This window comes from Microcaecilia unicolor, chromosome 11 (assembly GCF_901765095.1).
Source record: "Microcaecilia unicolor chromosome 11, aMicUni1.1, whole genome shotgun sequence".
Lineage (NCBI taxonomy): Eukaryota > Metazoa > Chordata > Amphibia > Gymnophiona > Siphonopidae > Microcaecilia > Microcaecilia unicolor.
The window spans coordinates 102,011,515-102,299,872 of record NC_044041.1 but is presented as its reverse complement, the minus strand read 5'-3'; the positions used below and the strand labels follow the sequence as shown (position 1 = coordinate 102,299,872).

Genomic DNA, 288,358 nt, shown 5'->3' with positions numbered 1-288,358 from the left:
ACCGAAGTGAAATGGTGGCCCCACTGGGCAGAAAAAGATAAGTGCTGGTTTTATGGTGTTGTTAGATCACTACAATAAGTCGACTGTTTAGCATGATTGATTGATTTTAAAATTTATAGGCCACCTAAAACGAGGTGGTTTACAAAAACATCCATAATCCATTACACATTATAGCACAAAACAATACAGAACAGAACACATTACGACAAAGTCCCCATAATGTCAGAAAAATAGTAAAAGAAAACGCAGCCACAAAAAGCTTAGTCTTCAACAATTTTTTAAACTGCAGAAGACTATCACAAAGGCAAAACTGTACAGGGAGAGCATTCCATAATGAAATTCCCACCAACACAAATGCAGAAGCCCTTGTGTCAACGTAATGTAAACGCACTACCTCATCTGATGACAGTCGTTTGGCAGGCTCTGATCTTAATACCCGTCTTGGCTGGTAGAAGGACAAAGCTCATTCAAATAATATGGTGCAGCAGCATACAACGTTTGGTGTACAATCATCAGTACCTTAAAGTGTATTCTTTGTTGCACTGGTAACCAGTGCAACTGCTCAAGCACTGGAGAAATATGAGAGAACTTTGATAGTCCCACTAAAACTCCAGCAGCCGCATTCTGGATTACTTGCAATGCTCTTATACTTGATGCAGACATGCCAATGTACAATTTAAGTATAAGAGGTAGTGCATGATAATTGATAGCATCTGACTATATAAAAGAGGGAGTTTTTGAGATCGATGAAAGAGAAACATTCCAGTGCAAAAAGCACATAGTAACATATAGTAGATGATGGCAGAAAAAGACCTGCATGGTCCATCCAGTCTGCCCAACAAGATAAACTCATATGACTTTTTGACAGTTCTCTGAGGTCTTTTTCTCACCCCCCAAAAAAACATTGAGTAGTAACTGTATTTGAGCCTTTACAAGTGGATCAATTGGCTAGCGCTTGTGAAGCTTTGTCACATTTGTACTTGTTACTTCATTCTAAACCATCGTGTAGCTGCATTTTGGACTAGTAAGGTACTGGAACCCCCCCCGATGTCATTACCTAGAAAATAGCTGGGCACCCGCCAATATTTAGATGTCCGGCTAGCTCATGGCTAAAGTTAGGATAGTCTTTTTGCTTATTTAACTAGTGTTTTTATCTAACCCTCTCTAGACCCCCGCAGGACCCTTCCCCACGGAGGTGTACAGAGGGTTTGTTCTTCTAAGATCTTGTTAATCACCGCCTCCCTGAATTCCAGTGACACCCCATTCCATGGGTATCGGCGCTGGGGAGGGAACAGAAGGCGCAGTTCAAATCTAATTCCCATGACCACAGCTTTCTGTCTATTTGGATCTAAGTGAATCTTTGGCCATTTATGTTCCCACATGAAATCTATGAAATATATGAAATATATGTAAGTGAGAAATCTTACGTGTGTGTGTTATTCTGTAAAACAGGTGGAAGAGAGAGAATAGATTGAAACAAAGACAGAAACAGTTTAGTTACAGAAATAGTGTATTTATTCTCACCCAAATCAGGACTTCAGTTTGGTACATTCATAGGATAGATTCTGGATTCAACCGGCCAGAGCTTCGCTCCTTCAAGACTCGTTGGGGAAAATGTTCCAACGATAGCTCTGATGCCCACTTCTTATATAGTATTTGGTCCCCATACAAGTCTATGGAGAGGGACTTTTTTTCTCTAATCTTGCTTCATCTCTGAATCATACTTAACCGCAGGTCAGGTGCCCACCTGCCCCTCCTCTCAAAGATTGCTTCATAGTGCCAATTTCAACACTTTTAAAACCTCTTTCCTAATCCTGAGAGAGAGATCTGTGTCTTTATATCTTGTGATACAGGGAGCCATTTTATAAAGACAATCTCCATTTTAAGAACCAAACTTTTACCATTTTGTCATTAATTTCTACATCGTAAGTGTTACACTCAATTTGAAAGTTGTACCAGGTTTCATTAAGACTCACCAAGCAGTCCTGCTCTTGCAGGCTCTCTGCTATAAGGCCATCAGCTGGTTATCAGGCCTAGTTAGTGCTTTTCAGCTGTTTTGAGCTGCGTAGCTTGGCCCACCACCATTCCAGTGGATAGGTCTCAAGCTAGAACACATATTAACACTAGATAGTGGGTGGATATTGGTACCAACGGGTTAACTACTGGCTGCTCTGCCCAGGCACCACCCTTGGACCATCCCAGCACTAACCGGACAGGGCAGGGGCGGTTAGTGCTGATATTCAGCACCACTGTCTGGTTAAGTGCCACTGAATATCAGCAGTTAGGCAGGCACAGGCAATTTAGCTGGACAGGAGGCTCCTGCCTAGTTAAATCACTTTGAATATTGACCAGACTATTTATTAGTGATGAGTTAGAGGAACTGAAACAAATCTCTGTAAACCTGGAAGATGTAGTAGGACAAACTGACAAACTAAAAAGAAACAAATTACCTGGACTGGATGGTATACATCCCAGAATACTGACACAACTAAAAAAATGAAATTGCAGATCTATTATTAGTCATTTGTAACTTATCCTTAAAGTTAAATGTGGTACCTGAAGCTTGGGGGAAGGGGAGCAATATAATCTCAGTTTTTCAAGATGATTCCAGAGGTGATCCAGGAAATTATAGACCAGTCAGCCTGATGATGTCAGGGAAAATGATGGAGACTATTATAAAGAGCAAAGTTACTGAACTTATACATAGGCATGTATTAATGGGACAAAGCCAACATGGATTTAGCCAAGCAAAATCTTGCCTCAGAAATCTACTACATTTTTTTGAAGGGGTGAATCATATTTAACTACCTATATATGGTTGGCATGATGACAAATTGCCAACCAGTGTTTAAACATGAATGATTATAACCTGCACAAAGTGACAGGTGCTGCTTTGCCTTTTTTGGGCAGACTGGATGGACCGTATGGTAAAGGGTGGCAGAAACCGAATCAGCACCGACATTTGCCACTCAGTTTTGGCTGAAACCAAAACTGGATCCTCCCCTCCCCTACCCCCAGCAGAGAGAGAGGGTCCTCCTGGGTCACCACCCTTGACACCCTGGCAGAGAGAGTGAGTCCTGCCAGGTTGGTCACCCTCTTTACCCTTCCTCTGCCCAAAGGCCCTCCCCAGGCCTAGCTTTAAATGCCCTGGTGGTCTAGTGGCCTCTTCCGGGCAGGAGGATCCTGTGTCAAAATGCAAGACTACCAAGGGAGGTCCCAGAAGACATTTTGAGATTGAAACCATCATGCTGTGACCTCCCTCAGTCTCATGAAACTGCCTTGGGAAGTCTCGGCAGCCATTTTAGCTAAGAAACCAGCAGGGACAGGAGCGAGTGGGGATCCTCCTGCCCAGAAGAGGCCACTAAACCACAAGGGCATTTAAAGGAAGGTCCAGGGTGGGCCCTCGGATGGTGGGAGGGTGGAGTTGTTTTGGTTGGGGTAGCTGCTCTGGCGGTGTATGTGGTAGGGGAGGCAGGCAAAGAGTGGTCATGGGGGGATGAGGTATGGTTTCAGCCGATAATATACTGACATTTTCGTCCAAAACCGAAGAGTGATCAAACCTGGAATTCAGGCTGGTTTCAGTGCCAAAGCCAAAACTGGAATTCAGTCGACCTATTCTATCTGGTTCTTATATGCCGACCATTGTTCCAGAGTTGGATTTGCAGCAGTTTACAAAAAAGAAGATCTAGTCATTTGAGGGAAGAGTTACAGAAAGCCTAGAATCTCGGTGCAAGCACAGGGTTAACTATTGTATAGATGGGTCTTGAGCATCTTCCTAAATCATGTATATGAAGGTTGTGTCTCTAGAAGCAGAGATAGTGCATTCCATTGACATGATACCTGAAACGGGAATGATCTTTCGAGGATAGATTTTAGTTTCAGCAGTTTTTATTGATGACACAATGGAAAATACAACCAACAAGTAAGGAAAAAAAAACCCAACACCATCTTAATAAGTGCCAATTAAGGAGCTCATCACCAACAGTTTTAATACTTTTTACCCCACCCGACCCAACCCCACATCCCACCCCCTCTTACAAAATTCCAAAATTAAGGAAAAATTGTTTATACACTTTGACCCAGCCACAAGAACAATCTTAACCAAGCAAGAACAGAAATCTCCCCATAATCTCTCTACAACCCCCCTCCCCCTCTATCCCCTCCAGTCAACCCTGGATACTAATTTATAATCCACTCCTAACGTGCGTTACAACACCTACGGAACTAAAAAAAAAAAAGGAAAAGAAGTTGTGTGCGCTGCCCAACCCTATTTAGGCGCCCAAGACCCTCATTCACAATAAGTCTGTACTGGAAGGAGTCTCCTCGCACCACATACTGGAGTAGATAGAGTCATATTGAGCTAAGAATTAAGAATTAAGCTCCTGGCCCTATGCGGAAGAGACCGAATGTACACATCCCACACTTCAAGAAACACTTTCCAACGCTTGGGTGAGCACTTAGCATCCTGACGTTCCAGGAGCATCAATGCATGCATTTGATTCCTCCAAGCCCAAAAGGAAGGGGCCTCCTCACCAACCCACACCCCCAGAATAATTCTCATACCCATCACTCCTGCCTTACCAAGAAACAATACCTGCACCCGATTTTGGATACAGAAGGCTTCATACTTGTCTAGCAAGAACCCTGCAGGGGAAAAGGGAACCGCACGTCCCAACAACTTAGTAAGGTAGCAAGATACATCATTCCAAAAGCTACTAATTTTCAGGCAACCTCTAAACGCATGAAAGAAGGAATTCTGACCTTGTTTGCTCTTCTGACATGTTGGCGACTCAATCGCGCCCATCTTAAAAAGTTGCTCCTGCATAAGATATGCTCTTTGTAATGTGCGAAACTGACACTCCCTCAGCTCCGCACTCACCGAGATCTCTGGAATACGTTTAATGAGCTTATACAGATCAAAGGAAGTACCTGGCAGCCCCAAATCCCAACACCATTTAGCAATAAGATCCCCATATTGTTGAGATGGCAAAATAGTCTGCAGTTCTTTGTATAGGCCAGACATTGATAGTCCCTCATCCTGAAACTTATCAAAAAATGTCTGTAAACATGTCCCTAGAGAGGACAACAATGCGAGCGTGTCCAGGGAGTGCATAGAATGCCTCAATTGGTTGTAGGCCAAAAAATCTTTAATCTCTACTACCCCCCAATCGCACAAAATACTCCAAGAGAGCATCTTGCCTTGCCCATCTAAAACATGTTATAACAGAAAATAGCCCTTCTCCGCCCATCGTCTAAAACTCACATTATCTTGCCGTGGTGAGAACTGCAAATTACCCCAAATTGGTAGCTGATCCGAAATCTCGGGCTGACCTCCAAGAAGTGGAACTAAATAACACCACGCCTGTCTTAACGACTGAAAAATTACGCTACGATGGACACATAAGGGCAGATGGTCCGTTGAGGAATGCAAAAGGGAAAGAACATGCCAAGGAGAATAAAAAGCCGCCTCATACATACGCGGAGTATAGCTTTGCTCCTCTAGTATCCAATCCCCCAGGTGCTGAAGCAGGCAAGCATAATTATATAAACGTAGATTTGGAAGGCCAAAACCCCCATATCTCCAGGAACCAATTAGATACTTAAAAGGCACATTTTGTTTCTGCTCAGTCTCGCAAAAACGAGACAGTAATTTTTGTAAAACAGCCAAGTCTTGTTTTAATAGTTTGGGGGGCAATAATTGAAGGACATACAACCACTTAGGAAATAATACCATGTTAAAAAGTTGGATTCTTGAAATAAACTACAAAACTGGATGGGGAAGAGGAGTTCCTCAATTTGCCAATTCGCACAAACAATATAGGAGCTCAAAATCATGGACACACTTCAGATGAGAAGGAGGAAAAAAGCCTTGAGAAGCTCCTAGGTTTTTTAATAAATAACCTTAAAGGAGCGGGACTTCTTCATCATAGGCAAAAACCTCCATTATGTAGTGTGTTAACTATAAACTTAATAAACAGCTTGCTTAATGAACTGCTCAAAACACTGAAAACTTAACTTTGTCAGATGGTCTCTGCAAGATGTTAAAGGATCTTGACCGTGATCAACGCTGGCCACTCAATACGGAGCGGACCCACTGCCGACTACAGCCACAGAGTAGAAACCAGCCACAACTCCAAGAATTGTCTCAATTCCACTTCTGCAATACTCTCCGGGAGTCCAACCAAGCGCAGGTTCCCTCTCCTCGAACGATTTTCAATGTCATCCACCTTATCTTCCAGTGATCGCATTCTATCTTGTAATGTGGTGTTCAGGGAGGAGAGTTGCTGCACTCGGTCCTCTAGATCTGAAACGCACTGACAGTATGCAGAAAATTTGCCCTTTAGGGACTCCAGTTTTCCATCCACATGATCTAACTTGTCTGCCACCTCTTGCAGTCGTTTGTCCAAAGAGTCTGCAATAGCCTTTTTCACCTCAGAGACAACTTCGGCCACCCATGCGGAACTTACAGAGGAGCCTCTGGGATCTTCTCCAGCCACCATCTTGGGCTCGCTGTGCAATGCTTTCTCTTTCTCCCACCATTGTAGCTTTGTAGACATGCTGGAGGCTCAAACTGATCTTCTTTACCACCACCTCGCAGGTTTTCAGAGCCTATGCCTCTATTTTGCTGGTTCAAACACTGAGAAAAAACTCATGGAGGGTGCGTTTTCGCGATCCGGGCCCGGGTCATCTCCCACCTATGCCCGCTCTCCTAGCACGATATCACGTGACTCCCTCGAGGATAGATTTTAATCTAACATTTTTTGTGGAAGGGTAACTCAATGTTAAAGTCCAATGGTAACAGAGGTTTTTCATAGAGTGAGGGAACTTCAGCAAGTCTATCAACCCTTCTGCATGATTAGACCCCAAAACAGCCTTGAAAACCATACACATCATTTTGAATCTAATATGCTGTGTGATAGGTAGCCAATGTAGCTTCTTCAGCTTTGGGGAAATACTGTCAAACCAACCTAAGTCATAGATTAGTCTAGCCACTGTGTTCTGGAGTAGTTGTAGTTGGGCTTTCAACTTACAGCTGATCTGAGAATATAAGGAGTTGCAGTAATCTAGTTGAGAGAGTAGTGTAGCCTGTGCCAGAGTTCTAAAGTCTTCTTTCCATAAAGAAGACCTGATCACACACAGGGCCGGTCTTAGGCAGAGGCGACCGAGGCGGCCGCATAGGGCCCCGCGCCTAAGGGGGCCCCGCGCGGCGTGCCTCGCCTCTGCCTCGCCGACCACGCTCGTCTGCCCTCCACCCACGTCGCGAGTCTCGTCGTTCCCCTGCTGCTCTCCCTCCCTCCAGCCACCTGAGACATCTCCCGTCTGACCCCCCCGACCCGCCAAACGACCCTCTTCTTTCGCCCGCACCTCAACTGACCCGACCCAGCATTTAAAAAAACCTTCAAGCGGCGGTGCCGGTGCCTCGCGTCTGAGGGCAGAAAACTCGCTTCGTCGTTGGCCGGCCTTCCCTCAAGTCCCGCCCTAGCGGAAGTTACATCAGAGGGCGGGACTTGAGGGAAGGCCGGCCAACGACGAAGCGAGTTTTCTGCCCTCAGACGCGAGGCACCGGCACCGCCGCTTGAAGGTTTTTTTAAATGCTGGGTCGGGTCAGTTGAGGTGCGGGCGAAAGAAGAGGGTCGTTTGGCGGGTCGGGGGGGTCAGACGGGAGATGTCTCAGGTGGCTGGATGGAGGGAGAGCAGCAGGGGAACGACGAGACTCGTGTCGCGGGACGTGGGTGGAGGGCAGGGGGGACGGGGGGGGTTACTGGACATAGGTGGATGGCAGTTGGCAAGGGGGGCAGGAGGGTCGCTGGACATGGGGTGGATGTAGGGGAGGGCATAGGGGACAGGGGGGTTGCTGGACATGGATGGCAGGGGGGACAGGAGGGTCGCTGGACATGGGTGGATGGCAGGGGAGGGGGTTTCTGGACATAGGTGGATGGCAGGGGAGGGCAGGGGGCACAGGAGGGTCGCTGGACATGGGTGGATGGCAGGGGAGAGCATAGGGGACGGGGGGTTGCTGGACATGGATGGCAGGAGGGACAGGAGGGTCGCTGGACATGGGTGGATGGCAGGGGAGGGGGTTTCTGGACATAGGTGGATGGCAGGGGCGGGCAGGGCGGACAGGAGGGGCGCTGGACAAGGGTGGATGGCAGGGGAGGGCATAGAGGACAGGGGGGGTTGCTGGATGGCAGGGGGGACAGGAGGGTCACTGGACATGGGTGGATGGCAGAGGAGGGGGTTTCTGGACATAGGTGGATGGCAGGGGCGGGCAGGGAGGACAGGAGGGTCGCTGGACATGGGTGGGTGGCAGGGGAGGGGGTTTCTGGACATAGGTGGATGGCAGGGGAGTGCAGGGGGCACAGGAGGGTCGCTGGACATGGGTGGATGGCAGGGGAGGGCATAGGGGACAGGGGGGGTTGCTGGATGGCAGGGGGGACAGGAGGGTCGCTGGACATGGGTGGATGGCAGGGGAGGGGGTTTCTGGACATAGGTGGATGGCAGGGGCGGGCAGGGAGGACAGGAGGGTCGCTGGACATGGGTGGATGGAGGGGAGGGGGTCTCTGGACATAGGTGGATGGCAGGGGAGGACAGAGGGGGCAGGGGGGGTTGCTGGACATAGATGGATGGCAGGGGGGACAGGAGGGTCGCTGGACATGGGTGGATGGAGGAGAGAGAAGAAATGCTGGACATGGATGGAGGCGAGGGAAGAGTGAGGAAGGAGATGAGGTGAGGGAAAAGGAAGAGAGGAGATAAAGTGCAACTAGATATAGAAAATAGGCAGAAGCTGGATCCACTGGACAGTCAAGTCTGCGGAGGACCCAGCTTTTACTTACGGATGTAGGGCAAGAAATGAAGAAGAAAGGCAGAAAGTAAAGAAATAAATGGAAAGGAAGCCCTGGAAACGGAGTTAAGAGGACAGATAGCAGCACAATCGGATACTGAGCCAGCATGATCAGAAAAACAAAGTCACCAGACAACAAAGGTAGAAAAAACTATTTTATTCAGGATTTATTAATTGGAATATGTTAGTTTTTGGAAATGTGCATCTGTGATATTTTTCATGTAAGTTTTAATTTTTGTAGTATTGCTACATACTGAGTCTGACTTCTTGAGGTAACTTTCCAGTTCAGTATTTTGCATTCATGTGTTTTTCAGGTGTGATCAAGGAAGGTACAGTATTCTGCTAGCGTATAGTTTGCAGCCCTTTTTGTTTGTTTTTTTTCACTAGGTTGTGCACTGGTGTTTTAGAGCCCGGTGTAATTACAGTTGCCTTTCCACACCACGCATAAGGTTGTAGCTCGTCCTGTCCTTGGAATTAGTGCTGTTTATGGTTTGTGAAGGTTATGAGTGTGTTTTTGCACACGTTTGTGTATAGTGTTTTGCAGTGGAGAGAATGTGTGTTGGCCTTACTAAGGTGGCACCAAACATCGGAAAGGGTGTATAGCCTAAATCATGACACACTATCTCTAAAAGGGTGTTTTGTGGCTCTACATGAGAATTGTGATATTATGATCCCTTGCTAGCTTCATATTGTTGATAATCTGCATTTTCCGTATGGCTGGTATATTGGTGTATAAGGTATTAATTGTGACTTTTTTTTTTTTTACTTATTTTTTTTCTGTGTGTTGTCAGACAATTATGGATGACAGAGTCGGAGTCTTCTTGAGTCAGAGAGTTGTGGTATATATTTTAAAACAATTTTAATACCTTGGTGGTCTATATGTTTTTATATTGTACATTATATTTTACATATCACTTAATTTTATTGTATATCTTTTCATTTCATTTTTATTTTATTGCATATATGGGTTACAGAGTAATAGGGGAATTTGAAAGTACTGAATCTTTTCTTAATATTTTTCCTTTATTCTCCTTTGTTATGAGAATTGGAACTACTAATTGTAGTGGACTTGAACTGAATAATTTCTGGGGAGGGGAGGTTTCATGATAGCATTGTGCTTATTATTTCAATCAGTTTTTTGTACAAGTTTAGCTTCATTTGTCTTTGAAATTTCATAAATAAAAAAATGTTCTAAAAATGGAATAATTTTATCAATGGGGTGGAGCTAGGGTGGGGGCGGGGCTATGGTGGGGTGGGGCTAGGATGGGGCCCCACCAAATTGGTCTGCATAGGGCCCCGCACTTGCTAAGACCGGCCCTGATCACACACAACTGCCTGAGCCTTAGAAAGATCTTCTTTCTCAGAGCAGCAACCTGTTTTTCGAATGTGAGGTTGGAATCCAAAATTACTCCCAGTACTCTATGATAATAAGGTGATTCCTCCCTCAAGAAGAAGATTGCTCAAGGAACTAAGGTAGATGTTAAACAATTCTGGAGAGAGGGGGGATCAATGAGGTACCCCGCAGCCGGAGTTCCAACTGGATGATCTGTCCATGTGCCCCTTGTATTAGGCTGCGTTTGGTTTGCTATTCTGTAAAAAACATATGAAATATCACAAAATATTATAGAAAAAATTTTACAGGAATTAGAGAGAATTAAAAGTCTTTAATTACTCACCCACCATCACAGCATCTGACATCAGTTGTAAAGTTATAACAAAACTTACAAAATCTAACATCAGTACCTCTGGTAATTATAAGTAATTAGACTAATTATATAAAGAAGAGAAAAAGAAGGAAGAAGAGATTGTTCCCCATACAAAGGTCACAGAACAGAGAGAAAGCAGAGAAAGAAATAAAGAAAGAAATAAAGAGAAATATTCTTAGATATTTCCCTTCGGGAAAAACCATAGACCATTGGACGGATCTGAAACTCTCTCCAAGTATATGTAGTTTTTCAGAGTTCCTTTGTCTGAAGCGTGGCTTTATATGCTATGGTGAGCATCCACCTCTCCTCTACCCTGGACGAATCATAGGTGCTGGACGAATCATAGGTGCTGCATATGGGCTGGAGACTTGTATTTGGGACTTTCATATGTGCTGGAGGCTTGCAATCAGTCCTTGCCATACTTTTTCTCAGTAAATCACTTTTGCAACAGGATATACCAGGTATCTGAGTTGTCTTAGCAACAGTTTCACCATCAGAGCATGTGACCAACCAGAAATTCCTTCATGTGGCTGATAGGAAAAGAGAGATTGGGGATGGGAAGTAATACAGTATACCTGAAGTAAAACATTATAGCTTATAGCTAAAATGATAGACATATTTCCCTCTTTTTGGCTCCCAGTTAAAAGGAATAGGGAGGCAAAACCAGAGTTGAGGTAGTGGCAGGTTCTTCAGCAAGGAAGTGTGGTAGGGTGTGGGAGTGGTAAGTTGAGAGGTAGAATAAATCAGGGTAGAAATTTCATTAAGCATAATTTCTGGTAGTAAAAGGTACAGAGAACAATTTCTAAAACATAGAGTGAAAACAGGGGAGAGAGCAAAAGAGAATAAGGAAAAAAGCCAGAAAACCAAGGAGTTCAAGAAAGAAACCTTGAAGAAAGGGAAGAAAATTAGAAAAATAGGAAGTGATAAGAGAACACTAGGAAGAGGCAGCAATAGAAACAGATACAAAATCATCAACATGCGGTGTAGCAGGAGTAACAAGATTTTTTCCATAGCATGGTGAACAATGTATAAGCAATTAACATGAATAGTGTTATGATTCTGCTGGATAGGTAGGGGAATGATTGGGACTCTCTCCTGATTGACTTGTCAGGGGCTGAGCCAGCAGATGTCAGAAGCCTGATCCATTTAAGTCTGCCTTTCCCCTGCAATCATTGCTTTAGTGTTGATTGCTCTGATTGCTTTGCTGAAGCCAGTCTGTGCGTGGTCACTCCTTGGAGTTTAGCCTTTCTTTCTCCTCTTGCTTGCTTATTCTGTGTGTGTGTGTGTGTTGTGTGTGTGTGTGTTCTGGGTATTCCCAGCTTGAGCCTGATTGCCTCACTCCCCACACCTGGTTTGCTTTCTCCTGCTCTAACGTAGTGCAGTCTGGGGTAAGCTTGTGCCTTGAGTCATTTCAGTTTGTTTGTTTAACTTTCTCTCCCTCGATGTTCCCTTTGTTGTGCTGATCTTCTTCTCTGCTCCCTGTGGTTCTGCCTCCCCCGTCCTTGTATTTTGCTCTTGTTTGTTTGTATTAGTTCTCTTTATTTATTTAGATTTTGCTCACACCTTTTTCAGTAGCAGCTCAAGGCGAGTTACATTCAGGTACACTGGATATTTCTCTGTCCCAGGAGGGCTCACAATCTAAGTTTGTACCTGAGGCAATGGAGGGTTAAGTGACTTGCCCAAGATCACAAGGAGCAGCAGCGGGATTTGAACTGGCCACCTCTGGATTGCAAGACCAGTGCTCTAACCACTAGGCCACTCCTCCACTCCACTTTGTTTGCTGTAGCTGTCTTCTGTGTATGGGGAGCAGCGTTCCTTTTCTGGTCTGTGCGTATCAAGGCAGCTTCCTCTGTTTGCTTCCTCTCCTCTTTATCTTTGTCTGCTGAGTAGCTCTGCCCTGTTTTTTCCCTTTAGCAGTTCCCTTTTTCACTTGGGGGTTGTGGGGCCAGCTTCGTATATTCCTTAGATAGTTCTCCCTTTCCCTTTGTATGCTGTATAATCAGCCTAGTGTGTTCCCTGAATTGTTGTATGTTGTAGGTACAGCCTAGTTCCTTTGTGGGCTGAATGGTTCAGCCTAGAGTGTATTCCTGTAGGTGGTTTTCCTTCCCCTTTTCCCTGAGTGCTGTAAGGTACAGCCTAGAGTGTTCCTATGAGTGGCTTCCCTTTTCCCTGTATCATTGTATGCATAGGCGCCCGGTATAAGAGGCTTGGGGAGGCTAAGACTCCCCAGCCTTAGCAGGAAAGCATTAGGCGTCCGGGGGGGGGGGGGGTTTGGCCGGCCACCCGCTTGTCAGAATTTCTGGGTGGGTGGGCGGGCGAGTGGCGCCGTGAGTCTCCCCTTCCCTCCCCTTCCTTACTATCTGCCCAGCACCGTCCTTGGGGTTTTTAATCTTTAATGTACCTCCGTCCTAGCGCCGGCCACGTCATTTCGAAGCCCACCCTGCCCGTCTCTATTCTTCTCTCCCTTCATGAGGTCAGTTCGTTCCCTCAGAGTCCCGCCCTCGAGGAAATGATGTCAGAAGGCGGGACTCTGCGGAAAGAACTCATGTCACGAAGGGAGAGAAGAATAGAGACGGGCAGGGTGGGCTTTGAAATGACGCGGCCAGCGCTGGGATGGAGGTACATTAAAGATTAAAAACCCCAAGGGCGGTGCGGGGCAGATAGTAAGGAAGGGGAGACTCAGGGCGCCGCTTGCCCAGATGGATGGAGGCGGGGCAGCGGAGAGGAGAATCGCGCTGGGTATGGATGGAGGAGGGCAAGGGAGAGGAGGGTTGCTGAACATGGGTGGATAGAGGGCAGGGCAGGGGAGAGAGGAGGGCTGCTGGATATGGATGGAGGGGAGGTCAGGGGAGAGGAGATTTGCTAGACATAGGTGGATGGTGGATGGAGGGGAGAGTAGAGTTGTTGGACATGGGTGGGTGGCTAGAGGGGCGAGGAGGGTTGCTGGACATGGGTGGATGGAGGGGAGGGCAGGGGAGAGAGGAGGGTTGCTGAACATGGGTGGATAGAGGGCAGGGCAGGGGAGAGAGGAGGGCTGCTGGACATGGATAGAGGGGAGGTCAGGGGAGAGGAGATTTGCTGGACATAGGTGGATGGAGGTGAGAGTAGAGTTGCTGGACATGGGTGGGTGGCTAGAGGAGAGAGGAGGGTTGCTGGACATGGGTGGGTGACTAGAGGTGAGAGGAGGATTCCTGGACATGGGTGGATGGAGGGGAGGGCAGGGGAGAGAGGAGGGTTGCTGAACATGGGTGGATAGAGGGCAGGGCAGGGGAGAGAGGAGGGCTGCTGGACATGGATAGAGGGGAGGTCAGGGGAGAGGAGATTTGCTGGACATAGGTGGATGGAGGGGAGAGTAGAGTTGCTGGACATGGGTGGGTGGCTAGAGGAGAGAGGAGGGTTGCTGGACATGGGTGGGTGACTAGAGGTGAGAGGAGGGTTCCTGGACATGGGTGGATGGAGGGGAGGGCAGGGGAGAGAGGAGGGCTGCTGGACATGGATGGAGAGGAGGTCAGGGGAGAGGAGATTTGCTGGACATAGGTGGATGGAGGGGAGAGTAGAGTTGCTGGACATGGGTGGGTGACTAGAGGGGAGAGGAGGGTTGCTGAACATGGGTGGATGGAGGGGAGGGCAGGGGAGAGAGGAGGGTTGCTGGACATGGATGGATGGAGGGCAGAGGAGAGAGGAGAGTTGGTGGACATGGATGGAGGGGAGAGCAGGGAGAGATGAGAATTGTTGGACATGGATGGAGGGGAGGGAAGGGGAGAGAGGAGGGTTGCTGAACATGGGTGGATAGAGGGCAGGGCAGGGGAGAGAGGAGGGCTGCTGGACATGGATGGAGGGGAGGTCAGGGAAGAGGAGATAGTAACATAGTAACATAGTAGATGACGGCAGAAAAAGACCTGCATGGTCCATCCAGTCTGCCCAAGACAAACTCATATGTGTATACCTTACTTTGAATTTGTACCTGTCCTTTTCAGGGCACAGACCATATAAGTCTGCCCAGCAGTATTTCCCGCCTCCCAACCACCAGTCCCGCCTCCCATCACCGGCTCTGGTACAGACCGTATAAGTCTGCCCTCCCCTATCCTCGTCTCCCAACCACCACTCCCTCTTCCCCCCACCTGCTCCGCCACCCAATTTCAGCTAAGCTTCTGAGGATCCATTCCTTCTGCACAGGATTCCTCTATGCATATCCCACGCATGTTTGAACTCCGTTACCGTTTTCATCTCCACCACCTCCCGAGGGTTGCTGAACATGGGTGGATGGAGGGGAGGGCAGGGGAGAGAGGAGGGTTGCTGGACATGGATGGATGGAGGGCAGAGGAGAGAGGAGGGTTGGTGAACATGGATGGAGGGGAGGGCAGGGAGAGATGAGAATTGTTGGACATGGATGGAGGGGAGGGAAAGGGAGAGAGGAGGGTTGCTGAACATGGGTGGATAGAGGGCAGGGCAGGGGAGAGAGGAGGGCTGCTGGACATGGATGGAGGGGAGGTCAGGGGAGAGGAGATTTGCTGGACATAGGTGGATGGAGGGGAGAGTAGAGTTGCTGGACATGGGTGGGTGGCTAGAGGGGAGAGAAGGGTTGCTGGACATGGGTGGGTGGCTAGAGGGGAGAGGAGGGTTGCTGGACATGGGTGGGTGGCTAGAGGAATTGTTGGACATGGATGGAGGGGAGAGCAGGGAGAGATGAGAATTGTTGGACATGGATGGAGGGGAGGGAAGGGGAGAGAGGAGGGTTGCTGAACATGGGTGGATAGAGGGCAGGGCAGGGGAGAGAGGAGGGCTGCTGGACATGGATGGAGAGGAGGTCAGGGGAGAGGAGATTTGCTGGACATAGGTGGATGGAGGGGAGAGTAGAGTTGCTGGACATGGGTGGGTGACTAGAGGGGAGAGGAGGGTTGCTGGACATGGGTGGGTGGCTAGAGGGGAGAGGAGGGTTGCTGAACATGGGTGGATGGAGGGGAGGGCAGGGGAGAGAGGAGGGTTGCTGGACATGGATGGATGGAGGGCAGAGGAGAGAGGAGAGTTGGTGGACATGGATGGAGGGGAGAGCAGGGAGAGATGAGAATTGTTGGACATGGATGGAGGGGAGGGAAGGGGAGAGGAGATTTGCTGGACATAGGTGGATGGAGGGGAGAGTAGAGTTGCTGGACATGGATGGGTGGCTAGAGGAGAGAGGAGAGTTGCTGGACATGGGTGGGTGGAAGGGAGGGCAGGGGAGAGAGGAGGGTTGCTGGACATGGATGGAGGGGAGGACAGGGAGAGAGGAGAATTGTTGGACATGGATGGAGGGGAGGGAAGGGAAGACAGGAAGGAGGTGCACATGGATGAAGGGGAGAAATTCTGGACATGCATGGAGGGGAGGGAAGACAGAGAAACGAGATGCACATGGATGGAGGGGAAGGGAGAGAGAAGAAATGCTGGACATGGATGGAGGGTAGGGAAGAGAGAGGAAGAAGATGAGATGAGGGAAAAGGGAGAAAACCTGCACATCGATGGAGAAAATAGGCAGAAGCTGGATCCATTGGACAGTCAAGTCTGCAGAGGACCCAGCTTTTACTTACGGATGTAAGGCAAGAAATGAAGAAGAAAGGCGGAAAGTAAAGAAATAAATGGAAAGGAAGCCCTGGAAATGGAGTTAAGAGGACAGATAGCAGCAGAATTGGATACTGGGCCAGCATGATCAGAAAAACAAAGTCACCAGACAACAAAGGTAGAAAAGATCATTTTATTTTCATTATAGTGTCTGGAATATGTCCACTTTGAGAATCAGGTGCTCAACATTAAAAGTTTATATTTATTTACTTAGTTATGGCATTTTATCCCATATTAAACATGAATTAGGGTGTTTTGTGGCTCTACATGAGAATTGTGATATTATGATCCCTTGTTTCATATTGTTGACGGTCTGCATTTTCCATATGGGTGGTATATTGGTGTATTAGGTTCTGCCCAGTGTAATATTTATGTTACAGTAAGGTTCTGAGTGTGTTTTTGCACAAAGTTGTGCATAGTGTTTTGCAGTTGAGCGATTGTGGTTAGTATATGCTTTGAGCAACCACTTTATTCTTTGCATATGATATATATCTAATATTTAAATTTTAAAAAAGGTATTAATTGTGACTTTTATTTTAATTTTTTTTCTGTGTTATCAGACAATTATGGATTTAAGCTCCACCCCTGGCCCCACCCCTAACCCCGCCCCCTTTAGCCTTCCCAAACAGTTGGGCCACCGACCGCCTATGGTTGTATGCTGTAGGTACAACCTAGTTCCCTTGTTCAGCCTAGAGTGTATTCCTATAGTTGGTTTCCTTTTTTCCTTGAGTGCTGTGTTGTATAAGCCTAGAGTGTTTCTTTCTGGGGATTCCTGTATTCTTGTTTGCCTGTGGCACAGCCTTTTATACCTTTAGAGGCTTCTGCCTCTCACCCTTTCCTTTGTGGCTCTACCCTGCACTGTGTGCGCTGCTTGTGGCCCAGTTGCGTGTGGAACTCTTGTTGTTCTTTCTCCCTTCCCAGAGTGTGACTCGGTTCCCGGTCGGCCATGAGGCCTGCTTGCTTCATCTCTGCATGAGTGGGTTCCTGATCGGCTGTATCTCCCACTTTCTGGTGGTGACTGTTGGCTGTTGTGAATGTGCGGGGCTTGGTGGCTGGGGTGGTGTGTGGGGCCTGTTCGGTCTACCCTAGGCCTTGGCCAAAATCCTATACTAGGCGTTGGCCTGGGCTCAAGGGCTCACATCCGGAATAACAAACAGTACATAAAACAGCTTGTGATGTAAGGAGTTAATTAAGTAATAAAAATAAAATCTTTGGAAAAGTCCATAATGTGTGGTTTTACAATGTAAGCAGCTAGAAAGCAGGGTATTCAAAGACACTTAAAACTTTGTTGATTTGATAAGTAGACAATCCTGGCATCAGAGAAATCGACGGTCAGTGTAGGTTCTGGTATTATGAAGCAGCAGTCTGTACACAGTTGGAAGGTTCACACAGGCAGGCATCATGTTGCATGTAGAAAACTTCCATTTAGAGGGCTAATGGTTTCTAGCAAGTTAAATAGTCCACTTAATGGTTGTTGAATTCCTTAACAGCATGGCATTAACTCAAGGGTGTTCTCAGATTTCATGGTTTGCACAGTTCAAGGTATATGTAGGATATAATAAAAATCAATGGCCATACTTGTCTGACTAAAAAGAGGATGTCAGAAGTCATATACATGTCCCTGTACAAACATTTCTACATAGATTTAGTTTACACATGCATATTTTCAGCTCTCATTACAAATAGACTTTCTCATTAGTTTAAACATTTCTGTAACTTTCAACATAACATTTTCCAAAATTGAATGGGAGAATTCTTGTAAGTTCTGCACAATTATATTCCATACAATTCAAGACATTATTTTTTTAAATCTTTATCATAGGGCTATTACAAACAAGCTTATTGAAAGCATTAGATAGGCACATTACATTTATTATTATTTATTATTATTATTTTGTGCATTTGTATCCCACATTTTCCCACCTTTTTGCAGGCTCAATGTGGCTTACATTGTTCCGTTATGGCATTCGCCGTTCCAGAGTAAAAAAGGTTACAGTTGGAATTGCATATAGAATAGGATGATAGACATAGAAAGAAACCAGTTAGAATGTAAGGTAAAGTGGTGATGTGTAGGAGTTACAATTATTGATCGTTGTGGTATGCCTTATTGAAGAGATATGTCTTCAGAGATTTATGAAAGTTAGTTCGTGAATTGTTTTTAGGTTACGTGGTAAGGCATTCCATGGAAAATAAATTAGGAAAAAATAAAAATTACATCAGCATCCAATTGTTAACAATGGAAATTAGGGAAAATAAAGTTCTATATTTCTCCTAAGAAAACTAATTCATAGCTTGCATAACAAAGAAGATTAGGACATCAAGTAATCAGTTAGGAGCACAGTTTCTCCATTTATAGTAAATAAAGGTAATAAAGAATACATAAAAAAGGGGGGAAATAGACAGCTGTTTAGCATTATCATGATGTAGAAATATCCCTCTTTTTTCTGAGATAATATGGTGAAAGAGAAGGCAATTTAAGTAAATTGGGGCAAACTAGGCAGTCGCCTAGAAAGGCACTGTCTTTGTTCTGGGGCAGTACAAAATATTTTCATTCAAGGTACACAAAATATATTAACTTCTTCTTTATGTAAACATTCATCAAGATTAACGTTTCCTGTGGGGCAATTTCTATTGAATCTCAGTTACCTGAGGTACAGTGACACAGATATATATATATATTATTATTATTTTTTTTTAATTTTAATCATAAGAGTAATGAACTAAACACATTAAGTAAATCAGGAGACAAATTTTACTTATCACTAATCACATTAGCAAAACAAAAGTTTCAGCAGGACTGTGGTACATCCTGTGTTGATGAATCTCACTTGCAAACTACAGCTGATTGCTCAGGGATATTAGGGAGGAATAGAATGTAACCATATGGGAACAATAAAACTGTATCACAAAGTTTAAAGTATAAAAGTATGTAGCATGTAGGCATAACAGAAAAATACAAGCAGGAGCCTTACAGCAAATCTCACAGTTAATGTAAAATGTATCCTTGTATTAAAAACATACTAATCAGAATCTAAAATGTGGATGTCAAATTTTGAATCCAATGTAAGAAAAATCAGCTTTAATAAAAAAAAAGAAAAATCCTAATGAGACAGACAAAAGCTGCATCCTTGACTGACCTTTACAAAGATTCACATAGATCAGGCAAGAAATATAGCACATATTTCTGTACAATCAAGATGGGGCAAAGATATCATCCAAGTAAAAGTAGTCTTTAAAGAAAAGTTTAGCTTAAAGAAAAAGAGACCCTAATTCTGTACCGAATGTGAAAAAATTACACTTTAGCTGTATCTAATGTATTACAAATGTTGATAAAAGATAGAATATAAGTAGTTAACATGTCTACTAGGGAATGCAGAAAATAAATCTTTTGTTATATTACATACACAACTAATATGTATTCAGGAGAGAAGCTTTTTATATGTACTGATTGTACTACTCACAAAATTGGAAAAAAGTCAGAAGTGATCACTTATACTGATTGTATGTAAGGGGTAACATAAAGACAGACAAACAAATAAAAGACAAAGAATTAAGAGGTTGTAAATTAGATCATGCTTCTGGAATCTAGTACTGGTCATAACTTTTAAATTAAACATGGTGTTATACACAAGTATGTATGATAAATTACCAAAACAGTGTCCTAGGGCTAGAAGTACTTCTTATGTGCAAAAATTAATAATATGGCATAGCTACTCCAGAAGTAGGAAAAAATGTACAATAGTTCTGTTTAAATGCTCCATTGAGATTCTTCATTTCTGCAGGTAATAAAGAGGCTCTTTGGAGTATATTACAAATAATATTTCTTTATATTCCACTGGTCTGGCTATGTCATTCTTAGGACACACATGTACATGTTTCATTCATAGTTTTTAAACCAAGCAGGGAAACCACCATAAATTTTCATACTGGAATGTAGACCAAATATTCCTAATATTTTAAAAATGCTGAAAATAAAACTGTAGAATTCTTAGCAAGTTTATCAGGAAAACAAAATTGTTATCTAGAAATCATATACACAAAAGAAATAGTTGCATAGTATTGTATCAAATAAATAGTAGATTTAAGCCAGTAAGATTAAAATTGTAGGGCAAACTTGGCAAACTGTTTTTTTTTTCTTTTATGATGCAAAAGCAGTGCCAGGTCAGCAGTCAATTGCTTTGGTCTAAAGACAAAAGGTAATTTAATCCTTATCAGTACTGCTGGAATGCAGGATTCCAAGGGCTCACACAGCGAAGGAGATAACAAGAAATAGTAATCATTTCAAAGAAAAGCGCTTAGTGCTCTCAAACATAGTTAAGTTTCTAGCATTGAATTGAAAACAAAGGAATATTGCTAAGTAAACATGACAAACAGACACCTATAATTTATTTAGGCCAAGCCATGCAGTCCAGAACAAAGGAAACAACTTATCTATGCTCTCAGAAATATTCCCTCCAAGAAATAAAAGAAAAATGTGTTTAAAAGAGAGGGGCTTTTTTCATTTTCAACTGGTGGAAAAGATAAATGCTAAAACAGTCACAGAGTTTTACTAATTTAGATAGTTGTATCTGACTATAACTAAGTAAAATATATCTCTAGTTACAGTGTTTTAAAGCCATGAAATCAAACATTTAAAAAAACAAGGATGTAAAGAAGCTTCTTGTGGCCACAAAGAAGGAATTCTCTACCAATCCTGTGCCTTTTTTTCTTTTTATGAAGGACTGTAGCTTTAGTAATCAGAAAACTCAGAGCTGAAAAAGGAAGCATGGTTTCAAAGAATGAGAACTAAGATTTGAACAGAGCTCAAATTACATAAAAATATATTACCTAACAGAATAGCAATTATATACTTACGAATTTTGGTGAAAATGGGGGGGAAATTGGGCTTGGGTAGAGTTAATCAGACAGCTTCCACTTCACTTACACTCATAAAAAGCAATTCCTGATCTCTATTGCAGTAGCTACAAACAGCAAATGCAAAACTTGGGACAAGAAAAAGGATTTCATTAAAAATAAATTTCTATAAATTAAACTACAATCTTCTCTCTGACCAGCAGATAGAAGTTTTAGTAGATGTTGTGGGTCACCATTTATATTAGGCTGCGTTTGGGGGATGGGAAGTAATGCAGTATACCTGAAGTAAAACTTTATAGCTTATAGCTAAAATTATAGACACCCTTGACACTGTTCCTTAGAAATTTCTCAAACCACATCAATGCTACTCCTGTGAGTCCTATTTCAGATAGCATAGACAAGAGTATGGTATGGTTTATGGCATCAAAGGCAGCTGATATATCAAATTATGGTAGTACTGCCCGTATAGCCCCTGACTCAATAAATGTCTGATCTTGGTTGTAAGAACAAGGAGTAATGTTTCTGTGCTATGATTCAATCTAAATCCATTCTGTGTCGTATGAAGAACATTAAAAGTTTCTATGTAATTTTGCAGTTGTTCATTTACTGAAAATTATAGCAACATTGCCATCCACGGGATACTGGCAATGGGGTGATAGTTCTCTACTTTAGTCAGACCAGCACTTGTAGATTTTGGCAGAGGGGTTAGACCCAGCTGGAGGTTGATATTAATACATTTGGTGAGCCAATTTAACATTTTTCTGGTTGCATTTCGGACAGCAAGTTTGAGGGATAGATGTCCAAGCTGCATGATTTTTTTGAGAGTCTGGTCAGGTTCCTTTTAACAATTGTTGGGGTGACCTTCTCAAAGAAGTCCCAAGTTTTATCTGCTGTAACATCTATTTGTGTGTTATTGGATGAAGTAATTGCTGGTTTGGAATTGTTCGTAATGAAGGTCTGATTAATTTTCTTCAGTTTATCCTGAAAAAAAGTGTGCTAGTATTTCTTCCTCAGGTTGCAGGGATCTTGGAATCTTCAGTATATTATCAGTATTGGTCAAGTTCTCGTAAACTCTTTAGATGGATTGAGTGAGTTAATGATTTCTCAGCCATAAAATTCCTTTTTGGCTTGTTCTATTTGATACTTATATTCCTTTATTTCTTTTCTCCAACTTGCATAGACTGAACTATCCCTTGTCCTTCTCTAGGTACACTCTAAGCACCTGCAAGATCTTTTTTTGATTGCTAGTGAGTTGCAGAACCAAGGATTAGCTACCTGTCTCACTTGTTTTGCTCTGACAGGAGCTTCTACCTCAAGAATATCATTAATAGTAGTATCCCAAACACAGAAGTCATAATTTTGGGAATCTGCCCTTAGTTTGGGTAAAACCAAGTCCAAATGATTCAATCTTACTTTTTTGGAACTCAATTGTATTCTCTTTTTGGTTTGATTTCGAATTGATAAGTTTTAGATAAAACGAGAGGGAGTAATGGTCTGACTATATTAGGGGGGACCAGCTTAAGCTGGTCCAGGAGTAAATGTTCAGAGCTTCTGGAGGAAGCCATAAAGTCTAATTTGTGGCCTTCCACTTATGTGACCTTCCAGGAATCTAAAAGCAAATTCAAGGACTCTAAGAATGTTGTAAATTGTTGCACATAAGGGTTCCAAGTGGTCTTCTAGATGTAGATTAAGGTCACCTAGGATCAATAGGTCCGTACAGTTCAGTACAAAGTAAGAAATCTTTTCAAATTATTTTTCTTGAGCTTGTTGCCATGGCTTAGGTGGTCTATACATAAGCAGTAAGCCCAGGGAACATGTCTTAGACCAGGATAACAAGTTACAAGTCATAATTTCTAAAAAGTCATCTCCATAATAATGTATGAATTGGATATCTAGGAAACCTCTATACAACAAGGCCAGCCCACCCCCTTTCTTGTTTTGTCTTGGGCAGTTCATGGCCTTAAAACTAGGTGGGCAAATAGCCAGAATATGTGGTGAACTGTAGTCTGGGATCCATGTTTCAGTTATAAAGAAAAGGCCTGGTGTGAAGTCTCCAATAAAGTCTGCACTAACAGAGGACTTTCTGCAGACAGACCTTGCATTAAAATATAAGCATTCCATCACGTTATAGTCTGTATCTACTAAAGAAATCTTAGCGCAGTTGATCTTAATTAGGTTTTGGTGAGATCTGCCTTTACAACAAGTTCTAAAAGATCTATGTGTTGAACTTGTGTGGACTGGGATCTGATTGGGGTATTTTGACATGCAGTCTATGGGGTTATCTGGCTGTCTGAGATTGTAAATACCATTTTTCAGTCACCGGGATTTAGTAATGTGTGTTGGTATCAGAGACTTGTTACAGATACAGATAGTTAACTTATAACCCGCCAATACCAATCATGTAGTTCACAGCGGGTTACAATAAGAAAACTAGAACACAAAAATGTCTAGGATGCAAAAGAGACAGAATACATCAAAGTTAAAGCCTAATCAAAGCACTTGGTCATTTCTTTGCTACATACGTCTCAAAGAGTAACGTCTTTAAACCCTTCTTAAACATATTATAACTGGTCAGAAATATCAGATCAGCTGGTAAAAAAACTCTAAAGGAATTTGTGACAGTATGCTTTTCCAAAATAAGATCTGATCAGTTCTAATCTAGACAATTTTATCATAGAGTGAGGGCAAGAGTTGTTCCTTCTATGTTATACAAATTTTAGCCAGTAGAGGGTAAGAGAGGCTTGGAAATGATCTGACCAGATAACCTGAGCCCATTTACTATCAGAGCAAGAAATTTCTTAAGTCGATATAAAGGAATAAGCTAATAAATCCAGATGGTGATGGTGACCCCTTTCATGAGTAGAGGAGGGGATAGGCAATACTTAACCAAATTCTCTAAAAATATTTTTAGTTCAACCACATGGGAATCATCCTTGGCTTCTAAATGCAAGTTTATATCCCCCAACAATAATTTATGTGCTGAATTCACAGTGCATTTCCCTACAAAATCATAAAAGTTGTCTTTCGCATTAGGCCATTTACCTGGCAGACAATAAAATAACATACAGTGTAAAAATCCGACCAAAGAAGAATCACAAATTTTACAACATAAAATCTCTAAAAAAAGGAGAGCTAAATTTTTCCTCTAAATTAATATTAAAACAATCTCTGTAAATAATACCAATCCCTCCCCCTTTCTTCCTTGCCTAGATACAGATATAAATGTGTAACCAACAGGGCATAAAATCATTTAATGCTGGGTCATCATCTGATGTGAACCACGCAAGCCCTGGATGTATCTCAACTATCCAATCACGTATGGTATCTGCCTTATTACACAGAGAGCAAAAATTAGCATAGAAAAAAGTACAGGGATAAATTCAGTCTGAAACTCGTGTTGTACTGACGGTTTTTAATAATACTGTCTATAACTAACTCTGGTCTGATACTCAGCTTTGTTTCTATTAGATCGATATTTTCGCTCTCTAATCAAGACCTCAATAGGCCTAACTAAAAATCAAGAGCAGTCCAATAAAGAATTGTCAGTCGAGTTCATAACAGTATAAGGGAATTAGGGACTGACAATATCGGTAAGCCCCAAACTAACTGTGATCTGTCACCAATTACACCCAAGAGAAAGAGAATAACGGTATAAAATCATAATCAATCCATTTTAAAATGCAAAAATAACTCAAACTAAACAAGAATACCAAATAGGTTACAGAGTGAGTAAATGGTGATCTTTAACCTCGCTACAGGCACCATTCAAAGGCACGCACTAAGGTGTGCGCCTTTGGCATACACCTTAGGCACTGCGCCGCTGGCACCACAGTGTAAATCCCTTAAAGTAGGTCACGTCAGATGAGAGTGGGCAGAGCTTACTCCCACACCAGTAGCAGAGTGATAGGAAAAGCAAGTGGCGGAGTATGCTGCCACGCCCTGGACGCAGATGAATGATTAGAAATAATGATGGCAGGATCTAATCGCCACAGATTAGTTAACACAAGCACAGCAGTCTAGATGAAAACATTTGCTGGCGCCAGTTTAAATCCCTTAGAGCAAAAACAGTGATGTTGTTAACTGTGACCTCTACTGTGCAGTTATTTTATCTGCCATCATTTACTGTGTTACTGTGAATAAACGTGTGGATAAACATGAGCCAGCTGATATTGTGTGTCTAGATAGTCAGAAGGCATTTTTTTTTTTTGTTACATTTGTACCCCGCGCTTTCCCACTCATGGCAGGCTCAATGCGGCTTACATGGGGCAATGGAGGGTTAACTGACTTGCCCAGAGTCACAAGGAACTGCCTGTGCCTGAAGTGGGAATTGAACCCAGTTCCTCAGGACCAGAGTCCACCACCCTAACCACTAGGCCACTCCTCCACACAAAGTACCTCATGAATGACTCGAGGTGGCCATGAATATCTTGGTCGCTCAGTGCCAATTTTGGGGCACAGACTGTAGAAGTCTGCCCAGCACCGGTCCTACTACCCAACTATTGGGGTTGTTGCCAAAGTACATTCCAGTCTGCCCAGCATTCGATGCCATCCTTTTTCTATATAGTGTTCCTTTCTATTTATCTCACGCATTCTTGAATTCCATCACTGTTTTTGTCATCACAGCCTCCTGAGGGAAGGCATTCCAGATATCCTTCATCTTCTCTGTAAAAAAGTATTTCCTGACATTGCTCCTAAGCCATCCACTCTGCAACCTCAACTCATGACCTCTGGTTCTACTGCTTTCCCTGTCTCTGAAAGAGATTAGTTTGCATATTAATACCTTTTAAGTATTTAAACATGTAACCCTGGTCTCTCCACACACAGTCTGGGCCCCAACTAGCTCATCGCGGGTCAGGGGGTACCCAAGACCCAGGGCCTCAAACAGATCTTCTCCAAAGCTCTGCAGCTTTTTCTGGTCACATACACTGAGCTGAGCATAGGCCGGGGCTGGATAAATATCTGGAAGGCCATAAGGTTTTGAGCTGGGGCTTTATTTCTCTTTACTCTGTTCTCTTTCCTTTACCATTCTGGGAGTAAATAAGTTTCACTCTCACTCAAAGAAAAGACTCCAATCCAGAGTTTATGCAAACAAACCAAACTTTACTTAAGGCTCTGCAACAGGCAGTTCAAATCCTCTTTGAAACACACAGTCAGTTTGTAATCCAACTTGATATTATTATTACATTTGTACCCTGCGCTTTCCCACTCATGGCAGGCTCAATGCGGCTTACATATTATATCCAGGTACTTATTCGTACCTGGGGCAATGGAGGGTTAAGTGACTTGCCCAGAGTCACAAGGAGCTGCCTGTGCCTGAAGTGGGAATCGAACTCAGTTCCTCAGTTCCCCAGGACCAGAGTCCACCACCCTAACCACGAGGCCACTCCTCCTGATATCAGATGCAAACTATAAATCCAGAACCAAACTTAGGGATATGGTGTATCTTCTCAAATGCAGTTTACAGTCCTACAGTATGCACATATTTGTAGCTCCTCCTGCCTATATCTGTCCTTTCTGGGTGTAACAACCTAAGGCTGTGCCTGCAGCACTTGTGCAGCAAGGAAATCTTCCTTTGGATCAGACCTCCCTGTCTGTCCACCCTCCTCTCCGGGCTACCACCTTTGGCTCCAAACAGATCTTCCCACTTGGAGCACCCCTCCACTTCATGGCTAATGCTTTACTGGCAGAAACGTCCCTCAATGCTCAGCCTTAGTTTCTTGAAGCCATCCAGTACATCCCCCCTCTCCACAAGGGTCCCGGTGGGGTAGAGGCAAACAAAGACCTTGTGCTTTCCCCAACACTAACATTTATTAACTCCTCCCCTATTCAACAACCAGGAACATTTCCCACTACAACTTACCCAGGAACCCACCCCCTTGGGCTGGATCCTTTACCACCCACAATCTCAGAACCCTCCCCTCAGTAACTCTGGAGAGTGCTCTCATGGTCTTTAGTAATCCCCATTATAAGAGGGGATTACAAACGTCTGTATCCCTCCTTTCCTCTAGGGCAGTGATGGCGAACCTTTCAGAGCCCGAGTGCCCAAACAGCAACCCAAAATCTAATTATTTATCGCAAAGTGCCGGTACTCATTATGGGCGGAGTCACCACATATGACTCCACCCCCATGATAGCCACACCCCTTACACCAGCCATGGCGCATATAAACAGACATCATTGAAAATATTATACTAGTATAGGAGAAAAAAATAACATGATTTTCTTCCATTATAAATCATTTCTGTAAGCTGTTACAGCTCCAGTATACCCAGTGCAAAATAAGACAGCAGATGTAAATTCTCAAATTGGACATATTCCAAACACTAAAATGAAAATAAAATGATTTTTTTCTACCTTTGTTGTCTCTGATTCTGCTGCTCTCTTAACTCCGTTTCCAGGGCTTCCTTTCCATTTCTTTCTTTACTTTCCTTCTTTCTTCTTCATTTCTTGCCCTCCATCCATGTCCAGCCACTGATGTCCAGCCACCCTCCTCTCCCCTCCAGCCACCCATGTCCAGCCACCCTCCTCTCCCCCCTGCCTGCCCGCCCTCCCTCCCAGCACCAGACAGGCCTCCCTCCCACCCAGCACCCAGTAGCACCCAGCTCCAGGCCTATCTCCCTCCCACCCACCCAGCACCAGGCCACCAACCCACCTAGCACCAGGCCACCCTCCAAGCATCAGGCCTCCCTTCCACCCACCCAGCACCAGGCCTGCCTCCCTCCCTCCCAGCACCAGGCCTCCTTCCCATCCAGCAACCAGTAGCACCCAGCACCAGGCCTGCCTCCCTCCCTCCCAGCACCCAGTAGCACCCAGCACCAGGCCTGCCTGCCTCCCTCCCTCCCAGCACCAGGCCTGCTTCCCTCCCAAACCGACGAAGCACCAGGCCGCCCTCCCTCCCAGCACCCAGTAGCACCCAGCACCAGGCCTGCCTCCCTCCCTCCCAGCACCCAGCACCAGGCCTGCCTGCTTCCCTCCCTCCCAGCACCTCCCAGCACCAGCGCTCACCCTCCCTCCCTCCTCCCAGCACCAGGCCTCCCTCCCATCCAGCACCCAGTAGCACCCAGCCTGCCTGCCTCCCTCCCTCCCAGCACCAGGCCTGCTTCCCTCCCAAACCGCCGAAGCACCAGCCAGCACCTCCCAGCACCAGCGTTCGCCCTCCCTCCCAGCACCTCCCAGTACCAGCGCTCGCCCTCCTCCTCTGAAATTGAAAAGGCGTCAGCAGCTACAGCAAAATGCGGCATGGTCTTCGCTTGGCGCGCCTTTGCTTCGATTCTGTCTCTCAAGCTCTGGTCCCGCCCATGGGCAGAGGAGGAGGGTGAGCGCTGGTACTGGGAGGTGCTGGGAGGGAGGGCGAACGCTGGTGCTGGGAGGTGCTGGGAGGGAGGGCGGGCGGGCGGCCGGGTGCTTCCGCGGTTTGGAAGAGGGAGTGAGGGTGGGCGGCCTGGTACTCAGAGGGAGGGAGAGTGGGCGGAGTGGACCGACGGCGCGCGTGCCCTCTCTGGCATGCGTGCCATAGGTTCGCCATCGCTGCTCTAGGGTATACATATTAAGGTCTTCAAGTCTCTTCTCATACGTCTTTTGGCACAAGGTCCATATCATTTTTGTCACCTTCCTCTGAACTGCCTCAAGTCTTTTGATGTCCCTAGCAAGATACAGCCTCCAAAACTGAACACAATACTCCAAATAAGGCCTCATCAATGACTTGTACGAAGGCATCAACACCTCCTTTCTTCTACTGGATATGTCTCTCTCTATGCAGCCTAGCATCCTGTACTCCTTGTTCAAGAACTGCCTTTCAGTTGAAAGAAGCCTGCCTCCTGTGCATATCTCCCCTCTCTCACCTTTCTTATCTTTGTCTGTCCCCATATGCTTTATGAGCAGGAGTTCTCAACCCAGTCCTAGGCACACACCCAGCCAGTCAGGTTTTCAGGATATCCATAATGAATATACATGAAATAGAATTGCATACAGTGGAGGTAGTGCATGCAAATTTATCTCATACATATTATTGTGGGTATCCTGAAAACCTGACTGGTTGGGTGTGTCCTGAGGACCGGTTGACAACCACTGTTTATGATAAAAACCACTGCCTATTTTAGTAGCCGCCCTCTCGACTGATTCCATCCTGTCCATATGTCCATATAACATTTTGAAGGTACAGTCTCCAGAATTCTGTGCAGTATTCCAAATAAGGCATTATCAACTCCTTTTTGCTGCTGACCCTTCCTCTGCCAATACATTCAAACATTCATATGGCTTTTGCCTTCACTTTTATCTAGCTCTTTAACCATTTTGAGATAATCAGATACTATCATACTGTCTAAAAGAAAAGGGGGGCTAATTCAGTCTCGAAGGTTTATGTACAGAACCACCTATGGAATACTTCTATGTCAGTCTATCAAAAGGCATCACAACCCAAAAAAATATATAAACAATAATTAATTTGGAATTAGTCTGCCTACCTACTGTTACTATCTTTTAATGTGATTGCTTTCTCTCTATTTTAGCATGATGAAGGTAAAGAATGTTCCAGTTTCAACACAAGCTCCAAAGAAGGAAATTATCTGATGTTTCCCTATGCTATGGATGGGAATCAGTACAACAATGATAAGTTCTCCTCGTGCAGCATAGCATTCATTGGAAATCTTCTAAAAGCAAAGAAAGACCAGTGCTTTGTGGGTATGAAGAAATGTTTCATGCTGGGTTTGCTTCAGAGCTCATCAATCTTAACATCAGCCATCTAAATATTTGAACTCTAGAGAGAGCAGTTGTCCATAGCCTGCTTAGGTGCAAATTCTGGGGGTAGGCTTATACTTAAGGACCTGGTAAGCAGTTGTCAGATGAAATAATTTGTGCAACTTTTCTTTTGAAAATTCATTTGCACAAGTTTGCAGGCAAAAAAAAGTCCCTGTGGACAGGGCTGTCCTGAGGGCTCTATGAGCTATGCGGCTGCACAGGGTATAAAGGATACAGGAATTCAAAAATTGCTTCCCATCCATTACCTCCCCTATGGCAGGTGCAGCACTAAGGTGAGGTGGGAGCGCTAAGGAGCATGTCACATAGGGACAATTCTAGCTTGGGACACTCCTGCTTGTGGATTTTGCACCTCCTTTTCATGAAGGTGGAAAAATGACAGGAAAAAGTATGCACACAATTCTGATAAAATGTTATTCTGTGCACATATTTAGTCCCTGTGACTTAATTATAGCTCCAAGATGGAAAAATTATGTTTCTTACTTGATAATTTTGGAAGAAAGAAAATTATCAGGTAAGAAACATCATTTTTCCTTCCTCGTCATCAATTCTAGACCAGCCTAGACCAATGGGATGTAGCAAAGCAGTCACAGCAGTCACAGCAGTAGGGCAGGACAAGAAAAATCAGTAGCCCCCTGGAACAAAGAAAAATGTCCATACAGACACCAAGAAATCTCTCAGAGAGGAACCCCGAAAAGAGGAACTGTCCACAGAACCCTAAGAGCGGCAAAAAGACAGCGGTCTCAAGAGAGCAAGGCAAAAACACCATGGAGAGAGCAAAAACCCTGAGGATCTGAGGAGCCTGAGAAAGAAACCTAGAAAGAGACCAAAATATGGAAGCCAGAAAGACCCAGCTCCATCTGTAAAGAACATAGCAGAAAGGAGATGACAACCCATGGTGATCAGCAATTAAAGACAGAGAGGAAAGAAAACGTTGTACACTCTCCAAACTGCCTCTGAGTTGGAAATCCCCAAGAACAGCAAACAAGGAGCAGCTAGAAGAACCTAACCGGCTCGGACCTCAACCAACAGATCCTAGAATCATGTCCCACCAACGAGGACTTAGGGAGGCGTAAAACAAGCCTCCCGAGGAATTAGAAGCAGACTGCAACTCATTGGCAAACATCTCCCACACCCACCAGGGAACACAGAGCGGAAGCCTCCCGCTGAGGTAGCGGACCAAAGCCGGAGATCTAGGACCGCCGGCTAAAAACAAACATGCCCAACCCAAGGCAAAGCGTGCCAAAGACCAAAGAGAGCGGAATGCCCCCACTTCTGTTTCACATGTTCATTATTTGTCCCCTGGCCTGGGATGTTAGCATGAGCCAGCAGTTCCAGAAATTCTTAGTGCATAGTGGCCGTCGGGTTCTCAAGCTCGTTCTCTCCGTGCGCAACAGGTGGATCATCTGCCCTCTCCACTGAGACACCGTAGGGCCCTCCACAGACAGCCATGCCAACAATATTGTTTTCTTCGCCACCATTACTGTGCGCAGGGCAAATGCTCGGCATCCCCCTGGCAGGGGTCTGGTTAGCCGCAGGTAGCCAAAGAGGAGCCGGGCATCCGCTTGCCAGTTTATATTTCAAGCGGTGGCCGTCTGCTTGGTCAAGTCTCTCCAAAACTTCCTGACCTGCGGACAGCCCCAAAACATATGACCCAACGTTGCTCCTTCTGCTGCGCATTTGGGGCATGCTCCATCCGGCGATAATCCCATATGAAATGCTCGTCTGGGAGGTATGTATGCTCTCAATATAAACTTAAATTGTAATTCCCAGAAGTTTGCTTGATCCATGTTCCTGCAGTATCCAATGAGATGTTCCCGCTGCATTGCAGCTGTTATTTCTGTCCCCAATTCCTCGCTCCACAGTTTTGATAGTCTCTCAAAGTCTGGTTCTTTTGCCATGTCTTTTAAGTGCCTATGGTAGAACGTTAGTGGGACTTTGTGTTGTGCCCCCAATGAGAGCGCCGAGCCCAACTCTTCTTGCACATCCTCTGCTAACGCTTCTTGCGGGAGGCTCACTATGTAGTGCTGTAGTTGGTAATAATGAAACCAGTCTGACGAGCTCAGGGAAAATTGTCCACGGCTTGGACTGTCCTTCTTCATCTATGGCCTGCAGCACGTACTCCAGCCCTTTCTCTTCTTTGACAAATTTTATAGGTTAGTTGTGCAAGGTAGGGAAGAAGTGGCTTTTGGAGCCAGAGTTTTGGTGGCAGCCTGGCAGGAGTACTTTCTACCCACCTAAAATAAGGATTGCTTTGTTAAATGCTATATATTCTGGACTGGTCTGGTTAGGATGAAAGTGAAGGAAAAATTTGGTCTTACCTACTAATTTTCTTTCTTTGAGTCCAAACAGACCAGTCTAGATGCCTGCCCTATAGTCTAAAGAATGGGATCCTTATTGATTGCTCTGTCTTAATTTCTGATCTAATGTAGACTATAAGGTGTAGCCAGTACCTCCTTAAGTTGTTCTAAGGTAGCACATCTAAGTTCGGGAGCCCTGAGTTCTCCCCTGCACATCTTAGCAATTCGGGTATTTCATTTGGTTGATCAACATATGCTTTGTTACAGGAACACAGCTCATTAGTCTTTGTCTCTATCTGCTGGCTGACTTATATAACCTATGTCTTCTAGACTGGTCTGGTTGGACTCAAAGAAAGAAACTGAGAAGAAACCCAGAAATTTTCCTTTCTTTCTTTAGAAAGTGACCGTCCAATCTGTGGAAATCAAATTGTGGAGCCAGGAGAGGAATGTGATGTGGGTGCCAGTGACTCTGACCCTTGCTGTTATGGCTCCAGAACTGCAGAAGAATTGCAGTGTAGATTGAAACCAGAAAAAATCTGCAGGTATGACTTGAAATTCTTATAATTGCCGGGCATAACTACTCCCTGCCCCTGCTCTAGAAAAAAAAAATTTCTAGCACTGGAAATGGCACTCAGCAAAGGCAGAACTACCACAGGGTGCTACTAGCAGTAGTGCTGTTTTGCTGCATACTACCCACACGGTAGCCCTACTGCACCTTCATAGAAAGGCCCCTTTATTTATTTATTTATTTATTTATTTATTTATTTATTTATTTATTTATATTTTATTTATGACATTTACATCCCATATTAGCCCAAGTAGAACTCAGGTTCAATGTGGCTTATATAGCAATTAGAAAAGCATGAACATGTTCAAACTGTATTAACAGAAAGTAAAATATATCATATAATGTTAGACCAGAAAACTTGAGTTAGGAACAGATGTAATTAAATACTTAGAACAGTGATGGCGAACCTTTCAGAGACCAAGTGCCCAAACAGCAACCCAAAATCTAATTATTTATCGCGAAGTGCCGGTACTCATTATGGGCGGGGTCACCACATATGACTCCACCCCTATGATACCCACACCCCCTTACACCAGCCACCCTCCTCTCTCCCCTGGCCTCCCCTCCAGCCACCCTCCTCTCCCCCTGCCCTCCCCTCCAGCCACTCATGTCCAGCCACCCTCCTGTCCTCCTCTCCCCCCTGCCCTCCCAGCGGCAGGCCTCCCTCCCACCCAGCACGGCAGGCAGGCAGGCCTCCCTCCCTCCCAGCATCAGGCCACCCAGCACCAGGCCACCCAGCACTCCCACCCACCCAGCACCAGGCCTCCCATCCAGCACCAAGCCTCCCTACCTCCCACCCAGCACCAGGCCACCCAGCACCAGGCCTGCCACCCAGCACCAGGCCTCCCTGCCACCCACCCAGCACCAGGCCACCCACCCAGGCCTCCCACCCAGGCCACCCACCAGACCTCCCATCCAGCACCAGGCCAGCACCAGGCCATCCACCCAACTTGCACTCCCACCCAAGCACCAGGCCTGCTGCACTCCCACCCAAGCACCAGGCCACCCGGCACCAGGCCTCCCAGCCACCCTCCCACCCAGCACCAGGCTGACCTCCCTCCCACCCACCAGGCACCAGGCCGACCTCCCACCCACCCACCCGGCAGCAGGCACCAGACCACCCTCCCTCCCACCCACCCGGCGTCAGGCACCAGGCCGACCTCCCACCCACCCACCCGGCAGCAGGCACCAGACCACCCGGCGCCAAGCATTCCTTCATCCCTCCCTCCCACCCGGCACCAGCCCGCCCGGCCTCCCTCCCTCCCTCCAAGCAGAAAATTTAAGTCTTCCCTTGTCGCTGTTAAAGCCGCGTCAGCAGTAGCAGTGACAGCGTGCTGCTGGTTCGGCGCGCCTTCAGCCTTCTGTCTCTCAAACTCTGGTCCCGCCCTAACAGGAAATGAGGGCGGGACCAGAGTTTGAGAGATGGAAGGCTGAAGGCGCGTCAAACCAGCAGCAAGCTTTCACTGCTACTGCTGACACGGCTTTAACAGCGACAAGGGAAGACTTTTAAATTTTCTGCTTGGAGGGAGGGAGGGATGAAGGAATGCTTGACGCCGGGTGGGTGGGAGGGAGGGCTGGAACGGGCTGAGGCGACCAGTGGCGCGCGTGTCCACAGAGAGGGCTCTGCGTGCCCTCTCTGGCACGCGTGCCATAGGTTCGCCATCACTGACTTAGAACTTCTTTTACAAAGCCATGCTAGCGATTCCCTCACAGCAAATGAGAGGAAACCCATAGGAATTGAATGGTTTTCCTCTCATTTGCCACACCAGGAATCGGTAGTGTTGCTTTGTAAAAGAGACCCTTAGTGATTTAAGCTAGATAACTGAAATATGGAGGAAAAAGGTAAAGGGCTAGGATTAACTGGGATAGACAGGAGTAGTGGGAAGTGGGATGAGGTAAAAATTAATGCCGAGTTTATTTGAGAAGAGTGCATATTTCCTTAAAGGCTAGACTGAAGTAGCGAGTTTTCAATAGACTTCAGAATAACAAATAATCTTTGGTGTATTTGATGGTATTTACACTTTACTTTTCTCATATACCCCTACCCACAGGCTATGCTCATCACAACAAGTCTTTTACAGCTTCCCCCTCCATCCCACATCAGACTAGATGTAACTTGAGAAACTGCATTTTCATATGCAGCTCCAAAACTTTGGAACTCTCTTCCCCTGGAACTAAAAACTGAACCTTCTTATCCTACCTTTAAGAAACTTCTTAAAGTCTGGTTCTTTCAACAGGTTTTTAACTTTTGACTTTCTAACTCTCTCTTTTTGCAACTGATCATATATCAAGCCTTGTAAATAAATCCTTATTCAATACGGTGGTATCCATTTTTATTTCTATGCAGACGATTTCCTGACAGTTCATTATACAGATTTGCTGTCCCCTTATCTTTCTCCACTTCAGCATTGTTTAAAATTAATTGCTGATTGGCTCTATTCCCATTATATTAAGCTTGATTAACTGTTCTAAGACAACTGTTTTTTTTTTGGCTTACTGGTGGTCCAGAACTTCCTTTAGTGTCGGGGCCTTTGCATTCTGTCAGGTCCTCGAGGCAGAACCAGGAATCGTGAGCCCTTGGATCCCTGCCGAGGAGCGGCAGAGGCACGGGAACTGGAACGGGACACAAGGAAGGACAGGTGGGGTCATGTGATGCCTGCTTCCTAGGAGGACGTGAATCTGGGCAGCTCCCCTGAAACCAGCCAAAATCTGCTAATAAAACATAGATCCCGACGTGTTAAACGCTGGAAAACAGGTACTGGTGAAAGAAAAACATCCCTGGTCACTGCGGGGCCATGACTGAGAAGGTTGGGCGCCTGAGTTATGCCCACAAGGGTGCAACGGAAAGCAAAAGTACCACGGAAAATGGACCTGCCCAAGATGGCGACACCGCAGCAGGCCCAGAATTCAGGCCCGATTCTACCCCCGGCCCCGACGCTCATGCAAACTACGGAATGGGTGCAGGAGATCACGCGATCCGTATCGGCGGCACTAGCTGATAGACTGAACAAGCTGCAATCAGCAGTGGAGGAAATCCATGAAAAATTTGATGCGCACCCAGAACGGCTCCAAGAGATGGAACTGCGCATATCGATGGGCGAGGAGGAGGCAAGGGCCATGGTGAACCTGGTCACAGCACTGCAGAAGGAGGCGGGAGAACTGTGAGAGAGAATCGAGGAACAAGAGAATCGCAGCCACCGGAACAACTTACGAGTGATCGGGTTACCGGAGACGGTGGCAGGCAATGAACTGTATCGTTTTTTTTGATTCCTGGCTGCCACGCGAGCTGGGACTGAAAGAGTCCCCAAGTACCTTCTGCTGTGACAGAGCCCACCGGATGGGAGTAAAAGGAGACATCAACACCAAGCCGCGCACGGCTATAGCTCATTACACTAACTGGCTTTCCAAAGAAAAGATAATGAAAGCATTTCGAGCAAAGGGGAGTGTGGATTATGAGAACCATCGTGTGCTTTTGTTTAATGATTATTCTGCACGTGTTGCGGCAGAGAGAAGGGCAATGGCGCCCACGTGCTCTGAGCTTCATAAGAAGGGAGTGAGATTCGCGCTTCTGTACCCCGCCAAACTGCGAATATGGCATGGTGGACAGACAGTTATCATGCAGGAAGTGGGGGAAGCTCAAGCGTTTCTGCGCACGATAAATGCTGCTGCACAAGAGGGCTGATGAGGCTGGAGCTGCGGGAGCTGGAAAGAACTTTGCATGCAGTTGCTGTACGATATCGATGCCCATGAAGTATCACATTGAAAGAAGACTTGAGTCTCAGCTGTTGATAGGTTTGCCTGTTAATGTTGTTTGGGCTGGGCTCATAGATACAGTTCTAATGGGGGAGAAGGAGTTAGGGGACTGAAACGGTTGTTACCTGGTTGGGGGGTTCTTTTATGTTACCAGTTTATAGGATTTGGGCCTGTACTCCCAGTTTGAGGGGAAGGGATCTGAGCAATAAAGGCCTGAGAGGGGTTGGGGAGCGGCTAAGAGCGGACTCGGGGAAGGTGAAGGTTGAAGAAGGAGAGGAAGGGTTGGGGAGGGCAGGGGGGGCAGGGGAAGAAGAACGGGATGGGGAAGGGAGGGGAGTGGGCTGTGTATGAATGTGATTGGCGTTTGGGTGTGCATGAGAGGGAAACGGTGGGGGGGAGTAAAAGGAACACGCACAAGAAGTGAATCACAGGCTGGGACTCAGGAAAGAGAGGGCGAGCACAGTGTGCTGAAGAGTTGTGTAAAGAGCCTAGAGCGTCAGAGAGCGGGAATTCGCCGGTCCAGCTGGGAGGCCGGCGGGTTTGGTGTTAGCATAGCCATAAAAGGTATCTTCCATTATGGTGATGATGGCTAACTTGAAAGTGGTCACTCTTAACGTGGACGGGCTACATTCCCCGGTTAAGAGAACTAAGGTACTCTCCTGGCTGAAAAAAGAGAGAACTGACATAGCATTTATTCAGGAGACACACTTAACTGCGACAGAACATCAAAAACTCAGGAGGGGATGGGTGGGGGAAGTAGTATATGCCTCTTATAACTCCAGGCAGAGGGGGGTGGCTATTTTAATACACAAGCAACTGCCTTTCGTCACCCACAAAGTGATCCCGGATAAGGAGGGGAGATACGTGTTTGTTCTGGGCGAACTCTGGGGCCAGAGTTTCTTATTGTGCAATGTTTATGGGCCCAATGTCTATTCTCAAAAATTCTTTGCAGACCTAGTAGCCAAATTGGTGCCGTTTCCAGATTGCCACATAGTGCTGGGGGGAGACTTTAACTTTGTGGCTTACCAGACGGTTGACAGTAAACCCCGGAAGCAGTGGCGTACCAAGGGGGGGGGGGCGGTGGGAGCGGTCCACCCCGGGTGCACGCCACTCGGGGGGTGCGGCGCGCCTGTCGGCTCTTCGTTTTCATGCTCCCTTTGCCCCGGAACAGGTTACTTCCTGTTCCGGGGCAGAGGGAGCATGAAAACGAAGAGCTGGCAGGCGCGCCGCACCCCCCCCCCAGTGGCGTGCACCCGGGGGGGTTCTTTCGCCGGGGGGGGCATCGCGCTGTTCCGGGGGGCGCTGCACCCGGGGGGCGGGGCGCATCGGCGATCCGCTCCGGTTGTCAGCCCCCCTAGGAACGTCACTGCCCGGAAGTTAAGAGGAGGGAACTGGGGAAGTAGAGGGGTTAACTTTTTATCATCACAATTGAGGCTTGTGGATATTTGGCGAATCCTACACCCACACGACAGTGAATTTACATTTTATTCCCATCCCCATAATACCTACTCCCGGATCGATTGTTTACTCGTTACACCTTCGCTGCTTTCTAGGTCATCCCACGTCCACATAGTGGACTGCGCACTAAGCGATCATTCAGCAGTTACTATGACAGTGTCCTTTGCTGAGGGGCAGGGAGGTGTGGAAGTTTCCCCCCTCACTGTATCATGACAGGGACTTTCGGGAATATCTACGAAATAAGTGGCTAGACTACCAAACGCATAATCAAACGGCGGATGTGGACACGGGCACATACTGGGAGGCATCGAAGGCAGTGATGAGGAGTCACATAATAGCATACACTGCAGGGCGAAGGAAGAGAAGAGAGGCGGACCTCTTACTGTCTAGTGAATACCATCAGCTGCGACAGGCACACACAAGTGTTATGCATGCATCGGATCGCTCTCGCATGGTAGAGGTCAGATACCAGATAGATAACATTCTGACCCAGAGGGCGCAGAGGGACATATATTTCCAATGATTTAAATTATTCAAATGGGGAAACAAAGCTGGGAAACTACTAGCTACCCTGGTTCGGCCATACCGCAAGCGACAAATCATTACTACCATTAGGGATGCTGCAGGAAGGGAGTACACCACAGAGCAGCATATTACACAACAATTTGTTAACTATTACAGATCCTTATATGGGGCATGAGACTTTGACTCTGCAGCATGCGAGGATTTCTTTCGGGATGTTGATATCCCTACACTCACGCCCGAGCAACTACAAACTCTTAATGGCCCCATTGTAGAGCAGGAGATCAGACAAGCTATTAAATCCTTAAAACTGACCAAGGCACCAGGGCCAGATGGCTATGGCCCAGAGTATTATCGCATGCTAGCGGACCTTGGAGTGGCCCCACTGGGAACCTGGTTCAATGGGATAGTGGACAAGGGACTACCCATACAGAACAATATGGCCCATATAGTATTAATACCGAAGCCGGGTAAGGATTCGACCCAAGTGGGCTCCTATCGCCCCATATCATTATTAAACCAAGATATCAAGCTACTGGCCGCTATAATGGCCAGGCGCATGAACGGGGTGGTTTCTTGGTTAGTTCACGAAGACCAAGTGGGCTTTGTCCCGGGGAGTTCCGTCTCCATGAATATTATGAGAGCTCTTTTGGCCATACAGGAGTGTAAAGGCAAAGGGGGCTTGCAGTAATTGCGGGGCTAGACATGAAAAAAGCATTTGACAGCATCTCGTGGCAATACCTGTTCTGGACCCTGAATCGATTCAGAATCACAGGGACGTACATTTCATGGATTAAAGCTCTTTACACCCTTCCTGTGGCCAGGCTGTTGATTAATGGTAAACTTACAGAGAGCTTCTCCTTACAACGGGGCACACAACAGGGTTGCCCACTGTCACCGCTCCTCTTCTTGCTAGCTATAGAGCCGCTAGCTATAAAAATTAGGAACAGCAGGAATATACAGGGGATAAGGGTGGGTAAACAGGAACTCAGGGTAAACTTATTTGCGGATGACATCTTAGTATATATGGCAAATGGACCCAGAGATCTCCCCAGGGTACTTACACTAGTAGGGGACTTTGGGAATCTATCGGGTCTGTGGGTAAATTGCTCCAAATCAGAGCTGCTCCCGTTGTCAGGCTGCTCTGTGGATCCTGGAATGTCAGGGTTATCAATACCGCTCGCAAAGGGAGCCATGCGGTACCTGGGAATTTATCTCAGTGTTAATGCATTGATATTTTACAAAAAAAACGTGGTTGATCCATTGGAAAACATTAGGAAGCTATGTGACAGATGGAAGCATTTGCCACTCTGCCTAATGGGCAGAATAGCCTTAGTTAAAATGATTTTATTGCCAAAAATATTATACCCTTTACAAGCTGCCCCCATTTGGTTACTGAGGAGGGATGAACATCTGTATCGCTCTATTATTCGCTCCTTTATATGGCGGGGGAAGGGGGCAAGGATTGGACATCAGAAGCTCTCTCTCAGTAGGAGTGCGGGGGGTTTGGCACTGCCCGAATTATGCTTATATAACATAGCTGCGCTTATGCGACTTATCTTTGAGGGCATGACGGGTCAATACCGGTTTTTGCCTGGCGGGGGATTGGAAGATTGGTGTGCCCCATGGTCTTTTACAAACTTAATACATATGAAACCCAGTAATATATATGATACTGCAGGGAAATTGGCCTTTTTACAGCCCTTGCGGAGGGCGTGGGTGTGGTGGAGAGGGCACCAGAACCGGGCACCGGAGGTTTCCCCCTTCTTAAACTTGGTGGGTAATGCGGACTTCCCAGCAGGTATAAGATGTTCTGTGTTTGACAAATGGAAGGAGAGGGGCTGTGTGATGCTGGGCCACCTTGTGGTGCAGGGACAGGAGCACTTAGAATCCTTTGATCAGTTGAAAGAAAGGTGGGACATCCCTAATAATCATCTATTGCAGTACCTTCAAGTGCGGCATTATTTCTCCTCTTTAGTGAAGGCCTACGGGGACTGATGGCTGTGGGGGCCCCTAGACAAGATACTTCTAAGTACACCATTTAAGGCGAACAGCCTCTCCACGTGGTATAAAATTGTCACGCTTCACACGAAACACTGGATAGTGAGCCCTTGGTCTACTGCCGAGGAGCGGCAGCGGCAGGAGGAACACCCACCGGGAATAAGGCGGAACCCAGACAGACCGGTACCCTCCGGATTGGAGCTGCAGATCCAGAACAGAAGCCACAGCAGAGAGCAGGAAGATAGTACACAAACCCAGCAGCGCCGTGAGCAGGCAAATAAAGGCAAGGTCCAGATCCAGGCCAAGTTTCAAAGACAAGCGACAAGCAAAGTCAAAGTCCAGGTCCAGGCCAAGTTTCAAAGACAAGCGACAAGCAAAGTCAAAGTCCAGGTCCAGGCAAAGGTTCAAAGGCAGAGATAGGCAGAAACTGAAAGTAGCAAGGAAGCACAGCAACAATCAATCGCAGAAGACACACCTCTGAAGAGCTCTGTTGCAAGGCAAACTAGGAAAGCTTCCAGGTGGTTAATAAAGGCAAACAGCCAGGGAGGTCACCAGGTACGGAAACTGCTTAGTTCCAAAAAGTCTGAAGACCAACTGGCAGGCTAGAAAATCCGGACCGGACCGGCATGACTTCTGGAACAGGGAAAACCACAGACAGACAATTGCGACCCCCAGGTCTGACCACCAGGGGGCAAGATGAATGAGAGCATGACACAGGGGCACAGTCATAACAAAAATCCTATACATGACTCTGCCCTTGAGGGGGATAGAACGATTGATGGATCAGTGAAATGGAGAGCTGAGCACGAGTTATACCATAAAACAATTTAGTAAGCTCTTCTCCACTATTTATAACATGGTTAAGGCAGCGGACCTACAGGAAATGCAATATAAGATACTGCAACGGGCACATATCACAAAGGCCAGGGGGGGTAGTCATGGGTCTGTGGGGGGAAGGTCAATGTATTAAATGTAAGTAAGGATGGGGGAATCTTGTCCATTCCTTCCTAGAGTGCCCGTCTCTCTCTCTGTGGAACCGGGCATTTCAGGTGATTAGTGAAGTTACAAATAGGCAGATAGAGTGGGATTATGCAACTTTACTGTTGGGGGATCAAACTCTTCTAATAGCCCCAGGGCCTTTCTAAACCCTGCAGGAGATTCATATATACTTCCCTCTTATTGATAAAGAAGTCCATACTACAATTCTGGACATCCCCGGAGAGTGTCCCGGTGGAGGTTTGGTATACTAAGACGAGAGCAGTTGGTGAAAATGAGTGTCGTATCTATTCTACTTCAGCAAAGCTTGCTAGCAAGCAATATCATAGCCTGTGGACATGTTGTTTAAAAGTGCTACCTTTACAAGGGGATGAAGAGGGAGGGGAGGAATAAGGAAGGGTAGGAGGGTGGTGTATGGGGTGTGGATGATGTGTTATAGTATGGGTCAAATGGTGAGAATGGAGGATGGGTGTGGGGAATGGGATGGGGAGTGGGGATAAAAATGGAAAATGCAGTATGTAGTGTGAGCCAGGCAGGTGGTTTATGTCTAGACAGTCAGGAAGGCTCAATTTGTGGTTTCTTTGATCCAATGTACAATTACAACTGAAAGTTTTGACTGCTTGTGTGCGAACACTGTTGTACTGTGTTTATAAAAATAAATAAATAAACAAGGAAGGACAGGGCTGGACCTCTGGACTGGAGTCGTGACTGAGGCAGGCAACTGGAACAGGAACAGCTTCACCTGCACTTGACCACCGTTCCCCTGGAGTTGAGCTCCAGCGCAGGGCCGTGCCAACACAGTAAGCGGGGTAAGCAACGCAGGGGGGCGCCGACCTCTGGAGGGCACCTACCGGGGGGGGGCGCCAACTGATAGTCTGCAGGGGGGCACCAGAGGCCCTAGGCATGGCCCTGCTCCAGCATGCGGGTGGCCAGCAGGACTTGCAGGACGAGGCCGGAACTGGAGATCCAGAGGACCCACCCTGGGTCAGGAAAACACGAGGAAGCTAGACTAACTACTAGACTCAGACTGAAAGCTGCTGCGCTGCCACTAGCAAGAAACACAAGACAGACCAAGGAGACAAGACGTACAAAAGCGTAACAGGAGCAAGGACTAGGGCACACAGCGAGCTAGGCAGAACGGGGTTCAGGGAATACCCACAGGGTAAACCCACCAGCTAGGTAGAGGCAGGATTCCAGATAAACACCCAGGAAATACACGCTAGCTAGACAGAGACAGGATTCAGGATATACACTCAGGATATACAAACAGGGTTCCGGATATACCCTCAGGATATACAAGCAGGGTTCAGGATTTACACTCAGGGTAAACACCCTAGCTAGGCAGAGGCAGGGTTCAGGATAATCCTCAGGGTAAACGCCCTAGCTAGGCAGAAGCAGGGTTCAGGATATACCCTCAGGATATACAAGCAGGGTTCAGGATATACACTCAGAGTAAACACCCTAGCTAGGCAGAAGCAGGGTTCAGGAACCTCCTCTGTTACCTGGTTGAATGAGTCCCAGATGGCTCTGCATGGAGGGAAGGAGGGAGTGTTCTCATTAGCTGGTGGGAGGCCCGATGGTACTCTCTGTAGGTCCTGATAGTGACCTTTAATTTTGCCAGCAAAATATGTAGCAGAATCATTGCTGGTCAGTTGTAACTGGGAAAGCAGGTTCTGTTGTGGGGATTGCAGCATACTTTATTATTTGGAATAGCTGTGTGGTTGAATTTGTAGCCTGTTCAATGCATTGAAAGAAATATTGCTTTTTGGCTACTGTTAAGGCCTGGTGGTACATTGTTATTTGCTTCCTACAGTTTCTATGACTCCTATTATAATCCTATAACGACTCCGTATGCCTTGTAGCTAATTAGTTTCTGTTTAGAAATTGCATAAAGATACCAACAAATGTACCTGCTGTTTGTACAGTCCTACGTGTTTGAAGTCTTGCTGCATCAGTAGTAAGACTAGCACGGAAAAATCTTAAGCAAACCACTGCACTAAAGCATAGCACATTTTATTGCACCAATCCCTTTGTCTGTTTTGCATGTATGGTATATTGATATGCTTTTACATTAATTGTCCACTCTTTTAGTCCCAGCCAAGGACTGTGTTGCAACCACCTATGTGATTATAAACCACAAGGAACTCTATGTCAGGAGGAGTCTGAGTGCAGATTTGAGAGTTATTGTACGGGAGAATCAGCCAAATGTTCTGTGCCTGATCCAAAAGACAATTACACACTCTGTAACATTGGAACAAGGATATGCTTGAACGGGGTAAGTGAAAAACATTGCTGTTTGTGGATAGGATGGTAAAATGAAAAGAGCATCATTATTTCAAGAAAATTATATTCACGATAGAGGGTGACTGAAACTGAATCTGTGGCCAAAATTTACTGCTTGGTTTCAGCCAAATATGAAACTAGCCTAGCCCCCGAGCTGGAACAGCTCCTACTCCCTCCATCCTTCCTCCACTACTACCACCACCTCCACCACCACCACCTCCTTCCCCTCCCCCAAACTGAAGGAGCTCAATTTCCTCCCTACCAGTCACTCCTGCCCAGGCCCGCTGCAGTCCCAAAATGTCTGCCAAGATCTCCAGCAGCAATCTTGCAAGACTGCCACTGGAAGTTGCAGCAGCCATTTTAACTGCGGAGACAGCATAGGCAGGAGTGACTAGGGATTGTTGCTGCCCCTACAAGCTACTAGAACACCAGGTTGGTATGGTAAGCCTGTGGGGTCCTACAGATGGGTCTGGGAAGGGGGACATCTTCTATTTTGGGGGGAAAGAGGGGGAGGAAGTTGAGATCATTCAGTCCTGTAGGGAGAGAAAGGGAGAAAGATGAGGTCCTTTGACTCCAGCAGGGTGCGAGGGGGCGAGGAAGAGAGCCATAAAGCATAGGGCCAAAAGTTTCTGAAACTAAAACAAGGCTGAAAGCAGATTTCAGGCTGGTTTTGGCATAGAAACCGAAACTGAAATTGAAGTAAAACCCGGCTGGCTCAATTACTTCCATTGAAAGCAATGGAAGTAAAACCCGGCTGGCTAAATCCGTCCTCCTTTTTCTGGAGCCATATGGTAACCCTAGGTCAGCCTCTAATTCATGATCACTCCTGTTATCTTTCTGTGACTTTTCCTGGACTAAGGAACTGTTCTTGTTTGGGAGGTTGTAGCTCCCTTCTGTTGATCTCACAAACTTGTTGAAACAATGTAGTGTAGTGTGACACAACATGACACCTATTTCTAGACCAGAAAGAGTCATTAGTGGGTTTGGTGAGTAAACCTTTCTTGTTGGTGGTGGTTTTAATGCAAATTTTTACTGACTCTTCTCCGGTGCCAACCAGAGTTTTGCCTCTAAAAAATAACTTAGAAACAATTTCTCTCTATAGCGCCTGACCTAATACAATCATTGTCAAGGTTAGGGCTCCTCCTTAACCTTAGGGTGACTTTTGTACACCCCCTGGTTCTTCACTCCCAACACCTCCAGGAAGGTCTTTCATACAACAGTTCTAGTACTTCTCCTCAGTCATCTGGCTCATTTCATACACTTCAACACACTGGTTATCAGGCTGAAGATAATATGAAAATTAGGTGGCTTTCAGACTCCACCATTATTTAAATTGGTTTCCTCTAGCCTTTTCTAATCACTCTGTGGGAAGACTAGTTTTAATCTCCACAATTTTTAATGTAATTTTATGTTATGGTGCTCCAGGAGTATTACATATGGATTTTACTTCTTTTATTGAAATTTTAATGGAAATGAATCTACCTTCAAAAAATATATTAATTTTAGGTGATTTTAATGAACATGTCAACAGAAGTGCTGAAGATGAAATCGTTCAGCCTTTTCTGTACTTTTTGGATATGTTGGGATGGATGATTGATGGGCCAACACATTTTGGGGGGATCATATTTTAGATTTGTTTCTTATAGGTAAGAGGTTACCTTTTAATTTTTTAAAAATCAAAGACCGCAAAGTGCCAACATTTTCTGGGTCAGCCTAATCTGGGAAGAGGAGATTGGATTTTGTGGGAACTGACTTGCCCTATTTATAGTTCACCTGCTTATAAACACATCTCTCACTAATTAGCTTATTCTTTATAGACAACAGCTGCATATATGATCAAACATCTCACATAGTTACAAACTACTCAGGTAGGTTTAACACGTGTGCTTTCCATGAATTTCCAAAGGGAAATCACTCAGGCACTTTCCCTTTGAAAATTTGGGTGAAATATGTGACGTAATATATTGCCTCTGTAGTTTGCACTGTTCTTTTGCGCAGACAGGTGAGAGGGAGAAAACTTTCATATATACATGCTAAAAAGCATGCACATTGTGAAGCTTGTGTCCGCCTTTTAGGTGGGAAATTTTCCACACAGGCCACTTTACTCCAGTAAATTGTTTTTTAACTACATAGATGGCCTTGAAGACCACTCCACATATTTTACAGCTTTGTACATTATGCAGATTTCTAATTTCATTAGATTTAATTTTCTTTCACAGTTCTGTCATCAGTCGCTTTGCGTCAAATATGGTTTGGAGCAGTGTGATTGTGACAGCAGCTCAATGCAAGAGAAATGTAATCTGTGCTGTCAACTGCCAGGTAAGATGGAGTCAGAGTTGTGGAGTGGAGTGGAGTCGGAAGCAATTTTGGGTTGGGTTGGAGTCGGAATCCATAAACATGTTCCAACTCTGACTGCAGCTTCAAAATAAAAACTTACGACAGTTTATTGCATACTTTCATTTTGACAGCATTTTTTTTTGTTCAGGTTCTTTGTTCAAACTTCAAATAATTATATGTTGTGGTCTATTAATCCTAATTTTGTACATAAAGAAATATCCTGTTTTTGTAATTAATCAAACTTCTCTTAGATTTACTATACATAGTAGGAGTCAGAGCAGGGGATGGACGATAGAAAAATAGAGAAGACGGAGTTGAAGATTTGGTGTTCTGACTCCACAGCCCTGGTTCTGGGTTAACTTAGGTGTCTATGGCAGAATTTTCAAAAGCAGGCACGTTAACAAGAACCTGTTCCCAACCCCATGGCTGCAAATGCCTCCACTCTATACAGGCAAAGTTTATTTATTTATTGGGATTTATTAACCACCTTTATGAAGAGATTCACCCAAGGCAGTGTACAGCAGGTACAGTTTAACATAAATCTTACAATTTTGTTAACAGAATAACAATAGTAAAATACCAAGAATAAACATAAATACAATAAATGTGGAAAACTTGAAAACAATAAATTGAAACCTAATAATAGAACTACTGTAAAACAGCATCAATAATATACACATTTAACTGCACTGGAATTCAAGTACCAGAGATATAATACCATGTTAGCATAATACTAATGATACACTTAATAAGCATGCATTAGAACATTCAGCTAACATAGATATGATGCTAATGATTTTCTGCAATACAGTTTACCATATAGCTGAGGGGCCAAGAGCAGATATATGATGGGAACAAGATGCGTGGTACAGAGTCAGTTGGGGTAATTTGATGGTTAGCTAAAATCAAAGCTAGTTGCACATATACAGGCTATACATACATAACTTTTATGCACATATCAGGCATGCATTTTTATAAAGGCTTATTTTCCCAGAAAAAGCACTGCTGTACACCGAGAAATGCTATTTAAATTGCCTACCCTGGGATAATAATATCTGACCTCTCTGATGTGTATTGATAGGAGATGATCAAATGTGTGTCAGCACTGCCTCCATGGCACTGCAACAGTACTTTAATGGCACCAGAATCTCACTTCCTCCGGGCTCTCCATGTGGACAGAGACAAGGCTACTGTGATAAATTTCACATCTGTCAGCTTGTGGATGCAGACGGACCAATTGCTAGACTGAAAAATGCAATCTTGAACTTCATTGAACTGGAGGATATATCAACCTGGATGAAAGTGAGAAATGTTTAGCATATATTTCTTCCTTTCTGTATTTTTTAGCCTGTCTGTGAATGAAATGTATTTTCCTTTTTTCCTGCATCTCTTGTTTTCAGTACATTTTGAAGCTTTCATGCATTAAAGAGACTGCCCAGCAAGCAGAAGGTCACAGATGCCTTTGCACATTAAAGCAGGTTCTGATATGTTTCTTATGCACTTTTCCACAAATGTGAGCCACACAATAGTGCAATGATTAATTTTTAAAATGCAAAGTTTATTATTAGCCCATTTTCTAAAGAACAAATCAGCTTGCAGTAACACATTCAAATTCATACAAATAACATGCAAAGAGTAGACAAGCCAGTAAAACTATAGAAAAACCTGTCCTAAAAACTCCTTCATGAGGGGAAGAGGTCAAGCGTCATCCAATTACATCTGAAAAAACAAATTATACCCTGTTATAGATGCTGTATCAGCTGTAATCCTTCTTGTCTATAAATCTATTGTCAGCATAGCCTTGCTCCTGGTCTTTCCTACCATAATTTGTGACTCAGATTCTAATTGAACAGAGTTATCCTGCATTCAAGAAGGCTAATATTATATGTGATGTTGTGACTGAAAGAAAGATTATTATTTCTATAGCACTGTATCAACATAGCAATCAATGGCTGGCCCAGTGCCTCACTGGCAGTGCTGGTCCCTGATTTGCAGGGCCGTGCCAACACGGTAAGCACCGCAGGGGGGCGCCTGCCTTCAAGGGCGCCGCGCCGTCGTGTTGTATTTTAAAAAAAGCAAACCTTACTCCTCCGCTCCATCCCCGATTCCCCGGCGCTTTAAATTTACCTCGCTCCGCCTCCGTTTGCGTAGCATCAGTGAAAGCGCTGCCTGTCTGACGTCTCTCCACCAGCCTTCCCTTCGCTCGTTCGTTCCCTCTGTGTCCCGTCCTCAAGGAAATTACATCAGAAGAAGGCGGGACACAGAGGGAACGAACGAGCGAAGGGAAGGCTGGTGGAGAGACGTCAGACAGGCAGTGCTTTCACTGATGCTGCACAGACGTCAGAGGTGGAGCAAGGTCAATTTAAAGGTCCGGGGGGGGGGCGCACGCGTGCCAACTGATAGTCTGCAGGGGGGCGCCAGAGACCCTAGGCACGGCCCTGCTGATTTGATTCCTGAATTGGGTCTTCTGTATCCAGGGTTAGCTGAGAATGCTGCAGATCCAGTATTGACATCCTCTGGGGGAGGGAGGAATGGTCACTGTTAAAGTGGTCAGATTAAGGCTGTACCCTACCACTGAGCAACTGTGTGATTCGCACATGGCCCTGCTTTTCTGCCCCTACTAACCTATGTAAATGAAATTCCTTAATGGGTCTCTACACATGGTCCCACATCTTCTGCAACCCCCACGGACTACCACTGACCAGATTTAGAACCTGGTGCATGGCTCCTGCCATCACTGTAATGATCAAATAAGGAACAGTGAGTGGGGGAAGACTATTAAAATAGGGGGAAATCCCCTATTTTAATAGACTCCACCCCATTCCTTATCTGTTAGTTTCCCAGGTGGGTTTCCCAGGTAGTTTCTGTTGGATTATTTGTAGTAAATAATTAGCAGATTTTAGTACACACAGCTTCAGCTTTAGAAATGTTAATTTCTTTCTTCATCTCTCTCTCATTCACCCCTGAATAATTCACTGCTGAGTCACTTTAAAGTTGAAGTAACAAAACATCTTTTTACTCACAGTTTGCAGTTAGATTATAATCAGACAGGCTTATATATACATATTACTATACATTTGTATTATCAGCTCCTTCCATGTGCTTAGATGGTAATGGATGCTCACACCACCATAGATCCTCTCAGGTTAGGAGAGATCATGAGCTCCATGTGCTCCATGTGCTGTGTCTGCTGCATCTAACCCCCACAGGAAGTTGCATAGCTATGTGACCTCTCTAAGTAATTCACATCAGAGGTCACAGAGTAATCACAGAGAAATAATAGGTGACAGGCAATGCATGTAAAAATACAATACATTCCAACAAACCCCTTCTCATGCATAACTGTCATGCAATTATTTATTCATACAAAGTCCAAGCTTTATACGCAGATTCACAAAATGTTCTCTGGGTAACGGTTTGGTCATGATGTCAGCTGTCATCTCACTGGTGTGACAATAGTGTAGACTAATGACCCCTTCTTTCGCCAACTCTCGCACGTTGTGGTATTTCGTTGCGATGTGCTTGGTGCGTGACTGAACCTTGTCATTCTGTGACAGTCGGATGCAGCTCTGATTATCTTCCATTATCTGGATTGGTCTCTTTTCAGCTATTCCGAAATCCAGCAAAAGTTTTTCAATCCACATCAGTTCTCTGCACGCTTCCGATACGGCCACATATTCAGCTTCTATGGCTGATCTATATTGGATGTTATCTGGTAAAGGTTCTCTTACTGTTTCATCCTTCAGAAAATCAGTGATCATGGGAGTGCTTACAACTTGGGCATCTTGCATACCTAAACTTTCAATAAGCTCATTTATTTTCTGCTTCTGGCTTAGAAGATAAGAACCATCATTTTGTTTCTCAATTTCTATACCAAGATAGTATGACACATTACCAAGTTCTTTTATCTCAACATTGTGGTTTAAACACTTTACAATGTCCTTGTACTCTTGCTCACTTTTGCTTGCAATGAGCAGATCATCAACAAAAGCTAAAATGTATGCATATTGTCCATTTGTGCACCTAGTGTACAAGCATTTATCTGCTTCACCTTGCTTAAATCCTAAATTTGTCAATATTTCATGCAATTTTTCATTCCAACATTTTGCACTTTGCTTTAATCCATAAAGACCTTTGTTTAATTTACACACTAGCTGTCTTTGTTTTGTATTTATGAAACCTGTTGGCTGTTCCATGTACAAGTCTTCAGTTATATCTCCGTGAAGAAACGCTGTTTTCACATCAACGTGGTTGACTTGCATGCCTTTTGAGACTGCAATGCTCAGAAGTGTTCTAATTGTCGTGTGTTTCACTACAGGTGCAAACACTTCATCAAAATCTTCTCCATATTTTTGAAGATATCCCTTTGCCACTAATCTGGCTTTATACCTTTCCACTTTTCCTTGTGCATTCCTTTTTAACTTGAATACCCATTTGCATCCTATAGCTTTCTTGCCAGGAGGTAATTTTGTAAGAATCCAAGTATTATTTTTATCCAATGCATCAATTTCTTCTTGTGCAGCTTTATGCCATTTAGCAGCTTCTTCTGCTGGCATTTTCTCAATCTCATCCCATGTTAAGGGCTCTTGAGCTTCTGCTGACTTTGTTAGGTAAGACAGTCTTGGGGGTGGAACACCTTTGTTTTCCCTGGATGAGCGTCTGACAACAGGTTGGTCTGACCTTTCCGCATCCTCTAAATCTGAGAGTCCTTCTCCAATTGATTCCCCTTCTCCAACTGTACTGTCTTCTTCAATGATCCTTTCTGTGTCTGCTTCCTCTGCCTGTTCCTCGTTAGATACAGGTGAGTTGCTTTCAGACATCTGCCTTGGTATGGCATTTATATACACTGGCATGTCTATTATGGTTCTAGTTTCATATTCTGGATGATAAGGCTCATCTGGGATAATCCAGCCTTTATCAACCCTTTTGTTTTCATCAAAATATGTAACATGTCTTATGCCAACAATGCCAGTTTTCAGATTCAAAATTCTATATCCTTTGTGTCCTGGAGCATAGCCAACTAAAATGCCCCTTTCTGTTGTGGAATCCAGCTTATGCCTTCTTTGCTTTGGTATATGAGCATATGCTGTACTTCCAAATGTTCTTATGTGTGACAGGTTTGGCTTCCTACCATGCCATGTCTCAGCGCCTTTAGTTGGCATTCTGTTTTGTAGGTACACTGCTGTGAGAATGGCTTCCCCCCATAGTCTTTTAGGGAGATTGCTATCTGACAGCATACATCTGGTCATTTCCACAATTGACCTAAATTTTCTCTCTGCAACAGAATTTTGCTCTGGTGTATAAGCTACTGTTGTGATATGCTGAATGCCTTCTTGTTCTAGAAATGTGCGCATGCTTTGTGAAGTGAACTCACCACCATTGTCGGTCTGAAGAACCTTTGGTTTTCTTTCAAATTTATTGCTCACCATGGCTACGTATTTCTTCAGCATGTCTGTGACTTGACTTTTTTCTTTCAGCAAATAGGCCACACAGTATCTAGAGAAATCATCCAAGAATATTAGCACAAATCTGTTATTTCCCAATGATGGGATATTAAACGGTCCACATAAGTCACTGTGTATTAAGTCCAGCACTTTATTACTCCTATTTCCTGTGTATGCAGGAAATGAGGGTCTCACACCTTTTTGAGTAACACAGTCTATGCATTTCTCCATTTTACCAGCATCTGCACTTATCTGAATGCCGGTGGCCAGTTGCTTACTGTAAAGATCCTGGATCACCTTAAAATCACGATGTCCCAGGCGGCGATGCCAGATTTCCAGACTACATTTACCATCATTCTTCCTTACTTGCGCCATATGTGAGGCTTCACCTGAAATGTTCAGCTTATAAACATCATTATGCATAAGAGCTTCAGCATACACTTCATCATTTTTAGAGATTGTGCACTTACTGTTTTCAAAATGAATCACAAATCCCTTCTTATCTAATGTAGATACACTAAGCATATTGCAAACTGCTTGGGGAATATACAAGACATCACTTACAGGAATTTCTTTAACTTCATTAGACACTTTGCATTTTAAGAATCCAATTCCTTTTGCTTGGATCTTAGCAGTCCCTGCGTTTGCAGTTTTAAGAATACCTTCCTCTGGACACATTTCCTGAAAGAAATCCTTACAATTGGTTAAATGGCATGTGCTCCCTGAATCCAAAATCCAAGTACTTTCATTTGAATTATTATTTACCATAGTCAAAGATTTTTCTGCCATTAGAAAGCCCTTGTGTTTATCTTTGTCCTTCATACATTTCCTGGTTTGAAAATTCTTTAGTTCCATTGGCTTAGGTGAGCTAGAGGGAGTGTTTTGTGTTTCCTTACACCATTTAGATACATGTCCCTCCTTTCCACATGAGTAGCAAATCAGCTTGCCCTTGGGTGGAGTTTTCCCATAGCTCCGCCTTCCTCTGTTCTTTGCCAAGAAATTTGTTTCATTTCTCTCTGACTTGCTTTGAGAACACATCTCCTCAGAATCATTTATTATGCATTCCTGCCTTAGTTTTGATGTTGCCTGTTCAAAAGATTGCCCTTCAATGGCCTCATTTACAGACCTAAAAACATCAAACTTCTTTGATAGTGAGGTAAAAAGAAATGCTCTTTTCAATGCATCACACATGGGAATTCCAGAAAGTTCTAGCTTTTGAAATGAAGACATAAGATACATAATGTGATCATTACATTTACTTTTATCCCTTAATTTGGTTTCATTCAACTCTGCCAACCAAATTGGTTGCTGCTTTGCATATGTAGTTGCATACATAGTTCTCAGTTTATATAAAATGTCCTTTGGTGTATCTTTTCCCTCCACTAATATGGCTTGTTTCTCTGAGAGAGCTTCCAAAAGCATGCACTTCACATAATAGTTTGCATTGTCCCATTCAGCCATATTTTCAGCTGTTCTGTCTTGGTCTAAGCATATATTTAATCTTTTTGCTCGAAGGAGACATATGAATCTTAGTTCCCACTGCCGATAATTAAACTCAGTTAATCTAGGCACCTTGAGAGAATAGAACAATGGTGAATTTCTTCCCTCAGCCATTTTCTTAGCCTTCTGTCTGCTGTGTGGGGGGGAGAGAGAGACAGACTGAATCTTTCCTTTAAAACTTAAGAGAAAAATGTGGCCTTTTTTTCTGCCTGGTAATATTTCTCTTCTTTTTCAATTCCTGGACCCTGGGCCCATAACCCTTTTGTTGGATTATTTGTAGTAAATAATTAGCAGATTTTAGTACACACAGCTTCAGCTTTAGAAATGTTAATTTCTTTCTTCATCTCTCTCTCATTCACCCCTGAATAATTCACTGCTGAGTCACTTTAAAGTTGAAGTAACAAAACATCTTTTTACTCACAGTTTGCAGTTAGATTATAATCAGACAGGCTTATATATACATATTACTATACATTTGTATTATCAGCTCCTTCCATGTGCTTAGATGGTAATGGATGCTCACACCACCATAGATCTTCTCAGGTTAGGAGAGATCATGAGCTCCATGTGCTCCATGTGCTGTGTCTGCTGCATCTAACCCCCACAGGAAGTTGCATAGCTATGTGACCTCTCTAAGTAATTCACATCAGAGGTCACAGAGTAATCACAGAGAAATAATAGGTGACAGGCAATGCATGTAAAAATACAATACATTCCAACAGTTTCCTTATCTGGTGGATTCCCTAGGTTGTTGAAAATAAAGGCTCAGGTGCCATGTTCCGACCATGGTTCCAAATGAGAGGGGAAAATACTGGGCAAAATATAAAAATGGATAGATATCAGAGGTAATTCAATAACTGTGTACCTATATTTAAATGCCTAGTCTATAAATGAAAATAGACTCCATTCTTCTAATCATTTATGTGCATAATAAGCATGTATTAGTGCCTATTTTATAGAATTACACCATCATGTCTATGTCAATTTCTATATCAATGCATATCGGGGGCAGCTCAAGGCAATCTGCTGCCTGAGGTGAGGGATCAGGAGTTGCTGTTACCCCCCCCCCCCCACCCCATCCCCCCGCCCTGCCGCTTGCTGTCTGCCGCCTTCTCTTCCCAGCCCTGCAGCAGCAATAAGCAGAATGATAAATATGGGGCTTCTGAGACCCATACATGCCTCCAAGGCCCTACCGGTCATGCCCCGTAATGTGAAAGTATGCATCAGAGGGGATGTGACCAGCAGGGCCTTGGAGGTGTGCATGGGTATCAAAGGCCCCATGTATATCATTCAACTTTTTACCAAGGAGCGGGAAAGACAGTGGCGGCTGAGGCTATTCGGGAATTTCTGCTAGCAAGGAAGTCACAGCTGGAGTGGTTGAGGGCACTTCATGCTGCTCCAAAAATTCTGCCACCTGAAGCACCCACCTGATTTCGCCTGATGATAGGGCCACCCCTGATGTCCATGGTTACAGAGAGACAGTCCTGCTGTGAAGAAATGCTGTGAGAATCTGTGTATGTTCATAGTGGTATTCCTACTCACTTGCCCTGTCCTTTTATCCTGACCTCTTTATTCCCTTACCCTTATTGTTCTGTATGTCTACCTGTCTTATCTAGATTGTAAGCTCTTTGAGCAGGGACTGTCTTTTTGTGTATGGTGTACAGCGCTGCGTATGCCTTGTAGCGCTATAGAAATGATAAGTAGTAGTAGTAGTGGTATGGTTATATAGACACTAATACCAAGTATGTGCATGTTCCTGGGGATACAGTATTACTGTGAAGATTGTTAGCAGTAATAGTAGTGACCCACTAGCTATTGCAGTATTACATGGCTAAATGAGAAACTTGAACCTAGTCAAGTCAAGGTAAGCAATATTCTGGCTGCCCAAAATTAGTAGGTGTGGAGGAATACCCTAATGATTAGAGCAGTGAGCTAGGAGCCAGAAAAACTAGAGTTCAAATACTTGTGCTCCTGGGCAAGTCATTTAACCTATTGCCTCAAATACAAACTTAGGGGTCCTTTAACTAAGCTGTGGTAAAAGGGGGCCTACACTAGCGTCAGTGCGGGTTTTTGACATGTGCAGAGGCCCCCTTTTACTGCGGCAGTAAAAGACTGTCCATTTATGGGAAAAAGAAATGGCCAAGCGGTAAGTGAACCACTTACCGCACGGCCATTTCAGTGGGAAGCCCTTACCGCCACTCAATGAAACGGTGGTAAGGGCCCCCATGGTAACCTGACAGTAACCGAGCAGTGTGCGGCACTGTCTGATTACTGCTGGTTAAGTTCTGGTGCTACAAAAATAGGACATTTTTTGTGGTTCTGGACATGGCGCGCGTTAGGGGTGGGAAGTACCGCCAGACTCCTGCAGTAGCCTGGTGGTAGTTCCAGATTGTTGCTTAGTAAAAGGGCCCCTCAGATTATAAGCCCTCTTGGGACTGGAAGATGCCTACAGTACCTGATTGTAACTCACCTTGAGCTACTACTGAAAAGGTATGAGCTAAATTCAAATCTCCCCTAGGTCAGAGCTGCCACTGGGCTATCTAGTGTCCAGGGAGGAAATGGTCTTTTGGTTTCCCTCTCCTTTGTGTTTTTTATTGTGTTTAAATGGCGGTATACCAAAAGTTCAAATAAATACTTTTCACTTTAAGAATTGGTTCAAAGCCCTCAAATAAACTTACCTGTTGACTTTACAGCTACCTGCATGCTACTTGCCCCAATCATTCCTGTATTTGTAAACCGCTTAGAAGACAGTTTTTGGCGTATGTGGTATATCAAGCCCATGTAAATAAATAATAAATAAATAAATGTCACTTCTGATGTAATGGGTAAGAATGTTAATGTCTTGAACCACCAGGATCTCATTCAGTACAAACCATTGTTTTGAATTTTTTCTCCTAGGCACATTGGTGGGCCATCCTTCTGGTCATATTAACATTAGCAGCTCTGATGGCTGGCACAGTGTTCCTGCTTGGGAGAACTCTGAATACTGAGCCTCCTAGAAAAGGTAACCTCAGCTTCATGCCTAACAGCATAATTCAGACTGAGGACATAAAACCGATGCACTGATCCATGTAATAAGCAGAGGTTTCCTAAAACTACTGAAATTGCTTTGGCTTAATTCTTGCTTATCAGATTGATATAGGGGCCAATGTGGTAAATTGTCTTGACACTACTGCAAACATTAGTGAGCGTTAAATGCATTCCTAACACACACAAGCTAGTTTACATTTTATTTATTAGGATTTATTTACCGCCTTTTTGAAGGAACTCAAGGTGGTGTACAGTAAGAATAAATCAAACATAAGCTATAGACAATTACAGCAGTAAAATATTTAAATAACAAGACAAAGTATGACGTGGAGGAGGATAATCGAACGGCGCCGGCCATCTCCATGGCCGGCCATCTCCGAGGATGGCGCCGTGAAGGGGCGGAGCCAACTGTATTTTTGAAAAAGATGGCCATCTTTTTTTTCGATAATACGGTTGGGGCCGCCCAAATGTCAGAGATGGCCGGGTTTGAGATGGCCGGCATCGGTTTTTGCCCATAATGGAAACCGAAGCTGGCGATCTCAAATCTGGCCAAATCCAAGGCATTTGGTCATGGGAGGGGCCAGGATTCGTAGTGCACTGGTCCCCCTCACATGCCAGGACACAAACCTGTCACCCTAGGGGGCACTTCTAAAAAGTAAAAAAAATAAATAAAAATAGCTCCCAGGTGCATAGCTCCCTTACTTTGGGTGCTGAGCCCCCCCAACCCCTTCCCAAAACCCACTCCCCACAACTATACACCACTACCATAGCCCTAAGGGGTGAAGGGGGGCACCTACATTTATTTATTTATTTATTGCATTTGTATCCTACGTTTTCCCACCTCTTTGCAGGCTCAATGTGGCTTACAATACATCATGGATACTGGAAATGAGAGGAGGATATACATTTGATTTTACAGAAGGATTTTGGGTTACATGGTCATGAAATATTAGATAGTGGTATTGCAAAACACATTAACATACATTAGGAATACAGATAGTGGTATAGCAGAAGACATTATAAGACATTAGACGTGTTACGAAGTTTCTGGGTATATTTAGAGATTTTTACATGTATTGATCTTTGTGGTATATCTTTTCAAAGAGATGAGTCTTTAGTAATTTACGGAAGTTGGCCAGCTCGTTGGTTGCTTTCAAATTGCATGGTAACGCGTTCCAGAGTTGCGTGCTCAAATAGGAGAAGGTAGAGGCGTGCATTAATGTGTATTTCAGACCCTTGCAGTTGGGAAAATAAAGATTAAGGAATGTTCGAGAAGATTTTTTTGCATTCCTGGGTGGCAGGTCTATTAGGTCTGACATATAGGCTGGGGCATCTCCATGGATAATTTTATGAACTAGGGTGCATACTTTGAACGTGATTCGTTCTTTGAGTGGGAGCCAGTGTAGTTTCTCTCGTAGGGGTGTCGCACTTTCATATTTTGGTTTTCCGAATATTAGTCTGGCTGCCGTGTTCTGGGCTGTTTGGAGTTTTTTGAGTATTTGTTCTTTACAGCCGGCGTAGAGTGAGTTGCACTAGTCCAAATGACTGAGTACCAGTGATTGTACCAAGTTGCGGAAGACGGTCCTTGGAAAAAATGGTCTTACTCTTTTTAATTTCCACATTGAGTGGAACATCTTTTTGGTTATGTTATTCGTATGATTCTCAAGTGTTAGGTGCTGATCAATGGTGACTCCTAGAATTTTTAGGGAGTCCGAGATTGGTAGATTTAGTTTTGGTGTGTTGATGGTGGTAAATTTGTCCATGTTGTGTTGCGAGGTAAGTACTAGGCATTGTGTTTTTTCTGCATTGAGTTTCAACTGAAATGCATCTGCCCAAGAATGCATGATATGTAGACTTTGGTTGATTTCATTGGAAATTTCACTTAGGTTTTGTTTGAATGGGATGAAGATCGTTACATCATCAGCGTATATGTATGGGTTGAGGTTTTGGTTCGATAGTAATTTGGCCAAGGGTGTCATCATTAGGTTGAATATGGTCGGTGAGAGGGGGGATCCCTGTGGAACTGCATTCAGGTATCCATGTGGCTGATGTTATCGAAATTGCTGTCACTTGATATGAGCGTGTAGTTAGGAACCCCTTGAACCAATTGAGAATTTTGCCTCCGATGCCGAAGTATTTGAGGATGTGTAATAATATTCCATGATCAACCATATCAAAGGCGCTTGGCATGTCGAATTGTAGAAGTAGTATGTTCTTTTTTTTTTTTTTTTAGTTATATTGTTTATTGTTTTTCAATTTCGCTATTACACAAAATTGATAAGAAAAATCAGTAAGTGAGGTTACAATATCAAACAAAATCTATTACCAAATTATTTCCTCAGAAACCAATATAAGTCCACATTTGGGAGTTCAAAATATAGGTAACAGTTGAAGTACTTAAGGAAACAAATGTAAAACAAAATAGTAGATAGGCGTGATTTGGACTTTCTTTATATCATCAAACATTGTTTATAGTTGGTAGAATTGTTCCAATTGTCCTTCTAGATGTTATAAATGCTTCCAGTTGGGAGGGATCAAAAAAGACAAATTTTTCAGACCGATAGGTAACCAAACATTTGCAAGGAAATTTTAAAAAGAAAGTTGCTCCTATTTGTAACGTTTCCTGCTTCTTCTGAAGAAATTTCTTCCTCCGTGCTTGTGTTTCTCTCGACACATCAGGGTAGACATTAATCTTATATCCCTTAAAGATCTTTTCACGATTTTTATAAAATAGTTTAAAGATCCAAAATTTATCTGAGGAAAAAGTAACAGTCGCTACCAAAGTAGCGGCTGCTGCTTGGTCTGTTATAGAAGATTCCAACAAATCAGTCACATTAAGGGGTTGATTATCCGAAACCTGTTGATTCCTGAAAGGAAGATAGTATGCTTGTGCAAACAAAGGAATATTTTCTTCTTTTATTTGAAAAATTTCCTGAAAATATAATTTCAGCATCTCTCTAGGAGATATCTCTTTCAGATAGGGAAAATTCACAAAACGTAAATTGTTACTTCTGGTGGAGTTCTCCAAAATCTCTATCTTCCTTCTGGAATTTATTAAATCCTTTAAGATAGTCTGCTGTACATCTTGTAATTGTTTTATATCCTTCTCTTGTTTTTCCACTTGAATATTTACTTGTTTTACTTATTCTTCTACCCTTTCAACTTCTTGTTTTACCTTTTGTACTTGGGGAATTAATGCCTTACCTAAATCTACTATTAAAGTCCAAAGGCAGTCTAACGTGACTTCAGGAGGTTTAATCTGTAGTTGAGCAAATGAAAAAGCTCCTACCTCCGTCTTTTGTTGCAGCGGAAAGATTCCTGCCATACTGGAATCACTTTGATCCTCCATAGTTGACTCAGCCGTCGTGGTAAGCTCTGCTCTTTGATCTTTGCTTGCCTCACTTCTGCCTAACTCCACATCCACTTCCGGGATTGGGGTTGAAGACATTACCGATTGAGCACCTAGCTCCCGAGGCACAGGAGGAGGAGGTGGTGTTCGAGCATCGGGGCTAAGAGAAATTTCCAGCTCTAAAGACTCACTCGCAGCTTCAACCTGCACTGGAGTCGACAGCAAGCCGCTCGCCGATGTATTCGCGTCCAAAACCCGCTGGAAAAACACATCGATCGGTCCTCTTTGAGTCGGGGTTCCAAGCCGCTGGGAGGCTGCGGCAGCGGCTTTCCCCCTTCTCTTGGGCATTCTAGGAGTAATGAGGTAGGTTCGCCAGGAGCTCTAAAAATCACGTCCTATCTACTCGGCGGCCATTTTGAACTCCAGAAGTAGTATGTTCTTGCCAGTTGCTATCATTTGTTTGAATTTGGTCATAAGCATAACTAGTACGGTTTCAGTACTGTGATTAGAGCGAAATCCTGACTGGGAGTCGTGTAGTATTGAGAACTTGTATAGATACTCTGTGAGTTGTTTGGTCACCATCCCTTCTGTTATTTTGGTAATTAAGGGAATGGATGCTACTGGTCTATAGTTAGTTAATTCAGTGGCGTTTTTCTTTGCATCTTTAGGTATGGGGGTGAGTAGTATGTTTCCTTTCTCACTTGGGAAGAGTCCATTTTGTAGCATAAAGTTCACATGTACATGTGGGTACAGTGGGTTTCGGGTGGGTTTTGGAGGGCTCCCATTTTCCACCACAAGTGTAACAGATGGGGGGGATGGGCCTGGGTCCGCCTGCTTGAAGTCCACTGCACCCACCACAACTGCTCCAGGGACCTGTATACTGCTGCGATGGACCTGAGTATGACATTTGAGGCTGGCAAAAAAAGTTTTTAAAGTTGTATTTTTGAGGGTGGGAGGGGGTTAGTGACCACTGGGGGAGTCAGGGGAGGTGATCCCCGATTCCCTCCAGTGGTTATCTGGTCAGTTGGGGCACTTTTTTGGGACTTGGACCTGAAAAAAAAGGGACCAAATAAAGTGGACGAAATTCTCGTCAAGGCTAGCTTTCCTTTTTCGATTATTGGACAAAGCCGGCCATCTCAACGCACGCCCCCATCCTGCCTTCACTACCATGCTGACACGCCCCCTTGAACTTTCGCTGACCCCATGACGGAAAGCAGTTGAAGCCGGCCAAAATTGGCTTTCAATTATACCGATTTGACCGGATTCAGGAGATCGCCGGCCATCTCCCGATTTGTGTCTGAAGATGGCCGGCAATCTCTTTTGAAAATAAGCTGGATAGTATACTTCTTACAATGTCAACACAATACGTAATAAAACATTTTCATAGATAGCGTAGGGTATATGAAAAGATGAAACATATAGATAGGTAAGAGAGTAAGAGGAGTTAGAAAATAAGGGGACTAATTTAAAGAAAGTTGAACATGAGGTCAGAGGGGTAATTAAATATCATCTCAGCTAGGCTAGAGGTGGATAAACATGTCCTGCTGCAGTTTGTGCAGCCCAAGTCACTCCTTGTGTGTGTGTGTGAGACTAACATTTTAGTTAGTTCTTTCATTAAAGGTTTGGTCGAAGAGCCAAGCTTTCACCTGCTTCCTGAAGTAGAGATAGTCTTGTGTTAAGCAGAACTTTTCATGGAGTGCATTCCAGAGTGTGGGGGCTACTCCAGAGAAGGCTCGCTTGTGGGTATAACATCCTGTAATGTGTTTTGGAGAGGGTGTGGTTAGGGAAACTTCTTGGGAAGACCTTAATGACCTTGAAGATATGTAGAGGGAGATCCTGTTCTTCAAGTACTCTGGACCATTTTCTTTAAGGGCCTTGAAGGTCAGAGAGTTTTAAATTTGGCTCTGTATTGTACTGGTAACCAGTGAAGTTTATGCAAAAATGGTGTGATGTGGTCATGTCACTTGGAACCTTCTGCAGCATTCTGAATCAATTGGAGCTAATGCAAACCCTTTGTAGTCAGACCAGTGTAGAGTGCATTACAGTAATCCAGTCTTGATGTTATCATGGCATGCACAACTGGGATAAGACTTGCCTTTTCAGTGTAAGGAGAGAGGCAGCATAGTTGTCGCAAATAGTAGAAGCAGGTCTTGAAGGTTGCTTGAATTTGGGGAATCAGAGAAAGTGTTGCATCTAACTGTATTCCAAGGTTCCTGACTTGTGATTAGAGGAGGATTTGCGTTATATTACATGCTTTAATAGCTCTATTAATTTGTGTAAACTAGCTTTTATTAGTTTTGCTATATTTATAAGATAACAAGCACAACTTATATTACTGTTCTGTCAGGTAGATGTTGGAGGAAAAGACCTCAGATGTTCGGCTCTTTGTTGTGGATTTTTCCACAATGTTGCCGTAAGAACTTCTTCACTGGTCTTAAAAACTCCGGTGATTAGTTTTTTTCAGATTTTTATATTTTTTTCTATTTATTATATTACTCTGTTTAGAGTTTTTCTTTGTAAGCTTCTTTATTATATAAACACTGTAAACTAGAAGGACATTTGATGTTTATCAAAAGAAAGTATGAGGACACTTATCTGAACTTAAAGGGACTTCTCAGTGGTTATCTCAACAGAGTGCCTCCGTTTCACTAAAACCTGGAGACTCCCCAGCAGAAATAATCAGCAAGTTTGCAAGCAGGACATGCAGAGTGGAGAGTATGCATTGAAAAGGTACATATACAGTTGGTTGTCTCCCGAAGAAACTTTTAGTGAAACGGAGGCGCTATGTCGAGATAACTGCCGAGAAGGCCCTTTAATACCAGTGAAGAAGTTCTTCTGGCAACATTGTGGAAAAATCCACAACAAAGAGCCGAACACCTGATGTGTTTTCCTCCAACATCTGCGTGACTTAGAACAGTAATATAAGTTGTGCTTGTTATCTTTTAAATTTAGAATATTCTACTTAGCAAGCAATCTGCCACAGAATATATCAATTAGTTTTGCTATGAAATCTATAATAATGAAATAAGAAGATGGAAAATTCTGCAAAACAGCTCATTACCTATTATACAGTGAGAAACATCTGAAAAACGTCTTCAGAGATGCATTAATGCAAAACAAATAGTAGGGCTGGCCCAATCATTCAGCAAGACTAGGCAGTTGCCTAGAATAGCAGTTTCTTGGGTGCAGCAGAAGGTCATTACGGCAGTGCAAAACAATAGCCACACAAATTCAGAGAACCATCAGCATATACTTTAACCTGCATTTTTATAGAATGTGTTTGTGATGATCACGATGGGTTTAATTATCAAAATGTTAGGCTAGAAGGCCTGTAGACTAGGGGCCTGAAAGTTAATTAAGGGGAGGGAGTGAGGGGAGGGGTAAGGCTGAAGATTTTGCATATGGCGCTCATCACTTTTGCACCAGCTCTGACACCTCAAGTAGATGCAGTTAAGTTTTTGCAGTACTATCCATATGCACACACTCATATGTGATAACACATGCCTCATTTTCATATTATTAATATAATAATATTTAGCATGGGGCTGATATTCAGACCGCGGGAGTTAGCCAGGTTGCCTCACATGATCGATGGTGAACCCGGAAATTCAATTCCGGGCCGTACCCGGCAACTGGCATTGAGTTTCCAGGAACATTTTTGGCCACTATGCACATAACCAGTGAAGCTGATATTCATCAGTTGACTGGCTAAGTTATAGCGACCAAAGGTAGACCTGCTATTTATATAGGTCTATCTGGCCACTAAACGTAGTGAAACATTTCAGCTTAAGCATCTTCTATAAGCAGCGCCTAGATTTAGGCCCACTATATAGAACATGCTTAGTTGACACCCTAGCGCCTAAATCTATGCACCTCCATTTACATCAGTGAAAAAATGGCGTAAATCCCAGAACGTAGATTTAGGCGCAGAGGGCCATATTCTATAACAATGTGAGTAAACATTGGAACGCCCATTTCCCCACTCATAACCACGCCTCTTTTTGCCTACATTCATTCAGATTTAGACGCTGTGCATTACAGAATACGCTTAGCGATTTGCGCACTTAAATTCTAATTATTGTCAATTAGTGCTCATTATTGCTTGTTAAGTGCTACTAACGCTGATTAGCTTGTTAAGCCAATTAAGTTACATGCATTGTTTATAGAATACGCTTTAAGTTCGGTGGGGAACACTAAGCATGCTATATAGAACCTGGAGGTAGGTGCTAATATTCAGCCGAGATAGCTGGCTATCTCATGCTGAATACTAGCGCTTAGCCAGGCGGCATTTCTACATGAGTTAACAGGTGAACTTAGTGCTGTTTAGTAGATGGCATCTCTACCGTCCTACAGAAAAGGCAGAATTACGTAGGTAACAAATTCTGTATTTCAAGCAAGTTAGAATAATAAACTCCTGTTTATACTTTGTTTTTATCTTCTCAGAAAAACGCTTGGAAGGGAAGACCCAAAAACCAGCCTCTCGTGGAGAAAGACAAAAGATAATTTACTGGGAAAGGGAAGATTACCATTTTGAGACTTCACATGTGGAATATGAGACCAGAATATAATGAACTTCAGTGGAACATATGTAATCCAGTCCCTGTGTGTGAGGAACTACTTTTACTGGATAAAGTAGAGTGGTTGCAGTGTTAGTGTACTTGAATAAGCAGAAATGCAGATCAAGCAAAAATAAAATTAGAAGGTACCTTTTTCATTAAAACAAATATCAAAAATATCTAGGAGTATAGTACCTATAGAGATAGATAAAATCTGTGCCCTAAACATTAAACCTCCCTTGATAAATTGGATAGGATATTGAAGGAATGGCATGAATTACCCTTGTCATTGGGAGGGAGAATACAGTTGATTAAAATTATCAATCTGCCCAAATGGCTTTACCTCCAAGCCTGCCAGCAATGGTTCAAAGAAAAGAAATTGAGAATGAAGCTTTCTGACCTGCAGGTGTTAAAAGAGGAGAGAGGAATGCTACTGTGGGAGCATTTGCAGAAACAGTTAAATCAAAATTTTCCAAAGTCACTTGAACTTTGTCTCTTAAATATAACTGGTGACCTAGACTTGGCACAAGATGAGCAAATATTTGTTTACAAGCCATACGTAATGGTGAAGCATATTCTGCTTCAGTGGATCTATCCAGAACCTCCCACCATAGGAGCCAACATTTCAAAATGATTGGGGGTGCTAAGCCCAATGGAAATAACCCCTTTCTGGACACGTACAAGGAATTTTCTCAATATTGGGGGTGCTCAAGCACCCACAGCACCCACAAAGTCGGCTCCTATGCCTCCCAATGTAGCATTATGGAGGGCACAAATGCATGGTTTGATTCACATGGATGTTTATCAGTGCTCTGGGGGAGGGGGGAGGGGATGGAGATATAGATAAATTCCTAAAAATGAAGGATTCCTTCCTAAATTTCCTCACATCCTGATTCTGGCATGTGCTCTTGAGGCATAAGGGTAGAGTGAGAGAGGGAGTAAGATTAAGAATCTATTGGTCAACCTGTAGAGTTGTTAAGAAAAATGTTGTTGTGGTAATATGAATTTTAAGAAGTCCTGCTGAAAACTACAGAAAACCATCAGAGAATAACAACAACCAGATAGCCAACTGCACAGTGCCTCAAAGCTAAACATCCTCAACACAGAATACAAAGTTTGAAACGAGGGGCTACAGCAAACATAATCATAGATCACTGACAGAAAGTGCTACAGTGGATAAAAAACCCAGAAGGTACAAAAAAACTCTGCATTGCAGGACATGTGTCTGAACTCCAAGGTTACTGTAAAAAGTCCATTTGCATAAAGGTCAACATTACATAGCAAGTCCAGGAGCAAAATCACAAACCCACAAACAGAGAACAACGTTTCTCAAAGTTCTCATGAAAGCTAAATGTTCAGACTGTCTGATGCTTTGGCCATACCCCTCAAGCAGCAATTGTGAAACGAAAGGACTCAAGTTAGGTGTCTGCAGCAAGCTTGGAGCGACTGAACATTTGACTCTCATGAGAACTTTGAGGTAAGTTATGCTCTGTTTGTTGATTTGTGATTTTGTTCCTGGATTTGCTATGTAGTGTTGACCTTTTAGGAGACCTCCCTCTTCCAAGGCAGCACAGGGACTGCCAGACTGGAGGTGGGACTTCTCTATGACATTTCTGTAGGTCTCCTCTATTTACCTCTTAGTCTCCCTTAGCAACTCTGTCTGCTACTGTAGCCTCAAGGAGCTCTTTACATCGAGCACACACATATAATCTCTCGCCAACTGGGACATAATCATACATTTGACACTGAATGCAAAAGACTGAATAGCACCCCTCTCGCTGCTGGATTCTGAGAAGCAAATACTAAATAAATCACACAATATACTATATAATCTTAAGGCTCTTTGTATTAGTCTAATATCCCTACTACCTTAACAAGTTTTAATTAATTAAACAACTCAATAATACTAAGGCATAGACTAATATAAAGAGCCTTAAGATTATATAGTACTAGTAAAAAAGGCCCGTTTCTGACTCAAATGAAACGGGCGCTAGCAAGGTTTTCCTCGGAGTGTGTATGTTTGGGAGAGTGTATGTGAGAGTGACTGTTTGAGAGTCAGAGTGAAAGTGTGAGTGTGTGAGAGAGAGAGTGAGTCTGGGTGTGAGTGTGTTTGTGAGAGAGTGTGTGTGTGAGAATGAGAGTGTGTGCAAGTGTGTATGTGAGACACAGTGTGAGAGAGAGTGTGTGTGTGTGGGCGAGAGAGAGAGTGTGTGTGAGACACAGATTCTCTGCGAGAGTGAGTGTATGAGACCAAGCAACTGTGTGAGTGACTGTGTGGCACATAGAGAGTGAATGTGATACAGTGTGAGACAAAGTGTGTGAGAGTGAGAGTCAGAAAGACATTGTATATGAGAGAGAGAGTGTGAGCCGTGCCCTCCCAATCCATGGCCATCTGTCCCCTGCCCCCTCCATTCATCCTTTTCCAGCAATTCCCCTCTCTCCCTGAGCCCTGCCCTCCCAATCCATGGCCATCCATGTTTCTCTGTCTCCTGCCCCCTCCATTCATCCCTATCCAGCATTTCCCCTCTCTGCCTGAGGCCTGCCCTGCAATCCATATCCATCCATGCCCATCTGTCCCCTCCATTCATCCCTATCCAGCAATTCTCCTCTCCCTGAGTCCTGCCCTTCCAATCCATGCCCATCCATGCTCCTCTGTCACCTGGCCCCTCCATTTTTCCCTATCCAGCATTTCCCCTCTCTGCCTGAGGCCTTCCCTGCAATCCATATCCATCCATGCCCTTCTGTCCCCTCCATTCATCCCTATCCAGCAATTCCCCTCTCCCTGAGTCCTGCCCTTCCAATCCATGCCCATCCATGCTCCTCTGTCACCTGGCCCCTCCATTTTTCCCTTTCCAGCATTTCCCCTCTCTGCCTGAGGCCTGCCCTGCAATCCATATCCATCCATGCCCATCTGTCCCCTCCATTCATCCCTATCCAGCAATTTCCCTCTCCCTGAGTCCTGCCCTTCCAATCCATGCCCATCCATGCTCCTCTGTCACCTGGCCCCTCCATTTTTCCCTATCCAGCATTTCCCCTCTCTGCCTGAGGCCTGCCCTGCAATCCATATCCATCCATGCCCTTCTGTCCCCTCCATTCATCCCTATCCAGCAATTCCCCTCTCCCTGAGTCCTGCCCTTCCAATCCATGCTCCTCTGTCACCTGGCCCCTCCATTTTTCCCTTTCCAGCATTTCCCCTCTCTGCCTGAGGCCTGCCCTGCAATCCATATCCATCCATGCCCATCTGTCCTAGGGTTACCATATGGCTCCAGAAAAAGGAGGACGGATTGAGCCAGCCGGGTTTTACTTCCATTGCTTTCAATGGAAGTAATTGAGCCAGCCGGGTTTTACTTCCATTGCTTTCAATGGAAAGCAATGGAAGTAAAACCCGGCTAGCTCAATCCGTCCTCTTTTTTCTGGAGCCATATGGTAACCCTAATCTGTCCCCTCCATTCATCCCTATCCAGCAATTCCCCTCTCCCTGAGTCCTGCCCTCCCAATCCATGCCCATCCATGCTCCTCTGTCCCCTGCCCCCTCCATTCATCCATTTCCAGTAATTCCCCTCTCTCCCTGAGCCCTGCCCTCCCAATCCATGCTCCTCTGTCCCCTGCCACCTCCATTCATCCTTTTCCAGCAAGTCCCCTCTCTCCCTTCCATGACCCCCCCCCCCTCGCATCCATGCTCCTCTCTCTCCCATGTCCCAGCCTGGCCCGCCATCTTCTCCCCCCCCCCCCCCCCTTCGCATCCATGCATCCCTTTTTTTTTTCTTCTTCTTTTTAACTTTACCTCCGTGGCAGTTCGTGCTGCGAAGCGTCAGGGAAGGAGGCGGCGCTCCCGACGTCTAGCTTTCCCTTCGCTGTGTTCGGAACACAGCGAAGGGAAGGCTAGACGTCGGGAGCGCCGCCTCCTTCCCTGATGCTTCGCTTCCGGATTTGTTTGGTTTGACGTGAGGGCGAGGCAGAGACGGCTGGCTGGCTTGAAGGCTTCAAACCACGAACCCACGAACCCTTCAGCCTGGGAGTGACGTCAGGTGGCTTCATGGCTTCACAGAACGTTGTCCTCAGAACGTTGAGGGTGCGTTTTATTATATTAGATATTGTGTGATTTATTTAGTATTTGCTTCTCAGAAAATAATGAACTATAATTAAAACTCTGTAATGAAAACTCCCCTTTTGTTATCCTAATTAGAATAATTGACTATAAATTAAGGGGCCAATATTTAGACCACGGGAGGTAGCCAGGCTGCCTCCTGTAGTCAGCACTTAGCCCGGATATTCAATGCCAGACCACCCCAAGGGACCGGCATTGAATATCCGGTCTATTTTTGGCCAGTTTAAACATAACCGGCCAAGCAAATATTCAGCACTGGGCAGTTATGTTTAAACTGGCCAAAGTTATTCCAGGGTTTCATGCAGCCAAATATAGCCGCCAAACTCATACTGAAAATCGGTGGCTAGCCACTAACCAGCAGTATTCAGCGGGAGACAGTTGGCTATCTTCCGCTGAATATCACCAGATAGCCAGCTAAGTTCCATTTAGCAGGCCAGGTGCCATTCTTTGCTGGTTAAATGGTTTTGAATATCGGGGGTAGTAAGACTACAAATGAAGAGATGTGCTAGAGGTGTAAATATCATACAACGCACAAAAATCAACTGTAAAACTGGAAGCCAATGCTTATACCAAGTCTTCCAATGACATCAACCAAAGTCTCCATATCATGCATTCATGGGCGGATGCATTTCGTCTGAAACTCAATGCAGAAAAAAACCAATGCCTAATACTCACCTCTCAACATAACAAGAACAAATTCACCGCCATCAATACACCAAATCTGAACCTTCCAATTTTGGAAACCGTAAAGATTCTTGGAGTTACCATCAATCGACACCTAACACTTGAGAGCCACGCGAGAAACACAACCAAGAAGATATTCCATTCAATGTGGAAATTAAAAAGAGTAAGACCTTTTTTCCCAAGGACTGTTTTCCGTAACCTGGTACAATCAATGATACTCAGCCATCTAGACTATTGTAACGCACTGTACGCCGGGTGTAAAAATCAAAAAGTCAAGAAACTTCAGACAGCCCAGAACACTGCAGCTAGACTCATATTCGGTAAAACAAAATATGAAAGTGCTAAACCCCTACGAGAGAAATTACACTGGCTCCCACTTAAAGAGCGCATCACGTTCAAAATATGCTCACTAGTTCATAAAATCATTCACAGAGATGCACCAGCCTACATGTCAGACCTGATTGACTTACCACCCAGGAATGCCAAAAGATCATCCCGCACATTCCTTAATCTTCACTTCCCTAACTGCAAAGGCCTAAAATACAAACTATTGCACACGTCAAACTTCACCTACTTGAGTACACAGCTATGGAACGCATTGCCCCGCAACTTAAAAATGATTTACGAACTAATGAACTTCCGCAAACTACTGAAGACCCATCTCTTTAATAAGGCATACCACAAAGACCAACCAATGTGAATATACACAACTACTCCACATATATTCTGAATTGTCTTATAATACTTGCTTGTTATACTATTAACATGTTTTTTCTTCATCATGCTGCCCAAGATCCTTCTGTACCTCTAAATGTCTATTTTCTAATATATGTCCACCATTCATGATGTATTGTAAGCCACATTGAGCCTGCAAAAAGGTGGGAAAATGTGGGATACAAATGCAATAAATAAATTATAGTTAACTCTATGCCATTCTATCAATTAATACATGTGAAAAAAAAAGTAGAGAAAAAAAGACCTCAAAATTAGAATGGTCACAGTGTAATTTTGAGGTCTTTTTCTCCACTTTTTTTCACATGTATTAATTGAGGGAACTTCATAGAGTTAAGTATAATGAAGACTTGATATAAGCATTGCCTTCCAGGATTACAGAAGTTTTTTGTGAATATAGGCCCATTTCACTTTTAAATGTAGATACAAAAATCTATGCGAAAACCATAGCTACTAGATTATAGAAAGTTCTACCTAAGTTGGTAGGCAGACAAGAAATGGGCTTTGTATGGGGAGGAGAGATAAATGGAATGGGCTCCTTACATATTTCATATAGTGGGGTAAAAAGCCCCACATGAGACTTTCATTACTACAGGTCCCTAATGATGAGGCGGCCTTGGTCTCCTGGACATAAAGAATTATAATGTGGCATGTCTCCATAGACAGGAAAGGGATTCGGTGAGGGACTTGAGTGTCTATTATAACTTTGAATTAGAGCAACAAATAGCTAAACCTACCACTTAGCTTAAATATTGCATGCCAAGGGACAGAGCTCCCACCAAAGATAATAAATAATTCATTAATATCTTCTTTCAAATGGGGCAAATTCAGCACGGGTTGCCAGCGCATCGCTTTCCCTATCATTTGATAGTGGGAAAGGGGCTTTTTGCCCAGGAATGGAGGGCATGGAATTTCACCATTGGCTTAAATAAGGAATTCAAAGAATATAATGCATGCACACTGTTTTCCTTGCTACACTAACAGCAAGATATGGGTTGGGGAAAGGGGATGGCTACTGTTATATGCAGCTGTCCCACTATATAAGAGAGTTAATATATGGAGCAGACAGGGTTTGATAAGATGTGGCCCCAGGAATATTGACAGGGTGTTATAATTAGGAATAAATATATCAATACCAGCCCTCTTTATTTGAACATACAATCTAGAAATAAGCCCAAGTGGCTAGAGAGGAATATAGAGACAATCTGAGAATTTCAAGAAGGGATTGTGGTTGGGAAACTGGTGAAAAGTACACCACCTAGAGAAGTTCACTACAAAGCTGAGCAAAGAATAGCTAGAGATATTGGGTGTTTGTCTAAAATATGCCAGCCCAGAGGGAACATTTGTACAATGCACGTAGGAGTGCCTGAAGATCCAACAAGGTTAGAGTGAAATATGAGAACAGTTGGAGTGTATGATAGGGCAGTCACTAGCCAGGACACTGGAACTGTATGTGATAAATGGAATTAGAGACCCCTGAGTGAGAGCTGTTTGTTCACAAAGTTTATCTTATTGCAAAACCATGAGTATTGATAACCTGGATACAATTATAGCCCCCCACCATCACTTTATGGAGAAATTATATGCATGACTTGGTACAAATGGAGCAGGTAACTGCTCTAAGGGTGGCAGTGAAGGTGATTAAAAAGTTGGTGGTGGTATGAGAACCCTTTTTAGCGTCACTAACTCTTTAACGCATTAAAAATTTGAGGTTAAGTTCAAAGGAAAGGGTAGGGGGAGGTTTGGGAGGGAATGACATAAGGAACTTACAGCCAAAAAGTTAGTTATATATTAATGCGATCTATATATATGGATGATCCTTTGTAATGACAAAAATCTTGTTGACTGTTACGATGCATTTAAGTATGTTTTAATAAAGATGGTTTTCAAATAAAACTTTCTTCCTATGCCCCCTTGTTCCCGAGCTCCCTTTCAATTGAACAAGATTCACCTCCTGTGCATTTATGTCAGAGGTATTTAAATATCACTATCATATCTCTTGTCTTTCTCCAGAGTGACATAGTAGATGGCAGTATACATATTCCCCTGGATTCTATAAAGGTTACCAAAATTTGGGCGCATATCCCAGATCCACATGCAAACTAGTTAATGAGCCATTAACAAGCAATACTTGGTACTTATTTGGGTTTACATGCGAATCTGCCCGTTGCCCTATTCTATAAAATGCATACCTAAATTTTATAGTGCGCAACTCAAAATGGGTGTGGCCATGGGAGGGTCATGGGCAGGTCAGGGGTGTTACAGAAATTAGGCATGATGTTATAGAAGAGGGTCATTTATGCATCCAACTGCCAATAGTTGCACACCAGCATTGACACCAGGTTTCAGCAGGCATAAGTGCGGAGAACATAAGAAAAGCCATACTGAGTCAGACCAATGCTCCATCTAGCCCAGTATCCTGCTTCCAACAGTGGTCAATCCAGGTCACAAGTACATGATAAAAACCCAAATAGTGGCAGCATTCCATGCTACCTATCCCAGGGCAACCATGTCTGTCTCAAGAGCAGACTACGGACTTTTCCTCCATGAACTTGTCCACATCTTTTTTAAACCCAGATTTGCTAACCACTGTTACCACATCCTCCCACAACGAGTTCCACAGCTCTAACTATTTTTGAGTGAAAAAATATTTCCTCTTATTTGTTTTAAAAGTATTTCCATGTAACTTCTTTGTACTTTTTGAATGAGCCCAAACATAGCCCCGAGATCCACTCTAAAGAAGCATTCTATAAAGGCTGCTCCGCTTGCAAACTGTAGGAGGAGAGACTTGCTGACCTGAATATATATACCTTGGAAGAAAGGAGAAACAGGGGTGACATGATACAGACGTCCAGATATTTGAAAGGTATTATTCCTCAAACAAACCTTTTCTGGAGATGGGAAGGCAGTAGAACTAGAGGACATGAATTGAGGTTGAAGGGGGGCAGACTCTGGAGTAATGTCAGGAAGTATTTTTTCATGGAGATGGTGGTGGATATGTGGAATGCCCTCCCACAGGAGGTGGTGGATATGAAAATGGTAATGGAATTCAAACATGCATGTGATAAACACAAAGGAATCCTGTTTTGAAGGATAGGATCCACGGAATCTTAGCGGAGATTAGGTGGAAACGCCGGTAATTGGGGAAACAAAATTGACGCTGGTCAGACTTCTACAGTCTACGTCCTGATCATGACTGAATAGATAGGGATGGGCTGGAGTCTAAATTTTAAGGGGCTTCAACGTTAGCTTCAGAACTTAGTACAAGAAGAGTGCTGGGCAGACTTCTATGGTCTGTGCCCTGAGAATGGCAAGGACAATTCAAACTCGGGTATACATATAAAGTATCACATACCATATAAAATGAATTTATCTTGTTGGGCAGACTGGATGGACCGTACAGGTCTTTATCTGTCGTCATTTACTATGTTACTATGAGATGTTTATGCTCTTTGTTCCATTTGTATATGCACTGCAATTGGATATTAAAGTGGTATCTCCCTCCTACCCTTCCTCTCCAAAATACTTGAACGCGCCGTTTACAGCCGTTGCATTGATTTTCTCACCTCTCATACCATCCTCGATCCGCTTCAATCTGGCTTTCGCCCACTTCACTCGACAGAAACGGCACTATCCAAAGTCTGTAATGACCTGTTCCTCGCCAAATCCAAAGGTCATTACTCCATCCTCATTCTCCTCGACCTATCCGCCGCCTTTGACACTGTCAATCACAACTTACTTCTTGACACACTGTCCTCTTTTGGGTTCCAGGGCTCTGTCCTCTCCTGGTTCTCCTCTTATCTCTCCCATCGTACCTTCAGAGTACACTCTCATGGTTCTTCCTCCACCCCTATCCCGCTCTCTGTTGGAGTCCCTCAGGGTTCTGTCCTTGGACCCCTTCTTTTCTCTATCTACACCTCTTCCCTGGGCTCCCTGATCTCGTCTCATGGCTTCCAGTATCATCTTTATGCTGACGACACCCAGCTTTATCTCTCCACACCTGACATCACTGCGGAAACCCAGGCCAAAGTATCGGCCTGTTTATCCGACATTGCTGCCTGGATGTCCAACCGCCACCTGAAACTGAACATGGCCAAGACCAAACTTCTTGTCTTCCCACCCAAACCCACTTCTCCTCTACCTCCACTCTCTATTTCGGTTGATAACACCCTCATCGTCCCCGTCTCATCTGCCCGCAACCTTGGTGTCATCTTCGACTCCTCCCTCTCCTTCTCTGCGCATATCCAGCAGATAGCCAAGACCTGTCGCTTCTTCCTCTACAACATTAGCAAAATCCGCCCTTTCCTCTCTGAGCACACCACCCAAACTCTCATCCACTCTCTCGTTACCTCTCGCCTTGACTACTGCAACCTACTCCTCACTGGTCTCCCACTTAGCCACCTATCCCCCCTCCAGTCCATTCAGAACTCTGCTGCACGTCTTATCTTCCGCCTGAACCGATACACTCATATCACCCCTCTCCTCAAGTCACTTCATTGGCTTCCGATCAGGTACCGCATTCAATTCAAGCTTCTGCTACTAACCTACAAATGTACTCGATCTGCAGCCCCTCCTTACCTCTCAACCCTCCTCCCCTTATGTTCCTACCCGTATCCTCCGCTCTCAAGACAAATCCCTCCTCTCAGTACCCTTCTCCACCACCGCCAACTCCAGGCTCCGCCCTTTCTGCCTCGCCTCACCCCACGCGTGGAACAAACTCCCCAAGCCCATATGCCAGGCCCCCTCTCTGCCCATCTTCAAATCTCTGCTTAAAGCCCACCACTTCAATGTCGCCTTCGGCACCTAACCTCTACACCTCTACCCAGGAAATCTACACCGCCCCAACTTGACATTTCGTTCTTTAGATTGTAAGCTCCTTTGAGCAGGGACCGTCCTTCTTTGTTTATTTTGTACAGCGCTGCGTAACCCTAGTAGCGCTCTAGAAATGTTAAGTAGTAGTAGTAGTAGTAGTATTGTTTTTGACTGTGGAGACTGAAAGCTGGCAGGAGAGCATACCCCAAGTGTCTGGACTGGTCTGAAGGACTCAAGGAAAGAAAATAAGCATGTGAGGACTAATTTACCCTTTTATTACTGAATTGTTTTGACTTTCCCGTTAATTATTCAGATCTATAAGGACATTAATGTAGTGGTCTGGTCATAAAAAGGGCTTCCCCCCCCCCCCCCCCCCACACATACACACCTTGTTTGTGTTGTTTGATCGTGTGTTTGTGTGAGTTGAGTCTTGTCTTTAGCTTCTGGCCTGTTTCACCAGTGTAGCATCCGTCTTCACATTTTCTTAGAAAAGGAGAATGACTGATCTCCTTATGTCAAATGTCTTTTCCATGTGGGTAGCGATGGAGTCCTCTGGTATAAACTGGCATTGTTTGCAGCATGATATATTTCAGGGATTTGTGCCATTCTCATCTTGTTGAATTTCTGTCAGTAGCTTGCTTTTTACTAATGTTTAATTCAGATTAGTGTACCACTCAAACTGTGAATTGCCATGTCTCAGAGTTGCCATTACATGGTTCTGTGACAGCCCAGATCACCACTGAAATATAATGGTGTCTAGGAGGATTCTCTCAACAATGTGTTGCTGCTTCTGATTTTTACCGTACAAGGCAGTGGATCAGGATACTGCCTTTTCCTGTGGGATAGATTCCATTTCCAGCTAATCTCTAATCTGAGAAATGCAGCGGCCTCTCTGGGTCTCTGCTTTAATCACATCGCTCCTCCTGTTTCATATCATCCAATTCGTCATCTCTCTCTTGGAGCTGTCAGGCAGGCGGTAGCAGTGATGGGAGACAGAGCAGAACAAAGCTTGCAGCTATTCTTCCCTGTAGCAATATTAGCATACCAGGGCTCATTATCTGCATGGTATTCACTAAACAGATCAATTCTGCTTCAGAAATATGAGCAGGGGGAAATGCATCCTGTTTCAAAGCATGTTGAAGTTCAGTGGTGTCCTTCCATACTGCCAATATTGGCAAATATTTTAATAAACATAATGAATAGTGAAAAGTATTTATCATTCAATAATAGTGAGCATTCTCTGTTTTCTCTAGGCGGTAATCTGTAGTTTTCTATGCAACTGTAGTAAAATGGGTGCTGACACAGATTAACCAATGGTAAATTCCTCCCTAGTGAAAATGGGGTGGTCTAGGCTACAATTTCAGATTATATAGGAATTGTGTTTGTTAATATGATAGGTCAACATTCAGACTTTGAGGTCAGCATTTCATATAAACTCCAGGCATGACATTTAAAGTTATAGCCTAAAACAGTCAAGCATTCTTTTGAAAGTTGGACTGTTTTCGACCTCCTAAGTGACCCTGCTTTTGTAATGAGGGTCCCAGCTTAAAGAACTTCACTTTTATGTATGATTAGTTTTGTCTTATGTATTGTATGAAATGTATTACGTATGTTTTCCTTAGAAACTGCCTAAGCTTTAGGTGGTATATAACTGTTTTAAATAAAATAAATAAATAATATTAGCACCAGTCACTATCCAGATATTGGCACTGAATATCAGGGTACACGGGCAGAGCCACTATAATCCAGATAATGGCATTTATTTATTTATTGGTGCTTATATCCCACATAATCCGAATATTAATTATTCAGTTATATGTGGCTTACAACAATTAAGACTAGAAATGCATTAATGCAATCATCCTGGTCCTGACTTCCAGCACAGACAGGAGCAGGAGAGGACAGACCCTGGGAGCAGGCATACAGGAAGCGGTAGCGGTGATGTGAGTGGGGGGGGGGGGGGCAGCACAAGTAGGGGGACAGCTTGCAGCGGTCCGGTTCTGCCCCGGGCCCGGCTATGTCTCTCGGCAGCCCTGAGTGTATGGCCTTCCAGCATAGGCCCACACTCCAGGGTTGGCACTTTGTTATTTATTTGATGAAAGGTGGTACAGCAAAATTATGTATGTAACGCACCTTGTGGGTAATCTGGGTCCGGGGCTGACTGCTGTGTAAACAAGGCTGGCTGAAATGTTAAACAGTTTATTTAACTATTTACATCTTATACTGTATGAAGTGTTAAGACATTTGTTCCAAGTGCAGATTGCACACCAAGAAGTCTCCCACTCCTCTGGGCTCTTTAGTACCAGTTATACTACCAGAGCTCACTGCCATGGCTCTGAGTACTGGTTCTACTCCCAGGAGCCTCTCTGCCTCTGGGCCTTAGACACTGACTATGCTCCAGAAGCCTTTCATCTCACCCTGAATCTTAAGTATCAGAGACACATAATCTTGAGTCTGAAATCCCATAAGGTCAAGATTATACTGTCCCACTTGTATTCTGGTGAGTAGTTCCCCTGACACATCCCCCCCCCCCCCCCCATAATCAGCTTCAGTTATCTTTATTTAGTGTGTGTGCATTACTAACCCCAGCTTTATTTATCACTTTTAATGGATAATTCTCCCCAAAGTGTGTAAATATTGATAATTTGTCTGCCTTTTCTTACAGTGAGAAATCTACATATCCATTCACTGTGTTGCTTACTTTCTTCCTTAGCTCACTGATGTAGCAATTTTCAAATGGATACATTTCACTCACAAGTAGGGCCACCAAGAGACTAGGCCGGGCCCGGGGCAAGGCCGCCCCGCCTCCACCCCCACCCCCCCAGCCGCCCCCCCCCCCCCCCCCCCCCCCCCCCCCCCGCTGCAGTCCACGGTCTCACCTGCCTGCCTCCATGGCTCCAGGCACCCTGCATTCAAGGCGGCAGTCGCAGATCGCTTCTCTTCTAGCCTTCCCTCCCTGTGTCCCGCCCTCGTCTGATGTAACTTCCGGTTTCCGCGAGGGCGAGACACAGGGAAGGAAGGCCCAAAGGGAGGCGCTCTGTGACTGCTGCTTCGAATGCAGGGGGCCCGGAGCCGAGGAGGCAGGCAGGTGAGACCGTGACCCCAGCGCCGGGCTCCCCTTGGAGGCCCGGGCCTGGGGAATTTTGTCCCCCCTGCCCCCCTCTCGGCGGCCCTGCTCACAAAGGCTGCTCCCAGAACAGAATATGCCAGTTTAAATGCTTTCCTTCTGCCTCAGAGAATTCATCTGAGCCAGACAGGGCCGGCCCTAGGGTTTCTGGCGCCCTCCTGCAGCCTATTAGTCGGCGCCTCTACCCATCCAGGGGCGGGATCACTATGGCTACAGTAGACACACCCCTTTTACCAGTCATGGCATCATTGAAAATATTACACCAGTATAGATGAAAAATAACTTAGCACACAGACGAGGAATTAGGAGAACAGACAGTTTTGCCAACTCTGAAAAACAATGTGTTATCAAAATCTCAGATTCTAAGAAATAGATCCCTATTCAGACACTTGCAAAGGCCTTGCAGTCACACATGCAGAACTGAGGTAGCCCCTCTTCAAATTCTTCAAAAATTAACCTGAAATCCTAAGAAGTTAAACTCTGCATGCAGCACAATACCAGAAAAACATAAAGAAACACTTTGCTAAACATTGCAAAATAAGATAGCAGATGTAAATTTTCAAAGTGGACATATTCCAAACACTAAAATGAAAATAAAATGATTTTTCTACCTTTGTTGTCTGATTCTGCTGCTATCTGTCCTCTTAACTCCGTTTCCAGGGCTTCCTTTCCATTTATTTCTTTACTTTCCTCCTTTCTTCTTCATTTCTTACCCTATATCAACAGGTAAAAGCTGGGTCCTCTGCAGACTTGACTGTCCAGTGGATCCAGTGTCTGCCTATTTTCTCCATACATATGCAGTTTTTCTCCTCTCTTCCTTTTCCCTCATCTCCTTTCTCTCTCTTCCCTCCCCTCTATGTCCAGCAATTTCTCCTCTCTCCCTGGGCCCTGTTCTCCCATCCATGTCCATCCATGCTCCTGTCTCCCCTGCCCCCGTCCATTCATCCATACCCAGCAATTCCCCTCTCCCCTTGAGCCTTCAGCCCTCCCATCCTTGCTCCTCTCTTCCCTGCCCCCTCCATTCATCCATACCCAGCAATTCCCCTCTCTCCCTGAGCCTTCAGCCCTCCCATCCATTCTCCTCTCTTCCCTGCCCCCTCCATTCATCCATACCCAGCAATTCCCCTCTCTCTCTGAGCCTTCAGTCCTCCCATTCATGCTCCTCTCTTCCCTAGAGAACATGATATGAAGCTTCAAGAGCAACATCAGAAAAGGTGAAGGACCCTGAAAAGCCCTTTCCTTGAAGGTAAAAGGATGGAAAATCAAGCCGTTAAGCACCTTAGTTCAACACAGCACTTATTAAGAAAGCTAGGTGGGGGTTTGGGTAACCTGCACAGAGCAGTAGCCAGAACCCTAAGCACCTTACTAGCCAGGCTAGATGGGCTACTTCAGTCTTAATTTGTCTCCTATATTACCATGAGTGGATAAGGTAAAGCTAGTCATTATTTGAGTGTGTCCAAATTCAGTCTTTCAATCTGAGGCTTTCACAACTGCTCAGCACATACAGACTTTGGAAATGGGATTTTAGCACCAAGGCTCCAACTTCATACCCTAGCCATTTGAAAGGGAGAAGGAACAGAGAGTAATAGATCTGCCACACAGTGAACAGACAAAGAAAGGCAATACGTTCTTACAAAACACAGTCACTCCTTTCAAGCAACATATTCTCATACCTGAATTAGGGAGTTCAGATAACCCCGTCTTATGGAGCAGTCTTCAAGTTCCCCTGCCCAGTGCCTCAATCTTGCTCTATGCACAAGAAAAGCAGGTGCCTGCAAGTAACTAGATCCAGTCACGCTGCTGGTAGTCAGGCAAGGTAATGAGGCTTTCAGTGGGAGCACTGCTAAAAGTTTCATAGCCCCTGACTTGAGGCTGCAAATGTTAGTGTTCAAAATCTCATCCTGAACCTGAGCAAAATGACATGGGGTTCAGCCTTTGGGGTGGGAACAGAGGTCCATCATGGTCTTACAATTCACATTAATTTAAATTTACCTCCGACGACGTCGCTGATGCTGCACTCAGTGAAAGCGCTCCCGACGTCTCTGCCCTGCTGGTTTGTTCATTCTGTGTCCCGCCCTCACAAGGAAATGATGTCAGGAGTTCGTCGTCGGAGGTGAAATTAAATTAAAGGGAGAGGGATCTTGTGGGGAGAAAAGGGCGGACTAGCAATTAGGCAGGGGAGGTCGAGGTAAGCATGGCACGGCGGCGCCCTCCAGAGGTCGGCGCCCTCCTGTCATGCTTACCTCGCTTACCGTGTCGGACCGGCCCTGGAGCCAGAGAGAATAAACCTGCCTTTTTTCCTCTCCTCCTGTGTTTCAAACCCCCCTCCCATTGGGGTGGGAGGGGGGGTTCATTCTCCCCCTCCTAATCTTCTTGTTGCCCTTAACAAGACTACCTCTACTTCAGGAAGCAGGTGAAAGCCTGACTCTTCTCCCAAGCTTTTAATACATAGGGTGACTGACTATACACCCATTCTGCACCTGGACTAGCTTGCTACACACACTATAACTTAGATCAGTTCTTTATATCTTGATTAACTGTACAAAGAACTTGCCATTAGTTTGGCATTTATCCCAACTGATTCTGTACCATGCATCTTGTCCCCATCTATATATCTGCATTTGGCCCCTCAGCTATGTGGTAAGCTGTGTTGTAGAAAAGCATTAGTATCATAGCAATGTTATATGAATGTTCTAATTGTGTGCTTATTAGATATTCCATCACTATTATGCTTACATCATATTATGAGTAGCCATACTGGGTCAGACCAATGGTCCATCTAGCCCAGTATCCTATTTTCCAAATGGTGGCCAAGCCAAATCACAAGTACCTGGCAGAAACCCAAATCGTGGCAACAATATGTACTACAAATCCCAGGGCAAGCAGTTGCTTCCCATGTCTGTATCAATAGCAGACTATGGACATTTCCTCCAGGAATTTGTCCAAACCTTTTTTTAAACCCAGATACACTAACCACTGTTACCACATCCTCTGACAAAGAGTTCCAGAGCTTAACTATTTGTTGAGTGAAAAAATATTTCCTCCTATTTGTTTTAAAAGTATTTCCACGTAACTTCCTTGAGTGTCTCCTACTTTTGGAACGAGTGAAAAATCGGTTTACTTCTACTTGTTCTACACCACTCAGGAGTTTGTAGACCTCAATCATATCTCCCTTCATCTGTCTCTAGCACTGCTGGCAGAATAGTGAGGTTTAATAGACGGCGGTGAAGAGGATGAACCTGAGGGAGGATATGAGGTGGGAAACTGAGAAATGTGTGCAGGACTTGTGGGCGGGGGGGGGGGGTGAAAGAGATGGGAGAGATGATGATGAGAAAAAAAACACGATTGTGTGCTGGCCCTGTTCAACAATCGGCTCACAAAATTCTTTAAAATTTAACAACTACCTCTGGTGAACCAGTGCAAGCCGGCTTCAGCACACCACTGCTCATGTGTCTCATGCATTCTTCTTCAAAGTCCTCACTGTCAGTGTCCCCCCTATGATGATACTCTAGGGTCTCCACTGGTTCCCAGCTTTCCTACGATGTTGGTGTCTTGGGTCACCCTCCTTCGTGTCTGAGGTTGGTGTACCCTAGAGACTGCATGATTGTCTTCTGGAAGAAATACCAGGAGTTGGTTCCTATGTACGGTCTTTAATGCACCTTCTCCCCTCTCTGGTCTTATTCGATATACAGGTAGATTATTCTACTTCTCTTCAACCACATAGGAAGCAGATCTCCACCTATTAACAATGTTGTGTTTCCCAGATAATCTCCAGTTCTCTAATAAAACTCTGTCTCCTTTTGACAAGTCACTCTGTCTTACCCTCTGGTCATAACAGTGTTTGTTTCTCTGACTCATCTTATAGGCAGATTCTGCAGCCAATCTATAAACCTTCCCCAATTGTTCTTTCAACCTTTTAAGCATTTGAGGTAATGTCCCATCTGCTGCAAAACCAAATCACAAATCAACAGGTAACCCAGTATCTAGCCCAAACATCAAGAAATAAGGTGAATACTCTGTGGAGTCATTTTAGGTGCAATTGTATGCATGTATCAGGTAGCATATTGGCTCCAGCTTCTCTTATGAACTGGTTTTAAAGTACTCAACATATTCAAAAGTATTCTATTGAACGTCTCAGGGTAGGGATCTCCCTGAGGGTGATAGGGAGATTTGTGTAATTTTCTAATTCCACCTACCTGCAGTATCTCCTTAATGAATCTGCTTTCAAAGTCTCTCCCTTGGTCAGAGCATATGCATGCTGGGAGTCCACAAATAATGGGCAAGTCACTTAACCCTCCATTGCCCCATGTAAGCCGCATTGAGCCTGCCATGAGTGGGAAAGCGAGGGGTACAAATGTAACAAAAATAAAAAAATAAAAAATTTCTCCCATAGTACTTTTGCAACAGTCTGTGCTCTCTGATCCTTTATGAGATATGCCTGTGCTTACCTAGCGAAGTGGCCTGTTACAGCCAGAATGCTCTCTTTGTGCTGAAGTCCTTTTCTATAGTCAGAAAGTCTATGCCTACCAGGTCCATAGGGCCTTGACATGATATTCAATAACCCTGTGGCTCTATGTGGTAGAGTCTTTCTTTTTAGGTAGGTGGTGCACTGTTTGCAATACTTTTCAATATCTTATGCTTGCTTAGGCCAATAAAATTTGTCCCATACCAGTTGAAAAACCTTTGCTCTGAGCAAGGGCATAGCCACGGGTGGGCCTGGGACCACCCACTTTGGACTTAGGCCTGCCCAGCAATGGTGTGCCCCATAGACGCCCTGTATAAAAGACTTGGGAAGACTGTCTCCCCAGCCCAAACAGTGACTTTTCCCCTGCTGCTGTGACTGCTTCCTCTGCGCCTGGCCCACCTCCTCAGATATAACCTCCAGAGGAGACGGGGCCGGTGCAGAGGAAGCAGTCGCAGCAGCATGCAGACAGCCCCAATACCACCCAGCTTTGCTGTAGAATTAATACCACTGCCTGACAAAGATGGTATGGGAGGAAAGGCTAAAGAGATTAGGGCTCCAGCTTGGAAACAGACGGATGTGGGGAGATATGACTGAGGTCTACAAAATCCTTAGTGGTGTAGAACGAGTAGAAGTAAATCGATTTTTCACTCGTTCCAAAAGTAGGGGACACTCAAGGAAGTTACATGGAAATACTTTTAAAACAATCAGGAGGAAATATTTTTTCACTCAACGAATAGTTAAGCTCTGGAATTCTTTGCTAGAGGATGTGGTAACAGCGGTTAGTGTATCTGGGTTTAAAAAAAGGTTTGGACAAATTCCTGGAGGAAAAGTACAGACATGGGACGCAACTGCTTGCCCTGGGATTTGTAATATGGATTGTTGCCACGATTTGGGTTTCTGCCAGGTACTTGTGACTTGGCTTGGCCACCATTTGGAAAATAGGATACTGGGCTAGATGGACCATTGGTCTGACCCAGTATGGCTACTCTTATGTTAGTATTAGTGTCTGGTGTCCCCCTCCTCTCTGGCTTATATTGTGATCCCTTTTTGTCAGAGTGATCCAGAGAGTGCCTTATGGCCTCTTGGTCTTCCTGCTCCCTAATCTTTCTCATTAAACCAGCAAATGAAAGGGGATCTCCTCTTTGACCTGATAATCCAACCCTGATCACAGTACTGTCTGAGTACAGAGCTCCTCTAAGGATCTGCTCAAGCCAAGCTCTGTCAAAGCTAGAACAGAACATTTTCTTACAGCTTTGAGCAAAGCCTGTTCTAATCAGATCACAAATTGAGATAGTTTCTCTCCAGGTCTCTGCATGGTAGTTTTGAAGTGGATGAAACAATCCTCTTTATCCTCCATACTGCCATACACACCTTCTAACGGATCTAAGCAATCTTTGGCAGTAGCCTCACATTTGGAGAGGGTAAAAAACATTACTACATCAAGAGTGAGGGCCTGCAAACTTTCCATCACCCTCTTCTTTTTCTCTCCCTCTACACATTACCATTCTTCACCATATAGAGTGCTAGAGGAGTCTGAGGTAGCATATCTCCTCTTCCCCCTACAATTAGTGGGACAGAAGGTTTCTTCCCTAAAGACACTGTAAGGGGTAGCTTTGCAGGATCTATCTCTCTACAACAGGTACAAAAATTCCTCAAATTTTCATGTACATCATCAAACAGTTTACCTCCAACTTTTACAGGATTCAGCATTTGAAAATCACCTAGACCCTGTTCAATAATGGATGAATCAACATCTTCAGACATACCAGTGAGTAACAGTCTCTGAGATGGATCCACCCCTTCACCTCTGCACCAGTTTCTCAACATTACAAATTCTTTAGCATCCCTTTTCCCCACAATATGCCAGTCTTGTTCACAGTTCAAAAAAATGTGTTAAATCCCAAGAGTGCCTCCAAAATTATGTATGTAACGCCCCTTTGTGGGTGACCTGGGTCTGGGGTCAACATGGCTGGAATCATCCTCAGGCAGGCTCTGTCAGGTCCTGTAATGATTGGCGCCTGGTGCCTCCACCTCAGGAAGAAAAGTATTAGTGGGTGGGATTTCTCTCCTTTCCCACCAGGAAATTTAAAAAAAACTGCTGTGTACAAGTCTGGCTGAAATGTTAGACAGTTTATTTATTTACAACTTATACTATATAAGAACATAACCTGTGGTCTGCAGTTCTAAGGTTTTCCTAACAGAGAGAAGCCTCCCTCTCAGCCAAAAAACTACACAGCCCATTCAAAGTGAATGGGCTTTATCAGCACTACTGCACTACCAGCTGCTAGTGTGGTTTTGTAAACAGGAGCCTTAGACAGACTCTCTGAATCAGAGAGACCTGACCCTGAGTTTGAAATCCCTTGAGGTCATGATTACACTGTCCCAATTGCATTCTGGTGAGTAGTTTTCCTGACTCCATAATCAGCTTCTGTTACCTTTACTTTAGTGCCTGTGTGCATTATTAACCCCAGCTTTATTATTTTTCTTGGATAATTCAAGGCAAACCAACAGGATAAATAAGAGATGATGGAGTTATTTATTGTGGGAATGAGTAAAACAAACATGGGTACTCAACAGATGAATAGAGGTTAAGAGTTAAAAACAGCCTCAAGAAGGTGAGCTTTTAGCCTAAGTTTTAGAAGGGGCAGATTAGCTAATAGCCTATTTATAATTTTAATATGCTCTGTAGTGATCCTGCTAACCTCCATGGTGAAACTGTTTCTGCATTGTGCACGCAATAATGTGAATTCATACCACTCACTAACCACGCACTTTTTCCTGCAGTAGCTGTCTGCATTGGTCCCTCTGTGTCTATGGAGAGAAAACATCATGATTTAGGCCCTGTATGTGTTTTTGTTAAAGTAATTATAAAACTTTTTTTTATTTCTTCAGGAAGTGTGAACATTCGTCTCCTAACTGGTTTTTACAGAATTTTGTGAGCGGGTCTCGACATTCTAAAGAGAAAGTTTGCAATCGTTGTGCAATCGTTGTTTCACTTTCGTTTCGGTTACAGTGGTGGTGAAAAAAAAAACCCTGAGCACAGAAGCTGGCGTAATGTTTAGGGGATACAATTTCGCCTGAGGAGAAGAAAACAAGCGTGGGAAGGCTGCGACTCTCCCCTCTCATGCGTACTCGCTGCTGGCTGGCAGCTCTCAGCCCAGATCACCTGCCTCACTGTCACCACCGTCATGCGGCTACAAGCCCAGGCCTTCCTGTTCCAGCTCTTGCTGGCAGCCCTGTCCACTATGGGACAAGAGGATTATATAAATGGTGAAAAGGGTGGTGAGATCGTTCTACAACCTCGTCAGCCTTTGGAAGAAGAAATTGTGTGGAAGAAGGGGTACAACAAATTTGCTGAATTGGAGTCTGGAAGCTTACATGTTTATCCTGCTGCCTATGAAGCAAGATTTAAAGTTGATAAAACTTCTGGCAAACTGACCATCACAAACCTAATGGAAGAAGATGTGGGAGTTTATTATGCAGACATTCTCATCAGCGAGGACAACCGATATCAAACTGAGAAGTTTCAGCTGAGAGTGTTTCTACCTCTGAATAAACCTTCAGTGACCTGCAGAGAAGAGAATGGCTTTGTCATCCTGAACTGTAACGCAGCTGAAGAATACACCTGGAAAAACAGCAATGGAGAGGTGGTATCGACAACTGATATCTACCAGCAACTAGATGATAACTAGACTCTCAGGGGCAGATGCAGCAACCAAACGTAAAAAAATCTAAATCGTTAAAGTCCCTAACGATTTTAAAATAACGAAAAATGCACCAAAAAAAAAAGTCACACATGCTGAGATCGGTATTGAAACGTACAATGTATCAAAGAATCACAATACACATCGTTAATCGGCCCCCAAATCATGCGCAGAGCAGCCAAGCGTTATGTTAGCTGCTCTGCGCATGCCACAAACAGTCAAAACACAGTCAAATCACAAGCACATGGCTCCCAAATCAAAACAAAAATAAAAAAAAAGAGTCGGGAGGGGGCAAGGGCGCTCATCAGGAGCGTCCTGTACGGACGGCCTTGCCCCCCCCCCCCCGCTGCTCCCCACTTTCCGCCGCTCCCCCCACCCCGAAAAAGCAAAATTCGATCAGCCCCTGCCCCCCTCCCTTCCTCACTACTCTCACCTCAGCTCCGCCTCCCGACATCCTCCGTCCTGTGCCCCGCCCCCTTTTGGGGTCGTCGCCGCCATTCCCCTCCTCTGCACGGGCAAGAAGAAAGCCTGATGCCTGCCTTCGCCCAGCTTCGATGGCGCGTCTTTCTCCTGCTGGGCCCGCCCCTGTCTGACGTCAGTAACCTTCGGACAGAGGAGAGAGGCGCTGCACGGGCCCGGTAAGAGGGAGGGGGGCCCGATAGAGGAGGGGAATGGCGGCGACGACCCCAAAAGGGGGCGGGGCACAGGACGGAGGATGTCGGGAGGCGGAGCTGAGGTGAGAGTAGTGAGGAAGGGAGGGGGGCAGGGGCTGATCGAATTTTGCTTTTTCGGGGTGGGGGGAGCGGCGGAAAGTGGGGAGCAGCGGGGGGGTGGGGGCAAGGCCGTCCGTACAGGACGCTCCTGATGAGCATCCTTGCCCCCTCCCGATCCTTTTTTTATTTTTATTTATTTATGTTTTTCTGACGTCCTTTGGACCAATCACAGCGCTTTTAGCTCTGCTAATGCGCTGGGATTGGCTCAAAGTTTGTTTATTTTTTCTCTTAATGATTTTTCCTGGCACAGAGCTGTCCTAACGAGTGGTCCAGACCTCTCGTTAGTTTTCCTGCCTTTTTCCTGCGTAAAGGCAATCGGAAAAGGTTAGTGCATGTCGTTTCAATGGGGTTTTCACACTAATTGCTCATCTCCATTCCGTTTTCGTTAGCTGCTGGCTTCCTCGGTAAAAGCCCTTTGATGCATGCAACGGATCAAATTTTCCTCGTTGGAGAGTCATTAAAGGCTCATTTAGCTTTAGTGCATCTGCCTCTCAGTGTTAGTCTGGCAAAGGAACACCCAGAGAAGAGTATGGTGTGTGTTGTAAAGAGCCCTGCATGAGAGACGAGCCAAAGCTTCTTTATCAGCAAATGTCTGAGGTACTTTAATCGTTGCAGAAAGGTTTCTATAGATGCTGATACAGTGGCTGAGGGAGGTGATAATGTAGATCTCAATCCTGAAAGAAGGAAAGCAAGCAAAGAGGAAGAAATTGTAATGAAGACTTCCACCGATGAACAGAAAGCATTTTTAAGCAAAGATGAGCAAAAAAAATGATGATACAGCCCACTCTGCCATGCTTAACAATGGCCAGAGCCAGATCTCTCCTAGAAAAGCATGAAGAGATGGACCACAATAAGGAAACGATTCGGATCCAGCAGTGGCTCCTGCTTTGTCATCAGCAGTTCATGCGACTCTGTACCGTTGTATGTGTAGAGATCGCATTCCAGAGGCTGTTGGATTTGGCATTTTGGTTTTGTTTGTTTTTAAATAAAAACTAACAAAACTGATTAAGATATGCAGACATACAAAAAGGGGAAACAGCAATAAGAAGACCTCTGACATTCTCAGTGGAATAAAGAGAGGAGAGACAGTGATTTTGCTTTATCTGCCACCAGAGAAGATCCGCAGTATACCATCAGGCTTATTTTCGAAAGAGAAGGGCGCCCATCTTTCAACACAAATCAGGAGATGGGCATCCTTCTCCCAGGGTCACCCAAATCGGCATAATCGAAAGCCGATTTTGGGCATCCTCAACTGCTTTCCATCGCGGGGACAACCAAAGTTCACCGGGGCGTGTCGGAAGCATAGCGAAGGCAGGATTGGAATGTGCCTAACGTATGGGCGTCCTCGACCGATAATGGAAAAAAGAAGGGCGTCCCTGACGAGCACTTGGCTGACTTGGTCCATTTTTTCTTGCGACCAAGCCTCAAAAATGTGCCTGAACTGACCAGATGACCACCGGAGGGAATCAGAGATGACCTCCCCCCTTACTCCCCCAGTGGTCACTAACCCCCTCCCGCCCTAAAAATAAAATCTTAAAAAATATTTTTGCCAGCCTCTGTGCCAGCCTCAAATGTCATACCCAGCTCCATCACAGCAGTATGCAGGTCCCTGGAGCAGTTTTAGTGTTAACATGGGCAGCCGAGACACCTCGGATTACAAATTCACAAACAGTACAGGAATTATAATAATTACACGTACACAGTATTTCATATGGCATAACACGGCCGCAGCTTTATTTGGATACAAAACATCTGGACCATGGGTATACCCAAGCCTATCCAGCCTCCGGCTCATTGTCCAACCCAGTCCGCCGTCATAGCAAGACTGACCAATCGTCACCTGAGCTCCCCGCCGTCGAGCAAGGGAGCTCAACCGTAAGCGCAGCTGCCCCAGCTGCCTAGCTTACACCATCAGGCTTGGGTACCCCGCCAAGCTGCGACAGAATGTATAAAACAAAGTAAACATAAGAATAGCTCGTGGAGGGAGGGGTGGGTGCACCTGGAGCCCGGACGCAAAAGAGGCTGTCCGAGCTCCAACTCGGGGTTTTTAAACCCTGCTCTCTCTCCTCCCATGCCAGCGGGGTGCCTCCATTTGCGGCGGGAACGCGCCCACTCCGCTTCCTGGCACCCTGCTGGCATTAACGCGCATGCCCCTCGGTGCACGGCGCCAGGTTAGCTACGGCTCCGTGCACCTCTGGGGCACTGCGCCTAACTTTAACATGGGCAGCCGAGACACCTCGGATTACAAATTCACAAACAGTACAGGAATTATAATAATTACACGTACACAGTATTTCATATGGCATAACACGGCCGCAGCTTTATTTGGATACAAAACATCTGGACCATGGGTATACCCAAGCCTATCCAGCCTCCGGCTCATTGTCCAACCCAGTCCGCCGTCATAGCAAGACTGACCAATCGTCACCTGAGCTCCCCGCCGTCGAGCAAGGGAGCTCAACCGTAAGCGCAGCTGCCCCAGCTGCCTAGCTTACACCATCAGGCTTGGGTACCCCGCCACTCGGCCGGGGTAGCACAGCTTGCCCCGGGCCCCCCACACCAAAAGCTGCGGCCTGTTGTGCCAATATTACCTCCTCTATCACGTTCTGGAGATCATTGTTAAACAAGTCATTTCCAATGTCAGATAGGTGTGTACCATCTTTCCAAAATAATCCTTCACACATTTCATCAGCCCAAGTGTGTGTGATCTGCCATCCGCCTCCGGCCATCACCCCCGCTGCTATTTGCCTGTTCACTTTCTTTCTGGGCCTCCCCCAAAGCTTCCTGTTTCTGTGCCGCCATCTAGGGATTATGTCGGACCATACTATGTGTGTAGTGGGAAAAAGTTGAGAAATTAGTAACAAATTCCGCTCTGCTGCGCGTACTATGTCAATGCAGGGGAGTGTACCGATGTCGTTTCCTCCCAGGTGAATTATAATAGCTATGGGGATGGCTAAGATGTCTGCTTGGCGGCGAAGTAATGGGACCAGCTGGGGCCATTTCATGCCTGGCACACCTGTCCAAAGTATCCTCAGACCTCTTGTAGCCATGCCTAAATGGGAACCACCTGGTCTTGTCTCCGCTCTGCGTGCCGCCCACTTGATGAACGAGTGGCCAACGATCCACACGGTTGGAGACCCTGCAATATAGAATGAAGTGTATATTACATAGTACGCCAAGGGTCCTGATTGCCGAGCGATTTGTCCCTGATGTATCCCCTGTAAGCCTCAGATCGCCATCTGCCTAATTTTTTGATGGATGGTGGTGGGAAACCTAGAGCTGCCGCGCATGTGGCGGCTCCTATCCTGAAGGAATGTGTTCCAAATCCCTTTGGGTCGCGTCCTGCCTTTTCAAGGCATCTGCGCAATACCGCGGAGAATTGGAATAGGGTAAGAGGGGATCTATCCAGGTGCACTAGGAGAGCTTCGCAACCTGAGGGCCTCAGTGATAGGTACTTCCTGACATTCTCTACGGGACACGTTTGTAAGGAATCTACCTGGGTTAATGTGACTGTCTGTCCCTTGCCCAGTTGGTCCGTCTTGGATCTGTGGATTACAATCCGTAGTGTATTGTCTGACAACTTGACCCCGCTTAGCTGGAGGCCCGCTCTTACAGTGTTTTTCTTGGATGGAGCCACCAACTCACATACCCTCATTGCCCCGAAGAAGGCCAATGTAAATGCTGCTCGGAAAAGCCGAGTCTCGAATTCTGATGTGCACAAGGATTCCAGTGCATGCCAGATTTCCAGCAACAAATCGTGTGTGATTGGTAGTCTCCAATCCGGTCTAGCGCCGCGTTCGCGCCGCCAGCCTTCCAATAGTTTTTTGACTATGAACCTGTTTTTTGGGTCACCCCATCCCGCAACTTTTGTGAAGAATGAGAATGCGGTCAGCTGCCTAGATACAGAGCTGTGGGACCCTCCATTCTGTTTCGCATGTATTATGTAGTCCGCAATCACGCTGTCTGATACTGGGCCTTCCCGCCATCCCTGCGTATACAGGAAGGAACAGACTCTCCGGTAGGCCGCTGTGTAAGTTGCCCATGTTCGCGGGGCCAGAGATTGTTTCAGCAATTGCCAGGCCTCGGGGTTCCGAACCTCCATAGGTAGCTGGGCACCGGCTCCCCCTCCACCGCTGCTTGTGGTGCCAGTTTCCGGAATTCTTCCCACTTTGAACGAGAAAGAGCATCAGCAATTGGGTTGCGAGTGCCAGGAACATGCTTCGCGCGCAACGAGATATTGTTAACTATGCACAGCATGACTAGCTCGCGCGCCAAGTCCACTACCTGCGAACATCGCGCCGTTTGCCTATTTATTATGTCTACCACTGCCCTGTTATCCGACCAAAAAACTACTCTTTTGTTGCTTAATCTCGCTCTCCAAATGGCCACTGCTACTACTATGGGGAATAGTTCCAGGAATGCGATGTTTCTAATGACGGGCTGTTCTTTCCAATTTGACGGCCATACGTCCGCGCACCATTCCCCATGGAAGTAGATGCCAAAACCGATGCTACCAGCCGCGTCTGTATACAGCTGCAAGTCGGTATTTGATATTGGGGCGTCTAGCCATACAACTCTACCATTGAAATCGTTCAGGAACGTGTCCCAAACTCTGAGGTCATCTTTCATGGCTTTTGTCATCCTGATGTGGTGTGAAGGCTTACGAACCCCTGCCATTGAGCTGGATAGCCTGCGCAGGAATGTCCGACCCATGATGATAACTCTGCACGCAAAGTTGAGGCTGCCCACCAGCGACTGCATTTCACGCAGAGTAACCTTTTCTGTGCTCAAGGCATCTGCCACTAGTGTTTTCAGCCTCTCCGTCTTATCTACGGGGAGTCGCGACACCATGTCGCAGGAATCCAGCTCAATGCCCAAGAACTGCAAGCATGTAGTTGGATCACATGTTTTCTCTCTCGCTAAAGGGATACCGAAGGCTTTTGCTATTGCACGAAATTGAGTAAGCGTGGACTGGCAAGCTGTACTGGCTGCTGAACCCACAAACAGGAAGTCATCTAAGTAATGTACGATATTCTTTCTCCCCGAGGCTGCCTCCACTACCCAGTGCAAAAATGTGCTGAAACATTCGAATATAGAGCAGGACACGGAACAACCCATGGGCATGCACTTGTCGTAATAGTATTGCCCCTCGAACTTAAAACCCAGTATGGGGAAATTGTCAGGGTGTACCGGTAATAGTCGGAATGCTGATTCGATGTCTGCTTTGGCCATGAGTGCTCCGTGACCTGCTCGCCTCAGTAACTGTACGGCCGTGTCGAACGTAGCATATTGCACTGAGCTAGCCTCAGGGGGGAGGAAATCGTTCACTGATCCACCCGCCGGGTATGATAGATTGTGTATGAGTCTGTATTTTCCTGGTTCTTTCTTAGGAATGATTGCTAACGGGGAGACTATGAACCCTTCAAAAGGCTGATAAAGGAAAGGGCCCGCCACTCTCCCCAAGGTTAATTCCTTAGAGATGCGCGTCCTGGCTTCCTGCCGCAAGCGCATCACTGAGGGGGAGTTTCTAGATGTTCTGCCTCGTTGTGTGCCGTAATAAGGAATTCTAAATCCGTGTGCAAAACCCTCCGCTATAGCAATTGCATCCTTCCTGCGAGGGTAATGAGCTAACCAAGGCCGCATAGCAGCTAGGTTAACCGGGGAAGGAGCTTTTACTATGTTATGTGTGTCAGAGCTGGGCAGCGGCTCTGTCGGGGGCTTTCTTAACACATTTGCTGGCGGGGTGTGGGGCCCCGCACGTGGCACAAGCATGCTTGAATTTACAGCTCGGTAAGGTACATGTGGCCCTGTTGAATCGCCAACACACTCCTTCCTGTGGCCCATATGCTCTTCCCGCACCATGCAACCCTCCGGGCCGAAAGGACCTACCCTGGGTGCCCGCTGCCGCCCCTCTGTGTGTCATCGTGTATAGCCATAGGTCTACATCTTTCCATCCCCACCCCAGTGCGGGGTCGTCGTCCATCCTGTCCCTATATTCCTCGTCATATATTAACCATCTGTATCCCTCGTAATCTCTGTATGCTTGCATTATGCTGTGGGCATAAGCCAGCATCGGGCTGTATTGGGTTGGGTCGGCATGGCCCGCGGCATCTATCACCCTGAGGAATGCCCATAACCAGTTAAATAACGATCTAGGAATGCTTTTGGGCCGTGCCATCGAATTCTCTTTTGCGTGTTTACTTCTCTTCTTGCTCCTCTTCCTACCTTCTAGCACCTGAAACATATCAAAATATTTCTTGTTCTTTATCTTTTTCCGTGTGGATTTGGGGACTAGCCTCCATATGCGCGGCAGGGCTGCCTGGGGCGGGGGACGTTCGTCCCTGGGTCCGGCTGCCGCTAATTCCGTGTTCTGTTCTTCGTCGTCCTCATCCGAAGAAGAGGAGGATGAGGACGACGAATCCGTACTGCTCTCTGTGTCAGAGTCTCTTCGCCTACTCTTTTTCTTTCCTTTCCCTTTCTTCTTCTTCTTACCCTTCTTGTTTTTTGTGGGCTTAGCCTCGCTGGTAAGCGTGCTTTGACACGTGTAGGTGCCTCCTCTCTCTGTGTGTGCGCCCTGTTCTGTTCGACTATTACTTTGTTCAGAAAAACCCTCTCTCTCCCCCACATTCATGTCGACATGTACATTATCAGGTCTTTGTGTGCCACCGGACGTACCTGCCGTGTCCATCATCTGCGTGGTGTCTCTCAGAGCAGGCTCCCATACCGGGCTAGCAGGTTTAGGACCCCCGGAGCTGGGGTCTAGGTTGCCCTGGGCTACTGGGTGTGCAGGGGGTCGGGCCGCGCCTGTCGCTTGCCATGGCTGATAAAGGGGGGGGCCAAATCCTGGCCACGCCCCGTAGTACGGAGGTTGTGGGGGGTATCCCCAACCCATGCCGTATGTCCATGGAGGCGCGATGGCGTGCGTCCCTTGCCCCATCACTGGCCCCTGAGGCTCCGTTGCCTGCGTTACTGCACTCTGAGGCGTAGTCCATCCTGAGATTGCCGGCTGGTGCAGCCCTCCTCCTGATGTGCCCGGCCCAGTTTGTATGGGGATGCTCTCCGCTGCGTTGGCCGCGTCTTGTCGTCCCGTGGTTTTCTTTTTGCTGTCTTTTTTGGCCGATACGGTGTCTACGGGGATAGCTTGGCCCGATGCCTTCTTGCTCGGTTGCTTTCTTTGTCCTTTCTTTTTGTCTGTAGTGCTGGGTGGCTGCGTCTCCGCCGTTGCGTTGGTAACGTCCGCTTCGCATCCTGCTGCCTCGTCAGCCTGCGTGGGTGATGCACTGTGCCCGTCCTCGATTCTGATTTCTTGGGTGAGACAGTTCTCGACCGCACTTGTACTTGCATCCGCTTCCATTCTGATGGGGAGGGTAAGGCAAGGTTGTCGACAGACAAAGGATCTAAATAGACTCAAAAGATAACAAGTTAGTATCCGCTTCGCCCGCCGAGAAGCCCACTGGCAAGGAACCCCCCTTTTTTTTTTTTTTTTTTTTATATATATATATTTTGCATGGGGCCCTGTGGCCTATCGAGGAGCGAATACTCTATCACGGTAATATGGGCGGCTTGCCCTTTCGCCATTATCTCTAGTGATTTATAATAAATGTTACTATTATATTTTATTCATTACTATTTATGTAATTATGTATTCTCTACTTATTATTATTATTTATTTATTTATGTTTTGCATAGCCGCGGCTGTCCCGGTCCACACTGCTAACTTTTGCCATCTCCAATATGGCCGCCTCATATTCTCATCTTCAGATATGTCTCGTTAGGATATGTGCCCTCTCTAAGATGGCCGCCCTCAATAATACTACCCTCTTCAGTTATTTCTTATTAGGACTATTTGCCCTCCCCAAGATGGCCGCCCTCAATCATACAAGACACTCTGGACTGCCCTATCCAAGATGGCCGCCCCCAGAGAAAAGCATGCTGCCCTATCCAAGATGGCCGCCCCCATAGAAAAGCCTGCTCTATCTAATATGCCTGCCCCCTGCCTGCAGCATGCATACTATAGATGGAAGCCTACCTACTGCTAATTGGCTCCTGACCTACTAAAACAACACGAGGTGCTGAAAACGCGCCTCCCTTTTTTTTTTTTTTTTTTTGCTTACGATTTCCCTGCTCGCCCGTCTCTCTCTCCTCTGCGCTGATCTGCTGCACTCTTGGGGCGGAGCGGGGGCCTGGATCGCCGGTGTCTGGGATGGCCGATCGCCGTGCCTTACTCGTCCTCGGGTGTTTTCTTGTGGCGGGCTGCCAGGGGACTGAAAATCCGATCCCGGAAGAGAAGACACGCGACGAAATAGCGCCGAGGGAGGCGGGCTACAATTTGTTAACGCCGCCGCCGCTAACGCCGCCGCCGCTGTTGCAGGGCAGGCCCGATCAAACGCCGCCGCCGCTAACTCCCCGCCGCGTAGAAGGTGCCCCAGCACCGCACCTGAAGCAAAAGTCGTGCACCTGTGCACCTGGAGCCCGGACGCAAAAGAGGCTGTCCGAGCTCCAACTCGGGGTTTTTAAACCCTGCTCTCTCTCCTCCCATGCCAGCGGGGTGCCTCCATTTGCGGCGGGAACGCGCCCACTCCGCTTCCTGGCACCCTGCTGGCATTAACGCGCATGCCCCTCGGTGCACGGCGCCAGGTTAGCTACGGCTCCGTGCACCTCTGGGGCACTGCGCCTAACTTTTGTATATATGTATATCTATGAAAGTGAGTGCCAAGTTATGGAACATACTGCCGCGGAACCTAAAAATAATCTACCATCTAACAAACTTTCATATATCATTAAAGACTCATCTCTTTAACAAGGCATACCACACAGAGCAACAAATGTAATTGCTTACATCTCTCATACCTATATTCAGAACTGCTTGTATAACATATACTCGTTTTAAACTTCTACTTTGATACTCAAAAATCTCTATGTAACAATAAGTGATTACGTTATAATCTATATATCACCAAGAACGACACATTATAAGCCACTGAAAGTAACAGGATAGATCATAAGGAATGCCAAGCCAAATGCAAAGCGGAGATAAGGAGGGCAAAAAAGGACTTTGAGAAGAAATTAGCGTTGGAAGCAAAAATACATAGTAAAAATTTTTTTAGATACATTAAAAGCAGGAAACCGGCCAAAGAGTCGGTTGGGCCGCTGGACGAAAATGGTGTTAAAGGGGCGATCAAGGAGGACAAAGCCGTAGCGGAGAAATTAAATGAATTCTTTGCTTCGGTCTTCACCGAGGAGGATTTGGGGGGGACACCGGTGCCGGAAAGAATATTTGAAGCGGGGGAGTCGGAGAAACTAAACAAATTCTCTGTAACCTTGGAGGATGTAATGGGTCAGTTCAGCAAGCTGAAGAATAGTAAATCACCGGGACCTGATGGTATTCATCCCAGAGTATTAATAGAACTAAAAAATGAACTTGCGGAGCTACTGTTAGAAATATGCAATCTGTCCCTAAAATCGAGTGTAGTACCGGAAGACTGGAGGGTAGCCAATGTTACTCCGATTTTTAAGAAGGGTTCCAGAGGAGATCCGGGAAATTATAGACCGGTGAGTCTGACGTCGGTGCCGGGCAAGATGGTGGAGGCTATTATTAAGAATAAAATTGCAGAGCATATACAAAAACATGGACTGATGAGACAAAGTCAGCACGGATTTAGTGAAGGGAAGTCTTGCCTCACCAATCTAATGCATTTTTTTGAGGGGGTAAGCAAACATGTGGACAATGGGGAGCCAGTTGATATTGTATATCTGGATTTTCAGAAGGCGTTTGACAAAGTGCCGCACGAAAGACTCCTGAAGAAATTGCAGAGTCATGGAATCGGAGGTAGGGTATTATTATGGATTAAGAACTGGTTGAAAGATAGGAAGCAGAGAGTAGGATTGCGTGGCCAGTATTCTCAGTGGAGGAGGGTAGTTAGTGGGGTCCCGCAGGGGTCTGTGCTGGGTCCGTTGCTTTTTAATGTATTTATAAATGACCTAGAGATGGGAATAACTAGTGAGGTAATTAAATTCGCCGATGACACAAAATTATTCAGGGTCGTCAAGTCGCAGGAGGAATGTGAACGATTACAGGAGGACCTTGCGAGACTGGGAGAATGGGCGTGCAAGTGGCAGATGAAGTTCAATGTTGACAAGTGCAAAGTGATGCATGTGGGTAAGAGGAACCCGAATTATAGCTACGTCTTGCAAGGTTCCGCGTTAGGAGTTACGGATCAAGAAAGGGATCTGGGTGTCGTCGTCGATGATACACTGAAACCTTCTGCTCAGTGTGCTGCTGCGGCTAGGAAAGCGAATAGAATGTTGGGTGTTATTAGGAAGGGTATGGAGTCCAGGTGTGCGGATGTTATAATGCCGTTGTATCGCTCCATGGTGCGACCGCACCTGGAGTATTGTGTTCAGTACTGGTCTCCGTATCTCAAAAAAGATATAGTAGAATTGGAAAAGGTACAGCGAAGGGCGACGAAAATGATAGTGGGGATGGGACGACTTTCCTATGAAGAGAGGCTGAGAAGGCTAGGGCTTTTCAGCTTGGAGAAGAGACGGCTGAGGGGAGATATGATAGAAGTGTATAAAATAATGAGTGGAATGGATCGGGTGGATGTGAAGCGACTGTTCACGCTATCCAAAAATACTAGGACTAGAGGGCATGAGTTGAAGCTACAGTGTGGTAAATTTAAAACGAATCGGAGAAAAGTTTTCTTCACCCAACGTGTAATTAGACTCTGGAATTCGTTGCCGGAGAACGTGGTACGGGCGGTTAGCTTGACGGAGTTTAAAAAGGGGTTAGATAGATTCCTAAAGGACAAGTCCATAGACCGCTATTAAATGGACTTGGAAAAATTCCGCATTTTTAGGTATAACTTGTCTGGAATGTTTTTACGTTTGGGGAGCGTGCCAGGTGCCCTTGACCTGGATTGGCCACTGTCGGTGACAGGATGCTGGGCTAGATGGACCTTTGGTCTTTCCCAGTATGGCACTACTTATGTACTTATGTACTTATGCACATTGAGCCTGCGAAAAGGTGGGAAAATGTGGGATACAAATGCAATAAATAAATAAATGCACTATTTGAACTGTGTTTTTCAGTTTGGCTGAGGACTCTGCAGCTCAGATAATTGGTGGGACAAGAAGAATGTACCATATTACTCCTCAGTTGATAGTTGCATTTGCTTCCAGTGGTTTGACGCATGGTTTAAAATGTTGTTGTTGGTCTTCAAGGCCGTACCTGGTGATGCCCCAGTGGCCATTATGCAGGGTCTTACGGCCTACAATCCTACGCAGGTTTTTAGATCTCAAAGTGGGTGTTTTCTAGATATTCCGTCATTTCGCCAGGTCTGTCTTACAGAAAACCGTTTGCAAATGTTTTCTGTAGCTGGGCTGACCTTGTGGAATGCTGTTCCTTGGGAAATGCACCAAATTGCTTCTCTGTCAATGTTTAGAAAGCAATTTAAAACATATTTGTTTCATTGATTTTATGTTGATTATAATGTGGTTTCAGGGTGTATTTTTTTTAATTTATTTTCCCCCTGATTCTAGAAATGTTGCCAAAAATTGCACATGCAAATTTAGGCACGCTTCCGATTTGCGTGTGCAATTTAATAGACCAGCGAGCCAATTAGTGCCAATAATTGGCTTTTAAACAATTATTGGCACTAATTAAATTTAATTGGGACTTATGCACTTAAAGTTAGACGTGGGATCCCCCCCCCCAAAAAAAAATTAGGCGCCATATATAGAATCTAGCCCTTTATGTTTTGTTGTAGGTATGTTATATGTTTTGTTGTATGTGATGCTTTATTTTATTTGTTGCTTTTGTTTCCCACATTTTCCCACCTTTTTGCAGGCTCAATGTGGCTTACACAGTACCGTTAACGGCGTTAACTAATTTCGGTCTGTAACAAATAACAAGTTGTGAACAATACAAGGTGATATTGTAATAGAGTGAGGTACATGTAAGGTAGGTACAACTGGGGGGAAATTAGAGAGGGAGAGGAAGAGTCAGGTAGTGTCCATTACGGTCTTTGGTTACAATTGTGTCGCAGGTATTTTTATGTTGGGTCGGTGGGGTATGCTCTTCTGAACAGGTCTGTCTTTAGTGCTTTCCGGAAATTTAGATGGTCGAACGTAGTTTTTACTGCTTTTGGTAGTGCGTTCCATAGTTGTGCACTTAAGTAGGAAAAGCTGGATGCATAGGTAGATTTGTATTCGAGTCCTTTGTTGTTTGGGTAGTGGAGGTTTAGGTATGATCGTGCAGACTTTGTGGTGTTTCTAGTTGGCAGGTCGATGAGGTCTGTCATGTATCCCGGTGCCTCGCCATAAATAATTTTATGAACAGTCGTGCAGATTTTGAAAGTGATACGTTCTTTGATTGGTAACCAATGCAGTTTTTTCCAAATATAAGCCTGGCTGCTGTATTTTGGGCAGTCTGAATTCCATGCTTTTGCTATATGCATGTTACATGTTGTTTTGATTGACAGGCAGGATGTAAGTTTGATAAATATTTTAAATATTTTAAATATTTTAAATTTAAATGCTTTACTTTTTGTCTATTAGATTGTAAGCTCTTTGAGCAGGGACTGTCTTTCTTCTGTGTTTGTACAGCGCTGCGTACACTTTGTAGCGCTCTAGAAATGTTAAATAGTAGTAGTAGTAGTAAATACAGTAATATGTATTACAATATAATGTGTTTAAAAAAATAATAAACATTTAGCTTCATTTAAAAAAAATTTAATAGCTAAAAATACTTTTAGTGGTACTTTAAGAAGCTTGTTAGATTTACTTACAGTGTCTTGTAAAAGTCTTCACATTCTTCACAATTTTCACATTCTGCTTTCTAAAAAATGCAATTCAAAATGCATTAAAAGAGTTACATATTTTGCTGCTGTGCATAACCTACGTCACACTTTCAACCTCTCCTACTCCCTTCTCTACCTACCTATTTCTTTTAGTATTCTACTATACTTAACTTGTATTTCTTCATCAAAACTCTGTAATTCCTGTTACTATGTAAGCCGCATTGAAGCTGCTTTGAGTGGGAAAGCGCAGGGTACAAATGTAATAAATAAATAAATAAATAAATAATAGTTCTGATTCTTGGATTGCAGAATTAACAATGGCACACCAGCATGACAGTCCAGGAATCAGCACAACTGTCCTATTTGCTCCAGAAAACACTCATGCAGCAGTGCATGAGCAATGCTCATAAAAAGTCTACATTTTGTGATGAACGTACTGTGAACTCTGACACTTTCTTTGGACTTCCTGCAGCTTCTCAAGCGATGACTCACACTGGAATTCTGAGTTCTGTAACAGTATGTTCCAGGACACAAAGCAGAAAGACTGCCAGATCCGTGTACTCTGCCCATTCCGCTTACCTACAGCAATACTGTAAGCCTTATTAAATGTCTGGATTTACCCTTTGCCCCCTTGAATTCTAATAGCATTGTCGCACCAGTACTTTCAAGCATCCACCAAAGTTTCCAGAAGAACTACTTTCTCATGTAACCCCTTTAAGTCTTACCTCTCACGGCCCACACTGTAAAATCTGTACTATTTCAATCACTGTGCTCTGGAATGACAGAGCTATGCAGGGCTGGTGTTGGACATACTGGGGCCTAGGGCAGAAGTTTAGAAGGGGGTCCCAAGCCCACTGTATTTTCTTCAGCTTTCAGCCAGCATAGGGTCTCGCTGGGCCTGGAGCTGTATAGGACAGAGGTTCTCAACCCAGACCTCAAAGACACACCCAGCCAGTCAAGTTTACAGATTATCCACAGTAAATTTGCACTTACTACCTCCATTGTATGCAAATCTATCTCATAGTAAATGACGGCAGATAAAGACCTGTACGTTCCATCCAGTCTGCCCAACAAGATAAACTCATTTTACATGGTATGTGATACTTTATATGTATACCCGAGTTTGATTTGTCCTTGCCATTCTCAGGGCTCAGACCGTGGAAGTCTGCCCAGCACTCTTGTACTAAAAATTCTAAAGCTAATGTCGAAGCCCCTTAAAATTTACACTCAAGCCCTTCCATATCTATCTTACATATTAATTCTGGGCATCCTGAAAACTTGAGTGGCTAGCTGTATCCTGAGGTGAGTGAGAACCACTGAAAGGTGATTGTTCCTACATCCAGCAGTTAAAGCAAACACTGGCAGCTGTGTCAAGCCTGGATGTGAGGGGAGGAAGGGTCTGGACAAAAGGGTTGGGGCTAGGGATGACAGGGAAGACCTCCCTCCCCCTTCTCCATGAACACCTGTCAATTTTTAGGGGAGATTCCACCTATAGGTGACCAAAATTTAGATTCAGCTCTGACCACATTCATATATGCAACCCAAAACCAGCAGTTCCCTCCATCGTGTCTTTGATCTCTCAGTTATCTGCCCATCACTGCCTTCCATAGCTGTAGGCCATTTCAGGCCTTGCCATCTTTGATTTGCTTCTTCTTACAAAATCAACATTTAAGTCAACGTCCAAGACCCCTTTTCTGTCTTATTATCAAGTTTTATAATAATCCCTACACCCATCAAGCTTAGTAATGCTTCTTGACAGGCCGGTGCTGTTGTATTCCATGCCGTTTAGTTCAATGCTCTCTTGAAAGTCTGTTGCAATCCTACCACTGTTGTTTTGGGCTGAACTGTTGCTCCATGCATGTCACCCAGAACAGCAGAGGTATGTCTGCTTTGTGCTTCTGAGAAAACCCTGGGGTGATCTACACAAAGAGTGGCAGTGACAACCCAGGTTGACTCTGTCTTCCCTACTTCTTCTCTGTTGTTCCATGTGATTGAGGAAGTCAAAGGATGCAAGGAAAGAGGGAGATCCCTGGAGGGAACTTTCTCAAGCACTAAGAAGAACTATTCTTCTAGAGTGATGAAGCGGCAAAACAACCCTGAGAGCCCAAAAGACAGCAATCCTCTAGTTTGAGCTACTATTCAGGTACTGTATATAAAGCCTCACTCAATCCAGTTGAAAGTACTCACAGGGTTGCTCAGTGCATGTGCTTTTAGCAGAAATGGAGGGAAGAAGCATTATATGGGAGGGGGACAATATTTTGGAAACATTTACAAAATAACATGTAGCCTGAGGTTTAAAATCTAGGAAAACAATATTCAGCCTGCAATGGTCAGCATTTTTGTAAGGCACTGACCTCCACAGGCTAGTTCTGACCTGAACATTCAGTACCATGTCATGTCTGGGAACCAGCTGGCTCAGCCACAGACACTGAAGTGAAAATGTGTACTGGTATGGTGCAATAAAACAGAAACTAATTCTTATTGCTCATCATTTGTTCAGCCCCCGCCCCCCCCCATTTGCTTGGACGCATGGAATTGGGTTGTGCCCTTGAACTACAGTTCCCTGTAATCTACTACTACTACTACTTAACATTTCTAGAGCGCTACTAGCTCCCTGTAGCTCCCTGTGATAGGCTCTTTCAGATCACATGTCCAGCTCCTTGTGTCTTTTGGGACTCTTTCTGTCGGCTTGCCTTGTTCTCTGTGCATGCTGGGCTAGTTGCCCCCCCCCCCCTCCCATCGGGTCTGTAAGAGTTGGTCTGCAGCATATTTCTTCTGTGACCTGAAATTGCCTATGCTATGTTTTGCTGTATGAACCCCTTCAAGCTACTGTGACGTTATCAAGATTTTAGCAGTGTAAAAGTATAAACAGCATTATTCTCAATGTGTTGTTGAATTACTCCCAGCTTCTCTCTTGCATGGAGGGAGAGCTGATGGAGAACTGACTCATAGTTTGCAAGGCAAAACTCTTGTCCAGCACATTTGAACCGTAAGTTATTTTTCCTTGTTTGATTACTGCATTAAAGAAGAATTTGGTTCAAGAGTTCCAAGTCTTCTTATCGTGCTGTTCTCTGGTTTAAGCTGCATGCCAATCATACCCAGAGAGAGGGTAGAACATCATTCAAAAACTTTTTATATAAAAGGTGGCATAAATATTTGGAAAGAAATGGCCATAAGACTTCATATAGGAACCACGATAGCTGCATTTTGGAAACAGGCCGAGGGGCCAATGGTGCGGAATTGGAAGGGGAAAATCAGGGGAATTAGATTAATGGAAGAACTGACGGATAAAAGGCGGGGGAGGTACAACTCAGAAGCACTAGAATGGATACACTTAGACCGGTTATTGGGGTAAGATCTGAATGGGGGGGGGAGTGGGGGGTTAAGAGTGGAACATGAATGGAATAAGTGAAAGAAGGGGCTTGGGGGGAAGGGAGGGAATGGGCAGGGGATGAGGGAGGGGGGCAGGGGGTGACAAAAGGGGAGAAAAAGGGAGTGGAAACAGGTTTTGACACCATTCCATGATTCTATGTTTGTATCCCAAAGTTTGCTGAGGTCAGGTTTGACATTAGAGTTGAGTGGGAATTGGAATTGTAATGTTTTCTTTTTCTATGTGAATGATTCAATAAACTTTACAAATTAAAAAAAAAAGACTTCATATAGGACCCACAAAGCTCCATTGTATTGCATCCAGACCTGTTATATGCATACGCTAGTGAAGGAGCATCCCAGTGAATTGCAATAATAAAAGTAAACAAAGGAAAGAATGACAGCTTATCTGAAGCAGTCCTACAGCATGTGCTAACCTGAAAACTGGCACTGCAGGACTGCTTCAGATCTTTTTTTTTTTTCAATGATGAGCCATAAGAATCAGTTTTTCTGTTTTATTGCACTATACTACTAGTTATTTTCTTTTACAACTAAATACAACTAAAACAAAATTGTTATATTTTCCTTCAACTTCATCTGAAGTTCCCAATAAAATTGTTCTGTCGCCTGGGGAACAATTGAATTTTAAGACTTCGAGTAGGGTCTTGGGAATTATACTGGATTCTCAGTTAACAACAGAAAGCCAAGTTACGTCATTTAAGAGCTATTAGATATCTATTCTTTCCTGATAATTTTCGAGTTTTAGTTCAAGTGATAATTTTGTCACATCTGGATTATTGCAGTATTTTATATTCAGGAATACAAAGTAAATTACAGAATAGACTGCAATAAATGCAAAGCACAGCTGCAAAATTGATTTATGGTGTAAAAACGCATGATCAAGTTACACCATTGTTGATTGATTTACACTGGTTGCCGATTACGGCACGTATAGAATTCAAAGTTGCATGTATGTTTTTTAAGATTATTCATGGTTTATGCCCAAGGAGTGGCCTAGTGGTTAGGGTGGTGGACTTTGGTCCTGAGGAACTGAGTTCGGTTCCCAGTACAGGCAGCTCCTTGTGACTCTGGGCAAGTCACTTAACCCTCCATTGCCTGCTGCATTGAGCCTACCATGAGTGGGAAAGTGCAGGGTACAAATGTAACAAATATATATATATATATATATATATATATATACAATTATTATTCATACTCTTCTCGATTTTGTTCCACATTAAGTTTGGGTTTTCCTACAGTTAAGAATGTCAGTTAAAAAATTTCATGATAGTTCATTCAGTTACCAATCTACTAGTTTGGATTGGAACACTATCCCAGTATCTATACGGATAATGACTAATTAATTGCTATTCTGAAAATCTTTGAAGACTTATCCAATCTGTTTAACAAATATTTTGACTGATCTTTGACTTATTTTAGATTTGTTTTTATTTTTTTGTGACCCACTTTGATTCTAAAGCAGATATAGGAGGGATACAAATATGTGTATGGTATGGTATGGTTTTCTTTATTTTGGTTTGATTTCTGATTAGCAGTGGAAGAGTTTTTGGCTGATATTTACTGACAGCATCTGCGTAGCTAACCGGACAGGGCCGGTTTAAGACATGGTGGGGCCCAGGGCAGAAATTAAGGAGGAGGCCCCTGATTCCTGATCCCCTCTCCTCTCCCTTCCCCACGATCTCCTCACCTGTATTGCTACTAAGTGATCTAGGCATCTCTTCCCCTTCTCCCAACCACAGTCCATCTCCCTCCCTTCCCCTCACCTTGCGGTGTTCTTTAAAAATTTATTTCCCTTCTTGGAGGGGCCCCAGCATAGCAGCCATCCTCACAAGCTGTCTCTGGCTGCCCTGAAGCTTTCTCTCTATGCCACGATCTGCCACCCCCGCCCCCCCCCCCCCCCCCCCCCAGCATTATGGACATTCTGAACAAAACAGAAAGCAGGTCTGAGGAGTAGCCTAATGGCCAGTACAGTGAACCATATACTAGGGGACCTTGGTTTAATTCCTACATTGTCTCTTTTTTCTTTTAAATTGTGAGCCCTCCTAAATATTTATGACAACTGCAAGCCTGAAGGCTATTGAGGTGGTGTACAGTCAGGTACAGTGGGTATTTTTCTGTTCCTGGGTGGCTCAGCATTTAAAATAAAGGAGTAGTAGGGGAATATGAACCTGGGTACCATGATTTACATTCCACTGGACCGACCACTAGGTTGTGTGGCCATTTCTGTAAAAATGCTGCCAAACAGACATCCTTGTCCCTGGATTTTTGGTGTTCATAATTTGAACGATTCAGTTTGTAAAATGGCTGTTCATTTTGGATGTTCTCATGTATTTTCAAACAGGAAACCCTGACTTATTTCCTGTTCGAAAATGGCTGTAAGAGGAATACTTGTTTTTTGTTTTTGTTTTTTTTTAAATGTTATGTGCAGGACGTCCCAATTCTGACTTGGATATCCTTTCAAAAATGCTCTTCCACGTGTGTTAACTTTTCTGCCTGCACTAAAAACAGGTGCAGTGCTCCACAGGTACAAAATACCCATGGTAATTTCAAAGTGAAACCACGTGCATCATTTCCGTAGGTCAAAAACTGCTCCCTTCAGATGATGTCTCATGCTTAAAAATTCCAAAAGTTCACAGCCAATAAGTTATAGTCCTCAAGGGGCCATCAGCAAATAGAGCACTCAGTGGTACTGGCTTTACTGCCCGCCATAACTGTAATTTTGTTTTCAGATTGCCTTCTTCCCCTTTTAGCTGAACTGGACCAAAGAGGCAGTGTCACAACTCCACCACAAGTGCCACAGAGGGGATGTGCTCCTCCTTCAGATACGCAAACCACAGAGCTACTGGTTTGAGCATAGAACTTACTCCGTGTGCAGGTGGGACCTTTTCACCTGACTGAAGAGTCATTTCCTTGGATTTCAAATATGGAAGGTCAGCATTATATGAGTAATCACCAGGAAACAATTATCTGTGTTCACTTTTGGGTTCTATGCTATGGCTGACTGGTTTGTTTTTCAGCAGGCCTGCAACAGCTCATATCCCTTGATAAAGCATTAGCAAAACGGGAATCTGTCGGGGTCCAGAGAGCTTGCAGATTGTACAGACAATATCCTATAAAATTTGAAAAAAAAATACACAGAAAAAATATACACACACAGAATTGGCATATTGAAATATAAAGGACATTGGAAGGTGGGGTGTTTGTCGATGATTATATAAGTCACAAAAAGGGCTTCACCCACATTGCGGGTGTAGACTATGTAGAACATTATGCCCCTGTGACAGTATGAGACTTTTCCCCTTACACCTGATAGTTGCTCGAAAGTGAACCACTAATCTACTATAGTTTAATTTGAAGTTTATCACTTATTCATAAGTAGATTATAGTCATACTATTATTGTGGATAACACTACAGCTTTTAATGAAGCAATCACATTGCTATACAGCTACTCAGATTCCAAAGAAGCTTCATTTAGAATTTAATGTCTCTGTTTATCTTAATCCCTGGATCTTACTCTCACTGTATATTATAAAGAGAACCCAGGAAATTATCTGCAGAAACATGTGGATTAACCTCTTGGGTAAATATGCCCCAGGTCACTAATGAGTTTTGTTTCAAGCATGCATTGATATGTCAACACTTCTGCCTTTGTCAGCAGGTTAAAAATGGAAAGGGATCTTTTTTTTTTTTCCATTTAAGAAAACCAAAAATCCAAATAAGGAGATTGGCTGAGTGCTGAAGATTCCTCTGGTGAATGCAGTCCAACTCATTCCTCAGAAAGGCTGTAAGTAGAAGACCTGGAAGCCACTAGGGATTTGGGCTGCCTCCAAACCATCCAGCGAAGGCTCTTTGGGAGTTTAAAGCTATCTTAGACGACTTGAACACACTTCTCTGCTCAACCTCGATCAGCAAGGGTTCTTTCAGAACACCTCTGGTGCTTTCCTCGCAGCACAGCACCCCTTCCCCTTTCAACAAAAATGGAGGCTATTAAAAAAAAGATGCAGATGTTGAAGCTGGACAAGGAGAATGCTATCGACAGAGCAGAGCAGGCGGAGGCTGACAAAAAAGCAGCAGAGGACAAGTGCAAACAGGTAAAGAATTTAACATACTCGAAGGGCACTTTTTACTTCCAGAAAGAAAAGGAATACGTTTTTAACATTTACAAGATACCCTGATATAAATTAATAGACCATGATGCTCATTTTCAAAGCACATAGACTTACAAAGTTACATAGAGGGGCATTTTCGATATGACATCTAAGTCGGACTGTAGACATTTTGTGTTAAACATCCAAAATCTAAATAGGAAATGTAGCCATTTTCAAAAAAGCAAACCATCTTTTTTTTTAATACCGTTTGTAGCAAGCTTATGTGCTCTGTGCATTTATCTTTTCAGGCCAATTTAAAAAACACACACACACAAGTGAAAAACGTAGAAAATCAAGCTATTGGGATGTAGGAGGGGCCAGCATTTGTAGCAGACTGGTCCCCCAGACATCCCAGGAGAGCATTGGGACACCCTAGGGGGCATTGCTGTGGACTTCATATAAATGCTCCCAGATATACATCTCACCATTGATCCATTATCGTCTGCTGAGCCCTCCAAAACCCACAGAAAACCCACTACCCCCAACTGTATACCACTACAATACCCCTTATGGGTGAAAGGGGCACCTATATGTGGGTACAGTGGGTTTTTGGTGAGGTTTGGAGGGCTAGCAGTTTTCACCACAAATGTAACAGGTAGGGAGAAGTATTGGCCTGGGCCCACCTGTCTACAGTGCACTTCAACCACCAGTACACTACTCTGGGCATAGGAGCCGACTCTGTGGGTGCTGTGGGTGCTTGAGCACCCCCAGTATTGAGAAAATTCCTTGCATGTGTCCAGGGAGGGTTATTTCCATTGGGCTTAGCACCCCCAATAATTTTGAAAAGTTGGCTCCTATGACTCTGGGGACCTGCATGCTGCTCTAATGGATTTGGGTATAACATCTGAGGCTGGTGATTACTATTTTTATTGGTGGGAGGGGGTCAGTGACCACTGGGGGGAGTAAGGGGGGTCATCTCTGATTCCCTCCAGTGGGCATCTGGTCATTTACATTCTGAAAACAAGTCTAGACCAAAACATTGAAGTTTTCACCCTAGACGTTTTGGTTTTGTTACATTATGGCTGTAAAATGTCCAAGTGTTAGGCACACCCTAAGCCCACCCTTCAAAATGCCCCCAACACACCCCCCCCCCCCCCCCCTCCTCGTGATTTGGATGCACTGCAGAGGAAATGCATAGATAAACATCTGCAAAAAATGATTTTGAAAATACAGATTTGGACGTTTTGTGAAGAAATCCATCCACATGGTGCATTATGACACTTCTTGAATGTTTTTCTCTTTCGAAAATGAGCCCTGTAGTAACCTATGGAACTTTGTATGTCTATGTTCTTTGAAAACGATCCTCTAAAAGCTGTTTAGAGTAGAATTCTCCAGCTTTGTCTTTCTACTTATATATACAGCAAAGTAAACAATGAAAACATATATTCAGTCTACTTAATGTCAATGTCTTCCTGTGTTCATCGCAAACATCCAGCATCATTTCTGAGCTTCCAGCAGCATCCTTGACATCCTTGTCAACTTGCAAGAAACTTTTTAGTTCAGTGTTTCCAAGTTTATGGAATTCCTTGCTGCCAGATTAAGACATGAAAAAGATTTAATTTTTGAAAATCATTGAACACCAAATACTTTCAACAACTTATTTATTATGATTTATTTACCACTTTCTATAAAAATTCACCCAAGGTGGTGCACAGCCAGAATAAGCTGAACATAGGCAACCAAACAATTACAGCAGCAAAAATATTCAAATGATAGTATAAAGTATGGCATAGTATATGCTACTTAAATTGTCAACACAATGGTAATAAAACATCTTAATAGCACAGGGTGTAAGCAAAGGTGGAACACACAGAAAGATAAGATAGAGTAATAGAAGTTAGACAATAAGGAGACTAGTTTAAAGAAAGTTGCACATGAGTCAGAAGGGTGCATGAATATAATCTCAGCTGAGGGAGGAGAGGATAAGCAAGTCAGAGTCCTTGTCCCCTGGATTCTATATATTGCAAGTTAAGGACACTAATTGGCATTAATTAGAATTTACACACACAGCTATCTAGCCAGTTAGACCCTGCTGAACTGGCCCACCACCAATATTCAGTGACACTTACCCGGGTAGTGCCGTTGAATATTGGCTCTAACCAGCCATTCCCTAACTGGCTAGGTTAGGGGTGGTCCGGGAGCAGAGTTTGGATGGATCCTCAACTTAGCCAGGGGTCCTTTTACAAAGTAGTGGTAAGCCCAATGTGGGATTACCGCTCGCTAAAAGGGAAGTACCGCTGGGCTACCACAGCAGCCTGGTGGTAGTTCCCACCCCCAGCGTGCATCAAACCATTTTTATTTTTGGAGCACCGGTGTATACCTCAATGGATGGTGGTAAGTGCTCCCCCTCTGAAATGGCCACGCAGCAAGTGCTTCACTTGCTGCACGGCCATTTCCTGAAAAAACAAAGACCAGCCTTTTACCTGCATCAAAAACACACATCAATGCCAGCGCAGGTCCCCTTTCACCACAGCTTCATAAAAGGGGCCCCCAGTTAGCAAAAGCTTTTTCTAACTTTGGGTCCATTTTGGCAAGCTGTGGTAAAAGGGGGGGGGGGCTGCGGTGGCATCTGTGCATGGATTTGCCACAGAGGCCCACTTTTACCGCAGCAGGTAAAAAGTTGCTTTTGGCCAAAAAAAAAAGAGAGATAGCCATGTGCTAGTTACAGGGATTGGTGCACAGCCATTTCCAGGGGAGCCCTTACTGCTACCTATTTAGATGACAATAGGGGCTCCTGCACTAATTTGGCGGTAAACGATTACTGCCTGGTAAGCCCCGGCACTACAAAAAAAAATAGTTTTGTCATGCCAGAAATGGTATGCACTGGGGGTGGAAACTACTGGTGGACTCCTGCATCCTGATATGGCACATGACAACACCACAGTAGTCTACCGCGGCATTGTAAAAGGGCCCCTGTACGCATCGAGTTAACTGGGCACTGATCTGAATATCAGCCAGTACCTGGTTATAAAGTTTAAAGTTTTAACACTTATTCATCAGGTGGTTTATGCTAAAATGCCATGGTATTTTGGAACGGTTATCACTTTCATGTCTTTTTCTGGGCGGATGTTAAGATCTGATTTTACTAAACATTTAGGTTTAGTGAGGAGCATTGGAGAGTTTACATGGCAGCACCTTGATGTTATTATGTATGATGATGGCAGATATATATATATATGTGTCTGATGGTCATGCCAGCCACCATCAGTAGGCTGCTAATCTCCTAACACAACCAAAAAAAAACTGAATGGGGAAGGGACCCTGTTACTGCTGCACTCATTCACTGTGCTATTTGTCTGGAGGTTACAGATAAAAACAACTCTGAACTGCTCAGTGGATGACGACCCTCACCCTACACACTGACAATCCCACCACGCTATCACCAAAAAAGAAAGACAAAGATCAGTCACAAAACACCTAACCCCCACCTGGGGTTAACCCTGCGGCCACCTGGATGGTCTGACCCCAGCACTGCTCAGACCCACCTGCACCTGGGCATGTGCTCTACACTGCACCCTCCTCCCACCAACTGGGTCCCACTTGCCTCTGGGCTAGTATCCCACTCTCGTTATTCCCCGATGATTTCTAGGATACTGAGTCCACATTCCCAGGAGTCCCACAGTTCCTAGAAAGCATTCACAAATCCAAAACACAAACCACCAGGATTCTTAGTCAATCTAGGTCATCAGAGCTAATAAACTAATGGGTTTATTATCACAGAAATAGAACAGTGGACAACATAAAACAGGTGGGGAAACATCAAGCAATAACAGGTAACTGAATAAGGATCAATAATAAAACTATCTAAACACTTTGTCAGTACCTGGGTAGCACCTGGGGAGTTTCAGGAAAATAACTGCTCACAGTTCTTGAACAGGGCCTCAGGGAGGTAGAGATGTTTACTTTCTGCACTCCCTATCTGAGACTAGAAAAAAAAATCCAGTACTTCCTGGCTGAATTTTGAACTCCAGAGCCAATCAGAGCCCAGAGCACCAACTTTGAACATATCTGACCAATGGCACTGCAGGTTGTCTTTCCACAGGGCTAAAACTGAAAAAAGAAAACAGTCTTCCCTGCAACAGCTTTAAAACAAAAAGGAGACACCACCTACTGGCCAAACAAGAGAGATGCATGACATAGAAACATTAATACAATTCACAGGCTTGAAAACCCCCTGTTTTGCCACACCAGGCAGGAGACACTCCTGCCCAGTTAAACCACGCTGAGCTGGCCAGCCGCCAATACTCAGTGGCACTTAACCAGGTAGTGTCACTGAATATCTCCACTAACCAGTCATTGCATAACAAGCTAGAATAGGAGAAGGAGGGCAGAGTCAGCACTTAGTTGGTTAGTGGGAATTTTCAGTCTGCTAACAGGCTAAGTAAGCACATAACGTTAAGACAGCAAAAAAGCTGTCCTAACTTTATATGCTAAGTTAACCAGGCACCAGTCTGAATATTGGTCAGTGCCTGCTGGGTCAGTGCAGATACCTAGATATTCTACTACTACTACTACTTATCATTTCTATAGCGCTACAAGACGTACGCAGCACTGTACGTCTTGTAGATATTCAATTCCGGGAGCTGTTTATGCTCCAGCACTGAATTTTCGGGGTTGGTTCAGCCTGTGGCTGGAATTGGCTTGCAAGCAGCGGGCTGAATGTTACCCTCAGCTTTCTTTGGTACCTCTGAAAGGATATAGACAGAGTAGAAGCAGTGTTAGGACAGTTTTCAAAGGAATTTGTCCAGGAAACTTAATAGTTAGCTGGGTAAATTCCCTGAGCTAAAAACTTTCCTTCACTTAGTATGCACACAGTGGACTTCATCACTCCAGCTGAAATTTTTGGCTGGAAGCTCTATTATTAAATTGGACTTGGGGAAAATGTATTATTTCTGGGATAAGCAGTATAAAATGTTTTGTACTTTTTTGGGATCTTACCAGGTATTTGTGACCTGGATTGGCCACTGTTGGAAACAGGATGCTGGGCTTGATGGACCTTTGGTCTGTCCCAGTATGGCAATACTTATGTACTGAGAGGAAAGATGACTGACTTCGGTTCCTCAGCTATATGATAAGCTGTACTGTAGAAAAGCATTAGTATCATAGCAATGTTATTTGAATATTCTAATTGTGTGCTTATTAGATAGTCCATCACTATTATGCTGAAATCGTATTATATCTCTTTTGTTTGAATTTCAGTGTTGCTAAATGTGTATATCTTTGATCCTGTTTCATGGTAGTCCTATAATTAGGTTTCAATTTTCTGTTTTCAAGTTTTCCTCTTTCATTGTATTTATGTTTATACTTGTACATTTTACTATTGTTGTGCCGTTAACAAAATTGTAAGTTTTTTGTTAAACTGAACCTACTGTACACCGCCTTGGGTGAATCTCTTCATAAAGGCAGTTAATAAATCCCAATAAATAAATAAATAAATTGGGGAAAAAATAGATTGCCAGCACCCTGACCGAGCTTTCTGCAGGGTCCCTAGTGACCTCACTCCCTCTCTCTTTGCCAACCAAGCTGACTTGATGCAACCTCCCCACCACCACCACCCAAAAAAAGTAAAAAATAAATTACCTAGTGGGCTAGTGGGCCTCCCATCCATCCGACCTGACCCTCCCATCCCTGCTCCAACCCCAACACAAAAGTCCCTGGTGGTCTTGGACAGTGTTCACCAAGTCCAGTCCTGGAGTACCGTTTTCAGGATATCCAAATGAATATGCATGAGCCTGATTTGCATACACTGCCTCCATTATATGTAAATCTCTTCATGCATATTCATTGTGGGTATCCTGAAAACCTGACTCGTAAGGGGTACTCCAGGACTGGACTTGGGAAACACTGGTCTAGGAGGATTGGAGAGCTGTACACGGCTAAACTCTGAAAAATATTCAGACACTAGCTATGCTTTTGGCTTTGAGACAAGATAATTGAAACATTTGTAGATGCCTGAAAAAATCGAGAGAGTTAGCAATTCTAGGCTCCTGAATCCTCAGCACATCTGAGAAGGCTCCCCAGAAAAACTTTCAGGCCCTCAGCACATGCCTTGTTTGCTTATGCCTTCATGGGGCTCTGCCTAAAAGAGGGACACAATATGATCTAGCAGCTCAGCATATCCGATACAAGGAAGTTTGCAATCCTAGGTGGCTTCAGTATTTGGCCTCCACCTTGTCACACCACATGCTTTCTCCTCTCTCCTTCCTGTTCTCCTCGGCTCTTCCCCCTTCCCAACCTGTCCACGAGCTCTCTTCCAAAGCAGTAAGGCAGTCCTGGGCTCTGCTGCTCTCTGTCATTGGCAGCAGCGGTGGAAGCATTTCTTTTTAGAACCTGGGACCATATACTTAGTCCATTCTATGCCCCTCACCACCCATCTATTTTACCTCAGGCTCTTCTTCGCTCTTACTCATAATTCTTCACTTTCTCTCTCAACCTTTATCTGTCACTGATTTGTACCTCCCTCCCTCTGTCCTTTCCCAGTTTTACATCTGTACTTTCCTCTCTCCTTCCCTCCCCTTTTATTTTCTCATTTTCTTTTCCCCCACACCTTCCATTCCCCCTCCCCCTTCATTTACACCCTCCCCCTTCATGCCTCCTTTCAGTGGTAGCAATACCGGCAGCAGAGTGAGGTCCACTTGCTACAGCAGCAGCTCCCAGGGCTGGTTTAACCATTAGATAGACTACAGAGTTGCCCAAGCTGGAAGCTTTGGGGGAAGGGGCGACAATGGGCATTGAGGTCAAAGCACAACCATAGGTTCTGACAGCCATGTGAACTCAAAGAAGCATCAGTGCATACTTTTACCTGCAGGGAGAGTAGGCAATTTTCAAATAGCCCATTAAGCAGGTTTATGAAATTACTTTAAAGATGTATGTGTATGTCAAACAAAGTTCAATATTTAAAATATTTTACAGGATCATTCTGGGATGGGTGGTATTAGAGTAATCAATGATTCCTGAATTGAATTATCAAATCTCAGCAGGCCCTACACATACTGAAAGTTAATTTATAATATTGTGGTATTGATCCCTGTCTAGTGTACACTCGAAGCTTCCAGCAAGGCTATACATAATTGTATGCAAATTATAATTCATTGCCGGAAAATGTGGTGAAGGCGGTTAGCTTAGCAGAGTTTAAAAAGGGGTTGGACGGTTTCCTAAAGGACAAGTCCATAAACCGCTACTAAACGGACTTGGAAAAATCCAAAATCCCAGGAATAACATGTATAGAATGTTTGTACGTTTGGGAAGCTTGCCAGGTGCCCTTGGCCTGGATTGGCCGCTGTCGTGGACAAGATGCTGGGCTCGATGGACCCTTGGTCTTTTCCCAGTATGGCATTACTTATGTACTTATGTACTTAATATCACTTAAAGTTGAATTTAAAAAAAAACGAAGCTTATGTTAATAAACAGACAACATACCATTCCCAAGAAACTTTGCTCAAAATGAATACTCAAAATTACACACTATGCTCTGAAATAATAATACTGGGGATACTGGTAGATCAAACATTATCTTTGGAACCCCAGATTAATTCTCTAGTTAAGAAAGCTTTTATCTTAATGAGGAAATTATGTTGGATCCGTAATTCTTTTGATGAAGTTTATTTTCAGTTACTGGTACAGGCATTACTGCCTTTGCAATTAGATTACTGCAACATTATTTTCTTAGATTGTTCCAAGAATATTCTGAGAAAACTTCAAACAATTCAGAATACAGCAAACCATTTGATTTATTCTTTATCTAAAACAGATCTTATCTCTCCTTTTTTGTGTGTGACTTCATTGGCTTACAGTGGAGGCAAGAGTACTATTTAAGTCTGATTATTTTCTTTTTAAGATTTTACAGGGCAGGAACCTATTTACATGTATGACCTCTTTAATTTTGCTTCCAGTACTAAGATCCAGTTATTAAGATATGTGTGAGTCCTTTTCAATTTCCTAATTCTAAGGACAAAAAGTCAATCAAATTAGCCAACTCTTTCTTCGTCTTTCAGGCTGCAAAATTGTGGAGAATTCTTCCAAACCACCTTAGGGATAGCCCTAATTACAGAAAATTTAGAAGGGGATTAAAAACATTTTTATTTCAAAAATGTGTTAAATGTAAATCGAATTTAGTTGTATAAATTCTTTTTAAGTATACCATGCTGTAATTCCTGGATATCTATTCTAAGTTCTTTTTTATTATAATCTGCATTGAACCTCAATTTCATAAGCATATGCGGAATAGAATGTACTATGCTAATTGAAGGGGTTGCAAGGCTGAATGTTTGCATAGGGTACCTAATACCCTTGGCAGCTCCTGGGGCTCTTTCCTCTTCTGTATAGGGGAGATTTTGTAATGTGCATATTTATGTTTGAATGTGAGAAAGACCGAATGTGTGGCTATCTTAATGTTTCAGATGTGGTGTCTAGACAAGGGAAACATATTGGACTCTTTTTGCTGAGATTAGAGGACACCTACTGGCAAGAAAGGAATACTGCAGCCTGTAAACCAGAGCAAAAAGTAAGCTGTAAGAGAACGTGGAGGGGCATAATTAAACGAAAACATCTATCTCCATGGGCGTTTATCTCCAAGAACGGGTCCGTGAAGGGGCAGACCGAACCGTATTATCGAAAAAAATAGACGTCCATGTTTTATTCGACAATTTGTGAGCTGGGCGTTTTTGTTTTTCAGTGATAATGGAAAATGAAAGCGCCCAGCTCAAAAACGAATAAATCCAAGGCATTTGTTCGTGGGAGGGGCCAGGATTCGTAGTGCACTGGTCCCCCTCACATGCCAGGACACCAACCGGGCACCCTAGGGGGCACTTTTACAAAAACAAAAAAAAAGGTAAAAGAGCTCCCAGGTGCATAGCACCCTTCCCTTGTGTGTTGAGCCCCCCAAATCCCCCTCAAAACCCACTGCCCACAAGTCTACACCATTACTATAGCCCTAAGGGGTGAAGGGGGGGCACCTACATGTGGGTACAGTGGGTTTGGGGGGGTTGGACGACTAAGCATTAAGCAGCACAATTGTAACAGGTAGGGGGGGATGGGCCTGGGTCCACCTGCCTGAAGTCCACTGCACCCCCTAACAACTGCTCCAGGGACCTGCATACTGCTGCCAGGGAGGTGGGTATGACATTTGAGGGTGAAAATAAAAAGTTGTGAAACATCATTTTTTGTGGTGGGAGGGGGTTAGTGACCACTGGGGGAGTCAGGGGAGGTCATCCCCGATTCCCTCTGGGGGTAATCTGGTCATTTAGGGCACTTTTTGGGGCCTTATTCGTGGAAAAAACAGGGTCCAAGAAAAGTGCCCTAAATTCTAGCTACAAACGCATACTTTTTTTCCATTATCAGCGAAAGGCGTCCATCTCTCCTCGGCCGATTACCACGCCCCAGTTCCACCTTTGCCACGCCTCCGACACGCCACCGTCAACTTTGTACGCTTCCGCGATGGAGTGCAGTTGAAAACGTCCAAAATCGGCTTTCCATAATACCGATTTATTCGTTTTTGTGAGATAAACGTCTATCTCCCGATTTGGGTCGAAATCTAGGCGTTTTTCTCTTTCAATTATAAGGTGGATAGTGACCCTTTTACAAAGACGTGGGTAGCGCACGCCCAATCGGCACTATTGCTGGGGTACCGCGTGTGCCCAGTGGTAATTCTGATTTTTGCATGCCAAATCCCATAGTAGAAAATAATTTTCTATTTTCTACTGTGGGGGCATTCCCAGTGGTAACCGGCAGCACGCCCACATTGGTGCATGCTGCATGGTTACCATGTGGCTAGCGCATGAGCCCTTACCGCTAGGTCAGTGGGTGGCAATAAGGGCTCGGGCCGTAAATAGGCATGCACTAGTTTTAATATTAGCGCGGGCCCATTTCCTGGCCCATTAAAAAATTGCCTTTTTCATAGCCACAGTAAAAAAAAATGGCCCAGCGCACGCTTAAAAGATGTGCCCTCACACCACAGGCCACTTTTTACTGTGGCTTTGTTAAAGGACCCCCTAGAATATTAAGGCCAGCAAGAAAATTATAGGTGATAGTGCCACAGTACTTTATAAGAGAACAAACAACCCAAAGCAAATGAATAGAGGGGGATAACTTGCATGGAGAGGCAAGTGTAACCCGATACAAAGGCATAGAGGGGGTCAGCTGCACAATGTGGCAGTTACAACCCAAATCAAAGGTATAGAAAGGAGTAACCTGCACAAACTGGCAGTTACTACCCTAAACACCTTATTAGGCAGACTGGATAGGCCATACTGGTTTTCATTTGCCATCATTATGTCAAGGTGTTTATTTTAGAAGCATATCCACATGTATATAATGGCATTTATATATTGCTGCAATAAATGAAAGACAGTGTATTAAGTCCTAAATAAACATGAACATGTAGATTGCATTCACAAGTAAATTGTGATTTCAGAAAGCCACTGGGCCCGATATTCAGACTGCAGGAGTTAGCCAGGCTGCCTCCCACAGTCAGCGCTGACCCCGGATATTCAATGCTGGGCCGTTTCCAGTGACCGGCATTAAATATCCAGTTTATTTTTGGCCAGTTTAAACATAACCGACCAAGTCAATATTCAGGGCCAGCTGGTTAACTTTAAACCAGTCAAAGATATACCTGCGATTTCGGTGGCTAAATTTGGCTGCCAAACTTAGCTGGCGATGCACTGAATATTAGTGGCTAGCCAGTTGTATCACACTTGTTGCAGGAATTGAGATAGGAAGTTGTGATACTTCAGGAGTCAGACAGCACACACCAGTATGAGAGAAAAATCTTCTTTATTTGCCAGCAAACAAAGCAGGACATCAGCATTAAGTCTCTTCTTCTCTTCCTCTCAGCTCTTTTTGTGTCATGTGGCTTCTGTCTCAGCTCTCTGTGTCTTCTCCTTCTTCTATCTGTTCCTTCTGTCCTTCTCTTTCTTCTGAGCTCCTTCTGAGTTCTTTCTGACGTAAACTGCTTCTGCTCCTACTTAAATAGGGTCCTAAGCCCTCCTCCTAGCCTAGCCTAGCCCAGCCCCCTTACTCTCCAATTGGTTAAGGAATAGATTGGTCACTTTGCCTCAACCAATCATTACTTTAAAAATATCAGTTACATAGGTTCCAGACATCCTAAACTGACCTCTGACCTGGGGCCCCTTAAGCCAGACATTTGGTCTCCAGAACTCTTATATTTCTCATTATGATTGATTTTTCATCTATGGCTTAAACTGGATTCCCTTAGAGACTAAGAGGCCCCATCTAACATTAATTATTCTCATATTCCTAGTCTGATTCATACTAACTGCTAACTGAACTCTGGCATTCATTAAAGAGGTCAAAAGCCAATCTTACTTAATAGCATACATATCAGGTTATTACTTCCAGGAGGCCAGTCCTACACTTAGCTATAATTAATCAAGACTTTTCCTGACCTTCTTCACCTATCAGCTTATACATTGAACCAGCCAGAACTATGGCTAAGTCAAACCACATGTTGATCTCCTCAACTGCAGTCTTAAACAGCAGACAAAGAGTAATACAGAATTTAACAGATATTCTACATATTAACTACACAGAATACACATATTCTAAAATAAGCATTCTTATAAGATATATCTAAACATCAGGAATATCTAGAATTATTTAGAATCTAACTAGCATTAAACTAATTCTTTTAAAACTACGGCATGTCTGGCTCATGCTTTGTTCATTCATAATAGTTTACAGCTGTGCCAGCTAGCATTGGCAATTCACAAGGGACAGAGTTTCATTTCTCACTGACCTTTCCTAACCTTAGCTCGGCAAACGTAAATAACCTAAACCAGATGACATTCCTTCACTTGCTAGCAGAACTGAGAATTTAAAATAATATCTGAGCACCTTTAAACAAAATTAACCCTTCATATGATTTCTCAGAATTATTCAATTTCTTTTGCCCACTGCCTCATTCCCCCCTTTGAGACTAAAATCAGCTTATGCAGAGATAAGTCTCACAACTCAAACTCTGGAGATTATAGTGATCCTAATTAGGAATAGACTTGTGAATCACCATTACCCTACTTGTTAAGGTTCGACGGCATACTGCCGAAGCACATGAGGCCAGGAAACAAAACAAAAACCCTGCTAAAACTAAGACTATTAGGGAAATGAACAAGGGACGTATCCAGGAGGTCAATGACCACCACCAGGAGGTAAGATCTAATCCTCCTCGGTAATCCTCCACATTAAGGCTGGCCAACTGTAGGACTTTATCCATAGCATGCCTAACTACATGCGTCCTATTTATGACAATAGTACAGCACTCTGAAGAATTTAGCACTGTGCAGAGGCCACCCTGAGCTGCAAAGAGGTAGTCAAGGCCCATACGATTATACCGAGAAACTATACTTAATTCATTAATTTGATCCTGCAATGCATTGACTACCACGTTCAGCTCATGAACTAAAACATGGAGTAGGGACTGAAGTCTCCGAGTAGCCATACCTAGTTCAGTAATACCCGCTACCGGGCCTCCAATTGGAATCCAGGCCGTGGCAGAAAGGGCTACAAGTCTCTTTTTAGTCAGAGGATAAGTAGAATTAATATACTGGAGGGCTAATTCAATCGCCTCATCCTCTGTGGCAACGGAGGAGGGTAAGGACAAAGCCTCTCGCTTAGAGCGGTGCGGGGATAGTGGCTTAAGAGGAATAACTTTAGGAAAATAATTCAAGGTTACCAATACACAAAAATCATATGTGGCGGGAAGAATCATGTGGAGGACATTATCACAGAGCCAGTAATGACCAAGGAGAGGGCGACGAAAGTTCCCAATAAATGTAGGCACAGGATGGAGATTAGGATGCCCATAATGCGAGCCCCTATCCCAGGGGGAACGAAGAAGAAATGGAGACTTTGTACACCATAGGTGCCAATCCCCAATTGTAACAGACCGCTCATATGATGCAACCCCTTCATACCCTGGGGACTTATGAAAGTAGAAAATGGGATGGGACACTATAGTTTTCTCAGTAGTATAGTTAGGAGCCAGGTAATCACCCTGGTCATAATCTACAGGTATGGTAATAGGGCACATAGGAGTACCTGGAGAAACTACCCACACAGGTTCCTCCTTCTCTGGGAGAACATTAGTATAGTTACAGGGAATGGGAAGAACAGTTGAGATGTCTCTTGTTAAACAAAACACTCCAGAAGCTGGATAGGGAGACGTAAAGACTGGCCTTAGAGAAGAGTCAGAGGGGGAAGTAGCATTATAAAAGGACCACCAAGTATAATCCTGGCTCCAAGGGCCTGAACTCGAAAAGTAGGGAGGTATAAGAGCTGGGAGTTGCACAGGGACAGGTACAGCTGGGACATCTGTGGTATAAGGAGAAAATCGGGAACACACAATACAAGGGGAAGTAATCTTTGCCTGGCTAATTAGTTCCTGGACAGAGTGTAACCAAAGGTTGGAGCGAGTTGGGGTATTGGGAACAAGGAGGCAAGGAGTAGAAAACAACAAAAGCATCCAAACTACTAACATTTTCTTTCTTCCTAATCTAAAACAAATACAGCAAACTAATTAAGCAGTAATATTTCAACAGTCTGTGCTAATCACAGATTACTCTCATATAGTGTTCTCAGTCTTTGAGTTCTTATACCAGTTGGAATAGACCCTCAACTGACAAGGATCAAGCTTTCAAATTCCAAGAAAGCCAGAATCAGGCAAGAAAGAGTCTCAGTGTGAAGCCGAAGTTCAGCCGCTCCTGCAGTATGCAGTTGACCCTTCTTTTCAGCTAGTAGATTCTTTGGTTCGGGTCAGGCGCAACTTCAATGGCTCCGCTGGATCACTTTCTGCTCTCCACTGTTTAGGCTCCGTCTGATCCGTGCTGGGCTCAGTCTGGTCAGCAGACTTAATTCGAGACCAATGGACCCATGGAGTTATCCCTGCGACCTTCACAGCTGTAGGAGTAGAAAGCAAAACAGTAAAAGGTCCTTTCCATCGGGGCCCCAAAGGCTGGAGCCTCCAGTCTTTCACCCAAACTCTATCCCCTGGCAGGAAGGAATGTACCTGAGCCTGGAAGGGGACAGGGTTTATTTCTCTCACATAAGACTGAAGCTCAGAAATTATCTTTCCCAAGAGGGCTACCTGCTCCTGCACCTGGGCAGACCCTAAAATCCCTATGTCTCCCTTAATTCCCTGTAAAATGGCTGGGGGCTTCCCATACACAATTTCAAAGGGAGAGAGGGCTGTTCCTTTAGTTGGGGTGCATCGAAGGCGAAAGAGGGCTAGTGGCAATGCCTGTGGCCATTTCAATTGGGTTTCCTGACAAATCTTTGCTAGGCTATTTTTCAAGGTTCTGTTTGCCCGCTCAACCTGCCCTGAACTCTGGGGACGATAGGCACAATGCAATTTCCAGGTAATGCGCAATGCGCGGGACAGGGCCTGAAGTGTAGCTTCAACAAAGGCGGGACCATTATCTGAACCTATGGCAAGGGGCAGTCCATACCTGGGGATGACATCCCTAAGGAGGGCTCGAGCTACTTCTGTGGCTTTCTCAGTGACTGTAGGATATGCTTCCACCCACCCAGAAAAGGTACAGACCATAACTAAGAGATATCGGAGCCTACCGCTCCTGGGCATTTCTGTGAAGTCTATAACTAGGGACTCAAAGGGTGTTAGTCCTCTAGACTGAACTCCTGGTGGAATACGGGGTCCCTGACGAGCATTATTCTGGGCACAGAGAGTACATCGGGCAGAGGCAGTGGCAACCAGACTATCCAATCCTTCCAGCACCACTACTCGATTGAGTAGGCGGGCTAGTGCTGTTTTCCCTAAGTGTGATAGGTCATGAGCTTGAGACACTACAGGCCAAGCTAGGTGGCGTGGCACCAGAACTCTGGTATCAGGGAGATGTAACCAGCCATCAGGTCTCCTTACTGCACCTTCTTCTTGAGCCCATTTCTCTTCCACTTGGGTATATATAGGTGTCCATTCTTGCAGTCGGATTTGGAACAGGGGGGTCACAGTACTTGCTGGGGGTCCTCGAGCAGCTTCCTTGGCCACCCGATCAGCATGGCGGTTCCCTCGGGCCACTGGAGTATCTATTCTTTGGTGTCCCCTGCAGTGAATGACAGCTACCTTCTTAGGGGCCCACACAGCCTCTAGCAGCTGAAGTATTTCAGGTCCATACTTAACAGGTTGGCCTGCAGCATTTATGAGTCCCTTTTCCTTATACAAAGCTCCATGAGCATGTAGGGTTGTGAAGGCATACTTGGAATCAGTATAAATGTTGGTTACCAGTCCTGCTGCTAACTCCAGAGCTCGTATGAGGGCCACAAGTTCTGCTTTCTGGGCTGAAGTTCCTTGGGGCAGGGCTCTTGCTTCTATCACCTTGTCCTCTGTCACCACAGCATAGCCTGCCAGTCGCTTGGAGTTCTCCACATAACTGCTTCCATCTGTAAAATAAATTACATCTGGGTCCCTCCATGGAACATCTTTAAGATCTGGTCGACTGGAGTACACTTCATCCATAGTTTGGATACAGTCATGATCCGGTGGTCCCTCAGATGCTGGCAAAAGAGTAGCAGGATTGAATGTAGCCACTGTTTCCAGGTGTATCCGTGGATTCTCACACAAGCTGGCTTGGTACTTAACCATACGGTTATTTGTAAACCAGTGGTTGCCCTTATACTCCATGAGGGTGAGAACTGCATGGGGGACTTTAACAACCAGTTCTTGCCCCAAGGTCAACTTATCAGCTTCCTGGACCAGTAAGGCTGTTGCTGCAATGGCCCTCATACAGGCTGGCCATCCTTTAGCCACTCCATCCAGCTGTTTAGACAGGTATGCAACAGGCCTCTGCCAGGATCCCATCATCTGGGTCAGCACACCCAGAGCAACCCCCTGTCGCTCGTGGACATACAGTGAGAAAGGTTTCTCCACATCAGGAAGGCCTAACGCAGGGGCTTGGAGTAGGGCTTTCTTTATGGCAATGAAGGATTGTTGAGCAGTAGGTCCCCATTCAAATGGTTCCTTTTCACCCCCCTTTGTGGCTTGGTAAAGGGGTTTCGCCATCAGTGCAAAATTTGGAATCCAAATTCTGCAGAATCCAGCTGCTCCCAGAAACTCCCTAACTTCCCTTCTGGACTTGGGTTGGGGAATTGCAGCTACCGCTTGCTTCCTACTAGCATCCAGTCTCCGACTTCCCTGGGAAATGCAAAAGCCCAGATACTTCACTTCTGACTGACAAAGTTGGGCCTTTGAGCGTGAGACCTTATAGCCTGCATCCAAGAGTAGCTCCAGCAATTCTCTAGTAGCCTCAAAACACTCTTCCTGGGTCACTGCTGCAATCAGGAGGTCATCTACATACTGGAGTAAAACTCGCCTGGAAGGCTCAGATTTAAAAGTCTTAAGGTCTTGCCCTAGGGCTGTCCCAAAAATGGTGGGGGAATTCTTGAACCCCTGTGGCAGGCGGGTCCATGTATACTGAAGCTTCCTTCCTGTTACTGGGTTTTCCCATTGAAAGGCAAAAAGCAATTGACTGGCTGGGGCCACCCGAATACAAAAGAAGGCATCTTTTAGGTCTAGTGTCGTGAAATGGGTAGCTCCAGAAGGTATCAATCCTAACAGGACATATGGATTAGGCACTACAGGGTGTAATGAAATAGTGGATTTGTTAACCACTCGTAAGTCTTGGACTGGCCGGTAGTCCTCAGTCCCTGGCTTCTGAACTGGCAATAGTGGCGTATTCCATGGAGACTGGCAAGGACGAATAATTCCATGGGATAACAGACGATTCAAATGTGCTTGAATCCCTTCCAGAGCCTTTCTGGGAATTGGGTATTGACGAAGATGGATTGGCCGGGCACTTGGAAGTAAATCTACATGGACAGGAGGAATATTTCGGGCCAACCCTGGGGGATTATCTTCTGCCCATACCCCACTGACCTGAAAGCTGTCTGCCAGGGGTAGGTCAACTTGGCCATGTGACTGATGCAGCCGCCATTCTTCTTCAAGAGGGCAGCAGAAACTCAATATACCCTTAGGGCTGGAGGTCGGGGGCCGAAAGGAGACTGAAGTCTGGCCATCAGAGTCAAAGGAAATTTGGGCCCTAAGCTTGGACAGCAGGTCTCGACCTAACAAAGGGATTGGACAGTCTGGCATATACAGGAATTCATGAGTGACTATGTGTGAGCCTAATTGGCATCTACGGGTTGTCAGGAAGGGCCTCCGGTTCTGCACCCCCGTGGCTCCCACCACTCGGACAGTTTTTCCAGACACAGGCGCTAATCGCTCCGTCACAACAGAATGTTCAGCTCCTGTATCAATCATGAATGGAATTGAGCGGCTCCCTATAGTTAGCTTGACCATAGGTTCCTGGGAGCCCAGTTTGTAGGAACCCAGTCTGTCCTATTCGTCCCATTCTGCCATCTCGGCTATCCCGATGATGTCAGATTCAGCAGGCTCATATCTTCCCTCTCGAACTCGGCCTCGGCTTCCTCGATCTCCTGGTCCCCTTCTCAGTCCCTGGCGCCTCTGGGGGCATTCATCTTTCCAGTGCCCTCTTTCCTTACAGTAGGCACACTGGTCCCTCTCCAATCTTGGTCTGGGATTCTCCCCCCTTGGCCGGGATTGATTGAAGGAATCTCGGGGCCTGACTGGTGGTCCGGGGTCCCACTTTGGCTTCCCATTAGCTAGAGGTCGACCTCGGTTAAGGGTGGAATTAGTAATGGCTGCCGCTAAAAGGTCGGCCTTCTTCTGCATCTTCCGGTCAGCCTCTCGGCGCACCTCCTGATCTCTATTAATGAAAACCTTGGTTGCGATCTCAATTAGCTGGGTGGTATTCATCCCTGCGAATCCCTCCTGACGCTGCAACTTCTTCCGAATATCTGGCATACTCTGGGCCACCAATGCACTATTCACCATTCTCTGGTTTTCTTGGGCTTCAGGGTCAAATGGGGTGTATGTTCTGTAGGCTTCAATTAGTCGCTCTAAAAAGGCCCCAGGGGATTCAGTTGCCCCTTGGAGAATTTCAGAGACCTTTGCCAGATTAATGGGCCTCTTTATGCCTTTCCTCATACCTTCCAGCAAGTCCCGGCAATAGCCAGACAACAGTTCATAGTGCTGCCCATCATTTGGATCCCAAGCTGGAGCTGCGCGAGGAAACCGAGCTCTAACCCATCCCTCTGGGTCCTGTGTCCCCCCGGGGACACGCTCTCGCGTGATGGCCTCAGCATTTTGCAAAATCTTCCGCCTCTCCTCAGTTGTGAAGAGGGTCAGGAGAAGTTGTTGACAATCAGTCCAGGTTGGGTTATGGGTGGCCATAATGCTAGTCACTAGGTCCACCACTGCCTGAGGCTTTTCAGTATAAGAGGGATAATGCGTCTTCCAATTCAGGAGATCGGTGGTTGTGAAGGGTACATACTGATAGGCCTGTGCCTGTATAACCTGACCCTGATTATTAGGATCCGGTCGAGTGGTAGTTACCTGACGAAGTGGCAGAACTCTCGAGGAGGTGGGAATAGAACCTGAGGTAGAGCTAGGAGCTACCCTCCTATCATGCTCAAAGGTGATTGCAGCAGGTCTAACCCATTCAGTGGAGGTATGTTGAACCCCTGAGGGATGGGGAGGGGTACTCATAGACTGAGAGGTGGTCACAGGTGATTCAGTCCATTGAAAGGGATGCCGGGCCCCTGATGAGTGGGTAGGGGTATTAGAGGGAGAGGCTGGGCTGTCAGGAGTTGAGGAGTCAGGGAGTGGAACCCAAAACGGGTCTTCAGAGGTTAACAGGAGAGGATTTGGCACAGAAGGGTAGAGGCCGGGTGAAAAGTCCAACCTAGGGTGTGGCAGGTTTGGCACAGGAGGGGAAGAACTATCCGGAGAAGCCTGTGCTGGAGAAGCTTGGGCTGGGCGGCGTGGATCTCTGGGGGTAGCACGGAACCCCAACAATGGGCCATAAGGTGGTGGCTCAAGATCTGAGGGGTCATCAGAGAGTATGGGTTTCTCAGACAGGGTAGGGGCGGAAGCCACCGATTGGGTGGTAGGCTTCCTAGGGCTCTTTCCCTCTTCTAGTTTAGATTTTCTAATCTTTCTTTGAACACGACCTAACATGAATTTTACTGGGGATCCCATATAAGTTTTCAACCACGAGGGAGGGTCAGTCACAAGGCTGTCCCAGGAATCTATATAAGGGAGTTGTTCAGAATATTCTGATTCTCCTACTACTATGCTGTAGACCTTCCGGATTACTTCAATATCTAAGCTGCCACTAGGGGGCCACCCCACTCCCATAGATGGCCACTCAACTTCACACAAGGTTCTTAAAGTACTTGAGCTTAAAGTCTGTCCATAATCATTAATTAAAAAGCCTTTTTTAAAGTTTTTAAGCATACAATCTAGGGGGGTAGCAATTTGTCTAGATGATGTCCCACCCATAATGCTTACAGTTACAACACACAAAGAGGGGGGGAATTTTTGAGAATGCAGTAAGGGGTCTGCACTCTCGAGACACTAGGTAGACAGACAACAATCGCTTCCTTCCGTTGCTGACCAATTGAACTCGCGTTAATTGGAAATGCAGCTATAAGAAGTCCGCACTCATTAACATTCAGGCATCACACATTCATTCAGTACAGAAAATCCCACCCAACAATTTCAGATTTCTCAGATACAGATAAGCTCAAGCGTTTTCGCTTCTAGTCCCCGCGACTAGAAGGTACTAGGGCCTTCGCTGAGAATTGATCAGATTCTCCTTCCCTCCTTCTTGAGGGGCTGGTTTACAACTTTCTAGCTAGAATTATAATACAGAATACAAAATACATACCCGGCGAATGTTCTCCAGTCAGTTGGGTGCTGGGATTAATGCAGGATTCATCCCACCGCTGCCACCAAGAATTGTTGCAGGAATTGAGATAGGAAGTTGTGATACTTCAGGAGTCAGACAGCACACACCAGTATGAGAGAAAAATCTTCTTTATTTGCCAGCAAACAAAGCAGGACATCAGCATTAAGTCTCTTCTTCTCTTCCTCTCAGCTCTTTTTGTGTCATGTGGCTTCTGTCTCAGCTCTCTGTGTCTTCTCCTTCTTCTATCTGTTCCTTCTGTCCTTCTCTTTCTTCTGAGCTCCTTCTGAGTTCTTTCTGACGTAAACTGCTTCTGCTCCTACTTAAATAGGGTCCTAAGCCCTCCTCCTAGCCTAGCCTAGCCCAGCCCCCTTACTCTCCAATTGGTTAAGGAATAGATTGGTCACTTTGCCTCAACCAATCATTACTTTAAAAATATCAGTTACATAGGTTCCAGACATCCTAAACTGACCTCTGACCTGGGGCCCCTTAAGCCAGACATTTGGTCTCCAGAACTCTTATATTTCTCATTATGATTGATTTTTCATCTATGGCTTAAACTGGATTCCCTTAGAGACTAAGAGGCCCCATCTAACATTAATTATTCTCATATTCCTAGTCTGATTCATACTAACTGCTAACTGAACTCTGGCATTCATTAAAGAGGTCAAAAGCCAATCTTACTTAATAGCATACATATCAGGTTATTACTTCCAGGAGGCCAGTCCTACACTTAGCTATAATTAATCAAGACTTTTCCTGACCTTCTTCACCTATCAGCTTATACATTGAACCAGCCAGAACTATGGCTAAGTCAAACCACATGTTGATCTCCTCAACTGCAGTCTTAAACAGCAGACAAAGAGTAATACAGAATTTAACAGATATTCTACATATTAACTACACAGAATACACATATTCTAAAATAAGCATTCTTATAAGATATATCTAAACATCAGGAATATCTAGAATTATTTAGAATCTAACTAGCATTAAACTAATTCTTTTAAAACTACGGCATGTCTGGCTCATGCTTTGTTCATTCATAATAGTTTACAGCTGTGCCAGCTAGCATTGGCAATTCACAAGGGACAGAGTTTCATTTCTCACTGACCTTTCCTAACCTTAGCTCGGCAAACGTAAATAACCTAAACCAGATGACATTCCTTCACTTGCTAGCAGAACTGAGAATTTAAAATAATATCTGAGCACCTTTAAACAAAATTAACCCTTCATATGATTTCTCAGAATTATTCAATTTCTTTTGCCCACTGCCTCACACTAACCAGCTAAGCGCTAACCAGCAGTATTCAGTGGGCGATAACCATCAATCTCCTGTTGAATATTGCCAGATAGCCAGTTAGTGCCATTTAACCGCTTCTAGCCGGTTAAATGGTTTTAAATATTGGGAAGACTATTTACATTGGAGGAATAAAGGAACAACCTCCCCTTACTCCCCCAGTGGTTATTGACCCCCTCCCACCCCCCAAAGATGTAAAAGAAACAGTACATACCAGCCTCTTTGGCAGCCTCAAATGTTACAGCCAGTTCTATTAGTGCAGCAAACAGATATCCCTGGAGTAGCCTGGTGGTTGGTGCAGTGCACTGTAGAGAAGGGGACCCAGCCCATATCCCACTCTAACTGTTACACTTGTGGTGGAATGTGTCAGCTCTCCAAAACCCACCAAAAACCTGCTGTACCCACATATAGGTGACACCTATATGGTGTATAGTTGGGTACAGTAGGTTTTTGGTGGGTTTTGGAGGGCTCACTCTACAATATAAGGGAACAACAGTGATGAGATGTGTACCTGGGAGCCTTTTTGTGAAGTCCACTGCAGTGCTCCCTAGGGGGCCCCACTGCTCTGCTGGAAAGTTTAGGTGGCCAATCTACTAAGAATGCTGGCCCCTCCTACATCCCAATGGCTTGATATTGTGCGTTTTTCACTTGGACATTTTTTTTTTTTCAAAAATGGACCAAAAAGATTAACTCACAGAGCACAAAAACATCTAGCAAGTGGCCATTTTCAAAAATAAAGATGTTTTGCTGTTTCGAAAAAGGCTAGGCATGTCCTCTTTCATCATGTCAATGGTAGGCATACATTGCCATGTGTAAGCATGCTAAGTGATGCACGTAAGTTATAGTATTCTATAAACTATGCGTGTAACAGGGAGACACATCCATGGCCCCCCTTGCAGTTAGATGCTATCTCATAGAATAGCGCTTTGTCCACGTATGTGCCTATCAATTATTGGCGCCTTTGAGGCATGTAAGTGGTGTGTACCTCTAGGCGCCAGCAGAGGCGTAGCCAGACTTGGTATTTTGGATGGACCCAGAGGTCAATTGGAAGGGCCCTTCCACGCGCACGTGCCCCCTCCCCCCCAACCACACACCACAAATATCTTCCCGGAGATATTTTTTAAGAACATAAGGAGGGTTTTTTTCACCTACCCCACATCTTCTCCCTCTCCTCTGCGGCGTGCCCGGCATCTGTGCTCCTGTCTCTGAACTCTGTCCCTCTCCAATGTTGGTACAGGTGTCCTCGGCACCTGTAGCGATTCATTTTCGCTGCATGCGCTGGCCCCACAGGCTTCCATCTGCCATGTCCTGCCCTCACTGACATCATTGCCTGTTTCATGTCTGGCAGAACGCAGCAGATGGAATTCTGCGGGGCTGGCGCAAGAAGCAAAAATGAATCACTGCAGGCACCAAGGACACATGTACTGACACTGGGAAGGGGTTCAGAGACCAGAGTGCAGATGCCTGGACACTGCAGAGGAGAGGGGGAAAGAGAGCTGCAGCTGGGTGGGCCTGAGCCAAGATTGGGTGTGTCTGTGCCCACCCAGGCCCACCCGTAGCTATGCCACTGGGCGCCAACTTATACAATTGCCCCATTAGTGTGTAAATGCAAGGGGGCATTCACAGGGGGAGGCACATGGGTAGAGCATAGGTCTGTCCAACAATTACATGTGTAACTCGTACTGTAAGTTATGCACTAAAGCACCACATTTAGACATGTGCATTTATGCCTGCTATTACTGGCTTTGGGTCAGATTCTATATAATGTGCCTAAAAAATCTATGTGGTAAACAATTCCCCCTAAGCGTATTCTATAGGCAGTGCCTAGATTTAGGTCTGATATATTGAATCCGCTTAGTTGATATCCCAGTGCCTAAAACTACATGCCTCCATTTGCACCAACGAAAATGTGACGTAAATCCCTGCACATAGATTTATGCACACTGGGCCATATTCTATAACTATGCACATAATTTTGGGAACACCCACGAAATGCCCATAGCCACGCCCCTTTTGACTGCATGCATTAGAATTCAGGCAGAGTTCCAAACAGTGCTCTATAAATAGCACTGGAACAGCACGGGGCGTTATTAGACCTATGATCAGAAAGTCCAAACCACCAGACCCCAACTACCCCTGCCCTGAGCAAGGCAAAACGGGGGCTGGAGGTCCGGCAGACCTCCGGTCCCCCCCGACGATCCCCCCCCCCCACCCCCCAGGTTCAGGGAGGGCTGGAGATCTGGTGGGTCTCCAACTCCCCCAACTCCCTTCAGCATTTAAAAAAAAAGTCCCTGGTGGCCCAGAGGGCGACCAACCCCCCCCCCCCCCCCCCCTCAGCGGCAGGAGGGCTGGAGGTCCGCTAGACCTCCGGTCCCCCCAAACCCCCCGACACAGTTCAGCGAGGGCTGGAGATCCAGTGGGTAAGGGTCCCTGGTGGTCCAGTGTGAATCCCCTCTCACTCACCCTACCTTGGGCTGGAAGAGGGAGGTAGCCTGCCTCTCTCCTTTTCCTTCGATGCCGCAAAATGGCGTTTCTCCCTTATATGGTGTGAAGCCCTGCCCAACGCATCCCAGGTTACATTGGGCAAGGGAGGGGGTGGGGGATTCACACTGGACCACCAGGAATCCTTGTCAATGCTGGGGGGTTAGGGGGGGGGAACTGGAGACCCACCGGATCTCCAGCCCTCCGTGAACTGGGTCGGGGGACCGGAGGTCTAGCGGACCTCCAGCCCCCCTGTCACTTGGGGGGGGGGGGTTGGTTGCCCACTGGGCCACCAGGGACTTTTTTTTTAATGTTGAGGGGAGTTAAGGGGGGCTGGAGACCCACCGGATCTCCAGCCCTCCCTGAACTTGGGAAGGGAACTCAGGGGGACCGGGGGTCCGCCGGACCTCCAGCCCCCTGTCACTGGGGGGGTCTTCGGGTTTGCTTTGTTGGGGGAATGGGGGCCTGCTAGCATGTAAATGCATGCTGGACAGGGCTCACCATTCCTCCCCAAGGGTCAGCTCGGAGCTGGTGGGTTTGCCACTGCCAGCGACCCAATCTTTAGCGCGCTGGTTGCTGAACATTGGGGATGAATATGTTTAGCCCTGTTTTGCATGCATTTGCATGCTAGTTGCATTCAGAGCCCTTGAGTGCGTTATTTCACGCGCTCGGGGACTCTGATCATGGGGTGGTAGCAAACTCCGGCGCTAGTATGGCACTAACAGCCTCTAGCGCCGGTGTTTGCTTCTGATCATCCCCCTGTTAGTGCTTTTTGCTTTTCTGTGATGATTTTCTGCAGCATTAGGCAGATAATACTGCTGAAAATTAAAGACCGGCCCAAGTCATTGGCACTTAACTGGTAGCAGGTGCTTTTGAATATCATGCTGGAAGTTCTGATGTTTAATTTAAGGCATCCCTTGTTAAAGTTATACTGTTTTAGACATGAGCACTATAATTATACTCCCTTTCCTTGCTTCCGTTTTTCCTTAAGGCACTTGAGTCACAGTGCTGAAACTCTGGCAGATGTGGTTGCATAGGGAGTGGTCCATTCCCAGTAGCTGTTTGTCTAGCGCTGACATCACCCTTCTCCTGAAGAGTGAACATTTACCTGTGTTGAGGTCAATGGGCGTCTTGTCTCCCTAGGGCTTGATTGCAAGGTGTTTTCCAAACCACTGTCTTGCACTTTCTACTACAAAAGCTTCTCAGAGGAAAAGAATTCACAAAGATTCCTTGTGTTTATTAACTTTAAAAAAATGTTATCACTTTTTGAATAGCATATTGCTGTTCCCAAGACCACCAAGCTAAATAGTACTCTGATGCATTGGGGAAGTACGAGAATTCACTCTCCAGTGGGATACATGCTGACATGCCTCCCCAGCCTGGTACCACAACTGGCAGTCATCATGCTCCCCTTCCAATGGGTCTAGATGCTCCTTCTTTCAGTTTGTAATCCATAACAACTTTTTTTTAAACTCCTTGTTTTTAGCCTATTTCCTAAAGGTAGGAAAGCTTATGAGGCCACCATATCTATGCGTATGTGTCATAAGAACATAAGAATAACCATACTGGGTCAGACCAATAGTCCATCTAGCCCAGTATCCTGCTTCCAACAATGGCCAATCCAGGTCACAAGTTCCTGGCAGAAACCCAGTTAGTAGCAACATTCCATGCTACCAATCCCAGGTCAAGCAGTGACTTCCCCCATGTCCATCTCAACTTTTCCTCCAGGAACTTGTCCAAACCTTTTTTAAACCTAAACACGCTAACAGCTGTTACCACATCCTCCGGCAGTGATTTCCAGAGCTTAACCATTTGTTGAGTGAAAAAATATTTCCTCCTATTTGTTTTAAAAGTATTTCCATATTTATTTATTTATTATCTCATTTATATCCCACATTTTCCCAACTGTGTCAGACCCAATGTAGCTTGCATCACACTGCAAAGGCAAGCGCCAATACAGCAAATTAAACTAATACACCAAGAGGGGCATAATCGAACGGAAACGCCTATCTCCATGGGCGTTTATCTCCGAGAACGGGTCCGTGAAGGGGCGGGCCAAACCGTATTTTCGAAAAAATGGACGTTTTTGAGCTGGGCGTTTGTTTTTTTTTAGCGATAATGGAAACTAAAAACGCCCAGCTCAAAAACGTCCTAATCCGAGCCATTTGGTCGTGGGAGGGGCCACGAGTGGTAGTACACTGGCCCCCCTGATATGCCAGGACACCAACTGGGCACCCTAGGTCAGTGCGGTGGACTTCAGAAAAAGCTTCCACATGCATAGCTCCCTTACCAAGGGTGCTGAACACCCAACCCCCCTCCCCCAAAACCCACAAATGTACAACACTACCATAGCTCTGAGGGGTGAAGGGGGCACCTACATGTGGGTACAGTGGGTTTTGGAGGCCTCCCATTTACCAGCACAAATGTTACAGGAGGGGGGGATGGGCCTGGGGCCACCTGGCTGAAGTGCACTGCGGTACCCACTAAAAGTGCTCCAGGGACCTGCATACACGCAGGCCTCTAGGACTGGTTACTGCTATATAACCTTGGCACACCAGTTGACACCTGAAGACTAATCTCTACGAAAACGTCCTTTATTGGAATAACCACCTTTACTCACAGTTAACTGCAGATCAGAGGTTGTGCCCCACTGGCAACGAGTCTCCCTGGTACTGAGATGAGCAGTAGGTCAGAGCTGGCTGAATGCTGTACAATGCCCTCATTCAGCCACATTCAAGGTAAGAACTAAGTTCTGCAACGTGGCTAACACAGGAAAGGGAACTAAAACTGGCTTACAAAAATGGCCACTACCGTATGGACTACAACAGGAAACACAACAGGGCACACTCTGACCCAGTAGGCAGGGGGAAAAGCACCATGGGAGAAGAGCCTACCAACTACCAACATTGTGAGATTGTAACACAAGCTAATGAAATCACGGAGCCCAATACCCTACACCCACCACAATGCAATGCTGATGTGACCCTGTACTGCACCCGAGAGCCACATCTGACCCAGGGAAAGGCTGTGACAGGATCGAACACATTCTGCTGTCATTGAGGTGGGTACGGCATTTGAGGCTGGCATACAGGCTGGGAAAAAAGTTTTTAAAGTGGGGTTTTTTTTGGTGGGAGGGGGTTAGTGACCACTGGGGGAGTCCGGGGAGGTCATCCTCGATTCCCTCCAGTGGTCATCTGGGCAGTTGGGGCACTTTTTTGGGACTTGTTCGTGAAAAAAAAGGGTCCAAAAAAAGTGACCCAAAATCATGGTAAAAACGCCTTTTTTTTTTTTCTATTATCAGCTAAAAACGCCCATCTCTCCTCGGCTGATAACCACGCCCCAGTTCCGCCTCCACCATGCCTCCGACACGCCCCGACAAGCCCCTGTCAACTTTATCGTTTCCGTGACGGAGTGCAGTTGGAAACGCCCAAAATCGGCTTTCGATTATACCGATTTGGGCGCCTTTGCGAGACAAACGTCTATCTCCCGATTTAGGTTGCACTATAGGCGTTTTTCTCTTTTGAAAATAAGCTGGCAAGTAACCTACATAAAAAATGAAGGAGAGAATGGGGAAGAAACGAAAGGAACAGGGAAGTCAGGGGAGAGAAGGGAAGGGTGGATGTGTCCAAAATTGTCATTACAGCGTTATGAATCAAGTAGTGGAGGCACATGTCAAGTCTGTGGGGTAAGCTTTTCCAAATAACAAAGTCTTTAGATATAATTTCATTGAGTGTCCTCTGGTCTTTGTACTTTTTGAAAGAGTGAAAAATTGATTCACTTTTACCTGTTCTACACCACTTAATCATATCCCTCCTCAGCTGTCTCTTTTCCAAGCTGAAGAGCCCTAACCTCTTTAGCCTATCCTCATATGGGAGGAGTTCCATCCCCTTAATCATTTTGGTCGCTCTTCTTGGAACCTTTTCTAATTCCGTGTGATACTGCAAATGACGGTTGGGGGTAGGACTGCACAATAACACAGCCGGACAAAAGTGTAAAACTGAAAATAAGTACTTTATTATTGGAAAACCTAAGGCCTGTTATGTAACAGGGCCAGGAACACAAGGTGAAAAAGCTCTTTGATTTAACAAATACAGTCCTATCCAGAGCATGTGGCTGACAGGGCCCAAACACAGTCTGAGGATGTTGGCTGCCACTCTCCAAACACAGCCTGTAAGCTCTTGTCTTTCTCTCTCTCTGAGTACCAGGTCTGGCTAGAGCCAAACCTCAGGGCAAGGCTTACAATTCTCAAATATTCTCATCTAAAGTGGCTTACCTCAGCCAAGTCATGGTCTCTAGACATAAGTTATAGAGGCCTGTGGTGAGCTTCAACTCTTCCTTCTCTGGACCTTCTTAACCCCAGTCTGGCCCCCCTTTTATATTTCATCCTTCCTGTATCTTCAGCTCCACCTCTCCTGTCTCACTTCCTCCCTGATCAGGTCTAATGGGTTTAAGGTGGCTCTGTCTATTTCAGGGAATATCCTTAAGCATTATGGGCAGTTCTGTATACCCCCTCACATTCCGCTATGTCTTTTTTGAGATTCGGCAACCAGAATTGAATGCAATACTCAAGGTGATATCGCGCCATGGAGCAATACAGAGGCATTATAATATCCTTAGTCTTATTAACTATTCCATTCCTAATAATTCCTAGCATCTTTTTGCTTTTCTGGCTGCCGCCACATACTGGGCAGAAGATTTCAGTGTATTGTCTACATTGACACCTAGACCATTTTCTTGAGTGCTGACCCTTAAGGTGGACCCTAGCATCTGGTAACTATGATTTGGATTATTCTTCACAATGTGAATCACTTTGCATTTGTCCACATTAAATTTCATCTGCCATTTGGATGCCCAGTCTTCCAATTTCCTAAGGTCTTCTTGCAATTTCTCACAATCCACTTGTGTTTTGACAACTTTGAATAGTTTTTTGTCATCTGCAAATTTAATCACCTCACTCATCGTTCCCATTTCCAGATCATTTATAAATCTAATCTGATCTAATCCAGCACTTATTAACCGCTAATTCCTCTATGGGTCCAAAGCGGTGTACAAATCAACATAGTAATACATTCAAAATGCAAATTATTAAAATAATCTTTCTATGTACAAAGAATAAAAATAGCAAATAACTAATCATTAAAGTAATCCCTCTATATTCAGACAAAAATATAAAAAGAACATCCAAATAACTATAAATATCTAGATTTCTCAACTCAATTTAGAGATCAGATAGTCATTAAATAAAATAGTTTTTAACTGTTTCTGAAAGGAATCATATGTTAAATAACACCAGTCCCGGTACAGATCCCTGCGGCACTCCACTATTCACCCTCCTCCATTGAGAAAAATGGCCATTCAACCCTACCCTCTGTTTTCTGTCCAAAAACCAATTCCTAATTCACAGAAGGACATTGCCTCTTATCCCATGTCTTTTAAATTTTCTCAGGAGTCTCTCATGAGGAACTTTGTTAAAAGCTTTCTGAAAATCTAGATACACTAGCTCACCCTTATCCACATGTGTATTCAAGCCTTCAAATAAATTAAGTTAATTGATGAGGCAAGACTTCCCCTTTACCTCCTCAATAACTTTTTGTGTTTGGTGTCTTATCCATACCAAATTCCCAATACATGTCAAAGGAGGGTCCAAGAGAATCTTGACAGAGGCAATATCTTCAGAATATCTGTTATCTATATCCATTTTATACATCATTTAATTTTTGTCAATTTTATCTACATTAAATATTCTCACTAGTTAAGTTGTTGTACACCCACCTTCATAGACTTTTGCTCTTGAAAGGCATGATGTATTTGTGTGCTCCTGTCCTGAAAAAAAAAAGGTTCCATTAGGTTTGCATGAACCTTATCATTCTTTTTGTTGTTTTTTTGTTTTGTTGAATTGTTTGTTTGGGTTTTTTTTTGTATTTTCACTACTACTCAGGTTTTGGCAAGCATGAGACATCTGAGGGTCTATCGTGTGCCTTCTAATTTATTTATTTATTTACATGGCACACTCTGACCCAGTTAGCAGGAGGGAAAAGCACCATGGGAGTAGAACTCAGTACCCTACACCCACCACAATGCATTGCTAATGTGACTCTCTGCAGTGCCCTTAACAGAAAAGGTGTCACACTCACCCAAGACTCACATCAGAACCAAGGAAAGGCTGTCAGATAGAACACATTCTGCTGTCATGGAGGTGGGTATGGCATTTGAGGCTGGCATACAGGCTGGGAAAAAAGTTTTTAAAGTGGGTTTTTTTTGGTGGGAGGGTGTTAGTGACCACTGGGGGAGTCAGGGGAGGTCATCCCCAATTCCCTCCGGTGGTCATCTGGTCAGTTGGGACACTTGTTTGGGACAAACCTGAAAAAAAGGGTCCAAATAAAGCAGATCAAATTCTCGTCAAAAATGCCCTTCTTGTTTCGATTATCAGCTAAAGACACCCATCTCTCCTCGGCTGATAACCATGCCCCAGTCCCGCCTTCGCCACGCCTCCGACATGCCCCCGTGATCTTTGTTCGTCTTCGTGACGGACTGCAGTTGAGGACGCCAATCAGGTTTCGATTATACCGATTTGGGCGCCCATAGGAAATGGACGCCCATCTCCCGATTTGGGTCGAAATATGGGCATCTTTCTCTTTCAAAAATAAGCTGGATAGTGATATGTTATAAAGTATGCCTAAATGTAGGCATACTTTATAGAATAAGCCTAAATTTTCACATGATTTATAGAATATGCCAAGCGCCGGTCCACATGATTAAATTTAGTTGCAGACAGTTACACCAAGTAAAACAATAAGGGAAACTGCTGAAACGGAGGGCCGTGATGAACTATGTACAGGAGTACACAGGAGAGGAGTAATGTAACCAGCAAAGCTCTTCTGTAAGGATAACAGGAGGATGACTGATTGAAAATATAAAATTTTTATTCTTCAAAAGACCCAACATAGCACTGTGTTTCGGCAAAATGCCTGTCTGCAAAAGTCACAAAAGAATGTGGCCAGAGGTGGTCAATTGAAAAGCTGTCTTGAAAAAGACGTGATTCAGATACAAGCGAGAAAGTATGCTCGTGACTCTCAAACACAGCAAAACAAAATGCCATACTGGAACAGACAGAAGGTCCATCAAGCCCAGCATCCTGTTTCCAACAGTGGTCAATCCAGGTTACAAATACCTGGCAAAATCCCAAAACAATTCGACATGTCCAGTGCATTCGACATGGTAAACCATAAAATACTACTAAACATCCTAGAATACTTCGGGATCGGTGGAAACATACTTAATTGGATCAAGGGCTTCCTAACCGCAAGAACATACCAAGTGATATCAAATTCGAACACATCATCACCATAGAAACCAGAATGTGGAGTACCCCAGGGATCACCACTTTCACCGACCCTCTTCAGCCTAATGATTTATTTATTTATTTATTTATTTGTTGCATTTGTATCCCACATTTTCTCACCTATTTGCAGGCTCAATGTGGCTTACATTGATCCGTCATGGCAATCGCCATTCCAGAGTAAAAGATACAAGTGGTATTACATAAAGAACATAAGTGATATAGTAGAATTAAGCAAACAGGTATAAAGAGATCAAATTTGGAATAATAGATACAGTGGTAATGCGTTACAGTTCATATAATACGTTAAAGTTAAAAAAATGGGTCGATGCGGTATGCCTTGTTGAAAAGGTAAGTCTTCAGTAATTTCCGAAAGTTGGTTAAGTCGCCCATTTTTTTCACGTCAGGTGGTAATGCATTCCATAGCTGCGTGCTTATGTAGGAAAAGCTAGATGCATGTGTTAATTTGTATTTTAGTCCTTTGCAGCTGCGGAAGTGTAGATTCAGGAATGTGCGTGCTGATCTTTTAGTGTTCCTGTGTGGCAGGTCTATGAGGTCTAACATGTAGACCGGGGCATCTCTGTAAATGATTTTATGAACAAAGGTGCAGACCTTGAACGTAATATGATGACACCTCTAGCCAAATTGCTAGCCAACCAAGGCCTTAATCCTTACATCTACGCAGACAATGTCACGATCTACATCCTGTTCAAACATGATCCATCAGAAATCACAAATGAAATCAAACACAGCCTCCAAATCATGAATTCATGGGCGGAAGCATTTCAATTAAAACTCAACACAGATAAAACACAATGTCTTATCCTCTCATCACAATACAACATGAACAAACCCACCACTATAAACACCCCAGGCTACACCCTTCCTGTTTCAGATAGCCTGAAAATTCTTGGAGTTACAATCGACCGAAATCTCACACTAGAAAGCCAAGCGAAAAATACAACAAAGAAAATGTTCCATTCAATGTGGAAACTCAAAAAAGTAAAACCTTTCTTCCCAAGAGAAATATTCCGCAGCCTGGTACAATCAATGGTGCTAAGCCACCTAGATTACTGCAATGCAATATATGCCGGATGCAAAGAACAAATTATTAAGAAGCTCCAAACTGCTCAAAACACCACAGCCAGACTCATATTTGGTAAAATGAAATACAAAAGCGCCAAACCCCTAAGAGAAAAACTACATTGGCTCTCACTTAAAGAACGTATTGCGTTCAAAATTTGCACCCTGGTTCATAAAATTATTCACGGCAAGGCCCCGGTCCACATGACAGATCTCATAGACTTACCAACCAGGAACACAAAAACGTCAGCACGCACATTCCTGAATCTCCACTACCCTAGCTGTAAAGGACTAAAATATAAATCAACATATGCATCCAGCTTCTCCTACATAAGCACGCAACTATGGAATGCGCTACCAAACGTCATAAAAACAATGCACGACCTAACAAACTTCCGAAAATCATTAAAAAACAACCTGTTCAAAAAGGCATACCACAATGATCTATCCTAAATACCAGATAACAAAACTTATACCAGAACTGGACAAAACCGAACCCTCTATACTTGATTGCTTAACTTACTCTGTCACCATTGAACTTTAACGCAATACCACTTTATTTCTCATTCCGAAAATGAACTCTCTATACCTGACTGCTTAAATTACTCAGTCACTTATGAACTTTAATGCAATACCACTCTGTATTTCTCATTCTGGTAATGACGATTGCCATTACGGCATAATGTAAGCCACATTGAGCCTGCATATAGGTGGGAAAATGTGGGATACAAATGCAACAAATAAATAAATAAACAGTACAATACATTTTATGCTGCTTATCCTAGAAATAAGAATGGATTTTCCCCAAGTCCATCTTAATAATGGTTTATGTACTTTTCTGTTAGGAAGCTATCATAACTTTTTTCAAACCCCATTAAGCTAACTGCTTTTACCACATTCTTTGGCAATCAATTCCCAAGTTTAATTACATGTCATGTTGAATGAAGAAATATTTTCTCTGATTCATTTTAAATTTACTATATAGCTTCATTGCGTGTCCCCTACTCCTAGTATTTTTGGAAAGAGTAAACAAGAAATTCACATCTACCCGTTTCACTCCATTCATTATTTTATAGACCTCTATCATATCTCCCCTCAGCCGTCTCTTCTCCAAGTTGTCCTAGCCACTTTAGCCTTTCCTCATAGGGAAGTCATCCCATCCCCTTTATCATTTTCGTCGCCCTTCTCTGTACCTTTTCTAATTCCACTGTATCTTTTTTGAGATGTGGTGACCAGAATTGAACACAATATTCAAGATGTGGTTGCACCATGGAGCGATACAAAACCATTATAATGTCCTCATTTTTGTTTTCCATTCTTTCCTAATAATACCTAATATTCTATTTGCTTTCTTAGCCACCGCAGCACACTGAACAGAGGGTTTAAATGTATCATTCTAGATCCCTTTTCTGGTCAGTGACACCTAATGTGGAACCTTGCATTACGTAGCTATAATTCGGGTTCCTCTTTCCCACATGTATCACTTTGCACTTGTGAGTGATATTGCCAGAGAGTAAGAAGAAATAGTATGTCTTTTAGTGGATGACAAAGTTCCTTGTGAGAGACTCCTGAGAAAATTAAAGAGTCACGGGATAGGAGGCAATATTCTATTGTGGATTATGAATTGGTTATTGGACAGAAACAGAGGGTAGCGTTAAATTACCATTTTTCTCAATGGAGGAGGGTGAATAGTGGCATGCCACAGAGATCTTTTCTGGGCCCAGTGCTATTTAAAATATTTATAATTGATCTGGAAATCAGAACGACAAGTGAAGTGATTAAATTTGTAGAAGATACAAAACTATTCAAAGTTGTGAAAACACATGCAGACTGTGAAAAATTACAGGAAGACCTTAGGAAATTGTAAGGTTTCCAAATAGCAGATGAATTTTAATGTGGATAAATACAAAGTGATGCACATTGGGAAGAATAATCCAAATCATAGCTACCTGAAGCTGAGGTCCACCTTGGGAGTCAGCACCCAATAAAAAGATCTAGGTGTCATTGTAGACAATATGCTGAAATCTTCTGCTTAGTGTGCAGAGGCGGCCAAAAAAGCAAACATGGAATAGGAATTGCATCAGACAAGGCATAAATGCATCACAGGGAAAACTGAGGTCTCAAGGCAGCTCCTTTCAATCACTGTGGTGCCTCTACTAGAAGCAATCAAGGCACAATAGTAGCACCAGTGGGCCACAAAGAGCAGGAGGGAGAATTGCTGAACCCCAGGGAGGGGAGGGAGGAAAGGGGAGAAACGCTGGACCTGTGGGCGACAGGGAGTGAGAGAACGATGCTTGACCTGGGGAAGGAGAACTAAGTGCTGTTCTGCAGGATTAGAACAGGACAAATAAACAGGAAGTGGTGCTGGATGGGATGGGGGGAGAGGAATAGATGCTGGTCCAGCTTGGGGGGGTGAATTGATGGAGAAAGAGAGACTGGTGGAGGGGAAGAAAGACAGAAAGATGTTGGATAGAAAAGAGGGGGAGAGACACTGGAGACACTGGAGATCCAGGAGGGAGCCTTACTGAACTGTGAGGCAGGGTGCGGGTGGGGAGAGATACTGGCCCCAAGGTGGGGGTGTGAAAAGAAGGGAAAAGAGAAGGGAGGGACAAGGACACAGAGGAGAGATGCTGGACATGGAGGGAGCAAAGGGACACAGAGACAGAGAAGAGATTCTACGTATGGAGGGAGAAGGGATAGGGACACAGAGAAGCAATGCTACACACAGAGAGTTCGGGATACAGAAGGGCAATGCTGATTACAGGAGAAGGGATAGAGATACAGAGGGGGAAATGCAGGACAGCAAGACAGAGAAACAAAGAGGAAATGCTGAATATAAGGGCTGGATTGGGACACTGAGAGGGCAGATATTGAAACTAGAGGAAAGATAGGGACAGGGACACAGAGGGACGATGTTGGACAGGACGAATAAGGAAGCAGGAGGAGGAGGAGGGATGAACATGGAGACAGAAGAAATGCAAATGGACCACTGATAATGCAAAGACAAGAAAAACACAGAGAAATGCAGAAAAGAGACATTTGGACCAACGCAAATAAAAAAAATAAAGGGGACCTTTTACTATGCCGCATAGGCACACTCAACATGCGCCAGTTCGGAACTACCACCCAGCTACCACATGGCCCGGGTGGTAATTTCATTTTTTACGAGCATCCACTATGCTCACCAGAAAATATATTTTATTTTCCAGCATGCAGTGTTAACTGGGCGGTAATCAGCATTGTACGCATGCTGACAATTACTGCTCGGTTAATGCATGAGACCTTACTGCTAAGTGAATGGGTTGCGGTACGGTCTCAGGCCCAAAATGGGCGTGTGCCAATTTTCATTTTGCTGCACCTCCATTTTCTACCAAAAAAAGGACCTTTTTTACAGGCGCGCTGCAAAAAAATGAATCTGTGCATGTCCAAAACACTCGCCTGTACTAGCAAAGGCCATTTTTCAGCACACCTTAGTAAAAGGACCCCAACATCCTCAGTCAACAAAAGCTAGAAAAAAATATTATTCTGAATTTATTAATTGGAATATGTCAGCTTTTGGAAATGCATATCTGTTATTTTGCGATCTTGTTGCAGTCCTGTTTGTGTTGGGGGTTTTTTGTTTGTTTGTTTGTTTTTGTTTTTTTAAACTAGGTGGTAGTGTATTGGTGTTTTAGGACCTGGTGTAATATTTATAGATTTTTGCTGGGTGTCAGTTACAATTCTAAAGACAAAGGGAGGACAACCCGTATGAGGTCACAGGTACAACCTTGGCTCCCTTTCTGGGCAGACTAGATAAGCCATGCTAGTTTTTATTTGTCATTGTTTATTAGGTTTGCTATATTAAATAGTCTTGTTTTTCCACTACTGGGATTTCATGCTCTCAAAACCAATTTTCTCATCAATGTGAGATAGCTTGTTCCTATGTGAAAGCCTGGGGTGTGGTGTTGCAATTTTGGCATTATTTTCAAAATCATAATAGGATTTGAAAGCCACTTGAAGGATAGGCTAAACTATAGACTTAGGAGTCACCTCAGGAACTATTTCTTCATGGAAGGGATGACAGATGCTTGAAACAGCCTCCGAGCAGTGGTGTCTCTAGACAAAATATTTACTGTGGTAAAGGAGGGGCAACTTAGAGATGGGGACACAAACCTTTATACCAAATCCTGCCACACGTACAGTATTGTCACTAGCAGTTTAACAATTTCACTACCTTTCTGAAACCAAAACCAGCGGATAAACAGCAGTACCAAGAAATTTAAAGTTCTTATTTGTAGATGCCCCAGCTGCAGCAATGCACAGATAGCCCAGGCTTCTCCTGAGCTCTGCAAACATGATAGCATATTGACCATAGAAGAAATGCACCTCTTGCACACAGGCTGTGATGTTATAAACAATGTCCAGGATTGTACATGCTCACATATTCCTCTCTTTCCTTGCTGACCTAAATATCTCATTTACAACATGGGAAAAATACCTTGGCACAAATAAGAACATAAGAATAGCCATACAGGGTCAGCCCAACGGTCCATCTAGCCCAGTATCCTGCTTTCAACACTGGCCAAGCCAGATCATAAGTACCTCTGCCAGGCACAATTAGTAGCAACTACCAATGCTACCAATCCCAGTGCAAGCAGTGGCTTCCCCCATGTCCATCTCAATAACAGACTATGGACTTTTCCTCCAGGAACTTGTCCAAACCTTTTTTAAAACCCAGACACGCTAACCCCTGTTACCACATCCTCCAGCAGCAAGTTCCAGAACTTAATTATTTATTGAGTGAAAAAAATATTTGTTTCAAAAGTATTTCCTTGTAATTTCATTGAGTGTCCCCTGGTTTTTGTACTTTTTGAAAGAGTGAAAAATCAATTCATTTCTACCCGTTCTACACCACTCAGGAATTTATAGACCTCAGTCATATCCCCCCCTCAGCTGTCTCCTTTCTAAGCTGAAGAGCCCTAACCTCTTTAGCCTTTCCTCATATGAGAGGAATTCCATCTCCTTTAACATTTTGGTTGCTCTTCTGTGAACCTTTTCTAATTCCACTATATCTTTTTTGAGATATGGCAACCAGAATTGAATGTAGTACTTAAGGTGAGGTCACACCATGGAGCAATACAGAGGCATTATAATATTCTTGGTCTTATTTTGCATCCCTTTTCTAATAATTCCTAGCATCCTTTTGGCTTTTCTAGCTGCTGCCACACTCTGAGCAGAATATTTCAGCGTATTGTCTACAATGACACCTAGATCTTTTTATTAAGTGCTGACTCCTAAGGTGGACCCTAACATCAAGTAACTATGATTTGGATTATTCTTCCCAATGTGCATCACTTTGCATTTGTCCACTTTAAATTTCATCTGCCATTTGGATGTCCAGTCTTCCAGTTACCTAAGGTCTTCCTGCAATTTTTTACGATCCACATGTGTTTTGACAACTTTGAATAGTTTCATGTCATCTGCAAATTTAGTCACCTCACTTGTCGTTCCATTTTCCAGATCATTTATAAATATGTTCAATAGCACCGTTCCCAGTACAGATCTCTGCGGCACTCCACTTTTCTCCATCAAGAAAAATGGCCATTTATCCCTATCCTCTGTTTTCTGTCCAATAACCAATTCCTAATCCATAGAAGGACATTGTCTCATATCCCATGACTTTTTAATTTTCTCAAGAGTTTCTCATGAGGTACTTTGTCAAAAGCTTTCTGAAAATCCAGATACACTACATCAACTGGCTCGCCTTTATCCACATGTTTATTTACGCCTTCAAAGAACTGAAGCAAATTGGTGAGACAAGACTTCCCTTGGCTGAAACCATGCTGACTCTGTCCCATTAAACCACATTTGTCTACATGTTTCATAATTTATTCTTTATAATAGTTTCCACTGTTTCCCCCAGCATTGAAGTCAGGCTTACCGGTCTATAATTTCCCTGCTCTCCAGATATTAGTCATTTAGGGGTATGGTGTTTGCCAAAGGATGTTAAGGACTAGATTCTGTAAATGGTAGCCAAATTTGAGCCCCCTTTTCAGATCCACATGGAAAAATTTACAGGCGCTTCTTCATAGAATCCTGACTAGAAAGAAGCCCATGTAAATTCTAATTGTTGCCAATTAGTGCCAATAATTGATTGTTAGCACCCAATTATTGGCGCTAATTGGCTCCTTGTTCAATTAAATTGCATGTGCAAATTGGGTATGCGCCCAAATTTGCATGCACAGTTTTGAGTGCCATATATAGAATTTGGGGGTAAACCTTTAATGTGTGCTAACAGGGTTACCACATGACCGCGCTAAGGTGTTCTGCGGTAATATACCTGTTAGTGCGCACGTTAGGGAATTTTTCTGGGAGAAGGTGTGGCACGGATGTGGAAACACTATCCTGCTAGCACATTTTAGGTAAAATGCGCTAACTGGATAACAGTTGAGTTAATGGTGGAGGCTATTATTAAGAATAAAATTGCAGAGCATATACAAAAACATGGACTGATGAGACAAAGTCAGCACGGATTTAGTGAAGGGAAGTCTTGCCTCACCAATCTAATGCATTTTTTTGAGGGGGTAAGCAAACATGTGGACAATGGGGAGCCGGTTGATATTGTATATCTGGATTTTCAGAAGGCGTTTGACAAAGTGCCGCACGAAAGACTCCTGAAGAAATTGCAGAGTCATGGAATCGGAGGTAGGGTATTATTATGGATTAAGAACTGGTTGAAAGATAGGAAGCAGAGAGTAGGATTGCGTGGCCAGTATTCTCAGTGGAGGAGGGTAGTTAGTGGGGTCCCGCAGGGGTCTGTGCTGGGTCCGTTGCTTTTTAATGTATTTATAAATGACCTAGAGATGGGAATAACTAGTGAGGTAATTAAATTCGCCGATGACACAAAATTATTCAGGGTCGTCAAGTCGCAGGAGGAATGTGAACGATTACAGGAGGACCTTGCGAGACTGGGAGAATGGGCGTGCAAGTGGCAGATGAAGTTCAATGTTGACAAGTGCAAAGTGATGCATGTGGGTAAGAGGAACCCGAATTATAGCTACGTCTTGCAAGGTTCCGCGTTAGGAGTTACGGATCAAGAAAGGGATCTGGGTGTCGTCGTCGATGATACACTGAAACCTTCTGCTCAGTGTGCTGCTGCGGCTAGGAAAGCGAATAGAATGTTGGGTGTTATTAGGAAGGGTATGGAGTCCAGGTGTGCGGATGTTATAATGCCGTTGTATCGCTCCATGGTGCGACCGCACCTGGAGTATTGTGTTCAGTACTGGTCTCCGTATCTCAAAAAAGATATAGTAGAATTGGAAAAGGTACAGCGAAGGGCGACGAAAATGATAGTGGGGATGGGACGACTTTCCTATGAAGAGAGGCTGAGAAGGCTAGGGCTTTTCAGCTTGGAGAAGAGACGGCTGAGGGGAGATATGATAGAAGTGTATAAAATAATGAGTGGAATGGATCGGGTGGATGTGAAGCGACTGTTCACGCTATCCAAAAATACTAGGACTAGAGGGCATGAGTTGAAGCTACAGTGTAGTAAATTTAAAACGAATCGGAGAAAATTTTTCTTCACCCAACGTGTAATTAGACTCTGGAATTCGTTGCCGGAGAACGTGGTACGGGCGGTTAGCTTGACGGAGTTTAAAAAGGGGTTAGATAGATTCCTAAAGGACAAGTCCATAGACCGCTATTAAATGGACTTGGAAAAATTCCGCATTTTTAGGTATAACTTGTCTGGAATGTTTTTACGTTTGGGGAGCGTGCCAGGTGCCCTTGACCTGGATTGGCCACTGTCGGTGACAGGATGCTGGGCTAGATGGACCTTTGGTCTTTCCCAGTATGGCACTACTTATGTACTTATGTACTTATGCTGGCTCACTTAGCACCTGCTGCATAGGAGTGACTAAGCGCTCCTGCGATAAGTCCTAGTAGTTACCGCGTGCTAATGACTACATTAGTGCATGACCTGCATAAAACATACCCTCAAAAAGAATAGCATTACATTTGGGGTTAACACGCACTAAAATCTATGATAACTGCAAATCCTAACACCCTTTAGTAAACATACCCCTTAGCTCAGGACTACGCAGATGAGTACTGTAGGAACAGTGGATCTAGTTCTGAGGCAGGAGGTTATGATGTTTGAAACAAGATGTCGGTATATACTATCAGTAGTGCCAGAATGTTACTAACAATCTCAGGGACTGAATGGTATGATGCATAAAAGGTATCATTATGACTATGTGATATAGAGGTCTAATACAAAAATACAAGGATCAATGCTGTATGGAACAGGCTAACAGCAGAAATCCCAATCTTATTTTAATTAAACTTAACCACAGCACTCATGGTAAAGATTTTTAGTCTCTTAATGCATTTATACAATTTTTTGAAAGAGTACCCTCAGAAAAATCCACCTATTTTAAGGCAAAATCATTAGTTTTGCCCGGTGGCATAGCACATTCTTTCACAAGGCTAACTCTTAATCACGAGTGCAAGTGCTATTGCCTGAATAAAAAATTGCTCACAAATGATACAGAGGGGCATAATCGACCAGAAACGCCTATCTCCATGGGCGTTAATCTCCGAGAACGGGTCCGTGAAGGGGCGGAGTGAACCGTATTTTTTAAAAAAAATAGACGCCCATGCTTTATTCGCCAAGGTGTGAGCTGGGCGTTTTTGCTTTTCACCGATAATGGAAAATGAAATCGCCCAGCTCAAAAACGAATAAATGCAAGGCATTTGTTCGTGGGAGGGGCCAGGATTCATAGTGCACTGGTCCCCCTCACATGCCAGGACACCAACCGGGCACCCTAGGGGGCACTTTTACAAAATAAAAAAAAAAGGTAAAAGAGCTCCCAGGTGCATAGCACCCTTCCCTTGGGTGTTGAGCCCCCCAAATCCCCCTCAAAACCCACTGCCCACAAGTCTACACCAGTACTATAGCCCTAAGCGGTGAAGGGGGGCACCTACATGTGGGTACAGGGGGTTTGGGGGGGGTTGGACGACTAGTAGCATTAAGCAGCACAATTGTAACAGGTAGGGGGGGATGGGCCTGGGTCCACCTGCCTGACGTCCACTGCACCCCCTAACAACTGTTCCAGGGACCTGCATACTGCTGCTTGGGAGGAGGGTATGACATTTGAGGGTGAAAGTAAAAAGTTGTGAAACATCATTTGTTGTGGTGGGAGGGGGTTAGTGACCACTGGGGGAGTCAGGGGAGGTCATCCCCGACTCCCTCTGGGGGTCATCTGGTCATTTAGGGCACTTTTTGGGGCCTTATTCGTCAAAAAACAGGGTCCAGGAAAAGTGCCCTAAATTCTAGCTACAAACGCATCCATTATCGGCGAAGGGCGCCCATCTCTGTTCGGGTGATAACCACGCCCCAGTTCCGCCTTCACCACGCCTCCGACACTCCCCCGTCAACTTTGTCCGCATCCGCGACGGAGTGCAGTTGAAAGTGTCCAAAGTTCGGCTTTCGATTATGCCGCTTTATTTGTTTTTGTGAGAAGAACGCCCATCTCCCGATTTAGGTCGGAACTTGGGCGTTATTCTCGTTCGATTATAAGCAGGATAGTGTTCAAAAAATAAAACGTGCATTTATCTTTCAACGGTTTTTTTCGAATTTTTTGAAGAAATGCTCCACTTGCTCATATAACATACGGATTGCTTGTCCAGCTTGCTTCCCAGTCATACACTGTGCGACTGCCCCATCGGCTTCCCCTGATGACGCCCGACACCCCGGGTTTCAATAATTTCCTCTGGGACTTGGATTAAAGCCATCTAATGCATCTTCTTAAGCCTGATGCTGTGGACTGCACCATAATCGCCATCCTCATACTCTGCACTAACACAGCTTTTCAAGGCGCCTTTTATATGACTCGCACCGGCAATCGCTCTGGTGACATCACTGCAATTTAAGATATATTAGATTAATTGAAACAACATGTTCTGAGGGATACCAACACAGAACAGGTTAAAACAATTATAATGATATAGCTGGTAAGAAAGCATACACAGAGGAAATGAGCATACATAGAGGGGCATTTTCGATATGACGTCTAAGTCGGACTTTGGACATTTTGCAAAAAACGTCCAAAGTCTGAATAACAAAGAAGGTCATTTTCAAAAAAAGAAAAATGTCTATGTTTTGTTTTCGAAAATAGAAGGTTTTGAACAAGATTTTGTGATTTGGACATTTTGTTTTTTGGTCCATTTTCGAGAAAAAAAAACAAAAAACGTCCAAGTGCAAAACACACAAAATCAAGCCATTGGGATGTAGGAGGAGCCAACATTTTTAGTAGACTGGTCCCCCTGACATCCCAGGACAGCAATAGGGCAAATTAGGGGGCACTGCAGTGGACTTCATAAAATGCTTCCAGGTACACATCTCACCATTGCTCCCTTGTGTGCTGGACCCCCCAAAACCCACCCAAAACCCACTACCCCCAACTGTACACCACTACCATAGCCCTTACAGGTGAAGGGGGCACCTATATGTGGGTACAGTGGGTTTCTGGTGAGTTTTGGAGGGCTTACAGTTTCCTCCACAAGTGTAACAGGTAGGGGGAGTATGGGCCTGTGTCCGCCTGTCTGAAGTGCACTGCACCTACCACTAGACTACTCCAGAGACCTGCATGCTGTTCTAATGGACCTGAGTATAACATCTGAGGCTGGCATAGAGGCTGGCAAGTAATGTTTTTCATCACATTTTTTTTGGGTGGGAGGGGGTTAGTGACCACTGGGGGAATAAGGTGAGGTCAACCCTGATTCCCTCCAGTGGTCATCTGCTTATTTAGGGCACCTTTTGTTTTTGCATTATTTGTTATAAAAACAGGTCTAGCTCAAAACATCTTAGTTTTAGTCCTGGACGGTTTTGCTTTGTTCCATTATGGCTGAAAAACGTCTAAGTCTTAGGAACGCCCAAGTCCTGGCCTGAACACGTCCTTGACACACCCCCTTGAGATTTGGATGCACTTCTGATGGACTTCATAGAAAGACATCTAGAAATAGGTTTTGAAAATACTGATTTGGACATTTTTGTGAGAAAAACGTCCAAATGCTGGTTTATGCCACTTTTTAGACATTTTACTATTTTGAAAATGAGCCCAATAGTGCAAAAGAACACTAACACAGACTCTTGCTTTAGGTGGGTTTTCTCAAAATCACTAAGCAATACCAGTGATTGTATGACTAGAGCGTCCAACTTCCACAGCTACTCTGCCACCCTTAGTCTAGATCTTATCCTACTTCCACTGTCTTATTTTTGTAACTGAACTTTGTATTATCAACAGTAACATATCTATTCATTCCTGGTCTTCTCCCCACCACATCACAAATATTTATTCAGGGTCAGTGCAAGGATATTAGGCACCCTAGGTGAACTTTTAATCTTGCACCTCACAGCCCTCCCCCTTCTGCTACAATCCAGCAATCACATAACTCCCTCTCTTTCTCATAGTCTAGCATCTTCATGCCCCCTCCTCCCCATATCAACAGTCTCTGTCTCTTGCCCCTCCCCCTGGAAGTCCAGCATCTCTTCTAGCATCCCATGTCCGTCCCCCCCTGATAGTCCAGCATCTCCTTTTTTCCATGCCAATGTGACAGTGCTGTGGTGGATGTAACAGCGGGAATGAACACAAAGCCAACAGCTAAACAACAAGGGAGCACAACACTGCATTCCTGCTCACTCCATAAAAGGAAGTCTGTGTCAGAGTGGGCAAGGGCATGGCAGACCTTCAATACGTACATGTGCTGAGGCCCCACTCTTCCTTGTTGTTTAGCTGCCAGCTTACCTGCCCTTTCCCACTGTTCCACCAATCCCTGAGTGAGAGGAGGAGTTTCATACTTGCCGGCTGTCTACCGAATCTCAGTGCTCAAGGCAACCACCTTGCCTAATGGAAGCGATGCGCTGTATTTCTTTATAAAAATCTGCTTGACCACACCTTGAGCAAAGAAGCACATTAAGGCAGTTGACAAAACTAATGGTTATAAAAATGAAACAGAAAAAATCAGAGAAAGTGATCAACCCCACCCCAGTGTAAGACTTCACAAACTCTGTGTTGCTTCCTGAAATCCTAAAAGGGAAAGTAGTCCCTTTACATCCTTGTACTCTGTTGCTCAGTGCAGGCTTAATGTTACCTCTCCATCCAATGCTTCCATAGAAGTTCCCAATCTGAGCAATGGTTTGTGTCTCCATTTTATATATCTCATGCCATCTCCACTGTCTTCTAATGCCAGAACTTGCAAAGCAAAAAGCTAACAATGTTGCTTCCTTTTCTTTGTAAGGTGGAAGATGAACTGGTGGCATTGCAGAAGAAGTTAAAAGGAACTGAAGATGAGCTGGATAAGTATTCTGAAGCACTGAAGGATGCCCAGGAAAAACTAGAACAAATGGAAAAGAAAGCAGCTGACGTATGTACAGTACAAATATACAGTTCCACTACGCTATGTTTTTGTTTGTTGATTGTGTGACAGATACTATACTATGTTACAGTATAACTTTTGAGTATGGTTTTCCATTGTTTAAATATTAGCTTGGATGAACAGGCCAAGTAGGGTTCTAAAGGGAACCCTACATTCAATGAGCCCAGTTTTCAAAGCTACTTATCTGGGTAGCAGCACCTACAACCCAAATAAGTAGTACTCTCCAAGCCATCTGTGATTGTGTGAGGTGAGTTGGCACATGAGACCTTCAATAAATACAACCAGTCAGGGGTTAAGGTGAAAGGAAAATATTTATTTAAATACAGAGAAATGTGTAACCTGTTCTCTCCATATGTCAGAGGTAAATATACATACTATAGTCACAAGCTTTCTCTCCCATGGTCTGCTGCTGTACACCCACTGCACACGCATGGTCACCCCTCCATCAGGCAACCCAACTACCTTGTTTCTTCCTGGAATCCCCATTGTTTCACTTTCACTGACTTCCTAAGTCACACTGTCTACAAGCTTGTGAGTCAAACTTGTCCTACCTCAATCCTCTTCTGCTCTGTCACTTATGGGATAACACTCCCTGCTAAGACCACGCTCCTTCTCCAGGTTCTTCCCAGGTTTTGCAGCCCTGCTTGCCACCCTTGGTTCCTGTGCACTCGGGGCCTCCCTGATCTATTCAGCCTCAGGGCATTTAACTCTAGCCTGATCTGAGCCCCGCCCTGCCCCTCTGACTCAGCCTCAGCCTTGGCAGACTAGCGCCACTTGCTGTAAGGTGGCTGAACTGCATCATCAGTGAGGGAGTTCTCTTCACTATACCATCCACTCCCTCACACCATCCATGTGTTTTCAGTAGCATTATCTAGATAATGTCCCTGAAAATCACTACAGACTGTCTCAGCACTATCCAGATCAGTCCAGGGGTGGAGCCTGGAAGTTATCAGGAGACCAGTGATATTCAGCATTGGTATCCTGACAAACTACCTGGATAACTTAGGACAGGGAAAGCGCTGTCCTAAATTATTCAGAATATAACCATGATATGGATATTTGCAGTGGTCTGCAACATACCAGGAATCGGATATTTAGGGCTGATATCTGTACATCAGCTGGCACTGAATATCTGAGAATAGATTTAAATGCCATAGCCAGCATTTAAAAGGAATGATGACCCTGTTCATAGGGTCTCAGCAAAGAGATCTTTCTCTCTTTTCTCCCTGGCTAAGACTAAAGAAAAAAGCCAGTACATCCTAGATGGATTTGAGCTCCTGACCCAATCAGAGCCCATAAGTATATAAGCACAGGCCCCAAGAACCTGGCAAAGACCCAAAATTTAATAACGATCAATGGACTTTTCCTTCAGGAATCTGTCCAGACCCCCTTTAAACTCAGCAAGGCCAGCTACCATCACTACTTTCTCCGGCAATGAGTTCCAGAGTCTAACCATGCGCTGAGTAAAGAAAAACGTTTTCCGATTTGTTTTAAAACTACCACATTCTAATTTCATCTTGTGTCCCCTGGTTCTATTATTGTTAGAAAGCATAAACAAACGCTTCACATCTGTCTGCTCTACACCACTCATTATTTTGTAGACCTCTTTGATATCACCCCTCAGCCGCCTTTTCTCCAGGCTAAAGAGTCCTAGCCTTATTAACCTCTCCTCATAAGGTAGTCGTCTCATCCCTTTTATCATTTTCGTCGCCCTTCTCTGCACCTTCTCCAATTCCTTTATATCTTTTTTGAGATGAGGCGACCAGAACTAAACACAATACTCCAGGTGTGTTCGCACCATGGAGCGATATAACGGCATTATAACATCCTCATGCTTGTTTTCCATCCCTTTTCTAATAATACTCAACATTCTGTTCGCCTTCTTAGACGCCGCAGCACATTGAGCTGAAGATTTCAACGACCTATCCACGATGACTCCCAGATCCCTTTCTTGGTCCATAACTCCTAAAGCGGAACCTTGCATGACTTAGCTGTAATTCGGGTTCCTGCTTCCCTCATGCATCACTTTGCACTTGTCAACGTTGAACTTCATCTGCCATTTGGACGCCCAATCCCCCAGTCTCACTTGGTCCTCTTGTAATCTTTCACACTCCTCCCACGACGAGATGACCCTGGATAACTTTGTGTCATCTGCGAATTTAATTACCTCACTAGTTACTCCCATCTCAAGGTCATTTATAAATATGTTAAAAAGCAGCGGCCCCAGCACAGACCCCTGAGGGACCCCACTAACTGCCCTTCTCCATTGAGAATAATGGCCATTCAACCCTACTCTCTGCTTCCTATCTTTTAACCAGCTCTTAATCCATAATAGTACACTGCCTCTGATCCCATGACTCTCCAGTTTCCTTTGGAGTCTTTCATGAGGCACTTTGTCAAACGCCTTCTGAAAATCTAGATACACAATATCCACCGGCTCCCCTTTGTCCACATGTTTGTTCACCCCCTCGAAAAAATGCAGTAGATTTATGAGGCAAGACTTCCCTTCACTAAATCCATGCTGACTTTGTCTCAGTAGCCCATGCTTTTATATGTGCTCTGTAATTTTATTCTTAATAATAGCCTCCACCATTTTTCCCGGCACCAACGTCAGACTCACCAGTCTATAATTTCCCAGATCTCCTCTGGAACCCTTTTTAAAAATCGGCGTTACATTGGCCACCCTCCAATTTTCCGGTAACACACCTGATTTTAGGGATAAATTGCATATTACTAACAGTAGCTCCACAAGTTCATTTTTCAGCTCTGTTAATACTCTGGGATGAATACCATCCGGTCCTGGTGATTTACTACTTTTCAGTTTGCAGAACTGCCCCATTACATCCTCCAAGTTTACAGAGAAATCATTTAATCTTTCTGACTCATCCGCTTCAAATACCTTTTCCGGCACCAGTATCCCTCCCAAATCCTCCTCGGTGAAGACCGAAGCAAAGAATTCATTTAATTTCTCTGCTACAGCTTTGTCTTCCCTGATCGCCCCTTTAACACCACAGTTGTCCAGCAGCCCTACCGATTCTTTAGCCAGCTTTCTGCTTTTAATATACCTAAAAAAATTTTGCTATGTGTTTTTGCTTCTAATGCTCAGAACAACACGTTTTGAAAATAGCTGGCCACATCACTGCAGGTTACCTCTTATCTGTGTTAACTAAAGAGGGAACAGTCATTTCTCTATAACAGCTTTAAAACTAGAGAAATACACTTCAAGAAATAGTATAGTTTTACAGGCTTAAAAACCCACTGTCTGCAGCATATCTCCTCTGTGAACTGAAAACGCCTTTGCTGCGTTCTATTGCATGATGCTTTCAAGCTACTGTGACTCTATCAAGATTTCACCATTGTAAAAGTATAAACAGTATTATTAATCAGCCATGTGGCTGAAAATCTCCCAGCCTCTTTTGCTTGAGAGAGAGCTGGCTGAGAACAAAACTCTTGTCCAGCACACCTGAAGAAGATTTGGTTCAAGAGCTGAAAGTCTTCTCATAGTGATGTTCTATACTCTGGTTTAAACTGAATGTCAAACGTGTATAGGCCAGTGATGTTTCTCCCTCTTTTTGAGCGTGGCGTAATCACCTTCATGCATTTATGCTGATGAAGCCAAAACAAGTGAAGTTCTCTTTTAACAGCTTTTTTTGAAGGTCTGGGATGGGTACATTCAATCTTTATCTCATAAAGCCAGAAGTCTTGTTCTTAATGCATTTTGATTTACCTATTTTGAAAGGAGGGGTGCCATGAGAGCATTGAAGGCAAAGGAAAATGAAAGGGAACCTTTATTCCTTTTTTGCGGGGGGAAGGTTATGTTTGGGTGATTCAGGTACTGGATTGTATTTGGAGAGAGGCTTAGTTCTATTTCAAGGTTGGTTTGTCTTGTGGGTGGATTGAGGGAGGAGGATAAAGAGCAACTCCTCTGGTAACTTATTCAGATCATATTTTAATTAGACTGTTTTATATAGGGACAAACATGTGTATTCGGTTGTTCTAATAACAAGCTTTCAATATAAGAATGTCCTGGGGCTTTAGGAGTCCAGGCTGTTGGCCATTCTTTCACTCATTAATTCAGAGAAAGGAAGGAGAAGGTCGGAAGGGTCTGGGGAGAGGTTTACATTTACTTCTAGTCACTCTTATAGATAATACTAACTCCACATTCATTGTGAAGACTATAAAACACAAACTATTTTTTTGTTATTTTGTTTGGAAATGAATGTACTTTGTATGGATATTGAGTCAATTTTTGGTAGCCATTTTTATATTGGTCTGGGAGTTTAAAGTACAGTGGAAAGCGAGGAATAATTTAAATTGGGGATCATGATTTTGACTGTTTTCTAGTTGAGTTTGAGAACATATGTATCTGGTAGAAGATTGTACTTAATTACATTATTTTTTTATGTTTGTTTGTATCATTGCTTGTGATCCTGAATAATAAAAACCTTTTAAACATAAACTGAATGTCAAGCATAATGTTAGGAATACTTTGCAAGGACAGAACAGGACCTCTCAGCGCATCCCACGGAAAGCCCCTTTAAGCTGCAGTAAGCATGCCCTACTGCAGTGGTTCCCAAGCCTGGTCCTGGAGGCACCCCAGTCAGTCTGGTTTTCAGGATATCTACAATGAATATTCACTGTGGATATCCTGAAAATCTGTACTAGTGCTTACGCCGCTTAGTAAAAGGAGCCCTAAGTGTTTTCCCTCATTCTTTCCAATTATAGCAAAATAAGCCAGCCATAAAATTAGTCTTATACAGTGCTGAAGTTTTTATTAGATTAAGGATGTGCATGGGCTCGTTATCCTGGAATGAATGGAATGACACATATTTGGAACAGTCACAAAGTACACAAGTGAATATTTAGAGGTGCTGCTTAAAATGCTGATTTTATTCAGAAAGCATTACAGCATGACGCCCATGTTATATGTCTATTGTACTGAAAATCTACAGGTCTGGTTGAGCCCTACGATCTGAAGGAACACAGCAGCTGTCCGTTCCTTCATTACCTAAAACTTGGTAGAATCTACAGCATGCTCGTTCTCAAATGCAGGTCCATCTGAATGGAATAACTTGCCTACAACCAGTGGTGTGCTGGAGCTGGCTCACACTGGCTCACAAGAACCAGTTTTTAAGTTTTTAAAGAATATTGGGAGCCGGTTGTTAAAGTAGGTTCCCCGTGGTAACTTTAACAACCAGCTCCCAAAATTTTGGCTCTGGCCCCCTCCTGAACCTCCTTTTACTTTGCTGGTGGGGATGCCGAGCCCCACCAGCCAAATAAATGGACTGCCACCACTCCCCACTGCTTGTTTCTGGGTCTGAGCAGCAGCAGTCCATTTATTTGGCTGGCAGGGCTCAGCATCCTTGCCAGCAAGGGTATGCACAGCATCCGCATGGGGGGGGGAGAGCAATGCATTGCCCCCCCCAATCCATCCTTGCCCCCCCAAATTGCAGGACTGGTTATGTCTGGAGAGAGAGCCCATTGTTAAAAATTTACCAGCACACCACTGGCTGACACTGCTCAGTTCAAGAAGCAACTTTAATCATTTCTTTTGCCAAGGCTTTTGATAGCGAATTGTGTGACAGAAACAGCAGCTCAAGTGAATGGCTGGCCTATTCACTTTCAATGGTACTGTTTATATTAGTTCCTGCAGGGAGCAGTGATTGATATGTGGCCTTATCAACTGTTTTATTTTGTTTATAGTGCTGTAATTTATCTGGTCCCAGAACTTGTTTATGTTTTTATCATCTTAAATTGTATGTTTTCTTGTTACTCACTTAGTTGTATGCAGGATTTGTAACTAACTAAATATTAGTATATTTAACTTGAACAACTAAGCTTTCCTGTAAGGAAAAAATCCAGCTAACAGAGAGATGTTATAGAATATATAATCAAATATTTATTCAGCAACCACGAGAGAATGCAGTTTTAAGCTCATTGTATGGGAAACACTGTGAAAGAAATAAGACACAAATCCATCTGTCTGGCTGACTTTCAGTATCAACAGCCCACAAGAATCTCAACAGGACAGGGCAAAGGAAGGGGTGCTACTTGAAAGCAGGGATGGGGAGAGGGGACCATTTCTCAAAGTACCTTCCCCTCCTCCACAAGTCAACACAGAGAAAAAAAGAAACGAGACCTGGGGGCCGATACTCAAAACCTAACACTGGCATTATTTATTTATTTATTTATTTATTAGGATTTATGTACTGCCTTTTTGAATGAATTCACTCAAGGGGGTGTACAATAAGAGTAGGTCAAACATGAACAATAGGCAATTACAGCAGTAAAAATATTCAAACAACAATACAAAGTATGGTATGGTGTACTACTTACAATGTCAACACAATACGTAATACAGCATTATAATTGATAGGGAAGGGTAAAGCAAAGATGTAACATATAGATAAGTAAGATAGTAGGAAGAGTTAGAAAGTAAGGTGACTGATTTAAAGAAAGTTGAACATGAGGTCGGAGAGATGGTTAAATATTATCTCAGCTAGGATAGGAGTGGATAAACATGTCCTGCTGCAGTATGTGCAGCGTGTGTGTGTGTGTGTGTGTGTGTGTGTGTGTGTGTGTGTGTGTGTGAGAGAGAGAGAGAGAAAGAGAGAGAGAGACTAACAAGTTAGTTACTTCTTCCATTAAAGGTCTGGTTGAAGAGGCAAGCTTTCACCTTCTTCCTGAAGTAGCGATAGTCTTGTGTTAAGCACAGCCTTTCAGGCAGTGCATTCCAGAGTGTGGGGGCTACTCCGGAGAAGGCTTGGTTGTGTGGTTTGTGAAAGTCCTTGGGAGGAGCTTAGTGCCTTGGTGGTGTGTGGAAGATCATCCTATTTTTCAGGTACTCAGGGCCATTTCCTTTCAGGGCCTTGAAGATCAGATATAGAGTTTTAAATTTTACCCTATATTGTACTGGTAGCCAATGAAGTTTTTGCAAAAATGGTGTAATGTGGTCACGTCACTTGCAACCTTCTATGAGTCCTGCTGTTGCATTCTGAATCAACTGGAGCTGGTGCAGGCCCTTTGTAGTTAGACCATTGTATGGTGCATTGCAGTAATCCAATCTTGATGTTATCATGGCATGCAGAACTGGGATAAGATTTACCTTATCAATGTAAGGAGAGAGGCAGCGTAGTTGTCTCAAGTAGTAGAAGCAGCTCTTGAATGTTGCTTGGATTTAGGGAATCAGAGTAAGTGTTGAATCTAACTGTATTCCAAGGTTCCTGACTTGTGATTTGAGGGGGAGTTTGTACTTCCCAAAAGGGATTTTGATGTCAGGTATGTATCCACTTGAGTTAGGGACCCAGAGAACCTCTGTTTTACTTGGGTTCAGGCAAAGTTTGTTGTGTTTAGCCCATTCTTGAATTGATGTTAGACAGGTAATCAGTTTATTTAAGACTGTAGGTAAGTCAGGTTCAATGGGTATGAGTAGCTGCACATCATCCGCATATATATAGAACTGAGTGTCCATTGACCGAATCAGCTCAGTTAGTGGCTTCAGGTAGATATTGAACAGAATAGGTGACAGTATCGATCCTTGTGGTATCCCGCAGGTCAGTGTCCATGGTGGTGATGAGTTGCTGCCAAACATTATGGATTGTTGCCTGTCTGATAGATAGGATCTGAACCAGGCAAGTACTGTTCCATCAATACCTGTTTCTGTAAGTCGTTCTACCGTGATATCATGATCCACAGTGTCATAAGCTGCTGAGAAGTCTAGCAGTACTAACATACAGTCAAATCCCTTGTCTCAGTTTCTGTGAAGATAATCTAGCATGGATATGAGGACCATTTCTGTTCCATAACCAAGTCTGAATCCAGATTGACATGGATCTAGCCAGTTTCTCTTTTCTAGCCAATCATTAAGTTGAGCACAGACTGTTTGTTCTATGAGTTTCCCTAGAAACGGGATGTTGGATACTGGCCTGTAGCTTTCAAGTTTGTCCTGGTCAAGGTTGTCTTTCTTCAGCAGAGGGCAAACCACTGCCCTTTTTAATGCTGTTGGTAGTTGCCCATCAGAAACAGAGGTGCACTATCTTTAATGGGCAGGGATCGAGGGAGCAGGTAGTTGGTCGAAGGCCTCTTAGGATTTTGTCAAAGCTCTCCTCTGTCATTGGGTTAAAAGTGTCCCATCTGTCTCTGTCAGGAGAGGGCGGGTTTGTGTACCCTTGGTTGGGGATTGGGTTGGCAAAGAATGCATTAGAGGCAATTAGCGCCAGACTAGCACCCATCTTATTTTGTGCAGAATATTCAAAGGGCTGTAGCGTGGGAAACAATGTGCATGCCAAAGATGACTGCAAATTGTATTTAAATGTACTCAAATGGATGTTAATGCGGTAATTTGGTATTCCCTCTCAATGATCAGAGAACAGCGCAGAAACAAATGCTGCTCTTAACTCTGTAAACTTATCATCGCCAGCTCGGGGGTGACGTTGAAGGTTTGGAAGAGAGAGTTTTCTCAGAATTTCTCACTTTAAACTGCCGGTTTTGTCTTCTTTTAGATGCGGAGGGAAGCCTGTGCAGCCTATAAATACTGACAGTGAGGAAGAAGTGCGAGAAAGTGCAAGGACACATTGACACCGTTCTTCTGTGCCTAAATATGAGCTTCTTAAGTGAAAACAATTTTTGAAATGCTTATATACAAAGGCACAGAAGAACGGTGCCGATATGTGCTTGCACTTCCGATCTTGCCAGGGCATGTGCACAAGAGCTGCACTTTCTGTGAAACTCTTGTGCACATGTGCCAGGCCCTTGCTTTTGGTTTCATAGTGCATATATAATTTGAATACCATTTCTTTTCAGCATTGCAGAGCTAGGTTTCTGCGCTGTTCTTGTGCTACAGGGTCTGCACTGTTAGCTTTAGCGCTGGATCTTTGAGTATCAGCACCATGGATACTTCTAGAACAGAGGCTCTCAACCCAGTCTTCTGGACACACCTAGCCAGTCAGGTTTTCAGGATAGCCACAATAAATATGCAGGAGATAAATTTGCATAGAATGAAGGTATTACATTCAAATTTCTGTCCTGCATATTTATTGTGGATATCCTGAAAACCTGACTAGCTAGGTGTGTTTCAAGAACTGGGTTAAGAACCCCTGCTCTAGGAAAAATTACTCATTCATTTGCTTTTAGCATGCTTTCCAAAGAGAAGGAGCCTATGTATATGTATCCCCTTCCTCACCCTGATAACTTTTGGTTTTGGAATCCATGTATATATGTGTGTCCCGAAAAGTAGGACGCACTGGTTCTGCCTGGAACTTCTTGTTCCAGTTGTACATCTGTTCATCCAATAGATGGTCAACCACACTATGCACTGGTTGTCTTCAATATTTGTTCATACTGTAGTTGCTTTATACACTTGAAACAGGTATAGTTAGAAACAAAATCAGCATGGCCTGTACAAATGCCAAGTTATGTTCATATTGCCTGATCTCAGGAACAGGAAAATGCAGAGTAAAACTCCTGGCTGATACCTGCGGGTTGCTTGGATACTCTGTGTTTTACAGGCATCTTTTATCCTGCTGATACTACTGTACCTACCAGCACCTTTGCACCAGCCATACAACCAGTTGCTCTAGCTCGCAGTGAATACTGGTATGACCCCCAAATCCGCCAAAACACAGCCCGTGTCGGGTCCTTGTCCTGGTGCTTTGGAAAAAAAGGATTTTCAAGCAATATCTCATGAGTTGGCTCATCATTTGGTCGACCTCTGCTTCACCCTGTTTTGGGTTTGTTCTCCGTAGAGGTTCCCTTCCTGTTTGCTGTAGAGTCAGCTAGGACATGGGTTGTCTGCATAATCTATTAGAGCTCAAGAATGAGAAATGAGGTTAGAGAAAGGGGGATAGACCAAAGTGACCACATAGTTCAAAACTTTCCAGAAAGCCAATTCAAAGTGTTTGATCATCATCATTTCAAATATTTTGCATTCTTGTGTACTTCTAAAATTCCTTTTGAGGTCCTTACAAAAAAAATTATCTTCCTGTAGGAAATGTTCACCTATAGACATGTTATCTGTTCTTCTGTGTAATGTGTCAATTTATGTCTGTGGAAGTCTATTCTTTTCCTTAATTATTGGCTTGCTTCAACACTCTTATCATTCTTCACATTTTTTTTGCATTGCATCATGAATGCTGCATTTCCAATCCAAGAACCTACGTTGTCCTATGATATGTGCTGTCGCAGCTTGCATTGTATAGTACCTTGCAGGGTTGTGTGTCATTTTCTTTTATTAGAGTTTCTATTTTGAACCAAAAATTTGTGTTTCATGTTAGGTCATTGCCAGAGGACTAGAGCTGGGGGAGCAGGGAATATTTCCTTCAGTAATTTATCCTGCTTTAGTAGTTCTTTAGGATTTTCATGATTTTAGCTAGGTTTTCTAGGTCTGGATTTTATGTTAGTACTAGTAAGAAATGCCTGTTTCTGGAAAAAATGAAACGGGCGTTAGCAGGGTAATCCCCCCCCCCCCCCCGTCCTCCCTCCCGAGTTGCAGACACCCCCTCCGTGCCTCCGTTCCGAGTTGCACACCTCTCCTCTTCCTCCGTTCGTCCCTCAGTGACGTGGTTGCGAGGGCCGCCCCGCCCTCAACATCATCGCGTTTTGACGCAAGGGCGGAGCTACAGTGACTGGAGCCTGCAGGCCAAACCGGATATCTCGGGTGCCTCAAGTTTCCGGCTTGAGGCTTCAAAGTGCCTTTTATATATATAGATAGATAAGTAGTACCTGCTCCATGATTCTCCTCTTCAACTCATACTGCTGTAGGTTTTCTCTAGGGAGTCCTTTACCAAAAAAAAAAGTGGTCTTATCATACCCTTACCCAGGTTTTTCCCATGTGCTAAGGCCACTTTTACTGCAGCAGTAAAATGGCTGATTTTCCATTTTTTATTTTTACATGTCATTAATTAGTCGCATGTGAGACTAAAAATAAAAAAATCATGGAACCCATACACACCCAAATGATAATCCAGTGACAACAAATACTGTTCTTCAAACAGGAAACACTTTTTTTAAAAGAACTTTAGGAATTTTTTATTTATTTAAACAGGAGGGGGAAAAAGCCCCAGCAGTCAAAGGTAATTGCCATCGGCTGGGCATAACCCACTTAATTTTTCAAAAGCCAAGGCTCCTTCTGACTAAGACCAATCATTGGCTAAAAAAAAAAACCCTCCAAAACATTTTCATTTCAGTTTTGCTTATTTGATTCAATTTAATTTCTGTGCTTGAACAGTTTGGTTTTTTTTTGTTACATTTGTACGCTGCACTTTTCCACTCATGACAGGCTCAATGTGGCTTACATGGAGCAATGGAGGGTTAAGTGACTTGCCCAGAGTCACAAGGAGCTGCCTGTGCTGGGAATTGAACTCAGTTCCTCAGGACCAAAGTCCACCACCCTAACCACTAGGCCACTCCTCCACTCCACCCTTTAAAGGCAATAAAAATATTTTCTATAACATCGCATTTAATCACTGAGTTCAGTCACTGTTCATAAACATTTCTTTAACTTGCCAAATAATGTCACACAGCATGTATAAGAGAAGCACTTAACTTAAGCTTCTAATTGTCACACATTCCATTAGCGCATGGCCAATAAAAAAACATTATCACATTATCACTTACCAACACGTATTTAGTAGGCAATAAGGATTTATGTGGTAATTCTGCACTAATCAGTTATAATGCTGTAATTAATCTGTGCTAACTGATTAGCGCAGAAACGCCCGCTCTGTCTCCAGACATGCCCCCTCCGCAATAATATAGCAAATATATATTTTCTGAAGTTAGCGTGTGCCGATTTCAAACTTACTACTGGATGACTGAGCATGACCCACAGTATGTCATTTTAAGTTCCAATAAGCGCACGCTAGCGCTTACCACAGCTTAGTAAAAGGACTCCTAGGTCCTGAATGAGGATGCAGTTTTCTTGGAGGCAGTCCTGAGGCAATAACCCTTTTCTTTGAAAGATTTAGTTATAACTTTTAAGTATTTAGCCCTGTCCATGGGGTCAGAACAAGTATGGTGCAGTAATATCGTGCAGCTTATCTGGGTATCATAACTTTTTGCTTGCAAAGAGGCCCTTTCACTAAAGGGTTGGCGTGCGGCTACAGGCTTGCAGAGCACCAATCCGGAACTAGCCTGGCAGTAGTTCCCACCCCCAGCATGTGCCATTTCCAGCGCTACAAAAATATTTCCTATTTTTGTAGTGCCGGTGCTTACCTGGTGGTAATTGAGCTGCCTGGTTACCGTCGGGTTAGTGTGGGAGCCCTTATCGCCACCTCAATAGGTGGTAGTAAGTGCTCCCCCCCCCCAAAAAAAAATGGCCATATGGCAAGTGGTTCATTTACCGCATGGCCGTTTCTTTTTGAGAAAAGGCAGTCTTTTACCTGCTGTGGTAAAAGGGGGCCTAACATGCGCTGGCGCTAGTTCAGGCCCTCTTTTACCACAGTTTAGTAGAGGACCCCAAAGTTTGGAAACTGGAGCGTGAAGGGAGCTGCATCTGTTGGTTCTCTGTATACATATGCATTAGGCATCCATTGTAGGTAAGGTTAATATGCAGATCTACGTGATTCTCCATAATTTTTGTGAATAGCGACCCAAATGTATAATTATGCAATAGAAATCTTGTGTTGAGAAAAAAATTCATTATCATGATCATGCACCATTTGCCATTTTTCCTTGCATAATCATCTGCAAAGCCATCTGCACTTCAGAGCATCGGCCCCTTAAATTGTTGATGGTTTTGCTTTCGTTGGAGGCATCCACGACCTTTTCCGTATATAGGACACCAGATGCAGTTGCTACATTACATTTTACATGAAGAAGAAGCACAACATCTGAAAAGCCTTTTTGATTTACGGGTGAGAGGTGCAGCATTTACTTGTGAAGGCTGCATTCCAAGTTTGAGACTCCACAGTAGCTTAGCAGCAGGGCATAAGGGGACGGCTACACGCTGGTGGTAGCCCTGGAATCCCAGCTATGCCAGAAAAGCAAACAAACTCAGGGCTAATTCTTCTTGGTCAACTGAAATATGTGAAATATCTTTCCATCTCTGAGTAGCATGCAGACCCTGAGAAAAAGAACTCATAGCGGCAGCTTTACATTTGCAGTTTATCTCCTCCCTCACTCCCTTGCTTTCTTAAAAAGTAAAGAAGTCATTTCACTGCTGCTTTGAGCTGAATTGTTAATGCTTGGTTTCCATCCTCTTGGGTGAATCTCTTCATAAAGGCGGTTAATAAATCTCAATAAATAAATAAATTTTTAAGAAGTCTCTATGTGTATTGCACCCTTTTTTTTAAACAAATCACCATTTTTGTCTTCTTCATCCTTTCTGTGGAAAAATGTTTTCTGATCCTGCTCTCGAGTCTAATTCCTTGCAGCTTCATGTCAAGTCCTCTAATATTACTGCTTTGTTTCCTTCGGAAACGGTTTATTTCTTGTGCGTTAACAGCTTTCAAGTATTTAAATACACATATCATATCTTGCTTTTCCCTTTTCTCTTGGTTCGTCTTCTGGCATAGATCTCACAGCATTTTGGTAGCTTTCCTCTAGACCGCCTCCAGCCTCTTTATACCCTTATTGAATACAGCCTCCAAAATGCAGCATGGTATTCCAGTGAAGCCTTACCAATTACCTTCTTTCTGCTGTTTATGCCCTTCTCTGTGCTGATAAGCATCCCTCTGCCTTTGGCCAGGTACTTATCACATTGTTTTGTTGCCTTGAGAAGATCATCTAACACTATTACCCCAGGCTTTCTCCTACCCCAACCCCACTGCATACAGCTCCTTTGAATTTCTGCTCCCCAAACTGCTTTTCTTCACATTAAAGAACTGTCAAGCAGTCAACTAGTCTTCCAATTTTTATATATTACATGCCATATTGTACATCCCCTGTAGGATGTCCACTGTTGCAGATCTTTGTTGTCATCCACAAAAAAAAAAAAAAAACTTTTCCTTCTAACCCCTTGGCAATATCACAAAAATATTGAAAACAGAATCAAATTGAGCACTAATCCTTAGAGCACTATATACCTTTCTCTTCTACAAGTTCATTTAATTTACCACTACACACCGTTGTCTAAGTCAACCAGACTGGTTCACCAACTTAGTTGGGACCCATTCCCAGGCCACTCAATTTATTCATGAGTCTCCTGCTGGGAACAGTATCAAAGGCTTTACATAAATACATAAGTATTAACATACTGGGACAGACCAAAGGTCCTTCAAGTCCAGTATCCCCTTTCCAACAATGGCCAATCCAGGTCACAAGTAACTGGCACGATCCCAAAACAATACAATACATTTTAAGCTACTTACCCTAGAAATAAGCAGTGGATTTTCCCCAAGTCCATTTTAATAATGGCTTATAGACTTTACTTTTAGGAAGCTATCCAAACTTTTTTAAAACCCCGCTAAGCTAACTGCTTTTACTACATTCCCTGCCAACAAATTCCAGAGTTTAATTACATGTTGAGTAAATAAATATTTTTTCCAATTCATTTTAAATTTACTACTTTGTAGCTTTATTGCGTGTTCCCTAGTCCTAGTATTTTTGGAAAGCGTAAACAAGCAATTCATGACTACCTGTTCCACTCCACTCATTATTTTATAGACCTCTATCATATCTCCCCTCAGTCGTCTCTTCTCCAGGTTGAAGAGCCCTAGCCACTTTAGCCTTTCCTCATAGGGAAGTCATCCCAAACCCTTTATCATTTTCATCGCCCTTCTCTGTACCATTTCTAATTCCACCATATCTTTTTTGAGATATGGTGACCAGAATTGTACACAATATTTGAGGTGCAGTCGCACCATGGAGCGATACAAAGGCATTATAACAACCTCATTTGCAGTAAAACAAGCGTGCACGATGCAACTAAGAAGAGCAGGGTAGGCAATGAAGTGAGACCAGCGTGGGACAAACACTTCAGCCAAACCAGGGGCCCCAGAGTCAATTTGAAGGGGCCCAGGCTTCCATGGCCCCCCTGTAGCTATGCCACTGTTTCCAGCTCGGTAAAATTACCGAGTTGGAAATAGTGAGGGATGCTCAAAAGAAATGGGAATCAAATGAGCTGCTTGCAAAAACAGCGAGCAGCTTGGCAGTGGGGAAACCAATTGGTCACCTGAGCATGTGCAGAAAAGCCAATTACTAAGCGTGATTGCTCTGCGCATGCTACAGACGTCTTTCATACATGCATACAAGCTGTGTGTGTGAAAGCAGTGTGTAGCTTTTTTTGTTTGTTTGTTTGTTTTCAAACCTTTTTTAATTGCAGCCAGCTGTCTCCTCTGGTGTAAGCAGCACTCACTTTCCTGCAGCCAGACCTGACCAATCTGATCTGACCCTTGGCAGCAGTACAGCCAGGGAACCAGTGTTAACTCTGCAAGGAGGCAGGGAGGAAAGCAAGGAAAAGCGAGGCAAAGGAGAGAGCGAAGGGCAGCGGGCATGCGTGCTTGGCTAGAAGGGGGGTGGGCTCTAGAGAATGCCACAGCTCTCCTCAGCCATCCAGGCAGCCGCTATTTCAGCAGTAATAGAAAGGATACAGCAGTACAGACAGTTCCTGACCACCTGTAAAAATTTCATCCTAAAGATAGGTGGTCCTTTCTATGCATCACTCAGAATGCACATCTGAATAGTAATTAGCTCATCAAAATAACTTTGCATATAACTATTGTTAGCTGCTACCGTGACAGCAAAAGAGCCTGCAGAACCCCTTAATGCATGTCTCGCTGAACTCCATGCTCACTAAACCGGCTACAACCAGTATAAAAAGCACATTGCTGGCTGGTTAAGTTTTGTGCATCTGGGCCTGAATGACTGTATTTGTTGGGGTAGATGGGTTCATTACTTTTTAAAAGTACTGGCTTCAAAAACAGTAAAGTAAAAGTAGAAAGTCTTACCCCCCCCCCCCCCCCCCCCGTACTGCTCTTAAAGCTACTTTTTTACTACAAAGTAACAAGTATTCTTAACCACAGAATGTTTACAAGCAAACTTCCGTGGGGGGGGGGGGGGGGGGGTCATACAAGGTCCTTCCTAGAAAAAAAAACAACACCCTGAGCATTTATTTTATTATTCAGGTACTCTGGATATTGCAGTAGGCTGAAGAACATTAATACACCAATTGGAAAACAAAACAAGCTGGATTAGTACAGATCATAGGAGCCAGCTCTGTGGGTGCTATGGGTGCTTGAGCACCCCCAATATTGATCAGACTCTTCAACTGTCCAAGGAAGGGGTAATATTCATTGGATTTAGCACCCTCAATAATTTTGAAAAGTTGGCTGCTTTGGTACAGATTAGTCCTACACAGACACTTGATGCTAACAGAATGCCCAGCCTTTTTCACACACGAACAGATGTAGCCCCTCGTGAAGTATAGAATAAGTAACCACAATCTAAAAACAGAAATATGTAGACAAAAATTAAACTGAACCCCCAAGAAGCCATACTCTGCATACAATGCAAACCCAAAGAAACAGAAACAGTGACACGTCCCTTTGTACCATGCAAACTATAAAGAGAGTAGATGTAAATTTCAAAAACTTACATATTCCTATGGCTACATTAAAAATTAACAAATAAAACAAGAACAGAAAATAAGATGATACACTTTTATTGGACTAACTTATTACATTTTTTTTACTAGTTTTTGGAGGCAAAAACCTCCTTCCTTAAGTCAGGACAAACATGTTATTACAGCAGTATACTCTCCCGACCTGAAGAAGTAGGTTTTGGTCTCCAAAAGTTAGACAAAAATGTATATAGTCCAATATAAATGTGTTACCTTATTGTTTTTTTCCCTTTTACTTATATTTATTAACTTTTAAAGTGAACTAACACGTCTTCTGTGTTACTTCATCCTTTGCAGTCTAGCCATTTAATTATTCTAATTGTGTTGGTCCATGTCTCTGGTAACTGCTTTCCTTTCTTCTTTTAAACTCTCTTTCCAAAGGTCTCCTGTCCATGTGTCATTTTTTTCTCTTCTTCTGTCTTTTTCACCTCTTCCACTATAACCAACCAACACTGATCTGTTCCAGCTTTGTGGGTGCTTGAGCACCCTTAATATTGAGCAAACCCTTTGACTGTGTCCATGGAGGGGTAATTTCTATTGGGTTTAGAATCCTCAATCATTTTGAAAAGTTGACTCCTATGTCCCCACCTATCCAGTCTATCTCACTCTCCCCAGCCCATAGCTTTTGTCCCCCCTTTATTCAGTATCACCCCATCTCTTTGTCACTCTCTCTATCTCCCTCCCCCTCATCCAGTCATGCCTTGTTTTTCTCTCCCTCACCACCTATTCAGTCTTGCCCAATTTCTCTCTCCCCCCAGCCTGTCTCTCTCCCCTTTTATCCAGCATAGCCTCATCTCTCTCTATCATTCTCTTTCTTTCTCTCTCTCTCCCTCCCTCCCTACCCATGCAATCTTGCCTAATTTCTCTCTCTCTCCCTCTCCCATCCACTGTGGCCCTGTAGCATGGTCTTGCTTCCTCCCCCCCCCCCCCCCCTTGCCCGTACACCTCAGTCAGGCACGTGCTAATAAACTACTATGGGAGACATGTGGGACCTGTCTTTCTGCAGTGCCACTAGTGTTTCCTGCACCAGTCCTGGAAGTTTATATCAGAGGAGGCTGGCTTGGTGCAGAAAGCACCAGGGCTGTGGAGTCGGAGTCGGCAGCAATTTTGGGTACATTGAGTCGGAGTTGGAGTCGGCAAAAATGTACCGACTCCGACTCCTCATACATTTGAATAAAGTACTTCTCTGCTGTGAATAAAGCTTAGTACCTAGTTGTTTCACTAGTGTTAAGTCCAGCTGAACTATTTTGCTGGAGAGCTTCCCTCTGCTCAGTCTCCCTTTGCATTTACTGACCTGCTGTAGAGCACCTCCTCTCTGACCCCACAGTGAGCTTAAACTCCAAGAGAAGATCATTCAGCACACACAGATAAGGCAGCAGAGAGACTCCACCCAACTTCCTCTCTCTCTGCAAGAAGAGCTTTATATTTTAGTGGAAGTGGCACACCATTCACAATGGCAAAAAGAATGTCAGGAAACATGACAAAGTCTGCTGTTTATGAACACTTTACAATATCAACAGATGGGAAACATTATGTATGTCAATGTATTATAGAAGATGATGATGGTGAAAAAGCATGTGATGCAAAAATTAGCAGTTTCAGTGGTTATGAAAAAAATGCACCTACAAGAGCATCAAATTTAAAAAGACACTTGCAGCGTTTCCATCCTAAAGTGTTAGAAGCTGTGAATGAGAAAGATAGCAATGAAAACATTCCATCTACTTCAGGGTCAATAAAAGATCAGAAATCTACTGGAGGCCAGACACAACTATCAAGATTTTTTACAGCTGACAAAGTTACTATAACAATGACACCAGAAAAATTCAAAAACCACATCATTGAAATGGCAGTAAAGAATAGTATACCACTATCTTTTTTTTTTCACAACCAGCCTTTTTAGGCTTAAATGGAGAAATGGCTAAAAAGCTTGGAGTTTCTCTGGAACGAGAAAGTATAAGGAAACTTATACTTGAAGAGGCCAAATGTAAGAAGGAAGAACTAAGAAAAAGTCTGAAGGGACATTTTGTCTTTATTAAAATGGATGCATGCACACGTCACAGAGTCAATTATTTTGCAATTAATGTTAGATTTGCTGATGAAAACAAAAAAGATAATAACCCGGACATTAGGAGTAAAGGACACTCAGGCACAACATACCAGTGAGTATCTGCAGAAGTTAGTGGAAGGTGTTTTAGAAGATTTTGAAATTAAAAAGGAACACATTCTATGTATTGTAACTGATATGCTTCAAATATGTTAAGCACAATTGAAAAAATGAAGGAAGTTGATGAAGAAAGCAGCATACAAATATCAGAAGATGACAGTTCTGCAATTCAAGAAAGCTGTGAAAGTTTGGATGATATTGCTGAAGAAGCATCTAAGCTTATTACCATTCAACATATGCGTTGTGCTGTTCATACTCTGCAACTAGCAATAAGAGATGGATTGAAGGATCGTCATGCGGCTACACTAATTAGCAAGTTGAGGCAAGTAGCTGTTGCAGCCAGGATCCCTAAAACAGATGCTATTCTGAAGAGACGTGCTGGAAAAGGAGCCATTTTGGATCAAGCAACGCGCTGGGGAAGCACTTACTTGATGATAAAGCATTTGCTTGAACTAAAAGACTTTCTTGAAGAACTGGACAATGTAAATGTTTCATTAAAAGAAAACCAGTGGGCTCAAGTTACAGAATTAGAAAGGTTACTTTCTTACCCTTTTGCTGTTACCAAGAAGCTGCAATATGAAGATTTACCACCAGGTAAATTCTTCTTGGAATGGAAGGGCTTGATATATAACCTTAACAAAAGTGGGGGGTTAATTGCTGATGGCATTGTATCTTCAATGAGGAAAAGAGAGGAGCTCTTGCTGGATAATCAAATTCTCTTAGCTGCTATTTATGTTGATCCAATGAGTCGAATTTGACATAGCAGTTCGCATAAAAGGGTTGCTACCTGAAACTCATAAACCACTGGATGAAGCTAAAGCTATAAATACTGGTGGTAATGGTAACTCAGGTTCATCCTCTTCAAATGAAGAAGATAATTTTCAAGCCTATTTGGACAAAATGGAAACTTCAAAAGCAAAGCGATGTCGGTTAAGCATGGAAAAGCAACCTGTAAATGTCCATATAAAGAAATTCATGCAAGAGTTTTTTAAAGGATTAAAAGAAATGGAAAAGTTTGACCGCTCATCAAAACTGACTATAGAAGAAGCCATCATTGTTTATCCAGAGATTGTCAGTGATGCAGCTAGAACCGTAACAGCAATGCCACCCACCCAAGTCAGTGTTGAAAGACTGTTTTCAGCACTGAAAATAATCAAATCAGATTTAAGGGCTTCTATGAAGGAGGATCTGGCAGAAGCAATTCTGTTTCTAAGAACAATATATTAATTAATTTTGGATTATGTTTAACAGCTATTCTACAGCTATATATGCCAAGTTTAAATAATATATAAGTTGTTTTAGGTTTTCCAAATGTTTTTGGTTTATGTAGGTTAACTTTGATTTTGTTCTAATTTCCAAAGGATGTTGTTCTAGAATTTCCAAAGGATGTGGTTGTTCCAGATTTTTATACTTGCTAATGCTATGATGACTTTATACTTGATAAAAAAAAAAACAATAAACATAACCTTGTTTTTTTATGTGTGTTTTTTTGTTTAAACTTTAGGATTAATGAATATTTATAGTTTCTTTAATAAATAAAATAAAAAGTCACAATGACATAGATTTTAAACCCAAACATTAACATGCAGCCTTGCATGCTGCACTCTTTCAGTCAACATGCAAAAAAATACATATTAAAAACTGAGGAGTCAGAGTCGGAGGTACCATAAACTAAGGAGTCGGAGTCAGAGTCGGAGTCGAAGGATTTTTGTACCGACTCCACAGCCCTGGAAAGCACTAGCAGTGTTGCAGAGAGCCAGTGTCCCGTGCATCTCCCATGCGAGTCCAGCAGAGGTGCAGTGGGAGGGAGGGAGCGAGACTGTGCTGCAGGGCCACGGTGGATGGGATGGGAAGGGAGAGGGAGTGGGCTCTGCATGCAGTGAAGGTGCAGTTCAAGCTGGGGAGGCAGCTGAGCCTGACAACAACAAAGTAATAGCCAATCAGCAGCTGTTCTGGGCAAGTGTAGAGGGCAGGGACTAGGTTTCCAGGTGATGTCAGACCCTGGCTTGTACCTGATTGGGACTGAACTTCTTGTCCTAGCTCAGCTGTTTTAGGGACTGGAAATTCAGACCCAATCAGCTGCAAGTTGTGTCTGACATTGCTTGGAAAGCCTGTAAAAGGGGAGAAGCAGAGGGATAGAAAATACTTTTTTTTAACTACTTTCCAAATTTGTACTTTGTTACTAATTACAAAAGTACAGCTTAAATGTAACTCGTTACAAATAAAAAGTACTGCAAAAAATGTAATCCGTTACAAGTAAAAGTACTGCCAATTGTACTTAAGTACTGTAACAAAGTACAAGTACTATGTTACTACACCTTTTCTGTGTGCCACACCTTCCCCCTTGCTGCTATATAACCTTGCTTTTGTTTCCATTCCTCCTAAAGTCCTTATACTTACTCATATTTGGTCAAACTTTGCTGTTGCCATGTTGCTAACTTTTTCATCCATGCTACTTTCTCAAATTTTCATAGCACCTTTTCTTCTTTTGGCAGCTTTTCCCATTTCCAAAACTTTGCAAGAGTACTCTTAGCTGCTAACAGATAGTAATCCCCTAAACCCAGCTGGTTCTCCCCTTTGCTCCCCTCCAGTGAATGTAACGGGGTCAAGTGGTTTGCTTTCTCTCTGTATCTCTTGTGCTACTGTAAGTACAGCTTTCTAAAAATCTTGAGCCTTAGGGCAATCCAAACAGTGTAACCACATCACACCCTTCCTGAAAACATTACACTGGCTACTAGTACCTTACAGGGCTAAACTGAAAACTCTATGTTTGATTTTCAAGGCCCTCAGACAAAATGGGCCAGAGTACTTAAAGAATAAGTTAGCCCTTTACACACCTTTAAGACCTCTAAGATCCTCTCAAGGATCATCACTATATGTACCTCATCAAAAGAAATTGTAGGATGTGAAACCCACCAGCAGCCTTCTCAGAAGCAGCCTCCACTCTGGAATTTACTTCCAAAGGGGCTATGTGTAACTCAAGACTACCCCTACTTCAGGAAGCAGGTGAAAGCCTGACTCTTCTCCCAAGCCTTTAATACATAGGGTGACTGACTATACACCCATTCTGCACCTGGACTAGCTTGCTACACACACTATAACGTAGATCAGTTCCTTATATCTTGATTAACTGTACAAAGAAATTGCCTTTAGTTTGGCCACCCATTTATTTATCCCAACTGATTCTGTACCATGCATCTTGTCCCCATCTATATATCTGCATTTGGCCCCTCAGCTATATGGGAAGCTGTATTGTAGAAAAGCATTAGTATCATAGCAATGTTATTTTAATGTTCTAATTGTGTGCTTATTGGATATTCCGTCACTATTATGCTTATATCATATTATATCTCTGTTATTTGGATTTCAGTGCTGTTGAATGTGTATATTTTTGATCCTGTTTCATTGTAGTCCTATTCAGGGGCGTAGCCAGACACTCAAGTTTGGGTGGGCCTGGACCCAAGGTGGGTGGGCAGAACTCCGCCTTGTCCTACAAGTGATTTGTTTTCTCTCTCTCTTGCCTGCATGCCATATGGTCTTTCAAACATCCCCTCTCCCCCATATACCTTTTAAATAGCAGATTTTCACTGGCAGCAAACAGTTGTTGGGAGTTTTGGGCTGGTGGGGCTTGGGGTCCCTGCCAGCCACATTATAGGTGTGCTGCTACTTGGTGGGCCTGAACCTAAAGTGGGTGGGCCTGGGCCCACCCCAGCCCACCCTTGGCTACGCCACTGGTCCTATTGTTGGGTTTCGATTTGATGTTTTTGGGTTTTCCTCTTTCATTGTATGTATGTTTATACTTGTACATTTTACTATTGTTGTGCCGTTAACAAAATTGTAAGTTTTATGTTAAACTGAACCTACTGTACACCGCCTTGGGTGAATCTCTTCATAAAGGCAGTTAATAAATCCCAATAAATAAATATGTGATAATGATTGCTGCGCACTCTGCACCCCCTCCAGCATTTCCTGTCCCCTTGATATCATTTCTCCAACTGCAAGGGTGTGGTATATGCATTATAGAGAATTTTATACCCCAGTTCCTGGAGCTGGGCTAGTGGGCTGAAGCCCATATCCATGATCTTATGATATATCCTCTTCCAAGCCTTTATAGCTAATTCCCACCCTATGCCTGATTCCCAACCCTTCATAAAGATCATCCCCCTTCTGGCTCAATAAGCCAGGAATAAAATCTGGAGAATGCCCCTTTTTCTCCTCATGCTTTGGTCATAAACTTTGATTTTTGTGGGGGAGGGTTTCCCACAAATCTCTTATAATATCTCCCCCCCATCAAATAGCTTTTCACCAGTAAATAAGCATAAACCCCCAGATTCTATATATGGTGACTAAAGTTGTGCACGCAAATTTGGTAGTGCAGCCAAATTACACACACAACTTAATTGCAAGCCAATCGACGCCAATAATTGACTAATAAAGAGTAATTATCTGCACTAATTAGAATTTACATGAACAGCTTTCAAACACAGGGGCTGGGGGTCTATGGGACCACCAAGCCCTGACTACCCCTGCTCTGAGCAACGGGGATGGAGGTCCGGCAGACCTCCGGTCCCCCGACGATCCCATCCCCCCAGGTTCAGGAAGGGCTGGAGATCCAGTGGGTCTCCAGTCCCCTCCCCCCCAAAACCCCCAGAAAATGGCCCCTGGTGGTCCAGTGGCTGCCGGCCGAACCCCCTCCCTCCCTTCCTCCCAGCGAGCTACGGGGGGGTGGGGGCTGGAGGTCCGGCAATCCCATCCTCCCAGGTTCAGGGAGGGCTGGAAATCCCGTGGGTCTGCAGCCCCCCCAAACCCCCAGAAAATTGTCCCTGGTGGTCCAGTGACCGCTTAAACAGTGTCCGTTAAAAAGAACCCCCTCCCGGCTCCCCTACCTCAGTTGGAGGAGGAAGGTAGCCTGCCTCCCTCCTCTCCCTTGGGTTGACGCCGCTGCAAAATGGTGGTGCCCAGCCCCTCCCAGTGAATCCTGGGATGCACTGGGCGGGGCTACAGACCATATAAGGGACAGGGCTCACCATTCCTCCCCAATTATCTGCAAACCCTAACGCCAGCTCGGAGCTGGCGTAGGGCTTGCCGCAGCCAGCGACCTGAATTTTGGCGCGCTGACTGCTGATCATTGGCGATGAATGCGCTAAGCCCTGTTTAGCATGCATTAGCATGCTACTTGCGCACAGAGCCCTCGAGCGCATTGTTTCACGCGCTCGAGGGCTCTGATCATGAGGCGATAGCAAACGCCGGCGCTAGTATGGCGCTAGCAGCCTCTAGCACCGGCGTTTGCTTTTGATCATCTGCCTGTCAGTGTATTCTGTAAAGTGGTGAGCGTAAATTCTAATGTGCTGATCTCAAAAGGAGGTGTGGCCATAGGAGGGGCATGGGCGTTCCTAAAAACTACACACACTAATTGGCCAGCCTCCTCAAACCCGCATCCCTCCATGCTTTGAAACTCCTCTGCATACTAACCAGAATAGATTCTTTGTTGAATCTAATGGGCATCTAACCTGAGCACCATTTGCCATCCAACAATTTCCCCCTGACCTACTCCCCAATTGACAGTCAATTTTGTTATAGGATTCTGTATTATCCTTTCTAAAAGCAATGATTTGGCTACCCAGTTGCGATATTCAAGAGGCATCCCACCAGCCCTGTTCCACCTGGACCTAGCCATCCTGGGAGGTCTCCTCCATATATACTGAAAGATTTTCCTCTGAGCACTCCTTAAAGTTTCTTTGTGTACCAGCATAGGTACCATCTAAAATAAATACAATTTAGGTAGGAAGTACATTTTGACACTAGCTAGTCGTCTACTACTACTACTACTACTACTACTGCTAATCACTTCTATAGCAGCGCTGTACACCATACACAAAAAGACAGTCCCTACTCAAAGAGCTTACAATCTAGATAAGACAGATAAACAGACAGAACAATTAAGGGGTAAGGGAATAAAGAGGTGAGGATAAAAAGGACAGGGCAGATGAGTAGAGGTTAGGAGTCAAAAGCAATGGTAAAGAGGTGGGCTTTAAGTTTGGACTTGAAAACGGCCAAAGACGGGGCTAGAAGTATAGGCTTGGGAAGTCTATTCCAGGTGTGAGGTGCAGCAAGATAAAAGGAACGGAGTCTGGAATTAGCAGTAGAGGAGAAGGGGACAGATAAGAGAGATTTATCTACAGAACAGTGTACCCGAGGGGGGGCAAAGGGAGAGACAAGAGTGGAGAGGTACTGGGGAGTGGCAGAGTGAATGCACTTATAGGTCAATAAGAGGTTTAAATTGAATGCGGAAACGGATAGGGAGGCAGTGAAGTGATTTAAGGAGAGGGCTAATGTGAGCATAGTGACTTTGGCGGAAAATGAGTCGCACAGCAGAGTTTTGGACTGATTGAAGAGGAGAGAGATGGCTAAGGGGGAGGCTGGTGAGAAGCAGGTTACAATAATCAAGACAAGAGGTGATAAGAGTGTGGATAAGGGTTCTGGTAGAATGCTCAGAGATGAAGGGACAGATTTTGCTGATATTGTAGAGAAAGAAACAACAGGTTTTGGCAATCTGTTGAATGTGAGCAGAGAAGGAGAGAGAGGAGTCGAAGATGACCCCCAAGGTTCCAAGCTGATGAGACAGGGAGAATGAGAGTGCCACCCACAGAAATGGAGAAAGGGGGTAGAGGAGAGGTAGGTTTAGGGGGAAAGATGAGAAGCTCGGTTTTGGCCATGTTAAGTTTCAGATGACGCTAAGACATCCAGGCAGCGATATCAGATAGGCAGGCTGAAACATTGGTCTGGATGCTGGTTGAGATTTCGGGGGTAGAGAAGTAGATTTGGGCGTCATCAGCATAGAGATGGTATTGAAAGCCATGGGATAATATCAGAGAGCCAAGGGAAGAAGTGTAAATGGAGAACAGGAGAGGACCGAGAACAGAACCCTGAGGTACACCGATTGGTAGAGGGATAGAAGTGGAAGAGGATCCACCAGAGTGTACACTAAAGGTGCGAAGCGAGAAGTAGGAGGAGAACCAGGAAAGAACAGAGCCCTGGAATCTAAATGAAGACAGCGTATCAAGAAGTAGGCTGTGATCAACAGTGTCAAAAGCAGCGGATAGATCGAGAAGGATGAGGATAGAATAGAGACCCTTGGATTTGGCCAGGAACAGGTCATTGGAAACCTTTGTAAGTGCAGTTTCAGTTGAGTGAAGAGGGCGAAAGCCAGATTGGAGTGGGTCAAGAACTGCTTGAGATGAGAGAAAGTCAAGACAGCGGCGGTGAATGGAAAGGAAGGGGAGGAGGGAGATGGGTCGATAGTTAGAAGGACAGGTAGGGTCAAGTGAAGGCTTCTTCAGGATGTTTGAAGGCATCAGGAACGGTCACAGTGGAAAGAGAGAGACTGAGGATATGACAGATAAAAGGGGTGAGAGTAGGAGAAATGGTGTTAAGAAGGTGGGTAGGAATGGGATCAGAGGAACAGGTAGTTCGTTTTGAGGAGGAGAGAAGATGTGATGTTTCTTCATCAGTGACTTCAGGAAAGGAGGAAAAGGACAGAGAGGTTGAGGAAATAGGGGAACGGACAAGGGGAGGGACAGGTGGGAGTGGTTTGGTAGAGAATTCGAGGTTTATCTTCTGAACCTTGTCGTGGAAGAACTCAGCTAGGGTCTGGGGAGATAGGGGGGAGTTGGGGGTGGAGGCACCTTGAGGAGAGAGTTTAGTATGGTGAAGAGAAGTCGAGGGTTAGAGCCAAGAGAATTAGTCAGCTGGACGTAGTAGTCCTGTTTGGCAAGCAAGAGAGCAGATTGGAAAGAGGTCAACATGTACTTGAAGTGTGTGAAGTCAGCAAGGGCACGAGATTTCAGCCAGAGGCGTTCAGCGGAATGGGTACAGGAACATAGGTAGCGGATTTTAGAGGTCAGCCAGGGCTGGGGTTTGGTACGTCTTATAGGACGGGGCATGAGAGGTGCAAGAGTGTCTAAGGCAGAGGATAGAATTGTATTGTAGGAAATCGTGAAAAATTAAAGGAGTCCCTTCCCTAGGTCTTCCTCTAATGTCTAAAATAACTTCCTGATATGAATTTACCTCATTCATATCAGCCCAGTCTCTAGTAAGGTGAACCTCCAAATATTTGATATGGTTTTCAGTTAATTTAAAAGGATAAAACTCTTTCCATGTTGCTTCCTTCTTCTCTATCAAATGATCATCTCTGATTCTTTAGAGTTCACTTTAAACCCAGAGATTTTGCTATACTTCTTCAGATGTTTGGAGATCACTGACAGTCATCCTGGGGTAAGCCAAAGTAAATAATATATTGTCTGCATATAATATAGTTTTAGAAGTTATGCCCCCAATCTGGACACCTTTAACATCCTTGTCACACCAAACTAATTCTGCTAGAGGTTCAACTATTAATATGAAGAGCAAGGGAGAGATAGGACAACTGAAATTTCTGCAAGTAACCCCCCCCCCCCCATTAACCCGAATCCTTGCTATAGGTTTTGTATACATAGCAAATGGCAACAACATACTCCTCCTACAATTCGACATGTCCAGTGCCTTTGACATGGTCAATCATGAAATACTATTACATATACTAGAATATTTCGGAATAGGAGGCACAGTTCTCAAATGGTTCAAAGGATTCTTGACCACAAGATCATACCAAGTAACAACGAATGCGGATAGATCACCCCCATGGACACCTGAATGTGGAGTTCCCCAAGGATCCCCCCTCTCGCCAACTTTATTCAACCTGATCATGATACCTTTAGCCAAACTTCTAGCCAATCAAAACCTCCACCCCCACATATATGCAGATGACGTCACAATCTACATCCCGTTCAAACAGGATTTAAGTGAAATCACCAATGAGATCAACCAAAGCCTCAAAATAATGCACACCTGGGCAGATGCATTCCAACTAAAACTAAATGCAGAAAAAACACAATGCCTTGTACTCACATCACAACATAACACAAAACACTTCTCTACTATAACTACTGTTCTCTCCCGATCTTGAAAAACCTAAATATTCTCGGAGTCACCATTGATCGAAACCTCACTCTCGATGAACACGTGAAAAACACGACAAAAAGATGTTCTACTCCATGTGGAAACTTAAAAGAGTAAAACCTGGGAGGAAGTGACGTCACCAGACCGCATGGACGCTTGAGAGTGAAGCTCCCGCGATCCCACGGAGAAAACGAGCGATAAACCGGAGTTCACCGGGGCTGGAGAGTCAAAAAACGGCTAGGGGAGTGCCCAAAAAGCAGAGCAATAGCACCATATGAGCGCAGCTCGAAAATCGGCGGACCTCTCGCGATTTGCTTTCTCCGGTGGTGCGGTAGCGGCTAAAAACAAAATGGCGGAGGTTCGGAAACCGAGAGACTCGGTAAACGGAGAAAAATCCAAACTTTCAGAGCAACAGGTGGAACAGCCGAACGATAAGATATCAGATGGGGGAGAGTCTCCAAATATACAAACCTGGCTGCAAGATATTAGCGCGGACTTGAAAGCCCTACGGGCCGAAGTGGCGACGCTGGGAAGTGACTTACGAGGAGAGATACGGGAGTTGGGCTTGCGTCTTGAGGACACAGAGTCCCAGGTAGAAGTCCATAGCGAAACGCTGGGAGCACTGGACCACCAGATTTCGGAGATGCAGGGTGAGCAACAACAACTACTGGACAAACTTGAGGACTTAGAAAATAGGGGCCGCCGCAGCAATCTAAGATTTCGTGGCATCCCGGAAACCCCTACTTATCAAAATTGTGAACAAGTAATCCAAAAAGTAGTTTGTGAATTGCTTTCGGCAAGCGGAGAAGTCATGGAGCCGGAATCGGTGCATTTAGACCGAGTGCACAGGGCGCTGGGTACTGGGCGCAATAATACACCCAAGGACATTATTGCTTGTTTCTCCAACTACAAGTTAAAGGAAAAGGTGTTGAATATGGCGCGCCAGACTCAGGAATTTAAGTGGGACTCATATGCCGTTGAAATATATCAAGACTTGGCAGCAGCAACTCTCAGACGCAGAGGAGAACTGAAGCCCTTCACCAGACACCTGAGAGACCTTAAAATACAATACAGATGGAAACATCCGTTTGCACTAGTCTTTTACAAAGATGGGAAACAACACCAAGTAAGATCAATTTCTGAGGCCCGAGTGATTTGCCCGGAGGCTGTGGAGCCAGAAGCCCGGACAGAGGCAGGCCCGAACAGAAAGATCAACCAACGCTCTCTCCCACCAAAATGGCAGAGAGTAGGAAAAGGCCAGAAAAGGCTACAACGTCAACGATCTACTACACAGATTACATGAACTAACTAAAACTCAGGTGGTGAGACTGTTACTTTTATCACAAATATTGTTAATGTTGGTTTCAGATACTGCACATGTTAAGCAACTCTCCAGCCTTGAACGCAAGGCAGCTTGAGATATGTGTTACTTAAGGGATACGTGGGAAGCAGAAAAGCGGTTCCTTCCTCACACTTAAACACTTACTGGTATATACAGGGGTGTTCTGTAAGAAATTGGGGTTGATGTGGGAGGGGGGAGGGTTACATATGTGGGAGAAGGGGATGGGAGGGAAGGGAATTGGTATGAAGCAGGACGACCATACGCAGAGAGATGATGTCCAGTGTGTAAACAGGGGCTTAAAATGGCACATAAAATATTAAGTACTAATAGGAGACATTAAGTGTATGCTACTCAATGCACGAGGGCTAAATGTGCCTAGGAAGCGGCAATTGCTGTTTAGAGAGATGCAGAGGCTCAAAATAGATATAGGTTTGGTACAGGAGACTCACCTTAAAGCCCGATATGAATATCTGTGCAAACATAAGCAATATCCTTCTATATACTTTGCTTCTAGTATTGACAACAAGAAAAGTAAAGGAGTGCTGATAGCATTCCACGGGTCTAAACCCTGGGAGGTCAAGAAGGTGGTTAAAGATAAGGGGGGGAGGTATTTGTTAATTGTTTTTGCACTGGCAGGCAGAGTATATACTTTGATAAATGTATATGGTCCCAACACAAACCAAGGAGATTTCTTTGCAGAGCTAGATAAGGTACTCACGAGAAATATCGAAGGGTCCCTACTGATAGGAGGGGATTTTAATCTTACCCTCAATCCAACATTAGACAATACTTCTACTGACACAAACTATGCCAGACAAGATAGGCGGAAATTCCATGACTTTATAACACGCTGGCAATTAATAGACTACTGGAGACGCGAGAACCCTACACAGCGTGCTTACACTCACTTTTCTGCAGTACACCACTCCTCATCCAGAATTGATATGTGGCTAGGTGATACCTCAATGTTGAATATAGTGGGGGACCATCTTATCAATCCATGCACTTGGTCGGATCATTCCACAGTGCTTTTACAGCTTAAGGGACAGGGACATGTCAGACGGCAACATAATTGGCGCTTAGATGACGCCTTGCTCACTGACCCCAATATTGTTAACCAGTTGGAGCAACACATTAAAGATTATATTTTTTTCAACGACAACGGGGAGGTCTCCCCTACTACTGTTTGGGAGGGTTTTAAGGCAGTGGTGCGAGGTCACCTGATAGCCCTGCGGTCTCAGGCGTGGAAGACACGCTGTGCCAAGGAGACCGAGTTACGCCAGCAGTTAGCACAGACAGAGGCGCTTATGCAACAGGAGACTGTTCAGAACACCTCGAGCGCTAGGCTGCGGGTGACTGACCTCCGCAACCAATTGCATGAATTAGAATTAGCAGATGTGGCAGAAAAACTACTAAGAGCGCGCCAATCGCACTTTGAATTTGGCAATAAGCCTAGCAGGCTCTTGGCCCACAAACTAAAACAACAGGTTAGCAGGAATATGATAGGGGGTATACGAGACGCAGGGGGAATTGTGCACTCTGACCATGAATTTCTTGAATTGGCGTTCAGGGAATATTACATGGAGCTATATAGATCAGAATCTGAAGGTGGGATGGAAGAGGTTACAAATTTTCTGGCAGGCATAGAGCTACCTAGGCTCCCTGAGGTCCTAGTCAACACCCTAGGGGCCCCTATTCTGTTAGAAGAGGTGGAGCAGACGATTAAAGGTTTATCCCCTAATAAGGCCCCGGGTCCAGACGGATATACGAACAAATTCTATAAAATGTTTGGGAAATTAATAGCCCCCCTTTTAGTCAAGGTCTTCAATTCGATAGATGAGACTACGGGCCTGCCACCGACATGGAACCTGGCGACGATCACGGTCCTGCCTAAACCGGGCAAGGATCCTCAACTATGCAGCTCATACAGGCCTATTTCACTATTAGGAGTAGACTATAAGATATTTTCAAAAATTATGGCCACTAGACTGCAGAAATATCTCCCACTGCTCATACATGAAGATCAGGCAGGGTTTGTGCAAAATCGCCAGACCTTTGATAATATAAGGCGTACTTTACAAGTGATACAGGGGGCACAAATAACTAAAACCCCGCTATGTATATTATCCCTAGACGCAGAAAAAGCTTTCGATCGGGTCAGCTGGCCATTTCTTTTTGCGATTCTGGAGAAGGCTGGTATAGGAGGGCGATTTGCAGAGTGGCTGCAAATAATATATAAGACCCCAACAGCAGCGGTACGGATAAACGGGACTTTAACTCGCCCCTTTTCCCTTTATAGAGGTACTAGACAAGGATGTGCGCTATCCCCCTTGCTGTTTGCTCTGGTGGTGGAGCCGCTGGCAGCCAGGATTAGAGCAAACTTGAACATACAGGGCCTAAAGGGAGGTGGGATTGAAACCAAAATACTCCTGTTTGCAGATGACATCTTGTTAATCCTCAAGGATCCCCTGACAGCTTTTCCAATTATTGGGGAAGAAATCTTAGCCTATGGGGCAGTTTCAGGATTTAAAATTAATTTCAATAAATCAGAGGCACTTGATATACAATTACCCAGTGCGCAGTTAGAGTTGCTGAAGGCACAGTTCCCATATAAATGGGCTCGTAAATACATTAGATACCTAGGGGTTAATATACCTCGCCAATTAGAAGATATTTTTGACACCAATTTTCCTCATAAAATGCGAGAGATCTTTCAGGAACTGGAGAGGTGGGAGGGCTTGACCCTGTCATGGGCGGGTAGGGTTAATGCCATTAAAATGATAGTTCTCCCAAAGCTGTTATACTTGTTTATGGCCCTACCTATTGCCATACCAGATTCCTTTTTCAGGGGCTTACAGGGTAGAGTGTTCTCGTTTATCTGGAGGAGGAGGCCACCACGGGTTAGACGAGAGGTGATGTACCAATTTAGAGACAGAGGAGGGATGGGGGTTCCTTCCTTTTATACATACTATATAGCTGCACACCTGCGAATTCTGGCTATCTGGCTGAGGGACGCAGGAAAAATTTGGACATGTATAGAACAGAGCTGGCTGGAACCCTATCCGCTCAGAGCAGTACCATGGTTGCCAAAGCACACACTCAGAGAGCTTACCAAAAGGAGTCCCCCAGTTCTCCAGTGGCCATTACATACTTGGTGTAAGACACGGGAGCAATTCTTCCCAGAGCGGAAATACTTTAAACACTCATTTCTTAGATTTGCCCCTCAGTTTGGACCCGGAGTAGTGGACTTGGCATATAGAGACTGGGAGGACATGGGTCTTTGTGAATTGGGGCAGATGTGTGAGGAAGGTCAGGTCCCTTCCTTCCAAGACCTATGTCAGGAGCATGAGCTTTCCCCTCTGCAAGCTTTTCAGTATTACCAGGCACGAGACTTTATCCGTCGCAGAGCCATGGAGGAGCTTAGTCTAACAGAAACACAACTGGAGAAGGGATTGATGGGTGGTGGAGGAAGGGGGGGTATCTCCAGAATATACAAAGCGTTGTTGGCCCGCACCCACCCAGTAGAATTCTACACACAAAGATGGGAGCGAGCAATGGAGAACACATACGAGCCATTACAATGGGCTAGAGCGTTTAGGTCCCTGCTTAGAGTGTCAATATCCAGTGCAATGGTAGAAAATGGGCACAAGATATTATATAGTTGGTATTATACGCCCAGCCGCTTGTTCAAGATATACCACTCGGGATCAGCTCTATGTTGGCGGGACTGTGGGGAGGTAGGGGATATGCAGCACATATGGTGGTCTTGTGTACATGCCCGCCGATACTGGGAAAAAATTGTGGACTTTGTGCATTTGGTAACTGCTACAAAATACCAGCTGAAAATAGACTATTGTCTCCTACATTTTCGCCCGCCAGAGGCCAAAAAACATATTCACCAATTTGCTACGCAGGTATTTGTCGCTGGCAAGCTGGTGCTGGCGGCATCATGGAAGCGACCTCGGCTACCAGAATTATCGGCCGTGTTGGAAAGACTGAAACACATCCAACTGATGGCGAAGCTCACTGCACTGCGCAATGGACATATAATACAACATCAGAGAATATGGGACTTGTACAATACCTGGTCATCTGCTAACGCAAGCCAATAAAGACACATAGTACCTAGCTCAAGAGGGGAAGGGGGAGGGGAGGGTGGGAGAGTCGGGGGACCTGGGACATGGTTAATACTTATTGTTAATAATTATAGCAGTTAAGCTTTCAGAAGAGTTATTCAGTTACAAATACTTGTTGATGACATTTGTTTGATGGTATTGACTCTGTATGGCAATGAAAAATGACTAAATAAAAATAAAGCTGAAAAAAAAAAAAAAAGAGTAAAACCTTTCTTCCCGAGATACATCTTCTGGACCCTGGTGCAGTCAATGGTAATAAGTCATCTGGATTACTGCAACACACTATACGTGGGCTGCAAAGAACAGACTATCAAAAAACTACAAACTGCCCAAAATACAGCCGCCAGACTCATATTTGGAAAACCTAAATATGAAAGTGCAAAACCCTTGAGAGAGAAACTCCACTGGCTCCCACTTAGAGAATGCATTACATTCAAGATCTGCACGATAGTACACAAAATCATCCACACAGATGCCCCAATCTACATGCTAAACCTCGTGGACTTGCCTCCAAGAAATGCCACAAGATCATCCCGCAAATTTCTTGACCTGCACTTCCCCAGTTGTAAAGGACTAAAGTACAAGCAGATGCATGCAACCACATTCTCGTACCTGGGCATGCAAGTGTGGAATGCACTGCCTACGGACTTGAGAACAATCAGCGAAACAACTATCTTTCGCAAATCTCTTAAGACATATCTCTTCAGTAAAGCATACAATGAGAACTAATAGCCACAATAATCCACACGACAACCCACTCAATTAAGATAACTCATCTACTATAATTCAATTAAGATAACTCATCTACTATAACTACCTAAATCACTCCTCTCCTTCTTCTTCTACCCTAATTTAACCTCTACACAACATTAAATGGATATGTCACCTTGCAATGACAATGTTAACAAAACTCTGTAAGCCACATTGAGCCTGCAAATAGGTGGGATAATGTGGGATACAAATGAAATAAAATAAATAATAAATAAATCTAACCACAAAATTTCTCACTAACCCTAGTTCCTACAGTGTGACAACATAAAGGTCCAATTAACACAATCAAAAGTCTTTTCTGCATCAATGGCCAGTAACACAGATGGTACTTTTTTCTCTTTTTGCCCACCACATCACAGACATAACTCTCCTGATATCACCTGTATAACGTTCTGGCATAAAACCAGCCTGGTCCTCATATATCAATCTGGGTCTATAACTAGCCAGCCTCTTGACCAGAAATTTTGCCAAAACCTTGATGTCTAGATTCAACAATGATATGGTCCTGTATGAGCCACATTGCACCAAATCCCTACCAAGCTTAGGTAGTACTGTAATTCCCACTGTTTTCATTGTGACCCCCAGCTCACCCCCTTCCACAACTATATTGAAAAGGTCCCTTAACCCAGGAGCAAGTGTTTGCATAATATTGTTTTTTTAATGTTGCAGTTAGCTCATCGAGGTCTGCTGCCTTATCACTCTTTGGGTCCTTAATGGCCCACTCCACTTTCCCCAAGCTTCCTCTCCTTTTCCAAGTTAGATGCTTCCTCGATTGTTAACCAGGTGTACTCTCTGCAAAAAATCCTTGATACCTTCCTCTCTCATCCCTTCGTCTTTCCCATATAATTTCTATTTTTTTTTTTATATATCAATTTTTATTGATAACACTTGAACACAATACATCAAATAATTTGAACAATACATAGGAGATGTCATCAAGCTTATAATTTTTCTCTCTCTTCCCCCAACTCCCCCAATTTCTATTTTTTTAAACATTTTTGAATATGTCATCTTCCCTTTCTAACAGTTACCTGTAATTTTTTGGCCTTTACTTTATTAGCCAACATCCTTGGTGCCCTGTTCCCTTGCTCATAAAAGTATTGTTTCACTAAATCCAGTTGAAAAGCAATTCTCGCAGTATCCAGATTAGCTACCAGTAGTTTCTCTCTCCTTTTCCAGTTCTTTATATACTTTAAATGATCCTGTATCCTTATGTTTCCATTCAAGTTCTCTATTTTCCCCCATAATTCATCAGCTGTTTTCTACTGTTCTTTTTTCTCTTGGACTGCCATAGAAATAAACACACACCCCACACCCAAATTACTGCTTTCATTCCCTCCCATCAGGTTTGACACTTCCCCATTATCTGTCAGGGCAAAATAGTCCTCCTGCTCTCTGTTAACCTACTGAGGAGTTGCTTCCTGATCCAAAAGGCTCTCATTGAGCCTCCAATACCCTGATGTTCTTCTGCCCTTCCCCCATGTTAGTTCAGCCTGGATTGCTGCATGGTCAGAAATGGATATGGTTTCCATATCCACTTAAAAAATATCACTGGACATATAGCTTTCTCTACCACAATGTAATCAATCTGTGAATGTGACTGATGAACTTTATATCTTTATATAGATAATTTGGTCATGTGTTCCCCCTCCCTTATTATTTACTTGTAATCTAGCCTCCTTTTGTATCCTTCCCAACCCCTTCATATAATTTTTGCCTTTTATAAACATGTTAGATGTACTTACTATTTGCAGTATATTAAATAAAGATGAAGTGTGATGCATACTCCCTTGCTGAATGTTCCCTGAACCTCCAAACTTTGATTCCTCCTATCATCTCCAGATCCCCCTCAATAATGACCTTCCTATCTCCCCTATTCCCCAAATCCAAGCAATCTTCAAGAGCTGCTTCTACTATTTGTGACAACTACGCTGCATCTCTCCTTACATTGACAAGGCAAATCTTATCCCAGTTCTGCATGCCATGATAACATCAAGACTGGATTGCTGTAATGCACTCTACAATGGTCTGACTACAAAGGGTCTGCACCAGCTCCAATTGATTCAGAATGCTCCATCAAGACTAATAGAAGGTTGCAAGCGACGTGACCACATCACACCATTTTTGCAAAAACTTCACTGGCTACCAGTACAATATAGGGCTAAATTTAAAACTCTATATCTGATCTTCAAGGCCCTTAAAGGAAATGGTCCTGAGTACTTGAAGAACTGGATCACCCTGCACACACCTCCGAGGACACTAAGGTCCTCCCAAGGAGTATCCCTAACTATACCTTCTCCAAAAGACTTTACACAATGTGATACCTGCAAGCGAGCCTTCTCTGGAGTAGCCCCCATACTCTTGAATGCACTCCCTGAAAGGTTCTGCTTAACACAAGACTATGTCTACTTCAGGAAGCAGGTGAAAGCTTGGCTCTTCAACCAGGCCTTTAAAGGAAGAAGTAGCTAAAATGTTAGTCTCACGCACACACACAAGGAGTGACATGAGCTGCACATACTGCAGCAGGACATGTTTATCCACTCCTACTCTAGCTAATATTTACTCATCTCTCTGACCTGATGTGCAACTCTCTTTAAATTAGTCCGCTTATTTTCTAACTCCTATCACTCAATTATCTATCTATATGTTCCATCTACCCTAAGCTGTCTATTAAAATGTTTTATTATGTATTGTGTTGACATTGTAACTAGTATACTATCCAGCTTATTTTCGAAAGAGATCGCCGGCCATCTTCCGACACAAATCAGGAGATTGCCGGCGATCTCCTGAACCCAGCCAAATCGGTATAATCGAAAGCCGATTTTGGCCGGCGCCAACTGCTTTCCGTCGCGGAGCCAGGCAAACTTCAAGGCAGGGTACAGAAGGCGGGATGGGGCGGGACAGGGGCGTGGTTACGAGATGGCCAGCATCGCCCAATAATGGAAAAAAGATGGCCAGCTCTGACGAGCATTTCGCTGGCTGCACTTGGTCCATTTATTTTTAGGACCAAGTCTCAAAAAAGTGCCCCAACTGACCAGATGATCATCGGAGGGAATCGGGGATCACCTCCCCTTACTTCCCCAGTGGTCACCCTCCCTCTCCCACGACCAAAAGGCTTGCATTTCGCCGGGTTTGAGATGGCCAGGCCCAGTTTCCATTATGGCCAAAAAGCGAAGCCAGCCATCTCTATACCCGGCGAGCTCAACATATGTTGAGATTTAGCCGGCGCCAACCATATTATCGAAGGAACAGATGGCCGGCCATCTTTTTTGATAGCACAGTTGGCTCCGCCCCTTTGCGGCGCTGGCCACATAGTTGGCCGGTGCCGTTCAATTATGCCCCTCCATGCCATGCCAGGCTACCTGGCTCAACTTCCACTCCTCCAGGTCCAAGGTGTACTGGCTGAAGAAGTCCGCTTGAATGTTGTCCTGGCCAACAATATGAACCGCTAACAGCACAAAAAATGGTTCTAATCTCTACCCAGTGACATAAAGCTGCTAGCTCCTGTGCTATGGTTTGGCTCCTCATGCCCTCCTGCTTGTTAACATATACCACTGCCATAATGTCATCCAACATCACCCGCACTGCTCTGCTTTGTAGGATGGGAAGGAATGCCAGGAACGCAAGCCTGATAGCTCTCATCTCAAAGTGACTGATTGACCAAGATGTTTCCTGACCATACCAAAGGCCCTGTGCTAGCCTTGAGCCCCTGAGGCTGGCATTTGTGGTCACCACAGTCCACTCTGGAGAGTCCAAGGAAACCCCAACAGATGTTCTGCACAAGTGAAGATCCTCTGAACTTCCTGAGGAAGGGGCACCTGGGCCTTGAAATCCTCAGACCTCAGGGACCAGTGCAAAAGCAAGGCCCCTTGAAAGGGTTGTGTATGTGCTTTCACCCATGGGACAACCTCTAGGGTTGCCACCATTGACCCAAGGACCTGAAGGTAGTCCCACAACCATGGGGCCTGCAAAGCACACAGGTTCCACAGCTGGGACTGGAGCTTGTGACTCTGCTCCTCGGTGAGAAACATGGTCCCCCGGACTATGTTGAACAGGACCCCAGGAATTTCTACTGCTGAGAAGGAACTAAGTGGTTCTTTGTCTGGTTCACTATCCAGCCCGGCCCTCCAAGAATTAGATCACCTCAGAGGTGGTTGCTCTGACCTCTTCCAAATTGTTCCTGTTCACTTAATCATAGAGATAGGGGTCCACCATAATGCCTTGGAGTAGAGCTGGGCGGCCACCACTACCAAAAATCCAAACAATCAAGGGGTTTCAACAAGCTGATTATATCACCTTTAATAAAGTAAACTTTTAAACATTTTAATCAGATGAAAATAAATAACATAAAAACCAGGTGCTCAAAATCACATCACTTCTGCCGGAGAATGTGAAAATGGGAAAAATTAGTTGTTGGTTCCAGAAAAAATCCTTAAAGCAAAATAAAAAATCATATATGTGACCACTTGAAAAAAAAAAACATACAAAATACAATCTCGTATCTTGAAATTTTCTTAATTATGTACAAAACAAACACTTATCTGAATAAGTAAAGGGGCAACCTTTTCCAAGATATTAGTCCGTATTGGAGATACAACACTATCACCATCAATATAGGCATCCAAAAGATATAAATGTATCTTCTGCCACCACCACCATCACTTTTGAAAAGGTGCAAGGAGCCATTGCATGATTAAACGGGAGGATGTGAAAATGCTTCCCCAGGACAAAGAAGCGAAGTAGCGCTTGTGAGCCACTCGGATGGGAATGTGAAGGTAAGCCTCTGTTAGATCCAGGTAGGTAGGAAACTTATCCGGCTGAACTGAGTTGATGACTGAATGCAGCTTCTCCATTCAGAACTGTGGCACTCGAAGTGCTGGGTTGATGACCTTGAACTTCAGAATGGACCTGAAGGAACCCTCTTTCTTTGGTAACAGGAAATAGATAGAGTAGCATCTTATGCCCTGATCTGCCGAAGGAACACCCTCCACAGCCCCCAGCTGGAGCAGATGATGAAGCATATCAGCAACTGCTTGGCGTTTAATGACTAAGCAGCAAGGGGAGATCATGTAAACCTCTGAAATAGGATGCGTCAGCTCTAAGGCTTATCCATGACTCACCATCTCCAACACCCACAGGTTGGAGGTGGAGGACAGTCTTCTGCCCACCCAAACCAGCAAGGGGCCTGATGCAAACTCATTGTGCTCCTTTGGTGAGATCGGTCACCCCAGAGGAACCCTGGTCCCCAGATCTTCTTGGGCCTCAAAAGCTCTTGGCCTGTCCCCCTACTCCAGCTAAAGTTGGTGGAAAATACTTGTTCTACCAGAAGCAGCTGCCCCTCCCCCACCTTTCGAGTGAGCCTTGCCTGGGCCTAACCGGCCAGGATGCATTTCCAGGAAATGTAGCAGCCGAGACTCCCCAAATCTAACTTATCCGGATCTTCCCAAATAGCAAGTAACTCCTAAAGGGCAGCGTGCTCAAGCTGACCTTAGAAGAAGCATCCGCTGACCAGTGGCAAAGCCACAGCTATCCCCTGGCTACAATCACCAAGACAACTGATCATGAAAACAAATTTGAAACCAAATTGTATAAAACATCTGCCAGGAAGGCTGTACTGAACTCCAAACATGCCACCTCCAGAGAATCACAGAGCTGCTGTAGTCAACACAGCAATGCTTGGACCACAAAACCGCTATAGTCCATAGCCTGCAGCTCTGCTGCCATTGAGAAGGCCTGTTTCAGAAGCTGCTCCACCTTACTCTCATGTGTCTCCTGAAGCGCTCTCTCCATTGGGATTGAGGTCTTTTTGGTCATGGCCTTGACAAGGACATCCACCTTTAGGACCTGACGATATTTGTCAGTTTCAAGCGGTAGGGGGTAGAGACTCTCAAGGGTCTTCACTCCCCATAAGGCCCTCTCCAGGGACTCCCACTCTGTCAACAATATATGTGTGAGTGCTTTGTGGAAGGGAAAGGCCTTGGGGGGGGGGGGGGGGGCCCTTCATCTGACTCCAGCGTGGAGACTGAAGAAGCCGCAACACCTCCCTGATGACATCAATGAGGGTAGGATGCTCTTCCTTTCTAAATAGCCCTTCACCTACAGGGAGCCCCCCCCCCCCCCCCCCCCCCACACACACACACACACACAAAGGCCCAGGAGCAGCATTATCCCATACAGTGGCAGTACTATGCTCTGGATCCAGTCTGGAGACAGGGTCCCCCAAAGGAACTGATGTGGTCAAGTGAGAGAAGCCCCCCCCCCCCTTGGGAATACTACACTTGCTCCTGCAACCCTGATAAAAAAAGTTGAAGAGAAAATGGCTGCCATTACCACCAAGCTGGGTGCTCCAGGAAAAATATTTATTTTCCCTGGTTAAAATTGCAATAAGGCTACAGCACATTATGAAGTCATCAAACACTGTTTTGCCATTGGTTGGTACTTCATGACACCTTCATTGTTGCTAGATTTCAGCACAACCTGGCCATAAGATGTTGACTGCAAAATTAGAAAGCTAGATTTATCTCATCAGTTTATGAATTTTTATTCAATGTTTATATTCACCAGGCACACGTTTTGAATCATTTAATGCAGTCTGGTGCCTGGCTTATACAGCAGAAGCAGATCAAAGCAACCCAGCAGAAACTTCTTAACAAGATACTAATTAAAAGGTAAGAGGCTTTTACTGTTCCAATGAAACGTGTTAAATAACTAACAACTAAAAATGAGTGTAGAATTGAGTGCAGAATCAAGTCAGCTGAAGTGGGGGGGGGGGGGGGGGGGGTCTACCTTCATTCTCAGTCACTTGCTTAGTAACCTCTGAATTATTGTCAAAGATGAAACCTGGAGGAAACCAGGCAGTGCCCTAAAATGTGTAACTGTAGTTCAAATGTCTTCTTTCCTCAAATCACTGATCTCCCCTCCTATATATTGTGGTTATTCCAGAAAAAAAAACGGCTGAAAAATTCTATTTCATTTTCTGTGTCCAGACCAAATCTACAAAAATAACGGTGATTAAATTTGAAAAAAGGTAAGGTATGATCTGATGTTTTTATTCACCTTTATTTCTGTGCATTCAAGTGGTCTAGCACAGTAAGTACCTTATCCAAACCAAATCCTTTTCAGTTAGAAGTGTGAGGGATTCTGGCAAAGCGCCAGCAGATTCCACCGGTTTGTGCAAGTACCACGTCTTTCATACTTATGTTCCTCCTTTATTTATTTATTAAGGCTCATAATTCCCAGCTACAATCAAGCACACTTCTTATACGCATAAGAGCCTCTTGCACGCCCCTAGGGCTTTCTTTCTCATTTTTGAAGCGTTTCCGGCACTGCAGGGTTGGTCGGGAAGTGCCACATTTTCCCAAATAAGTCGAAAAAACGTTGCAGAGTTCAAGCAGCAGCAGCCGAAAGCGCCCAAAGGAAGCCCACGTCAGCAGACGACGGCAAACACCTCCCCCACCTTCCTCATCCCGGCAGGAAGCGGCCCCGGCCCCGCCCCTTCCACGCCCACTGTGAGCTCATCGGGGAGAGGCGCCAGATAGTGCCGCCCTGCTGCAACTTCTGGACACGCTTCCCGCTTTCACTCGCTGGTTGCTGTATCTTTCATCCCCCGCTTTCCTGTTCACTTTTACGCACGGTGTTTTCTCTAAAAAGAGAGTAGATTTAGACTGAAGGAGAAAGAGTTACTCGACTTTTTTTTTGTTGTTGTTGGTTTGCATCGTGGAAGAATTTAGAGCACAGATTTGTTTCTTTTTGTAGTTCTAGGTTGCTGTTGTCAGTGACTTCCCTCTGCTGTGCCAGGGAAAGTTTTTATTTTTTTTGTCTTTTTTTTTTTGCTGTGAGAAGGATCCGTGTGTGCTGGAATCATGGCTGGACTGAACTCCCTGGATGCGGTGAAAAGGAAGATTCAATGTTTGCAGCAGCAGGCGGACGATGCGGAGGAGAGAGCGCAAATTCTACAGAGAGAGCTGGACACTGAGCGAGAAATGCGCGAGAAAGTGAGAATCACTGAGCTCTCGGGCTCATCTGTCTCTGCCAGACTGGGACCTCTACCAGGCCCCACCTTCCTGTCCCTTTCCAAGTGGTATTTCTTTTAAGCTCACCTTCCTGTTTCTCCTAAAGCTCACTTTTTAGCGCTGTTACAAGCTGAAATTCCTCTTGAGTTCAGCCTTTTGTCTCTTCCAGACTGCGCTCTTCGGGAAACTTACTTTTCTGCCTCTCCGAGATTGGGAATTCTTGCAGGTTCACTCTTATGCCCATCTTAGAAACTGAGATATCTCCCAGCTTCATCCTGTTTCTTCCAGATTCAGCTCTTTTGCATGATCACAGGGTGGCCGTTCTTGGTTCGGCTGTTTTTCAAGGTTCATTCTCCAAAATCTGGTCTTTTCTGTGACTGTTCTTGCTCTCTTTCCACCCAAACGCACTTTTTCATTCAGGCATTTGCTTAACTGTCTGCTAGACACCTCCCCATCTTTTAAAAATTGAACTCTCGTCTTCCAGACATGCTTTTATCATGCAGTTTTCCAAACTTGTAGGGGTTTTTTTTGTATTTTTCTTGGAAATTCACACATACTGTGTCAACAGACTGTACTTTTAAAGTAAAGCTAGCAAACTTTTTTTTTTTTTTTTTTTTTTTACAAGTTATTCATTTGTTTGTCACACTGGCTTTTTTTTGTTGTTTGTTTTTGAGCTAGAACTTATGCCAGTTTCAAACTCATATGCCCTTTAAACTGGGAAGACAGAATTTGGGATGATTTCAGTTCCAAATGGCAGTGGCAAGGGGTAAGAGCATAGACTGCACAGATTGATGTGTTAGCTAGTGCCTTAAAAAAAAAAAAAAGGCTATCTCACCATGGAGTATCATATCCAATTTTGGGGGCTACATTTCCAAAAGGATGGGTGGAGCAAACCTTTGGATTTGAGGGCCACATTGGGAGCCGGGTATAGTGTGACAGTGTTGGGTGGAGGGGAATTTCCCTAGAGGTCTGAGAATTGGGGCTGCAGTTGCTTACCTTTTTACATCTGTGGGGTGGGCAGGAAATTGAGGATCTAGTAGACTAGAAATGGTAGCCATTCTCTGTTTCAAGGAGATCACTGTGGGTCGCATTCACCTGGATTCTATAAAGGTCACCCAAATATCTGTGCTCACATTTGGGCGTGGTCCAGAGAAACGCTCACAACCTAATTAACAAGCAAATCACTAATTGGAGGCTAACAGTTATTGATGATTGACACCAGATAGGGGTTGTGTAAACATTTGGCTGCAAACTGTTCTATAAGCCTGGGCACTATTGTTCCTTCTAAGCAGAGCTGGTGTCCTCCTCCTGCATTGCTGCCAGTCGGGGGGGGGGGGGGGGGTGAGGCTTCTATATTGCGTTTTCTATCACTAGGGGCAGACAGGTTCCTTGGAGTTCCTCACTGTTGAAAATGTGATGTGAAAGCAGCACACCCCCACTGGCAGGACTGTAGGTGGAGGACTCCCCTCCCGATCAGCTTAGAGCAGTGGTTCCCAAACCAGATCCTGGAGACACCCCAGCCATTCATGATATTTACAATGATTATTATTGAGAGAGACTTTGCATGAGATGGAGGCAGTACATGTAGATCTCTCTCATGAATATTCGTTGTAGATATCCTGAAATCCTGACTGGCTGGGGTGCCTTCAGGACCAGTTTTGGGAGCCACTGGCTTAGAGGGAACGGTGGAGTGCTGTGCGCCTAAATCCATAGCATGCAACCCAAAAGGAGGTGTGGCCATAGGAGGAGCATGGGCAGGTCAGGGGCATTTTCAAAAGATGCGATCTGCGCCCAACTTGTGTGCCGGGATTTATATCGGGTTTCAGCTGGGTACGAGAATCCCCACTAGGTACCATTTTATACAGAGTGTTCATCCTTTAGCACCCGTTATAGTAGTGTTTCCCAAGTTCAGTCCTGGCAAACCCCTTGCCAGTCAGGTTTTAGGATATCCACAATGGATATTCATGAACTTGATTTGCATATAATGGAAGCAGTATATGCTAATCACGTTCATGCATATTCCTTGTGGATATCCTGAAAAAGTGACTAGCAAAGGGTACTTCAGATCCGGATTTGGGAAACACTGGCTGAGCGCTGATTTTTCCTGATGCCTATTTTCAGCGTCGTTCACTGAATCCAGCTCGGTGTGTTCATTTAGGGGCCCTTTTTCAAAGGCATGGTAGCTTTTACGCATGCGCAGCATTTGACAAAATGAGGCTACCGCCAGGCTAGCACGCCCCCAGGTGGTAATTTCGGATTTGGTGGATGCCCATACTGCCGGGACAAATGATTTTTATGTCCTACCAGGCATTGCATTAATTGGCTGTTGCCTTGCGCCTACCAGTCACTACGCATGTAGTGCGTGATCTTTATTGCTAGAACAATGGGTGATGTTAAGGGCTCAAGGTGTAAATAGGCACACGCTGGGTTCAGTTTTACCACAGGCCCTTTTCCCGACCCACTGAGAGTCCTTTTCCCCAGACACGGTAAGAACTGGCCTGGCGCTCGCCAAGTCCACAGGCCACTTTTTGCCACAGCTTGGTAAAAGGACCCCTTAAGGATTTAATACTGAGTGTACCTGAATGTAACTCACTTTGAGATACTACTGAAAAGGTGTGAGCAAAATCTAAATAAATAATAATAATAATAATAAATTAATACTGTTTGTATCCCTAAACTGGGAAGGAGAGAGGGCATCTGAGGGAGACATTCTGATATCTTGAAAGTATAAATAAAGCCCTAAAATTAAAAATTTCCCAAAGGAAAAGCGTTTAACAGAACAGAGGTAGCTCACAGTGAGAGTAACTCTCTTCCATCTGTCGGTGACATCATCAGGTTGGAAGTAAATGGGACTGACATACTTTGGCTGCTTAAACTAAATTCTTAACCTCTCTCCCCCACCACCTGGAGGAGTAACCTAGTAGTTAGTGCAGTGGACCTTGATCCTGGGGAACTGGGTTCAATTCCCACTGCAGCTCCTTGTGACTCTGAGCAAGTCACTTAACCTTCTATTGCCACAGGTACAAATAAGTACCTGTATATAGTATGTAAACTGCTTTGAATGTAGTTGCAAAAACCACAGAAAGGCAGTATATCCCTTTTCCCATTTCCCTTTAAATGTCTGGGGGACTTTTTAGGGTCCCCCCTCTCCAGATCATCATTGCCGTGGGCCTAAATGCTTGCCCACTCCTCTTCAAGAATAAAAAAATCCTGAAAAGGGGAGTGAGATAAAAGGAGGAAATACTTCTTCATGGAAAGGGTGGTGGAGGCAAAACAGGGTATTTGAAGATGTGGAAGTTAAGCCAATTATCCAGTGCAGTCTGGATACTGAAAGAGGAAAGGGAAAAAGGGCAGATTAGATGCCTTTTCTTAAACTTGTCTGTCTTCCAAGCTGATACTTGGGATCATTGCCAGATGCCAATCCCTCCTAGGCTTAACTGCTTTCAAATAAACTTTTTTTTTTAACATATACCACTCCCAAGCTCACTTTAAGGGTATTTTTATATTCCATTTTTCCCCCTACTGGGCTACCTCTCATTGCAGCTCTGTTCTGTGCCTATTTCTTGTCTCCTCGCTTTAATATTTGTTAAGATGTTGGGCTCATGAAATCCATATTATAAAAGCTTGTTTGTTAACTGGAAAGTGCTGGGTAAATAAATGCCCCAAGCTTGAGTTTGTTAAATGTAATGTATAATTTGAGTAAACCTTTTATGCATAGACACTGTATGCTGGATTCAGTAAATGGCGCTCAAAATTCAATGCTGGAATAAATTGGCACTGAGCGCTACTCTGTAAAGAGCATGCACCCTTTCTAGAATAGCACTTAAGCGTGGATCTTGCCAGGGGCAGTCACACAGGGCCTTGTGCTGCATCTCTGGCACGTCTGTCCTCCTGTCTCGGAACACCTCCCTGCTCCGTACCTTAATGTGCATCCACATTTCAGTATAGAGCAGCGGCAGCGATTTTCATATCCTGTCATCTGCTGAGCCCAGAACCTCCTCGCTGCTGCGTTCTGCCCCCTTTTGATGTCACTTCCTGCTACTGCAAGGGCGGAATGCAGCAGCAAGGAGACACTGGGCTCAGCAGGTGACAGGATATGAAAATTGCTGCTGCTCTCTACTGAAATGTGGTGGATGCATATCAAGGTATGGGGTGAGGTGGGGTTCAGAGAGCTCTAAACCTGCTTTTAAACTAATAAATTATGGCTTATGGTGAGGGGGGGGGGGCAGGGCCCATTGATCTGGTCTGCACAGGGGCCCGCAATTGCCAAGACCGGCCCTGGATCTTGCATATATCTTGCTTCAGCAGGCCTAAGTTAGGCACACTGACCTAATATTCTTTAATTATGCAAGCATATTTTCAAACACCTTGAACACCACGTCCATGCTCCTCCCCTAGCCGTGCCCCCCCCCCCCTTTCGATAGAGACACTATGGAAGTTAGGCACACTAGCCTATAGGTTGGCGTGTAGCCAGATGCGCACAGAAATATTAAATTCCAGTTAACATGGTTAATTGGTGGTTAATACCCAATTGATGATACTGAGCTCATTACTTTGAATCAATTACCACTCTGTATTTCTCATACCGGAAGTGGCGTCCGCCACCAAGGTACTATGTAAGCCACATTGAGCCTGCAAATAGGTGGGAAAATGTGGGATACAAGTGCAATAAATAAAGCAATTACGATGTATGTGGAAATCTGGGCACCATATATAGAATCTGGCAGTGTATGTGCATAAGTTTGTCTGATCTAGTTGGAGGTGTTTCAGGGGGTGGAGTTTGGGAATAGGCATGGCTTTTATAGCATCAGTATGTAAAATAACGAAGTGAGTTTTCATATACTTCAGTAAGGTATAAATGGGTAATTTTTAAACTAGTAAAGTGCATATTTTCCTTCTTAAACTGGTGTAGTTTATGCATATCTGCCATACAAGTTAGTGGCCTGTTGTAAAATTACTCAAGTTTTTTTTTTTTTAATGGGGTTCCAGCGTTGTGTATTTGGTCTGAGTAGTGCTTAAGTAAAGATGTATATGAGATACTTAGGGCCCAGCTGCCATTTTGGATCGTATCCTAGTATTGATCTTAATGCAGGATAAAAATGTCATCTGAAACATCAATCCTGCTATAGGTTATTCATAGTTCTGTTTATTTCTGCATAAGACTTGTTAGTGGAATTTTCAATTTATTTATATATTTTTTGTTTTTAGGAATTGCATATCTGATGCCTGTTAGGAATTCTTAGAGGTCTGACTTGTGGGACCTTTTGTCTTCCAACTTCTTTGACTATAATACCACCTACGCCAAATTTCCCCCTGACCTGGGCATGGTAGTGTAAGGAGGCAGCCTGAGGAATGTGTGGTGAGGCTACTCTTTTCAGCCCATTGAGCCAGACAGGGTGTGGCATGTCTCAGCTGGGCTGCCTGGGCTCTTATGCATTCCTGTAAATGAGTTAAGCAGTTAAACAGAACAGGGGGCAGGGAATTCCAGCTTGTTCATTTTGAGGCTTCTGTGCATGTGTTTGGGTTTAATTCATAACCAGTGATTTAGTCCATGTGCATTAGGAGTCATATATGCAGGCATTTCTGAGGTGGAGTAATGTGGTACAGTATGTACACTGTATCGCAGCTATGCCATGAGGAAAAGTAAACCAAAGATTAGCCAAGGAAGGTTAAAGAACTGCTTAACTAACCTTCCTTGGCTAATCTTTGGTTTACTTTTCCTCGTGATTTGCATGGTAAGTGGTATTGCTCTCATAATCTTGACTCATTGTTGCCTTCCTCTGTGGAGCACTGGGGACTGGAATGCAGATGTTACATACACTGAGAGGCGTATTTTCAAAGCACTTACACTTCACAAAGTTACATAGTAACCTATGGAACTTTGTAAGTCTAAGTGCTTTGAAAATGAATCCCTAAATACACATAATTTATGTGGGATTGAAACAAAGTAAGGAAAGAATGCTCAAGGTATAAGAATGTGTGTGTGTGATGTGCCCTGCAGGAAGGGGTCACCAACTGGTTGGTGTTTGACCAGTCTGACTGGTTTTACTGAAGGGAGGCCAGTGACTTGTGGGACCTTCAAACCAGCATTATAATTGCAAGCAATCAGCAGGATGCAAAGTTCCAAAGGAAATATCATGCAAGCCAAAACTTGTGCACAAAAGCAGTGCTGGACCTTTGCCTCTAAGGATCAGGTCAAAGTCCCAAAGTGTATTTTGTGAAAGTTCTCCTGCACAGTTTTGTCCTTTCAGAAGAGAAGTTACAGGCACATAATCTTACACAAAGATGAACTTTTTAAAAAAATAAAAATCTGAGGAGGCTAGGAAAGACTTTGTTGGTTTTAAGAGTGGTTATAAGAGTAAAGGCCACTCTCTGAACATTGGTTAGCATTGAACTTCAGAATGGGATGGGAGGGTTTAGACATTTGTGTAGACATAAGCTGAGTATGACATGCCCAATGGATGGTTGATTTATTAGGATTTTTTTTGTAACTGCCTTTTTGAAGGAATTCACTTAAGTGGCGGTGTACAGCAAGTGTATAGTGTTGCTGATCAGTTTTACTCTCAAGGCTTTAATAAACAGACTTAAACATAAAAAGCTGAGCCGGGACTTTTGCACACCCAACACAATACTTAACTCCCCCAACTTCCCTCCTAGCACCAGTAGCTAGAGGAGAGTGGTAACAATAGGGTGTGTGAGAGAGCGCAGAGGGGCCTGCGTGCTCAACATGCACTCATGGACCCTCCCGCTATGGGATTCCTTTAGCAATAGGAAGCTCTTGCAAGAGGAGATGGGGATCATTGTGGGCATGTGCTGGGTACACAGATCCAACATGCTCACCCTGCCTGCTGCCCCTGCCATGCTCTCCTAGCCACCAGCACTAAGAAGGGAATGGGTGAGACAGCCAGGACCTATGGAAGAGGTAATGGTCTCAGTAGCAGGGAAAATGGTTCAGTGGGAAAGAGAGTAATGATGTCTAGTAACAGGATGGAAGGCTGTCATTTTAAGTGGACTGTTGGCAACCCCCAAGTTTAGATCTGGGCTGGATTAACATTATATTGGGCCCTGGATGACCTAATCACATGGTGATGCCTGCCTGACACATCAACAGGTCGCAAGACCTGTTCTGCTTGAAGTGGTATGCCAATTGTTAGTATCAAGGATAAAAGAAACCAAGTTGCCATGTCTATCCGTGTATCCACAGACCATAGTCGATCACCAGAGGGTGTTTAAGCCTCATAAGTACTAGCTGCAGGCCAGGTGGTCGCATTTTTAGGAAATAAATCTAAAAACGGGACCAAATTAATACATCACACATGGCCTAATAAACCTTTAAGCCCTGGGTATGTGACTAGTTTACCTATACCAGTAGTCCCCAAGCCTCCTGGGCGCTCCCCAGCTAGTCAGGTTTTCAGGATATCCACAGAGAATATTGATGAGATCGATTTATAAATATTGCTTCCTTGGTATGCAAGTCGATCTTGTGTATGTTCATTGTGGATATCCTAAAAACCTGATGTCCTGGGGAACCCCAGCCAAGGTTTGAGAATCGTAGGCCTTTGCCTTAACCTGGCTTTTCTCAGGTGCCTGTGACTAGCTCTGGTGGCCTGCTGATTGTTTTATACCCATGGAAGTGATGCTTCTGGCATAAATTGTTTCTTTGTTTAGCTCCAGGTGAAAACTTCATTTCCAGAGGATTATTTTCTTTTTTGCTTGGTCTGTTACACAGCAACATAGTAGATATTGACAGAATGAAATTGCTTGTTTGCCCAGTAAGGGTTGTAACTAGAGAGCTGAAATTGGGATCCTGGGATTCCTGCAGGGATGGAAGAAGGTAACAGGATTCCTGTGGGAATGTAGTCAAAATCTCTAGTGACTACATTCCTCCTCCCACCGCTGTATACCACACGATCTCACTACCCATCCATGTCCTCTCCCGTCCTGCTCACTACTGCAATACCCTACCTACCCCTGTCCCCCACCACCTCACCATCCCTATTGTCCTCCTCCTCCTTCCTAGCTCTCAACCTTCAACACCTCCTTCCTGCCATGAACCCTTCCCCATTCCTCCTAAGCGCATCCCGTCTTCGTCGCCCTTCCTCACCCACCCTTCTCCGCACTCTCTTGCTCCTTCTCCTGCTATCCGCGGGAGACATCAATCCCAACCCAGGTCCCCCACAACTGTCCTCGTCCTCATCTCATCTATGCAAACGTTCCCGCAATATCTCCAATCTCATCTCTATTCCCCTCCCCCCCTCCTCCCTCCCCCCTCCCCTTCTCGTGCGCCCTGTGGAACGCCTGCTCAATCTGCAACAAACTTCTCTTCATCTCCCATTCCCTTCAACTGCTCGCCCTAACTGAAACCTGGCTCACCCCTGACGACTCTGCCTCAATCGCGGCCCTATGCCACGGAGGCTATCTTTTCTCCCATTCGCCCCGCCCAGTTGGTCGCGGAGGCGGCGTCGGGCTACTACTTTCGCCCTCCTGCAGTTTTCAACCTCTCCACCTACCTCAGTCTCGCTGCTTCTCATCCTTTGAAGTTCACTCCATCCATCTATTCCATCCGCTGCCACTCAGAGTTGGTCATTTACAGCCCCCCTAATAAGTCCCTCCCTTCCTTCCTTACCGACTTCGATGCCTGGCTCTCCATATTTCTTGAGCCCTCATCCCCATCCCTCATTCTTGGTGACTTCAACATACACATTGATAACCCATCCGACTCGTATGTTTCTCAGTTCCTCACTCTTACCTCCTCCTTCAACCTCCAACTGAGCTCCTCCACCCCTACTCACAAATCTGTCCACTGTCTTGATCTCGTCCTCTCTTCTACTTGCTCACCCTTCAATTTCCGTGCATCAGCTCTTCCTCTCTCTGGCCATCACCTAATCACATTCGCACTTCAGCACCCTCCCCCTCATTCTCACCCAACACTAAATACTACTTCCAGAAATCTCCAGGCTGTTGACCCCCTCACCTTTATCCTCTAGTACCTCTGATCTCCTCCTTTCCATCACATCCTCCGAATCTGTTGACAAAGTTGTCTCCACTTACAATGCCACTCTCTCTCCTCTGCCCTAGACACCCTTGCACCGTCCATCTCCCGTCCCACAAGGCGTACCAATCCCCAGCCCTGGCTGACTCCTTGCACCCGATACCTTCGCTCCTGCGCCCGTTCGGCTGAACGCCTCTGGAGGAAATCTCGCACCCATACTGATTTCATTCACTTCAAATTCATGCTATCCTCCTTCCAATCCTCCCTGTTCCTCGCCAAACAGGACTATTACACCCAATTGTCTAATTCCCTCAGCTCTAATCCTCGTCGTCTCTTTGCCACCCTCAACTCCCTCCTCAAAGTGCCCTCTGCTCCCCCCCCCCCACTCTCTCCTCAATCTCTGGCCAACTACTTCCGTGACAAGGTCCAGAAGATCAACCTCGAATTCACCACCAAACCTTCTCCTCCTCTTCATCCTATAACCCACTCTTTCAACCAACCAACCCAGGCCGCCTTCTCCTCTTTTCCTGATATCACCGAAGAGGAAACCGCCCATCTCCTCTCCTCCTCGTAATCCACCACCTGTTCCTCAGACCCCATCCCCACCATCTGTCATAGCCTCAACCTCTCTCTCGCCACTGCAACCGTCCCGGACACCTTCAAGCATGCTGTGGTCTCACCACTCCTCAAAAAAACATCTCTTGACCCTACCTGTCCCTCCAACTACCGCCCCATTTCCCTCCTACCCTTCCTCTCCAAGATACTTGAACGCGCGCCGTTTACAGCCGCTGCATTGATTTTCTCTCCTCTCATGCCATCCTCGATCTGCTTCAATCCGGCTTTCGCCCCCTACACTCGATAGAAACGGCACTATCAAGTCTGCAATGACCTGTTCCTCGCCAAATCCAAAGGTCACTACTCCATCCTCATCCTCCTCGACCTATCCGCTGCTTTTGACACTGTCAATCACAACCTACTTCTTGACACACTGTCCTTTGGGTTCCAGGGCTCTGTCCTCTCCTGGTTCTCCTCTCCCATCGTACCTTCAGAGTACACTCTCATGGTTCGTCCTCCTCCCATATCCCGCTCTCTGTTGGAGTTCCTCAGGGATCTGTCCTTGGGCCCCACCTTTTTTCAATCTACACCTCTTCCTTAGGCGCCCTGATCTCATCTCATGGTTTCCACTATCGTCTTTATGCTGACGACACCCAGCTGTATCTCTCCACACCAGACATCACCGCGGGAAACCCAGGCCAAAGTATCGGCCTGCTTATCCGACATTGCTGCCTGGATGTCCAACCGCCACCTGAAACTGAACATGGCCAAGACTGAATTTGTTTTCCCACCCAAACCCACTTCTCCTCTCCCTTCACTCTCTATCTCAGTTGGTAACACCCTCATCATCCCCGTCTCATCTGCCCGCAACCTCGGTGTCATCTTCGACTCCTCCCTCTCCTTCTCTGCGCATATCCAGCAGATAGCCAAGACCTGTCGCTTCTTCCTCTATAACATTAGCAAAATTCGCCCTTTCCTCTCTGAGCACACCACCCGAACTCTAATCCACTCTCTCATTACCTCTCGCCTTGACTACTGCAACCTACTCCTCACCGGCCTCCCACTTAGCCACCTATCCCCCCTTCAGTCCATTCAGAACTCTGCTGCACGTCTTATCTTCCGCCTTGACCGATATACTCATATCACCCCTCTCCTCAAGTCACTTCACTGGCTTCCGATCAGATACCGCATACAGTTCAAGCTTCTCCTACTAACCTACAAATGCACTCGATCTGCAGCCCCTCCTTACCTCTCTACCCTCATCTCCCCTTACGTCCCTGCCCGTAACCTCCGCTCTCAAGACAAATCCCTCCTTTCAGTACCCTTCTCCACCACCGCCAACTCTAGGCTCCACCCTTTCTGCCTCGCCTCACCCCATGCTTGGAACAAACTCCCTGAGCCCATACGCCAGGCCCACTCCCTACCCATCTTCAAATCATTGCTCAAAGCCCACCTCTTCAATGTCGCTTTCGGCACCTAATCACAACACTTCTACTCAGGAAATCTAGACTACCCCAACTTGACATTTCGTCCTTTAGATTGTAAGCTCTTCTGAGCAGGGACCGTCCTTAGTTATTAATTTGTACAGCGCTGCGTAACCCTAGTAGCGCTCTAGAAATGTTAAGTAGTAGTAGTAGTGATGCCAGACTGAGGCTTGGAATTCACTGACAGGGGGATTCTCAGAACTCATGCAGTAGCGCTGACAGTGCACACCACATACCACCGAAACAGCACAGAAAATAGCTCTCTGATGCTCAAAAGAAATAATATTAAAATTATATGCATGCTGAAAAAAATGAAAGCAAGGGAGTGGAATGTTCTTGGCCCATGCCCAGAAGAGTTTCACGGTAAGCACAGCTCTGTCTTGGTCACATGCGCCAGGCATACCCGACCATGCAGCAAACATTGGTGCTGCTCTTCTGTGTGCTTAAGTTTATATATATATATATATATATATATACACACACACACACACAGTGGTGGAAATAAGTATTTGATCCCTTGCTGATTTTGTAAGTTTGCCCACTGACAAAGACATGAGCAGCCCATAATTGAAGGGTAGGTTATTGGTAACAGTGAGAGATAGCACATCACAAATTAAATCCGGAAAATCACATTGTGGAAAGTATATGAATTTATTTGCATTCTGCAGAGGGAAATAAGTATTTGATCCCCCACCAACCAGTAAGAGATCTGGCCCCTACAGACCAGGTAGATGCTCCAAATCAACTCGTTACCTGCATGACAGACAGCTGTCGGCAATGGTCACCTGTATGAAAGACACCTGTCCACAGACTCAGTGAATCAGTCAGACTCTAACCTCTACAAAATGGCCAAGAGCAAGGAGCTGTCTAAGGATGTCAGGGACAAGATCATACACCTGCACAAGGCTGGAATGGGCTACAAAACCATCAGTAAGACGCTGGGCGAGAAGGAGACAACTGTTGGTGCCATAGTAAGAAAATGGAAGAAGTACAAAATGACTGTCAATCGACAAAGATCTGGGGCTCCACGCAAAATCTCACCTCGTGGGGTATCCTTGATCATGAGGAAGGTTAGAAATCAGCCTACAACTACAAGGGGGGAACTTGTCAATGATCTCAAGGCAGCTGGGACCACTGTCACCACGAAAACCATTGGTAACACATTACGACATAACGGATTGCAATCCTGCAGTGCCCGCAAGGTCCCCCTGCTCCGGAAGGCACATGTGACGGCCCGTCTGAAGTTTGCCAGTGAACACCTGGATGATGCCGAGAGTGATTGGGAGAAGGTGCTGTGGTCAGATGAGACAAAAATTGAGCTCTTTGGCATGAACTCAACTCGCCGTGTTTGGAGGAAGAGAAATGCTGCCTATGACCCAAAGAACACCGTCCCCACTGTCAAGCATGGAGGTGGAAATGTTATGTTTTGGGGGTGTTTCTCTGCTAAGGGCACAGGACTACTTCACCGCATCAATGGGAGAATGGATGGGGCCATGTACCGTACAATTCTGAGTGACAACCTCCTTCCCTCCGCCAGGGCCTTAAAAATGGGTCGTGGCTGGGTCTTCCAGCACGACAATGACCCAAAACATACAGCCAAGGCAACAAAGGAGTGGCTCAGGAAGAAGCACATTAGGGTCATGGAGTGGCCTAGCCAGTCACCAGACCTTAATCCCATTGAAAACTTATGGAGGGAGCTGAAGCTGCGAGTTGCCAAGCGACAGCCCAGAACTCTTAATGATTTAGAGATGATCTGCAAAGAGGAGTGGACCAAAATTCCTCCTGACATGTGTGCAAACCTCATCATCAACTACAGAAGACGTCTGACCGCTGTGCTTGCCAACAAGGGTTTTGCCACCAAGTATTAGGTCTTGTTTGCCAGAGGGATTAAATACTTATTTCCCTCTGCAGAATGCAAATAAATTCATATACTTTCCACAATGTGATTTTCCGGATTTAATTTGTGATGTGCTATCTCTCACTGTTACCAATAACCTACCCTTCAATTATGGGCTGCTCATGTCTTTGTCAGTGGGCAAACTTACAAAATCAGCAAGGGATCAAATACTTATTTCCACCACTGTATATATATATATATATATATATATATATATATATATATAATTTTTTTTTTCTCCTTGGAAGGCTAAAACAGGCACCATTGTGGGGTTTCACTTTCAGATTTGCCTGAATTCACGCACATTTCTTTCTTGGTATGGTCGCTTATGGGCTTGCGCAGGCTTTCTTCCGCATCCAAAAGAAATAACCGGCAGATTTTAAACTGGAAATCAAAAGAAATCTTCTCTTCAAACCTTCCACCGCCAGCTCCGAGCTGGTGTTATTTTTCCAGTGCTAACAGCAGGATTTGTGCCATCTCTGCTGTTCACGTTGTGTCCTGCACTTTTTGTGCATATTTTATGAGTGTGCTATTTCCGCACTAACTGACCTTACCCACCAGCATTAGGTTTTGAGAGAGGCAATTGGTGCTTTGGAATGAGGCTTTGAATGCCCAAAGAGGCAGCCAGAGCCCCAAGACTAAGGCTTGGACTACTCATTGGTGGAATAGCAAATACCACCCAGAAAACTGCAGGCAGCTGTTGGGGTCAGGAGGAAACAGAGGGCTGGGAACAAGTACATAATGTCGACTCCTGTGGGGATAGGTGAAATTTCTGTCTCTGTGCAACTGTTTTTTAGTTGTAACTCTCGCTGTGTGCCAATAAGGATGAAAATGGTCGCTTCACTGCTGTTTTGACCTGAAGTGCCCCAATGCTTGGTTTGTCCTCTTATGTATTGATGATACCCTTTTGAAGCCCACAAAATCCTTTTGGAAGCAGGATACTGAGCTAGATGGACCATTGATCTGACCCGGTATGGCTATTCTTATATTCTAACCTCCCAAAGGGCATTCTAAACATCTAGACACCCACCACTCGTATCTCCTAATGTTCTCAAGACTGAACATGTCTGGTTAAATATTTGCCAAATAGCACAGTAATGAGTAACTCAACACTTTGAAGTACAAGGTGGTGCAGAGGCGGGCGCGGGGCTGGTTGCTGCAAGATATGGAGCTCATGGTGGTCATTTGCGTAAGATTCTCAAGAGTAAGGAATGATAATGATGATTTGCCTGTTTCCCTCGTATCATCTTTGATTATTTGCCTGTTGGTCCAGCACATTTCTGGCATGTTTCACTTCTGTTCTTTGGCACTTTATGTTCTTGCTCGTTTCTAGGCCTGTCTTGGACTCAGTCCCTTGTGCTAATCCTGTTGGTAACTGTCATTATTACCCTTAGTACCACTATGTCATGTTCTGTTGGGAAGAAAGAGCATATGATGATCTGCTCTCAAAATGCCAGTGACTTTAACAGTGAATCAGATTTAATAATCTGTACAAAAATTCTGGCCCAGGTTTTATATTAAAAAAACAAACAAAAAAAAAACCCTCATCTTTGTGTAAGGCAGTGGTTCCCAAACATGGTCTTGGAGTCACCCTAGCCAGTCAGGTTTTTAGGATATCTACTATGAATATTCATGAGAGAGATTTGCATGCACAGTCTCCACTGCATGCAAATCTCATTCATAGTGGATATCCTGAAAACCTGAGTGACTGGGATGCCTCCAGGGCCAGGCTTGGGAACCACTGGTGTAAGGATTTAATTGCCTCTAACTTCTGGAAAGGAAAGTATGTGCAGGAGAACTTTTTTTTCATAAAATACACTGTAGGACTTTGCTCTGATATATAGAGTCAAAAGTCCAGCCATCCTTTCGTTCACAAGTCTTGGCAGCTTCCATAATGTTTCCTTTTGCAACTTTTTTCCCTCCCCTCTCTAGAAATTGCAGGAAATATAAAGCCTTTGGCCAGAGGTGCGTTGTTTCAAAACCATAGGAGCAAACTTTATTTGTAGGCTATTTGCATGTTAAAACAATACAGTTTTTTAATCTGGTCTAGTAACACATAATAGAGTAATGAAAAGCACACAAAGGCTGGCCACACCTTATAGACTAACAAATTTATTGAGGCATAAGTTTTTGCAGACAGGAGTCCACTTCTGTCAGATGAATACATCAGTAGGATAACTACAGCAAGTTCAATTTCCGTAGGCATGGCATGTAATTTTTCAGCAGCTGTTAACTGCAGAGAGCAGTGCTTAAGTGGATTGTTTGAGGACTCTTTCAGATGATTTGCCTGCAATTTTTTTTTTTGTTACATTTGTACCCCGCGCTTTCCCACTCATGGCAGGCTCAATGCGGCTTACATATACAGGTGCTTATTTGTACCTGGGAAATGGAGGGTTAAGTGACTTGCCCAGAGTCACAAGGAGCTGCCTGTGCCTGAAGTGGGAATCAAACTCAGTTCCCCAGGACCAGAGTCCACCACCCTAACCACTAGGCCACTCCTCCACTCCAATTGAGCAAAAGGTAGGGTTTCTCAGTTCTGTAACGCATTACAGCTGTGTAACCGTACAAACTTGATAACAGAACTAACATCCCTTACAGATTGTTTAGTCGGTTTGGAAAGAAAGTGTTCCTGGCGAATGCAGTTTGCAGTCTAGGCAAAAGGTTTCATGCTCAATGAGGTGGTGAGAACTGGCCTGTGCAAGTGATCACCTTTGTGCTCTCTGGAATTCACAGCTGATTACTCTTCAGAACCAAGTTCAGACAATGGAAACTGTCATTTACAGCTCAGAGTTGCAGTTTCAGAAATTTAAGAGACTCCCTTTTCCAAACACCTATTTAACTGCAATATAACAGTTCTCATGTGGCGTGTATATTGAATATCCACAGGAAAACAGGAGACAACCTCTACGAAGAATTAAGGAGCAACACAAAGTAGAGAGTGACGCACCACGCAAGACCCTTTCATCCGTTACGCCCATCTTAAGAGTCCTGTGTCACCCTTTACTTTGTGTTGCTGCATGTACATTGAATACATAACTTGTCCATTTAAGGTTTTATTAAGGCACTGTTTTTGAATCTGTGGGTTATTTACCGAATGTCACAAAGTACACTCACATTACTTTGGAAGCAATAAAGATTTAAATATCATCTAGCTTTGGCTTCTTTCTTGTTTTCTCACTCCAGGGGTAATCTGAGCCCCCACCGTGCTGCCGTCCCCTTCCCACACACCACATCCCCTGAGCCTCATTGGGCTCTTCCTAATCCTACCTTGAAGGGCCCTGGTAATCTAATGGCTTTTTGGGGGGCAGGAAAGAACTCCACTCTTTCCTGGCCTCTACTGCTATTCTGCCCGGCACCACCTTGTTTTCAAAATGGCAGCCGAGACTTCCCACGGTAGTCTTGCAGGTCTCGACAGTCTTGTGAAACTGCTACAGGGAGTCTAGGTAGCCATTTTTAAAACATGGCGGCACTGGACAGAATAGTTGCAGTGGGCAGGAAAGAGTGTTCTTTCCTGCCCCTTCTCTTCCCCCTGCAGAGGCCACTAGACCACCAGGGCCCTTCAAGGTAGGACTTGGGGGGGGGGGGGGGGGTTGTAGTGTGCAGCGTGCAACTGGGCGGAGCCTTTGGGTCCTTGGGGCCTTCCCAGTTGCCCGAATGGTCAGTCTGCCCCTGTCTCACTTACTGAATGGCCTTGCTCCCAACCTAGTAGTGCAAATACACATTGTCTGGAAAAAAACAGAGCGCCAACATTTTTCCAAATGACACAAAAACAAATGTATTAGTAAAACACGTTTTTATTATTGAAAGTGTTACTGCAAAATGCTGTTAAAAACTGAATGATCTCTGTGTTCGAAATGATGTCATTCAGGAAGTAACCATTAAGATCTGTTTTAGCAAAACGACCTTTAACAAAGAAGATAAAGTTGTGATTAAATTTTTGCGACAAAATGAGGCTTACAGCACAAAGTGTTTTGCTAAGGAAGCTTTCCTAATAAAGGTTAGACTAATGTATTTTCAAAGGTGTACTGTTGATTAGCGCATGCTTAGAAGCCTCTTTCCTGTACAACTTTTGAGTTCAATATGGCTAAGAAGCTAAAAACAAGTCGTTGCAAAATATGAAACAATACATAAACTCACACATCAATAAGGAAAGAATATATATAATTCAATAATAAAGCTTAATGAGAGAATAGAAGGGTGAAATTAGGCACCAGGATAAATTGACAAAGTTTTTGAAAAGAGAGAATTTCAAAAACTTACAAAAAACCAAATAAGTTGGGCTCTTATATTTTTTGGCAAGAAATTCCACCATTTAGTACCTTGGTATGAAAAAGTAGCTGAATGTATAGATTTATAAACTACTTTCTTACATATTACTGAAATATGAGAGCACAGAGTTTGAATACAATCCTGGCTCTAATGGGAAGCCAATGCAAAGGAGTAGCCCTCTCAAAGCATGACAAGTCTAGCCGCAGTATTTTGGGCAGTTTGCAGTTTCCTTAAGATACATTCTTTACACCCTGCATAGATAGAATTACAATAATCGAATTGGGTCAAAACAAGAGATTGGACAAGTAATCTGAAAATATCAATTTAAAAAAAGGGCCTAAAGCGCTTCAGCTTCCAAAGTAATTTAAAAGATTTAGTAACCACCGAGGGCACCTGAGATTAAAAGGTTAAGGTGCTGATCAACATCAACCCCTAAACTTTTTAGAGTGGACTCCAACGGATAAGAAACTGTCAGTGCTAAAATTGCTGCAGGGATCATGGTCAAACAAATTGGTTATTGCCAAAATTTTAGTCTACCTGATTTAATTTTAGCCTGAATTCAGAGGCCTATGATTCCATTAAATCAAGGCCAGTTTTAATCCTATGTAGAATTCGCTGGATGTCCCCTCAAAAAGGGATTTAAATAGTGACATCATCCAGATAAAAGGATGGAATCCCATTGACTCAAGTCTTCTCCCTACCCCCCCCCCCCCCCCCCCCCACAGCAGAGCTGTCATGACATTAAGTAATATTGGAGATAGGGGTGAGCCTTGTGGCACACCACAAATTTGGAGACCAAGGTGATGATAATGCGCCTGACACTTTACTCTGTAAGACCTAGATTTCAGGAAGCCCTGAAACCAGGACAAGACTTTCTCACAAATCCCAAACTGGTCTTGTAAATGTAACAAAAGATCATGATCCACCACATCAAAGGCACTTGACATGTCAAATTGCATAGCCAGGACCTTTTTGCCTAAACAAATTTCCTACCTGAAGGCAGAAACTAAAGTGGTTAAAACAGTACTATAGCACAAACTGAAGCCAGACTGGGACACATGCAGGAGACGAAAGCTGGAAAGATAGAGAACTGGGCTACTATTCCTTCCATCACCTTGACCAATAAGGGGATGGAAGCAACTGGCCTGTAGTTGGTAACATCACTCAATGAGCCTGGGGCGGTTTTAGCATTTAGGGGCCCCTTTTACTAATGTGGGCCTACTGTGTGGTAAAAGGGCACTACCACGACATGCCTAGTTTGGTCAACAGTGCGTGCTACTCCCGCTGTAAAAAAAAAAAAAAAAAAATTCTAATTTTTTGCTGCAGGAGCATGTTGGGGGGGGGGGCGAGAGTAGGCATGCCTGCGCTAATCGGGTAGTGTGGGCACGTTACTGCACACTTACCCGATTGACCACAGGAGTAGCACGGGAGCCCTTACTGCCTCCTAAATAGGTGGTGGTAAGGGTTCCCAGCGCTAATGGGGAAATTAGCATGTGGCCATGGGAGGGGGGGGGGACACCACAGCCATCTTTTAGCTGTGCTAGAAAGTGGCCGGTGTGTGCAGCAAACTCGCGTGCTAATCACTACGCTGGCCACTTCCTAGTTATATTAGTCCCAGAGCTCAAGTTGGTCTTTGGAACACAGCCATCCTGTTGGTTTTTCAGGATTAGAGAATGACGGGGGGGGGGGGGACGGGACAAAATGCTAATGCTAGATATGGGGGGGGGGGTAGAGGTGCTGGACCTGTGGGAGAGAAAGGGCTGGAGCTGAAGGAGGCAGTGGCGTTGGATCTGGGGGGGGGGGGGGCTGGAGCCCCATGAGGGGGAGGGCCTGGAGCTGAAGGGAAGGGACAGAGGTCCTGGAGCCCCATTGGGGGGGGGGGCTAGAGGGAGGGAAGGGAGAGAGGGGAAAAGCTGGACACAAGGAGATATACAAAAACAGAGGAGCATAGGGACAGGGACACAAAGGGGAGATGCTGCATGAGGATGGTATTTGGGAACACAGGAGCCATGCTAGACATGGGAGGGGGGTATATGGACACAGAAGGGAAAATGCTGGACAAGGGGCATAGGAACACAGAGGAGTGTGGCTGGGCACAGAGGTCAAGGACATAGAATGGTGATGAATGCGAGAGATTGACACAGGAGATACTGGATGGGGAAATATAGGGACATAGAGAAGGGAGATGCTGAACATGGGGAAAGATAGGTACACAGAGACGGATGATGGATGGTGAGCATGGAGAAAGGCCAAATATGCGGGAGGCTCTGGTGAGTGAGTTAAGAGAAGACAGAGAAACAGAAACCAGAGCCTGGTACCAACATGATTTGAAAAATAAAATGACCAGACACAAAAGGACATTATTTTCTAATTAGCATAAGTCAGATATGAAATGTGTATCCTGCCAGAGCTGGTGTTAGACAAGTCTAGGGCCCAGGCCAGAAATTTGAGAGGGGACCCCAAAGCCCACTACCAGGCCATATCTTCAGCTTCTAGCAGGCTTAGGGCTCTCTCTGGCCAGGGGGCAGTTGTCCTAGTTGCACTCTCCTAACACCATCCTGACATCTTTTATCTTTATAATTTGTATGGTATAGGAGGAAATGAATCTCTGTTTCTTTGTGGCTTCTTGGGGTTTTGGTTTAATATGTTTATCATTTTTGGTCAGCTATTATGTATTTGGCATTTCTGTTCTGTGTGTGTTATCGAAGTATTCTCTTAGCATGAATTTTCTATGTAGCATTCTGTATTTGGCTTGTTCAGGTTTCCCGATAGTGGAGGGGAATATTTGTGAATGGAGATGGATTTTGTTGTTCCTTGTCTGTGATTTATAAAATGACAGTTGTACAGAATATTTCTTTTTATACTTTAATAAAATGATTTAAATATAAAATCACAACTGTTTGAGGCTTGTATGGTTGGGATCAGACAGAGCTCACAGAGACAGGAACAGACTTTGTCCCCGACCGTGTCATTCTCTATTCAGGCTGATATATGTATTCTTAGTAACATAGTAAATGATGGCAGATAAGATGAACCATGCTGGTCTATCTGCTGAGTAAGGTGGCCAGGGTTATCCTTTCCCCTCCTTGAAGGATGGTTGTCTCTATACCTTTCTTTAGGGTTGTACCTGCTTCTGTGCAAGTCGTCCTCCCTCCCCATTCTTGTTTAGAGTTGTACTTGCCACTCCTTGCAGGTTACCCCTCCTCCCATGCCTTTGCTTTGAATTGTAACCCCTGATCTGTGCAAGTTATACCATTGTCTCCCCCCCCCCCCCCCCCGGGACCTACTTTGTTTTTAGTATAGCTGCTGTTCGATCAAGAGGATTTTCTTAATTGTGATTAACTGCCCGATTTTTAAAAATTTGGCAGTTTTATTACATTTTTAATCGCTGCTTAGATAGGCCACTCTGACCACTGTGTCACTCACTGTCTGATCAATTAACCAGATATATTCAGCAAAAGCTGTCCTCATCACTAACCAGCTAGCCAACAGGTAGTGGGCAGAATATTTGTGTGTGGGGCTTCGCTTTTCCGATGCCCCCCCCCCCCCCCCCCCAGCCCGAAGAGTAGTCTGGACTGGGTTGAGAGCTTTTCTGAGAGAGACCTGGAGCTTTTACAAGCTCTTAGTTTCGTTTTATTCATTTATATTCTGCATAAAACTATGTGGATTACAAAGATACCTTATTTCACAGTAAATAACGGCATATAAAGACCTGCATGGCCCATCCAGTCTGCCCCAGCCACCCATGCTTAAACACTGGTTGTCCAGTCTCTACCATGCCAACCATGATTGAATCTTGGTTACAACCATTTATCATCCCCCAAGTATTGCTGACACTATTCAACTTACCAGTCAAGATGTCTTCTCACCCCCCCCCCCCCCCCAGCTGCACAGCACCCTCATTTACAGCATGTGACGAAGTGATGTACAACATTGGAGGTGCTAAAGTTTCAACTGTCTTTTGCCATTTGTGGGACACAGACTGTAAAAGTCTGTCTGGTTGTCGCACAGTTATCTAAACATGATGTGTTTTTACATACTCTTGAGATTCCATGAGGTTTTGCATAATATTTTTGGATCATGTTAGCTCAGTAACTGTTGTTCCATGCTGAAGAGACTGTCAATCGGGAGCAATTGAACAGTTAATTTATGGTGATGTGACTATTGAACGTGATGGCGTGGTAGAACATGGCCTCGCACTGGGCTGAGAAGCTTCATTTTGCCTCTGGTGTGTTGAGCGTTCACGTGTGCTAGAATTTAATAATAGAACTACAGAATCTCTGTATGGATGGAGAGTCTGTTGTCTCATTGCTTTCATGAGGTAACCGAGGAGCTCTGAGTGCACTAGGACCTAGCACTTGGGTCAGGCAATCTGTTCCACACGGCAGCCCATCATTACCTAGTAACAGACAGTTTAGCTGTTCTGATGACCAAGCTTGGGCAGGCCTTTTCATGCAGATACTGATTTGCAGGATCTTTTTCATGCAGTTCTAGTTAATTTTTGTTTAGCAAGATGTTGCATTAGTATTCCTCCTGTGGTGTATGCTGTACTGTAAACATGAGACTGTAGAGTTGGAATATGACTGTGATATCACATTTATATCATATTTTCTCTGGGTGCTGGATAAAATAATCTTTTTAACCCACTAACATATTAGACATAGAGAACACACTATGCTCTGTGCACAGTACTGTGTATGTTATCCCTTGTCTGAGTATCCCCGGAAAGAAATTCCTCAGTTTTTGTAAGACTGCAGTTATTTTGCATGTGTGCTAGCATTTAATCAGCAGATCGAACTTATGAGTTGGCAGTCGTAGAAGGAAGTGTTTCATGCAGTGTGATTCTTATGGGCAGGGCATGAAAGTTTAATTCCCGTTGCAGCTGTTAATTAATCACAGTGAAAGCAGCTGTGATGCTGCTGTCATCTGGATGGGCCCATTCAGTCATTCTATTCCAGTTCAAGGACCTTGCTTAAAATGTCTGCTGTTACACTCCAAAGTCTAAGTGGTGGTTCTTAGAAGTTTATGCATGCATTTTTGAGCATGCATTGTTTGTTAGGACACCTCACAATTGCAAGTGCATGCAGACCATTAAATGCAATCACAATCAGTTTGCACACTTAATGCAGTGCGTTTGCAAAGAACAAATTTGTCAAACAAATGTTCAAAAATAAGGAAAAATTTCTCTTAAAAATGAGCATAGGCCAAACGTTTTCCCTCCCTTCGCCCCTTCTTTTTTTGGCTTTGTACACCCCTATGTGGTGTGACGCTATGTGCTATGAAAAGCTTAAGGACGGTTATCTTAGCAAAATAAAAGCTTTGTATGGCCAGGTTCAGGTGTCCTTCCAGACAAGTCACTTTTAGACCCAAATGGTTTTCCAGCTGTTGCCTTTGTATCTGAAAAAAGATATAGCAGAATTTAAAAAGGTACAGAGAAGGGCAACCAAAATGATAAGAGAATGGATCAGTTCTCCTATGAGGAAGGGCTGAAGAGACGGCCAAGGGGCCAATAAAAGCCTGAGTGGAGTAGAACAGAAAGACATTGGGATTTGCTATGAAGTTACAAAAGTAGAGCATGCAAAGCAAATAGACAATATTTTTTTCACTCGGCACAGTTAAGCTTTGGAACTTGGTGGTGAATGTGATAAAAGCAGGTAGCGTAGTTGAATTTAAAAAAGATTTGGATAAGCTCCTAGAAAAGTTAACGGACTGTTAAAGTAGATCTGAGGAAACCACTGCTTATCCCTGAGGGGTTAGTATGGAATCTTACTTTTGGGATTTTGCCAAGTGTTTGTGACCTGGATTGGCCACTTTTTGAAAACTGCGTACTGGGCTTGATAGACCTCTTGGTCTGACACAGTATGGCGATTTTCTTATGTTAAGTGTTTTTAATTCTGGGTTTAACAGAACGATGAGAGGCAGGGGCTGATGACTGTCCAGAAGGTTCTAATGGATATGCATCGTTTTGTGCATGATATTCACTGGATGTGCCTTCTGCTTGATGCATCCTGTGAAACAAGACCCATTTGGACCTTCTCAAAAACTTTTAGGGTTTCCAGAGTGCTCTCCTAGTCCCCGTCCCATTCCCACTAAATAGGATTTGTAAATACCCAGGTAGAGTACAGCGGCACTTATCATAAAGAAGAAAAGAGCAAGCAAACTAAACGCAATAGTAATGATTACTCTCGTATCACTCTTCCCACAATGCAGAGTGGAGAAGTGGCCTAGTGGTCTTGCAATCCAGAGGTGGCCAGTTCAAACCCCACTGCTGCTCCTTGTAATCTTGGGCAAGTCACTTAACCCTCCATTGCCTCAGGTACAAACTTAAATTGGGAGCCCTCCTGGGACAGAGAAATATCCAGCGTACCTGAATGTAACTCTCCTTGAGCTACTACTGAAAAAGGTGTGAGCAAAATGTAAATAACTAAAATAAACACTTTAGCAGACACAGAAACTTATCACATCTGCGCTAACTTTGGAAGGCTGTGATACCTATTCGCAGCCCAACACAAAAATAAACAAAATGCTACAGTATATGAGCTTTTAAGACCAGAAAGTCCTTCAGTACAATGTAAGGTTGCCAACTGGACCCAAACTTGCTTGATAGGGTTGAACCAGCCCTGTGTTTATCCCATTGCATGCAGGGACTTGTAGTCTTGCTTTTCTAAGGGAACGCAATGGGGGAATTAAAACGACAAATCTTTGCTTGCAATGGGATAAACTGAGGACTGGATCCAACCCTGTTTGGTGACTGGATCTAGTTAGCAGCTATAACCTAATGCGTTCTCAACCTTCTTTATTACAGCATCTTTTGAATGGGATTATTTTTTCCCATGAAAAGCAGCATGACCTCCTTACTGAGGGCCAGATATACAAAGCATTTTTCCCATAGACACAAACTGGAAAAAAAACACTATAGCACATCTGGCTCTGGTTTTCTTCTGAATCAGCCTGGCTGACAGTTCAGTGCTAGAATTCCAGCTGCTGTTCATTTGGATATTGGATACATAGAACTTAACGGGTCACTAACAAAAGTTGTAGGTAAAACTTTTTATTGGTATAGGTTACTAACTTTGGAGAGTGCTATCCCCCCTCTCCCATATGCAGTTGGGGGATTAGGGAGAAGGTCCTGTATTTCTTTGGTTCCATCTCTGACCTTTCATGTTACCCTTTTGCTGCTTCATGGATCGTCATTCTTTTTTTTTTTTTTTATTTCCTGACTCAGCATTCTTCTCCTTGCCCCTGCCTTTTTTACTCTTTACCAATTCACTGTTTTATGATGTGGAGCAAAATTTCATAACATCAAAGAAGTATATTGTTTATCCATTTTCTTTCTTTTGTTGAACATTTTATAATAGAAAACATTTGGCATCTGGAAGGAATTTTTATTTTTGACAGTTGCAGAACTGGCTACGTATTGATTACCCCAGAGAGCAGAGGTTGGATTTAGTGGTCGCTTGAGCTGCTTTTTGCCCAAATAACTAGCACCAGTGTTTCTACTTTAATATCGTTTTTAATTATCTTCCAGTGGGTACAGTTCAGGAACTTAGAATAGGATGGTAGCAAAAGCCCAAAAGGCCTACTTTACCCATGTTCCTTCCTAATGCATGTAGGCTCTGTTTGGGGTCTTCAGTTTTCTCCTCACTTTTTGCCTGTAGGCATCCTCTCTGGCCCGGATTCTTTTTGGTTTAAACACCAAAATAGATTGGTTTTGGGATATTTCACTCTGTCTTGCCATGATTTGCAGTTATGTATGACTTTACTGCACCACCTTGGTTGTTGAACAGGGGCCAGTGTGCTGCTTTACAGTTCACTATATTAAAGCACAGGGTTAAGAATGTAAGAATACCCATACTGAGTCAGACTAATGCTCTATCTAGCCCAGTATCCTGTTTCCACAAGTACCTGGCTGGCAGAAACCCAAATAGTAGCAACATTCCATGCTACCAATCCCAGGGCAAGCAGGGACTTCCTCCATGTCTATCTCAATAACAGACTATGGACTTTTCCTCCAGGAACTTGTCCAAAGGTTTTTAAAACCCAGATATACTAATCGCTGTTGCCATATCCTCCGGCAGCGAGTTCTGGATCTTAATTATTCGTTGAGTGAAAAAAATATTTCCTCCTATTTGCTTTAAAAGGTATTTCTATGTAATTTCATTGAGTGTCCCCTGGTCTTTGTACTTTTTGACAGAGTAAAAAATTGATTCACTTTTACCTGTTTTACACCACTCAGGATTTTATAAACCTCAGTCATATCCCCCCTCAGCTGTCTCTTTTCCAAGCTGAAAAGCCCTAACATTTAGCCTCTTTTTTTCATATGAGAGGGGTTCATCTCCTTTATCATTTTGGTGGTGGTTTTGTTTCTAGATCTAGGATGCTATCTGTATTTATCCATCTGAGGAGGGGTTCTCCCTGTTTTAAGAGAACAAAGGGACATACTTCAGGAAACTTAAGAGCAAAGACAAGATGAACTGGAACACGTTTTTAGTAACTCTTAAATGCTTAGGAGGGGGGGAAGCAGCGCAGTCCAAATCCAGTTGCAGAAGGAGACAAACCTCAGAAGACTCTGAGCTGTCTGTGTCCTCTCTGCAGGCCTCAGACCCAGCCAGCTGGTTTGGATTAGATTTTTGTGTGGTTATCTGGCTTCTTCCTGTTGCATTTAACATGCAGAATTTAAGCTACTTTACCTAATAAGGAGACTCCTTTGTGCTGTGTGGCAGGCTGGGGCGGGGCTACCTCAGATGACTAAGCCTGACTGTACTGAGAAACAAAGCCAGCCCAGAGCTGAGATGGTATTTGTCCTGATTCTGGAATTCCACCCATTAGTTTCAGATAGCTCATGGTTTTACAGACCTTTTTTTTATTGCTGTTCTGGCATTTCTCCAGTTATAAAAAGGGAAAAAAAACCAAAGCTCTTAGGACTTCCCTCCTTTCCCTCTCTTCCTGTAACGCTCTTATGGAATACAATCACTGCCACTATACCATGGTGTGTTATAGTACTAGTAGGCCCCTCCCATACCTCCCCCCCCCCCCCCCCCCCCCAAAAAAAAAGGCTGGTCAGGGAATTGTCTTACTGTCTGAAATCAGGGAAACATTCCATTTTTTAAGGAGGACTTAAGTTTTTTTTTTGTTTTTTTTTTATTTCAGCAAGATAAAAGAAAAGCTCCAGTCTTGGTGATTTCTGAGTGTCCAACAGTAACCATAAATATAACACAAAATTGCTTGTGCTTGAGTGAATTCCTTCAAAGATGCGGTAAATAAATCCCTAATAATAAATACTAGACAAGCAGTAATTTCATAGAAACATTAAAATATACATTTAAAAGCTGAATAAACAAATGTCTCAACTCATAAGGTCAGAAAGAGATTTAACATTAGGCAACCTATTCCTCAGAGCAAATACCAAGAAGGCCCTAGTGCAAGTCATCTGTTTACATACCCTCCTTGCAGAGGGGACTACTAAAGAATTTTGAAGGGATGTTCAGTCATACTTAGATGAACATAAGAACTGTACTGGGTCAGTATATTGCTTTTAACAGTGACCAAGCCCGGTCATAAGTACCTAGCATAGAATCTGACTACTTTTGGAGATTGTCATCTACCCTCTTCCTTCCTCCCCCCCCCCCCCCCCCCCCACACAGATCTGCCTTAACTTAGGGACTTTACCTCCAGGAATCTGTCCAAATCTTTTTTCTAAATCCAGCTACCCTAAATGCCTTGATTACATCCTCTGGCAACACTTCTTCCAGAGCTTGAACTATATGTTGAGTGAAAAAATCTTGTTTAAAAGTATTAACTTGTAACTTCATGGCATATCCCCTAATTTTTACTTTTTTTGAAAAGAGTAAATCCATTTGCATTCATCTTTTCCATGTGACAAATCCTATCGTATTCCCCTTCAATGTCTCTTCTTCAAGCTAAATAGCCCTAATTTTGTTGCCTTTTCTCATGAGAGTAGTTTTAACCTCTTAATCATTTTGGTTGCCCTTCTTTGAACCTTTTCTACTTCTGCTATAATTTTTTGAGAAGAGGTGACCAGACATGCACACAGAACATTCTTTCTTTTCTAATAATTCCTAATATTGTTTGCTTTTTTGGCTGCTGCCACACTGAGCAGATGTCAACATTTTGTCAAAATGACACCTAGATCTCTCTTCCTGGAACTTAACATTGTATAGCTATAATTTGGGTTATTCTTCCCAATGTGCATCACTTTGCACTTGTCCACATAAAATTCATCTGCAGTTTGGATGCCCAGCCTTCCAGTCTTGTAAGATCTCTCACATTCTCACAGTCCACTTGCAGTTTAACAACTTTGAAAAACGTTGTCCTCCTCTTGTTAGATCGCCTCACTTGTTCCCATTTGCAGATCATTTATAATTGTTAAAAAGCACAAATCCTATTACAAATCCCTATGGCACTCCACTATTCACCCGCCTCCATTAAGAGAATCGTCCAGTATGGCTGCCTCAACCTACCACTCCAGCTGCAAGAGGGAAAAGAAAATACATTTAAAAAAGGTTCTGGGTCAGTGACCTGAAAGATCAGCATTAGTTTGAAACTGGTGTTTGAAGTCTGTGGGGAGGAGAGGAAGTGGTATGTAGTTTTTTTTCTCATTCTGGTTCCTGGAGGAGTGGGGACAGTTACTGAGTGGGTGGAGTCTTGTCTCCTTCCCATAGCCTGGTCTTTAGGGAAGGGAGCAGCTTGTTCCTGTTGTAGTAAGGTTTATTTTCTCAATGGCCTGGGCCCCTGGGCAGTAACACTGGACCTGATTTTAATGGCAGAAGTTCAAACCTAAGGGCCCTCACAGTGGCGTACCAAGGGGTGGGGGCGGTCCGCCCCGGGTGCCAGTGGGTGGGGGGTGCTCCGCTCCCGCCGCCTCCCGTGGCCGTTCCCGCGGCGCCGCACATTAAAAAACCCGGCGAAGCAGTGTCGCAGGCAGTGCCTCGTGCCCTGCTTGTAAAAAAAAAAAAAATCAAATCTCCTTCCTTCTCCTCCTCGTCTTGATGTCGACTCGGGCCTTCCAATCAATTTGATTGGAAGGCCCGAGTCGACGTCAAGACGAGGAGAAGGAAGGAAGGAGATTTGATTTTTTTTTACAAGCAAGGCACGAGGCGCTGCCTGCGACGCTGCTTCGCCGGTTTTAACGGGACTGAGGTGGGGAAGGAGAGGGGCGAAAGGGACTCGGGTGGGGGTGTTCAGAGGGGAGAAGGGGACTGGGGTGGGGGTCTCACACAGGGGAGGGGAGAAGGGGACTGGGGTGGGGATCTCAGAGGGGAGAAGGACTGGGGTGGGGGTGTTCAGAGGGGAAAAGGGGAGGGGAGAAGGGGACTGGGGTGGGGGTCTCAGACAGGGGAGGGGAGAAGGGGACTGGGGTGGGGATCTCGGGAGGGGAGAAGGGGACTGGGGTGGGGGTCTCAGACAGGAAAAGGGGAGGGGAGAAGGGGACTGGGGTGGGGGTGTTCAGAGGGGAGAAGGGGGCTGGAACTGGGGGCTGAAAAAAGGGGCAGAGAGAGAGAGGGGATAGATCCTAGATGGAAGGGGGAGCGAGAGGGAGGGCAGACCCTGGATGGATGGGAGAGGGAGGGCAAATGGTAGATTGAAGGGGCAGAGAGAAAGGGCAGGCAGTGGATGGAAGGGACGGCAGAGAGGGCAGACACTGGATGGCAGAGAGAGAGAGAGAGTGAAGACAGATGCTGGATGGAAGGAAGACGGTGAAAAGAAGATGAGGAAAGCAGAAACCAGAGACAACAAACTGTAAATAAAATATATTTTTTATTTTTTTTGCTTTAGGATAAAGTATTGTAGATGTGTTAAATGTTTATAATAGAACATGTAAATAAGGTAATCTTTTTATTGGACTAATTTTAATACATTTTGACTAACTTTCGAAGAACAAAACCCCCTTCCTCAGGTCAGGATAGGATACTGTAACAGCACTATACTGTACTGACCCGAGGACGGAGGTTTTGGCCTCTGAAAGCTAAATGTATTAGTCCAATAAAATGGTATTATTTTACTTTCTATATTTGTTTTATTTCTATTTGTTAATTTGTAAAGTGGTGATTGGTACTTGTTAGTTTTTTTCAAATTTACATCTGCTGTCTTTATATTTTGCACAGTACTAGGGGACAGTTTCTGTTTCTGTGGTGTTGCATTGTATGCAGAGTCTGGCATTGGGGGTTCAGTTTAATTTTTGTCTAAATAGAAAGTTTATGATTACTTATTCTATAGTGGATTAGGGTGTATCTGTGTTTGTGAAAAAGACATGGCTTTCAGTTGGCATTGACTGTGCAGGATCTACGATCTGTACTATTCTGTCTGGTTTCGTTTTACAATAGGTGAATTGATGTTCTAGTGCTCACTGTAGTGTTTAAGATGCTTTCCTTTTTCTTGTGTGACTCGTAGAAATGACTGCTTATGGTATGGTAGAATTGCTCTATAGGTCCTGAGTGTTTTGTATTCTCGGCATGCCTAGTACTGGATCTGGGGGGGGGGGGGGGGGTGTTAAAAAATGACCGGCCCCGGGTGTCAACTACCATAGGTACGCCACTGGGCCCTCAGAGCATTGGAAATTAAAGGGGGAGGAATGTGTGGTAGGCACAGCTCTTGTGCACATGCCCAGTCTGTGGTCTCCAGGGCAGAAAGTAAACCAGACAGCAAAAATGTAAAAATGTACAAGTAAAAAAAAAAAACATAACGCTGGAGATGACACCAGAAGCAAGTTTATTTTATTTATTTATTTACTGGGATTTATTAACTGCCTTTATGAAGAGATTCACCCAAGGCAGTGTACAGCAGGTACAGTTTAACATAAAACTTACAATTTTGTTAACAGCATGACAATAGTAAAATAACCAAGAATAAAATGTGTATAATAAATGAAGTAAACTTGAAAATAGTAAATTGAAACCTAATAATAAAACTACCGTGAAACAGTGTCAAAAATATACACATTTAACAGCACTGGAATTCAAATACCAGAGATATAATACAATGTTAGCATAATACTAATGATACACCTAATAAGCATACATTAGAACATTTAACTAACATAGATATGATGCTAAAGATTTTCTACAATACGGATTACCATATAGTTGAGGGACCAAGAGGAGATACATAATGGGAGCCAGTTGGCATAATTTGATGGTTGGCTGAATTCAAGGCAAGTTCAGTTACAGTGTGTGTAGAAAGCTTGTCCAGGTGCATAAGGAGTGTACAGTCAGTTACCCTATGTAGTAAAAGGCTTGGGAGAAGAGCCAGGCTCTCACCTGCTTCCTGAAGTAGAGGTAGTCGTGAGTTACACACAGCCCCTCTGGGAGTAAATTCCAGAGCGTGGGGGGCTAATCCTGAGAAGGTTCGCTGGCGGGTATCACATCGTACAATTTCTTTTGACGAGGGTACAGATAGTGATAATCCTTGAGAGGACCTTGGAGGTCTCAAAGGCATATAAAGGACTATCTTATTCTTTGAGTACTCTTGCCCATTTTGTCTGAGGACCTAGAAAATCAAACATAAGAGTTTTAAATTTAGCCCTGTAAGGTACTGGTAGGCAGTGTAGCTTTCGCAGGAAGGGTGTGATGCAGTCACACCATTTAAGGCCCTCTGTCAGTCGTGCTGGAGCTGGTACAAACTCTTTTTTTGGTTTGGCCAGTGTACAGGACGTTACAATAGTCTAGTCGTGATGTTGTTATGGCATGGACCACCTTGGTCAGACTCATCTTTTCAATATATGGAGAGAGATTTTTGTAGCTGCTGTAGGTGATATCATTTTGAAGGTTGTTTGAATTTGTCTGATGCAGAGTAAGTGATGAACAGTATCCCAAGATTCCTGACCTGTGGTTTAAGGGGAGTTCATACATCCCAAAAGGTATTTTGAAGTTGGGTATTTCTCCACTTGTGTTTGGTATACAAAGAATCTCTGTTTTATTTGGGTTTTTTGTTCACCTATTCCTGAGTTGTGATTAGGCAGACAGTCAGGTTACTCAGAGCTGTGGGTAGGTTTGGTTCAGTGGGTATGAGTAGTTGCACATCACCAGCATAGATGTAGAGTTTTGTGCTGCAGTAACTGCAGAGATGCGCACAGAGCTACAGCTTTCAAATACCACAACATCAGGAACTAGATTGGTGAGGGACCCCTGATATTAAGCAAAGATCAGCTGCCCCATCGCTCCTTCCCTCCCTCTACTCCCAGGGACTCCTTTGTAACTCTGCAAACTCACCCTGATGCCTTTCTCAGAGCTGTCGGTAGGTTTTAGTCATTAGGGCAAGTATTAGAAGGAAGGGAATGGGACTTGATATACCACGTTTCTGTGGTTTTTGCAACTACATTCAAAGCGGTTTACATATATTCTGGTACTTATTTTGTACCAGGGGCAATGGAGGGTTAAGTGACTTGCCCAGACTCACAAGGAGCTACAGTGGGAATCAAACCCAGTTCCCCAGGATCAGAGTCCACTGCAGCAACCACTAGGCTACTCCTCCACTCCACTCAGTATTAAAATGACTGTAAATATGGCCTAGTAGTTAGTGCAGTGGACTTTGATCCTGGGGAACTGAGTTCGATTCCCACTGCAGCTCCTTGTGACGCTGGGCAAGTCACTTAAACCTCCATTGCCCCTGGAACAAAATAAGTACCTGAATATAAGTAAACCGCTTTGAATGTAGTTGCAAAAACCTCAGAAAGGCGGTATATCAAGTCCCATTTCCCTTCCCTTCCCTAATGAGTTCGTTTGCATAGAATTTTCAGTTGCTGCTTCTGTGAACAGTAAAAACATTACCAAAACCATACGTGTAGAAGTCTGACAAGGACTGGCTTTGCTTCCCAGTCATTGGTGTTGCCATCTAATTATCGCTAAGCTTGTTTTGGTTCCATGCCTTCCGTACAGGATTCCATATTATACATATTCTCCTAGGTTTGCCCACCACGAATCTACCAGAAAAGCCACTTATTACTTCCTGGCCCCAAGTCTATGGAACAGAAAATAAATCCGAGATCTTACTTCAATTTTACTGAAGACCTTTTTTTTCTCTCCCAGTTAGCCTTCAACATCCCTCCTGAGTGTTGACCTCTGCCTGCTTATCCTGTAACCTCCACAAAACCAGGACTACTGCTACCTGATGAAATAGTTCATAATTATTCTATGCCACACTTCCTCAACGATTGAAGTTTTTTTAGCATTTTGTATTACATTGTATGAGAGTACCCTCAGACTTTCCCACTCATTTTTGCATCCAGATTCACTGCTGCTTGGTGGTAAACACTTCTTTTATCGGGTTACTCTTCTTTTTTTTTAAATATTTTTCTCCATATACGTGCTATTAGTATCAGCTAATACATTTTTTACTTTTTGTGTATGTAACCCGATGAAAGAAGTGCTATACCACCAAGCAGCAGTGAATCTGAATGCAAAAATGAGTGGGAAAGTCTAAGGGTACTCTCATACAATGAAGACTTTTTAGTGTTTTGTATTACAATCGTTGAGGAAGTGTGGCATAGAATAATTATGAACTATTTCATCAGGCAGCAGTAGTCCTGGTTTTGTGAAGGTTATCGATTTATTTGTACCAGAGACAGAAGGAATTTTGTTTTGCTTATCCTGTAATGCATTACAAGCACAGCGATTTTAACTGTAATTTTATTATCTTTAAGTTGTGTGATTGAGAATCTTGTTGAGTGTGTCTTTCCTATCACATATTGGAGTTCCTTTTCTTTTCTCATGTTGTTGTAACTGTAAACCGCTTTGACCTCCTCAAAGAAAAGACGGTATATCAAATACCAGTTAAACTTAAAATTTCTGTGCATTAGGCGCACAATTACGTGTGCACTAAACTGGCTAAAACAAGTCTAAATGAAACGTTGCAAGGCTGGTTAGCTTTGAGCTTTGGGGCCTCGGTCTGGATCTAAATGAAATGGTGGATAAGATCTCCCTAGTGAAAGATGTAGCACTATGTTCAGTACTTTCAAGGAACCTGAGAAGTAGCCAAGTTTAACGTCATGGGAAGCAGACTGATTTTTGCAAAAAGAAGTTGCCATTTTTATCATAATCAAGGGAGTAGTGTGAAGAAATGGCACTTCCAAAAACACGAGGGAGTCAAAAGATATGTCATACATAAAATTTATTCTTGGAGTACATCTTGAAGAGTCAACATAGAGCTGTGTTTTGGCACCAACCGCGCCTGCTTCAGGAGTCCTGAAAATGCAGCTTTGCCAGCCTGGACTTGGAGGCTGGGTCCGCAGCCCAGTGCCAGAGCCAGATGAGGAGAACACCAGGAAGACTGATTCCCCTGTCCTGTGTGATTGGTCTACCCCAACTGAAGCTCGTGCTGATTGGTCCACACTGGACTGCAGACACGCATCCAAGTCCAGGCTGGCAAAGCTGCCTTTTCAGGACTCCTGAGGCAGTCGCGGTTGGTGCTGAAACATGACTCCACACCAAGTCTTCAAGGTGTACTCCAAGAATAAACAAAATTGTGTATGACACATCTTTGACTCCGTGTTTTTGGAAATGCCATTTGTTCACACTACTCCCTTGACTGATTTTGCTACATTTGTAGTGTTTGCTGTTCCTCCAAGTTGGTATTTGATCCCTACCGATTTTACAATAAAATTTCCAGAATCCGGATAGGTGCAATTTTTCATTCAAAATCTATTTAGGGGAGCAGTCACTTCCTTTGCATCCTCCCCCAGCTACGCCTCAGCAAGAAACCCTCAGGCTTGCACTGTCACAGTAGCATAGATTGTGAGCCCTCTTGGGACAGAGAAATATCCAGAGTACCTGAATGTAACTCACTTTGAGCTACTACTGAAGAAGGTGTGAGCAAAATCTAAATAAATAAATATGATGCCTTAGAAGGTTCCAAGTAAAATTACAACACCTCTTAGGTCTAAAACTTAAGAATTTTTATTTGGAGAGCTAAGCAGTTACTGGTATAAACCCCTCATTTGAAAACTCTCCCCCCCAGCCCCTTTTCTTTTGTAAGTAGCTGTGCTGTTCTGTAGCATGAGTATTTTGGCCCATACTGCAAATGGCAGGACCTGAGGGGGGGCAACATAGCTGGCGAACAGGTGGGTGTATTTTAAAAGTGCTTGTTGTGTTGCTGCTGATATACATTTGCCAATAACAGTGCCCCAATGCAATCTAATCCAATAGCTAGTGACAAAATGCGCTTTAACCTGATCCCACTATCCCACCCCCACTTCCTCTACTCACGTTTTACACCCACATTAAGGTCCCCAAGAAGGAGGATCCCAACTTTCAAGAAACACTTTGTGGCTATAAGTCGGTGGTCCCCAAACCTATCCCGGGGGCTCCCCTGCCAGTCTGGTTTTCAGGATATCCACAGAGAATATTCATGAAAGATGTCCATGCAGTGGAGGCAGTGCATGCAAATCTGAAAACCTGTCTGGCAGGGGAGCTCTTGGGACAGGTTTGGGAACCACTGCCATAAGTTCTGCAGGTTCTATAGATAAGGCACCAAAGTAACAGTACCTTAGAGCTGTTTTGCCAGTGCTAGTCTATTGGCGGGAGTTCATGTAGTGAGGTATTTTTGTTTTTTTCCCCTTTGGATTAGTGTTTGTGTTTATCATTGAAGCACTAAGATCTGAGGGTAGTCTTGAGATCCATTGTAATAAAATGCATTACATTTGTTGCTTTACAAACAATTCAAAATTCCCCACCCTTCCAGGCAAGTTATCCCTCTTTATCTAGCAAACTCATTTGTGGTGTCACGTCCAACCATTCTCCAAGCTTACCACTTAAATGTTCCCACCTACTCGCCCAAACAGTTATATCTTTGGGCAGTCCCAGACACACTGTGTGCCTTCCTCATGTGACTGTTCTCCACAGGCAGGACACTAAACAGACTTGGGAAGTTTTAGTGAAATTTTGAGTAAATATTTGGGCACCCAGCTCTAGTAGAATTTCAAAGAGGTCAAGTTACGAGTATAACTGTTAGAGTCTAAATCCTTTGAATATTGGGCCTATTCCCTTCTACAAGTGAAAGGAAATTTTTTTTGTCTGTAATATGCATGTAGAAGGTCTCATAAAACTACCTCACATGCATGTGTGGTGGAATTAGGTTCATATTTATAAGTGACTTATGAGGCATTTAAATTTTGCTCACACCTTTTTTCAGTAGTAGCTCAGGGTGAGTTACATTCAGGTACACTGGGTATTTCCCTGTCCCTGGAGGGCTCACAATCTGTTTGTACCTGAGGAAGCAGAGAGTTAAGTGACTTGCCCAAGATCACGCAGAGCGGCAGTGGGATTTGAATCGGCCACCGCTGGATGTCAAGACTGGTGTTTGTTCTGACCACTAGGCCGCTCCTCCACGCCGTGTTTTTTTTTTTTTTTTTTTTTTTTTTAATTTATATGAAGTCTTTATTAGTAAATGGAACATTCTTTCAACAGTACAGCTCATGGTTACATTACAACTTAAAACAACCACAACAGTTTAGCATATGATACATGTTGCCTCCGCTTCAGAGTATGAATGAGGTAATACTGATATCCTTCAGAACTTCAAGTTTTTTATAGTGTTTTTATATTATAAAACAAACAAACTTCACTTTATTCCCCCCCTCCCCTTACCTCCCACCCTCTCCCAACCCGGACTGGTTATATGAATCTGTGGTACATTATGTATGAAGGAGAAAGGAGTCCCAAGTCAGGCGCCATCTATTGGTGTGACTGCTCCGCTCTGCAATAAGGCGCTCCATCTCACACACATATCTCAGCTTTCGAATCCACCGACTCAAAGGTGGAGTCGTAGTCTGTTTCCAACATGCTGCTATAACAATTCGAGCTGCACATGTAGCATAGCGCAGCAGTGTTTGTTGGTTAGCTAGGAGGCCTGCTGCTTTAGCGGAGAATAAGTAGATAGTGGGCAACCAAGGGATTTGTACCCCCAACCACAGTTGCAGCCTGCTATGAACCGCTTTCCAAAAAGCCTTTATTTTCTTGCAATGCCACCAAATGTGACCCATGGTTCCCTTCACTCCACATCCTCTCCAACACAACCCAGATAGGGTAGGGTAGATACGCTGCAAGCGCTCTGGTGTCATGTACCACCTAAATAGAACTTTAATGGCATTCTCTTTAAATGGAACATGAGAGGATACCCTCGCCACAGCTTGTTCCATCCTCTCCCATGTCCCCTCCTCTAGTTCAATACCCAAGTCCCTCTGCCAGTTTTTCCTATGGAGTGTGTAACGGGGTGATTGCTGAGTGATAATGTGGTGTATGCGAGATATCAGCCCTGTAGTCGTGCCCGACCCCTCACAAATTTGCTCGTGAGTTGTTTGCTTCCTGCGCAGTACATCCTGCACCGCTTTTGTCTTAAGAAAGTGAGTCAGTTGGAGATATGCATATTTGTCAGACACCAGTGTCGGGAACTGTTGCTGGGCTTCTGCAAAAGTCAGAATAGTTTCCCCATCCATCAGCTGCCCCCATGTTCGCAATCCTCCCTCATACCAACCTGTAAATATACCCCTCTCTGTCCCCGGGATAAATAATGGGTTATATGCTATAGGGGAGAGGCGCGTCAGTAAGCAGCTGCGTTGTGGAAACAGACTGTCCCAATTGTCCATAGTTACGTATATGGAAGGGCATAGCCCATCTTCTAGACACCTAAGGGACCGCGGTAGCCACATTAATGCCCCCAGCGGTCTGTCCCCCAAGGTAAACTGTTCCAAGTCCACCCATTGCCGGTCAGGATAGGACTGAAACCATTCCACAGCAGCTCGCGCCTGAGATGCTCTATAGTACCAGGCTATGTTAGGGACCCCGAGTCCTCCTCTTTTTCTATCCTGATACAGGAAGGCCCTTGCTAGTCTTGGACGTTTGCCAGCCCAGATGAATCGTACAATACGATCTTGTAGAGCAGCAAGAAATTTACGGGGCAACGAGATCGGAAGAGCCTGGAATAAATACAGTAAGCGTGGTAATATATTCAGTTTAACTGCGGCTATTCGGCCCAGCCAGGAAAGCGTAATATCCCCCCATCTCTCCATGTCAGCGGATAGAACTCGGCCCAGTCCCTTGTAATTTGCTGTAAAGAGGTCAGGTAGCCCAACCGTTATGTTCACCCCCAAGTATCGTATGCTCCCACTAGCCCACCTAAAAGCATACGTATCTTTTAAGATTTCGACCTGATCTTCAGGTAGAGTTACATTTAAAGCCTCAGATTTCGACATGTTTACTTTAAAGCCAGAGAGTATCGAATACTGCTCAATGGTTTTCAAGAGCTCAGGGAAAGATGTTAAAGGTCGAGTAATAAACAATAGCACGTCATCTGCAAAAAGGGCGAGTTTGTGTGCCCTCCCCGCTATTGTAATACCAGTGATTCCCGGATTAGATCTGATCCTAGAAGCAAAAGGTTCCATAACCATGGCAAACAACAACGGGGAGAGCGGACATCCCTGTCTAGTGCCTCTATGCAAGTTAAAGAAATCGGAGTATCCTCCGTTTAATCTGATACATGCTTTAGGTGAGGCATAGAAAGCTTGAATCCATCTACAAAATTGGGGGCCTATCCCAAAGGTCTCCATAACCCTATACATGAATGGCCAGTGCACCCTATCAAAGGCCTTTTCAGCGTCTAAACTAAGAAGGCACATTGGCTTATGCAATCTTTTTGCTAAATACATTAAGTCTACCACTCTTCTCGTATTGTCCATTGCTTTTCTGTAGGAGACAAAGCCCACCTGGTCAGGATGGATAATCGCTGGCAACAAGGGGGCTAGTCTATTAGCCAGAACTTTAGCTAAAATTTTGACATCTGCGTTCAGAACAGATATGGGACGGTAAGAACCACAGTCAGTAAGGTCCTTGTCTGGTTTCGGTATCACTGCTATCCAGGCCTCTAGCATGGAACCCGGTAGTGATTCCCCCCGTCCAATTTGGTTAAACAGATCAGCCAGGAGTGGAGACAGTTCTGGGGCAAACCTTTTGTAGAACTCATTAGGGAGCCCATCCAGTCCAGAGGACTTACAAGATGGTAAATGTTGGATAGCTTTGATTATCTCAAGTGGCGTGACCGGCTCGTCCAGCAGGTCTCGCTGCTGGGCTGTTAGGGATGTTAGATCTGTCTCAGCTATGTAGTTTAGAATGGATTCTGCTGGGGGGTTTATTTCACGGGTATATAACTCCCGGTAAAATTCACTAAATTGTTTCCTAATAGCCCCTGATGTATGCAACATGTTTCCCCCCCTCTCCCTGACATGTGTTACAGCCTTTTCTATCTTTTGCCTACGCAGCCTCAAGGCCAGTAGGCGCCCAGCCTTATTGGAGAATTCATAAGAATAGACTTTCGATTTAGATTGAAGCTGGCTCAACTGTTCAGAGTAGATAGAGTTCAGCTGGAGGCGCTGAGCCCGCAACTCCTCCAGCACAGCCTGAGAGCCCTCTACTTTGTGTTGTGCTTCTAACCTCTTGATCTTATCCATGCATTGGGCCACTTGTCTTCTACGAGTCCGCGCTCTTCTACTGGCCAGCTGTAAAAAGTAGCCCCTCGATACTGCCTTCATAGCATCCCATACAATGCTCAGGGGGGGTCCGGACTCCCTATTGATCTCAAGGTATTCTCTCAACATGTTCTTACAACCCTCTACCACCTCACCCTCCTGTAATATTGTGGCATTAAGTGCCCATCTCGTGTCCTTGATCTCCGCCTTAATTGTAGGTAAAGTAACCCAGATTGGAGCATGATCAGATAGCGTTGCACTACCAATTCCCGCCTCTGGCCCCTGTTCAGCTAAGGTCATGTCCAAGAAAATATAGTCAATGCGCGAGTACGATGCGTGCGCCGTGGAGTAATATGTATAGTCCCTCACTTGCGCATTGTTCAAACGCCAGGCATCCAAGGTCCCTAAGGAAGTGGCCAAAGATCCCAACGCCCATGCATCCCGGGAGCTTACTGGCTGCACAGGTCCAGAACGGTCCAGATTCGGATCCATAACTCCATTGAAATCACCCCCCAAAATTATAGAACCCTGGGCGAATGATGCTAATAGATTTTTTATTTTTGTATAGAAGTCCCTCTGGTGATCATTCGGAGCGTATATACAGGCTAGGGTTATTTCCGTTTGGTCTAATATTACTTGTAAGAACAGATAACGCCCGCCCGGGTCCCTTTTGATCCTTACTATTTGGGCTGCAACTGACTCATGAAATAACACTGCCACCCCCCTTTTTTTGGATCCTTCATTTGAAGAAGCAAAGAAGGATTTAGGATAGCTAGGGTGGGAGAGAAGTCTTTCATGCTTTCGGCGAAGGTGTGTCTCTTGTAGCATGACTACATGAGCCTCTAACTGTCTAAGTTCTTTATATAATCTCTGCCTTTTTTGTGGCATGTTCAGCCCCTTCACATTATAGGATAAGATCTTAAGGTGTGTATTCATATTTAAAATACGAAAGAGAGCAGCACAGGCACAGTATAACACCCACCGGATTCACCCCCTCCCTCCTCCTCTTGTAAGATACCAGTCCGAGCCTGCCCTCCCTTACCCTCCCCATAAACCCATGAATCAACTCCCTCTTCCCCCCCCCTTTAAACACCATCCCGGAGACACCTTCTCTCCGAATGGGATGTGAGAAAGTAACCCACTGAATATCAGGCACGCCCACCTTCCCCCCGCCCCCCCCCCAGCAATTGACATACTACCTGCATAACTAAAAGCCTCCTCCTGCCCCTCGTCTGATCTATTCAGCTTCAAACATTGCTTTCTATGTATAGATCGTTTCTCTTCATGTTACGCTTCTCATTAGCCCTCTAATAATACTATATCAATCCCCAACACATTATGCACTTCTCCCAACTAGGGGAGAATCCCCTTCATCCCTTTCCATTAGTGATGCACACAAAAACCCTTCTCGTTCTAAACATAAAACATCAAGTAAGCTTAAATCAGGGAAGTCCGAGAGACTCAGCAAACATAGTCTTTTGGTTACCACAACTGTAGTCAGCTTTCCTCTGATGTCCACAGAAGTCAGGAACTTAAGCGACAAGCCTCCTCGAAGCCGTCCCAGTAACACTCAGGTTCCCTCTGCTATCACTTTCCTCTGCGAGTTACTACGCTTATTTGACGCGGGGACCCTCTGCCACTTCTGTAATTTTGCTTTCGTTGCGGGTGCCAGTTCCCCTGAAGGCGCCTTTGTGCTCACCAGTTCCTCCGCGTGCAAGATCGCCCAGGCTTCAAGTAGGGAGCTCACCCTGTGTCTAGATCCTTTGATAGTAAAGTTCAGAGAAAAGGGGAAGCCCCATCTGTATACAATCCGCTCCTTGATTAGAATATCCAGAGCCGGCTTCAGGAGACGTCGCTGCTGCAGTGTGAACTGGGAAAGGTCTTGATATACCGTAATCTTGGCGCCATTAAACTCCAAGTCCTGTTTCTTCCGAGCCCAGGCAAGAATTTGTTCTTTTACGTCATATTTATGAAATCGGACAATAATGTCTCGGGTTCTGTTTTCTTGACGAGGGCCCAGGGCTCTATGAGCTCTATCCAGCTCAATGGAATCTGCTGTTGTCTCAGTTCCCCTCAAGGTTGAGCATATAGTTTGCACGATCTGTGGGACATCCTCCGTTTCTCCACTCTCTGGGATTCCACGAAATCTGAGATTGTTTCTTCGACCTCGATTTTCCAGGTCGTCCAGTTTATAAGTCAGGTCTTTTGTTTTTTGATCAAGATCCTGAATTTGCGCCTCATGGGCAGTTAAGGATTCCGTGTGCTCTTCCAGCCGAAGCTCTGTTTCCTCAACCCGGCCCCCCAGTTCACGGAGATCTGCGCTAAGCACATCCATTTTGCCCAATATTTCTTCTTTCGATTTTTTAATGTCCTCCTGGATGCCAGACAAGATCTGTCTGAGTTCGCCTGAAACGCCCTTTTTAGTAGAGGGCCTCCGTGTTTCCACCAGTGATAAAGCCGAGTCGGAATCAGAAGGCGAGGCCTGCGCCACTGCCTCGTGGCGTTTTGGCGTTTTGCTCGGTCCACCGCTCGTCGACTTTTCCAAGTCTTTGTTCCGTGTTGAGTTCGATTTGCTCATTCTGTTCAACGATGATTGCCTGCCAGAAGCGTTGTGAGGTGGCGAAAATAGCAAATAGGTCCTGTTTTTAGCTTTTTATTGCTGTGGGGAGCGGGAGCTCAGAAGCTAGGCGGCCATTGCCAGTGGTGACGTCACTTCCCCCCCTCCACGCCGTGTTTTAAGGGAGAAGTTTGGGCAGAGCATGGGTAGAGTTGTCTTGCACATGTATTTTCTAAAATACACCTGTACTTTTTATTTGCTAACATTTGCACAGTATGGAGCCCGGATCCCTATTATTTTTCAATAAGCCAGTTAGCTATCTCTGCCATGTGAGTTTTCCAGCATTCTAATTTGGGTATCAGCTTCCATAAAAGGCACGAAGTAGCTGACCTACCTGCACGAGTTAGAAGATGGGATTCAGGCGAAAGATCGAGACCCAGACCTGGCAAGAATTTGACCTTGGGCCCAAGTATTAAGGCACTCTTGTTTTTTTTCAACAAGCCATATCTAATTGAGCTGAAAGTCCAGAAAAGCAGGAGGGAACTAAGAGGCAAAAAAAAAATCATGAACCTTACAAAACTGAGGAAGTGGAGGGTGGAGGGCAGGGAGGGGGGAGGGTTTCAAGGGGTTCTCTATTGGAGGGGGGGCGGAGGGAGGGGACAAGGAAGAGAGATCAGAGGTGGGAGCGGGACAGAAGATATAGGGTGCAAGGGGTAGGTCCGATGCTGGTTACGGGAAACATAGTTGCCGGGACTGGTGAATTAATGCAACATACTCAGGATACAAGTACTAGCCACAATAGATGATGAGTATGGACTTAAAAGTATTATCATATAATGTGAAGGGCCTAAATATGCCTCAAAAGCGGCAAAAGCTATATAAAGCAGCAGCTCCAGCCGCACGTGGTTCTCTTGCAAGAGACACACCTCAACCGCAAGTATGAAAGGCTTCTGTCCTGCTCTGGTTACCCTGGGGTCTATTGTGCTTCCATGGCAGCTTCAAAAACATGTGGAGTGGCGATCATGATACACTCATCAGTGGGGGCGCAGGTATTACAAGTTAAGAAAGACCCGGGAGGGCGTTTTATCTTTATGCATGTTCAAATTCAGCAGGTGGACTTGACGATAGCTTCTGTGTATGCTCCCAACAGTGGGCAGGTAGAGTTTTTTGCTAAGGTAAAGAACTCATTGGCAGGGTTTGTAAAGGGTTCTCTAATACTTGGGGGTGACTTTAATGCAATTATGAATCCCATCTTGGATCGTTCTGGAAATGCCAAATCTGAAGGGGGGAAAAAAGAGACATTAGCTCTTGAATCTTTGGTACATTCCTTGGGAACCTTGGACATATGGAGACTGACACATATGGAGGAGAGGGACTATACATTTCATTCGGGTGTTCATGATTCATATTCGCGTATAGACTATATATTTGTGGATGTTGCGTTGGCAGAAAGGGGGCCGACCGCGGGGTTGGGTAGTGCGACTATTTCCGATCATGCTCCAGTGTGGGTATCCTTGCCAAGTATACGGGCCGAAAGCAAAGATAGGAGATGGGCCTTGAACACTAGCCTATTGCAGGAGCCAAAGGTGGGGGTAGGCTATCGAGAAATGTTGAAGGAGTACTTGGAGCTTAATATAGACTCTGTGCCCTCGCAAGCCGTAGTATGGGACGCCATGAAGGCGGTATCAAGGGGTTATTTTTTAAAAATCGCCAGTAAGCGTTCTAAAGTGCGTAGGTTACAAATAGCACGCTGTCTGGAGCGTATACAACAACTGGAGGGGCAGCATAAGGCGCAGAGGTCCCCTCAGGTTTTACAACAGCTGCGAGAAGAGCGGACGATGCTGGACTCTATATATTCGGAACAACTTGGCTGGGTGCAGGATAGGCGCAGGGTGGGAGCCTATGAATTCTCTAATAAGGCAGGCCGTCTTCTTGCTATTAAGCTACGTAGACAAAAGGTGGATCGTACGGTAAAGCAAGTGCGTGATGATAGAGGCACAATGTTATCAACATCAGTGCAGATCCGTAAACGCTTTATGGAATATTATAAAAAATTATATGCTCAGGAGATTGCCCCTTCTTTGGAATCTATTGACTCATATTTGGCAGATGGTGAGCTTTCCTCCCTCGCTCAAGGGCACCGGGAACTGTTAGATGAGCCAGTCACTCCAATTGAGGTGCAAGAGGCTATTAAAGGTTTGCCATCTGGTAAATCTCCAGGGTTGGATGGACTCCCTAACGAATTTTATAAAAAGTTTGCCCCTGATTTGGCGCCATTACTTGCTGACCTCTTCAACCAAGTGGGAGGTGGGGAGAATTTACCCCCATCTATGATGGAGGCCTGGATCGCGGTGCTGCCTAAACCAGAGAAAGACCTAGCCGAGTGTGGCTCTTATAGGCCCATCTCGGTGTTGAATGCAGATGTCAAAATACTGGCAAAGGTGCTGGCGAATAGACTTGCGCCCGTGCTGCCGACGCTCATTCACCCAGACCAGGTGGGATTCGTGGCTCATCGTAAAGCTATGGATAATATTCGGCGTACATTAGACCTTATGTTTTTGGCAAAAAGAAGTCGGAAGCCTTTGTGCCTTCTTAGCTTGGACGCTGAGAAGGCTTTCGACAGAGTCCACTGGCCATTCATGTATAAAGTGTTGGAGGTAATGGGGTTTGGGCATCAGTTTAGGAGGTGGATCCAGGCATTTTACGATGCTCCTAAGGCATGTATACGAGTCAATGGGAGTAACTCAGAGTTGTTTGTTACATAGGGGGACTAGGCAGGGATGCCCCTTGTCACCGCTCTTGTTTGCCCTAGTCATGGAGCCATTTGCTTCAAAGATGAGGCTGGAACCGGGCATCTCAGGGGTTCGAATAGCTGATACCTTGCACAAGTTGGCCCTTTTTGCAGACGACATCCTGCTTTACGTTTCTCGTCCGTTGACTACTTTCCCTATTCTTATGCGTCTTATAGAAGAATATGCTGCTGTGTCGGGGTTTAAAGTCAACATGACAAAGTCCGAGGCCCTTAATGTTACACTCTTGGCGGAGGAAGTGGATTCCCTGAAAGCAACGTTTTCCTTTAGATGGGCTACTAAGAGGATTAAATATTTAGGGGTAAATATAACCTCGGACATCTCTGAGTTATTTGTGGCTAACTACAAGGGGTTGGGTAATACCATAAAGGCAGACCTGGAAAGATGGGGGGCACAAGAGTTTTCCTGGTTTGGTAGGATAGCCGTAGTTAAAATGAATGTGCTGCCCAGGCTGTTATATTTATTTCAAGCGCTGCCTGTGTTAATGCCCAGACGATTTCTTGCCTCTTTACAAGACTCTATAGTGAGATTCGTCTGGGCAGGCAAGCGACCACGCTTGGCGCGTCAGCTTCTTTACCAAAGTAGGAAAAAGGGAGGGCTGGGGGTTCCAAATCTCAATTGGTACTACAGGGCTGCTCAGGGGAAGGCCGCTATCGAATGGTTTCATGAATATCCTGACAGACAATGGATATCTTTGGAGCAGCACTCACTGGGGTCCAGGCCGCTGGGGGCGCTCATATGGTTGCCTGGGGCCTTTCGGGCTCTGGGACAGGAAGTGTGTCCGTCCATATGTGTCACTTTCCATTATTGGGACAGTCTATTTCCTGGGGGACATTGTGTCTTGACCCAGATGGCACCCATAGCATTTAATCCTCTGTTTCTGCCTGGGAGTATCATGGGGCCTTTTACTAGGTGGTACAGTGAGGGATTGAGAACTTGGGGTCAATTAATTGAAAATGATTCCATGCTATCGTTCACGACCTTGCAGCAGAGATACTCTGTTGTGGAGGGGGATAGCTTTGCATATCGTCGGGTCCACCATTTCCTCAACACAAAGGCTGTTAGGCAAGTACTACAGAGAGAGCGGTTGAATTTGGAGGAGATATGTAGTAAAGGTGTAGTTTCACGGGGTCTGATTGGATACCTGTATCGAAATATTATAGCACAGGCTCCTGGTTATACCCTGCATAGGATGAAATGGGAAAAGGAGCTGGGAGTGACCCTGGGGGGGACCGAGTGGGAGAGAATAGAGCGAGCGGCGGCAGGAGTGTCTACGCACGTGCCACTCAAAGAAAACGCAGTGAAGGTACTGTTTAGGTGGTACCTCACACCGGACCGTATCCAACGAATATTCCCTAGCACCTCGGGGTTGTGTTGGAGAGGATGCGGTCAGAGGGGAACTATGGGACACGTGTGGTGGAGCTGTGTAAAAATTCGTGCATTTTGGAAATCAGTTCATGGAAGGCTGCAGAAGTGGGTGGGTTGTGAGATCCCTTGGTCTTTTGGGTTATTTTTGTTCACTGCTAAGCCGCCAGGATTAAAACCGCCTCAACAAATAATGGTACAGCAGGCAGTGGGGGCAGCGAGGGTGGTTATAGCAGCCCACTGGAAGCAGGCAGGGGTTCCTTCACTAACTAAGTGGATTGCTAAGCTGAGATATATCTGTGAGATGGAGAGGTTGCTGGCTGAACGGAAACAACAGATGAATAGATGGCAATCCATTTGGGACAACTTTTCTAAAGAGTTTGTATCTAGTGTCAGGACTAGGCACTGAAAGAATAAATAGTATGGTTATGGTGGGGGGGTATCTGGAAGGAAGGGGGTGGGGGTTTATGGGTTTTAGTACTGAAAAGAAAATGTTAATAAAAGTTTGAAGTATACAGAGCTTCTAATATGACATTGTTACTTTGTTTGCTGGTTTGTCTGTTACATTGACTAAAATGACCTGGTCAGGTGGTGAGATTGTATAACCTATTTGTATTATGTAAAGATGGTTTTTGGTTGTGTTTGATTACCAATGTTCAATAAAGACTTCTATAAATTAAAAAAAAAAAATGTTACAAAGTTGTCACAGTCCTTATATGATATTTAAGAACAAAGAGCAAGGGAATATTTTAAGAGCACTCGCTAAAATTTCTCCACCACTTACCCACAAGGTAAGAACGATTCAAGAATAAAAGGAATTAAGTGTATTTATTGGGTTGCATTAACCTGCATTACCAGATCTAAAGGACAAGAACACTATATATTTAGATTCAAAGGGTTTATTATTTTACAATATGATTAATGCAATCATATAAATAAGGTTACAAACGAGAGAGAGTTCTTTTAAGAGATCTTTACAGATAATCTGTGCTTAAGTAAGGTAGCCAGTTTAAAAGTTAAGGTTATAATTTAACTTACAGGAGAGTCTTTGTTGCAGAGCTGAGTGATGAGCACATGGTCAGTAGCAGGGCTTCTGCAGTGATGGATGAGTTGCAGTTGAAGACAAGCATCTGCAGAGAAGAATCTGTGTTGCAGTTGAAGGGAAGCATCTGCTTGTCTGAAACAGCTTCTATCTTTTATACTCTTGCAAGCTGCAGGAAGACATGCCATGTGAATCTGTCTTGGTTTCCTGGTTTGCACACGACCCTTGGGCATTTGCAAAGCATTGTGGTATCTTGGTCTCATGTCTTATGACATCACAAGGCTTGCTGTCTGGATTTTGGTGACAAATGGTTTATTGTAGTGCAAGGTTTCCTGCTTGAATGTCTGTGATAGATACTCTGATAAGATTTGTCTGGGGCGGCCAGCAGGTGTCCTTTGTCTTTAGTAGGTGTATTTCCCACCTTTCCCACCTGCCTGTCTCCTTGCCTCTACTGGTTACCTTTGATATTTGTTGTGTTGATCAGCCAGGCTTTTTGATCAGAGGAAGAGAGTCAATTTAACCTTGAGGCAGTCTCTTACTTGAGAAGTCTTTTGTTAAAGAGGGTGAAAAAGGGGGAGGTGAGGTCAGCAGTACCTTTTGTCTTTTAAATGTTCCCCAAAGGGAGGAGGAAGAGGGCTTTTGGAATGAAAGCCAGTTTCTACTGCATCTTTCAAATATATTTTTAAAGCTGTATTTTTGTGTTGCTATCTATATATATATATATATATATATATATATATATATATATATATATATATATATATATATATATATATATTAAACTCGTATCACACTACAAGGTAAGCTGATACGTTTTGCTGTTCTGATGGGGCAGATGAAAAGCAGGAGGCTCACCCAGTTCTGCTTATATGCATTCTGAGCCAAGCCTAAACTAATATTTGGGCTGAAGCTATCTGGTTGTGGCTAGGTGGGTCCTTTTTGAACAAGGTATTATAAGCCCCTTTTAAACTTACTGTATTTTCATAGAATTAAATATCAAATAACACACCCATTATTTTTACAAGCACATACATTTGTTGCATGAGCTTTTGTTGGCTTTCTCCCTAAATAAACATGGAGTCAATGTTTTTATGTTGTCTGGGCACCACCTTTAGCATTGACTAAAATCATTCCTAATGTAGAAGGGTTGTCATTACCTGTTTCCCCCTCCTCCCACTAGTTTTTCCTGTGGTATCTAAGGCTTTTGTATGTAAATGACAAGTCTGTTTCTCCCAAGGGAAGTGGTGTGCCTGAAACATTTGTTGGCATCGATCCTCCACAGGTCTTTATGATGGGAGGAGTATTTTGTGATATGTTGTAATGTAGTAGCATATAACCCCTAGTAAGGAGGAGTTGGGGGGGGGGGGGCTCCTTTTCTACCTCTGTCCTACTGAGAGGTAGTGAAGACTCAGGTTGCAAGGTCAGGGTATGCGTGGGACAAGAGAGAAAAAGCCACCAGAGGAGTCCTCACTGTGATGGTGGACTGCTAAGGCCAAATGAGGGTGCCTGGACCCCACAGTGTGGGGTTGCTAGGCTGGAAGTTACCTGGGACAGAGAATGGAAGTACCACAACAGACCCGGGTTTTGCAGACTTGAGGAAGAAGGAAGGCGGCAAGATTTGGTTCTTTATAGGTTCCAAGAGTAACCAGGAGAGGATGAAGGCTAGATGTAGGAAGGTGATCCAGCTGGCTAATTGTTGGGAGTGGTCAGGTCTGTTTTGTTTTTGTTTTTTTTGTTTTTTTTGCCTCCCCCCTCCCCTGTTTTTTGTCCTGCGGAGTTTTCTTCTTTTTCTATTTGCTAATCATTGGATCCCTATTGAGCAATGAATCATCCACACAAGCTCTTAACTCTCACCTTCAAAGCTCTTTGGATGGGTGTTCCACAATACTTATCTAATCTCACTGTTCTATACTCTCCCACACAGTCTTCTACGATCCTTCAACGACTGATGCTTGGTTTTGCCCAATCCTAAACAAGCTGTTCTAGAATCCACCAGACATAGTGCTTTTTATTTTGCAGCTCCCTTTCATTGGAATTCTCTCCCATGTGATATCTGAGCAGAATTGTCCTTAAAAAAAAAAATGTAAACCAACTATAAAGGCCTGACTTTTTCGCCAGACATTCAGTATTTCATAGGACTGTGTGCTTCTAATATACTGTCCCCAAAAGCTACCCAGCCCTACCTCCCACATATCCTCCCCTTTATCTTAATTGTCCCTTCTCCCCCATTATCCTGTCATATGTATTGATTGATTTTAGATAGTGATGAGTGCATGTTTATCTTTTTCCATGTCATTTTGTAGTTCCTTTCTTTCTTTTTCATTAGGTTGCTTTTATTGTAGACCGCCTACTGGTTGGTTAAGCGGTGTGTGTTATATATATATATATATATATATATATATATATATATATATATATATATATATATATATATATTTTATTTTTTTTTAATAAATGTTGAAAGTCCTCACATTGTGTGTCAAAGATTTTGTTTGGGTTTAAAAAAAAAAATTTTTTACTTTGAAAACTTCAGAGCAATAAATTGTGTGTTTTCAGTCAGACTGGATATGGACAGTGCACTTTGCAGTGTGCCTAAGGGGTAAACAGTTTGGTGCCTCCAGATGGGAGATAACATTCCATAAAAGGGTAGGCACTTGGGAGTTAGGCCAAGCTGGGCAGTAAGGAGAAGGGAAGCTAAGGGTGAGAAGCTTGAATTTTGCTCACCAGCTGCCCAAGCCATTACACTAGCATTTAATATACTTCATTATGAAGAGTTACATCACCTTCTGTCCTTCAACTCTCTTCACATGCCATGATGTCAGTGTAGCAACCATTCATAGTGATAAACCATGTAACCATGAGTCAAAATTTAATTATGAAGTACATTTATGACTTTCATCCTCAGATCATCTTGTTCTCGCCCTTTTCCTGGTTTACTAGCTTCTCGATTGCACAATGAATCCAAGAGTGGATGAATGGACGTATAATCAAAACTATTGTTTGACTTTCAATATTTTTCTACTCTAGAACATGTTAACATATATTGCATATGATGGCAGTTCTGTTGCTATCGCAGTGCCAGAGAAGATTTGGTTCCTGAGCACAGGTAGCTTGGGAGTTTTATAAAAACAGTATTCCATATTTGAGTAGAAGGGAAGAAACTGAAGACATTGCTCTGAGGTAGTATCTATTCAAAATTCCTGGTAAATGAGGTGTAGAAATGGTTTGATGAAGGTGGTGTGGAGAATACCTCCTAGGATTATTGTTGATTTCATGCAGCCTTCCTTTTCTACCCTTCCGCACTGTCGCCACAAATTTTAAGACAGTATACATGTAACGATAAGTCTGTATTGAACAAAAGGAGGCCAGATGCTTGAGAAGCTGTGCCTCTCGTTTTGCTAACTCTTTGGATTGTTACAGAACTTGGTTGTGGGGGGGGGGGGGGGGGGGGTGAGGACAGTTGTATGTAAAGTAAGTATGGATCTTGTATTCTCATCTGCCCAAAATAAGATTCCTCATTGATTCTCTGATTTGAATAGGGAATGATGTCCAGAGTGTGGGAACTGTGCACGAGTTCTGCATTTGACAAAATTTGACATATTGTTAGGGTGACTCATACATTTTCAAATATATATTTTTGACTGTTTTTAAATGTTTATACAATCTACTGATATATAAATATTTTAATTGCACTAAGCATATTTGTGAGGTTAGACTAAATCATATCTAAGAGACATCATTGCTCATAAGGTAGGCTGTATCATCCGTCTTTATAGTAAGATGTCTTTCCCACATTTCACTGTATTTCAATGTTCAGTTGCACATAGCTATTGATTTTATTCATTCATAGCTTCTTGTGTCCAGCAGCTGGAATACATATTTTGGAAATGTGGACAGAAGAATTGGGCAGATTTGCCCACTGGCATTCTGCCATCACTTGCTACATAGTGTTGAATGGTTCTGTAAGGCAGAAATAGAAAAACGCACAATGTAATAATTTGATGGTTCTATGTGAGTTATGAAACAGGAAAATCCTTTTCTGTGCAAGTTGTAGAGAGTTTTATCAGTTTTCAAGTTCTTAAAACGTACTGTGTATGTTGCAACCCGCAGGCAGAAGGTGAGGTGGCAGCACTGAACAGACGTATCCAACTGGTTGAAGAGGAGCTAGATCGTGCTCAGGAACGTCTAGCTACAGCCCTACAGAAACTGGAAGAGGCAGAGAAAGCAGCAGATGAGAGTGAGAGGTAATTTTATCTCTGGTCCATTTTAAAAATCCAGTACTCAAGGCGTGTAGTAACATAGAAATGACAGACCTGTATGGTCCATCCAGTCTGCCCAGTAGTCACGTTTATTATCAATGCATGATTAAACAAACAATCCAACAGTATCACTAACAGCATTTTACAGACAAAATTCAACTTCAAGATGTTTTCCTCCTTCCCCATCAAGATATACAGCACCTGCACTCATAACATACATTCCTTAGCGTCCTTCTGGACCGGCTCAGCAGAACTGATGAGTAGTGCACACCTTCCAGCAAGTGGAGACTGAGAACAATGTTGAGAGAGCCAATAAGAGCCCAGCTCAGCTCTAGTAATTATCAGTATTTTCAGTCTCCAGCAGGTGAAAGATGAGTTGAGCCCGTCAGCCTCATTCTGTGTTTTAAATAAATTAAAAAAAAATTTTGCATCTCTTCTTTTTCTGTGTGCCGCTGGGAGTAATTACTGGCAGAGGCCGAGACCTGTGGGGGTTTTGGTGCCTTGGGGGTGTACACTCGGGTGGCCAGGTCCCTCCTCCCATCTCTCACCTCGAGCCTTCCCTGAGCCCTGTAAAATCTTAGAGGATAGTGTATTGCAGGCTAGCCTCCACCACTTCATGGGAAGTGTTGTAGAGCTTTGGGGAACAGCCACATTGTTTTCATTTGAAAAAAAGAGCTTAGTAAGTTCCCATTTTGGGGGACTCAGTTCGGAGAAGAGTTGGACAAGCTGGTTAAGAGTTTAGGAGACACTAAGGTGCCTCGGCTTCCAGAGGATCGGCTGAAGGCCATTGGCTGTGGTTATTTGACTTCTAGAAGTGAGGGACATGATTCCAGGCACTTTCGGCAGAACAGAGGGACTGCTTTTTCAAAGGTCCCGTTATCAGCGTATGCAGCCCTTTCATGCAGGCAACAAGGAGGCAGGGATGGCACTTTCTCCTCTGAGGCTCCCAGTTGTACGATTCAATGAAGGTGTATGGGTCCATCCTCCAGTGGCGGTTAGGGGTCAGTTGAAAGAGTCCGCTGTCCCATTTTGGATTTCAAGAAGGTCAAACTTGCCCTTTGGGTTTCTCCTTTCCTCCCGGAAACCCTGTGGTTAGTTTTTATGGCCGTTCACTCGGGAAAATTCCTCACAGCTCTGGACTTGAGAGGACTACCTGCTTATTCCTGTTTGAGAGGCTCATCAACGCTTCCTTTTCTTTGCAGTGTTGGGTCAGCATTTTCAGTTCCATATCATCAAGCTGATCAATCCATAGACTGGTGGGTTGTGTCCATTTACCAGCAGGTGGAGATAGAGAGCAAACTTTTGCCTCCCTATATGTGGTCATGTGCTGCCGGAAACTCCCCAGTATGTTCTCTATCTCAGCAGGTGGTGGTCACACACAGCAGCAGCTCTGGCTAGGCCTCCAAGCCTAATTTTTAGGTTTTGTTGAGTGCCTGGGGTTGAGGGCTCTTTTGAGCAAGTGCAAACCTGGTGGTGCCAGGTCCCTCCTTTTCTCCCCCTCCCGCTGGCTCCGTTAAAAAAAAAAAAATTTTGAACGTCCTTAAAGGCGTTTATTTCGACGTTTATTTAAGCGTCTATTGCAGCTACTCACTGGGACACCAGGTCGTTACAACTCGGAGCGGACAACAGGTAATTTTTACCTTTTTATAGCGGGCAGGGGGTTCCCCGATTCTTCTCCTCGTGGCATATGGCGTCGGAGAGCGAGGGCGCAAAGGGTCGCTCCCCGGGTCGCTTGAGCGCTTCTAGAGGGGATGCGGGGGTCTTAAAGCCTGATTCGCCCTTGTTGGGTGACAGTTTCATGACCGATGAATGTCCCGGTCCTTCCTCCGGCGTGGCGGTTTTTCCCGCCATAAACGCCCATCCCCCGCTCCTCGCCTCCGCCATCTTGGCCGGCCACGCGGCTCGGACGGCTTCTTCTTGGGCCGCCCTTGAGGTTGGAGACATTAATGCCTTGAACGCCCTTAATTTGGGCGACGGCTCAGAAGCGGCTAAAGTTAAGAGCCGTTCTTCCCGCGCGGCTCCTTCGCGGAGTTTCGCGCCGGACGCCATTTTGGATGCGCAGCATGTCTCTCCCCCGCTATTGCGAGCGCCGGTTGAGGGTGCGTCTAGGGCTGTTGCCCAGGCTGCGGAAGTGCACAATCTGGGGGGTTTCTCCCCCGAGTTTGTTTTGCTGCTGCATCAGGCCTTCCTCATGCACAACGCTGCCCCTGCTCCCTCGTCTGGTAAAGAGGTTGAGGTTCCCAGAGGTAAACGCCCTCGGGTTGATTCCCAGGCCTTGGAGGAATTTGTCTCCTCCGATGTAGATGAGGGCAGCGTGTCTGAGGTCTCCCAACGGTCCTTTGCGGATTCCTTGGAGGAGACGGATCCCCGCTCGGATGGAGCGGATGACCCCTCTGCAGCGTGGCTTTTTAGCCCAGAGGATTTGCCCAACCTGTTGTTACAGGCCATGGACACTTTGAAGATTTCCTCTCCGGAGGACGTCTCTCCCTCAGCCCCTGTTGGCTCTGCCATTATGCTGGGGACGAAGCGCCCGCCTAGAACCTTCCACGTGCATGATGCCATGCACACCTTAATTTCGGCTCAATGGGATGTCCCAGAAGCGAGCCTTAAAGTGGCTAGGGCTATGTCCCGCCTCTATCCTTTGGCTGTGAGTGAACGTGAGGCCTATCTGTGGCCTACCGTGGATTCTTTAATCACTGCGGTGACTAAGAAAACGGCGTTGCCGGTGGAAGGTGGCACGGCCCTAAAGGACGCCCAAGACAGAAGATTGGAGGCGGCCTTAAGGTCGTCCTTTGAGGCAGCGGCTTTAAGTTTGCAGGCCTCAGTTTGCGGCTCCTATGTGGCCAGGGCGTGCCTGACTATGGTGCAGCGGGCTTCCCCCTCGGATCATTCCTTGAGGGCTGATTGGCCGGCCCTGGAATCGGGCTTAGCCTATTTGGCAGACTTGCTGTATGATGTCTTGAGGGCCTCAGCGAAAGGCATGGCTCAGACAATCTCTGCGCGGCGGTGGCTTTGGCTGAAACATTGGTCTGCTGACTACGCCTCTAAATCCCGCCTGGCTAGGTTGCCTTTTAAAGGCAAGCTGCTCTTTGGGGTCGAGCTGGACAAAATCGTGACCGATCTCGGCACGTCTAAGGGCAAGAAATTACCAGAGGTCAGGGCTCGGGCTAGTACTCGTCCCGGTACCTCCAGAGGACGGTTGCAGGAAGCCCGTCGGTACCGCCCGGGCAAGTTGGGTTCCTCTGCCCCCTCTTCCTTCAAGAGGAATTTCTCCCCCAATCAGCATTCCTTTCGCAGAGACCGCCGTCCCGGAGGTGCTCCCTCCGGTCCTCCCCCAGGGTCTCGTACCCGGGGTCTTGGTCCACGCCCCAGTGCAGATTGGAGGACGACTGTCCTCGTTTCTGGGCGAGTGGACCACAATAACTTCAGACGCGTGGGTGCTGGAAGTCATCAGAGACGGCTACAAACTAGAGTTCTGCCGACCCTTAAAAGACGGGTTTGTACTCTCTCCCTGCAAGTCTCCGGTCAAGCTGTGGCAGTGCAGCAGACCTTGGACAATCTGATCCGCCTGGGCGCGGTCGTTCCGGTGCCAGAAAGTCAGCTTGGCAAGGGACGTTACTCCATTTACTTTGTGGTACCAAAGAAAGGAGGTTCTGTCCGGCCTATCCTCGACCTCAAAGGGGTCAATCGGGCCTTGAAAGTGCGGCACTTTCGCATGGAGACTCTCCGCTCTGTTATAGCGGCAGTGAAGGCAGGAGAGTTCCTGGCATCCTTGGACATCAAGGAAGCGTACCTGCATATTCCCATCTGGCCTCCTCATCAACGCTTTCTGCGTTTTGCAGTCCTGGGACGACACTTCCAGTTCAGAGCCCTCCCTTTCGGGTTGGCTACTGCTCCGCGGACCTTTTCCAAAGTAATGGTGGTCATCGCGGCCTTCCTACGAAAGGAAGGGGTACAAGTCCATCCTTATCTGGACGACTGGTTGATCCGAGCCCCCTCTTATGCAGAGTGCGGCAAAGCTGTGGACCGAGTAGTTGCTCTTTTGAGCTCCCTGGGATGGATCATCAACTGGGAGAAGAGCCAGCTGCGCCCGACTCAGTCCCTGGAGTACCTGGGAGTTCGATTCGACACCCAAGTGGGCAGAGTGTTCCTGCCAGACAATCGGATTGTCAAACTTCAGGCTCAGGTGGACCAGTTCCTAGTAGCCTCTCCCCTTCGGGCTTGGGACTATGTGCAGCTGTTGGGCTCTATGACGGCCACGATGGAAGTTGTGCCCTGGGCCAGGGCTCATATGAGACCACTTCAACACTCTTTGCTGCAGCGCTGGACTCCGATGTCGGAGGATTATGCTGTGCGCCTTCCCTTGGACCCAGCAGTGCGCAAGGCGCTGAGCTGGTGGATACAGACAGACAAGTTGTCTGCGGGAAAGCCTCTGGTGACCCCAGAGTGGATTGTCGTCACGACGGACGCCTCGTTGTCGGGCTGGGGAGCCCACTGCTTGGGAAGGACAGCGCAGGGGCTCTGGTCTCCTGCAGAGGCAAAGTGGTCTATCAACCTCCTGGAACTCAGAGCCATTCGGTTGGCGCTTTTGGAGTTCATCCCGGTACTGGTGTTGAAGCCTGTACGGGTCCTGTCGGACAATGCCACGGCTGTGGCCTATGTCAACCGCCAGGGAGGTACCAAGAGCGCCCCTCTAGCCAAGGAGGCTATGGATCTTTGCCAGTGGGCGGAAGCGAACCTGGAGCAGCTTTCAGCGGCCCACATTGCCGGAGTCATGAATGTCAAGGCGGACTTTCTCAGTCGCCAGACCTTGGAGCCCGGAGAGTGGCAGCTATCTGCTCAGGCGTTCTTGGACATCACGAAGCGCTGGGGCCAGCCAAGCCTAGATCTGATGGCGTCATCGGCCAATTGCCAAGTGCCGCGCTTTTTCAGCAGAGGACGGGACCCTCGATCCCTGGGAGTAGATGCTCTTCTCCAACAGTGGCCGACACAAGAGCTTCTCTATGTGTTCCCGCCCTGGCCCATGTTGGGCAGGGTGCTAGACCGGGTGGCAAAGCATCCCGGCAGGGTAATCCTGGTGGGTCCGGATTGGCCCAGGCGTCCCTGGTATGCGGACTTGATCAGGCTCTCAGTCGACGATCCTCTGCGGCTGCCAGTGGAGCAGGGCCTGTTACATCAGGGTCCCGTGGTGATGGAGGATCCCTCCCCCTTTGGTCTTACGGCCTGGCTATTGAGCGGCAGCGTCTGAGGAAGAAGGGCTTCTCAGACAAGGTCATCGCCACTATGCTGAGAGCGAGGAAGCGCTCTACTTCTACTGCTTACGCCAGGGTTTGGCGTATCTTTGCAGCGTGGTGTGAAGCAGGCTCACTTTCTCCCTTCACTGCTCCAATTTCTTCAGTGTTGGCGTTCCTGCAAGAAGGTCTGGAGAAAGGCCTGTCGCTCAGTTCCCTTAAAGTCCAGGTAGCGGCTCTGGCTTGCTTCAGGGGCCGCCTGAAGGGTGCTTCCCTGGCTTCGCAGCCAGATGTGGTGCGCTTTCTCAAGGGAGTTAATCACCTGCGCCCTCCTCTGCACTCAGTGGTGCCTGCGTGGAATCTCAACCTGGTACTAAGAGCATTGCAGAAGCCGCCTTTTGAACCCTTGTCGAGGGCATCTCTGAAAGACCTGACGTTGAAAGCAGTCTTTTTGGTGGCTATCACTTCAGCCAGAAGAGTTTCCGAGCTCCAGGCGCTCTCATGTCGAGAGCCTTTTCTGCAGTTCACTGAGGCAGGAGTGACTATTCGCACAGTGCCTTCCTTCCTGCCCAAGATTGTTTCTCGCTTCCATGTGAATCAGCAGCTCTGTCTCCCTTCCTTTCGTAGGGAGGACTACCCAGAGGAGTACTCTGCTCTTAAATATCTGGATGTGAGACGAGTCATCATCAGATACTTGGAAGTGACCAATGATTTCCGGAAATCGGATCATCTGTTTGTCCTGTTTGCAGGTCCTCGTAAGGGTCTGCAGGCTGCTAAGCCTACAGTGGCAAGATGGGTCAAGGAAGCCATTGCAGCGGCTTATGTGGCCGCGGGGAAGGTGCCGCCTATCCAGCTGAAGGCTCACTCCACGAGAGCTCAGGCGGCCTCGATGGCAGAGGCCGGATCCGTCTCCTTGGAAGAGATATGCAAGGCGGCAACTTGGGCTTCGGCTCATACATTCTCCAAGCATTACCGTTTGACTGTGGCTGCACGGGCGGAGGCCCGGTTTGGAGCTTCAGTGTTGAGGTCAGGGATTTCAATGTCCCGCCCTGGGTGAGTACTGCTTCGGTACATCCCACCAGTCTATGGATTGATCAGCTTGATGATATGGAAGGTAAAATTATGTATAATCATACCTGATAATTTTCTTTCCATTAATCATAGCTGATCAATCCATAGCCCCTCCCAGATATCTGTACTGTTTTTATTCTGGTTGCATTTCAGGTTCAAGTTTAGTCTTCAGTTACTTCAGAAAGACTTCGTGTTCAAGTTTTTTCACTTGGATTCTTCAAGAGTTAAGACGAGTTTGTGTTACAGTGAGCTGCTGCATTCCTCTCCCCTCCGTTTTACGGGGCTGGATTGAGACTTAAAATTCTGCCGGCACTCCCTCCCGCTTCGTGCGGCTGTAGGGCAGCTTTGTACCCCTCCCGCTTCGGCGGTGTTAGGGTCAGTCAGCTCCTCCCGCGGTTGCGGTTGCAGGATAAGCCAGATCCCCCCGCATCGGCGGGTGTGGTATCCCTCCCCCGCTCCGCGGGGATGAGCTGGACGGATTCCCCTCCCCCACTTGTGTGGGGATGAGCTGGGTTAATTCCCCTTCCCCGTTTCGGCGGTGGTGAGCTGGGCAGAGTGTCCCTTCGTGGGTGTAATTCTCTAAGTGCTGAGTCCTGCGGATGGAGCTTTGATATCGACATACTGAGGAGTTTCCGGCAGCACATGACCACATATAGGGAGGCAAAAGTTTGCTCTCTATCTCCACCTGCTGGTAGATGGACACAACCCACCAGTCTATGGATTGATCAGCTATGATTAATGGAAAGAAAATTATCAGGTATGATTATACATAATTTTACCTTTTGTGTGATGCCTTTCAGGCTTGTGACGGCTCCAAGGACTGTCTTTTTGTGTTGCTTGGTGGTGATCGTAGAGGTTTGGCGGCGTCTAAGGCTTCGCTGGCCAGAAGAATTAAAGAAGCGATTAGTTCAGCATACATTCTGAAAGGCAGCTCAGTTCTGGATGGAATTAAAGCTCATTTACTAGAGGACAGGCTGCGTCCTGGGCAGAGGCTTCTTTGGTTTCTCTGGTGGGGATTTACAGAGCAGCTACCTGGTTCTCCTCACATTCGTTTGTCAGACATTACAGAATGGATGTTCAGGCGCATCGGGATGTGATTTTTTTTTTTTTTTTTTTTTTGGTCAGCAAGTGCTTTCGGCAGGTCTGTTAAGGTCCCTCCCTTAGTGCACTGCTTTTGTACTTCCCATCAGTTCTGAGGGACGCTAAGGAAGAAGAAATTAGGTCCTACCTAGTAATTTGCTTTCCTTTAGTCCCTTTGGACTGGCCCAGCTCCCTCCCTAGGCAGATTGTGTTTGCTTCGGTGTTCGTGTTGTACTTCTCTCTTTGGGGGACAATTGTACCTTCTCTCTACAAAAAGAAAAAACTTGGTTTATACCAAAAGTAGACAAACTCGTTCATACAGAGATACTTAATTCTACGTCTGCATTGGTCAATTGCCAGCATGGTTGTTTCACTTTGTGTATGTGGGTGGCTGTGGAACCCAGCAGGGCACAGATGGTTTGTTTCTCTCTTCCTGCTTTGTTACTGATATAGTGAGACTTGCTAGGGCTGAGCTGGGCTCTTACTGTCTCTCTCAAGAAACATTGCTCTCAGTCTCCAGCTGCTGGAGGGCGTGCACAACCCATCAGTTCTGCGGAGCCAGTGCAGAGTGACTAAAGGAAAGCAAATTAGCAGGTAGGACCTAATTTCTCCTTAGTCTCCATTATTCAACCTTCGCTGATCCAACCATCCGGACCCCCGGTGACATCACAGTGTTTGGCTTCTCTTTCCATTTTCTGGCGTATCACAGAGGAAAGTTTTGCACTTGAGACAACTAGTTTCAAACCTGGGACCCTACTTTACCACAAAACAGCACCATTGTGACCCAGGGTACCATTGTTTTCCATATTATCCGACTTTTCACTTATCCAACAATGGGTCAGTCCTGTTTACATCAGATAATCGAGACTTTATTGTATTTTGTACCAAATCCATATTGTATGCCTGTTTGATCTTGATCTGTCTTTGTCATTTTTGGGGCACAGGCTGCAGAAATCTACTCGGCACTGGCCCTACTTTCCAACTACTGGAGTTGACGTTCAAGCCCATTCTGCCCATCCTAATCTGTATTGCCCTATATGGGCCACACACAGTAGAAGTCTGTCCAGCACTGGCTCATTTTCCCTACTGCTAGAGTTGCTGTGTGGTTTCATCAAAAGTAGTCTCGTGCTGAGAACTAACTTGCTAGTCCTTCTATGAGTGTGCCGTTTGAAAATATATATTGCACATGCTTTAGAGTCAGCAGCAAGAATAGGAAATCTTGATCTGCAAACATGCATAAAATGATGGAAGACCTATATTGAGGGGCATAATCGAACGGAAACGCCTATCTCCATGGGCATTTATCTCCGAGAACGGGTCCGTGAAGGGGCGGGCCGAACCGTATTTTCGAAAAAATGGACGTTTTTGAGCTGGGCGTTTTGTATTTTTTTAGCGATAATGGAAACTAAAAACGCCCAGCTCAAAAACGTCCTAATCCGAGCCATTTGGTCATGGGAGGGGCCACGATTCGTAGTACACGCGCCCCCCCCTGATATGCCAGGACACCAACTGGGCACCCTAGGTCAGTGCAGTGGACTTCAGGAAAAGCTCCCACATGCATAGCTCCCTTACCACAGGTGCTGAGCTCCCAACCCCCCTCCCCCAAAACCCACTACCCACAAATGTACAACACTACCATAGCTCTTAGGGGTGAAGGGGGCACCTACACGTGGGTACACTGGGTTTTGGAGGCCTCCCATTTACCAGCACAAGTGTTACAGGTGGGGGGGGGGATGGGCCTGGGGCCACCTGGCTGAAGTGCACTGCGGGACCCACTAAAAGTGCTCCAGGGACCTGCATACACGCAGGCCTCTAGGACTGGTTGCTGCTATATAACATTGGCACACCAGTTGACACCTGAAGACTAATCTCTCCAAAAACGTCCTTTATTGGAATAACCGCCTTTACTCACAGTTAACTGCAGATCAGAGGTTGTGCCCCACTGGCAACGAGTCTCCCTGGTACTGAGATGAGCAGTAGGTCAGAGCTGGCAGAATGCTGTACAATGCCCTCTTTCAGCCACATTCAAGGTAAGAACTAAGTTCTGTAACGTGGCTACCACAGGAAAGGGAACTAAAACTGGCTTACAATAATGGCCACTACCGCATGGACTACAACAGGAAACACAACAGGGCACACTCTGACCCAGTAGGCAGGGGGAAAAGCACCATGGGAGAAGAGCCTACCAACTACCAACATCGTGAGACTGTAACACAAGCTAATGAAATCACGGAGCCCAATACCCTACACCCACCACAATGCAATGCTGATGTGACCCTGTACTGCACCCGAGAGCCACATCTGACCCAGGGAAAGGCTGTAACAGGATCGAACACATTCTGCTGTCATTGAGGTGGGTATGGCATTTGAGGCTGGCATACAGGCTGGAAAAAAAGTTTTTTAAAGTGGGGTTTTTTTGGTGGGAGGGGGTTAGTGACCACTGGGGGAGTCCAGGGAGGTCATCCCCGATTCCCTCCAGTAGTCATCTGGGCAGTTGGAGCACTTTTTTGGGACTTGTTCGTGGAAAAAAAGGGTCCAAAAAAAGTGACCCAAAATCGCGGTCAAAACGCCATTTTTTTTTTTTTTTTTGATTATCCGCTAAAGACGCCCATCTCTCCTCGGCTGATAACCACGCCTCAGTTCCGCCTCCACCACACCTCCGACACGCCCCTGTCAACTTTATTCGTTTCTGCGACGGAGTGCAGTTGGAAACGCCCAAAATCGGCTTTCGATTATACCGATTTGGGCGCCTTTGCAAGACAAACTTCTATCTCCCGATTTAGGTCGTACTATAGGCGTTTTTCTCTTTTGAAAATAAGCTGGATTGATGCCTAACAAAAGGATTTGATCAATGCATCATCAGCTTTTATACTCTAGTGAACTAAGTTCATTTAAAATGTTTACAAGAGAACAAAATACAATACAGTTAGAAAAAAAGAGAAGCTAGAATAAAACCAGCTATACTGTAAACCTCAAATCGTACAAAGTTGACAGTATTTAATGATGAGCGAGAAATTTCTTCAACCATTTCTTAAAGGATAACAAAAGTATCAAGTCTTTACATAATTTATTCCAGTTTGTAGTTAGTTTTCTATATCACACAGACTGACAGCAGAACTCGGTGGTTTACAGGCTAAACAAATGATGGAAAGGAATTCCAATTTATATGACAGAAAAGGGCTCCAATCACACTAGAAACAGCATAAAATAGAAAAGACAAAAAAAAAAAAACTGTACTAGAACTATATTAAGCCATCTTCCTCCACCTTATAGTTAGGCAATGAACTAAAGTTTACAGAGAAAAGACCTAAGGCACAAGTTAGGACATAGTGATGTAATATTAACAAGTATTCCAGTACATGTGTCAAATTTGTGAGTTGTGCCACCATGCTAAGGTTTCACCCTTCGTGAAGTCCAGTCCATTTATCGAGGTTAATGGACCTTGGGATTAAGGGGCAGCAGCTTTGTGCTTGTAGACAAGGTGGTTACGGACTTGGGCTTTTGCCTTTATCTGTTCAGCCTGCTAAGTCACTAATCAGGGTAGCCTCATCCTCAGAACAAGTATAATATTTCGGCATATACTGTGGGTGTGCCAGTTCCTTATGGCTCTGTTGAGGTTTTTATACTAGTAACCTTTGGTGAAGAAGGATTCTTTCATGGAGTTCATTTCCCATGTACTCTCTTTATCCCTTCATGGGTAACTTCATTGCATAGTCTCCTTTTTAAAGGCATTTGAATCATCTCTTTCCATAAGTCCTGTTTATGTAAAATTGGACCTACCATTCACAGGGAACAAAAAAAGCACAACTTTCTATCTTCCCATTGATTCTAGGTTCTATTCTGCATATGCAACATTGCTGTAAGATTGTGGCTTAAAACACTGAGGTAGTATTCAAACAATTTCTGTGGCAGAGGGCAGATTTCACCAATTAAATATCTGCTTTCTGTTCGGTAAAACCTATTAAAGGGGTCCTTCTACTGAAGCTTAGCGTGCATTAAGTGCCATGTGGCCCATAGGTATAAAAGAGTGCGTACCGCATTTAGCGGTGCATTCTAAGCGTTAGTAAAAGGACCCCTAACTGATTAAATTTGCAAACACGAGCACCCCCGGCTCTAGATATATATTTTTTTTATTATACATTTAATTTTGTACACAGCAGTTTTGAGCAGACAGTTTGGTTGGGGTGTACATAAGTAATGCCACACTGGGAAAGACCAAGGGTCCATCGAGCCCAGCATCCTGTCCACGACAGCAGCCAATCCAGGGTGGGGAGGAATTGTTAAACTGGTTAGATTTATTATGGTTAAAAGAAGATTTTAACCTCAAATCTTTTTTTTTTTTTTTAATCATCTGTTACACTTCTCCACAGCAGTTAAGACCCCTTGGCACTATTTCTTGAAGAGCATAATTGAGACTGGCAGCTTAAGGATAAATATTCAGTCTCTGGACATTGTGCCAGACCGTGTCAGAGCACCGGCATTGAATATCCAGGCATAGGCAGCCAGCTAACACTTGTGCAGTTAAGAGCAATATTCACCACACATAAGTTGAACCACATAATGATAGCACTGTATTTCTATATAGTCCTATTTTTGCAGTTAGGTGCTGAATATTGGGACTTAACCACATAAATGCCACTTCTGCCACTGAACTGCCCACAAATTAGCTGGCTTTGGCTTAGATGCTAACTGCAGATATTCAGGGGCATTAGCTTAAATTCTTTTGATTATCCGCAGTTAGCCACGGACAAGCGATTTTAAATGGCTCCTGGCCCTTTTAAATCGCTTTGAATAGCGACTCCATGAAAGCAAAAGTTGTATCTTGCCACTCTTTTAAAAAAAAAAAAAAAAAAAATTTGTTTAAGAGGACCAAATGAAGACTGCTGTGAGAAGGATCTAGGAAATCATTAGCTTTTCTGAGATTTATTGCAGTGTTTTATGTTCAAACATTTTTATTGAGAATAAAGCAAACCAGAACAAGAGTCTGAATCATATTTTCTTATGAACAATAAGAGATCCCCTCCCAGGAAACCCTTTCCCCCACTCTCCCGTGCATGTGCAAACAATTAAGACACAGAGTATACCCATCCAAAGAATTTAATACATGTTAGCAACCGGCATGGAATAAGAACACACCAAAGAAAACCATCTAAGTGCAACCTCCCCCCCCTCCAAAAAAAAAAAAAAAACACCATCTACCACCCCACTTACCACTGACATAAGACCGCCACCCCGAAGGTCTGAACTCTTCTAACCCTCCAGGATGGTAGATTTTTGTTTTGTTTCAGTTTTTTGGTTTTTTTTTTTTTTTTAATTAAAGGTTTTACCAGCATAAATTAGCTGTCTGAAAGCTGTCAGTCCTAAACTTTTTTTTCCTAATATGTTGATGTGACTTGCCCCCTACCCCAATCATGACCATAATAAAAATAGCAGACATCCACTAGCCCCCTTCTGTTCTCACCCACCGATGCAAAAGGGAGACTGGGCATTAGTCTGCTTGGGCCCCAGTGCTCTGTGCAGGTTTTAGTCTTAATGGGAACCAATACAGGACCAGGAGGAAGAGCATTGGAGCATATGCATGCTCGTAAAGGCTCATTCTGACAGTTGCAGATCAAAGTAGAGGTGTTAGGGGGGAAACGGCCTTCTTTCTAAAAGGTGAGGGGGAGGGTTCCCATCCAATGAATTTTGTGATTGTTTAGGGTGATTCATGGTTGGGGAATCATCGTGGATAAGGTGGAGGACATCACGTTTTCTTGGCAACCCCTAACTTCCTCTTCCTGTTTTTACACCTTAAAGTGAGTGTGTTTAAATGGATCTGTGCTCCAATAGGTGCCTATCAGAATTTTGCATTTCTTTTTGCAGAGGCATGAAGGTAATTGAAAACAGAGCAATGAAAGATGAAGAGAAGATGGAAATTCAGGAGATGCAACTAAAAGAGGCTAAGCATATCGCCGAAGAAGCTGATCGCAAATATGAAGAGGTAAGGTGCACCGAGGAGGCTGGCAATGGTGTTATGTGCATCTGTGACCATGTAAGGATCAGAGAAGACAGCTAGGAGTGACTTTAGGGAGCTGTCACTGTTCCCGGTCAGGTGTGTGCCTAGAAGAATTGCCCCAGGGAGGATGTGCATTTCAGAATGAATATAGCATCATAGTTTGCCCTGTTTTATTGCAGGAGCTCCTTATCCAGTCCTTGGATGCTGGGCTCCAGTCTGGCTCGGGCAGCGAAGAATCCTGCTTCTTCCTGTGGCCCGAAGTTCTGGGCCCCAGTAGAGTCTGAAGGAGACTACCTGTTGGCTCTGTTTACATGGCATGCATGGGAATGGATGCTGAGATATTCTTGCTCTGGATCCAAAGAGACAGTAAATATCATTTGTCAAAACACTTTTGTATTTCTTAACAAAAGTAAACCAAGAAGAACCATAAAAGTGAAAGTAGTGAACACTCGGCTCCATACCACTGCTGTGTGTAGTGGGCATGTAAGATTTCTGAACTTGGGGGGGGGGGGGGGGGGGTGATGGTTTTATAACTGGGGATTTTCAACATAAATGTCCTTAGATGCCTGTTTTGATTTTTATGTCAGAACCAGCCTTGTTAGCATGCAAGCTTACATCTTCTCTGAAAATGATATAAATGGGTGCATGTACTCTGTTCATCTGCATATTGTTTAAAATACCTATGGCAGTGGTTCCTAAACCTGGTCCTGGAAGCACCCCAGCCAGTTCAGGATATCCACAATGAATAGTCATGAGAGAGATTTGCATGCACTACCTCTACTGAATGCAAATCTCTCTCGTGAATATTCATTGTGGATATCCTAAAAACCTGGAGTGCCTCCAGGACCAGGTTTGGGAATCACTGACGTACCGACAACCTTTTTCAATGCATGTATAGGCAGCTTTATAAAAGGTCTCTTAATGTGTGCCAAACCAGTTTTACATGTGAAAATTTATTTTAAAATAAAACTGCTCCATTTAAAGGTGATTTTACAAAGAATTTATCTGGGTAACTAAGGAGTTAATTGGGGGAAAATGGGGCTGAAAATTGCCCTTCTCAATAGATGTACTTTTGGAAGAAAGGCGGGAGAGGGGAGATATGATAAAGAAATTGCTTAAATGTCTCTCAACTGAAAGGAAGCTGCGGAATGAGGGGGCATAAGATGATGAAGGTGAAAGAGTATAGACTCGGGAGCAATCTAAGGAAATACTGCTTCCTGGTAGAAGCATTGAATGGCCTCCTGGTGGAGGCAATGGAGATAAGACTGTATCTAGTTTCCAGAAAGTGTAGGACAAGCACGTAGAATCTCTAGGGAGAGGAAGGGATAGTAGATGCTATGTTCTCCGAGGACAAGCAGGCTGCTTGTTCTCACGACTGGGTTGACGTCCGCGGCAGCCCCCACCAACCGGAAGAAGCTTCGCGGGACGGTCGGCACGCAGGCCACGCCCACCGCGCATACGCGGCCGCCTTCCCGCCCGTGCGCGACCGCTCCCGCCAGTTCCTTTTTTTCCGCGCCTGGAGAGAGTCGTGCTTTGCCGCTCTCTCTACTTCAGCCGCCGGATTCTTGCGATCGCGTATACGCGGATCGCGCTTCGTTAATTTAATTTAATTTCCTTTTATTATCTTTTCTTTTACAAAAAAAAAAAAAAAAGACTGCGCGTGTGGAGCACACGCTCCCCTTTTCCCTCGCTTCTAGCGGGGACGCCTCGTTGCGGCCTAGTGGCCACTCGGTCGGCTAGTTTTTTCGTGGTGTGATTTTAGCCACCATTGCCGACTTTGACTTCGCCGACGCAATTTTTCCGTCGATGTCCTCGAAGGTCCCGAGTGGATTTAAAAAGTGTGGTCGCTGCGGCCGGCCGATCTCGCAGACCGACACCCACGCTTGGTGCCTCCAGTGCCTCGGGCCGGAGCACAATCTCAAGTCGTGCGCGCTGTGTCTCGGTCTCCGGAAACGGACTCAGGTTGCGAGGCAAGTTCTGCGGGACCGTCTTTTTGGAACTTGCGCCGGCCCCTCGACGTCGACCTCGACGGCATCGGTATCGAAGGCCGGATCTTCGGTACCGGTATCGATGCCCGAGACATCGGCACCGATGGCAGCGACCCCAGGAGAACAGGTCCCGCCGGTCCGCCGGTGAGAGTGGGGTTGAGAGGCCGCGTGGGCTGTCGGCCCCGGTCACTCCCTCAGCTCGTGAGCCACGGGACCGAACCCTGTCGGACCCGGTACCTCGAGACCGAGGGGGATCGACCTCCTCCTCCTCCATGCCCTCCGGCGCCGGTGACGTGCACCGGAAAAAAGACAAGAAGCGCCGTCACCGGGAGCCCTCGTTGCACCCTGAAGGGGAGTCGACGCCGAAGCGTCATCGCAGAGAGGAGAGATCTCCGTCGGTGGTGGAGGGTACCGACGCGTCGGGGTTCCGGCACCTCGGTGCCGTCTCCTGGCCCCCAGCAGCTTCTGGCACCGACACCCTTACCGGCCCCACCGCCTTTCCCGGCAGCGGGCCTGGACGAGTGCCTCAGAGCCATCCTTCCGGGGATCCTGGAAGGGCTGATGCGCCAGGCTGTGCCGGCGTCGGGGGTGCTTGCGCCCCCGGCGCCGATGACTGTGGCGCCGGCGAGCTCTAGCCCGGCGCCGGGGCTGTCGACACCGCCGCCGCTTGCGGTGCCGGTCTCGACCGCCACGCAGGTGGAGTCCCCGTCGACGTCGATGGAGGGAGCTCCGTCCCCGCCGGCGCGGGAGTCCACCGCTCGACGACACCGAGGCCTCGGTGCCTCGACGTCGAGCCGGGCCCGGTACCGGACTCAGCTACATGAGCTAATGTCCGATACCGAGGATGAGGACTCGTGGGGGGAAGAGGAAGACCCGAGATATTTCTCCTCAGAGGAGTCTACGGGCCTTCCCTCGGACCCCACGCCGTCACCGGAGAGGAAGCTCTCACCTCCTGAGAGTCTCTCCTTTGCCTCCTTTGTGCGGGATATGTCTATAAGCATTCCCTTTCCCGTGGTCTCTGTGGAAGAGCCGAGGGCCGAGATGCTCGAGGTCCTCGACTATCCATCACCACCTAGAGAGTCCTCCACAGTACCGCTGCACAATGTCCTGAAGGAGACGCTGCTTCGGAACTGGGTGCGACCACTAACTAACCCCACCATTCCCAAGAAAGCAGAGTCCCAGTACAGGATCCACTCTGACCCAGAGCTCATGCGGCCCCAGTTGCCCCATGACTCAGCGGTCGTGGATTCTGCTCTCAAGAGGGCACGGAGTTCGAGGGATACCGCCTCGGCGCCCCCGGGGCGGGAGTCTCGCACTCTGGACTCATTTGGGAGGAAGGCCTACCAATCCTCCATGCTCGTGACCCGCATCCAATCTTACCTGCTCTATATGAGCATCCACATGCGGACCAATGTGCAACAGCTGGCGGACCTGGTCGATAAGCTCCCGCCGGAGCAGTCCAGGCCATATCAGGAGGTGGTCAGGCAGCTGAAGGCGTGCAGAAAGTTCCTGTCCAGGGGGATTTTTGACACCTGTGACGTGGCATCTCGTGCTGCGGCCCAAGGTATAGTGATGCGCAGGCTCTCATGGCTGCGTGCCTCTGACCTGGACAACCGCACCCAGCAGAGACTGGCTGACGTCCCTTGCCGGGGGGATAATATTTTTGGCGAGAAGGTCGAGCAGATGGTTGACCAACTGCATCAGCGGGAAACCGCTCTCGACAAGCTCTCCCACCGGGCGCCTTCAGCACCCGCCCCCGCGGGCGGGCGTTTTTCCAGGGCTCGGCAGGCTGCACCCTATTCTTTTGCGAAGCGTAGGTACAACCAGCCGGCCCGAAGGCCTCGTCAGGCACAGGGACAGCCCCAGCGCGCTCGTTCCCGTCAACAGCGTGCGCCTAAGCAGCCCCCTGCGCCTCCACAGCAAAAGCCGGGGACGGGCTTTTGACTGGATCCACGGGAACATAGCCGCCCTACAAGTGTCCGTACCGGACGACCTACCGGTCGGAGGGAGGTTAAAATTCTTTCACCAAAGGTGGCCTCTCATAACCTCCGACCAGTGGGTTCTCCAAATAGTGCGGTGCGGATACGCCCTGAATTTGACCTCCCTGCCTCCAAATTGTCCTCCGGGAGCTCAGTCTTTCAGCTCCCATCACAAGCAGGTACTTGCAGAGGAACTCTCCGCCCTTCTCAGCGCCAATGCGGTCGAGCCCGTACCACCCGGGCAGGAAGGGCAGGGATTCTATTCCAGGTACTTCCTTGTGGAAAAGAAAACAGGGGGGATGCGTCCCATCCTAGACCTGAGAGGCCTGAACAAATTCCTGGTCAAAGAAAAGTTCAGGATGCTTTCCTTGGGCACCCTTCTGCCAATGATTCAGAAAAACGATTGGCTATGTTCCCTGGATTTAAAGGACGCATACACTCACATCCCGATACTGCCAGCTCACAGACAGTATCTCAGATTCCGCCTGGGCGCACGGCACTTTCAGTATTGTGTGCTGCCCTTTGGGCTCGCCTCTGCCCCACGAGTGTTTACAAAGTGCCTCGTGGTGGTAGCGGCCTACCTACGCAAGCTGGGAGTGCACGTGTTCCCATATCTCGACGATTGGCTGGTCAAGAACACCTCGGAGGCAGGAGCCCTCCGGTCCATGCAGTGCACTATTCAGCTTCTGGAGCTGCTGGGGTTTGTGATAAATTACCCAAAGTCCCATCTCCAGCCAACCCAGTCTCTGGAATTCATAGGAGCTCTGCTGAATACCCAGACGGCTCAGGCCTACCTTCCCGAAGCGAGGGCCACCAATCTCCTGGCCCTGGCTTCGCAGACCAGAGCGTCTCAGCAGATCACAGCTCGGCAGATGTTGAGACTTCTGGGTCATATGGCCTCCACAGTTCATGTGACTCCCATGGCTCGTCTTCACATGAGATCTGCTCAATGGACCCTAGCTTCCCAGTGGTTCCAAGCCACCGGGAATCTAGAGGATGTCATCCGCCTCTCCACCAGTTGCCGCACTTCACTGCTCTGGTGGACCATACGGACCAATTTGACCCTGGGACGTCCATTCCAAATTCCGCAGCCCACGAAAGTGCTGACGACGGATGCATCTCGCCTGGGGTGGGGAGCCCATGTCGATGGGCTTCACACCCAGGGTCTGTGGTCCCTCCAGGAAAAGGATCTGCAGATCAACCTCCTGGAGCTCCGAGCGATCTGGAACGCACTGAAGGCTTTCAGAGATCGGCTGTCCTGCCAAATTATCCAAATTCGGACAGACAATCAGGTTGCAATGTATTACGTCAACAAGCAGGGGGGCACCGGATCTCGCCCCCTGTGTCAGGAAGCCGTCGGTATGTGGCGTTGGGCGTGTCGGTTCGGCATGCTTCTCCAAGCCACGTACCTGGCAGGCGTAAACAACAGTCTGGCCGACAGACTGAGCAGAGTCATGCAACCGCACGAGTGGTCGCTCCATTCCAGAGTGGTACGCAAGATCTTCCGAGAGTGGGGCACCCCCTCGGTGGATCTTTTCGCCTCTCAGACCAACCACAAGCTGCCTCTGTTCTGTTCCAGACTTCAGACACACGGCAGGCTAGCGTCAGATGCCTTTCTCCTTCATTGGGGGACCGGCCTCCTGTATGCTTATCCTCCCATACCTTTGGTGGGGAAGACCTTACTGAAGCTCAAGCAAGACCGCGGCACCATGATTCTGATAGCGCCCTTTTGGCCCCGTCAGATCTGGTTCCCTCTTCTTCTGGAGTTGTCCTCCGAAGAACCGTGGAGATTGGAGTGTTTTCCGACTCTCATTTCGCAGAACGACGGAGCGTTGCTGCACCCCAACCTTCAATCCCTGGCTCTCACGGCCTGGATGTTGAGGGCGTAGACTTCGCTGCGTTGGGTCTGTCTGAGGGTGTCTCCCGGGTCTTGCTTGCCTCTAGGAAGGATTCCACTAAAAAGAGTTACTTTTTCAAGTGGAGGAGGTTTGTCGTTTGGTGTGAGAGCAAGGCCCTAGAACCTCGTTCTTGCCCTGCACAGAACCTGCTTGAATACCTTCTGCACTTATCAGAGTCTGGCCTCAAGACCAACTCAGTAAGGAATCACCTTAGTGCGATTAGTGCTTACCATTATCGTGTGGAAGGTAAAGCCATCTCTGGAGAGCCTTTAGTCGTTCGATTCATGAGAGGCTTGCTTTTGTCAAAGCCCCCTATCAAGCCTCCTACTGTGTCATGGGATCTCAACGTCGTCCTCACCCAGCTGATGAAACCTCCTTTTGAGCCACTGAATACCTGCCATCTGAAGTACTTGACCTGGAAGGTCATTTTCTTGGTGGCAGTTACTTCAGCTCGTAGGGTCAGTGAGCTTCAAGCCCTAGTAGCTCATGCTCCATATACTAAATTTCATCACAACAGAGTAGTGCTCCGCACTCACCCAAAGTTCCTGCCGAAGGTGGTGTCGGAGTTCCATCTTAACCAGTCAATTGTCTTGCCAACATTCTTCCCCAGGCCGCATACCCGCCCTGCTGAACGTCAGTTGCACACATTGGACTGCAAGAGAGCATTGGCCTTCTACTTGGAGCGGACGCAGCCCAACAGACAGTCCGCCCAATTGTTTATTTCTTTCGACCCTAACAGGCTAGGGGTCGCTGTCGGGAAACGCACCATCTCCAATTGGCTAGCAGATTGCATTTCCTTCACTTACGCCCAGGCTGGGCTGACTCTTGAGGGTCATGTCACGGCTCATAGTGTCAGAGCCATGGCAGCGTCGGTGGCCCACTTGAAGTCAGCCACTATTGAAGAGATCTGCAAGGCTGCGACGTGGTCATCTGTCCACACATTCACATCTCATTACTGCCTCCAGCAGGATACCCGACGCGACAGTCGGTTCGGGCAGTCGGTGTTGCAGAATCTGTTTGGGGTGTAAATCCAACTCCACCCTCCAGGACCCGAATTTATTCTGGTCAGGCTGCACTCTCAGTTAGTTGTTCTTCGTAGGTCAATTTCTGTTGTACCCTCGCCGTTGCGAGGTTCAATTGACCTGGGTTATTGTTTTGAGTGAGCCTGAGAGCTAGGGATACCCCAGTCGTGAGAACAAGCAGCCTGCTTGTCCTCGGAGAAAGGGTATGATACATACCTGTAGCAGTTGTTCTCCGAGGACAGCAGGCTGATTGTTCTCACCTACCCTCCCTCCTCCCCTTTGGAGTTGTGTGTTTCATATTTTATTGCTTGTCATTCAACTGGCGGGAGCGGTCGCGCACGGGCGGGAAGGCGGCCGCGCATGCGCGGTGGGCGTGGCCTGCGTGCCGACCGTCCCGCGAAGCTTCTTCCGGTTGGTGGGGGCTGCCGCGGACGTCAACCCAGTCGTGAGAACAATCAGCCTGCTGTCCTCGGAGAACAACTGCTACAGGTATGTATCATACCCTAATGGGCAAACTGGATAGGCCATATAGTTTTATCTGCTGCTGTTGTCTATGTTGTTTGTGATTAAAATATTAATGCCACAAAGATGCAGGATAAGGGGAGGGAAAAGCCAGTAGACCATGCAGGGGGTTTGATTTTTGAAATCCCTGTATGTTAATTGCTTCACCGTCTTGTACCTGTTGCATAGAGGGTACAACATTCACAGGTGTACAAGTACCTAGGATGCTGACAGCACTGAATTTTCAGTGTACGTAAGTATTGCCATACTGGGAAAGACCAAAGGTCCATCAAGCCCAGCATCTTGTTTCCAACAGTGGCCAATCCAGGTCACAAATACCTGGCAAGATCCCAAAAAAGTACAAAACATTCTATACTGCTTATCCCAGAAATAGTGGATTTTGTTGGGATTTTCCCCAAGACCATTTAATAATGGTCTATGGACTTTTCCTTTAGGAAATCGTCCAAAAAAAGTTTTTAACTCCGCTAAGCTAACCGCCTTTACCACATTCTCTGGCAACAAATTCCAGAGTTGAATTACACGTTGAGTGAAAGATTTTCTCCGATTCGTTTTAAATTTACTACATTGTAGCTTCAGTGCGTCTGTGGGGAGTTTTCCCTTCTGAAAATCTGCTTACTTGCCAGGAATGTGAAGACCCTTGGCCCTACAAATGAAGCACCTTTTTTTTTTTTTTTTTTTAATCCCCTTCACTGGCAATGTGTGGTGTAAGATGGAGAAATCTGAATTTTGACATCCATTTAATTTGATACCAATACTTATCCTTGCATAAGTACAGCTCGGGGGCTGAAAGAGTCATCTGATTAAAAGCTGTTGAAAATCTCTTTTATGGAATGTTTGGGTGTGTTTTTTTTTTTTTTTTTTTCTCTGTCTGCAGGTTGCACGAAAACTAGTCATTCTAGAGGGTGAGCTGGAACGAGCTGAGGAACGTGCTGAAGTTTCGGAACTGTGAGTAATGAGCAATTTCAAGCATCTCTAAGGGCTGTCGCTATGCAAACATATACACCTACAAGAGACTGGAGTGGGTGGAGGGTAGGATGGCTCAAGCTACATCAAGGAAAAGTTGAAAGCAGGGTTTATGCTAGGCAGTCTTCAGCAGCAAAGAAACAGGGCTCATTAACTACTAGTATTCTTATGACATACTACTACTAGTACTACTAAACATTTCTAGAGCACTACTAGGGTTACGCAGCACCGTACAGTTTAACAAAGAAGGACAGTCCCTGCTCAAAGGAGCTTATAATCTAAAGGACGAAATGTCAAGTTGGGGCAGTCTAGATTTCCTGAATAGAGGTATAGTGGTTAGGTGCCGAAGGCGACATTGAAGAGGTGGGCTTTGAGCAAGGATTTGAAGATGGGCAGGGAGGGAGCCTGGCGTATGGGCTCAGGAAGTTTATTCCAAGCATGGGGTGAGGCGAGGCAGAAAAGGCGGAGCCTGGAGTTGGCGGTGGTGGAGAAGGATACTGAAAGGAGTGATTTGTCTTGAGAGCGGAGGTTACAGGTAGGAACGTAAGGGGAGATGAGTAGAGAGGTAAGGAGGGGCTGCAGATCGAGTGCATTTGTAGGTTAGTAGGAGAAGCTTGAACTGTATGCGGTACCTGATCGGAAGCCAGTGAAGTGACTTGAGGAGAGGGGTGATATGAGTATATCAGTCCAGGCGGAAGATAAGACGTGCAGCAGAGTTCTGAACGGATTGAAGGGGGGATAGATGGCTAAGTGGGAGGCCAGTGAGGAGTAGGTTGCAGTAGTCAAGGCGAGAGGTAATGAGAGAGTGGATGAGAGTTCGGGTGGTGTGCTCAGAGAGGAAAGGGTGAATTCTGCTGCTGATACAGAGGAAGAAGCGACAGGTCTTGGGTATCTGCTGGATATGCGCAGAGAAGGAGAGGGAGGAGTCGAAGATGACTCCGAGGTTGTGGGCAAATGAGACGGGGAGAATGAGGGTATTATCAACTGAGATAGAGAGTGGAGGGAGAGGAGAAGTGGGTTTGGGTGGGAAGACAATAAGCTCGGTCTTGGCCATGTTCAGTTTCAGGTGGCGGTTGGACATCCAGGCAGCAATGTTGGATAAGCAGGGCGATACTTTGGCCTGGGTTTCCGCAGTGATGTCTGGTGTGGAGAGATAAAGCTGGGTGTCGTCAGCATAAAGATGATATTGGAAACCATGGGATGAGATCAGGGAGCCCAGGGAAGAGGTGTACATTGAAAAAAGAAGGGGTCCAAGGACAGATCCCTGAGGAACAGAGAGCGGGATGGGGGTGGAGGAAGAACCATGAGAATGTACTCTGAAGGTATGGTGGGAGAGATAAGAGGAGAACCAGGAGAGGACAGAGCCCTGGAACCCAAATGAGGACAGTGTAGCAAGAAGTAAATTGTGATTGACAGTGTCAAAAGCAGCGGATAGGTCGAGGAGGATGGAGCAGTGGCCTTTGGATTTGGCAAGGGAGAGGTCATTGCAGACTTTAGATAGCGCCGTTTCTGTCGTGTAAGGGGCGAAAGCCGGATTGAAGCGGATCGAGGATGGCATGAGAGGAGAGAAAATCAAGGCAACGGCTGTGAGGCGCATTCAGGTATCTTGGAGAGGAAGTGTAGGAGGGAAATGGGGCGGTAGTTGGAGGGACAGGTAGGGTCAAGTGATGGTTTTTTTGAGGAGTGGTTTGACTACAGCATGCTTGAAGGTGTCAGGGACAGTTGCAGTGGAGAGAGAGAGGTTGAGGATATGACAGGTGTGTGTGTGTGTGGGGGGGGGGGGGGGGGGGGGTGACAGTAGGAGAGATGGTGTTGACATCAGCCTTCCTCTAAAAATGGCTCATCTTAAAGGGCAGCTGGCCATCCTAAAAGTAAAATATGACTATCTCTGGGAAAAGGCAACTAAAATCACCCAAAACATGATATGTTAATGAATTGTTAACAAACAATTTGTAACACATTGGTCCAAATCCCATCCTTTTTATGAGAAATTTAAAAAGGTGTTTGTAAAAGTTACATGTTCAAATGGACCCATGATGTGAAAAATCAGCTGTTCTCAACATTTTGGATCTACTACTTTAATCATTCTTTTCCCAGAGTTGGTCACACAGTTCTTCCATAGAATTGATTTAAATGTCCCAAAGTCCTTTCAGACTTATCTTCAAAAGTTTGTGTGGGGAGTGTGAGAGTGTGTGTATGTTTTTGTAAGAAAATGAAATGTGTAAGAAACCCACACACACCACAAATTACACAGAAGTGAAAATGACTAATTAGAAAGTTGAGTCTTGCTGTTCATTTAACTGCCTCCCTGTGGTTTTCCCATGCCTCTAGGTATAATCTGAAAAAATTTTACAAATTGCTTGTGTTCACTGGGAAGTGACTAGTCCATGCAGTGTAGATGACATTATTAGAACTTTCGCTGTTTTGAGATTGTATGGGGTTGTCTTACAAATGCAGTTGATTCTGGGTAGCCTTCTTATAGAACTTAAAATACAAAACAATGTCAGTTAAAGTTAATCAGGTGCAGCTGTATGACTTTTTTCTGCTTGACGCACCCTGCTGCAAGTTGGGCCTGCATTTTTTTAACAGGATGAATGGGATGCAGGGATGGTTGTGTGGTCTAAAGTGCTGTTTCTGCTTTTCCGCTAGTTTGCTGTTTGTAGGATCCATGTATAGCAAAGTCTTTGTTGTAGGAGTAAATAGTAGTTCTGGGTAATAATCTATATCAAGTTGATGTTGAGGAGATTCCATGAAGCACCTGTCTAATAACTCTTAACACCCAGTGATGAGAGTAGTATGAAAGTTGTATACCATGAGAGGAGCTCTCCTGTTAATCAGGTGACAGGCCATGCAGCCTATCCTCACAATATTCAAGCATATCTTTTAATGTAAAATAAATGTATGTATATGTGTAATATGTATAAAGATCACTTTGACATTTTTGAATACAGTGTGTATGATATATAGAAAGTGCAAGACAGAATTACACATGTTCATTCACAGAATCACCATGCTATCAGTATAAAAATTAATAAAGAGATTCTGGAAGAATAAACCAATTTCAAAAACCCCAGATATATATATATATTTTTTTTTATTTGAAAAGTTTTATTAAACACAACATAAATACAATGTCCACAAATGCTGCTTCAGGCTGCTCATTTTCACAAAACACTCAAACTGCAACTCAACTCCCAGATCTAATATCTTAACAATCTGGTTTGTAAATAGAAACTGAAAATAGCTTTTCTGCAGCACTGTTTCTGCCAGTGTAACTAAAAAATAAAAATCAATTTTCTACAAAGATAAATTGTAGATTTTGTCTAATCATGGACTGCACCAATTTGTGGGATATTGGTATGCAAAGCTGTGACATCCATTGTAGCTAAAATAACTGTTTGAACTTCTTGTATCTTACATGATTGAAGACATCCTGAGAATCCCGAACATACGATCAAATTAAAGAGTCCAAATACTGCAACAAGAACTCCAACAATAAGCTCAATCCTGAAACAATAGGGTGGCCGAGGGGTTGCATTAATGAATTATGAAATTTTGGCACAAAATAAATACATGGAGTAACGGGAAACTGTTGGTATAAAGACTTGAATTATTTATTAGCAAAACGCCCATTGACTTTACTGTCATAGAAGTGGCATTAGAAATCAACTTGCAAATCAACTTTTTGTAAATTCTCTTCCCAGAAAACAGCAATTTGAGCTTTAAAAATGACAAACTGTTTGATTTAGTTAAAAAAAAAAAAAAAGCAATAAAGGATGGGGAATGGTTTTGATCATGAACTTTACATCACAGAAGCAGACAAGACAACCTTTGGACACTACATTTTGCAAAATATTACAATTGGATCCAACTTCTGAAATTCAGGATTACATTTTAGAGGTTCTTTATAACAATGAAGTCAACGGGTTATTTCTAATAAAGAATTCGTCTTTTTGTTATTTCGGTAGTTTCTGGTTAGTATCAAAAATGTTAGATTTTGACAAAGCTACCACAGTGAACATAATTCAAACTTTTCATGCTATTTGATATTACTTGACTGTTTTTGTTAATTGTTTGTAATTTGATTCTATTACTGCCACTAGTATGTCTGCCAAATTCAATCAAAGGCCTGTCCAGGGTGGAGTGCAACATATAACATATATAATAAACATGTAGATAAACCAACCAAAAACAGATGCTTTTATAACTCGGAACATAATCCACTCCAGGATCCCCAAAGCAAATTCATATGACCAAGTTTTGTGGTCTACAAAAAGTCAAAGGCTCCTCACGCTCAAATTCTCAATCAATTCCAGGGAACTAGGCTGGCAATTGGAAAAACAGGCCTTCCTATAGTCGGCCAAGCAATTTTTGGTGAGGGTATAACAATGTATTATCTCCTAGTGATTATAGAGAATGAGTGAGGAAAATGTGCCCTTTAAATAGACCAATACTGCATAACCCTGGAATAGTTTTGCTCCTTGTGCTGCCCTCAAAACTGTAAATACATTTTATTGCAGATCAAGTCCTGCCCATACAAGTTGCCTTCTAATCACAAAAGGCCCAGGTATATAACAAGGGTATAAGCTAGCTTGTTCCCCCCCCCCCCCCCCCCCTTTCCTGCTGTGGCTAGAGGATTTGGCTCATCTTTCTTACCCTGTGAAGCAAGTGCTGAGACTTATTGCTCAGGAAAGCTGAAGGGCTTTGATTCCCTCTTGACAGCTTTTTTTTTTGTTGTTAATTTCTATTCCGCCTACAGCTAGATGGATTACAAATCAACATACACAATAAAAACAAACTGACATACAATCAAAAGCAAATCAAGAAATCATCATTCATAAAATAGACAAGAGTATCAACTCTATGCGTTTTCAAACAAATATGTCTTCAGAAATTTATAAAATTGATCCTTGCTGCTACACAATCTCAAGTAACCTGGCAAATTGTTCAAAATTTGTGGGCAAAAATCGGTTGATACCCTTGAATCACATTTTTAAGATACTGAGGAACACAGTGAGTACAATACTTGATGGATCAAATGTGCCACCTTGTGCTGCACTTAATTACGGGATACAATAAGAGTTCAGCTACTGAGTGTGATTTATGATCTATGAGTGACACCTTGTGGTGAGGTGGATGAATGAAATGACTTAAAAGGATTACAAATCAAAAAATGTACAAGATGGATTGCATTTGCAGTGCATTTTGGAATTTACATCATGTTACATTTCATATCAAAAAAAACAGCATTGGATTAGCAGCGTCTGATAGGTAAAGAACTAAACAATATCTGACTTCCATGTGCTTTCATATACAATTGTCTCTTCTACTCTTGTACAAGTGTCTTCACTCTGAGTTCTCTCAGCTTCCTCCCTTATTGGCTTCCCCACTGTAACCCTCCTTGTGATCTCTATGGCTGACAAAAAAAATAACAAAATTATAACACCTCGCATATTTTAAAAAATATATCAACTTAGTCCACAAATGGTTGGCCAAGGCACTAGGAAATTAAATCATCTATACAAAATTATTCTCAAGCATCAAGAAGAGAGTTAACAATTGCAGCCAGTCTAACAGCATTATTTTATCAAGCGGGATTATTCAATGAAGCAATTCTTTCATTTTCTTTAACAGGAATAAACTCGAGCAACTTCTTGGGATCAAAAATTACATAATTATTAAGATTTACAGAAACCAAACATTCTACAGGGAAATTGCAAGCCATGAACCTTTTATTTGCAACTACTAGGTTTTGTTGTTTTGGGGTTTTTTTCTTTCTTCTTCCCTAGTTGGTTTCTCCATCCTCCCAACTTGCTTCACCCAGGAAGCCTTTCTTTGCAGTTTCTTGCATTCCAATTAAAGGTCACAAGGCAAGGGTGTTTAACTGTGCAGCTCCAGTTCTGTGGCATTTAGTTCCTTTTAGAGTTTCAGGTAGAGTGGAATTTGTGCTGTAGAGCTGCGAAGGCCTGGATGGTTTTTGCCATGTGTGTGTAGTAGGAGAGGTGAGTTGTCTCTGCTGCCTTTTGATGGAGGGGTTATGAAATATCTTTTTGGATTGATTTGGGTTAGGGGAAAGGGTGTGTCTGCTTGATGGTAATTAGGGGGGGTGTTACATCGTGACAGGGCATGGAATATATTTATAATATATACCACCCTGACTTTGCTTAGAATAGCAGCTTATCAAATGTTGTTAAACAATCAGTTATGTGGCTCTGAGAATGACTTTTGTGTTGTGATAAACATTTTGGATTAATCCTTTTTTTTTTTTTCTCGCTTCCTTCCTCCTTCCCCCCAGATTTGAGGGCTTGCATTTGATGTTTCAAGGAGTTAACGTGACTTTAATGGCCTGGTTTCCCACTTATTTGACAGTCACATTTTTGCATGAATATTGACGAATTTAATATAAGAATAAGTCTCAAAATGCAGAACAAGTGAAAATCCTGTATTTAATATGGACGGGAACTCTCATGTTACATTTCAATTAATAGAAAAATTACTACTTTAACATTGCAAGGTTTTGAAAACTTTACATCATGTAAAATACTGCAGCATACATGGTAACATTATCTTTAGACACTGGTGGCTCAGACATTGACTTCTTTCTTCCTTTTTGTATGTGTGTATAGTAAGGCCAGTGACCTTGAAGAAGAACTGAAAAATGTGACCAACAATCTGAAGTCCCTGGAAGCCCAGTCGGAAAAGGTTGGTTTAATACAAAATCAGAATGGCCAGGCCCTACCCTTGTAAACTTGAGAAGCAAATCTTAATGTAACAGCTGAATCAACTTGCCATCTGATCTCAAACTCCTACTTCAAATACTTTGGAGCAGACAGATATATTGCTTGATGAACAAAACATAAAACTTTAAAACTGTACGGGCAGCCAATGCAGCTGTTTCAAAATTGGTTATAATGTCGATTAACAGCATTCACTAAGCATTTAACTTATGTTAAACCACTTACTGGTTAAACACACAAATGGATCCCAGTATGTTTGCTGCAGATCCAAGAGGCTGTGTGTAATAGAATAACATTGTGCTAACCCAAGTTATGTCCTACATCTCCATGTGTCCTTTAGTCTACTTTCAGAAAAAATTCATTCTCTCTATTTTTTCAGTCACTTTTTTCTCACAGAAAGAAAATGTAGAGGGTGTCCAGAATAGGGTTGCTGAATTCTTGGCAGAGTAAAAGCCTGACACCTGTCCACTTCAGTCCCCTTTCTTGTTCCACCCTAAGTCCCTTGTTGCAAGTACTGTTGCACCTTTCTCCTGCCCCCACCATCTACACTAAAGTCATCTCCAAAGTAAAAACTACCACACATACTGTGTTCACTTGATTCACAAACTTTACATAACAGGCTAATATGTTTTGTGAATATATAATCAGATAAACCAAGCACCATATGTCAAGTATGTTTTTCAATCTTTCCATTGATTTATAATCAATGTACCACAGCAGAAACAGTACCACAGCAGAAACAGTACTGCTATACTTTGACCGTGGGGGCACAAGGCAAGTAGTATAGCAGTCTTGGGACTCTCACCTCTCACCAGTTAATACAAGATAAAACATGTGCGTATGACATAACATACACTCTAACAAAGGTTTTTTGAAAGGCCAGAAACCACTTTGAGGCACAATTTTAGTACAAAGTCATCCTACTAACAAGGTAGCAACTGGGTAGAAAGGAGTGATCATATCTGGTGATCTAAAGGCATTAAACAATGCAATAAGGCAGTGGCCAGAGCCAGAGAGATCTTAAGATGCATAGGGAGAGACTGTAGGCATAAGCAGAACAAGCTGTGTGTAATTTTTGTTTTACACTGTAAATTATGGCATACCAAGACCCACATGGTCCATCCAGTCCAACAAGGTGGCCAGGGCCGTGCCCGCCACACTTTGTGGGTCCCAGTCACCTGTGCTTAAATGCTGACTGTTAAGTCTCCACCATGCCAACCATATAGGCAGCAAAACAACATGATGGTGATGTATAGTTATAACCAAGACTCCAAGTATTGTGACAATATTTAACTTATCAGTCAAGATGTCTTCCCCTCACCCCTGAGCTGCGCAGCACCCTCACATGCAGCATATGACAGTGATCTACAACACTAGAGTTGCCATTTGCAGGACACAGAACGAAGAGGTCTGTCCAGTATCGGCTTCAGTTCGCCCAATGTTAGATTTTATATATTTATTTAAAAATAATAATAATAATTCAAGTTTGTATTGGCTAATCTTAATTATATAGATATGAAAAATGCAAACTATAGGAAATATTAATACTGTAAAAATAACTTAAATGCTTCAAGGACCTTTGGTCTGACACAGTTCCTATAAGTTGTGTAAACATGCTCTGTCTGCGTCTGCAAAAATCCAACCCAGTTCAACCCCGCCCCACAACAGATGCAGAAATAATTTTTTAAAAAACCTGCCATATGCCAGCACTAATTCCTATGATTTAAACTGCAAGAACCCTACCTATGAATAGGCAGCACTACAGATATATTATGTTGAGCCCTAGAACACCAATATACCCACTACTGGTGGAACAGAACAAGTGGGAGTGCTATAGATCTTTACACAAACTACATACAAACAGAATGCCACACCTCGGTGACAAACACAGGCAGACCATAACCAAATATATAACAAGGGATTACAAGTTAGAAATAAAAAAAATATGAAGACAAAAATTGAATTGACCGCTCCAAGAAGTCACAATTCAGCATGTACTGCAACACTGAAGAAATAAAGAGAAATGTATTTCCTCGTGTACTGAACAAAAAACAAACACATCCACAATGCACATTTCCCAAAGCTAATATATTCCAGTTAATACGTTTTCAAAATAAAAACACTTTTTTTTTATACCTTTGTCTGGGCATTTTATCTTCTTTGTCACGTTAGTACTAATTTCTTGCTTGTTAACGCTTTCCTGTGGCTGATGTTCATTTGTCCTTTCTTTTCTCTTCTCCTGTTGTCTACAGTTCCCTTACTTCTGTGTCTGACATTCTTCTGTTCACTCAGATTTCACTCTGTTTTCCATCCTCCCGCTCTCCACTTTTTATTTTTCTTCACCTACCTATCAGCTGTCCATCTCATTCTCACAGTGCCTAGCTCTCATTTTCATTCCTTTCCCTATTTCCTATTTCTGTCACCCACTCTCCATTACCACTTTCCTACCCTCTGTACTCATCCTCCTCTTATTCTTTTACAACCCCACATGGTTCCATCATGTCAGCATCTCCTTTTTTTTTTCTCTCCTCCTCCCCCCCCCCCCCCCCCAACGATGCAGCAACTCCCCCTCCTCCTCTTCTTTCCCCCGTAGTTAGCATATCCCCAGTCTGTCCGACTTCATGTCCGGAATCCCTCTGTCTTTCGTTCCCTTGTCATTTTTCTCTCTCCATGTCCAGCATCTCTCCCTCCCCTTTCCTATGTAGATTAAATCTTTTCTTCACCTAGTTCTGAAGGTTGTTGGCAGGCATCAAGCAGGAATTCACACACACACTGCTTGCTGCTGACACCAGAGCCTTCCTTTTAGTGCATTCCGTCGATGAGAAGAGGGCGTAGCCAGACCTCGACGGAGGGGGGTCACATTTTAGCCCTCCACTGCCACATGATGGTACCTTGGCTGGCAGGGGTTCCCAACCCCCACCAGCTGAAGCATTTGTACTGTTCTAGTCTCTGCTCTGTTCTCAGTTACGCCTTGCACGCTCTTTTTAATGAAACCAACCACGCGTGAAGTGTTGCTCATGCTCTGTTTCACTAAAATGAGCATGCATGGCACAACTGAGAAGAGCAGGGTAGGTAATGCAGTGATACCAGCGCGGGACAAACGCTTCACCTGGCAGGGGTTGGGGACCCCCTGCCAGCCAAACCAGGGGCCCTAGAGCCAATTTGGGTGGCCCTGGCCCCTGTGCCCCCCCCCCCCCCCCCCCCCCCATAGCTACACCACTGGCGAAGGTAGGAAGTTGCATTAGAGAGAAGGATCTGGAGCTGTAGCCACAAGCAGCTTGTGTGAATCACTGCCTATGGCCACAGGAGGGGCACACATAGACAAGAGGAGATGCTGGATTGTTGGAAGGGAGGGAGATATGCTGGACTGCACGAGGGGGGAGAGTGGAAGAGAAAAAAAAATATATCGCTCGGGGGAAAAATACAACTTTTCTATTGCCAGTTTTAAGAGTCTGCTAGCAGCCGGCCTGACCATTGAAAAAAACTGGCCAGTTGGCAACCCTAGATCAGATGGCCAAGTCAGATCTGCATACTATTGAGTTCCAAAAGGAACGATAAGGTACTAGCCTTGTCTTAGATTTTTGGGTGTAGACAGAGTGGCCTTTTCATAAAGAGGCTGAGAGTATTATTTTCTCTAATAGTTCTCCTTGTACCTCAGCACTTTTCCAGAGTAAACTGGAAAGGAAACTGAATACCCCCAACTCCCCCCAAGTATCATGTAAGCAGCAGAATAGCATGCTAACTCCTGATTGTAGCAATTTTTGCACAGTGGTATTAATTCTGCTGCTATTTTTTTTTTTTAGTATTCTGAAAAGGAAGATAAATATGAAGAAGAAATCAAAATCCTTTCTGATAAACTGAAAGAGGTGAGATGTTATGCATTTCTGATTTAGTTCTCATTTTCTAATGGGGGGGGGAAGCTTTCAAATGTCCAGAATTTGTGATTTAGTTCTCATTTTCAAACGGAAGGGGGAAGGGGGGAGGGGAAGCTTTCAAACTATTAATAAATGTCTCAATTTATAAAAACAAAACGTTTTTTCACTGTCCAAGAAATCTGGGGCTAGAACGATACCTTCGAATCCATAGCTATTCCCAGATCTCAAAATGCATCATTATTAGGAATAACCTCTGCTTGATTGGGCTCAGCTATCTTTTAAACTAATGACTAATCTGACTTCCCAAAGGCCAAGAGCTCTGTTTTCTGAGCATTTAATAATCCAAATAACTGTCTCTTAGACATGAGACAGCTGCAGACAGGGCCAATGTTTAGACATCCTGAGGCCAAGCAGAAGTTGAGTAGGGGGGCTGCAAAGCCCACCAGGAAGCTTTCTCTTTCAGCTTGAGGACACAGGGTAACTGCTCTGTTTTCAGCCCCCCTCCCCCCCCCCCCCCCAAAAAAAAAGCAAAAACCTGACTGCAGTCACACAATAATTGTTTCTTCACCACTCGGCAAGGATAAATAGCAGTACTGATCAAGCTTGACGACTGTGGGTTTATTCTGTAAATCAGAAAAAATAATTATGAATGATGTGAAACTGTAAAGGTCCAGCTGTAGATACAGAGAATGACGAGGCTGGGAAGTGAGAATTTTGTTGAGAGAGGTCAGAGGAAGCAGGCGTGTGCACAATACAAGTCCCCCAAGAGTGTAGAGGGCAGTTCCCCCCCCCCCCCCCCCCCCCCAAAAAAAAAGGGTTTAACCCAGTTAAAATGGGCTAACTGTGTACTGCTCTTTTCAGACTTGGCTTAAAAGTATGCAAGGTTTCCAAAGCATGTATGCGTTTGGCTGCATGCGCCTTTAATTTTCAAACATTTGCATACCTCCTTCCTTTACTGCCCACATAGTAGTCGCAAATTGTGTGCGCTTGTGTTGCACATACTTTGAACTTGCCAAATTTCAAAGAGATGCAGGATGAGTAATTTGTAGAAAAATTTCCCAAAGAACATTGATTAAATGCCTCGATGTAGTTAGTTTAGAATTTATTATTTCTAATCCATCCTTATCCAAGGTGGAGCACAACAAAACATAATAAAGTAAACAAATATTCCACAAAAACAGCTGTATAGCAATAACATACTGGACAAACAAAGAGGCAACAAGTGCAACTCCAAATAAATTTGAATCTAAAGACCCCCCCCCCCCCAAGTCAATTACAAGGTAGCCCTCTGAGTAGATACATGATATGCCAGGCACAATAAGCGTTCCCTCAACTGTCTTAAACACTGGCAACCATGACTCATTTTTCAGTTGTAATGGTAATTTGTTCCATTCTACTGGACCAATGATAGGGCGCTAGTTCTTGTTCATTCCAATCAGAATTGCTGTAGAGCAGGCACCACAAGGTCACGTCCCATCGATGACCTCAAGATATGTGTCAGTATGTACTTCACTACATTTTTCAAGTGAAAAAAATCCTGATACAACGCACAGTGAATCGTCACTAACAATTTATACTTTATGCGATAACTTGCAGGCAACCACTGCAGTTGCTTTATATATACTGTTACATGCTCAGACATTGATAGACAAAACTAGAGCCTAACTGTTGAGCTTTGGGCAACCTAAAACAACTGAATGCAAGAGGTTGCCAATCCTAAACAAATGACCTTACAGTAATCCATGCCACTTAGCACCATTGCCTGCATGACTTTCTTTTTTATTTTATTTTTTAATCAATCCAAGGTAACAAAGACTTCAACCTACCCAACATGCACAATTTTAAAGTGTGTATTGTGTATTGCACTTGAGACCTAAAAGACAAAACTGAATCTATTAAAACTCCCAAATTTCTTACCTTCATAGCCAGCAAATTTTAAGAGTACTTACGCACTTAGCATCAGGTACTCACTGTATAAGTCTTTTGATTATTGACCACCGTGTGTTTACCATTCCTTATTTGCAGTTGGGTATAGTAGTGTCATGCATGGCTGCTTAGAATTCTGCTCAGGATTTTTCAGGGTTTCTAGTTCTCCATTATGAATAACTACCTGTTCAGTTTATATGTATCCAACCTGTTTTGCAGGCTGAGACTCGTGCTGAATTTGCAGAAAGAACAGTGGCCAAACTGGAAAAGACAATTGATGATTTGGAAGGTATGGAATTTTAGAATTACTTGTCAAATATATTAACATTCATCAGCTTTGAATTGATTTACACGTACCTTTATTTTTAAACCATAAGTTGAAGTTTGCATACAAAATTTATACAACATTTTAGGCTTTACTGGAGTCTTTGTTGTCTAGGACTTCCAATGCTAAAAGTAGGATGGCATAAAAAAATACTTCCTGTAAGAGGCATTTTCTCATATAATTTCATGTGCATTCAAAGTATTAATCATTACTCTGAAATAGCTGTATTTATGGAGAGGTTAGATCTTTTCTGTTAATCTTTCCTGTAGTCCCTTCAGACCAGTCCAGACACATGGGTATATGCACTCTATCAGCAGATGGAGACTGAGAATTACTGATTCCAAAGTGATCCTAGAAGTATCCAGTGCATCCAACAGCCAGCCAGTATTTTTGTACCAAAGCAATTATACCTTTGCCAGAACAGGGAAACAGACCACTGTAATCCCCAAACTAGGGAACAATTGGCAACAGGCACAGTAACAACTAGAATACCAAGTAGGTCCCAACTGCCAGGTAGAACACCACCTGTTCTTGAACAGAAACTTCAGCTTTTCTGTCTTTCACCACACAATTGACTGTGATTCGATGGGGTCTGGAGGGACTAAAGAAAAAAAGATAGGTGAATACATTCATCTTTCTTTCCTTAGCATCTATCCAGACTAGTCCAGATGCATTGAATATACTCGAGCAGTGTTACTTATGGGTAGGAAGATAACCCCACAGTCAGCATTCTGGCCCTGAACACCCAGTTAATAATGCTTCACGAAGGAGTACAGTGTCAACCAAGCAACCTCCCTACAATTGTCCTGAGGAGGAATGAGGAAACGCTCTGCCCACAGTGTTGCCTGCCTCCTAGTTGAATGAGCTTTTAGCACTCCAGGGACATCCTGTCCCTTGAATATACATTGAAACAATGGCCTCTTTAATCCATTAGGTCAAATTTGAGGCTTGCTTCTCCTTTACTCTGCACCCCACCCCCACGGGCGCAAACAGTCTGACTGGTGGAACTTCTCTGTTCTCCTGAGTTATCCGTGCAGAGCCCTCCTGACATCCAAACAATATAGTCACGTCTGCTTTTTGATCTCCATCTGCTCCTAACACTGGGAATAAAATACTCTGTATGTGGAAGGGAGACGGTGTCTTTGGAAGACTCAGGAAGAAACGCGCCAAAGCACCACCTTCCTTTGAAATAGCAAAAAAGGCTCCCTGCATGACGAGACTTGCAATTCTGAAATCCTCTGAACTGAACTAATAGCCACCAGAAAAGTAGTCTTCATTATCATAACTTTCAGTGATACCTGCTTACAAAGTTTGAAGGGTGGCTATACCAAGACTGACAAGACTAGCTTCAAATCCCAGGGGGATGCTACTAGACATATAGGAGTTCAGCTTGGCACCTTGCAAAAATCAAACCACATGTGAATGGAAAGCTACCAGCTTATGTTCAACCAAGTCACAAAAACAAGCCAAGGCCAAAATTTGTACCTTCAGTTAAGCCACTGGCAAGCCCTTGTCCAAGCCATCTTGTAAAAACTCAAAATATCTCCTTTGGAAATCTGCAAGGGAAGGAGGAGTTGATCCTTGAAAGTGTATCACACTTAAGTTTGGCAATGAAGTAGACTACCTTCTGGAACTCAGTAGTTTACACTTTTCTCATTCTTACCCTCTTGGTAGCCAAGCCAAAGACAGTATGGAGGAGCTAGATTCTGTATCTTCACTGGTCCTTGACTCGGGAACCCTTCCATTACTGGCAACCAGAGCAGATTTGTCTACCACTCGCTATGCTAGATCTCCATACTAGGATTGCTTTGGCTAGTGGGCAGAAATACATACATAGAAAAATCTAAAACACCACAAAGAGCAAACAAGGATATACAAAAATAGAATAAAAATCTAGCTATAGTAAATATCCATAAATATCTGATGTATAAATTTAAATAGAGGAAAAGCCTCAAAATCTAGAGGAACACTCTATCGTTGATAATATCAACATAAAGGAGGTCCTCTAAATCATCATAGCCAAAAACCTCTTTTTACAAAAGTATGGCTAATCTGCTCAAATACTTCTCGCAAAAAAAAAAACGTGTGAATATTCACTAATGGGTTACTTATCTTTTATATTCAACAGTCAAAAGAACACCATCCACGGCCCAACTTCGGCCCAAGTTTCGAAATACTGCCTCAGGGTCCGTGGTGTTTGACTGAAAAGATAAAGCAGTTTCTATCTTATTTATATCTTATTTAAAATATGTAACTTACAAAACAGAGACCTAAGATTAAGACTCAAAGCGAGAGCAAAAAAGCCAAGAAACTATAGATTTGAGGAATCTTTGTGGGGTTGCTTTAATTTTGGCAACAATTTCCAGTTTCCTTGTAGCATTTCAGTAATACAGTGAATCTCAACTTTTCTCCAAATTGGTATCATCCAGCCACCACTCCAGACTGTCCCTCGCCTTCCTTGGAAAAGAACCTTCCTCTCCAAATCCTGTGACTGAGGTTTCCACTGAACCAATAGCACCTGCTGCAGGAGCACATTTGGGTTCTTCCAAGATACTGCCACCAGCTTCCTTTCCATTGATCCCAAGCCTGGAAAGTAATTCCAAGCCCAGGGCTTCTCTTTGCAGAGAAGATCTTGGATCTGTATCCTCCTTACTTGCACCTGTATCCTCCTTACTTGCACCTCCGTCAGGAATACCCAGGTATTCCAACACCTGTGATGATTGCATCTTGCTCTTGGCTGAGTTGACCTACTCCTCCAGGAACTGAACTGACCAGTTTGTAACTTGCTTTCATGGAAGGACTGTGCACTGTTCAACCAATCACCTAGATAGAGGTGGACCAGATCCCCTCCTTGTATAACACCGTGCCATGACAACTATGATCTCAGAAAAGGTCCATGATGCTGTCACCAGGCCAAAAAAAAAAAAAAAAAAAGAGTACAAAACTGATAGTGCTGCTCCAAACTCGTGAAGAAACTTCTGATGCTTAGGCTATATGGGAATATGGAGATATGCATCCATCGTATCTAAGAACATGGGATACTTCCCCAGCCACCGGAGGGTTTTAATAAAAGAACTGGATACTTTTACAGATCGGTTCACCCTCTTGAGATCCAAAATGGGCTAGAATGTGCCTTCCTTTTCTGGCATGAGAAAATAGGCGGAGTACCTGCCTGTCCCTCACTCTCTTGGAGGGACCAGCACCATTGTCTAGAGCTGCAACAGTCTGTGCATGGTGTCTCTAACCACCCTTGCCTTGTCTCGTGAGCAGCAGGGAGACTCCAGGAAACTCACCAGCAGAGGGTGAGCAAACTCCAGAGCCTACCCTCATGGGTGACCTCTTAAGACCCATTGATCCAAGGTAATATGAATCCACCTTTAACCTCCTCCTGCCAGCACTGACCTCCCACCTGCCCAGGTGTTGCACCCTACTGGCTCTAGGCTGATACCTAGCACAATCTGCCCTACCCTGGCCAGTTCTGTACTGAACAGAATAGCACATCAATCTTCTGTTAGACTGAGAATACCAGCTGGCTGTAGGCTGCACAGGATACTTATAGGATCACTTTCAATCAGTAGCTCTCCATTTTCATCTGCTGGTAGGTGCATACTGGACTGGTCTGGTGGTATAGTAAGAAAATTCAGAAGATATGAATTCATTCACAAGTAACATAAATTGTATTCACTTTTACTCATGGAAAAATTAAAAACAAACAAAAAAACAGAACAGGCATGTTCACTGGAAAAGGACTTGTAGCTAAGGTACATACCAATATCTGGATGACAGATGACACAACACAGAGTTTGCAAACATACTGGGTTAGCTTGAAGGAAGACCAGAAGCCTGATCATATTCAACCCTCTTCAGATGCCAATCTAACAGCTTCCTAGCTGTGACTAAGGGGGGTGGGGGGAGACAAAACAAAAAAAAAATTCTCCTTTCTTTTCACTTACTCAAAACAATTTCCCTGGCCAGTGTTGTCCACCTGAAGCCTTTGAAGGCTAGAAGTTGTTTGGATTTTCAGGATATCCCTAATGAATATGCAATTTTCTCATTATGGATACTTACCTCCATTGTATGCAAATTATCTCATGCATATTAAGGGAGCCCTGAAAACCGATGGTCAGTGATGACTAAGATCCATAGGATGATAAACTAATTAGTACAGGTTCTGGTGGCTCCTTATAGACTAGAATATGCTTTTTTTGGCTTAAGTTTTTGAGGCAAAATCCCCATGTCAGAACAAGTGGACTCTTGACAATGAAAGCTTTTGCCTAATAAGGCAAAATCTAAAGTGTTAACAGCCTCTGAGTTGTTTCTGCTAAGTGTAACACAGCTACACCTCTGGAATTTTTCATCAAATATTGATAGTCTTTCTTTTGCACTGAAAAACATATCCTTTTTTTTTTTCTGTTCCATGATTTCCTTCAAACTTTTGCTTTCTGCTGCTCAACTCCTTTCCAACTGCTGCTGTCTCTGCTGTACACTCTGCTTCCTGTGGACTCCTGCTGCATTTCCTACTGAACCTTGCCTGGGGCCTTTACAACATGTAGATGAGTTGTATGCTCAGAAGCTGAAGTACAAAGCTATCAGTGAGGAGCTGGACCATGCTCTGAATGACATGACCTCCTTGTGAACAAGCTTTGCCCTTTTGCCTGCTAGAATGCTTCATTGTTTCCTTCTGAAATTCTGTGTTGTTCTCCCTGGATAAATCTCTTCAGTCTGAGTGGGTGCTAATGTCTGTTTTCTTACTGATTCTTCTTTTCACTTCTCTGCCTTTTTTTTTTTCTTCTTTCCTGTTGCCTCTGTAAAGGTGATGTTTCAATAAAATATACATATCTCAGTCCTATAAAAGTCTCTGTCTTTTTTTCTTAGGTAATGGTATTATAGTGCAGCTATTTTTAATAAGCAACTATTTCAAGGCTTCTGTTTAATAAGGTGTGCTAACTGATTTAGTGCACACTAAATACTAAGAAGCCTCTCTTTTATACCTATGGGTTTCTAGGTGTTTAGTGTGCGCTAATCCCCATTAGTGCAGCTTAATAAAAACACCTCAATTGGCAGATATAAAACAAAATAAATATAGCATTAAACTGGGATGCTATAAAGTGGTGGTGGTCCTTCAAAATAACATATGAAGTCTGAATATAATACATGCCAGCTAGGATTAAAAATGGGATGTGGCTGCAATAAAATGTTTATCTTATTTAAAATATGTAACTTACAAAACAGAGACCTAAGATTAAGATTTGAAGAGAGAAAGGGGAGGGGGTGTGTAGAGGATTAGATCTAGGACTGTCCTGTTAATCGTCTCGGGGGGGGGGGGGGGGTTATCAGAGACCAAACCCCTCGAGGTATAGATGAGGGGAAAGAATATATGGGAGGGAAGAGTGACTGAATATGAGATATGGAAAATTTTAATTAGTGGTTTGTTGGGTCTTCTGCTTCCCAAAATGATGGTTTAAGTTACTGGGGATCTTGTTTACTGAGAGTTGTGTTATACAGTTGGACGTATGGGAGGGAAGAGGGGGGGGGGAGGGTGGGATTAGGGTGAAAAAGGTAAAAGTTCTTAGATACTGTTCTGTTCACGTTTATGCATTATTGAGTTTGTAGCTGAGGAAAGCAATATCAATATTGTTATGGTTCTTTTATTATGGTATCAATAAAAACCGTTTAAACATAAGACTCGAAGAGCGAGCAAAAAAGCCAAGGAACTATAGATTTGAGGAATCTTAGTGGGGTTGCTTTCATTTTGGCAAAGATTTCCAGTTTCTTTTAGCATTTCAGTAATACAGTGGGTATGTGTTGCTTTGGACCTCAAAGTATACACATTGAAACAGTGAGTCAAATAATTTCAGCTTGCTCTGAAATATTTCATGGTTATGGATCAACATTGTATAAAAACCCAGGGCCGCAGACACTAGAGATGGGCAATTTTCAGATTTTGGTTTGGGATGGCGTATACCTGGTACTTTTGGCCTCAGATTTTGTCCATTTCTGAAGTTAAAGTACATGTGTACTTGTTTTGGAAAGTTTAGTGTAGCTACAGTGTACCTGCCGACATCTGCACTTACTTTTTCCACAGGTCCTTTTTGAATGGGCAACACAGACACTTGATGTCTGTGTGGTATTTTCTTCTGACATTGATTCCTACTGACTCCGTGCTTTCCTACCTTTTTATTGCTGTTTAGTTCTGTGACATGAACTCATACAGTTTTTCCCACTCCCCTTCCATTTACCCCAGTCACTTATGAAGGCAATACTTTTCTTTTCTTCTCTTCACCACTGACCATGTCGCTCTTGGAGATAGTAGACTCCTATTACTGACAGTTTCCTTCTTGTTTTTGCTTATAATGTTCCTCCAAAACATTCATGCCAAATCCACCTTTAATTTCCAATTCCCAAACGGGAGCCCACTAGGTAGTGTTCTAGTGTGGCTCTTTCATACTTTTTTTTTTTTTTTTTTTTTTGCAGTACCGCTGCCATCAAGAAGTTTTTTTTTTTTTTTTTAATAATTATTTTTATTATATATATATATATATATATATATATATATATTGCAGGAAACACTAGTTCACAAGGCTGCTCCAAGCAGCAGCAGAGGGAAACAATGAGGAATTCCTGTGTGAGGCACACCTTTAGGAGCGTCATCCCTTGCTGCTTTTAATTTTTTACTTGGTGGACTAGCCTGTGGCCCACAGCTTGTGTGCTTTTTCAACGGGGTACCTCATGGTTTGAATCTGCAACCATAGGCGTAGTTTGACTGTTTCATTTGGGGGGGCAAAGAATGGGCGGAGCATATTAGCATATCATTTGCATATATACATATGAATATGCTAATATGGAGGAAGGAATTGAAATTTACAGGCAAAATATCACAGATGCACATTTCAAAAAGCTGACACATTTCAATTAATAAATTATGAATAAAATACTTTTATCTACCTTTGTTGTCTGATCATTTAGTTTTTCTATTCGCTTTGGTCCCAGTGTCTTCTGTTTTATGCAGTGTCTTCTTTCCAGTAGGCTTCCCTCTGCTCCCCACCCTCCCAGTCCCATCCATCTTCTGTTCCTTCCCTCTGCTCCCCAACCCTCCCAGTCCCATCCATCTTCTGTTCCTTCCCTCTGCTCACCATCCCTCCGTCCCATCCATCTTCTGCTCCTTCCCTCTGCTGTGCCTGACCTCTCCCAATCCCATCCATCTCCTGGTCCAACCCTCTGCTCCCCACCTCTCCCAGTCCCTTCCATCTCTTACTCCTTCCCTCTGCTCCCCACCCCTCCCAGTCCCATCCATCTCTTGCTCCTTCCCTCTGCTCCCCAACCCTCCCAGTCCCATCCATCTTCTGTTCCTTCCCTCTGCTCACCATCCCTCCGTCCCATCCATCTTCTGCTCCTTTCCTCTGCTGTGCCTGACCTCTCCCAATCCCATCCATCTCCTGGTCCATCCCTCTGCTCCCCACCCCTCCCAGTTCCATCCATCTTCCTTCTACTGCCCCCCCCCCCAGGTCCAAGATCGTGACTCCGTTTACCCCCTCTCTTCCTCCCTCCCTCCGGTGCAGGCAACAGTCTTTAGCTTTTTCAGCGTTCCTGGCAGCGGTAGCGATGTACACGCTGCCTTCGGTCTGCCCCGGAAGCCTTCTCTTCAAGTTCCTGTTCCCACCTATGCGCTGCCTGCGCTGGAGGGAGGGAGGAAGAGAGAGGGGTAGACGGACACGCTCCTCTCCGTCCGCTTGGCTTCCCTGCCCTCTCTGTCTGCGTCCCTCCTTCCTCTGACGTCAGAGGAAGGCGGGAGCAGACAGAGAGGGGCAGGGAAGCCAAGCGGATGGAGAGGAGCGCGTGCCTGCATGTGTTTGTTTGTTTTTTTAACTAATGGCGCGGCGGCGCCTCGTCGTCGTTTGGGGGGGCATTGCCCCCCCTCGCCCCCCCCCCCCCCCCCAGTCTATGCCTATGCCTGCAACCTTGTACCATCAAACCAGGTGCCTTAACCTTGTTACTGAGCTAGTAGGAAAACCTAGTGGATTTTAACATTGTTGCTCAAAATCTTCTATCCATTATATACTGTCATAGCTGGTAATTCAAAAGTGCTAAACTATCAGCTCTTGAACGTTAGTGGGGAGGATGATGGCAAAAGGGTTTTAATTAGCAATTAAAGGAAATCCATGTCACTTTAAATCTACAGGAAAGCCAGAGAAGCATGTTGCTTTCATGCTGCAGAACTCTTTCTTAGTTTGAATTTTTGTTAGTGAACTAAAAGGTTTGTGCAAATTAACCACCTATTTTTTTTTTCTCCTTCCACCTTGATTTTACAGAAAAACTAGCCAGTGCAAAAGAAGAAAATCTTGGGATGCATCAAGTCCTGGATCAGACACTACAAGAACTCAACAATTTATAAACCTCAAATGAAGAAAGAACGCTGCAAAATTCATGTGCATTCCATCTTCCCATTTATATTAGTTAACCTCCGTTTCTTTTCTGTACTTTCTTTTGAAAAATGAAATGTGACCAAATATTTTATATAAAGAAAACCCTTTTCTGTGGAGGTCTGCATAGTATCTTTAATCACCTATTTATGTCTTCCTTGAAGCCTTCCCCTCTGCCACTCTGTCCCTGCTTTGCTTTGAGTGTTTAGGCTTGGGCTCCTGTATTCCAGTGTTCAGTGTATCTTTGCATGTTCATAACAGTATTTACTTCTCCACAGTTTCAAGTTTAAACAAAAAAAAATAGCTTAAACTGTGTTTTGTAAAATGTACAAGACTACCAGTGAAGGATACCCAATTTGATAATCCTGAGAGAAGCTAGGGCACTTGTAGGTCACGCCTGTAAGTTATTTTCAAAGGGAAAACTTTGCGGTGGTTACCTTTTGAAAAAATGTGGGCCAGTGCAGTTTGTACCTATGTACTTGTATCTGCCTTACAGAAGATGCAAACTACCCATTTTAAAATTGTTCCCCAGTGGTGGAGGGAGCAGACTGTTTTCAAATGAACGTCATATAGTTGTGTGAATTAAGTTTTTTTTTAACATGGCCTAGGTCCATTTAAAACTTTGCCCTTAAACTTCCTCAAGGAATCTGGAATAATGAGTGTAAGATTATATTAGGCAATAGAATGCTTCACTGCAGTCTTGGAACAGGCACCTGTAGAATCTTCAAATTGTTCTAAACTCAGGGGAGATGGGCAGAGATGTGAAAATGGGAATAAATTCCAAGCCATTATGCTCAGAAGAATCTTCTCCACTGTACTGTATCCAAATTCCATATTGTTGGGTGGTCTATTTATTTTCCCTCTTTTGCCTGAGAAAGGGGGAAGTTGTGAGGGCCGTGTTATCATAGTAATTGAACATTTGGCTCTTCAAGTATACCTCAGGATGTACAGTTCAGGTTCAATATACTGCCCTGGAAAAATGTTGTACTATCTGACTTCATAAATGTGAGGCTAAATTCATTTTTTAAATAACTGTTAAAAATAATTTTCTTAACTGTATCATGGCTTTACCTTTTTCTATTAAAGATTTTTTTTTTACATTAATTTTGTTGGTAATTTGCACTTGGAGATAGAAATCTTGAGCACTATAAACAGTTGGCTGACCTTGTACTTATAAAATATAATCTTATAATTGATCCTGAAGAAATAAGGGAAAAATACAGATTAGCTGGGGGTCTGTTGTTGTACCAGGAATGAACTTGGGCAGATAAGATGGGCCGTCTGACCATTATCTGGCTTTTTTTGAGACTGCACCTTCAAAAAGATACAAACAGGTAGAGTTGATCCAGAGGGTGTCTACTAAAATGGTCAGGTGTTCATCATAAAGAGTATGGTGACAAACGTAAGGTCTCAGTATGTATATTCTGGAAGAAACGTGGGAGAGGGGATATATGACAGATGTTTAAATACCTCCATTATATACATGCACAGGAAGCAAGTCTTTCAATTAAAAAGAAGCTCAGGAATGAGGGCACGTAGGATGAAGGTGAAAGGGGACAACTTAGGACTAACCTAAGAAAATACTTAATGGAAAGTGTGGTGAATTAGTGAAATGGTCTCAAGGTGGTGCAGATGGGACTGT

General features: G+C 44.5%; 2 protein-coding genes across 5 annotated transcripts in view; both read left to right on the top strand.

Annotated features, from left to right (window-relative positions):
* Positions 1–64,444, top strand: part of LOC115480953 (disintegrin and metalloproteinase domain-containing protein 10-like) — a 261,843-nt gene extending 197,399 nt beyond the window's left edge. Inside the window, exons 16-22 of the mRNA XM_030219937.1 lie at positions 29,505–29,676; positions 32,449–32,593; positions 43,441–43,624; positions 45,852–45,951; positions 47,051–47,271; positions 55,812–55,917; positions 63,736–64,444. Of these exons, the coding sequence (XP_030075797.1) occupies positions 29,505–29,676; positions 32,449–32,593; positions 43,441–43,624; positions 45,852–45,951; positions 47,051–47,271; positions 55,812–55,917; positions 63,736–63,860 (1,053 nt within the window). The 3' untranslated portion in view covers positions 63,861–64,444. The remainder of the gene's footprint in view (positions 1–29,504; positions 29,677–32,448; positions 32,594–43,440; positions 43,625–45,851; positions 45,952–47,050; positions 47,272–55,811; positions 55,918–63,735) is intronic.
* Positions 64,445–106,216: 41,772 nt separating this feature from the next.
* On the top strand, positions 106,217–287,820 carry LOC115481182 (tropomyosin alpha-4 chain). 4 transcript variants are annotated; one of them, XM_030220251.1, is made up of 9 exons: positions 106,217–106,535; positions 150,868–150,993; positions 243,536–243,669; positions 256,929–257,046; positions 265,345–265,415; positions 272,060–272,135; positions 275,974–276,036; positions 278,191–278,260; positions 282,850–283,145. In XM_030220251.1, exons 1-9 carry the CDS (start codon positions 106,422–106,424, stop codon positions 282,930–282,932), a joined length of 855 nt encoding a protein of 284 aa, XP_030076111.1. In that variant the 5' UTR covers positions 106,217–106,421; the 3' UTR covers positions 282,933–283,145. The 4 variants fall into 4 exon arrangements, with proteins under 4 accessions (XP_030076111.1, XP_030076109.1, XP_030076113.1 ...); XM_030220249.1 differs by lacking the exon at positions 282,850–283,145 and adding an exon at positions 286,606–287,820 and having other exon boundaries at positions 106,218–106,535; XM_030220253.1 differs by lacking the exons at positions 106,217–106,535; positions 150,868–150,993 and adding an exon at positions 192,509–192,964.
* The last annotated feature ends 538 nt before the right edge of the window (positions 287,821–288,358 follow it).

Coding starts and splice junctions, on each gene's coding strand:
- LOC115481182 (XM_030220249.1), top strand. CDS start 106,422: ATGGAGGCTATTAAAAAAAAGATGCAGATGTTGAAGCTGGACAAGGAG. Junction 257,047..265,344: donor CTGATCGCAAATATGAAGAG/GTAAGGTGCACC, acceptor CTCTGTCTGCAG/GTTGCACGAAAACTAGTCAT. Junction 278,261..286,605: donor GACAATTGATGATTTGGAAG/GTATGGAATTTT, acceptor TTGATTTTACAG/AAAAACTAGCCAGTGCAAAA.